The 283,357-nt window shown below is 31.9% G+C and overlaps 38 protein-coding genes, 1 long non-coding RNA gene, 1 other non-coding gene and 3 pseudogenes across 54 annotated transcripts in view; 20 read left to right on the top strand and 23 right to left on the bottom strand.

Annotated features, from left to right (window-relative positions):
* The window catches only part of LOC107912155 (uncharacterized), an 8,348-nt gene extending 5,555 nt beyond the window's left edge, over nt 1-2,793 (top strand). For both annotated transcript variants that reach the window (XM_041105485.1, XM_016840226.2), the window contains exons 8-14: nt 371-567; nt 682-897; nt 1,012-1,287; nt 1,384-1,531; nt 1,618-1,751; nt 1,877-1,963; nt 2,058-2,793. In XM_041105485.1, coding sequence (XP_040961419.1) covers nt 371-567; nt 682-897; nt 1,012-1,287; nt 1,384-1,531; nt 1,618-1,751; nt 1,877-1,963; nt 2,058-2,144 — 1,145 coding nt within the window. In that variant the 3' untranslated portion in view covers nt 2,145-2,793. The remainder of the gene's footprint in view (nt 1-370; nt 568-681; nt 898-1,011; nt 1,288-1,383; nt 1,532-1,617; nt 1,752-1,876; nt 1,964-2,057) is intronic.
* Nucleotides 2,794-3,738: 945 nt separating this feature from the next.
* On the top strand, nt 3,739-5,053 carry LOC107911376 (LOB domain-containing protein 27). Its single transcript, XM_016839217.2, has 2 exons — nt 3,739-4,728; nt 4,813-5,053. Exons 1-2 carry the CDS (start codon nt 3,944-3,946, stop codon nt 4,913-4,915), a joined length of 888 nt encoding a protein of 295 aa, XP_016694706.1. The 5' UTR covers nt 3,739-3,943; the 3' UTR covers nt 4,916-5,053.
* A 5,345-nt stretch (nt 5,054-10,398) lies between these two features.
* Nucleotides 10,399-13,441, top strand: LOC107912156 (protein NUCLEAR FUSION DEFECTIVE 4). Its single transcript, XM_016840227.2, has 2 exons — nt 10,399-11,117; nt 12,053-13,441. The coding sequence occupies exons 1-2, from the start codon at nt 10,659-10,661 to the stop codon at nt 13,220-13,222; spliced, it is 1,629 nt and encodes a 542-aa protein (XP_016695716.1). The 5' UTR covers nt 10,399-10,658; the 3' UTR covers nt 13,223-13,441.
* Nucleotides 13,442-14,700: 1,259 nt separating this feature from the next.
* On the top strand, nt 14,701-16,665 carry LOC121223007 (protein EARLY FLOWERING 5-like; annotated as a pseudogene).
* A 2,767-nt stretch (nt 16,666-19,432) lies between these two features.
* LOC107912158 (AAA-ATPase ASD, mitochondrial) lies at nt 19,433-21,151 on the bottom strand. The gene has a single exon (XM_016840228.2). It carries the CDS (start codon nt 21,074-21,076, stop codon nt 19,589-19,591), a length of 1,488 nt encoding a protein of 495 aa, XP_016695717.2. The 5' UTR covers nt 21,077-21,151; the 3' UTR covers nt 19,433-19,588.
* A 1,447-nt stretch (nt 21,152-22,598) lies between these two features.
* LOC107912160 (PRA1 family protein B4) lies at nt 22,599-23,827 on the bottom strand. Its single transcript, XM_016840229.2, has one exon. The coding sequence runs from the start codon at nt 23,480-23,482 to the stop codon at nt 22,832-22,834; it is 651 nt and encodes a 216-aa protein (XP_016695718.1). The 5' UTR covers nt 23,483-23,827; the 3' UTR covers nt 22,599-22,831.
* Nucleotides 23,828-36,365: 12,538 nt separating this feature from the next.
* Nucleotides 36,366-39,804, top strand: LOC107912161 (transcription factor bHLH79). Of its 2 annotated transcripts, none has more exons than XM_016840230.2 (6): nt 36,366-37,073; nt 37,407-37,610; nt 37,804-37,869; nt 37,993-38,061; nt 38,159-38,236; nt 39,433-39,804. In XM_016840230.2, exons 1-6 carry the CDS (start codon nt 36,762-36,764, stop codon nt 39,559-39,561), a joined length of 858 nt encoding a protein of 285 aa, XP_016695719.2. In that variant the 5' UTR covers nt 36,366-36,761; the 3' UTR covers nt 39,562-39,804. The 2 variants fall into 2 exon arrangements, with proteins under 2 accessions (XP_016695719.2, XP_016695720.2); XM_016840231.2 differs by having other exon boundaries at nt 36,408-37,073; nt 39,445-39,804.
* A 651-nt stretch (nt 39,805-40,455) lies between these two features.
* LOC121202966 (serine/threonine-protein phosphatase PP2A catalytic subunit) lies at nt 40,456-43,748 on the top strand. Its single transcript, XM_041105484.1, has 6 exons — nt 40,456-40,985; nt 41,813-41,927; nt 42,351-42,459; nt 42,538-42,615; nt 42,972-43,163; nt 43,250-43,748. Exons 1-6 carry the CDS (start codon nt 40,733-40,735, stop codon nt 43,421-43,423), a joined length of 921 nt encoding a protein of 306 aa, XP_040961418.1. The 5' UTR covers nt 40,456-40,732; the 3' UTR covers nt 43,424-43,748.
* Nucleotides 43,749-44,522: 774 nt separating this feature from the next.
* On the bottom strand, nt 44,523-47,161 carry LOC107912163 (probable myosin-binding protein 5). Its single transcript, XM_016840234.2, has 2 exons — nt 46,255-47,161; nt 44,523-45,600 (listed from the first exon to the last, which is right to left on the bottom strand). The coding sequence occupies exons 1-2, from the start codon at nt 46,961-46,963 to the stop codon at nt 44,699-44,701; spliced, it is 1,611 nt and encodes a 536-aa protein (XP_016695723.1). The 5' UTR covers nt 46,964-47,161; the 3' UTR covers nt 44,523-44,698.
* A 14,371-nt stretch (nt 47,162-61,532) lies between these two features.
* LOC121223616 (transcription factor MYB1R1) lies at nt 61,533-63,658 on the bottom strand. The gene is made up of 3 exons (XM_041105483.1): nt 63,048-63,658; nt 62,737-62,945; nt 61,533-62,183 (listed from the first exon to the last, which is right to left on the bottom strand). Exons 1-3 carry the CDS (start codon nt 63,346-63,348, stop codon nt 61,761-61,763), a joined length of 933 nt encoding a protein of 310 aa, XP_040961417.1. The 5' UTR covers nt 63,349-63,658; the 3' UTR covers nt 61,533-61,760.
* Nucleotides 63,659-70,203: 6,545 nt separating this feature from the next.
* On the top strand, nt 70,204-74,163 carry LOC121223615 (uncharacterized). Its single transcript, XM_041105482.1, has 4 exons — nt 70,204-70,364; nt 70,571-70,747; nt 71,396-72,697; nt 73,802-74,163. The coding sequence occupies exons 1-4, from the start codon at nt 70,350-70,352 to the stop codon at nt 73,832-73,834; spliced, it is 1,527 nt and encodes a 508-aa protein (XP_040961416.1). The 5' UTR covers nt 70,204-70,349; the 3' UTR covers nt 73,835-74,163.
* Nucleotides 74,164-79,905: 5,742 nt separating this feature from the next.
* Nucleotides 79,906-83,961, top strand: LOC107912166 (MOB kinase activator-like 1A). 3 transcript variants are annotated; one of them, XM_016840237.2, is made up of 7 exons: nt 79,906-80,059; nt 80,997-81,045; nt 82,008-82,116; nt 82,403-82,496; nt 82,630-82,763; nt 82,961-83,124; nt 83,679-83,961. In XM_016840237.2, the coding sequence occupies exons 1-7, from the start codon at nt 80,037-80,039 to the stop codon at nt 83,751-83,753; spliced, it is 648 nt and encodes a 215-aa protein (XP_016695726.1). In that variant the 5' UTR covers nt 79,906-80,036; the 3' UTR covers nt 83,754-83,961. The 3 variants fall into 3 exon arrangements, with proteins under 3 accessions (XP_016695726.1, XP_040961414.1, XP_040961415.1); XM_041105480.1 differs by having other exon boundaries at nt 79,987-80,059; nt 80,981-81,045; XM_041105481.1 differs by lacking the exons at nt 79,906-80,059; nt 82,008-82,116 and having other exon boundaries at nt 81,005-81,045.
* Nucleotides 83,962-85,093: 1,132 nt separating this feature from the next.
* Nucleotides 85,094-87,225, top strand: LOC107912167 (uncharacterized). The gene is made up of 3 exons (XM_016840238.2): nt 85,094-85,649; nt 86,377-86,544; nt 86,866-87,225. Exons 1-3 carry the CDS (start codon nt 85,584-85,586, stop codon nt 87,070-87,072), a joined length of 441 nt encoding a protein of 146 aa, XP_016695727.2. The 5' UTR covers nt 85,094-85,583; the 3' UTR covers nt 87,073-87,225.
* Nucleotides 87,226-88,268: 1,043 nt separating this feature from the next.
* LOC107912168 (26S proteasome non-ATPase regulatory subunit 13 homolog B) lies at nt 88,269-91,842 on the top strand. Of its 2 annotated transcripts, none has more exons than XM_016840239.2 (6): nt 88,269-88,744; nt 89,224-89,670; nt 90,184-90,264; nt 90,782-90,978; nt 91,079-91,178; nt 91,365-91,842. In XM_016840239.2, exons 1-6 carry the CDS (start codon nt 88,595-88,597, stop codon nt 91,548-91,550), a joined length of 1,161 nt encoding a protein of 386 aa, XP_016695728.1. In that variant the 5' UTR covers nt 88,269-88,594; the 3' UTR covers nt 91,551-91,842. The 2 variants fall into 2 exon arrangements, with proteins under 2 accessions (XP_016695728.1, XP_016695729.1); XM_016840240.2 differs by having other exon boundaries at nt 88,342-88,744; nt 91,282-91,842.
* Nucleotides 91,843-92,146: 304 nt separating this feature from the next.
* LOC107912169 (glycerol-3-phosphate acyltransferase, chloroplastic) lies at nt 92,147-96,822 on the bottom strand. 3 transcript variants are annotated; one of them, XM_041105479.1, is made up of 13 exons: nt 96,570-96,822; nt 96,180-96,351; nt 95,322-95,419; nt 94,849-94,935; nt 94,619-94,716; nt 94,400-94,457; nt 94,077-94,178; nt 93,931-93,992; nt 93,727-93,837; nt 93,550-93,628; nt 93,351-93,470; nt 93,175-93,273; nt 92,147-92,553 (listed from the first exon to the last, which is right to left on the bottom strand). In XM_041105479.1, exons 2-13 carry the CDS (start codon nt 96,283-96,285, stop codon nt 92,419-92,421), a joined length of 1,155 nt encoding a protein of 384 aa, XP_040961413.1. In that variant the 5' UTR covers nt 96,286-96,351; nt 96,570-96,822; the 3' UTR covers nt 92,147-92,418. The 3 variants fall into 3 exon arrangements, with proteins under 3 accessions (XP_040961413.1, XP_040961412.1, XP_016695730.2); XM_041105478.1 differs by lacking the exon at nt 96,570-96,822 and adding an exon at nt 96,452-96,482; XM_016840241.2 differs by lacking the exon at nt 96,570-96,822 and having other exon boundaries at nt 96,180-96,507.
* Nucleotides 96,823-108,117: 11,295 nt separating this feature from the next.
* LOC107910916 (thioredoxin reductase NTRB) lies at nt 108,118-109,928 on the top strand. The gene is made up of 2 exons (XM_016838837.2): nt 108,118-109,383; nt 109,644-109,928. The coding sequence occupies exons 1-2, from the start codon at nt 108,324-108,326 to the stop codon at nt 109,712-109,714; spliced, it is 1,131 nt and encodes a 376-aa protein (XP_016694326.2). The 5' UTR covers nt 108,118-108,323; the 3' UTR covers nt 109,715-109,928.
* A 1,437-nt stretch (nt 109,929-111,365) lies between these two features.
* On the bottom strand, nt 111,366-117,565 carry LOC107912172 (heat shock factor protein HSF8). Of its 2 annotated transcripts, XR_005920925.1 has the most exons (3): nt 117,050-117,565; nt 113,207-114,429; nt 111,366-111,780 (listed from the first exon to the last, which is right to left on the bottom strand). XR_005920925.1 is itself a non-coding variant. In XM_016840243.2 (2 exons), the coding sequence occupies exons 1-2, from the start codon at nt 117,359-117,361 to the stop codon at nt 113,317-113,319; spliced, it is 1,425 nt and encodes a 474-aa protein (XP_016695732.2). In that variant the 5' UTR covers nt 117,362-117,565; the 3' UTR covers nt 112,948-113,316. The 2 variants fall into 2 exon arrangements, 1 of the variants encoding a protein (XP_016695732.2); XM_016840243.2 differs by lacking the exon at nt 111,366-111,780 and having other exon boundaries at nt 112,948-114,429.
* Nucleotides 117,566-122,497: 4,932 nt separating this feature from the next.
* LOC107912171 (alpha,alpha-trehalose-phosphate synthase [UDP-forming] 5) lies at nt 122,498-126,432 on the top strand. The gene is made up of 4 exons (XM_016840242.2): nt 122,498-122,713; nt 123,196-125,268; nt 125,474-125,747; nt 125,856-126,432. The coding sequence occupies exons 2-4, from the start codon at nt 123,281-123,283 to the stop codon at nt 126,186-126,188; spliced, it is 2,595 nt and encodes an 864-aa protein (XP_016695731.2). The 5' UTR covers nt 122,498-122,713; nt 123,196-123,280; the 3' UTR covers nt 126,189-126,432.
* Nucleotides 126,433-128,066: 1,634 nt separating this feature from the next.
* On the bottom strand, nt 128,067-129,908 carry LOC107912173 (inositol-tetrakisphosphate 1-kinase 1). Its single transcript, XM_016840244.2, has one exon. The coding sequence runs from the start codon at nt 129,599-129,601 to the stop codon at nt 128,492-128,494; it is 1,110 nt and encodes a 369-aa protein (XP_016695733.1). The 5' UTR covers nt 129,602-129,908; the 3' UTR covers nt 128,067-128,491.
* Nucleotides 129,909-133,973: 4,065 nt separating this feature from the next.
* Nucleotides 133,974-135,192, top strand: LOC121223614 (uncharacterized membrane protein At4g09580-like; annotated as a pseudogene).
* A 773-nt stretch (nt 135,193-135,965) lies between these two features.
* LOC107911284 (uncharacterized) lies at nt 135,966-137,276 on the bottom strand. Its single transcript, XM_016839152.2, has 3 exons — nt 136,650-137,276; nt 136,391-136,563; nt 135,966-136,298 (listed from the first exon to the last, which is right to left on the bottom strand). The coding sequence occupies exons 1-3, from the start codon at nt 137,226-137,228 to the stop codon at nt 136,178-136,180; spliced, it is 873 nt and encodes a 290-aa protein (XP_016694641.2). The 5' UTR covers nt 137,229-137,276; the 3' UTR covers nt 135,966-136,177.
* Nucleotides 137,277-139,828: 2,552 nt separating this feature from the next.
* Nucleotides 139,829-142,206, top strand: LOC107912174 (zinc finger CCCH domain-containing protein 12). Its single transcript, XM_016840245.2, has 2 exons — nt 139,829-141,298; nt 141,705-142,206. The coding sequence occupies exons 1-2, from the start codon at nt 140,560-140,562 to the stop codon at nt 141,974-141,976; spliced, it is 1,011 nt and encodes a 336-aa protein (XP_016695734.1). The 5' UTR covers nt 139,829-140,559; the 3' UTR covers nt 141,977-142,206.
* LOC107912175 (RING-H2 finger protein ATL29) lies at nt 141,915-143,580 on the top strand. Its single transcript, XM_041105477.1, has 2 exons — nt 141,915-142,072; nt 142,682-143,580. The coding sequence occupies exon 2, from the start codon at nt 142,707-142,709 to the stop codon at nt 143,424-143,426; it is 720 nt and encodes a 239-aa protein (XP_040961411.1). The 5' UTR covers nt 141,915-142,072; nt 142,682-142,706; the 3' UTR covers nt 143,427-143,580.
* A 157-nt stretch (nt 143,581-143,737) lies between these two features.
* On the bottom strand, nt 143,738-145,044 carry LOC107912176 (E3 ubiquitin-protein ligase Os04g0590900). Its single transcript, XM_016840247.2, has one exon. The coding sequence runs from the start codon at nt 144,800-144,802 to the stop codon at nt 143,945-143,947; it is 858 nt and encodes a 285-aa protein (XP_016695736.1). The 5' UTR covers nt 144,803-145,044; the 3' UTR covers nt 143,738-143,944.
* A 1,660-nt stretch (nt 145,045-146,704) lies between these two features.
* On the bottom strand, nt 146,705-148,748 carry LOC107912177 (33 kDa ribonucleoprotein, chloroplastic). The gene is made up of 4 exons (XM_016840248.2): nt 148,278-148,748; nt 148,067-148,165; nt 147,394-147,684; nt 146,705-147,077 (listed from the first exon to the last, which is right to left on the bottom strand). The coding sequence occupies exons 1-4, from the start codon at nt 148,632-148,634 to the stop codon at nt 146,964-146,966; spliced, it is 861 nt and encodes a 286-aa protein (XP_016695737.1). The 5' UTR covers nt 148,635-148,748; the 3' UTR covers nt 146,705-146,963.
* Nucleotides 148,749-150,915: 2,167 nt separating this feature from the next.
* On the bottom strand, nt 150,916-156,614 carry LOC107912178 (uncharacterized). The gene is made up of 4 exons (XR_005920924.1): nt 156,421-156,614; nt 155,984-156,180; nt 155,793-155,855; nt 150,916-155,710 (listed from the first exon to the last, which is right to left on the bottom strand). It is a non-coding gene; the product is annotated as an uncharacterized lncRNA (long non-coding RNA).
* On the top strand, nt 155,623-156,547 carry LOC121223613 (uncharacterized). The gene is made up of 2 exons (XM_041105476.1): nt 155,623-156,198; nt 156,421-156,547. The coding sequence occupies exons 1-2, from the start codon at nt 155,623-155,625 to the stop codon at nt 156,487-156,489; spliced, it is 645 nt and encodes a 214-aa protein (XP_040961410.1). The 3' UTR covers nt 156,490-156,547.
* Nucleotides 156,615-158,488: 1,874 nt separating the features above from the next.
* LOC107912180 (protein RGF1 INDUCIBLE TRANSCRIPTION FACTOR 1) lies at nt 158,489-160,002 on the bottom strand. The gene is made up of 4 exons (XM_016840250.2): nt 159,828-160,002; nt 159,539-159,736; nt 159,153-159,368; nt 158,489-159,069 (listed from the first exon to the last, which is right to left on the bottom strand). Exons 1-4 carry the CDS (start codon nt 159,828-159,830, stop codon nt 158,848-158,850), a joined length of 639 nt encoding a protein of 212 aa, XP_016695739.1. The 5' UTR covers nt 159,831-160,002; the 3' UTR covers nt 158,489-158,847.
* An 11,476-nt stretch (nt 160,003-171,478) lies between these two features.
* Nucleotides 171,479-172,351, top strand: LOC107912179 (uncharacterized). Its single transcript, XM_016840249.2, has one exon. It carries the CDS (start codon nt 171,554-171,556, stop codon nt 172,202-172,204), a length of 651 nt encoding a protein of 216 aa, XP_016695738.1. The 5' UTR covers nt 171,479-171,553; the 3' UTR covers nt 172,205-172,351.
* Nucleotides 172,352-183,371: 11,020 nt separating this feature from the next.
* On the top strand, nt 183,372-184,561 carry LOC107910917 (glycine-rich cell wall structural protein 1.0). Its single transcript, XM_016838838.2, has one exon. The coding sequence runs from the start codon at nt 183,417-183,419 to the stop codon at nt 184,320-184,322; it is 906 nt and encodes a 301-aa protein (XP_016694327.2). The 5' UTR covers nt 183,372-183,416; the 3' UTR covers nt 184,323-184,561.
* Nucleotides 184,562-186,401: 1,840 nt separating this feature from the next.
* Nucleotides 186,402-190,062, bottom strand: LOC107912181 (ubiquitin carboxyl-terminal hydrolase 20). The gene is made up of 8 exons (XM_016840251.2): nt 189,304-190,062; nt 189,086-189,209; nt 188,887-188,997; nt 188,532-188,695; nt 188,095-188,433; nt 187,784-187,906; nt 186,949-187,456; nt 186,402-186,866 (listed from the first exon to the last, which is right to left on the bottom strand). The coding sequence occupies exons 1-8, from the start codon at nt 189,760-189,762 to the stop codon at nt 186,595-186,597; spliced, it is 2,100 nt and encodes a 699-aa protein (XP_016695740.1). The 5' UTR covers nt 189,763-190,062; the 3' UTR covers nt 186,402-186,594.
* Nucleotides 190,063-191,709: 1,647 nt separating this feature from the next.
* LOC107912182 (probable ADP-ribosylation factor GTPase-activating protein AGD8) lies at nt 191,710-195,200 on the bottom strand. The gene is made up of 7 exons (XM_016840252.2): nt 194,777-195,200; nt 194,526-194,644; nt 193,611-194,046; nt 193,230-193,496; nt 192,535-192,660; nt 192,137-192,235; nt 191,710-191,983 (listed from the first exon to the last, which is right to left on the bottom strand). The coding sequence occupies exons 1-7, from the start codon at nt 194,846-194,848 to the stop codon at nt 191,876-191,878; spliced, it is 1,227 nt and encodes a 408-aa protein (XP_016695741.1). The 5' UTR covers nt 194,849-195,200; the 3' UTR covers nt 191,710-191,875.
* Nucleotides 195,201-200,828: 5,628 nt separating this feature from the next.
* On the bottom strand, nt 200,829-201,660 carry LOC107912184 (abscisic acid receptor PYR1). Its single transcript, XM_016840253.2, has one exon. It carries the CDS (start codon nt 201,493-201,495, stop codon nt 200,833-200,835), a length of 663 nt encoding a protein of 220 aa, XP_016695742.1. The 5' UTR covers nt 201,496-201,660; the 3' UTR covers nt 200,829-200,832.
* Nucleotides 201,661-204,719: 3,059 nt separating this feature from the next.
* Nucleotides 204,720-207,241, bottom strand: LOC107912185 (RHOMBOID-like protein 3). 2 transcript variants are annotated; one of them, XM_041105474.1, is made up of 5 exons: nt 207,081-207,230; nt 206,849-207,002; nt 205,550-205,865; nt 205,168-205,418; nt 204,720-205,065 (listed from the first exon to the last, which is right to left on the bottom strand). In XM_041105474.1, exons 2-5 carry the CDS (start codon nt 206,914-206,916, stop codon nt 204,954-204,956), a joined length of 747 nt encoding a protein of 248 aa, XP_040961408.1. In that variant the 5' UTR covers nt 206,917-207,002; nt 207,081-207,230; the 3' UTR covers nt 204,720-204,953. The 2 variants fall into 2 exon arrangements, with proteins under 2 accessions (XP_040961408.1, XP_016695743.2); XM_016840254.2 differs by having other exon boundaries at nt 206,849-207,241.
* A 4,966-nt stretch (nt 207,242-212,207) lies between these two features.
* On the bottom strand, nt 212,208-214,639 carry LOC107912186 (mitochondrial carnitine/acylcarnitine carrier-like protein). Of its 2 annotated transcripts, none has more exons than XM_041105473.1 (4): nt 214,488-214,639; nt 214,337-214,388; nt 212,967-213,415; nt 212,208-212,879 (listed from the first exon to the last, which is right to left on the bottom strand). In XM_041105473.1, exons 3-4 carry the CDS (start codon nt 213,356-213,358, stop codon nt 212,378-212,380), a joined length of 894 nt encoding a protein of 297 aa, XP_040961407.1. In that variant the 5' UTR covers nt 213,359-213,415; nt 214,337-214,388; nt 214,488-214,639; the 3' UTR covers nt 212,208-212,377. The 2 variants fall into 2 exon arrangements, with proteins under 2 accessions (XP_040961407.1, XP_016695748.1); XM_016840259.2 differs by having other exon boundaries at nt 212,967-213,358.
* A 3,241-nt stretch (nt 214,640-217,880) lies between these two features.
* Nucleotides 217,881-219,207, bottom strand: LOC121223612 (uncharacterized; annotated as a pseudogene).
* A 97-nt stretch (nt 219,208-219,304) lies between these two features.
* On the bottom strand, nt 219,305-223,388 carry LOC107912188 (AP-2 complex subunit mu). Its single transcript, XM_016840261.2, has 13 exons — nt 223,069-223,388; nt 222,710-222,887; nt 222,494-222,584; nt 222,085-222,179; nt 221,836-221,925; nt 221,705-221,753; nt 221,494-221,632; nt 221,108-221,224; nt 220,815-220,905; nt 220,591-220,733; nt 220,247-220,361; nt 219,798-219,842; nt 219,305-219,720 (listed from the first exon to the last, which is right to left on the bottom strand). The coding sequence occupies exons 1-13, from the start codon at nt 223,149-223,151 to the stop codon at nt 219,640-219,642; spliced, it is 1,317 nt and encodes a 438-aa protein (XP_016695750.1). The 5' UTR covers nt 223,152-223,388; the 3' UTR covers nt 219,305-219,639.
* Nucleotides 223,389-224,241: 853 nt separating this feature from the next.
* Nucleotides 224,242-229,799, bottom strand: LOC107912189 (NAC domain-containing protein 45-like). Of its 2 annotated transcripts, XM_016840262.2 has the most exons (4): nt 229,647-229,799; nt 226,191-226,352; nt 225,104-225,603; nt 224,242-225,009 (listed from the first exon to the last, which is right to left on the bottom strand). In XM_016840262.2, exons 2-4 carry the CDS (start codon nt 226,345-226,347, stop codon nt 224,836-224,838), a joined length of 831 nt encoding a protein of 276 aa, XP_016695751.1. In that variant the 5' UTR covers nt 226,348-226,352; nt 229,647-229,799; the 3' UTR covers nt 224,242-224,835.
* TRNAC-GCA (transfer RNA cysteine (anticodon GCA)) lies at nt 224,575-224,646 on the bottom strand. Its single transcript has one exon. It is a non-coding gene; the product is annotated as a tRNA-Cys (tRNA).
* An 18,430-nt stretch (nt 229,800-248,229) lies between the features above and the next one.
* On the top strand, nt 248,230-250,594 carry LOC107912190 (pentatricopeptide repeat-containing protein At5g46580, chloroplastic). Its single transcript, XM_016840263.2, has one exon. It carries the CDS (start codon nt 248,279-248,281, stop codon nt 250,436-250,438), a length of 2,160 nt encoding a protein of 719 aa, XP_016695752.2. The 5' UTR covers nt 248,230-248,278; the 3' UTR covers nt 250,439-250,594.
* An 831-nt stretch (nt 250,595-251,425) lies between these two features.
* LOC107912193 (glycine cleavage system H protein, mitochondrial) lies at nt 251,426-252,427 on the top strand. The gene is made up of 4 exons (XM_016840265.2): nt 251,426-251,729; nt 251,797-251,885; nt 251,965-252,135; nt 252,215-252,427. The coding sequence occupies exons 1-4, from the start codon at nt 251,639-251,641 to the stop codon at nt 252,341-252,343; spliced, it is 480 nt and encodes a 159-aa protein (XP_016695754.1). The 5' UTR covers nt 251,426-251,638; the 3' UTR covers nt 252,344-252,427.
* A 299-nt stretch (nt 252,428-252,726) lies between these two features.
* On the bottom strand, nt 252,727-256,619 carry LOC107912192 (pyruvate kinase isozyme G, chloroplastic). The gene is made up of 12 exons (XM_016840264.2): nt 256,071-256,619; nt 255,713-255,991; nt 255,363-255,528; nt 254,909-255,043; nt 254,695-254,805; nt 254,516-254,604; nt 254,360-254,422; nt 253,937-254,112; nt 253,721-253,823; nt 253,472-253,620; nt 253,250-253,358; nt 252,727-253,089 (listed from the first exon to the last, which is right to left on the bottom strand). The coding sequence occupies exons 1-12, from the start codon at nt 256,287-256,289 to the stop codon at nt 252,976-252,978; spliced, it is 1,713 nt and encodes a 570-aa protein (XP_016695753.2). The 5' UTR covers nt 256,290-256,619; the 3' UTR covers nt 252,727-252,975.
* A 2,550-nt stretch (nt 256,620-259,169) lies between these two features.
* On the bottom strand, nt 259,170-266,289 carry LOC107912194 (lon protease homolog 2, peroxisomal). 4 transcript variants are annotated; one of them, XR_005920921.1, is made up of 19 exons: nt 266,146-266,289; nt 265,904-266,017; nt 265,467-265,579; nt 265,271-265,379; nt 264,930-265,099; nt 264,668-264,759; nt 264,338-264,517; nt 264,174-264,257; nt 263,745-263,872; nt 263,267-263,468; nt 262,969-263,175; nt 262,162-262,292; nt 261,665-261,878; nt 260,982-261,284; nt 260,560-260,754; nt 260,142-260,387; nt 259,860-259,961; nt 259,475-259,617; nt 259,170-259,367 (listed from the first exon to the last, which is right to left on the bottom strand). XR_005920921.1 is itself a non-coding variant. In XM_016840268.2 (18 exons), exons 2-18 carry the CDS (start codon nt 266,008-266,010, stop codon nt 259,528-259,530), a joined length of 2,673 nt encoding a protein of 890 aa, XP_016695757.2. In that variant the 5' UTR covers nt 266,011-266,017; nt 266,146-266,289; the 3' UTR covers nt 259,170-259,527. The 4 variants fall into 4 exon arrangements, 1 of the variants encoding a protein (XP_016695757.2); XR_005920922.1 differs by having other exon boundaries at nt 264,338-264,511; XR_005920923.1 differs by lacking the exon at nt 265,904-266,017 and having other exon boundaries at nt 264,338-264,511; nt 266,146-266,262.
* Between the last annotated feature and the right edge of the window lie 17,068 nt (nt 266,290-283,357).

The raw sequence follows: 283,357 nt of genomic DNA, 5'->3' as shown, positions 1-283,357 counted from the left end.
AAACTCTATTGAGTGTACCTGTATTTGGCAGTCTATTGTGTAGGTGCATGAATAATCTGACATGCATGCATTTGTATTTAACTTGGTAGTTGTAGCTCAACTCTAGCAAGTGTGCCGGTATTTAGCAGTCAGTTGCTGAGATAAGTTCCACTTTTATAAATTGGACTGATACTTTTTGTTGTAACAGAGGTATTCCTTACTGTAGTATAGTTCTGTTGTGTAGTGTTGTTCTTTATGATTGATTGCAGCTTGGCTGCAAAGCTGCACATACTGTTAAACATGGTCTTGGCGTTAAGTTTCTAATTTTCATTTTTCTTGAGTAGATGGTCTGCTTCAGCAGCTTTCTAACTTTGTGATTGTCATTTTTCAGACACATACCAAGCACAACAGAGATTTCCCTTGGCTTCAAGTTTGAAAGCAGTAGAAAGGGTACCTTCGGAAGTAAAAATCCATGGTGACTCACCAAATGAGGTCTCCGGTGAAGGTTTGAAAGAAACTGAAGTGTTTGGTACGGGTCTGCTGAATGAGGTTGGCGAATATAATTGCTTTCTGAATGTTATTATACAGGTTAGTTTTTCTTATACTGTGATTCCTGGTCTCTTTCAGCCCACCGTCCTTCAACTTGGCCCTCTATGTAATCTTCCCTTTCTAATCATTTGCTGCCTTTGGTATTAACTTCAGTCATTGTGGCACTTGAGACGGTTTCGTGATGAATTCTTGCGGAGATCAGCATCAGATCATGTTCATGTGGGAGATCCATGTGTTATCTGCGCACTATATGAAATTTTCACTGCCCTGAGCATTGCATCTAGTGATGCATGGAGAGAACCAGTAGCCCCTACATCACTTAGAATAGCCCTTAGCAACTTGTATCCAGATAGTAACTTTTTCCAAGAGGTAAGTTCAGTGTTTATTCTACATCGCATTTCTAATTGTTAGATATCTCATAATTACGATTTTAGATGGATGTCTATGTTTGAAAGATTTGACAAAGATAGCAGCAATTTACAGGGTCAGATGAACGATGCTTCTGAAGTATTGGCCGTAATATTTGATTGCCTTCATCGGTCTTTTACTTCTGCTTCAAGTGTTTCTGATGCTGATTCTACAGACAGCAACTGCACGGGCTCTTGGGATTGTGCAAATAGTGCTTGTACAGTGCATTCTCTTTTTGGAATGGATATCTTTGAACGAATGAATTGCTACAGTTGTGGTGTGGAGTCCAGACACTTGAAATACACTACTTTCTTTCATAACATAAATGCCAGTGCACTGCGAACAATGAAGGTGTCTATCCTTTGTGCATGGAGAAAAAACTCTAGAACTCCTTTTGAACAATTTTCTTTTCTTGGTTATTCCTGACACTTTTTTTTTACCTTTCAGGTTATGAGTGAAGAAAGCTCCTTTGATGAGCTTTTAAATCTTGTGGAGAGGAACCATCAATTAGCTTGTGATCCAGAGGCTGGTGGCTGTGGGAAGCTCAACTATGTCCATCACATTCTCTCAAATCCACCACATGTTTTCACAACAGGTTGTGCTTGAAGTTATTAAATGAATTTATACTTGGTTACTCAGTGGTTTATACTTCTAAAATCATTATCATTTTTGGTCTTGCAGTTCTCGGTTGGCAGAATACATGTGAAAGTGCTGATGACATAGCAGCAACACTGGCTGCCTTAACTAATGAAATAGATATTAGTGTGCTTTATCGGGGTATTGATCCCAAAAATAAGCATAACTTGGTCTCTGTGGTACGTATGCGCAGTCTATTTTCGTCTTTGCATGTGTTTGTGTTTTAGTTTGGAGTACAAATTTTAAAATGCAGAAATAGGGGTGATTATTGGACATTATGTTTAAGGTTTGATTTTAAACTCAGGTTTGCTATTATGGGCAACATTATCATTGTTTTGCCTATAGTCATGATCATGAAAGATGGGTTATGTATGATGACCAAACTGTCAAGGTAAGTTTGTGTTCTATTATGGATGTATGGCATGTCATGTCATCCAGTGTATTCTCTAATCTCTGGTACTACAAAACTGATTTTTGATGTTCAGGTAATTGGTAGCTGGGCTGATGTTCTTACAATGTGTGAACGGGGGCGCTTGCAACCACAGGTTCTTTTCTTCGAAGCTGTAAACTAAAGAATTTTTTGTTGAATCTTGTCATAATATTTGATACACAAAGATAGCATTGAGCTTAACATGGGTTTTGGCATCGGTTCGCTATCAACTGAAGTGTTGTTCATAGTCACATTGCAGTTTATACTGTAAAAATATGCAAAAATTGGTTCCAGAGGAAAGCCAGAGATGTTTTGTTATGGTAAATCCAGAGTTGTGATGTATAAAAGAAAGGGAAGAATTTTGGGACTCCTTTGAGTTTTTGTAGGAGAAAGTGAAGTCGTTTTTAAGGGAAGATATGATGTACCAAAGAATTTTGGAACTTCCTGATAAAGTGGCTCCGGTCGAGGGGGAAAAAGACCCCTGAAATATTATATGAATGGGTAGCCATGAATGGCATTATTGAATGAGAATGTAATGCAGCAAGGATTGTTGACAGGAGGATATAGCAATTATATAAGTGGGGAAGATATTAGATATGGAAACCGTTGTAGATGGTTTTTTTTTTTTGGTTCAAAAGATTATTTCCCCCAATATATTTTGAAGAGAAGGTTAAGTATGGGTCAACATCAGGACCCTACGGTGTTCAACTCATGATATTTCAGCTTATAGTAAAATTTTGTTGTCACCCTGATGCTGTTGCTATTTTGAAATATACATACATCTGTGTTAAGAAATTGCACCCATTCACTGCCTCTTCATTTTCCTACCAACCATTGCCGTATTTGTAACTATTTTTGAGAATTTAGTAGATGCTTTTCTTCAGTCATGGTTTTATGAACTAAGTAGGGTTCACTCTCGAGTTTTTGTATAATAATTACGAATAGAAATTTTTTATTGCATTATGGATTTCAAAGTTATTTGTCAATGATAAATATTATTTATGAATGTTAATGAATAATTAATTATAAATATAAACTATTATTCATTATGTAAGATTAAAATAATTTGAAATGTTTTCACCATAATAATAATTTGAATTGAGGATATTTGCCATTTTTTTGGATTCATGATTCTAAGCAGGAGACTATTAAAAAAATATGTTTTGATACTTATGTAACTATAAAATTTTGATTTTTTTTTAAATTTTAAGATAATTGATGCTATTTTGGATTTAACAAGATTTTTTTTTTGTTTTTCATTTGAAATACACAGTTTAGTTTTAAAAAGCTACAATTATACTAGAAGTTACAATCATAATCTTTGAAATATGCGATTATTTGAAAATTAAGTGAATGGATTAAATCATTAAATATAAGATACAATCAAACTTTTTTAAATTTTAAATTAGAATATTGAATAAATATATATTAATAAATTTTAACTTTAATTTCAAATATAAAATATAATTAAAAGTAAGCTTATGTTATGCTTCATTAAAGGAAAATGCAAGAATCATTCGCATATATCTTACTGTGTTATATATAATTATTTATTAAAGGTTCAACGTTAAAATCTTGCACTAGCTGCTTGCCAAGTTACCCACCGTCGACACTTGTGACACACAAGTACCCAACCCTAAACCTAAGGCAGCCCCTTAAAATTAGAATTCTCCTAAATTCCCCAATATATGTCCCCTAAGCTAACGGTCACACACTTGGAAACCCAACCCAACTTCCCATTTCCAATTACGCCTTTTCTCTTTTTTACTCGGTCTTTTTTTTACATCCACCAAATCCGCTGATATCAGACCTTTTCACCCCAAATTTCGAAACCCCTATTTTCAGTTTCAACTCCCCCCCTTCCCCTATTTTCTTTGCTCCTTCTTCTCCGTTTAGTGTTTCACCCCCACAGTTAACCCTGTTTAATGATACCATGCAAACATGACCCTCAAAAGTGGCACCACCAGCGCCTGCGCCGCCTGCAAATACCAAAGGCGAAAATGCATCCCCGAATGTCTCCTCGCCCCTTATTTCCCAGCCGACCAAACCAAAGTCTTCCAAAACGCCCACAAATTATTCGGCGTTAGCAACATCGTTAAAATCCTTAAAAGTTTAGATCCTTCTCAACATGCCGAAGCCATGCGTTCTATTAAATACCAAGCTAATGTTCGTGACAAGTTCCCCGTTTACGGCTGTTTGGGTGTCATCCGTCAGCTTTATTACCAAATTCAGTTACTCGAAGAGGAATTCCACTCCGTGCTTTCACAACTCGAAATGTATAGACAACATCACCACGAGGTGCCTTCGCAACTAGAGCTAGGCATGGCACCGCCTACGAACGGTCTACATTTTCTCACCGCCGTATCGGACATGCCGGTTTCGATGCAACATTCCTACTCTAACAGTAATAACATTGGTTATTGCTCTTCTTACGTAGATTCTAAGGACCAAAATAATAATAAAAGTAATAGTAATAGTAATAGTAATAATAATAATAATTCTTTGTGGATTCAACACCCTTTTCTTGCTACAAACAATAGCAGCAGCTCCAACAGCAATGAGAATAATCCATTAATGGCAATTCAATCTCAGCTGTTGGTTTCAAACACGCAGCCTTTAGTTATACAACACGAAGTTGTTCAAGATTACGATGAACTTCATCCTTTCTTCGATACTATCGATGACAGACAATTTTTTATTCATTCTAAAGAACCTTATGATTCCAGGTAATCATTATATATATATGATCATATGTGTGTGTGAATTAAATTGGGATTTACGGATTGATGGTGTGGGTTTGAATGGTGCAGTTGTGAAGATTCAGCAAAAGAAACAACACAAGCAATTGAACTTGTTCCCAATAATGAATTGAAGAATGCTGCTGCTTGCTTCAGTCTCACTAGTGTTCACTGATGAAAAATAGCAGCCAGAGAAAAAAGAAAAGAAAGCCCATGTGCTGCAACTTACATTCTTTTATTTCATTTCTTCATAGTTTAGATATTCTATACAGTGTATCCCACTGCTAGAATAAGAGTTGAACATTTCTGGGCTTTAGTGATTCCATGTTTTACCATTTTTTTTAAAATATTTTAATTAGTTTAAAATTGGTATAGATTATTATCATATACCCAGCCATGTCAAGATGATATGTGTAATTTTTTTAACTAGTTTAAAAATTCTTTTTTAGGGTGTAGTGACAAGGCCTACCTCACTTTTCTCATTAAAGTGAGAAAGTGATGCACTTATCTTCTTAATAAGCAATATGCTTATAGAAAACGAAGGATCACTCACGAACTATGGAGAAGATATTGTCGGTGGTAGTCACAAATATCGAACATAAATCTTATAACAAATTTGAAAATATGGAAAAATATATTTTTCAACTATTTTAAACACCAAATTTGTTACCCTAATCCAAATCCATATAAATGCATGATTTTTTAAATTTTAGTTCTTATGTTTTTATAATTATAAAAAAAATCAAATCTATTTTCATTGGAAGCTTTTTTTTTTACTTTTTTTACCAAACATGTTTTTAATTTAAAAAAATATAAAAATATTAAAAAAACACTAAATATATTAAAATAATTATTTCCCAACAAATTGAAAATTAATTAAAAGTCTTTATACTTAAATAATACTAAGATAAGTACAACTTAACAAACAAATGTCTCTAAAATAGTAGCAAAATTAACAATAAAATAAAAGTTATACAATATCTAAATAATAACAACAAAATAGTAAAATGACAACAAAACTGTAAGAAAATAACAGCAAAACAACAATTTTTTTTTTTTTGCAAATTCAAGCTAGGCTGAGCTTGGGCAAAAAAAAAATTTACTTGAGGCTTAACCCGTTTTCTAAACAGGCCTATTTTTTTTTTCCAAGCTCATTTTTCGAGTCTATATTTTTACCTAAATTTTCCTACTTTTTGGGCGAACCTTCTAACCAAGTGACTCGACCAAACAGATCTATTCTATAGGATTTTTCAATATATTTAAAATTATTAAGTTTTGATAGAAGGATAAGACATCTCATTATTCATAATAAAAGACATAACAACAATAAATTAACCGGTTGCTATTGTCACCTTTTAAAACATTAAAATATAAAACAATTTTTTAGATGTATATATTTGATATATCGATAATGTATGTTATTAATAAATTATATGATAACATATATAAGAATTATTTGAATTTATTTTTAAAAATTTATTTATGTTATATTATCATCTAATTTGACTAATTAAGAAACAAAAGACCATTAATATAATTTTTGGTAAGCAATTATATCATTTTTTTTGAACAATTTAATTTTTCTGATCATATCTGTTCATTTTGACAGAATACCTAAAATTACTATTAATCATTCCTCAACTCATAAATATGAGAATAACGCGTTTCAACATATTGAAATCCACATCCTCTTACGTTAGTAATAATATCTATGTCAATTGAGCCAATAATTATATCACATATTAAATAATAAGTAATATAATAGTGTTGGAGATGGATAAGGATTAGCAACCATATCATGAACCCGGTGACACGAAGCTGACAAGTGACATCCAATTTGGCAATTTGAAGCATTTTATTAAATTTTCTTTGATTGTTTAATGTTTAGATCATGCTTATAATTATTCCAATATCATTTGAATATTTTTATATATGTTATATATTTATATTAAAAACTATCCAATATTTGTAATTTACAATATATTTTATTATATTGTGTTACAAAATATTTTATTTATACGAAATCACATAGCTCAAAGTTCGTTTGTTTTTTTGGGTCAAACGTAGCTCAAAGTTGAAAATTCATTAATAATGACTATTGAAAACTATATTTATTTTGGACTTATTTTCTTAATGGTCAAGACGTTGAGTCAGCGTCGCAGCTCAAAGGATATATATATCTCAAGTCCCTGTACTTTTTTTATTTTTTCTTTTTAAAATTTAAAATTAGAGTTCAATTATTAATGTTGTTAAATTTATTAGTATAGTATTTTGAAATAATAATAAAAATACTCTCTTGATAGTCATGTAACAAAAGGTAATGTTATAAACCCAAATTTAATTGAATAATTTTAACATTATCAACAATTAAACTTACATTTTTAAATCTAAAATATAGAGAGATTGGATTTCTTAAAATAAAAATAAAGGGACTAAATTCTTAACATAAAAAGAGTACATGGACATGAGTATATTTTAACTCTTTTTTCTTAAAAGAAGAATTCTCTCAACTTGTCGTGTACGAGTTTCCTAGTTCCTACTTTCACGTATAAATTATAAGAGTGAGTTTATTTTACGAAAGATTTACGTAATAACTTTTTAGGGGTTAAATTAAAATTGTAAAATTTTATGAGTTAAAATCTAAAAAAAAGAAGTTATTGCTATAAAAAAACTTGAACTAAATTATTGATTCATTTGAAGTGTGTAAAATGAAAATTATATATCTGTTAATCAAAAGATAAAATTAGCATAAATTAAAGAATTAACCATTAGCCCTTTAGGAAAAAAATTAATAATTACAAAAGACTAGAGTGGAAATTATTCCATTTGAGATTACTACGTGATTTAGTGTCGTACACGAATAATATTTAGCAATAAAGTTAAATATTTTAAGGGTCTTTTATTTGTAAAAAAAAAATAGTTTTTTTAGATTGATGATGAAATGATTGGTTTTGGCAAATTAATTAATAGCTATTGAATTAGAGGAAACAAAAAAAAAAAGTGTAAGACAAAGTGATAAGTACATATCTTTCTTACCCATTCACCTTATGTTTTTATTAGATTTTCAAATCTTTTATCTAAAAGAACCGCTATTATAAGAATATCATGATATTTCTTACCCATTTGGTTTATATGGAGTAGATTTTTTTTAGACAGCATGTATGGATCAATTACGGTAATTTTTTACCTTTGAATATACAAGTATTAAAAGAGTAAAAATGTAATAATGTATTATAGAAAATTTTATATATTTTGTGTTTAAATATTTTTTTGAAGAATTATGTTTAATTATTTAATTGACTTCAAAAATATTAAAAATATTAAAGATAAACAGCAAAAACCAAATTGAAGTGGAACGGGGTAATGTAGGGTAGAGTAGGGTAAGGTGGAGCGGAGATGATACTAGATTTCAATATTATATATCTATAGTGGAGCGAGACGGGTGATGAAACAAAATGTGTCAACTGTGAAGTGGTGATGGATTTAGCAACATCTATACCGTCTTATTACATTGTCAATCCTAACCTCCAGTTTTTAAATTAAAAAAGAAGAAGAAGGAAAGTGTGCATAAAAAGAAGCATATATATATTCTTATCTTTTTGCTTTTTTATATATAAATAAATTATTTTTGATATGAGAATATATCATACTATATAATAATGAATTAAATATTGATACAACATTAAAAGATATGAAAGTAATTTATTCTTGGTATAATATCAAATTTAGCTTATAATATTTATATATTTTTTGTTAATTTGATTCTTATTCTTTTTAAGCTAAATTTGGCTCTTAAACTTTAAAAAAGAGTAAAATCATTTTTTAACAAAAAATTTACTAAAACATTAATTTTTTAACAATATTGACTTGATAACCTATACGACAACCCATGAGTACTTCAAGCTAAATGATACTATTTGTTTTATATGTCATACCAACAAATAATTTAAAATTTATAAAAAAAAAGTAGCATGAAGTACGTGTAGATTGCCACGTAGTCTGTCATGTTTAAAATTTAACATTTTGATCAATTTTTTGTTAAAAAAAAAAACAAATCGAGTCATCTTGAAAGGTTAATAGTCGAATTCGACTATTATTAAAAGGCTAAAGACTAAATTTAGTTTTAAGAAAATAAGAACCGAATTAATAAAAAAATATAAATTTTAACAACTAAATTTACTATTACATTTTTATTTTTTTAACAATGCCTAGTTATCTAATTTATAATTAATGTATGAAACTATTCACGGTGCATCAAATATAAAATTTATATTAAGAAAAACCTCATGTATTTGTATTAAAATGTAAATTTTAGATTTCGCAACCCGTTGAATCTTAACTCGATTGGCATGAACATCGGTGGCAATACAAGAGGACGTAAATTTAAGTGCATTAAAATATATTATCATTTTATTTATAAGTAAAAAAAAAAGACTATCTGTAATATGAGAACATGACAAATGCGTTGGTATTACAATATAAACTTCTTTTTCCAAAATTAAAATTTTCATCATTTTTCCAAATTCCGTAAATTTAATTTTAATCGAAAAGTGGTTGTGACGTCCATTTCATTACTGTCATTGAGTAGATATTTTTGGTTATTAATGTCCATATGTGGTCTGTATCTAACCTTAAATATGAGGCTATTTTACTTATTTAACAAAAAAAATTAATATTTAATAATAATGTGATAAGTAGTTCAATATATTTTAAATTAATTTTTAAATTTAATAATAATATGATGTGAGTGATGCAATAATAATTAAAAAATATGACAAATAATTGAATATTGTTTTAAAATATGTAATTAAACCTAGAAAATAAAAAAAAGATGAGAAAACAAGGAGGGGTTATGTTGCAATATTTTTAAATTTTTTTGTTAAGTGATTTTAGCCATTTGTTGGCAAGCATCACTCCCCAAAACAAAAATTTTTTTTTAATCAGATAAAATGGTGTTAATCATCTAAAGTCTAAAATCTTAAAAATTATTTTTTAATAGAAAAAGATGGTGTCGACCATCTATTTCCCATAATCTAATTTTAATGTTTGGTGAATATTTTTAAACAAGAATGATTTTGTCAAATGGGCAAAATAGCCTAAATATGAATAAATCTTAATTTTACAATAGAAAGTAAAATAGCCTAACCTATAGGCTATATATTTTTACTATAAAAAAATTACACTTTGAACTTGTTTAATTGATACCTACATTATTTTTTAATAATTTCGTTTACACTTAAAAATATTTTTTCATTTAAAGTAAACTGATAGTTACCGAATTAAAGCTAAAATTTTATTTTATCATTAAATTAAAAAATTATAATTTAATCATTAAAATTTTTGAAAATATATATTTTGTTACTTAATTTTTTAAATGTTTTCCGTCAAACTAAAAAAGTTATATATATAAATGATAAATAAATTTATGTTGCTATCACTTTAATTTATTTAACATCTATTTAAAGCTTTTTCAGATTAGTTAGTTTCCAGTTAACTTCATCATCATCTATTTTCATTTTCATTTTGTTGCTTTAATTTTCTTTTATGTCTTTTATTGAAAGTTTTTTTAAAGGACCGGAGATCATTATTGTGCTGAGTTGTTTCCGACTAATAAATGTACCTTTTAAAGGACCAGATACCTTTTAATTTTTCTGAAAATTTTTAATTAATCATAAAATTTTTAAAATTTTAATTAGACTTCCAAATTTTTTATATTTTGTTATAATTGCTTTAAACCCTTAAATAAAAAAATAACCTTGAGAAAAACATACATTTCTCTTTATAAAACATTCCCAAAGGAGCCTTCATTTCAAATATATATATATTAAACTTCAGCAAAACACACACCTTTCTCTTACAAAACACACCAAAATCTTCCAAAAACAACAGATTATTAATTGTCTCTCGTTTTTTTTTGCATGGAGAGTTTCCTCAACACCAAATGGATAGCCACGGCGGCGAGCATATGGATTCAGTGCACCAGCGGTGCATCTTACACCTTCGGCATCTACTCTCCGGTCCTCAAATCATCCCAATCCTACGACCAATCAACTCTGGACACCATTTCCGTCTTCAAAGACATAGGCGCTAACGCCGGTATCCTCTCCGGCCTCCTTTACGCCACCGTCACCTGTCGCCGTATCAGACTCCTTACTGGTCCTTGGGTGGTCCACGTAGCCGGCGCCGTCCAATGCTTCGTTGGGTATTTCTTGATATGGGCATCCGTGGTGGGGTTAATCCGGCAGCCGCCGGTGCCGTTGATGTGCTTGTTCATGCTGGTGGCAGCTCATGCGCAAACATTTTTCAATACGGCAAATGTGGTTAGTGGCGTTGAAAATTTTCATCGATTTGGTGGGACCATCGTGGGGATTATGAAGGTACGATAAGAGCCATGGATTTTTCGTATTTCCTTTTATTGTTTTATGTTTTTTTCATAATTTAGTCCCCATAGATATTTTTAAAGGAAATAATTATTTGAAACGTACAAAAAAAGAAGTATAGAAAAATATGGGCCGTCAGTATAAGAAAGATATTACTTACACGAAATATAATAATTGCCTACTATATATCCATGTCAGTTGCCGCTGCTCAACACCAATCAGATAATTCCTATTTATTTCAGAAAAAACAAAAATGGAAAATCAATTTAATGGATAATAATTAAGAACTATTTGTAAAAAAAAAACACTTTACAGTATACATCCTGCCTGGATGTAGTTGATCGTTGGCTTTAACATTCTGTTCAAAATTATTAGTATTTTTCTTTCCCTTTAAATAATTTCATTCATATTTGTCCTTTTTTTTTCTTTTATAAAATGCTTAAAATTATCCAGTTCCTCTCCAATCTATAAATAAGAGGATAATATGTTTTAGTGAATTCGAATTCACGTTTTCCTTTATTGACAATAATATTTGTATCAGTTAAATTAAGACTCAATCCAAGAAACAATTAAATTCACTTTATCATTGTTAAAAGTATTAAAATAGTATTTATTTTTTTGTTTTTTATTTATATAAATTAAATGTAAATTAAATAATAATTTAACCTAGACAAGTGGGATATCCAATGTAAATGGTTGAAACTCGAAAACTTAAAATCTATAAAAATTTTGATGATGTTGATATTATAAGATTGTGTCACATTATTACTAATTTTTTTTAAATATTTAATACTGTTAATAATTAAATTTAAATATTAAAACTTAAAAAATAAAGGGACTAAATTTTAAATTTATAAAAAATAAAAAAATTCCCATATTTTAACCTTTTACTTTCTGAAATTAACACAATTTCTGTTGTTGCGTGATATTAGGGGTTTCTTGGTTTGAGTGGAGCAATTCTGATTCAAGTTTACGACACGTTATGTGAGGGTGACCCGACCGCTTACATTTTGATCCTTGCCATCACTCCCACTCTGACCTCCCTATTGCTCATGCCTTTGGTCAAAATCTATGGAACCACCACGGTCGATGACAAGAAGCACTTAAATGGTTTCTCGTCCAGTGCTTTGGTCGTTGCCGCTTATCTCATGGTCGTTATAATATTGGACAATGTCTTCACTTTACCATCATGGACCCGGATCATTACCTTCATGTTTCTACTCCTTTTACTTGCCTCACCTTTTGGAATTGCAGCCAAAGCCCACAAGGATTCCGAGAGGCCTTCCATCGAAACGAGTCCTTTGATGGACGATTCAGAACCAATGCCAACCAAATATGGAGAGTACCACCAGATTCCTGGTGAACCGGACCGATTTAAGGAGGTTGCTTCGTCTTCGAATGAGAACTTATCAAATGATCACCTAGAAGATGGTATTGATATGAATCTATCGAGAGCGATGCTTACTGTGAACTTCTGGTTGTTGTTCGTTGCGATGATATGTGGAATGGGTTCGGGTTTGGCGACTATAAACAACATTAGCCAAATAGGTCAATCTCTTGGTTACTCGACCATTGAGAGATCTTCTTTGGTTGCTTTATGGAGCATATGGAATTTTCTTGGTCGGTTCGGGGCGGGGTTTTTGTCGGACATAATGTTGCACAAAGGTTGGGCGAGGCCGTTGTTCATGGTTATTACGCTAGCCACATTGACGTTTGGCCACTTGATCGTCGCTTCAGGCTTTCCTGGAAATTTGTACATAGGCTCAGTCATGGTAGGCATTTGTTACGGCTCACAGTGGTCGTTAATGCCGACCATCACGTCTGAGATATTTGGTGTTCGACACATGGGCACCATTTTCAACACCATTGCCATTGCTAGTCCAATCGGATCTTACATTTTTTCCGTGAGGATCATCGGGTACATTTATGACAAAATGGCAACCGGTGAAGACAACTCGTGCTATGGCACTCAATGTTTCATGTTATCGTTTTTCATCATGGCAGCGGTTGCTTTGCTTGGATTCCTCATTGCGTTCGCATTGTTTCTTCGAACAAGGAGGTTTTATAGGCAGATTGTGCTTCTAAGATCAAGGGATTCTTAACTATCTCGAGAAGCAATTGGTAATTCTTTCAGTAGAGGTTCAAGAGAAGATTCGAGTGAGAGATTAAAATTTCGATTTACCTTTTTTATTATAGTTGCAAATATAATGAATGGTATTACTATTCAATTAGACCCAAACCATAGTATAAATAGGGTCAGGATTGTTATTTAAATATTTGTTTGATTTTGTGAGTTTATATATACAAGCAGTTACTTTTCATTTTTGTGTGCAGTTAGACCTTTGTTACTAACGATACAAAAAAGTCCATCAAAATTTTCATTTTTTAAATATTTATATTTAACAATATTTTAGCATAAAGTATATAAAATACATTAGAAGTCGATGAAAAAACTTTATACATAGTTAGGTCTCTAAAAGAAAATATATTTAACTTAATTTTTGTAAAAATTTTATATAAAAATAAAAATATTTATTTTTCCAAAATAAATTTTAATTGACAGAAAAACATTGATTTTTTAACCCGATTACAAGCAATTCACAAATCAAAAACATCCATCGGCACAAAACTCACTTCTCCCAACTCCGAAGCGGGGTTTTCGTTGCTGATCGTCGTTATGACTATTCTTTCCCGTTCTGCCCCCTCGGCCTACTGAAACTGAAATACGTAAATTCCGCCCTTTCGATTTGATACCCCCCCTTTTTTACTTCAATGATGCTTAATTCTTCTTTAATTAAAAAAGAAAATCGATTTCGTTCCTCGTTTTGCCTGTTTGAATGAAGATAAATGCAAAACGATTTCACCTAGTTTGAATGGCTTAGGTTTTTGCTGTTATTTTACTAGTTAGTTTAATCGAATGAATTTGCAAAGAACAATGTTGAATTCTAGTTTAATCGAATGAATTTGCAAAGAACAATGTTGAATTCGAGGGGAATTATTGGCTTCTATGTTAATATCTGTCTCAAATAAGCTTTTGGAAGTTTAAAAAAAAAATAGAACATAATAATGTCGCTTAATTTTTATTTTGCTGTTTTGGAACAGAATTTGTAAATGTAAGTGATTGTTTCAGCTTAGAATTCTATTATATTTTAATGTTTTAATAGTTGTTAACAGAACAAGGAAAGAAAGAAGGTGAGAGAGGTAGGGATTTTGAAGAAGAATGCACAGGCATTCAAGGAGCAGATTGAGAAGTTAGAAATGATGAGTAAGTCGTTCTATTATGATGTTTCACGATCACGATCTATTGATGATTTAAAGTCTGTTTAGATGCAAATTAGCACTTAATTGAAATGAGCAGAGCTTAATGGAGATGGTTATGTTTTCAAATTAGGAATTTTTATTTGCAATGGACTGCACCCATTTTTTCCCTTAGGAAATTTTAGGACTGTACTTTAATGCAGAAGACTGAACAAGCCTTAAATGCTAGCTGATTTTCTACTCTGTTTTTATCCTTCTTTCGAGGAGGTCTCAGTAACTATCTTTGTGGCATTCAGATATTTCCTTGAGCTTGGGATTAACCATGTGTAAGGTTGAACGGGGTTATTATAATCAGTTTGAGAAATGTATTCCTGTACTCAGCCTTTTGTTTCCGCAGTTCACCTTGTTCTCACTAGTATATTTGGGTATTTCTTTACTAATTTCAATTTGAAATGCAGTCTGGTGCTCTGCCAATTATAGTCATTAACTTTGTTGAGTTTTTACAGAGGCTGAAGGTGCTTTAGACAAAGCAAGAAAACACACAAGAAGAGACAACTTCAAGACATACTTAACCTTATTTTAAAGAAAAGGAAGTTAATAATTTAAGTGATTAATAATTGGAACTGTTTTTGAAGAAATAATTACTGGCTTAAGATTTTTCTGCCATCTATTAGAATTTGTTGTTTGCATGAGATAACTACAATATCCCTTGCTCAGGAATTTGAAGATAAAATGAAGGAGTAGGGTGAGACCCCTGTTATGTTCAGGTAGTCGTTCTCTTTATGATATCATTGGCATGTCCCTTTATGCTTCAGTCTTAGCATCTTCAAAATTCTCATTTACCAACTATGGTTTATCTCTGCTGCAGTCACTTGTGGCCTCCTCGGAGAAGGACAACTGCAGAAGAAGATGAGAGAGCGAAGCATCCTAAACCTGAAGTACGATTCAAATCAATTGATTAATCGATTAACTTCTACATTTACATTTTTATGCCTGCTTATGTGGAGTCTAATTTGTACTACTTTTTTCTTTCCTTATCTGCAGGACTCTGTTTATTATCACCGTACTCGGAATCCTACAGGGGCCCACCACCTGGGAAACTACCATTGTACAAATCATCAATAGGTCTGATAATTTCATCTTTGATCTGTTTTCTACTGAAACACAGTTCTCTTTCCATTGCTTCTGACTTAAACACTTAAGCTAGTTTTACTCAATCTTAGATTCTGTTATTGGTTTTCTCTTCAGGACCTAGAATTCCCTTGTCTGGTGCATCATCAAGTGCCGCTGCTTCTTCCTCACAGACTTGAGTTAGAGGATACTTCTGTAGCTGTACCACCTCCACCTCCTCCTCCTTTGCCAGATACCAGTAAATTGGACTTAGGGGATGCCTCTGATGTTCCTGCTTCTTTGCCTCTACCACCCCCACCTCCTATGCCACCCAAGCCTGCCACAATGAACTTGGGTATTCCTTTGCCTTCTCCCCCTGGTCCACCACCACCACCTGGTTCCCCATCTAAAGAGCAAGTTACAGTTCGACCTCCACTGCCTCCACCTCCTCCCCTTCCGCAGTCTGTGCTGCCCCCTCTGTCTGGCACCAACAGAAATGAAGGGGAGAAAATATCTCTACAGTCAGATGACTCAACCTCCAAGGAGCTGGCTCAGGTAAGCTCTTCTCTATCCTCTCTAGATATGCTGTCTTTCTACATATTAAAAATGGCATAGTAGCATGAATATAAGTCTTATACGATATTTGTGCATATATAATCATTGCTCCACTTTTAGATATAAAATTTATACATGCTAAATAGTAATTGCTTATTTTATCACAATGGAAAATAATATTACAAATTTACAAAATAAAACTAGTAGTAAGGAAAAGGTTTTTTACAAAGAAAGAGGATGGTGGATAAAAGTAGATATCAAGAGAGGATGGTGGATGAGAAGTGGATAGGGAAAGGTTTTTTCAACTAACTTTGATCCCTCTTTTAGGCTTCCTTCATCTCTTTATAGGAGAATTTTTGAACTCTGTTTAATTTTCTTTGAATCCCACATAGTTTTTCTGATAAGGATGATGTCTCATAATTGATTTGATGCTTTTTTTCTTGACATGGTTATTTCTACGTTGCTTCCTTTTTTGTCTGCACCTGGATGTTGTTTTCCCAAGTTGCCTCCTTTTTTGTCTGAGCTTGCATGTTGTTTTTCCAAGTTGCTTTCTTTTTTGTATAGACATAGATGTTGCTTTCCCAAGTTGCTTCCTTTTCTGTATAAACAATATTATTGCTAATTATCTTAGCAGGCCATATGGGTAGAGGCAAGTAACCTCTAGAAAAAGTCGGTGAATGGACTATTGTTCATAAAAGGCCTAACAAAGGGAACACTTTCAAATCAATAAATCCTAATCAAGGATTTGTGACAATGCCTACTCAAGTATCTTTTTATCCTAACCAAAGATATTACATTCCATATCCAATGGTAAGACAACCAGTTAGAACTCAATTATCATTTACACCACAACTAGTAAGTCAATTACCTTGGTCTCAAGATCCAAATTCAGCATACCAAGCCAGTTATGCTATAATCATAAAATGAGCAGAAAAGTTTTGTGCATCAGAAAATTTGTTGAAACCGTAATAAATTTAGGAAATAAAATATTTTTATAATTCAGGTTTACCATCAGGATTATATAATTTTGTTAATGAAATATGGAAGACTCATATTATTGAGCAAAGAGCTAATTACAGGAGAGCTTTGACTAAGCTTTCACAATTTTTAGTTGAAAAAACTATTAAAGAACAAGAAGCTCATGATTTATTATTAAAATCCATTTTATATCGAGATTGGGAAGAACTAGAATTTAGTTATTTAAATATTAAGGAGATAAACAATCTTCTTGATATATTTCAGTATTTTATTAATAAGAGAACAAATAACCCGGTTATAAATAAAATGTTTAGATTATGTTTATATAATAAGGCTAGGAATATTCTGCTTGTAGAAATATTTACAAAATGAAATGGAGCTATTTGCAACTAGCAAGCTCAATTTTAGAAAGCTTTTTCAGAATATTTTCTAAAAGCTTATGTTTTCACTAACAATTTAAATGAAAAATTTCATAATATAAAGTTTAGATTTGATCATGAATCGTTGAATATAAGTAGTATTGAATGGGATTTTGTTAAAGAAATAACAGTTTAAGATTTTTCTTTTCATTTATTAAAAGATTTTTCTATATTTATTAAAGCTATGTTATTACGTATGGTATATAAAGATGATTTTTATTATTATTTTCATCTTGAAATTAGCAGTCTTACTGGCATAGCCAAAAAAGAAAATTTTTATCAGTCATATCAAATTTGAATTATTAAAAAAATGATTGGAGGACCTAACCTTTCAGCAACTAAAGAGGAGAAATAATACTTGACAAAAAATATTGACAAGTGTTACAATAATCTCAGTTATTATCATATCCGAGCAGGAATAGATTTAATAACTAAAGCCCAATATTTACTTCAACAAAACTCTTACTGCCTCTGAATTGATGGAAGAAGAATATTGGCATATAATACTGAAGTCTGATACACTGAGGATGATAGAAATAAAGAATTCGTTCAACTATTAAAAAAGATAGCTAACATGGAGATTGATGATTTTCCATCATACATAATAGAAGAAATCAATAAGACGTGGGAAAATTGAAACTCACCAAGACTGTCAATCAATTCATTACATTTAGATAAAATTGAAGAAATAAATCTAGATAATATTCAGGAATGATAAAAAAACAAGGCAATTGGAAGAAACCAATAAAAGAAATTTATCAAGGAAGCAACTTGGGAAAGCAATATCTACGTCTATACAAAAAAGGAAGCAACTTGGAAAAGCAACATCCAGATGCAAACGTAGAGATGAAGGAAGCCTAAGAGAGGCATCGAAGTTAGTTGGAAAAACTTTTTCCTATCCACTTATCATCCACCATCCTCTCTTTCTTTGTAAAAAACCTTTTCCTTACTACTAGTTTTATTTTGTATGTGTTATAGTCTTGTAGGCATTATTTTTATTAAATAATTTTTTTCTTAATTTATATAGAGTTTAAATTCAGGTCATTTTGGATTCGGTTTCGAGTTTGTTGACTTTTTATAGTCAAATGCATTGGGTTCATATTCTGATTCAAGCTTTAATGGGGTTTTAGGTCCCTGCATCAGTTCGAGTAAGAAGGGAGACTGCTGGCCCAAAAGCAAAACCAAAGCCTTTACACTCAACCATGACAATGGCAGCCAAGCCCGTAGCTCCTGCCATCGTGAAGCAAGAATCAACCAGTTTAAATTTTGGGCACATTCTGATCGTAACTGATCAAATTGTTGCCTTGTTAACTGACAAAACTATAATTAAATAAAGACAGTTTAGGAGACCTTTCTTTTCTATTTTTATGTTCATCTTCTTTCTTGTTAGTCACTTTCCTATTTGAAAACTTTTATTTACTAAGTAATTGGACTTGGCTTATGTAAGAATGAATGACCTAGTATTATAATCTAAATTCGAATCGTAATTAAATAAATTATTTGAATTCGAGTACAACGGATACTGAACTCCCAATCTATTATCCGCAAAATTAAAGCAATTTTAGATATTTATTATCCGAATACATTATTTACAAAAAGTAAAATGGATTCAAATAATAAATATTTAAGAGTTAATACTACGAATAGTAATTTAAATAATAAATACTTGAGAGTAAATATTGTTAATTGTATTTTAAAATATTTTAGTTTAAATACCATCTTAATACGCATTATCAAAATTTACAAATAACCTCAATTTGCACTATCCATGCATTGTTCCTATAACATAGACATAGTCCAGTAACCTCAATTTGCACTATCCATGCGTTGTTCCTATAACATAGACATAGTCCAGGACCCATTGATATGTATGTGTGAATGCATTAATTTCCTTTTGATCATTTAGTACTTCAAATTTTCTGCCATTGATGTATGTATGTAAGTATGCATCTTGTTTTCCTACAGTCAAGGAACACCCATAGCATGTTCAAGTTTTGTTAAATAAAACAGCTTATGTTATTATTAACACTAATAAATTCCAATCTGATGTGCTCACAAACCATTTGCTTTTAACAGCTAAAATAGAATCCCTTCTAACAATCACGCCCACGAATCTGTAATCCACTAAAAATCGATCTGGAATTTGGCTCACTCTGAAGCCTTCTCTGCCAAACAATTTTCACTGCATACCCCACCACCATCCTGACTTTGCTCTACAACCTTCTTGGCAGCCGCAGCTTCAGCTTCAGCTTCTTCCTTAGCTTCCTCAAGAGCCTGAATCAAGCTCCACAGACATTTCTCAGCATCATCTAATGGAGACTTAGGCATAAGATTCTCAGCAACATCAGCAGGAGTAATCTTAACCTCTTTCATCAACCCATCAATGGCGTCAAACAATGGATGAGTTTCCAAATTCAAATAATTCTTAGCAAGCACCTTGAACCCTTCAAACCCACAATAAGAAAGCTCAATATGTTTATCCATCCTGCCCCGTCTTATCAATGCCGGATCAAGTTTCTCCACATAATTAGTAGTAAAAACAATCAACCTCTCCCCACCACAAGCAGACCAAAGCCCATCAATAAAATTCAATAAACCCGAAAGCGTCACTTTGCTGTTACCACTCTCTTCTTTTACCTCTTTCCTCTCTTTCTCATCATCCGCCATAGCTTTCCCGCCTTTTTTCTTCCTTTGACCAGTAAGATCAAGTGAACAATCTATATCTTCAATCACTATAATAGACTTACTCGTCGTCTCAATCAAAAGCTTCCTTAACTCAGTATTATCTTTAACAGCAGTGAGTTCAAGATCGTAAACATCATAATTCAACAAATTCGCCATTGCAGCAATCATAGTTGATTTCCCAGTCCCTGGTGGTCCATAAAGAAGATACCCACGTTTCCAAGCTTTACCAATCCTAGCATAAAACTCTTTACTTTCACTAAACGTAACAAGATCTTCAATAATCTCTTTCTTCTTATCTGGTTCCAACGCCATTGTTCCAAACGTAGCTGGATGTTCAAACACGATGTGACTCCACATGGTTTGTTTATAACTCGGCCATTTATAACCAGGACTGTTCGTGTAAAGCTTCCTTTGCCTGTTCCTCACTTTAATTTCCTTCCCCTCTTTCACTACATGTTCTAAATAAGCACCGGTTATCATCTCTCTGTACCGATTATGAAAAGTAAGCCTGTAAAACCTTTTCTCCTGTTCGGGATAATACGCCATGGGCCGAGTAGCTGACACCACTTTGCTCGCTACCCACCATACTTTAGCTCCTCGGAACTCGTCGGTTACTTTCTCGTATTCGTCCATGCTGAGAACTAAGTTGTTGCTGTCTTTTCCCATCTCGGCTTTTAACCTTTTAGCTGTTTTGGAAGAGTTGACGCTGAGATAAGCTTCAACGGCGACGTAAGCCTCGCTACGTTTGAGGCGATCGCCGGTGAATTCGTGGATGGAGATTTTGACGTAAGGGGAGAAATAGGTCATGATGGTGTGAGTGTATTTTTCGAAGTAACGGCGGAGTTCGTAAGGGCAATATTGACGAATAATAGCCCATATGAACATGAAACTGGCAATAGTTGAACCCATTGTCGTCCACATCTCTGTCATTGTTGAAGGCACCATCTCCATCAGTTTTTTTCTTTTTTGCTCTCGGCTTATTGCAAACTCCTTGCTCTTTGCTTTTTAAAGTAGCCTTTCTGCGTAAGCAGATGTCCTTTTTTCCTTTCAAAATCTTCTAATAATATACTTGGTTTCCACACTTAATTCATTTTCTCTGATAACAATTTAGTTAGCGCGTAAAAATGTAAAATAATTTCTTAATTTTAAAAATATATATTTATTTTAGTTGAGTGGCATCTTATTCTATCTAATCAATTACTTTCATCACAAGTACAACGGTTAATTGAATTAAATGATAAAAATATGTATATTTATTAAATTAATATATTCAATCTTAAAAATAAGAACTAGTCTATTACTAAATGGGTAAGTCATTCATCCTTAAAACAGACTATGTAATATATTTTATTCCTTGAGTGATTCCTATTGAAGCATATACTTGAGAGTGAATACAGTTCAAACGATTTCCTATAACGAGATTATTTAAAAAAAATAACAGGTAACTTTGAAAGTAATTTTTTAACACATCAAAATTTACTATGTAATTTACATATTTCAAATATGTTTCAAATGTAATAAAAATATCCAAAGATTTAGAACTTTTATTATTTTATTTTTAAATATATTATAAAAATATTTGACAATATCTTTTAATTTTTTTTGGAGCTTTTTTTATTCCGCAAATAATACAATAATCCAAAATTTATAGTATAAATATTATTATTAGGGACACTGAATAAATGGAAAAGCTCCAAAATTAGTTTTTGAGAGTACCATGTGCATTTTTAATATAATTTAAGTACATTTTATAGCTTTTGAAACCCATTTGTAGAATTTTTTTCAATTCTACTACCAAGAATAAAATTGATATACAAAAATTTTAATATATTAAAAATGAAAATAAAATAATAAATTTAGAAAAGAAAAAAAAAGGAGATGAAATAGAACAAACATCAATCAGCATCCTACTCCATTTTAAAAGAACAAAATAAAAGTGAAAGTGGATAGTGGTAAAAGAACAGCCAAAAAATAGGACATGGCTGACTAATCCACAACGCAAAGCTACCTATAAAAATTGAAGGTAGGTGTCAGCCTTTTAAACCATCTAAACCACTCAAACAGTGGGGCACTATGGATTTTCACTTTTGTCCTACCCAATTTTCACATATTTTCCAGCCACGTTTTTATGCTGCTTAAATTGCCTTTCTCTTAGCCTCTTCAAATAATGGGAATATTGATAAATAAATAAATTTAGTTTTATCTAACTTTTTTTAGATTTAATGTTGGTGTATGAAATGTATATGTTTTTATTATTAATATAAAAATATATATACCAACTTTCTGTCTTTTCTCTCTCTAAAATTATTAATTCTATAGTTGTATTTGTTTGAACTAAAATAATTTTTTGAAAATTACTAATTTTCGATTTTTCTTACTCAATGCTAGTTGTTATTTATGAATGATTTTATGTAAATTATTTTTTAATATCATTTGATTTTTATTTTATTTTATACCTTACATTACAAAAAGATTTAAAGATCAAGAAGATATTATAAAAAGAATCACCACAATCTTTTAAAGCTGTTTATAAAATAAATAGGAAATTACAGTGCGAGTACCAAACACCCATCCTTCGGAAAAAATGATGGCTAAAACGGTGAAGTTGTTATCTAAAAAGAACTGAAAACTGAATCAATTACAAATGAAGCGATAATGTATTATCTTTGTGGACAAGATTTAGATATGTTGATCATCGAATGAGGTTCATATACGTGTGTTAGAAATAGTAGGAACCGTGGCGGTAACGGCATTAGAGGCAGCGCCACCGATGAAGGACAAGAAACCGGTGGCTGCTGGTTCTTCGTCATCCAAGAAGAGATCATCGGGAGCTCTGAAGGCGCCATGAGCACAAACAAGACCAAACCCAAGCATAATAGCGGAAATGATAAGAGATCCAACAGAGGTGAGGAAAATCACAAAGATACTGAAGATGACAAGGATCCCAAGGGTCTCACGGTCGGAAAAGGTGCGACCGAAGATGATAAGAGGCTGATCGGCAGGGCGGAAGAGGTAAAGGATGATCCAAGAGAAGAGAAGCCCTAGAAGGAGGAGAAGGGAGAATGGGTGGAAAATAAGCGAAAATGCAAGGGTGACGCCAATGACCATCAAATAATTGACTCGGAAATAGGAGTAATTTTTGCGGATACGGAGGGTAGCGTCGGAGAAAGATTCCGGCTTGGAGAAGGTGGAACGGTCAGCAAGTTCAGGCCAAGGACGGCGCTCTGAGAGGCTGTTGCGTAGGGAATCATTAAGGCGGGAAAGGAAAGCGCGAAATGCAGAGATGGCGACGGGTGGCTGGGTTTCGACGGATTCGGTACCGGAGATAGGGAGGGCGGCCGGAACTGAGGCGGACATTGCAATGGACTTGGGAAGATTGAAGAACGGGAAAATGTCGTGAGTCCGTTATTTGTTTTCTTTTGGTGGTTGGATTTGTCAAGTTTATGAAGGGGGGATTTAGATTTTAGATAGTCCTAGATTTGAGGTTTGGCGTTGAGAGAGATGAATGGGGGAACGAAAGACATGATAGAACACAAACAACCATGTTTTTCAAAAAAGAAAAATTTAATGAATGGACTTAAATTTAAATTAGTGTATCTGTTTGGGCAATAATATTCCAATGAATTTGATGTATAATGTAACAAAAATACCAAGAATTTAGATCAGTAGGTTATTGATGCCTTTATTATAACTGTTCATTCCTTAATTTCATATTAAATATACTCTAATTACTTTTAACATTGAAAAAATTAATCATGTTGAAAAGCTATAAAATAATATAGGTATTAATATCTAACAATGATACATCTAGTAATTAAGATATGCATTCTATTGCATAAATGGCTATTTACATTTTGGCCCTTTAATTTTCTTTTTACTTCTAGTTTATGTATTAATTTAGAAATAGACACATAAATAATAATTTCATATATATATTTTTAACAGAAATTATTTTATGAATTATTCTCATCATATTATTTATGATCCCTTTTCCATTATTTAATGGCATTTCAATAATTTTTTTACCATAAACCATAAACTTTAAATCTCGATCCCAACCCTCAAACATCAATATTAAAAATTTTGGTATAATTTAATAATTTTGATATATATATATATATTCAAGCGAACAACAGAATTTCACTGAAATGCAATCCGCGAGACATCGACTCATTTAAACTAAAAGGAAACAAGTAATTCCAGTTACTGCTGGGTCATGTCATCCATCACCTATCATTTTCCTGTTGGAAATCCATTTATTTCTTTTGCCTAATTAAAAAGCAAAAGGCAAGACAATTTATAAGTCGGTTTTCACTATAAGGGATGGAATCAAATTACTTTTTTATTAATTAATTAATTAATTTAGTTTTATATTATTAAAACTTCAAATAAAATTAACCATCATTTATGGTTAAAAAATGGATATTTAATTTTTTTATTAATGGATTTTTTTGTTTAAAAATTAATGGTAAATCGAAAATAATTATTTTCAAGTTAATTTTTTAAGTAGTATATATTAATTATATTAAGATTTGGTATTTTTAATATTTTGAATAGTACAAAAATTAAATTCATTTATTTAATGATAAAGAGATTAATTTTATCTAATCTCTATAATAGAGAGATTAACAGATACTTCACTTAAATTAAAACTCATAACACGTAAAAATAACACTAATATATTGGTTGGTTACTAGTGTAATAACATGAATAAAAAGTTTAATTATTCAGTATCTATTACAAATAATTAGACCTAAAATAAAAAAATGATTGATAATAACTCTTGTAAAAAATAAGACTTATTCAAAATAAACAACAAATTTTCTCTCCCTCATTACTAAAAATAAAATGAAGCATAAATGAATATACTATTATAGAGAAAAAAAATTAAATAATAAATACTAGATTATAATACACTTATAATATAGGTACAAATATAAATAAAAAAATAAAATTTTAATTGGGTAATCAAGTACAAATGTAGAAAAACACTAAAAAGGCAGATATTCAAATATATTTTTATTTCTCTATATAAAATACATAAAATAACCAGAAAAAAAACTTTAAAGTAATACATTTACATTGTAACATGGAAATTTTTTTTTTCAATTTTATAACATTAATTCAATCATGGGCTTCATGCATAAGGCAATTAACACTAATATACGACTGAATAAAACCTTTAAAATCATGAAAGGTTGGTAGGTTGAAAGGCACAGGGCAAGAGGCATCGGAGAATGGAGATGATCGGTCCCCTCCAGGGCTAAAGGACATACAATGGACTCTTTGTTTGCGAAATTGGACTAAAAAAGAAAACCAAGGCGGGGCCACTCTCTTTCCATTATCATCCACCAAGACAAAGACAAGCCCTTTCTGAACTGGAAAACCCAGTTTTCAATCTGCCTTTGTCGCCTTCACCTTTTCGATATTATACGACAATATTTGTTCAGTCATTTCATTTCACGTCGCATCAACTTTGCACCCCCTACCCCTACTACTTCAATCTTCCTTCGTTCACCCTGGTTTTTCTCAAGGACTTCATATTCAATGTACAAAACAATATAATGCTTTAAAATTTAAAATATATTTTACAATATTTAAATAATGAGTATTCATATTCGAAATTTATTAAATGTAATTATAGGGTAAATAATTAATAAAAGTTCTTTTATTTTTAAAATTATCGAAATGAGTTAGATTCTGAATTAATTATCGAAATAGATCATTTTCTTTTAAAACGCGTCTATGTCAGCACGTTGTCAGGAGATAAAGCAGGAAAACGCTTCCTCAAGGAAGCGCTTTGTCCACGTGGATAAAAAAACTCTTCTTCAAGGAAGCGCTTTGTCCACGTGGGCAGAAAACGCTTCCTTGAGAAGCACTTTCTCCGTTTTTTAGGATTTAATGTTTTTTGTAATTAGAGTTAGGGTTTTGGGTTTTTGAGTTTTTAGATTTTAGGGTTTTAAGAAAATAAATAAATAAGGATTTGAGGTTTAAGGAGGTTTCTTAATTAAATTAATTAAAAATTTTAAAAAATTAAAAATTATTTAAAAATTATTTATTAAGTCTAACTTTATTTGAATATAGTTAAATATTAATTACAATTATTATATTTTTTCTCGAATTTAGAATTTAAACTTCTACAATTTAAAATATATATTAAATATTAAAATATTAAAACTTATGTTAAATTCCATTAAATAAAGTTATTAATACTTATTTATAAATCATTCACTAACAATCAATAAAATATTTACCCATAATCTTAAGAGCTTAATTAAGGAATTATTATTCCTAAAATATTCTATTATTAATATGATTGTATTATATTAAATTTCATGTATTTTTTTTGCATATTATATTATAATTAATATTTTTAATTTATTATAAATTTAAAATTACAGCAAAAGATAAATTTAATATATATATAAACTTCTGTTTTTCATTAAAAAACTATTTTTCTATTTTAAAATTTGAAAATACAAAAATTCATTATATATTTTATTTTTAATTTATTATTAAAAATTATATTAATGAATTTAATTTTTACTAAAAACATTTAATTTTGTTAGTTTATTTTTTGGGCAAATAACCAATAAAAGCCCCTTTATTTTTAAAATCACCGAAATAGGTTAGGTTCCGAAATGGGTGAGAGTTTAAAATATATAACGAATAACAACTAGTTTTATTTGATTTTTCCTTAAAAACTCTAAATACTAAACCCCAATCTAATTTTTTAAATTTTTATAATTAATTTACTCAAATAACCTTAAACCTTAATTTATTTGATTTTTCCCTTAAAAACCCTAAACACTAAACCCTAATCTATTTTTTTAAAAAAAATTATAATTAATTTACTCAAGTAACCCTAAACCCTAATTTATTTAATTTTTCATTAAAAATCATAAACTCTAAACTCTAATCTAATTTTTTAAAATTTATAATTAATTTAATTAAGAAACCCTAAACCCTAAACCTTTATTTATTTAATTTTCCCTTAAAACTTTAAAATCTAAAAACTCAAAAACCCTAAAACCCTAACTCTAATTGCAAAAAGCTCTAAATCCTAAAAAACCCTTAAAACCTTAAGGAAGCGTTTTCCTGCTTTATCCCCTGACAACGCGCTGACGTGGACGCGTTTTAGGGCGAAATGATCCATTTCGATAATTAATTCAGAACCTGACTCATTTCGGTAATTTGAAAATTTTATAATTAATTTAATTAATTAAACCATTACCCTAAATTACCGTATAGTTAATTCAGTTTGAATTGCACCAATTTTTATATTAATTATACGGTAATGGTTTAATTTTATTTTGTGATTCACCAGACAGTTCGTATTATAATAAATTAATACTTATGATTCCTCATACATGTATTTATAATTGTACTCATAGCATTGTTAAAAGTAATTTGGGTCAAATTCGCAAGAACATTAGACAAAAATTTTTTAATTCAATTTTGGGTTGTATTCTATTTTATTAATCGATAAATACGAATGTTATACATAAATTTTGATTTAAAATGTAAATTTATATAAAAAGATTTAATTTGTACAATTTTATATATGAAAATCTGATTTTATTCAATTTTCATAAACTATATAATTTTACATTCATAAATTGCACACACAAGTAATTATATTAATCGGATATGAAAATTTTTTTACATATTCGTTTATTTAAATGTGTACACTTGAATCAATACCAAAGGTTCATATCAACCACAATTCAAGTTTCACGCGTATAATCACATCAAATCAAACATTTATCTTTTCTATTAATAATATTTTTAATCTCTTGAAATATTATAAAATTACATTCTAGCCTTAAAAAAATATAAATTCAATCTTTAACGTCTTATATAAAATTGATGGATTATAGTAAGCTCTAATGTCCTTTTCTATTTGGGTCTAATTAAATATAGATATGAAATGGAGCCCCCAAAAGCTCCTTTATTGATAGGTGTATGCATCTAGTAGAGTTGGATTTTAACCAAAAAGCTTAGCTCAATTTAAAATTTGAAACCCATGATAACAAATATTAAAAAGTGCATTTTTAAAATTTTATTTAGGGTAGAAATTAGACTTTGAGTTCTTTTGGATTGAGGATTCATGTTTGCACTATATATTTATAAATTTTATTTCAAAAATAAAAGAGTATAATTTCATTTGTCTTGATATTGCATGCTCACCTTTTAAATAAATATAAACAATAGCTTAAAGTAATCCATTGAATTGAATATTTATTGGATGACATTTCTCATTTAATTAACCCTTTAATCTCTTTCCATATTTTTTCTAATTAAAAAAAAGCCAAAGAAAAGATTAATTCTTTTATTTTTTATTGACATTATAATCATTATATTAATGGGGAAATGAAATTTAGTTAAGCATCCGATTCTTCTTTTTGCTATTTGCATGTTAAAAAAACATAAATCTAAATCCATTTATTCGACATGTTTATTCTCTTTCTGTTATTAATTATGTATATTAATGAAAATATTTAATTTCATGACTTATTCAAAGCAAAGCAATGGCTGAAGTTATTATTTATCACTTGGTGATAACACGAGTTTAAATTCTATCATTATCTGCTATCTTTTACAGTATTGTAACAACCGAAAGATTTTTCTTACAATTAACGTAGAATTATTTTATTAATATTAAGGGTACTTAAGAAGAAATTGTCATTCAATTTATGTATTTGGTTTTATAATTCATATAAATTTGTTGATAATATCAGGGGATACTTAATACCAACTTGAAAAAAAAATTCTCGTGCGTATTTGGAAAAACAATAATTTCGTTGTTTTCCAAAGAATGTAATGGAGTGCCAACGAGTCTATCAAAATCTCATATAGCTGGGTTAAGCGGCAATAAGTTAGATCGACAATCCCTTCAAAGGATAATTAGGTTCAGTTAAATGTTGATGGTGTTGTACAGGTGGAATCTGGTTTTGTTGCCTCAGGAGGAGTCTTGAGAGTTCAGGGAGGAAAGTGGATATTAGGCTATAATAGGTGCTTGGGGAATTGCTCAGTATTCAATGTTGCACTTTGGAAAATTTTAGATGGTTTGAATGTTTTGCTGAATAAGAGGTTTGAAATAGTTATAATTCAGATTGATAGCATAGAAGCTGTAAAGGTTATTCAAGACTACACCAAGAAACCTTCGAATTCTGCATTGATTAGGTGGATTCACCAACTGTTGATGAAGGTTGGGAATTGACTTCTATAGTATGTGCCTAGAGATAGTAATAAGGATGCTAATTGCATAACTAAAATGATTTTTGATAAAGAGGAAGGCTTGATTATTATGGAACAACCTAATATATTAAATTAATGCGATTTTTGTTATTTATAAAAATATATTTAATTATATTATGAAAACAATCTTCAAAGGAAGTATTATAATTGAACTAAACTTTCCAATCATTGCAATGAAAAAATATATAAGAATGGCTATAGCGTTCAAAACATTATCAAATATAGATATTGGAATAGTGATATATAAAATATTTATACCTCTTTTAATTAAATATTCGTATATAATACCACGCTTAGATAGCATAGGTCTTAGGCATGAATTTTATATGGGCCAATGGCTCAAGAAAAAAAAAAAGAACAAGTTTGCTCTTATTGGCATCCATGACTACTTTGCCTTTAGAAAAAAAATTATATTGTTGTTTAGTTCTGGAATAGTTTTCTAAATCAATATTTTTTTAAATTGAATCGATAATCGATCAGTTAAGTTGATATTTCATCAATTTGATCGATTTAATTAAAAATTTATTAAAATATTGTCCATGTCTTAAATTGAGCCTATAAAGAAATTTTCAATATAGAGAAATTCATGGTAGAATTAAAATTTATATTAAAAAATACTCTCTAGTAGAAGAAAAGATTTAATAGAGTATTGATAAAGATTAAAGAGAGTAACATGATGATGAATATATTTGACCGTTAGTCCCCAAACCTTTTGCCGTCATGTGGCTATTGGGTGAATGAGAATCTCTGAAGATTAAGTCGTCCCTTGCATGTAATTGATTAGAGCATGCGTCCTTGATTCAACAAGAAAATATCTCTAACAGCTTAAGAGATCTTTCCTTTTGACTTATGACAAGTACTATTATTGAAAGTTGATTGCTACTTATTGTAGAGTTGAGTGTTTGTAAAACTTCAATCATCTTAATTTTTGTGAATTTTGCATTGGAATAACAATTTCTTGTACGAAAATATATTCACAATTTCCGAATTAAATTATAATAGATGTAACTATTACAAACATCCAATCACGATTAAAGAGAAAAAGAAAAAGTAATGACCTCAACTATTGAAATCGTTTCCTTATGGTAACATTACTTAATATTTTTCTTCTCTATTTATTTTTAACAACATTTACCTTGGCTTCCTCCAGTAATTGGGTTTTGTGGGGAGTTCAATCATCTATTGCAGTTGGGTATGATCGATAGTGTTGGGACATAGTGCACAGATGTAGCGTGAAGAAAAGGGTAGAACAAAGGACAGTAGGCCCATTTATTTATGGACTTTATGATGATGTGAATCTAATTTTGCTTGTTTCTGTTTTATTATGTTGCATGGTTGTGTATGGGATTTTGTGTTTGTACTCAACCATGCTTGCCTTTTTATCTCTTGTTTTCTTTCTGTTTTATGCCACATGTAACCATGAAAACTGGCCCAAATCCCTTCGCTCGTTGCCTTTTACCACGTACATTCGAGAATGAGAGAAAGACATCGCTGACACTGGTTTTTTTTTTTGACGATTCATCATTTAAGATATGATTTTTTGACACTGGTCGATGCATTGCCGGTAGCAATTGGCGTTGGAAGCGGTTTAAACACTTGCTTAGTCCATGTTGCGGGTATTAGGCCTCCCAACAAGAATCCGAGACAGGACTTACGTAATATGGAGATTGGGGTTGGAAATTTCCGACACAGGAAGCAGGTAAGTAGTCGGAATGTGGGAATGTCCAGGGTAACTCAAGCTTAGTTGTAGGCGATTTGATAGCTCCGGAGAAGGGGTTTACAAGGATAATATTGAAGTGTGATAATGATGTAATTGTACACGTGATTAAAGAGTAATTGGAGGAGTCAAGTCTTTCCACACTTGTGAAGATCAGCATTCAGGAATTATGCCCACGACAATGACAGGCATGGAGGGTACCTTACTTAGTGATGTAATGGGTATGAGAGTACTTGTGATTGATTTGTAATTTCGAATAATTATTCCTTTTATTACCTCTCGTTTATTTAAATAATTATGCTGATTTTTTTAAATTTAAGGATTTTTGTTCTTTCTATTGATATTTATTGATATATATTGTTTTTTAAAAGAGACAGTAAAAACATGTCTTATAGAATGCGTTTTTACTAAAATTTGATAATTTAACTTTTTTAGTTAAATGGTTAAATGTTAATATTTTTGTTATTGAGCCTCGGTTCGATTGTTTTTTTATTCACATTTGTATTTTTTATTTCATGTTGTTTTAAGCTTTTTATTTTTACTTTTAATTAATATTTTTAATATATTATCTCTTTTGGTTAGATAATTAGATAATTGTGATTTCATTTTTGAGTCCTAGGTTCAATTCCTCTGATACACAATTTTTTATATTTTTTATTTCATTTGTTTAAAGCTTTTGTTTACTTTTAATTAATTTTTATAATTAATAAATATATTATTTTCAAGTTTTTTAATTAATAATTCTCACATTTACAAAATAAAATAATAAATATGTAATTATTTTTTAAAAACATCAACTAATTCTTTTGATATATTTTTCTTTATATATAATATTTATATGTCAAATATTTATTTTCTTGACCTATATTGTGGGTATGGTGATTTCTAATATGGATTGAAAATTAAATACTACACATACAAAAAATTATATTTACTAAAAAAAATTATATTTGCAATAATTATTTGATTTTATAAATAAAAGAGTTATTAACTAAAAAGATGAATTAAAAATAAAAAATTGAAAATAATATATTTATTAATCATAAACATTAATTAAAAAAATTGAAACAACATAAAATAAAAAATACATATTAAAATGCTTATAATAAAAATTGAACCTGTGACTCAAAGATGAATTTGCAATTATCTAACCATTTAACTAGAAGAACTAACATGTTAAAAATATAATTAAAAAGAAAACTTGAAACAACATGAAATAGAAAAATAAAAATGTGAAAGAGAGGAATCGATGTTGTAGATTGGAGAAAAAAGCTGTTTGGATTTTGATTCATAAATTCATGAAGTTCAAAACTTCTTCATGAAAAAAAAATTGAACTATAGAAGACTGGGGGAAGAAGATTTTTTAATTGGTGCAAATAGAAAACACTATACAACAATGATTTTAATAGTACATCAACTTTAAAATCTAAAATTTTCGATTAATCTAATAATCATTTTGTTACTTTTTAAAATTTAATGACTAAAATTTAAATTTATTAATAATTTAATGACGTTATTCTTAACTAACTTTTCTTTTTTTGAGTGGTTGTATGCCATAGATTACCTTAAAAGATGTTTTATTAATCAAATCACTTTTTACACATAATTAATTTACTATACATTCTCAATGCATGCGACAAAGAGTGAGTACTATATCAAGGCACCAGCTCCATGACTTCTATCTTCACTTTACAAGTCTCTTTTATAATTTAAAAATAATAATAATGAAAATATTAAACATGGACAAGTGACGAGTTCACTTAGCACATGGTGCATCAACCCATCATAAGGCATTGATAAAGAAGCTTTCAATGAGTTTCTTTCCCTTGCTTACCCTTTTTTTCCTTCTAGGGTTGCAAGTTAGGCTAGGGTCAATTTTTTCTTTAAATGAGTAAATTTTATCAAAAAATTGACATTTGTGTAACCCACAACTCAACCACCATGCAAATTAAAGAATTAAAATTAAAAAAAAAACATGTGGTTCGATAATCATGTCTAATTTACTTTCAAGAGACTCACCATGACTCAACCTTTAAACTTTCACAAATGAACACGCAACTTAAAAGAACTTAATTATAGGACCTAGCCAACCAAAACGATAAGATATCTTTTACGCTCTTTGCTCAACCATTATGTAAACCATCATCAATCTATGATGATATTATATCTATGTTTATATATAATTTATTTTTAATATATAAATTTATATGTTATCAATGTACCAAATACAAATCATCGTGTCAATTAAAAAATATATAAAATATGTGAAGACGCATTGATGGTAATGTGTCTCGAAGGATCTCAATGTTAGACAGAAACAAGTGTTTCCGTTCATCATTAGGGACCGACACTTTTTGTACCCACAATTTAAATAGTTGGGCCCATCTATCTATTCGATTAATTTGTAATGATCATTGTGCTTTGTTTATATATTTATGATAATTTCAATTTTAGCTTTTGAGTTCACTGTTAGTTCAGTATTTAAAATTATTTCATTCAATCATTGTTAAAAAAATTCTAGCAATGAAATATATCAAAGTTAAGGTCAGTGTTGTAATGTTTATATAATAAAGTAAATAATTTGGATATCTAAATATTTTTAAATTTAATTAGATTTTGGCACATTATAAAAATAAATATCTAATAAATTGGCTTAATTCATAATTTGGGTTTTGAAATATATTTATTTTTTTCATTTGGTAATTATTTTTTTTTGTCTCAATTTGATAGCTTAAGTATGCATCCGTCATATTTTTGGCTTCATTTCTTTTATAAAAATTAAAAAAAATCTAATAGCCAATTACAAAGTGCCAAGTGGTGGTTTTATGTAAAAAAACAAATGTTTTTATCAAATATGTATACATGTTAAAAAAATAAAAAAATGGAAATAAATATATATATATAAATAAAGAAATATATATAAATTATAAATTTTTTTTACAAAAATAAGAAATTAAAAATAAATTGCTTGAAATTGATAATATTATTACAAAAATTTTAAAAATTTTAAAAATATTTTTTTATAAAAATAATCTAAAAAGTATTTAAATTTCAAGGTTTTGTTTTGCTTGAAATTTAAATAGTTTTTTTAACTTTTATGACAATTTTCCATTTTTATATATTATTTTGGCTTTTTAAATTTTATTATTATATATTTAGAATTTTTATAAAGAATTTAAACTTTTTATAATTTTTTATATATTATATATGATTTTTTTACATTTTTAATCAATATAATATATAATATTAGAAAATAGAAAGAAAAAAAACACGTGGCATACTTTTTAGCGTCACGTGGCAGATCAACACCGATCAACAGTTGTTCAATGCCAGTCAATGGTTGATCAACATTGGTCAATGATTGGTCAAAATCATCAGTGTTTTTTAAAATTTAAGCCTAATAAATTTATGGTCAGTATTTGGTACAAAAATAATGTACTTTTTTTAAAAAAATTCCACGACCAATCTTAAAATTTTGTCATGATTCTTTTTTTTTTACTATATCTCTATAGGACACTTGTTAACTCCTGACCCTACTTGTGTAGTCTAAAAGCTCTACTAAAAATGTACTAAAATTTTTTCCATAGGTTTATTAAACATTAACATAAAAATTAAATATAACTTTAATTAAAATTGTATTATTTGGATTCATCAATGGTATAATTATATTTTTTTAATGTTCTTAATTTCCTTTTCATCATATACTCTGAAGTTTTTGCTTTCACTAATGCAAAAATTCTCTATTCCAATATCATTTATGTTCGTTTTGTAGTTTATGTTTGAAGTTTGTGATTGTTTCCCCTAATAATGTTATTTTCAAAGTGTAAACTTGTGTTCTTCTTTTTAAAAGTGTAATGCATTTTATCACTACACCCAACATTTATCAATTGTAAAATAAATAATAACGATATCAATTAGAATAAGTTGAAGGGAAATTACCCTTGAAGGTTTATTATTATCATTGGGTATTTTTTTTCCTGAATAAATAATTATGAAAGAAAAGGAAAGTTAAAGAAACAAAATTATGTATTTTATTTTGTTTCGATAGATAAAATTAACAAAGAAAAATAAATTAAGAGAATATTTATAATTTTTGTTTGATTAAATTATGAAAAATTAAGGAAATGATTGATTATAATGTTTTTTTTTCAATTATGTTCCTTTATAAAACAACTCAAGTAAAAAATTGATAATATAGAGATGTAATTTCACATCTTTAATAAAAATAAAAATAAAAAACTCACTTTCATTTTCTAGCTTTTCAAAGAGAAATTCAACTCCTCCTATTTTTCCTTACTCAAATAAAATAAACTATCCAAACAATGGATAGATGCTATTTTTCCTTCCCCTTCCTTTCCCTGGTTTTGATGCAATCCAAACATAATGTTATTTTTAACCTTGAGTAAATTAATTATTTTAAAAAAATTAAAGTAATTTATTTTTTGTCAATTTTGAAAGCGTGCAACTAATGACAATACTAATATTGAGAAAATTTGTTGTTATATTAATCAAAATTATATATAATTAACGGAAAACATTAACGCTGTGATTAACTGTCTTTAGTTGCTCACTTTTGAAATTGATTGGGATTAAATTGCCCATTTTACAAAGAAATTAGATTCTTGTAAAAAGGATTGACTCTAAAGTCATTAAACTATTAGTAACTTCAAAATGTTTCAAATTTGTCATTGAACTATTTGAAACTTTTTCATTTAAGTCACTAAACTATTCAAAAGTTTTTAGTTAAGTTATCGAGTTAATATGGTTTTTTTAAAAGTCTGGCTAGCGAGCTCTAAGCAGCGGTTCAACGATTGGTATGGTGAATCAGTGCCCATCAATGAGTAGAAGAACATACCTTAGATCTAAATAGATTTGACGGTTAGTGTTAAAAATCAGAGAAGAAAGTTGTTTGAATTTTAGTTCGCAAATTCGAAACGTTTAAAGTTGTTTTATGAAAATAACTGAATTGTAGAAGGGAAGGGAAAATAAAGCTTTCGATTGATGCAAGTGGTGTAAATAGAGAAGGCCATATAGTAGCTATTTTAACAATTCAGTGACTTAAATAAGAAATTTCAAATAGTTTAGTGATCATTTTGTAACATATTAAAATTAAATGATCAAAATATAAATTTACTAATAGTTTAATGATCTTTGGTATAGTTTACCCTAAAATTATTTATTTAACATTTCAATAAATTAAAAACCCCATTTTGAAAGGAAAAAAAATAAATTGAAAATCCCCCCCAAAAATAAAAAAGAAAACAAAAGACATGAAGCTAAAAAGGGCACCGTGCACATTGCGCATCCCTATTTTTTCCTTTTCCTTTCCACTCCATCCCAACAAAGATCAGATCTCCTTCTCTATCTCTCTTAATCAGCTTGTTGAAAGAGCAGTATCTCTTCATTTCTTTCGCTACCCTTCTCCTTTTGTCAACTCGTTAAATAGTCTCCCCCAATCATCCATCCCACTTCGATAACTTAAACCCTCTCCCATCCCATCACCCCAAAAACCCAAACTTTAACCAGAAAAAAAGAACCCACTTTTCCCCCTTTTTTATTTTTTTATTTTTTCCTGTTCTTTTAAAGAACCCAAGATTTTGGATCCAAGTACGAAACCCAAACTCTCATCCTGTTTTTAATGAAAAAGGGTCTTTCAGAATGGATCCCCCATTGATCAATGAGTCATCTTTTTCAGCAGCCAATCCTTCAGCTTACAGCCTCGCTGAGATTTGGCCTTTCCTGATCAACCCAGGCTCTGACCCAACTGCTGTAACTGGAGGTGGATTGGGGCTCAGGATAGGTAATTTGGGTGGGTTTGGGGAAACTTCGGGTCTTAGAGATGGGTCCATGGAGGAATCTACTGTGACTGAACAGAGTGTTGGATGTGGAGGTGGGAGAAAAAGGAAGGAATTGAGCTCTGAAGATGAGTCTTCCAAGATTGTTTCTACTACTACTAGTGCCAATGAATTGGTGGGTTTTTATTTTATTTTATTTTATTTTCATGTTGGTTTAGAATTAGAACTTTTGTATTGATTCCTTTTTTTTTTTAGATTTTCAGTTGCTTGGTAGATAAGAAAATGGTAGGAAAATTTTGGAATTTAAGGCCCACTAGTGCTGGCATTTAGTTATTTTCTCTTTAACGTAAGGTTTTTGGATTGGAATTGATGTGGGTTTTGTTTCATTGTCCGCTTGTTTCAAATTCAGCTATTCCTTTTATTTGCCGCTTAAATAGGGGTTATGATACGAATTAATGTTGGTTTATGTTTTGGTTTCATGTTGTCTTATGGTTTAATCTTTTAACAGAATGATTCCAATGGGAAACGGATGAAAACTCCGGTCTCAAAGAATGGAAACACGGGTTCTAAAGAAGCCGAGGTGGAAGCGAGTTCTGCAGATGGTAGCAAGCCAGATAAGAATAGCAAACCTGCCGAACCACCTAAGCAAGACTATATTCATGTTAGAGCTAGAAGGGGTCAAGCTACTGATAGCCATAGTCTCGCCGAGAGAGTAATTCACTTTAATCATATTGAATTTGCAATTTTCAACCTCAAAACTTAGGAATGTAGCTTTTATGGACTAGTAAACAAATTTCGGATCCAGATTTACCTGTCTTGCTTGTTCATGTCCTAATTTGATTGGTAAAGCAGGGTGGTTTAGGCCTTTTTTGAACATGTTCTTAGGTTAAAGTTTTCTTCTACAGGCCAGGAGAGAGCGGATTAGTGAGAGGATGAAGATTCTTCAAGATTTGGTCCCTGGATGCAACAAGGTTTTTATTGTTGTGTAGTTGTGTTCTATTTCTGTTCCAATGTGCCTCGAGAAAAAACGTGATGGTTTCAGTGTCTCTTTCTTCTTATTATTATATTAAACTTAATATGAACTTTTCAATCAGGTCATAGGGAAGGCACTTGTCCTTGATGAGATTATTAATTACATCCAGTCACTGCAGCAGCAGGTTGAGGTATGAATCTGACACATATAACCGTGTTAGTGTCTCGATTTCTGATATTTTAGGTTATCCTCAAGCCTTAACACGTTATTCGAATGTTATTTTGCAGTTCTTGTCAATGAAGCTCGAAGCAGTTAATTCAAGGATAAACGTGAATCCTAGCTTCGAAGGGTTTCACTCAAAGGATGTAAGTATGCTTATGTTGATTGATCACATAATATTTGTGTCATCATATAAGCTATTAGCATGAATAGCATTGAATTGAAGTCTGATGTGAGATAAAAATTGCAGCTTCATTTCGAGTTAATAGAATATCTGAAATTTAAAGCATGAAGTGGTGTACAACCAAGCCTGAGTTTAAATTCTTTCAAACTAACTTTCATTTGTTGGCTGGGAAGTTATCTTTGGAGATTTCTTTAGTAGAATTTTACATTTGAACTCTACCACATAAGTGCTAAGTACATTATGAAGGGTCTTCCCGATTCGAGATCTGACCATTATAAGTAATATAGAGGAAACTTGTAAGCTTAAATTAGGCACTTACTTTAATGACCTTTTAAAGTATTTGCTTCCTTTAATCCAATGACCTCTTTTGAATCAACTATGATGCCCTAAATTCCAGTGTTGTCAAGGGCATTAGGTGCACTTTTGGTGCTAGACCCTTATATTGCCTCAAGCACTAGGCGTAGAAAACCGCTTTTCCGAGTGAAGTGCAATAAGAATGTGTATGTATATATACAGAAATTAATTTTCTATATAAAGATTAAAGCGAACTTCAATGAGGTGGGCATTTTTTTACGCCTATCGCCTTATTAAAATTGTACGTAGGCACACTAGCCATGTGCCTGATCGAATGCACCTTGAAGTCTAGTGCAAGGAACAAGCACGGGTGTCCTTCGGTGCACCTTGTCAAAAGTGCTATACTCGTGATGTATATAGCAAACTTTTCAGCACCCTTATCTCTGTTTGTCCCACGTGTTCAACCCAAAATATTGAACAAGCTCCTCTATGTTCAGTGTTATGTTCTTCTACTTTTCTACATCTATTTTTTTTTTTAAATGTAAACATGTAGCCATATTACTCATCTGTTGGCATTATTCACCGGTGCCATCACCGTAACTTAAAATCTGCACCATTCATCATGTTGACTATTGCCTTCGAAATGATACATTTGGCACTGCAGAACTTGGCATATGAACTCTGAACTCTGATAATAGATGTTAAATGCCCTCTTAAGTTACTGTCAGCAATGTCTAGAATCTAGATGTGAGACTTATTCTAGGGAATTTTTATGAAGTTAAAACTACTATCTTTTTACATATCCAAGCATAGAATTATTGTAGCTACGGTGTATTATCTTAATGTTTCAATCTGGTCCTTTAGCTTGGTTTGCAGCCAATTGATGGTGCTGGAATGATATTCGGCTCACAAACAGCAAGGGAATATGCTCAAGGGTTGCACCCCGAATGGCTGCAGATGCATGTGGGTGGAAATTTCAAAAGGGCGACGTAATTCGTAGAAAATCCTTGTTGGCTTACAATGCAACAAAGAACAGTCTATTTGTTGTCTGATTTAGATCAAATTACATGTGTTGCAAGAAATGTGTTTGATAAATGTGGACTAGTGTTGCTAAATTTGTAATATCATATACATCTTGTAGAAAATGCACATCTAATCTCTTGTTATATGTTTTCATCCGACTAATTCAGGAACTCCATTGTATCAGTTTTAACTAAACGAAAATTTTCTTCTGAACTGTTGCATCCCCTGTTCTTGTTGTCTAGTGTTCGAATCATAATATCTTTTCAATTGTTTTAGGAACAACATGAACTTCACTAAAAAATGGCTTCCTTTTGTGCGTGTATATACATATTTGTATGTATGCATGGCATGGCTTAAATTATGGGGACTAAGTTGAAATTTATCAATTTTCTTTTTTTGTGCTGTGGAATGATACTTTGATCTAGTTTCAAATATGATGGTAACCTTGCATTTTATAATCATACAAGTTTTAATTAAAACAAATGATATGTTTTATTTGACTTTCAGTGTTTTTTTCGTTTATTATGATTTTAAATAGTTAATATTTATCATGATTTTTAGTATTATACTGTAATATCATATATTCATATGAGACCCGTTAAATTAAAATTTAAGTAGTTTTATATATTTTCCTGAAATTTTATATAATTAATATTTTAATAATTTAATCGTTAAATTTATTAATATATTTATATTTATAATGCTGGATTGTTATATTGTACAATACATTAATATGCATGCACCAAAGTATTGGTCTATCTTTTTTGACAAGGGTTTAAACCATGCTATAAAAAAATAAAAAAAAGGAACTTGATTGATTTTCATTTTTGAAAAATGGTATTTGAAGATTTACTTTATATGTATATAAAAAGCTCTACACTATAATTATTGCAATGTAAGGGATGCAATTCATAAATAGAGAAAAGTTTAGGGGCTTATAAACGCAAATTCCAATAATTATCTGGCAACAATAGTAATGTAAATAAAAGCTTTGAGGTCCAAATTGAATCTCCCCAAACCCTAACCATGACCTGATCCGAAAGCCCCAAAATCTCTCATCTTCATCCTCCACCGTCCGATCAGAGCTCCATCATAGAATAAAAGCAAAAGGAATCACCAGAAAAACCTGAACTGCTTGACGATGCCGTCCCACGGGGATCTGGATCGTCAGATCGAGCACTTAATGCAGTGCAAGCCGCTATCGGTGGCGGAGGTGAAGACTCTGTGCGAGCAGGCGCGTGCGATCCTTGTGGAGGAGTGGAATGTTCAGCCGGTGAAGTGTCCGGTCACCGTCTGCGGCGATATCCACGGCCAATTTCACGATCTCGTCGAACTGTTTCGCATCGGTGGCCACGCTCCCGACACTAATTATCTCTTTATGGGCGATTACGTAGGTAGGTCCAATTTTCCTTGCATTTAATTGTCATTGCTTAATTTTCATTTAAGTTGTTTTAAGTTTTAATAATATATATTTTATAATTTTATTGATTAGGTTTTTTTTATTTTAATATTACGGGATTTGTGGTTTTAGATATGAGCACTTTTAATTGAAAACAGCCAAGCTGAAAGGAAGATTTAGGAAAGGAAATGATACCCTCTTAATTTTTGGTTTTAAAAGTTCTTCGTGGTTGGAAATTGGTTTAATTTGTCCGTACAAAAGCAAAGCTCTAATGTTTAATACGGGAGTTTTTGGAGAATAACTTATATTTATCATCTAGCTAGCTGACATAGAATTGTTAGTCAAGATTAAGATACAGCTGCTGGAGTAGAGATATGTGAACTTTTGAAGAGTTTCCTTATTTAGCCTGAACTTGTTAAATTTCAAACTAACAGAGTCTGTTTCTGAGAGTTTAATGACTGGTTGATGTTCATGTTGTTTGGTTTCATCTGTGGTCGTCTCAATTTAGTGTCATACATTAAATATGAGCCACAAGTACGACAGATTTACTCTACAGCTAAAAATATCCAGGTTTTCAAAAATCTAGATTTGAGGCACTCGGCAGTAATTTCACGATGATGGTAATGTAGAAGATAGTGGAGAATCTTTAGATTGAGTTTCATTAACAATCTAGTAATGATGGTTCACTGTTTGTTTTTCTCTGATATGGTCTTCTCTGGCCTTTTTCTTGCCTTACATTGCAACAAATCATGAATATTGATGCATCTTTAGTAGTTGATTTGCATGTAGCACTAACTTATGTCTTGTTCTTGTTGTATGCAGATCGAGGATATTACTCTGTGGAGACTGTCACTCTTTTAGTTGCACTGAAAGTTCGTTATAGAGATAGAATAACTATTTTAAGAGGAAATCATGAGAGCCGGCAGATAACTCAAGTGTGCGATATACATATTTAGTGTTTTTCTCCTTTTTCATTTTGTAATTGCACTAATAGTTTTGCTTTTTGCCACCTTAATTTATTTCTGCATTTTGGAGCCAAATAGTATTCGTGCACATTCTCTGGAGTACTTTAATTTTCTTAGATAGCATATATTAGTGTCAGTAAAATGAAAATTAAAAATGTAAACAACAAGGTTTTTCTGCAAGAAAGTTTGCTTGATTAGTTCGTTGTAACTTTTGATAAGGCAAATTAATCCCCGCTTGTAAAAGAGATTGGAGAATCAGAGCATGGACACTAGTTAACCTGCAACACATACCAGATAAACTAATGTTTCATGATAAGCTAGTATTAAGGGTTGGAGTTTTTTAGTGATTTTGCCAAATCAGTCCGTGTTCAATAACCAATTACCACTCTTTTCAGGTATGGCTTTTATGATGAATGCTTGAGAAAATATGGAAATGCTAATGTCTGGAAGTATTTCACTGACCTCTTTGATTATTTACCTCTCACTGCCCTGATTGAAAGTCAGGTTTGAATTCTCTGACACTTTCATGTTGATTACTTCCAAATCTCAGCTGAGTGCTGACAACTATTCATATTCTTGCAGATTTTCTGCTTGCATGGTGGACTATCCCCATCTTTGGATACATTAGATAACATCCGTGCTCTGGACCGCATACAGGAGGTAAACCTGTATAAAGTTTATAGTTTGAAAAGTAGATTGTCCACCTTGTTAAGAGCCCTATAGTCTGTGCCATAAAACATTATAATACATACATAGTGCATTATTAAGTATTCCATATAGAGTTAATGGGTATTATCTTTTGAAAATAGGTGGATTAGACTGTTTACGAGTTAATGAATTGCTGCCTGTCTTTGTTAATGTCAATCCTAAAGATTCTAATAATAGTGTTGATGCTTATATGGTAAAGTCACAACAACAACATCTATTAAACTTGTAGGCACTCTCTTTTCACTGAATTTTCCAAAGCCTAACAGGCATCATCAAATTAAGGATTTTCACATTTATTGGCCGTGTAGGTTCCTCATGAGGGTCCAATGTGTGATCTCTTATGGTCTGATCCTGATGACCGATGTGGATGGGGAATATCTCCTCGGGGGGCCGGGTATACCTTCGGACAGGATATTTCTGGGCAGTTCAACCACACAAATGGGCTCACTCTGATTTCTAGAGCTCACCAGCTTGTTATGGAAGGATATAATTGGTCCCAGGTTTGCGGATCCCTCATCAAAATAGAAGCATATGTTGAATAATTTGTTCTCACAGATTGTGTATGTTAACATCTGTATTATTGTAGGACAAGAATGTGGTAACAGTGTTCAGTGCACCAAATTACTGCTACCGTTGTGGGAATATGGCTGCAATACTTGAGATTGGGGAGAATATGGAGCAAAGTTTTCTTCAGTTTGACCCAGCTCCACGTCAGATCGAACCAGAGACCACGCGTAGAACCCCTGATTATTTTTTATAATTCCCGTAGCGTATGTCCGACCAGCTAAAATTTCATATTTCCTGTTGTGTTTTTGTAGATGTGTTTTACAACAATCAGAGAGTTCTGGCATCTAGTTGAGGGAAGGACAAAAGAAACCATTGCTTTTTTGCTTTTTTATCATTCTTTTTTTTGTTCTGCTGCTGCTGCATTCATATGAGTCTCTATAGGTTTCATTTGTAGAATAAGTTTTTTTTCCTTTAATTTTTTTTTTCTGTGTTTCGAGTTTAAATCATCTGGGGTGATTAAAGTGCATGTTCCGTTTTGTAAAATGTTGATTATATGTGAGAGATGTTTCTTTGTGGTACATGATTTCCCAAACTTGTTAATTTGTTAACTGAATTGTAGCTCAATTTTGAAATGCAAGCGTCAAGTCAGTTCCTTGGTGAATTGCTTTTACTTTTAAACCTTTCAGGGGGGTGTTTTGGAGAATGAAATAAAACCCAGTATTTGAAATGGATTTCTCTTTGGTAACCCCCCCCTTGTACCCATATTTATAAACTGTTACCTATATTCACATTGTATTTGTAGGCACATGTTTGTTTTTCCTCCCTGGAGCAACCTAATAGTTAGACACCGGTTTTTCAAATGCACTATATAATTATTCATGTTTTCCCATTTATTTATTTTCCATTATTTTCCAACCTAAGTCAACATCGACATCAACAGTGGAGAAGAGGAGTTTTGGAGGGCGGAAGTCATGGAGTTTTCTTGTTCGGGTGAAATATGACAGAGGAAATATGGTGGTGACATCATATAGAGTGGAACTACGGTAAATCGTTGTATTTTCTTTTTCCTAAGTATAAAAAATTAAAATTTAATGGGTATAGCAATGGTGTTAATTTATTTTATAAGATTTAAAGGGACAAATTAATGGTTGAGTGATAAAAAAGGTTTTAATGGTTGAGTGATAATTTCGATTAATTTTTCTAGCGGTAATAACTAAATTGATTAAAAAAATTAAGGTTACCAATATAAGAATAATATCATTTTAGGTGATCTCAAATGTAATTAACCCAAATAATTAGTATAATGCAATAAAATAAATTAATAATCAAGATCTAAATCATAATAAATAATATATTTAAATAACGTCCACGTGATATGAGTTTAATTAAAAACACACAAAAATACTACTATCTTAATTATAGAAATAAGAAAATCTCAACAATACAAAGTTTACAAGCAATGGAGCTCAGAAAAAGGCTCTTCCATATTACAAAAAACCAGAAACAAAAGGCCATCAAAGCCCAACATCTAACTACGCTCCTGCTCTTCATCCATGTCGTCATCATTAATCTCACTAGTATTCCTTTGAAACCTTCCCATTGATGAAATATGCATTTTCTTCTCTAGTATTTTCAACCGGTCCATTTGACGCATTGCTTTCTTGGGTAAGTTAATGGTTTCGCCTCCGGTCTTCTCTGGCGTCGGACTCGGATTCGAATCGGAAACTTTCTTTGGTTTGTTCATGGCTTCCGCACCGATCTTCTCCTGGTTGATGGGATTCGATTCGGATTGATTTTGAGTCTCCGGTTTATCCCCAGCAGGGACGGTAGATTCCGGTTTTCCACTGGAGGATGAAAGCGACGACGTTTTCAACACTTGATCTCCTTCAACGTTCACTTCTCCTTGCTTTTCGAAATCGCCTTCTTGTAAGCGTCCGTATTTCTTTCTGTAAGCTTCGAGTTCGGCTTCTAACTCATTGAGTTCATCTTCTCTTTTGGCTACTAAATTGATCATCTCCTCAAGTGCTTCTTGGTCGTATTCGGCTTGTTCTTCCATCATTCTTTGGTACTGTAAGGCTTCCATTTGGACGGCGGCTTTCTCGGTTTGTAACCTGGTGATCATCGCCATCGCGTTGTAAGCCGCTACGGCGGATGCACTTCGTTCTTCGTCAAGTTCCATGTACAATGCCATTAGTGATTTACGATCCATGCGAGGACTGCTGGGGACTTGGCTCTCGCCGATCTCTGACGCGAACTCGGTTTTTTGAAGCAGTAATTTCCTCGGAGTTCGGGTCCACCGAGGACTGTTTGATGCCGAGTCCGATAAGGGGATCCCGAAGAACCTGTTTCCTTTCATAAAGTTGGGGGTCTTATCTTCTTCATCACCTTCTGGCATCGATGGCATTGTACCACCCTTGCCATCATCCTTCACTGTTAAACATTCATCACCAACGTATAAAACCAATATTCTCAAAATGGTTTATATATTATATAAATTGACCCAAACTATATTATATTAATATCTTCCGAAAATTGTATAAAAGGGTTAATTATATGAATTGGATCTTATTTTTATTAATCTAACAATTAATTTAAATATTATTGATTAAGTATTAATTTAGTGAACACCAATACTGCTGCAGCAATAAAAAAAAAGGGTTTAAGTAAACTTCAATTCATTATTTTTCCTATTTAATTGATGTTTGTCTTTTCTAAGAATAGTTTATATTAAAAAAAAATTAATTTAAGCATTAAATATTAATTAAAATTCAACATTGAATACATTTAAAACACATATATCAAAATTTCAATATATTTAGTATATGAAAAACTTATATATATATATGATATATTAACACTCAAATACAAATTATTCATATAGTAAATGTATTCATATTTAATATATTTTAAATATGCTAATGTTAGACTCAAGTTAAAATGTAATATAAAAAAAGCTTACTGATAAATGTTTTGAAGTTTAATAATTAATAACAATTTATGATTGTTATAATAGGAAAAGTTTGATGCAATTAACCTAATAAAAACAAACCTAATGCATGCATGGTTTGAAAAGTTTAAACTTACGTGGCTTTTCAAGTCCCTTTGAACGATCATTATCCACCTGGACCTCTGGTTCGTCCGGTTTAAGCTTGAGCTCCGTATATTTAATAGCCGGAGCCCGAGGAGATGGAGAAGGTGCTAATGATGACATGGAAGAATTCTTTCCTTTAGAGCCATTAGAACCTGTAGATTTCACCTTCAATGGTTGCCAGCAACAAGTACACCGGTGATCATTACTCTTCTCAAAAACCACTTCTTCATCCTTTTTAGCACCACCAGGCAAAGACAATTGAACTTCATTATCTTCATCAACCAACAACTGATCAATATCCTTATGCAAGATCCCCAACAAGGATTTGTACGTATCACAATCGGTTTCTCTCTCGGTTGCAAAAGACAAGAGACAACTCTCGCACAAGCTCCGTATGTCGGAGAGCTTCTTATGAGCATGACAAAAAGCAAGACACGACACGTTCTTCTTATGGTTGTCGCAAATAGAATCGTTGTAATAGAAATCGGTTGTTCGGCCAGCGAGGAGATGGTCTAGCCTGGTACAAAGCAAGCAAGGGATCGGCAACTCAAAGAACTTGGCGAATTCATTGGCGAATAATGCGATGAAGCCGTCGATGAACAACATGAAGATCATAATCCATTCTAACAATGCGTAAATGAAGAAATTGGGGACTGCACCCAGCTGTTGTTCTACGAATTGCTTAAATGATCGCTTCGCCATCTCCAAAATATATAAAGAACCCAAAAAACCAAATATTATATTTATATAAAATGTATAATTAATTATTGAGAAGGGAGATCATGACAGGGAGACCAATATCATGAACCCCCTCTCTCTTTTTTGGTTGTGGGAGACAAAGAGAGAAAGAAAATAGAGGTTAATGTGGAGTTTAAAGGAATCAAAGATTAGGGTTGGATGAGGTTTTTTTTTTCTTCTTTTGACTATAAATAAGAGAATGGTTATGAGGGAATTGAGATTGTTAGGAAAATTTTGGACCTCAAAATGGGGTATTTTCATGCACTTTCCAACCAATTGTAAGCTTAATTTAAGGGTTTTTCTACATGGAAAATTTACCAATTTGTTAAAAGGGGAGGTGGGAATCATCCTAAAATGGGAAAGAATGTTGGGTTTGTATGTATGTATGTATGTAGGTGTTTATGGGATATAATAAATTTGTATTATGTATTAGTTACTTACCTATTTTCATGCATGAGTTGCATAAATCTCTACACAGGAATTGGCTGCAAAATCAAATATATTTTTTTTTTGTTTTTTTTAGAAATCATTTCGTCCAAATATATAATGAACAATTAAATTAAGCATAAAATATATCTAATTAAAAGTCGCACAAAATCTTAAATACGAAACATCAAAATTTTCTAGACTCATATTTACTATTAAACCTAAATTTCATTTGCTTTAATTTCTATCACCATGGTATAACATAAATCTGTACAAAAAAATTTTAGGAATGTTGTTGTTATACTTGTTAACATTAATGGAAGACAATTAATAATGGTTGCCATTAACATTAATGGGAGACAATCAATAATGACAACCACCAACTTTGGAAAAGTGGCAAGGGATAATTTTTTTTGGTCCTTGAGATAATGGGCTATTTATTGTTTGGTCCTTGAACCTCAACTATAAATAGGCCTTCTCATTTCTCATTTCTCATTTCAATTCATCCCAACCAATCTTTCTCTCTTAGTTTTCTCTCTTCTCCCATTTGAGAATTCTTAAGGAATTCTATTTGTTTGTAATATTTTGGAGATAGTAAAGTTATCATCTGGTGTTAGTGCCCGAGGACGTAGGTATAATTTACCGAACCTCGTTAAAACTCTTATGTTCTTTTTGTCCTATTTTTCTTTCAATATTTGAGGGTATAATAGTAGTATTTAATTGTGCTATTAAATTACTATAGAAGGGATATTCTGACTAAGGAAAGACTTGGTATTTAAGAGATCCATGTGATCCACCTCTCTTCCCTGGGAATTGAACTTTGTGTGATTTTTTAGTACAATAATTTACACGCTTCCGACCCTATTGGAACAACAAGTGGTATCAAGAGCCGAAGGTTAATCGTAGTATGCTCTGTGGTTGCAGTTTAAACTGATCTTCCACATCAGAAAAGATTTCCTTAGGTATATTGAAAGATTATGGAGAAAACGGTCGGTGTAGGAGCTTCAACATCGTCCATGTGGACAAGACCGACAATTGCAAATGCAAGATTGGCCGTGGAGATCTTTGATGGCACGGGCCATTTTGGTATGTGGCAGGGTCTAGACATTGCCATTGATGAAGAGAAACCAGATGATGTACAGGAGAAAGATTGGAAGGCGATCAATCGGTTGGCATGTGGCACAATTCGATCATGCCTTTCTCGAGAGCAGAGGTATGCTTTTTCAAAGGAGACTTCTGCAAATAAGTTGTGGGTGACACTTGAAGAAAAATTTTTGAAGAAAAACAGTCAAAATAAGCTCCACTTGAAGAAAAGACTGTTTCGCTTCACATACGTCCCAAGTACCACAATGAATGATCACATCACCAAATTTAATCAGTTAGTCACTGATTTGCTGAATATGGATGAGACATTCAAAGATGAAGATTTGGCTTTGATGCTGTTGGGGTCACTTCCTGAGGAGTTTGAGTTCCTAGAAACTACTCTACTTCATGGCAGGAGTGATATATCTCTGAGCGAAGTCTGTGCGGCCTTATACAGTTATGAACAGAGAAAGAAGGACAAACAGAAAAACTCAATCAGAGATACAGAAGCTTTAGTAGTCCGAGGTCGTTCATACACTCGGAAGAAAACTCAAAAGGGGAGATCAAAGTCAAAGTCCAGACTAGGGAAAGATGAATGTGCTTTTTGTCATGAGAAAGGCCACTGGAAGAAAAATTGTCCAAAGCTGAAGAATAAGGGAAAAGCTGCTGTAGATGCTTGTGTTGCTAAGCATGATACTAGTGACTCTGAACTATCACTGGTTGCATCATCATCGTCGTTCCATTCAGATGAGTGGATATTGGATTCGGGTTGTACCTATCATATGTCCCCTAACCGGGAGTGGTTCTCTGATTTAGTAGAACTAAATGGAGGAGTTGTTTATATGGGCAATGACAATGCCTGTAAAACTGTTGGGATAGGTTCAATCCAATTAAAGAATAAAGATGGATCAACCAGAGTTCTGACTGATGTTCGGTACGTGCCCAGTTTGAAGAAAAATCTCATCTCATTGGGAGCCTTGGAATCCAATGGTTCAGTTGTTACTATGAGAGATGGGGTTTTGAAAGTGACATCTGGCGTACTTGTGATATTGAAGGGCATCAGAAAAAATAACTTATATTACTACCAAGGTAGTACAGTTATTGGAGCAGTCGCTGCAGCTTCCGGCAACAAAGAATTGGACTCAATACAGTTGTGGCATATGAAGTTGGGACATGCCAGCGAAAAATCCTTGCAAATTCTGGCAAAGCAAGGATTGTTGAAAGGTGCAAAGGCTTGCAAATTAAAATTTTGCGAGCATTGTGTTCTGGGAAAGTAAAAGAGAGTGAAATTCGGTACTGCTATCCATAATACAAAAGGTATTTTGGAATATGTTCACTCAGATGTGTGGGGGCCTTCCAAGACACCTTCATTGGGAGGAAAACACTACTTTGTTACTTTTGTTGATGGCTTTTCCAGAAGAGTTTGGGTGTATACCATGAGAACTAAGGATGAAGTGCTTAGAGTTTTTCTTAAATGGAAAACTATGATCGAAAACCAGACTGGCAAGAAAATCAAGCGGCTTAGGATGGACAATGGAGGGGAATATAAAAGTGATCCGTTCTTCGACGTGTGCCAAGAGTATGGTATTGTTCGACACTTCACAGTTAGGGATACACCACAGCAGAATGGATTGGCAGAGCGTATGAATCGAATATTGCTGAGAAAGTTCGATGTATGTTGTCAAATGCTGGGTTGGGCAAGCAATTTTGGGCTGAGGCTGTGACATACGCTGGCCATCTTGTTAATCGTTTGCCATCATCTGCATTTGAAAGAAAAACTCCTATGGAGGTATGGTCTGGAAAACCGGCTACAGATTATGATTCCTTACATGTGTTTGGATCCACTACATATTACCATGTGAAGGAGTCAAAGTTAGATCCGAGGGCAAAGAAAGCTCTCTTTATGGGAATCACTTCTGGAGTGAAGGGATTTCGTCTTTGGTGCTTAAGCACAAAGAAAATGATCTGTAGCAGAAATGTTACCTTTGATGAATCTGCCACATTGAAAAAGGTAGCAGATAAAGATATTCAGACGAGCAATACTCCACAGCAGGTGGAGTGTACTCCAAAACAAGTGGAGTTTGAGCAGATGGGGATTTGCCCAGTTAATAAGTCTAATTCTCCAGCCACATGGAGGAATTAGAGGTTGAAGAGGTTCTGACCCAAGAACCACTAAGTACACCAGAACCAGTTGCAGTTGCAAGGCCACGGAGAGAAATTCGTAAACCTGCTCGATTTACTGATATGGTGGCCTACGCCCTTCCCGTTGTTGATGATATTCCTATCACTTATCAAGAAGCAATGCAAAGCTTAGAAAGTGATAAATGGAAAAGCGCCATGGATGAAGAAATGCAGTCTCTCCGGAAGAACAATACTTGGGAGTTGGCGCAATTACCGAAAGGTAAAAGGGCAATCGGATGCAAGTGGGTATTCGCAAAGAAAGATGGATCTCCTAGCAAGAAGGATATTCGCTACAAGGCAAGATTGGTAGCTAAAGGCTACGCTCAGAAGGAGGGAATTGACTACAATGATGTATTTTCCCCTGTTGTGAAGCATTCCTCCATTAGAATTTTGTTGGCCTTGGTAGCACAGTTGAATTTAGAGCTAGCTCAACTTGATGTTAAGACGACTTTCTTGCATGGTGAGTTAGAAGAGGAAATCTATATGACTCAGCCAGAAGGATACACAGATGCTGGTGGTAGAAATTGGGTTTGTAAGCTTAACAAATCGCTATATGGATTGAAGCAATCCCCGAGGCAGTGGTACAAGCGATTTGATAGCTTTATGAGAAGGCGGAAGTACACAAGAAGCAAATATGACAATTGTGTATATTTGCAGAAGCTGCATGACGGATCTTTCATTTATCTACTCTTGTATGTTGATGATATGTTAATCGCTTCGAAGAGCTAAAATGAGATAGATAAGCTGAAGGCTCAGTTGAATCAAGAGTTCGAGATGAAAGATCTAGGTGAGGCCAAGAAGATTCTCGGCATGGAGATAAGTAGAGATAGACCGAGAGGCAAGCTCTGTTTAAATCAGAAGCAATATCTGAAAAAGGTATTACAATGTTTTGGTGTAAATGAAAACACAAAACATATAAGTACCCCACTTGCTTCTCATTTGAAACTTAGTGCTCAATTATCTCCGAAGACTGAAGATGAAAGAGAATATATGGCAAAAGTCCCATATGCTAATGCAGTTGGGAGTTTGATGTATGCGATGGTGTGTACGAGGCCTGACATTTCACAAGCTGTTGGAGTTGTGAGCAGTTATATGCATGATCCTGGAAAATGACATTGGCAAGCTGTGAAATGGATTCTACGGTATCTTCCAAAAACCGTAGATGTTGGTTTAATTTTTGAACAGGATGAAGCACTTGGTCAGTTTGTAGTTGGATATGTTGATTCCGACTTTGCTGGTGATTTAGATAAACGTCGTTGAACTACGGGGTATCTGTTTACTCTTGCGAAAGCCCCAGTGAGTTGGAAGTCTACCTTACAGTCTACAGTAGCTGTGTCTACTACAGAGGCGGAATATATGGCAGTTACAGAAGCTGTTAAGGAGGCTATTTGGCTTAATGGATTGTTGAAAGACTTAGGAGTTGTTCAAAGTTACATAAGTTTATATTGTGACAGTCAGAGCGCTATTCATTTAGCGAAAAATCAAGTCTATCATTCAAGAACCAAGCATATCGACGTAAGATATCACTTTGTGCGGGAAGTCTTTGAAAAAGGAAAAATTCTACTTCAGAAGATTCCGACAGCAGATAATCCCGTAGATATGATGACCAAGGTGGTAACAACAATCAAGTTTAATCATTGTTTGAACTTGATTAACATCCTGAGAATTTGAGCACCTTCAGGTGTATGGCGCTCGAGAGCGCATTTGTAGGCACTACAAAAGATAGCTTTATCGAATTTGGGGAGTTGAAGGAAGTGTGTGAAGATGTGATTATCCTAATCAAATCTTCAAGGTGGAGATTGTTAACATTAATGGAAGAATTAATAATGGTTGCCATTAAGATTAATGGGAGACAATCAATAATGACAACCACCAACTTTGGAAAAGTGGCAAGGGATAATTTTTTTTTGGTCCTTGAGATAATGGGCTATTTATTGTTTGGTCCTTGAACCTCAACTATAAATAGGCCTTCTCATTTCTCATTTCAATTCATCCCAACCAATCTTTCTCTCTTAGTTTTCTCTCTTCTCCCATTTGAGAATTCTTAAGGAATTCTATTTGTTTGTAATATTTTGAAGATAGTAAAGTTATCATCTGGTGTTAGTGCCCGAGGACGTAGGTATAATTTACCGAACCTCGTTAAAACTCTTATGTTCTTTTTGTCCTATTTTCTTTCAATATTTGAGGGTATAATAGTAGTATTTAATTGTGCTATTAAATTACTATAGAAGGGATATTCTGACTAAGGAAAGACTTGGTATTTAAGAGATCCTTGTGATCCACCTCTCTTCCCTGGGAATTGAACTTTGTGTGATTTTTTAGTACAATAATTTACACGCTTCCGACCCTATTGGAACAACAATACTCTTATAAGAGCAAGACTCGTCAAGAACATACACACATAACCCTCTATTGAGAATAATTCATAGTAACTTTTTGCTTAATACAACTCATAAAGAGTCATTCGCATATCCTATCTGAATTGATCACTTAAAAGCTACTGCTATGCACCTCGCGAGGACCACTTCATGACTATCTTTCGTGGAGACCATTGAGACCAGGGGCATAGCCAGGGGGCTGGCAGGGACCCCAACCCAAATTTGATTCAATCTTTTAAAAATTATAAAGATATAAGCTATTAAAATAGTGAAATTGCATTTTTACTATCGTAAAAATTAAAATTTAATTTCGGCCCCCTAGCAAAATTTTCTACCTTCACCTTTAATTAAGACCCAATAACATTTGTATAGCCTCAAAGAAGAAAATGTCAAAGCAAATCACACAATACACTATATAGCAACAATTGGCCTGTAATAACCTAGGTGGACCACACGATCATACCTACTTACATACTATCAACTATGTGTCGCTATAGGACAAGATATGACTATATACCCTAGAGAGACTAAAGATCCCCTTTTTCTCAAGAAAAACCCTTAGTCAAGTATCCCTCTTACTACTTGAACTCCCAACTCTCCGCGTTATCACTGCTATATTTTCCTCCTCATTCAGCAATAGTAGCAACTGTTGTGTTATTTTTTATAAAGATTTTTATATCTGATTTTGAGTATCCCAATCCAAAATTTATTCCAACTGTTTCGTGCAATGAACTTTTAAGAAATAAGATGTTTTAACCATGTCAATGGAGACAAGTCCAATTGCGTCACTCATCCCTTAATATTATGTTGTCTTAATCATGTTTTGAGAGTATCGAAACAAGGATCGTATCAAACACGTGTTAGAAGTGTCCCTGCTTCGTAGACTTCCACGGTGCTGAACTCAGCCAAATCACGTTTTAATTATTCTCCAACAGTAATCAATGTCCAACGAACAACCTTTTCTACAAATGTTGTTTACTTGTACGTCCAAACATTTGAAAATTAAATAAGATGCTACCAAAAGCACTGAAGTACCTCATGCCTGGTTGCCTTGCGAGACACATCAGATTCTGTCTTAAAATTCCTTATCCAAGTGATGAAGTTATAGTGGAAAGCAGCTTATCAACGAATCTCATTCCATATATATGACTTTTTATATTTTACTTGAAAACAACTACCAAAGATGCTGATTGCTCAATGCTATCCTCAAATGCTTTTTTGTTGCCAAACAAGATTAGTGTCAATCTAGAATCACACCAAATCTTTCATGTAAATCAGGTTGTTCAATTATGACAAATATTTTGATGGGAAGTAATTGAAATTACCGAAAATTTCAATTGGTGCTATTTTTGATGGTACATTTATAAACACAAAATCAACTACAAATAAATGAGATGCGATTTTTCAGTGGAAAATCTTTTAAAACAGAAGGTTAAAATCACCACACTCAAAAGTTTTATTGTATACAAAGGTGTTGCTATAAAATTACAATATAAAATTATTGTTGTTGAAATAATACAATCCCACATCTAAAATTTAAAAGGTTGTGGAGTGTTTTGTACTATTATAAATAGATGTGATTTCTCCGTTTTAAATCATTTCAAAATTTGTCAACTTTTCACAAGACAAATTTTCTTTATTTCTATTTGTCTCATTATGGAGCATTTTCAAATCCAATAATCATTGCTCAAAAATTAGATTAAATTAATTGTTTGAACGTGGTAAAATGAATTTTCCCTACATAATGAGACTCCCAGACCCATCACACTCAATAAATCTAGGTTAAATTCAACATATATATAAATTGTGTTGTTCAACTGTCGTAAAGATTTCGACTTGGGTTTTTATTAATTAATATATATCATTTGTAATGAAATTTTGGACATGTCCATGCTTCATTGGATTCATATCAGACTACAATTAGGTACCTATACTCACTCAAATGCCTATAGAAAAGGACTTAATTGTCGTGGAATGAGCAAAGGGATCCATCCAACCAACTTTAACAAAGTTAATCCATAATGTTCCGTGGCTATAACATAGCTGAACCCACGTAATGAATCTACTGATTCTATTCTCTCGAATTGCTTGGAAAACACGTTTCGTTCCCAGCCTTATTTATACACCACATGTTCATCTAAATTACCTTATATCTTTAATTCAACTATAATATTTGTGAGTGGAGTCTGTAACAAATATGATCGAGGAAAGAAACGAGAGATCCCTTTGTGAGAAATCAATGAAGATGGTGGCGAACATCATTAGACTCTCATCATTTTCGATCGCCAAGATGAGTCTCGGAGAACCAACGACAGCAACAACCAAAAGCCCCGTGCCGACGACCGGTTCAGACACGTTCACCGACGAACCGTCTCGATTTTCCGGGAGCCACAAGCAGACTAGGTCAAAGCCTTATTCGTTCATGATGGAGCCAGCTGCAAGCGATGGGAATGAATCGAGGATGGTTCGTGAAGAAAAAGAACATAGCGATGGGCGTTTTGCTGAGTATATAAGGAAAGTACATGAGAAGAATAGAAGAAATTCGCATGAAGCATCGAAGCATTCATCCTATATACTGCCACCCCCACCCACTCCATTAAGAAGAAGGAAGTAACCTTTCCTTCATATGCACCATTGAATTTCAGTTTCTGGGCTTTTTTATATATAAATAAGAATGTTTTGTTTAATAACATTAACATGCAAAGTGTTTTTTTTGGTTCTTTTTTTTCTTCCATGTTAATCCGTAGTTATCAGGGCGTAGAACTTGGTTAAATGGTGTAATATCCATTTAGCCCCTCTTAAAGTTAATCTTTTAATTTAATCCCTTTTGGCTCCTTTCAAAAATTAATTAGTTTAAGTCATTTTAATAGAAGATTTTTAGGTAGGCGCTCCAAAAAAAAGGGGTTGAAAATGGAGGGCATGGTTGTCTAAATCAGACTAAAACAAAAACTTAGAGAAAGAGATTGAATTGATTGAACCACGAACCGTCTTGAATTGCGATTGAAGTATGAGCGGGTTAAACCGGGTATTTTATGTTTTAAGGACAAAATTCTGGGCCCAAATAAGAAGAAAAACCCAATCCTAAATTCACTAACTTACTAACACAAACCCAACCCAAATCCAAAAAAATAAATTTGTAATCTTATATAATTGATGTAGTCACTTTGTTAATGTTTTTTAATTTTTAATTCAATTTGAACCGTATAATGGATGGTTATGTTATTATTGTTATTTAAGTGTATTTATATTTTTTTTAAAATTTAAATTTGTTCCATTATTCAGAATATTTCTTATTTTTTTAAATAGTGAATGTGTCAAATCAACAGTTAAATCAATTGAATTTGATCGAACGGACGATAAAATCAATTAAACTAATCAATCAAAAATCAATGATACGAACGATTCAACCACCGATTCAATTTTAAATAGAGCTAATCACAGCTTATTAAAGCATTATGAACCACAAAATCTAGCATACATAGTCCCTTCAACCCGAGATGGTGGGTTTGCATATAGATAAGGGCCTGGATCTTCAATTGGTGCAATCTTGGCCGTAAAACCTGCTGCTGAGTTCACCTCTCACAAGGGCCATGCTATTAGATTTGGTCCCTTCATCCCTCGTTATCAGTTCCAACCACAACATTCCTATACCCTTTCGTCCCATGCTAAGAACAGGCCATTAAAGACAACCCATACTCACAGTACAACCATAAGTAAAGTGTCCTCAGAACAGTGTTAGAATTGTTTTGTATACGTTAAAGTGTGCTTCTTTCACCTAAATTTGGATGCAAAGACACAAAGAATATGGAGATTCTACTCAATATGTGTACAGTTTATGTTTCAACTATTTAAATCGTAGGATAATGAAAAATTAATAGCCTAATGATTTTTTTTTGTATTTTTTAATTGGGAATCACAATCTTTTTATTGTTTGCAATAAATAAAAATATGCTCAAACTCACAATTTTTTTAATAAAAATTGTAATAAAATTTTGTCTGTTAATCAAACATTTATCAATGAATCAAGTTTCCAAGATTCTTTTTAACTTTTGATATATATATGGTTAAGGTGATGCAGAAGATAATATAAACTAACTTTTCTATTGTATCAATAATTGACTAAAGAAACAGCTTAGTTAAAAGCAAATCTGATTGAATCTACCTGTGTCATGTATTAAAATAATGTTTTCTTAATTAAATAATAAAAAAAAATATCTCCATATTCCCTACTAATAGAGTTGTTCATGGGTTGAGTCGGGTTTGTATCAGACCAAGTAAAAATTTTTAGGTCCTAATCTGAAAAATAGGCCTAAAATTTTGTCCAAGTCCGGTTCAGATAAAAATGCTAAAAACTTGAGTCCGGCCCGAACGTATTAAAATTTTTATATTATCTTTTTATATAATTTTTAAAAAAATATATAATACATCAAATATACTAAAAACATTAAAATAATTATTTTCAAATAAATGGAATTTTTAAAAAAAATACTTAAATAATACTAAAAATAAGTGCAACTTAGCGAGCAAATACCTTTAAAATAGTAGTAAAATTAATAACAAAACAATAGTTATATAATATCCAAATAATAACAACAAAATAGTAGCAATATAATAGCGAAATAATAGCAAGACAACGAAAAACATTGGCAAAACAATAAAAAACAGTAACAGATTATTTTATTTTTTTACAAATTTAAGTCGGGTCGAACCTAGGCCAAAAAATGCTTACTCGATGCCCGACCTGTTTAGAAAATAGATCTTTTTTTTGTCCAAACCCATTTTTTGGGCTTATACTTTTATTTAAACTCTCTCACTTTTCAAGCCCATCAAATAAAAAAATTAAAAGACAATGGGGACTTGACTCATCCACTCAAAGACTTTAGGTTGAGTTAACGAATATCTTTAAAGTAGTTTTAATATTAAATAAAATAGGTGGTGAAAGGGACAATGAATGATTAAGAAACTTGGAACCCTATACTCCATGATTAATCAATGTTTTCAAAAGGTGTGGGCATCAAGTTTTATATATATATGGAATATTTGTTTTTGTTTTTTACTCTTGTGAAAAAGGGCCAATTATCTTTAATAGAACATCCAGTGTGTTTCACATGATTTTGGTCAAGTCAATTACACTTCATGGTCTATATTTATTATTTATGAATAGTAAGTCTTTTTGTTTTATATTAATATTTAGGATAAATTTTTAGTATTTTTTTTGTTACAAAATATTACTATTTTTTTTTATCTTTTTTGTCACGAATTGACTTGTGGCAACTTTTAAAATTGACATAATAGTAATTTTAACCCTTAATATTTATAAATTATGTCAATTTAGTCCTGATTATAAAAAATTTAATCCAAAATATTTATGCATTATATAATTTTGTATCTTTTTTGCAGTTTTACTTTTCTTTGTGACATTGAGGGTTAATCTTAAAAGAGTAATAAAAGATAAAAAATTTTATATTTGATTTTTGGGCGTTTCTATTTTTTGTATATTTTCAATTAATTTAATTGATAATTTTGTTTTTTTAGCTTTTCAGGTAAAAGGGTGTAAAATTGCAAAAAAATATATCAAATTACAGAATGTGTAAATGTTGAGAGTTAGTTTCTTAGAATCAATACTATGTCAATTTTAAAAACTATCACTGTTAGCTTATTATGAAAATAAAATAATATTAAATAGTTGAATGACCATTTTGTAAAAAAATATTAATAACTGAGTGATTATCAGTTTACTCTAATATTTTATATATTATAATTATTTAAATATGATAAATTGCGTTTACTATTAAATCATAATTTAGGTGGACTAGCTCAACCCTTGGACGGCCCAATTATGTTCATCGAAAAACTATAATTTTCGATTTTTTTTAATGCTTGGATTAGTAGCTTTCATGGTTGTTGAAAAAGTATGGTTAAAGTTATTTAATCATATAAAATTATTAAAAATATAAATGTTTTTATAATAAGATTCATTTTTAGAAAAAGTATTTATTAAAATTTTAATTAAAACAGGGTTCGATTAACTCGTAACATTAACATTATAAAAAAATTATAAGTAATAATATATGAATCAAAATATTAACTCAAATGAATTTAAATTAAATTTAAATTGGCGTTAAAAAATAAATTATGCCACACTCACATATAAAAAATAAAATTATTTAATAAATATATTTAAAATTAATAATTAAAATCCATAAATATATATTAAAAAGTATAATGCATTAAGTTGAAATTATATGATATGTATTTTTTTATTTTTATATAAAAATCTGGAAAGATAGAAAGACTTGAGACCCAAAATCATCTCCATTCACCCATTCACACATATCATTTTAGTTTTATAATTAAATAAAGCGAAGTTCACACGTGGAATTGACTGGTTACTTTACCATACTTCAAGTCACGCTTCTGGCAATTAGTAGTGGAAAATTAAAAATAGAGTAAAAGTGATAAAAGGGAGTTAAATTATATTTTATTTTATATTTAAAAAATTAAAAAATTAATTTTTATACGTTAGATTAATGAGTAAGTCGATATTTTTTATTAAAAATTTTATTTGTTTCTATTGTTAAAAACTTAGCTAACTAAATAATCAGATAGTTATATGTGGTATGTCAGGTGTACCTAATACTAATGTATATGAAACAGTTTTTAATGGTAGAAACGGATAAAATTTTTAACAGAATAACCGGTTTACTATTTGGTCTAACATTTATGGTCTAATTTGCTCATTCATTAAATAATGATAGCAAAATTTAATCCAACTCCTAATATAAGAATTTTCATAATACTTTTACTAAAAAAATATGTTATTTAATGAATTATTAATTTGTCTATCACAAATTAAGTAAAAAATGTCATTTATATTTAAAGAGTAATAAAATATATATTTGATATCATTTCTAACTTTATTAACGGTGAACAAAATAAAATAATAATTTATATATTTATGATGCTCATAAAAATTTAAATCAATCCTATACCATATCGATGGAGAATATTATCTTCATCGATATTATATTTAAGGGTTCAAAATTGCTTTTACATTTTAAATGATTAAATTTAGTACTTTAGAAAAAATAAAGAGATTAGGACCCCTGAAAAATTAATGTTGAATTTTGGTTATAATAGAAATTTATATGCACAATCTAAGCGCGTCAGATTAGTCATTAAAAAAATACTCACTCTAAACCAAGACGATGCTGATGGCACCTGATCAAACTAGTTCGCTAATTTAATTTTACACATCGAAAAATGTGAAATAAAACTTTCTACTAATAATATATGTTGAGATATCTTATTATATAATGCTTATGTTGTTATCATATTTTAATTATTTTTAATATAATATACAATCATATATTACAAAATCTAATTTCCAACTTAAAAACAATATTAAAATAAAACAACTTGAAAGTCAAACCCATCAAACTTTTGCTTAGATTTTTTTCAAAACATTTAAACACTCAGCTTAATGTTAAGCAAACGTTAACAATTAAAAATAAAAGAAATAGCCTATTTTTTTAAGCAACCGATTGTAGATTTAACGCATTGTGTACGACATAAAATTAAATAAGAGAAATAAAAAATCGACCCCCGAATCGATGTGTTTAGATAATATATATTAAATATCACAATTAATCAAATCAAACATAATTCTATTCAATCGGTTTGATTTATAATTAATTTAATTTTTTATGATACATAGATTAGTGAACAACTTAAAATTCTACATAAAAATATATAATTTACAAAAATATTATATACGTGTTATTCGTTATTTACTTGAAAAATTACTTTTATCAAATAATATTTAAAAAATTATAAAATAAAATTTATTTTGTTAAAATAAATTCAAAATTTTAAAATTAAATTTAAAAAATCGGAAACGGAATAAAATTAAAAACAATATAAAATATATATCAACAACTAAGAATTGTCGTCGTCGTCGTCGTCGTCAGATCAACGCAAATCAACTAGAGACTACAGTCATGAATACCATAGAATTAAAAGCACCGTCCCTGCATATCATCTGGGCAATCCAAGGTAACATGCGTGACATGACATATCACTACACTACAGGACAAAACAGGACAACCACCCATTTCTGTCTTCAACTCAATCCACTGATGCAAAAAAAATAAATCCACCACAAAAGAAAAAAATGAAGACCATCCTCCTTTCCTTATCACTTTAATAAATAAGACCAAAACAAAATAATGTCTGCTTTCATATGTCAAGACAATAAAACCACACAAAAAATCTCGGTATATATTTACAAATTGTCTGATATAACAAAACATTGCATCTATACCACTAATACACCTTGATATTTTTCTTTCATTTTGACCCACCAAGATTTGCAAGATCAGTAATTGAATGGAGGCTGCACTTTGTTATTTTCAGTTTATTTTTATTTTCATATATATATATATCAACTAGCATAGATCAAAGACTAAATGAAGCATTAATCTAACATAAATAAAAACAGAAAACAACAGAAGCAAACAAGACATGACAGTTTTGTTCTGTTTTTAGTCTGTACATGAAAAACAAAGGGATTCAAAAACCAGTTACCTAATTTAAACTTATGTCTTTTTTTTTATTTTCTCTAAATCCAAATTTAAGCTCTAATAATAATAAGCTTTGTGTCGCTTTTGCTTATTATATAATTATTGTCATTCTTAAGCAACACTGATGATGTTATTGTTATCTCCACTGCTAAAGTTTGGCATCACCTGAAATGGAGAATGCCTGGAAGTTGAAGATGATGATGAATCCATTTGATCGGATTGCAAAGACAGCTTGAGTGACAGCGATAAAGGATCCGTCGCAGGATTTAAGTCTGTGTTGAGATCGGATCTCTGAAGAGCTGGGAAATTTGGAACCGGACGGATGAGATTTGCCGTTGGAACATTGTTATTCAATTGATTCCCCTGTGCTATTGTGAGATTTTCAGTCGGATTCTGAATTGGAACCGGCGGAACTACCTGGTTAAAGGCCATGGGAAAAGTCGCCGGCATAATGGGAAACACATTGGTTTCAGATGGCTGAGTTGAGTTTTCTTGTCGATCAACTCGCTCTTCTTCCATTGGAATTGCCTGCACCTAATGAAATAGTAGCAAAATGGAAACGGTCAAAATAAAGGCCAGTGAATTAAGAAAAATATTTCCACATTAAATGTCGGAATTCATAATAAATTCTAGATCATCAGTTCTTGGAGTTCTATTGAAATAAAATAATGAAAAATAATGTATCTTTTATCGACTTTATCCCAAAAATATAAATTAGAGAGATGAATAAATAGCTCATTCATCAATCGCTTACCTTGGCTATGAATAAATACATCCGCATGGATTTATCCGGTAACTACCATACATCAATCATATCATAAATACAGTTATTTATCAATTTATTAATATAATTTGATGAAATTAATACAATTATCTTATCACATCAAGTTTCTTTTAGTGGCTAAAATGATAAAACTACCCAAAAAGAAACAGAAAAATAAATCAAAATTGGTTTTGCTTATCAAATACTAGAAGTCGAAGTCGATTAAATCGATCGAATTTATTTTTAAATTTCTAGATTCATATATTTTCCGAGAAAAACAATGATGAAAAGGACGTTGAGAAAAGAAATAGTAATTACTAGTACCGTATCGGTGGTGATATCAAAGAGGCTAGATCTGCGACGGCGACGGTTGAGATTGCTTCGTCGGAGAAAGTATTTCTGAGCATGGCTTGCTACTTGTGTCGGAGTTCGAGTCTTCACGAAGTTTCTAGAAATCCCTCTCCAATCTCCTTTCCCTACTTTTTGCAGTCCTACCAGAAACAGCTTGTGCTCCTCCTCCGTCCACGGCACCCCTAAATTCATTTTAAAAAAATCGAAAACAAAAAACAAAATCAGAATCGTAAAAATCAAAGGGAAAAAAAAGAGGTCAAGATGTAAAAAAAACATATATAAACCTCTTTTGCGCTCTCGATTTCCGGTAGAGTGAGGAACGGTATCGTCGGCGGACGCGTAACCGGCGGTGAGATTATCATCGCCTTGATCTTTGTCGTTCTTGTTGTTATTCTTGTTCGATTCATGAGGTTGTTCGTATTGAGAAAGGTTGTTCATACTCACACTTTTCCTCATGGAATCAACCACCACTCTGACTCCAAAAAGCATGATCTCTCCACCTCCTCCGCCACCGCCACCGCCACCGATCGGAGAAGAGTTGACGATGGAGGAGGAAGAGGCGGAGGCGCACGTGGCAGGCGGCATCCCCGTGTTTTTTCTTTCTTTCCGATTTTTCGCTGGGAAGGAATCTTTGGCCGTACAAGTTTATAGTGAGAAATGATAAAGAACCGATACTGAAGTCGCGTGGAGAAAACATATACTAAAATATATATAGACTAAGGACAAGTATGAGGTGGCATCACGTTGTGGCGACCATTTTTCGATCTGCGAAAAAACACGTGGCGTCTAATGGTTGGTTTCTGCACTTGTCCGCCTATAAATCTCCAAAAAGATAACATAGTGGGGTTTGTTATCGACAAAATAATGTGCATTGTTATTATGAAAAATTATCCCTTCCTTCTCTTTTTTGTACCAAAAAAACCAAATTTATCCCTTCATTTTCTTCTTTAATTTTTAGGCGACACTTCAAATAAATAAATAAAAGCGATAATTTTTATTCAGATTTTTTTTATAAAGTTATGATTAATTCGTAATTTTTAAATTTTAAATTATATTTTATAATTCAAATAGAATTTCATCCATTAAAATTGATATGATTTTTTAATCGTTAAAAATAATAAAAAGCAAATTAAAAATTAAATTTAGGGTTTTTAATTTATAGAGTGAAATTATTTTTCAATAATCTTAATTTTTTTCTCAATTTTTTTATATTTTTAATATAAATGAAAATATTAGATTCTCAATTAGATTTAATATTGGAATAATTACACATCTTTAGAATATATTTTAAAAAATTGGACATGGCTTTTTAACAATTTAACTTCAATTATAAAATTTTAAAAGAAAAAAAATCAGTGTAGAATTATCAAAAAAACATATCTTTTTTTCCTTTTTGTTGGCCAGCTATCTTTTTCTTCCTTTAATAATAATTAGACTGCTCACATAAAAATATACCACTATAATAACTTCATCATTAAGTTTGCTACATGATATCAATTACATTTTCCCTTTCCCTTTCGTTACTCTGGTTATATGCATTATTAAATAAGTTAATTTGATCATCAATATTTTTTATTAATATAATAATTTATATTATTTTAAATAATCATTGACATAAATTAAATATAATAATTTGATTATTTTATTTTTAATAAAATATCTTAAAATAAAGAATACTTTAGTATTAGGCGAAAAGTAATTATTTTATTTGAATTTTTTATTAAATAAATTTTAATAAGAATAAGGAACCAAATTAAAAAGTATATATTGAAAAATTGTCAGCAACCAACATTTCTTAATTTCCTTAATTGAATCTGTTTAAATAAAATGTTTAAAAAATATTAGAAATTTTTTGTTTTAATTCTATGCAATAAAAAATTAATTATTATAAAAATTATATATATTTAGATAAATTAACATTATTTTAAAAATAGTCATAAATTTAAAAAAAAGGACATAAAACTACTTTTTTTTTATTCTATAAAAAGATCTTCAAGATTTTATAATTGTTACTTATTTATTACATGATATAAAAATTTCACTTCTTTTAAGAGGCAATAGTACGCACCAACAATATTTTTATAGTTGCAATTAGAGAAGGACAATCTGCACATGAAAGTGGTGGGAGCATTTTCCGGGAAATAATATCTTATCCAATCCATTTATTTTTAATTAATTCAAATGAATCCAGTCAACTTAAATTTGACTTTAAAAAAATTGTCAAATTGCAATATTAGTAACATAATTTATTTTGTGATTAATCGTATTTTAATCTGTTCTTTAACTACACTAAGCAAACTCTCTTTTTTTTTTTCATTTTAATCCCCTAACCTGTTTGCCGACCAAATCATTTTCCTAGCAAACTCGCTATCACAAACCCAATCTCCTTTTTTTAGTTAATTATTAAGGTTGCATTTTGTCAGTGCTTTTACTTTTTTAAAATAAACATAACCTTTATTTATTTTGAATTACCTAAAATTATCTAAAAACATTTTAACAAAATCTTCCGATTATCTACGGATTTGATTCTGTTCAAAATGTAACTTAACTGAGCATATATTCAATTCAAACTATCAGATTCAATGGTTAAGATTTATAGGTTGTTAATTATTTTACATAATTAATTTCTTTTCTACTTGTAATAAGTCAAGCTACTTTTCCCTTCCTGCTTTATCTATTCCCACTCTCCATCCACTATCATTGGCAATGTGAGTTCACAATTATTGAGTGTTACTTTTCAGCAATTTGAATTAGCGGTTAGTATTCAGTTTAGAACATGATGAGATTGTTTGATAGATTTTTTTAATTTAAATATAAAGTATTTAAAAATTAGTATTAAAAGAAATAAAATAAATTGAAAATATTTATATATTAAGTGATAAATAATTTCTTACCTACTTATCATTTTTCATACTTTTTTATTGAAAAAAGGAAATCTATTATTTACTTTTTGTTATGGATTATTGAAAGTGCGTAAAAAATTAAATTGCTTAAAATATTAATCTTTAATTAACTTATTTTTTTAATGAATTATCAAATAAGATATTAATCTGTTTAATTGAATTGATTGGTTAAATTAACTAACTCATTTAGATTTTATATATTATAAAATATAGTTAAAACAAATAAAATTAAAATTAATATAGTTATAAGCTCACTCTTAAATTAAATATTGGTTAAATTTAGAATGCGACTCAACTTGATTCATAAACAAAATTGAATGCAATAAATAGATAAAATAAGTGTTTTATTAAATTTTAATGACAACAATAAAAATTTTGAAATAATCAAACTCTACCTTTTTATATATATTTTCCTTTGTTAATTAATTATTTTAATGGGTTTCCTTTGTTGATTAATTGGTTCAGGTAGTGTGTGATAAGCCATCCATTGCCTCTCAATAAGTCAATATTCCTCAACTAATCTTGAGATTAAGGGTCCGTTTGTTTACATGTAAAAAGTTTTATGGAAAATATTTTCTGCATTTTCCTGTGTTTGCTTCATAAAAAGCAGCTTGGTCAACGGAAAATAACTTACAGGTCAACGGAAAATAAGCCTTTTTCCTTGTAAAATGACTTACCCTTTTGAAAAGCGTAAGTCATTTTCCGGAAAATAGCTCCTCAATAGATAATTTTACTTTTATATAAAAATTAACTTAAATCAAGTTTAATATTATTATATTGATAATAAATTTATTTTTATTTTTTAAATATTTAAAATATTAATATAAAATATTATATTTTTAATATTATTAAACATACGTATTTAATTATTTATATTTAGTCATATAATAAATTATTAATATAAATTATTATTTTTAATAAATTATTTAATATTTAGATTTTATTTTGATAGTAAAATTTAAAAATAATAATTTTAAATAATATTATTCACATATTATTGAAAATATCAATATTAATATTTTATTACAATTGTAAATATATTAATAATAAATGTTTTGTAGTATAAATGTTAAAATATGTCATAAGTCTATATACTCTTCACAAATTCATAATTTAGTTTCTATACTTTTATTTTCAATAATTTAGTCCCTCTACTTTCCAAATTTGAAAATCAAGTCCAACTGCTGACATTGTTAATTTTTTTTGTCAATCTTGTTAATATCACATTTTTAAATAAAAAAATACTCAATTGGTAGTCATATAACTAAAAAATAATCGTTGCAATGAACCTAAATTTAACAAAATATTTTTAATATATGTAAGAACAATGTAAAATATAAAATTATAGATATAAAATAAATTCAATTAAACAATGAAAATAAAAAAAATCTCAAATGTATATTTGTTTAATTGAAAACGATTTTTATGAAATATTTTTAAAGAACCTGCCAAACAAATGAAAATATTTTACACAGATTCGTCCAAACACCAGAAAATATTAGCTTTTCCAAAAAAGTAAGTCATTTTCTGAAAGCTATTTTCAGTGAAACAAACGGAACCTAAAAATAAAATAATAAATAAAATCAGACCATGAAACGGTGTAGTTTTATCGTGCAAATGTGTTGGGTTGTTGGAATGGATCGTGTTTCACCTGAGCTTATATATAATATTAGTATATTTTATATTTATAAATGGTTATTATTTTAATTTAATAAATTTTCTTTTATTAAATAGCGTAAACATATATTTTAATATTTATATTATATAGTTATATATTATTATATATTTAATTTTTTTATGGAAATTATTTAATATGAAAAAATAGAATAAACAAATATATTACATAACTAAAAAATGGGTTGAGCTAAACTAGAGGAAGCTTAAGTCTTGAAGTTTTGAATGTTGAAATACAATTTTTAAATAAGCTATATATATATATTTGCAATGTTTTTTTTTTTCATCTCATACTTTTATTTATTTTTTCATATTTTAGATAAATATTTAAATTTAGACAAATAACTCGACCCTAAATATGTATTGAAACAAATCTTTTGAGTCCTGTATTTATATTATTGAGAGATTGAAAGTTAATTATTAGCTAATTATTATTACCATATACCTTAAATTAGGGGTGAGCAAAACTCAATTCGATTCGAAAAAATCGAATTTCGAGTTAATAACTTTTGAAAATAAGTAAATTGATCTCTCTCTCGACAAAAATTACAAACAATTTTAAAATAATTTTTAAAACTCAGAATATTTATAAAAATTTCAAATTTTATATTTTTAAAAAATTTATAATAATTTTTTAAAAAATCTAAAGAATATATAAAGTTAAAATTTTAAAAATTTTATAAAATAATAATTTTGAGACCTAAATAAGTTAATTAATAAGCTCTAACATGGAATTAATTATACTGTAATAAGATTTTAATTTGACATGTTTAATTTTTTAATTTAATTCGAACAATTTCACTCGATTCGAAAAAATTTCAAATCAAATTAGGATAATAAAATAGGACTCGTCAATTCAATTAATTTAAAAATTTTCACTTAATTCGATCGAATGCTCAACCTAGCTCAAACTAATAAAACATAAATAAGGAATCCACCTGTTTCTATTTTTCCATGCGACTATGAGAAAAAGGTGAAAAACAATTTGGATGCGTCCGCACAACACATAGAATTAGGACATAGATGGAGTCCATATGAGAACTTTTCTTTTAGCCTTGTAAGTTGTATATTCATCTATTCAGATTTTTTTTTCTGTGAATTGTATACAACTTTTGATGAAGAAATAGGACAAAGCCTCGACGTGAGGATAATATCTTAATATTGTTGAGTGTTCAATCGGACTGCTCAATAGACAATATTTTAAAGACTTGTTTAGAAATATTCAACCCCTTAATCAATATGAATATATGATTGGCCAAATTAAGTTATTAATCCTTATGTTATGCATAAGTTGTAGATTTAATCTTTATATTTTAATTTCATCATTTTAATTTTTATATTTTTCGAATTTTAAAATTTTAGTAATGATACAAACAATAGCAATTAAAATTATTAGATCAAGTTCTACTGGTAGTCTCGTATAGTGCATAAATTGTAGATTTAACTTGGTGTTCTTTAATATGATCATATTTAGTTCATATACTTTTCGAATTTTGATATTTTAATATTGACTCAAACAATATATGTTAAATTCATTCACTAAAATAATGTGATTTTTTTTATGTATTATGTAGAGATAACAAGTTGATATACCATTACATATGAAAATATATTTGCCACATAAGATTTTGAAAATAATACAATTTAACTGATCAAATTTAATAGCTATCATTTACATTAAAACTGAAATATCACATTTTTAAAAAGTACAAAAAAAAAAACTAAAACTAACTAGATATAAGTTCAATGATTAAATCAATAAGTTACGCATAATATAAGGAAGAATAACAATATTTGACCATTTTATTTCTTCTATTTACTTAATTAGTTATTTTCACTTAGATCTGATAATGAGTTGGGCCGCTCAAAAAATAGGAGGGTTTAGACAAAAATATAGGACCGAAAAATGGGCTTAGACAATAAATGAGGCCTATTTTCTAAACAGATAAAGTCTCAGGTTAGAGCTTTTCAATCGAGCCTGGACCAAATAAATTAACTATTTTTCAATAAAAAATCATATTATTGTTTTTTTCTTCCTATTTTTGGTGTTCTATTGCTGTTTTTGTTGTTGTTTGGGTGTTGTTTTTTTGTGCGTTTTTACTACTATTTTGCTATCATTTTTAATATTATTTGAATATTGTAAAACTTATGTTTTATTGTTAATTTTATTACTATTTTAGTTGCAACTATCTTATATTATATTTTTTAAATTTATTGTATATAATAAAATAATCTAAAAAAAATTAATATAGGTGACCAAGTTTAGGTTTAGCTTCTATAATTCAAGTCGAACGTGACTAAAATTTTAGGGTGGGTTTAGATGGACGATTGGGTGCGGTGCGGTGCGTTTAGTTTATTTTTTGTCTCACGTTACAATATCGCTACAGTATCTAATCTTACCACCACCGCTATTTTTATACTAATCACAGGTAAACGCACCGCCTATCCAAACTCCCATTAATCTCATTTTTCAAACTAAATCTGAACTTAAAAAACGTACCTAAAATTTTATTAACACATTACCCGAATCCGACCGATCATGAGCACTATTTTAACTTTATCTACTACGGACGGATCACACAAATCCCTCGCACTTCCCAACGCAAAACCACTGCATGCATTTAGCCACGTGTGATCTCTCGTTCTTCCACGTCATATAAAATTCTTTCACAAAGTGGGCCCCCCAGTCGGCGCGCGCCAATTGTTCAATACCCATAAGGAAGAAAAAGAAGAATAGAACAGGAAAACAATTGGACAGAAGAACCGCACCGGTTCGACCGTTGTGTCAGCTGAAGTGGCGTGTTGGTAAATAAAACAGACAGAAAAGGGTAGTTTGGTAATAACGTGAAGGACTTTCAGTTCCCAACTGACAGCTGCTTCAAGGGAAAGGGAAACAAAAAAAAATAAAACTAAAAACCAAACAACCTCCCTTTTTATTCTGTTCTTCTTCTTCTTCTTTACAATTTGGTCTGAAAGATACAGCATCTGTTCGATGCATTAGTGGCTACAATGGCCGATTCAGAGGTAAAGTATCTCTACTACTTTTCTTCATAATCTAGTTATTGTTCTTTCTTTTCTTTTTGGGAGCGAATTTTCAATATTTCATTTTTTTTCAAAAATTGCTGGGTTTTGTTTTTAAGAAAGAGTTGATTTCGATCCTTTTATTAAAAAATGATATTTTTTATGTGGGTTTTGCTTCATGTTTTCTGGGTATTTTGTTTTTTGAACAGAAATTGACGGCTTTGAAAAAGGCTTATGCCGAAATAATTTTGAACACGGCTAAAGAAGCGGCGGCGAGGATAATGGTGTCGGAAAGGAAAGCTCTCCGGTACCAGCAGGAGCTGTTCGCGGCTAAAGACGAGGCATTACATATGTTGCTTAGGTTGAAACAGATGTTGGACGCTAAGGTAACTGTTTGGTTTTTAGGATTGTCATTGTTTCTGTTATTTTTGTTCGTGTCTGATGATGTTTCAGTGCCGATGTTATAATTTTTGTTTCGTTAACTGCGTAAAGTTCCATAATGTGGGTTTTCTCTGGATAATTTGTTTTTGTATCAATTTGCTAAGTTGATTGCATAGAAGTAGTTTCCATTAAATTTGTAACGCTAAAAGGGAATTTCATATAATTGGTTTGATTGCTTTTAGTAAAAAGCATTTCGAACATTATACACGAGAAAGTGAGCTTGAAAGAATTCAACTCCATTTTGGTTATGCGGTTGTTTTCTGTTAGTAACCGTATTTGCTTTCCTTTCCTTTCAATGGGTTGCTTTTATGGTGAGACTAATGTATTCATTCATGAAAATTTACTGGTATATGCGCATAAGATTGAAGCAGATAATCGAGATTGTTTATTTTGTATCTTATAATGGAGATCATTTTGTTATCTTGTGATCCATCATATCTTATAAGCTTGAACTTCTATAAATGTTCCCTTGTATTTCAAGGCCATACCCTTGTAAATGTGTGCTTTCAAGGTTATCTATGGAAAACAAATAGTTGGTCCAATTGAGCCAATGCTTAAAACTACAGTATTTGATGTCTGCTCCGTGATTGTAGGTTAATGAAGCGGAGATGATGTCTTTGAATCAACAGAAAAGAATTGAGGAGCTCGAAGCACAACTAGGGGAAGCTGAGGATATAGTTAGAGATCTTAGAGCAGAGTTGAGAGAAGTACAAGATGAGTTGGAGAAGCTGACTAAAAACTCAATGCAGTGTTCGAGCGAACAAAAATCAGGACACGATGTTGCTGCTTCTGAAGAAATGTCCAATGTAAAAACGATCAGCGATTTCGGGTCTGTTAGATCTTCTCTGCTCGATGCACAAACTGACATTGTGACAGTTTCTGACATCAAGAGTTCATGTCCGAGTGGAACAAATGTGGGTATTAAGTGTTCTTGTAAGGATAATTGCTACGTTTGTAACCCTGATTTTGCTTCCATAGTGATGAGACGAAAAGAGCCTGACCTGTATAGAAATGGGTGCACTCAGAGGATTCGTGCACTCGAGAGGTGTCTGTTGAATGAAAATCTATCTCTTTCCGGGCAAGTAGATGACGCAAAGAATGAAAACGCTAGACAAGATGATGAAAGGAAGGATATGCGCTCGAAATCTTCTCTGAGAACTGACAATGGCAGACCCGAGGAAAGAACGAATGAGTTCAAAGCGATGCAAAATGACGTTCACGACATCATCCGAGCACTTCCTCTTGGTCCTTTTCGTAAGAAAAGGAAACGAGGTGCTAGATATAAGAAAAATAGAGCTACCTCGCCGATGTATATGTGTGATCGGGTCATAGCAACACACCAAGAATCTGATCTACTGTGCGCTGAAAGTTTTTCACATGCTGCTGATGAGAATGCTCGATTCGGGGAAGATTCTAGGATCATCAATCACGATGCTCTGAAGGGTTCTCAATCTCCTTCTATCCCCAGTTCGCCTCCGAATGCAGTGAAAGCAGTTACAGAATCAGGATATGAAAAAGTTGACAATGACGAAAACAATGATAAATTGCTGGTAGACAAAAAACAGTCAACAAGGTTAGACGGTGGATTGGTTGAGAATTTAGGGGATGCATTTTGCAAACCGGATCTTGAGATGGTTGATGTGTCTGCAGTAAACTCGGATGTTAAAGTGTCCGAAGGATCTTCTACTCAATTGGTAAATAATAAGTTTCTCATGTACACAAGAAAGCGGAAGAAGGATCCTTTGAGCAGCCCCGATAGAGATTGCTCACTTGATAATGATAATTCTAAAAGGAAGACGGAGGATAAACGAAACGGTTCTCTAGACTCAGAAAAGTCAACATTGACAACTGAATCATCTCGAGACAGTCGGCGACTGGCACAGGTGGCTCGTCAGGTTGGTTATCAATTCCCATCGGTGCTTCTTTACACATTATATTTGTGCATGGGTCGGTGTAGGCATCATCAAGTAGGGCATGTGTGTTGCCATATTAGACAGTGATTAGGTTCGGAGAAGCTTAGATTCTCATAACCTGATATGATAGTGAAAGCATCGGCGAATTCGGGTCATAAATTTTTTTTTTTTTGGATAAGTGAAGAATTCATTACTCAAGAAGCAGAAAAACCTGCTACATGAACAACATCAGTCAACAAGAAACTAGACAAAGCCTATACAAGAAAAAAAAAACTATGCATTCAGGTACTAGATAAGCCCCAATTCAAGCAAAGCTGTGGTTAATGGTGTCCATCCTATTTATCTGTTTACCCTTCAGCTGCATTCTCACCACTTCTTGAATTCTTGAAAGCAAGACCTCCACCAGATTAGAAGGTTTGCCGAAGAGTCTTCCATTCCGCTCACACCAAATGATATGTATAAATGCAGTCCATGGAAGTTTGAGAATGCAAACTATGAGAGACTTACCTTTCAAGTAAGCCATAGCCCAAGTCCCAATAGACCTTATAATACCACAGAGAACCAAAATCAATCCCCAAAACCTTCGGGAGAACTCACATTCAAAAAAGATGTGGTCTCTTGTTTCAGTAGCAGAGGAACATAGAAGGCAACTGCTATCAATTTTAAGATCACAAGCAATTAACCTGTCTCTTGTAGGTAGCCTGTTCAAAATAGCCATCCATGCAATAAGTGAGTGTTTAGGCACATGGAGTGGAAACCAGATAAGCGTCTGCCAAGGTACCTTTTCCCCTTTCATTCGAGTATCCTCCCAGAGCTTAGTGTTAGACACATAGACACCAATAGGGAACTGCAAAATGGATTCAGCAGCAAGATCCCTCACCTTAAGGAGCTGCCTCCACGTCCAGCTGCTAGAGGAGTTCAAAGAAACATTCCAGAAAGAATCCCCTTTTAAAATTTTATCTCATTTGATTGTATGTTTTGAGCTGCATTCTTCCAGTTTTTAATAATTCGAATTCCGTTCATGATAGCTACAATCCGTTGTTTTTATCATAATACCAAAGATGTCTGTTGTTTCCTCTTTTGCAGCTCATATCATTATCGGAAAAGAAGTGGCGGTAGTAAATTGGGCTGCTGTTGGGTGCATGAATACAGGGATGCTGAACTGGAGCAGCAAAAATTGCTGTCTGATGGGCTTATATTGTTGAGCTGGTGTTTTATTAGAAGAAGATAGATGGAAGAACCAAGGAAGAGTTACTATATCCATTTAAGTAAAAACAACGTTGTTGTATGTTTTCGGTGTTGTTTCGGTCTCATTATTATGGAATATATCAACATCTAACTCTTTTGAATTAGCTTTACTAATATGATTCAAGTTGCAATATTGCTATTGGTTAAAGCTAGGGATGCCAAAATCCGATCAATGTATGAATTTTGACCGATTTGCTCAATTGCTTGTTTCACTCTGCTTTGTAAAACGAAGGGTGGGCCTTGCACTCTTTAAATGGGGAAAATATTTTGTATAATTTCGATTATGAACCAGTAGAATGATTAAATTGTATTTTGACTTTTTCGAAAATTTAAAATTAGTCCCTAAAAATAATTTTATTTTTCGCGCGGGCCAACCACCCTTATTGCCTAAATATGTTTATATATTCCTATTATATTTTTAATGTGTATTAGGTATATAAAAATAAACATCATATATCTAGAAATATTATATATGCATGTATTATATTCATATTTGTGTGTATATATTTACCCTATCATGAATAGTAACTTAATGAAATTAAATGAATAGTAGCGTGTGGCATTGTGTGCAATTTACCCTAAATTTTTTACTGCAGTTCTTATTTTTTAAACAATATATAAAGCTCTTATTTGCTTTTCAGGTGGAATTTATATCTCCTCGAGAAGTTCATAGAATGCTTCGTCCCGGCGGTTTCTGGGTCTTGTCTTGGCCACCGATAAACCACGAGAACCGGTGACGTGGATGGAACACAACCATGGAAGAGTTGAAATCAGATTACGACAATGTGCTTTAAATTGTATGCCAAAAAGGTGACATTGCTGTGTGGCAGAAACCTTTGGATAACGATTGCTACGTTAAAAGACTTGCCGAGCCAGATGTGTATCCAGCCATGTGTGACAACAGTCTCGAACCCGATTCGGCATGGAACACTTCGCTCCGACCGTGCGTATTAGTTCTGGACCCGAAACTTACGAAATCAGCCTTGGAATCCCTTCCGAAGTGGCCGGAGAGGTTGCGGTTGCCCCCGCTCGCACTTCGGATGTTCGCGGCGGGAGCGCCGGTGCTTTAAAGAAAGATGACAGAAAGTGCAGAGTACGGGCCAAGCACTACAAATAGTTAGTCCCTGAACACTGTTTATGGGGTTTTGGCTGCAGCTCTTGTTGACGATCCATTGTGGGTCATGAATGTTGTCTCTTCTTACGCTCCCAACACATTGCTTGTGGTGTATGATCGGGACCTTATTGGAAATTACCATGATTGGTAATTTCAAATGTCCTCTATTATATTCGAAGATGGTGGGTGAAATTAGACTCAATAGACGATGCTTCACCCGGTAGATGTTTCTTAAATGGGTTATAATTTTTTTTTATTAACAGAGAATTTCTTTTTTGAAAGTTTACAAATTAATATAATTAAAATACAAATACAAATATATGTTTGAAGCATAAAATCAAATTATTACATTACATATTAAAAATTAGAATAAAGTGTAAAATTAAATAAACATAAAGAAATTAAGCAACATTAAGATTGATTAATTAAAGTTCACACATAATAATAATAGTTGATGAAATTCGGAAACCTACACGTATAATTGCTATTGCATATGATATATTTTAAATCTAAATAATTAACACTCATGATTTTTCGTGTTTAGCAATTAGACTTTCAAATAATTTCTTTCAGAATAATTAATTAAATAAGGAAAAGGTTTTTGTTTATGGTGCTAATTGCCCCATAGTATATATCCACCATTTTTAAAAAATTACTCATATATTTAAAATAATAGGATCTGGTTTTATAATTTTTCGTATTTTTATAAAATTAATATTTTAACAATCTAACTGTTATATTTTATTTTCCATTTATATAAATTATGCATGCAAAATTTGATGTAAATTTATTTTTTTATGTAAAAAAATTCCAGTAATTCGATAAATATTAATATATACACTTTTTAGATCAATATGGTAGAGATATAAGCAAGGCAGAAACCAAAAAAAAATTTCGGGGCTTGAAATTAAGTTGTATGATTTTATGAGAGTTAAAATGCAATTTCGCTATTTTTATAGTTTATATCTTTACAATTTTTAAAAGACTAAATAAAAAAACTTATCATTTTGAGGGCAAAGTGCAATTTTATCATGTACCAACTTTAAAATTTTATAAATATTAAAGGACCAAAATATAAATATACCATTTTAAGGGGTCGGAGCCATTGTCAACCCCCTAAATATTAGATCAATTTTAAAAGTTTATATGCATGATAAATACAATTTTGAAGATTGGGTCGCTTGTAACACCCCTAACCCGTATCCATCTCCAGAATAGGGTTATAGAGTATTACTAGAGTTTACAAATTAATTTACAGACATTTCTTTTCATCAAGCATTCATATTTAAAATCAATCAAAATCAAAACATTAATGAGCTAATGTTGTCCAATTTAACTCATACATGTCATTATAACCAGAATCAAAACCTCCAAAATTACTGATAGAATTAATTGATAGTGTGATAAACATTCATACATCCATTCAATGCATTATTCCCTTTTTTATCAAATATATCAATGTTTCATCAATTTTCATACAATGAACATTCAAATCATATTCACATCAATAACATACATTTCAAGCATTTAAGAATATAATTCAAGTTACACGAACTTACCAGACTAAATTGTAGAAATACCAAAAATTCAGGGACATTATGATAATTTTCTATTTTCCTCGAATTTCCACCCAATCATGATCTAAATTAATATTTCATTCAATTTATTAATTTAAATAATAAAAAAATTCATTTCATGCAATTTGGTCACTTTTTAACATTTTTACCAATTTACCCTTAAAATATTACTTTTATTCAATTTAGTCTTTGAACCTAAAACATGCAAATTGGCCATTTTTAATAAAAACTCATGCTAGTTGAATAATCATTTATTTTCCTCCTCCTCCTCTCCGTTCCACATCCTTAATGTATAATATGCTTATATGTAACATTATCTATAATCCCATCATTTATTAATTATATATTAATTCAAAGTTGTCCACTTGAGTTATAGTCACTAAATTATTTATATGTTGAGCTACAGAACTCCGAATTAAGATCCTCTAAATTCCTATGAAACTAGACTCACATATCTTCTTACCATAAAATTTTCATAATTTTTGGTTTAGCCAATAAGTGCATTTTATTCTTTAAAGTTTCCCCTGTTTCACAGTTTGACAGTTCCGACCCCTCTTCACTAAAAATTAATTATCTCTTTGTACAGAATTTGGAGGATGTTTCTGTTTGTTTCTATTGAAAATAGACTCATTCAGGATTTTAAACATAAAAATTTAAGCCTCTAATTATTTTTATTCAATTTTTTATGATTTTCCAAAGTTAGAACAGGGGAACCAGAATTCATTCTGACCTTGTCTCACAAAATTTATTATATCTCATGATTTAAAATTCCATTACTTACACTGTTTCTTCTATGAAAAACTAGACTTAATAAGATTTAATTCCATATTTTTTTCATCCTCTAATTCGATTTTCACAATTTATGGTGATTTTTCAAAGTTAACCTATTGTTGCTGTCCAAAACTGTTTTAGTGCAAGATGTTGATTACTAAATTTATAACTCCCTTATTCCCTTTCTCTATAATATTTCCCATCATTTTCACTTATTTCCCTTCACTAATATATCAAAAACATAATATTTTATTTAAGAAAACTCTACTATAACATCATTTCCATACTTTTTCAACAATAACAACTTAAAAATATATTGAAATCTTGATGTTGTTACCTTATGCTATTGATTTCAATCTTTAACTTGATTTGCTCTCTCCTCCAGCTTCTATTTCTTGAATCTAACTTGACATTCTAGCTCCCCATTGTCTCCTTATTATTTTTCTCTCTTGGAAGCTATGGAAATTCTTTTGATTTCTAGGTGAAAATAGTAATTTTTTGTGAAATGACCAAATTGTAAAGAAAACAAAACTTTCTTTCTTCTCTTCTCTTCTAACGTTGGTTGCATGGAAAGATGATGAAATCTTTCCTCCCTTTTATATTAATCATTTAATAATAAAATAATACTAAAAATCTTAATAAAATATTAATTAAATAACATCTATCTAATTAATTAATTAAAAATATCACAAACATCATCGTTACCTTCTAGAATTCTCTCTCTATTTGACTATTTTACCCTTTATATCTTTTGAAATTTCATCCTTGAGTCATCACTTAATTTGGTAAAATTGCAATTTAGTCCCTCAAAATTCTTCACATTTTCAATTTGGTCCTAATTAATTCATTTTCCTTAGTTTCTAGATTATTCCACCCTTAAATAATTACACTATTGGTCCTTCAACTTTTTCATATTTACACTTTAACCCCTCAAATTTTGAGTATTTACTCTTGGGCAACAAAACTTTTCTCACTTTTGCAATTTAATCATTTCTTGAATTAATATGTCATAATATACTTCCCAATGTTGACATAACTCAATATTACCCTTTTTATCACTTTATTTCCTTATTTTACTATATCAAGGATATTATCTTACTTTCTTACTGTAGTAATTTTCGGGGTATTACATCGCTAAATATTACAAAAAGATACAAAATGGTGTAAAACTATTTTCAATTTTAATTTTACACCGGTGTAAATGAATCCCTTTATAAAAATATTTTTATAACATATATAAGTTTGTTTTTTAAAACATACCAAACTGAAAAACAATTTAGAAAATTAACTATTTTAATGTTTTACATGGGGATTTCTCTGTTTAACATTTGAAAAATTATCTTATTTGAGTGAAGGTGTGATAAAATACAATCCATTAAGAAGAAGATATTATGTTGTTTTTATTTTATTAATAAATTGGAATAGATTTTTTTAAATGAAATATTTAAATTAATATATTTATTTTTATTTAAAATTATTTAAAATAATATAAAATATTATATTAATAAGATTAAAATAAAAATATATGTTATCTTTTAAAAATTAATATTTACTTTTATTAAACAACATAATTATATTGAGTACTTATATTTATTAATTTATCAAATAATTTTTTAATATAAATTTAACAAATAATAAAAATCTAATTCTGAATTTTTCACTACTTAAAATTTCACTTTCTCAAACACCCTAAATAATCTAAAAAATAATCTAGTTTTCTAAAAAAAAAATCTATTTAGTATATTCTTAAAGAGAAACCTATGTGTTCCTACATTAATTATTTTCATACTAATAAACAAAATATAGGCTTAACATAACATTTGGTACTTAAACCTTACACTTTTTTCTAAATTGGTACTTAAACTTGACAAATTTTCTTGAATTGGTATTTAAACTTTTTGAGGGTCCAATTTGTTACCTAAACTTGACTTTTTTTCCTAATTTGGTACCTAATATTTTTTTTGTTCGATTTGGTACTTGTCAAACATTTTACAAGCTACTCTAATATATTGACAATATTTTTTATAAAGTAGCAAAAATAATCAATATATGATCGATATGTGCACTTTTAGTTTTATATATTTATTTGATTATTTTCTTAATTGAAAATAATGAATTTCTTTTAATTTGGGTTTTAAAAGATATTTTTTATTTAATATTAATTCGTTAAGCATAGCTCGATACTTATTTTTTTTACATGAATTTCCTCTAATACTGACAATATTTTTGTAGCATAACAAAAAAAAATTAACACCGTTAGTGTTTTGCGTAATTTGTATAACATTTAATAAATTTAGGTATTAAGTTGAATCTAAAAAAAAGTTTAGATACCAAATTAGAAAAAATGCTAATTTCAGGTATCGAATTAGGCTAATAAAAAGTTTATGTACTAAATTAGGAAAAAGTGTTAAGTTAAGGTATATAAGACAAAAAAATATAAAAAAACAGCTGAGCTTAGCTTACGCAAGGAATAATAATAAATTCAAAAAAAAAAAAGTAAGAGAAACGAAAGGTGACAAAAGGAAAAAAGCCTTTTCAGCTTTTCAAGTTTCCCACCTGAAGAAAGGCAAAAAAAAAAAAAAAAAATCAAATCCTCTCTATATCTCTAACCATGAGTCTCTTCGGTCTGGGCAGGTGAGTGTCAATATTTCCATTTTCTTTTTTAAATTTCTCCTAAAATACTTAATCCTTTTCTATGATTTACATTTTTTTTCTTTTTTGATTTTGCAATGATGCTTTATAGATTATGTGAGATCTGTTATAATTCTATAATCTTTTTGCTGATTTAAGATCAGCAGCGATCAACTCATTATTTTTTGGCTGCCATTAAGTTTATTTAAAAATTCTGAAAACATTTTCCTCTTTCTTCCTGATTTGTTCTCTGGATTCTTTGATTTATTTGTTTAAACTGCAATCCTATTGTTTTTTGTTAGTGCAATTTGATAATGGTTGTGGTTAGGTGCTCTTTTGATTATTATAAATTTTCTCAAATCTTAAAGCAGGTCAATCACGTCGATCATTAATATTGTATTTGGATTTTTGTATGTTAATTAAATTAAAGGCTATACATTACTGATTGTGAATCTCAATGCATGTTGAACTCGCCTTCATGTTCTCATTTAATGATTTGCTCTGATAAAATTAGTTGATTCGATGTTAGAACTACGATTAAAAGCTATGCGGTACGGATGGTTTTCGTGAATGAAGATGTTAGAAAGGTAGAAAAGGTGCACATATTGATTGTTATCTTAGAAAGTATGTGGCCTTGATTGAAACAAATGAGCTTTGCATCTAGGTGCTGAATTTTATCAAACCAGAGTGTATTTATAAATATTGTTTTTTACTTCAAAAAAAAAAAATCAATTTGATACACCATGCTGTAGATACATGAAATATACTCAAGTTTTTTTATATAATTCTATGGAAAAAAGCTTTTGAAATTTGAACTTACCTATATTAGATGTATGTATTTCAGACTGCCATTCTCATGTCTGAGAGTATAGCTGGTAATCATGATTTGTGAGTCTTTTCAGTTAACCGTTTTCCTGATAATAGATTGCTCTAAAAACAGAAATCAGCGAACATTCCGCCCAAAAAAAAGTGCACCCTCAGGAAGTAAGGTTGGTTATTTTTGTTCCTTTTCGTAATGAAAAATAATTAATATATTTTATCTCTTCTTGTTAGAATTTGATGTGATACGTTCCCTATCATTTTGCTTGAATCTTTGGGATTGTTGATGTGACCGCTGATCACCTTCCTAATTTATTCCCTTGGTAAATGTATATATTTATCAGTAAGAATTTCTTGAGTGTGAACTTGAAACTTTAGCATACTGGTCTGGAAGTATTCTACAAAGTGTCCAGATTTAGAATCAAAATAAAAGCAAGCACAACTTAACAGCTAAGATCTAATGCATCAAAAATCATAAACAAGACCCTGGAAAGTTGGCTTCATTTGCAAAGCATACTAAGAAGAGAAGCTCCCGAATCCTTGATCTAATTCCTTCTGCTGGCTCTTCTGCTTCTTGGATTTTTAGCTACTTAAATGGTTGTCATTAATACTGAAACTTGCTATTTCTATCTGTAAAGCAAGAATTCCCTTGACCATACCAACAGAAGAAAAGAAGAAAAAAAGCTGACTTTACCATTCATATTCCTATTTGATAAATTTCATTGCTTTTGAAGTCACTAATTCAACTAAATAACTTTACACTGTGATGTTCTACTTAAAATTCTCTGTGGAAAAGTGGAAATATTACAAATTTCAATGCTCTACTGACATGCATTATGGTCCTACAGCCTCACCTGTAAGACCAACTCATGGATGTTCGAGGGTCTTATGTACATGTACTATATGCTATAAATTTTTTTACTAAATGGGGATCTACCTCTAAGCATGGTTAGTAGTACTGCTGTGTTTTGAACTTGACAATGATTGTATAACCTTTTAGAGGTTTCTCTCCATTTCTTCTGAACTGGCTTCTTTATAGTCTATATAAATACTTTCTGGACTTCATTCTGCTATATTAGTGGCTTAGCAGAATTTACAGTTCTCATCCAAGTACTGTAAACATGTAATGCAGGGTGCACAGCTTAAAAAGCACATTGATGCTACCTTGGGCAGTGGAAACCTAAGGGAAGCAGTAAGGCTACCCCCAGGGGAGGATTTACATGAATGGCTCGCAGTCAATAGTATATATCTTGCTCCCTCTCTTTCTTTCTAACTCACACCCTGCACGCACATGCAAAGAATCAGAATAATTCCTTATTTATTTAAACTTGTGTATAATTTATCCATGAATATTCGACGTTTGGTGTGGCCATGCTGTAAGTTACTTTCATGAGCTCATTTATTTTTATTGAATTTATTAGCTGATTTTTGATAGAATGTTTTAGTACATTTTCTTTCCTATTTCTAGGTTACTACCTAATTTCATTGGAACTCATTGCTTAAATTTAACTGTTGGATCATTTTCAGCTGTGGATTTCTTCAATCAAGTGAATCTGCTCTATGGCACCCTTACAGAGTTTTGTACTCCTGAGAACTGTCCTACAATGACTGCAGGCCCTAAGTATGACATATCGAACCAGATTCCTTTTGCCTTTTTCAACAAATTAATCATACAAATCCCAGTCTTAAACTTTTCATCATGCTGTAATACTCTGTTGTTGATTGATTATTTGCTGCTCAACAAAACTTTATAGGTATGAATATAGATGGGCAGATGGTGTGCAGATCAAGAAACCTATCGAGGTTTCCGCCCCGAAATATGTTGAATATTTAATGGACTGGATCGAATCACAGCTTGATGATGAATCCATATTTCCTCAAAACCTTGGTAAAAATCTTCATCATTCATGTGTTTAGTCATCTTTAATTCTTTGTGATGAAGTCTGACATACTGTCATCTAGAGAAAGTTGTTTATCTATATATGATGACAACAATGTTGGATAACATACTGCCCTCTTTAATTTTTTGATTGTGTCTGTGCTAAATACTTGCCTATGTTTAACTGCATATTTCAAATTTGCTAGGTGTAGCATTTCCTTCCAACTTCAATGAGGTCGTGAAGACAATATTCAAAAGACTGTTCCGAGTATATGCCCACATCTATCACTCACACTTCCAGAAAATTGTGAGCCTTAAGGAAGAAGCCCATTTGAACACATGCTTCAAGCATTTCATACTGTTTACTTGTGTAAGTCTTCTTCTGCTTAATAATTAATATATATATTTTTAATTCTCTACCCTCTTTTCCAAGGCAGGCCTCTACCACTATTTGCCCATTTTATACAACTAAATAGAACCCACTTGTTTACGTACTAGTGCTACTAAATAACAGTCATCATGTTGAACAATCCTATTCAAATTTGTTGCAATATGGATATAGCTAAACCTTTCTCCTTTTATATGTATATTTACTTATTTATTTTTGTAGTGGGTGATGTTTTGTTTACTATATAATTTGTGAGAACGAAATGCATGCCACATATGTTTAATGGTATTTGTAGAAGAATCTCTTATATAGTCAAGAGACAAGAATATAGGTTTGTAGAATGAGAAATCGGCATGTAAATATATATATTCTTTTTTTTCATTTTAAGTAGCAAGACGGCAAACTATGGATCTAGTTTAATTTAAGTGTTGAAATGTTCTCTTAATCTCTAAAACATTCATTAGAAGGTACAAGAAACATGCATAGTTGATTAGAAAGTTATTGGTTTAATTCAATTCACGGTTTTGCATCTGCAGGAATTCGGGCTGATCGACAAGAAAGAGTTAGCTCCACTTCAAGAGCTCATTGAATCCATCATAGTCCCTTGCTAAATATATAAGGGTTTAATTCAATTCCCCTTAAAAATCTCCGTTTTTCTTATGATTTTACATTTTTATCACATATTTTTTATTGAAGCCCTGACAGGCCGGCAGCCCCCTTGTGTCATCCCGGCTTGATGCTTGCATCTGTTGGACTTAAATCTTCAATATTCTTTTATTTAAATTAATCAAGGAAATCCAATATGGACATATCACATAATATGCATACATTACTCTAAAACATGCAATTCTTGAAAAATTCTCTCCTAGTTTTAAGGATTTAATTTTTAATTACTCATACTATTAAGAATCTAATATTCTACCGACTGATTACATGAATGTTGACTATTAGAGTTCCAGTTTTATTATATAATGAATACAATAATTTTGGTAGATGTTGAAAACTGTGGCACCGATCGTCATATATATTGATTTGGTCAAAATTATGAGTAGTTGGAAAGGAGTATCTATAAGATAGGTCGGGGTGGTGTGGGACAATTTTAGACATTAGGTTATTGGACAGCAAGGCTGCTGCCACTCCATGACCATGACACAACTATCCCTTCTTCCATCGTTTAGGGTTGTGATCTTTTTCTTGACATTTCAACTATATTGCCTATTCCTCTTAACTTAATTAACAGCATTTTTCTATAGCGACTACTCCCAATCCCATACATGCTGTAGTAGTAAATATTTAGCAACAATAATACTATCATAAATACTGGTTTAAATATAAAACAAGTGCTTCTTCTTTGTTTCTTTTGAGAAAGGAACGATTCATTAAACCAAATTAATTAGTGCGATACATAGGCAGTTTGTCTATGTCATCCATAGCTAAAGTTGACATAAAGTTGGGAAGTTCAAAATACACAACGTAATTATCATAGTTTTTAAAAAAGACTAAATTTAATGCCTTTGCATTTAAGGGTATTTGCACAATGGTTGCCTTTTCGGAAAATAATTTGATTATTTTAGGTCTCCAAAAATGTCTTTCATCAATAATTTAAATAAGAATATAGTTTGCGGAGGAATTATTAGTAATTCAACCTAAAAGAAACAACTCAAATTTGGAATTTTGCATTTGTGCTTTCATTTGATATAATTTCATTTCTTTATTTTTATAATATCATCAATTACTCTAAATAAATAATATTTTTAACTATTCCAATTAAATGCTAACCTTTTCAAAATAAAATCTCAAATTATTTAACTGCATAATAAAGGGACTGAAACAATAATTCACAATTTTTTGAGTAAATTTAGATAAAATTAATAATTTCTGATAAAAAAATTAACGGCTAATTTAAGAATTGGGTATAACTTAGAGGCTAATCTACGCAAAAAGCCAATTTAAGAAATAATAATAAATGACAGAATCTTGAAAAGACAAAAACCCGGTACACAGCAAAACGAAAACCGAGCCAAGCCTAAGCATTATCCCTCGTTCTTATCATCTTCTCCCTCTTTTCTCTCCTCCATACTTTGAATTTGTATTCCTTGTATATAGCTATGGTTCTTAGCTGACTTTTATTTTCTCCTCTACAACGAATCTAAACCGAAGGACCCTTTTGTCTAAATTATAGTTTCCCTTATTTAATATATATGATACAGCGAACAAGAAGATAAGATGAAGAAATAAAGGACGAGTGAAGAGTGGAAGAATAGAGAATTGTTTTTGATATTTTTCTTTAGTAGCTTCTCATTGAATATATAAATATCTCCCTTTTAATCCATTGTAAAAATCATAACGTAACAGGTTACTGACCGCCAAGTTAGGCCCACCTATTCTGAAATCTCACTAATGCTATATCGGTTACCCACAATTTGTTCGTAACGAAAAACATGGTTGGTATTTTTTCCAGATTTTCTGTTGGCAGGTCTGCCCATCGACGCTCCAAGAGTGCCTTTGTAAGTTTCTTTTTTATTTTTTTTCCTGTTTCTCTTTTTTAGAAGTTTATTTGGGTGGATTCTGTAACATTCAAATCTGAATATTTGGGTTTTTATTTCCCTTTTGGATTAGTTCATTGATGTTTCATCGTTGATTGGGTTTTCGAATTTTAAATTTTGTTTAGTTTCTTGTTTCTTATTGCTTTGATTTGGTCGAAATATCCCTTTTGTTTATGTGTTGGGATTGGTTGATTTACTTTTGAGATATCATGTCATTATGGTTCTGATCTGACTATTTCTGTTATTGTCTTTCTTATTTAAGAACCATTCCTTTTTGAAATAGGTAATATTGTTGCTGTGGTTTTGGGTTTTCATAATAAAATTCTTTCATCATGTTCAATTGTGTATCTAATTTGATGAAAATAATAGAAAGTAGTACTGCAACTGAAACCTAGAGATTACCAATATGAGCAAATCCAGGTTTTCAGATCAACAATCTGTTTTCTTTTATAGTCTATAAAATTATAGATGCCTGGTATAATCCGTATATGCTTTTGGGGTTTGTGATCTCTTCTGTTATTCAATTCAAATACCCTTTTAGACTAAGGTCTGATATATTTCTTGTTTTTGCAAATAATTTTGTTGAAAACCCTGCTACTAGTATTAACCCCGAATTTTTGCCCTTTTAGACTAAGGTCTGATATATTTCTTGTTGCATGTGACCAATGATTCCCCTTTCACGGTGCAGGTGGAAACCAATGTTATGCCCCAAAATGCCGATGTAGTTGATGCTGCTACTGCTACTGTCCATGGAATTGAAGTAGCAGTTGAGTTCAAGCCTGTCGAATGTCCAACCGAGCCTTTGGACAATGACCGACCAATTCAGTGCCCCCTACCTGAACCTTCAATTCTAAACGTAATCTTTCGAGGCTCGCCTTTTGTGTTCTTTACCATTGATTGCACTAGTTTAGGGTTTAGGCTTTTTATTCTCAATTAATTCGGTGCAAGGAAAATGGTTCCTCTGAACTGCATCTTTAGAATTTGGTCTTACTATTATATAGTCTTATGAGAAGCTTTTATTTTCGTAGGTTATTATCTTTCTGGTATGCATGGTTTATTTAATGATTGACCTCTTTGTTCATTTTTTATGTTGGTGGTAGTGAATTGTACAAACCATTACTTATGAACTTGTCATCTATTTAAATTAAAATCTCATATACTGCTTTTCTGTAATCAGGATGGAAGGATCTGGAAGGAGCGAGTGTCGGCTAATGTAAGGAGAACTGAGTTGCCAGTTATGAAGGACGGAGGCACCCTTGAATCTGAGGCTACTGGAATGAAACCCCAAGCAACCCGCTCAAATCGCTTGATTTTACCGTCTCTAAGTGCCCCGGAACATAATTTATTGAATCTCCTTGAAGAATGCAATGCATCTGGGATCTAAAGTCTGGTATCAAATGTTGATTAGAGCTCAACTTGGAATAATTTGCATCATATAAGTTCAAGGTGTTTTTATTATATGTAGATCATGAAACCGTTACCCTCACATGTACTGGATGAAATCTTTCATTATTTGTATTTATTTCATTTGTTTCAACACCTCTGCAATGAGATTGTCATAAGTCAGTTCAAGTATTATGGCATCTATGATCGAACCAGTCATGCTTCTCGACTTCCTTTCGGGTTCCTGAGAAATTGTTTAAGTGCTTTAGGTAATAGATATGTTGTAGGGATAGCGATCCAATGTTGAAGTCTTTGAGCAGAGACTGTTAGTTGCATGACTCTTTCAGGTCCACAGGTTCTTTGGATGAATTTATCACGGCCTAAATGGAGGATTTTTAGGGTGAGCTTTCTAGAGTCGGCTTTTCATGAGTTTTAATTAAATATAAATTATTTAAACTTTTGTAAAATATTATTCAATTACAAAAAATTATTAAAAGAAAGGTATTGATATATTTGATACATTTTTTTTCGAGCTTACAGTAGAATTGCTTTTGTTCAACACAAATTAAATAAAATATTATTGAATTACACAAATTATAACGATTTTTGTAATATTTTTGTGTAACATTGAAGCTTATTGAAAGCTCATTCTAAAGAGTTTTTAGACTTGCTTTTGAATAAATTGGCACCTCAGTATAGTTATTAATTTTTCTCGAATTTTACTATTTTAATAGTCTATATTTTTATAATTTTTAAAAGATTAAATTAAAATTTTATTATTTTTGGGTCAAAATATAATTTATTATTATTAATTTAAAATTTTATAAATTTTAAAATATCTAAATAAAAAATTTTTCATTTTAAGGGGGCCGAGCCGCTGCTAGCCCCTTTAGCTCCGTCACTGTTTTCTCAATAAAAAGTTGACATGTTTTTAATAAATGGTAGTGTAGATTATACTCAAAACCACTAAACTATTAATAAATTTGTGTTTTGGTTGCTTAATTTTAAAAATCACAAAATAATCATTAAACTATTTAAAAATATTTAATTAAAATTATTAAAATAATAAATAATTAATTAAAACATAAATTTATTAATAATTTAATGATCTTGTGTATAAATTTACCCTAAATAATAATTAGCATTTTATTTTTCTTCCCACCTATAAATAGGAAAATAATAAACTTCAATGTACTCAAACCTACATCTTTTTCCATTAAGAGATAATACCCATATTAATCAAAGTAAGATTCAATCCCCACCTTGCTTGTCGTGATAAAAAGATAATGTCATGATTTCCTTAGAGATTTAAGGAAAAAGAAATTGTATTTTAACTATTTGTTAGCGAAACCCGACCCGTAATATAATTGTCAAAATTCTCGGGTTTCCTAGTCCTCTGTGTCAGTGTCTTTGCTCGAAGACAGGGAAAATCAAAGCTTTCGGTATTTATAATAGAGAGAAAACTAAGTTGACAAGAAAGGAAATTTTCTCTCATTCGACATTGTTGAGGGAAATTGAGGTGAATGGCGGCCTTGCAATACCTAGACTCTCTTCGAAATGAACATCCAGAGCTATCCGATTGGTATAGTTCTCTTGCAGATCTGTATCAGAAGAAGCTTTGGCATCAACTTACCCTCAAGCTTGATCAATTCGTTGCTCTTACCTTCTTCCAGGTCTTTATCTCTCGTTCTATTCCGTGTTGTTTGGGTCTAGGGTTTGTAGGTCTCCATACTAGGGTTTTAAGATTTTGGGAGTTTGGGTTTTTGTAACGGAGGAGCTTTCTTTCTTTTTTTCCTCTTTTTGTTTTTTGTTTTAGCTTTTGTTCAGTTTTAGGAGACAGGATTGTGTTGTAGAATTGGGGGAATTATCAGGGTTTTTAATTCTTCTCTACCATTCTTTTCTTTTTGTTCTAAATTGGAAAGAAATAAATTGGATGTTTATCGTTCTTGATGTTCAATGCCTCAAAAGATTATCAAAGAAAGTTTTTGGACAGTGTTATGAAATGGCATTTGTTATTTACTCTAGAAGAATTGGGTTTATACTTGAATTTATGGATTCTTATACATGCATTAGAAATGAACAAAATGTAGGCTATGTGATAGATCTTTGCTAGTCATCCAACCTCTTATGATACTTGTTTCTTAAATTTCAGGCTGGAGATGCACTGATCAAGTTGTATCATAATTTTATCACTGACTTTGAGACCAAGATTAATCTTCTCAAGCTCGCACATTTTGCTGTTATAGTTTCTCGGCAATACTCAGAGAAAGAAGGTGCTATTAGTTATCTCGAAGGGGTTATTGAAAAGCTTCGAGCTACTAAAGAGAAGCGCATAGAAGAACCTATTCTTTATATCGAGATGCAAGTCGCCAAATTCAAGCTTGAGCTGGGCGACCAAAAGGAGTGCAAGAAACTTCTTGAAGATGGAAAGAGTACCCTTGACAGTATGGATGGCGTAGATCCATCTGTGTATGCTAGCTATTATTGGGTTTCATCTCAATACCATAAATTTCGTCAAGAATTTGCTGAGTTCTATAAAAGTGCTCTCCTTTATCTTGGGTACACATCGGTGGATTCTCTCTCAGAATCTTTTAAGTTGGTATGTTTTTATAGGCTTATGTGTTTTTTTCCATGCAAACGTATCACCTCGTGATATTACTGGAACTCATTAATATGTTTCATTTATCAAGCTTTAATATTACAAATTTCTTGTTATTCAGAATCCTCTCTAGAAATTATTTCTTTTCATAATAATTATTTTATTATCCAATCCATGTGCAGCAGTGCCTCTGAAGTCTAACTTCAAGTCTGAATTATCTCCAATATCCAAAACTTTATAATAACATGGATGAGTTGAGTTGCCGGGCATACACTTGATATAAAATTGGCATAAAAATGGGGATACCTCAGTTTGGAAGATAAAACTGACTGTCAGATGACTGATATACTTGGGTATTCTTTTTCCAGCTGGAAAGACTTAGCTAGTACTTCCTTTGCACCTGAGTCATAAGGAATAGATGGACAAATAGATAATCTAAAGAAATTTTACTGTTTTTATTCGTATGGAAGATAGTCTTATCACTTCATTTCATTTTATCTTTTGTATATGTAGGATTTGGCATTTGATCTATCCCTTTCTGCTCTTTTGGGAGATAATATCTACAACTTTGGGGAACTGCTTGCTCATCCTATTGTAAGAACGACTTTGTCATGTTTAATAATTTATAATGTATGTTGTGTCTGAATTCTTTTACGGGTAATTATTTGGTACACGGGCGGTGGAAAGTTTTTATTCCACAAGCAAGGTTGAGATTTTGCCTCATGTCTTATTTATTTAATTTTTTAAATGCTACTTAAGGACACATGGCAAAATCTTAACTCCGCTTGTGGAATAAAAATTTACCACCGCAAGTGTACTAAATAATTATCCTTTTTTTTACTGGCAAAATATTTCTCAATGCAACAGTTATTCATGCTTGTTGTTGCTTTTTTATTAATGAGTTAAGCACATATACTTCAACTTTTTGTAGCTGACACTGCAGTTTGCCTGATACAATAGTGTTCCTTAATGCAAATCATTATGGGTATCAGTAGAGAGCTTATAAAAAATGGTGCCAGTATAGGTTTTATTTTCTGGGGTTCCTTTGCATTAATGTTTTTACTTGATTTCATTATGTTTGAGACGTTGACATCCTCGACATCTTTTACAGGTAAAGAATCTTTTGGGGACCAGTGTAGAGTGGCTTTACTATATCCTCCTAGCCTTCAACTCAGGGGATTTAGTTCACTATCAAGAATTGTGTCGCATACACAAAGCTGCATTGAGGACACAACCAGCCTTGGTTGAGAATGAGAAGAGGCTCTTGGAAAAAATTAATGTTCTTTGCTTAATGGAGATTATCTTCAGGTGTGTCAGTTTACAGTGTCCTCTAGTGGATCAGGTCAGAGTAAATTGCTGCTATCTGTATGTGTAGTTAATAACTAAACTACAATATGTTTCCATGCAGCCGCCCGGCTGAAGATCGAACCATTCCTTTAAAAGTTATAGCTGAGCGAACAAAACTGTCGATTGAGGATGTTGAGCATCTTCTCATGAAGAGCCTGTCTGTAAGTTCAAACATTCTTCAGATTTGTTTCGCCCTTTCTGTTTTCTCGTGTTTTCTTTTTCCTTAATTCTTCTTATTATTTGTTCATGACGTCGAACATGTAGAAGCCCTGTCTCAACATTTCTTTGAAATGGGCTAAAAATCCTGAAGATGACTTGTATAACCTTTTACGAGTCGCACTATACAGGTGCATCTGATAGAGGGCATAATAGATCAAGTTAAAGGAACTGCCTACATCTCCTGGGTGCAGCCGAGAGTTCTGGGAATCCCACAGATCAAATCCTTGCGGGATCGGTTGGATAATTGGGTGGGCAAAGTACACACTGCTTGCTTATCAATCGAAGCTGAAACACCCGACCTTGTCGCACCATGATCTTTTTTCCCTTTCTGTCCAGTATACGAAAAGGAAACAAAAGGAAAAGGCAATGGCAAGCAATGAGGATATTGCTTGATCTTTAAATCGTTCTTTTGAAAGGAGAGCGGCTCAGACCTTTTGGCATTTGTTGGATCTCAATGGCAATGGCAATATGCCTAAGGATACAGTGTTAAAAATTGAAAAGAGCGTCTTTTCTGTTTCTTAAACTTTGTATTAGGAATTTTCATTAGAAACAATAAGATGATCCACTTTCACATGGGATGATGAAAATGCATTTTCATTTGTTTTCTTTCCTCGTGTATTATACTAGAAATTGAGTGGGAGGAATTGGAGCATATAAAAAATTGAAAATTATGATTCGTAACATTATAAAAAAAAAAGGACATTATGATTCTTAACATTATACAGAGGAGGCGATTAGAACTGGGGTTTTGATTACCGGATCAGTAATTGAATCGGTTAGATTACCAACTCAAATGTAATTATAAAATATTTTGTTTTTACTATTTTACTAATTATGAATGGTTTATGATTCAATCAGTTTAATGGTTTTGATCAAAGTAATTCTATCAAATTCAGATAAACAATGAATAGAACCCAAACGACATATCTTCGTTTAACACTAAATCCAAGACTATTAACACAATTTTAATCCATCTCTCTTCTCACATTGAAAAGAGCCATAATGATTAAAAGAAAATGAATAATTATTGGACCTCTTCACTCCAAAATATGTCATGACATAAAACATCAAATTTGAATAGGCACGTAGATCAAACATGATACACACGTAATGTAAGAATTGCCTATGGCTACGGCTTTGGGTGCAGTTACGTTGATAACTTGACATGGTTTTAACTATAAACTAGTTCCATGGCTGAGACAAAGCTATACCTGCAGTGGATGCCTCTAACCCTTGTTTTCCATGTATGGCAGATTTGAGGACATTGTATTGCTCTGTCACAGACTTGTATAGAGCTTGTGTAAATACATCCTTAACCTGCTCACCCAAAAGGAAAAGGAAAAGGAAAAGCCAACTCTCAGCCCGCAATCACAGATGCTGTTTTCAAGCAATACGTGTAACACACACAATATGCATTCGTAAAAAATATTTCCAGTACCTCTCAATTTCGATATTAAGTAAATTAGTTTTTCAAAAAAAAAATCAATACAATTTAGTCCTTGTCAATTTCGAAAGTAAGAAACTAAGAAAAATTAATAAGAACATTTATTTTTTCTGTCAATTTATCCTAAGTTTGATTGGTATACTAACAAATTTAACTATCAATCTTTACAAATTTTGTCAATTTAGTCCTGGTTCTAAAATATTCAATACGAACTGTTTTTAGATTTCTAAAAAAAACTGTTGAAAATTTTAAAATCAGCATCAAATTGACAAAATATATAAATATTTAAGGCAAAATTTTTTATTAGTAAGACAAATTAACGGAAAAAGTGAACAAAAATATTAATTATCTTTAGTTGCTCACTTTTAAATTTAACAAGGACTAATTTGTTCAGCTTCTTTTGAGAGGGCAAATTTGCTCAATATCAAATACCATATGACAACTTCTATTAATTATATGTATAACATAACGTAACACAACCCAATGCAACCAACCTCTTCAGACTTTTCACAATTAGCAGCAACTTCTGGAGCTACTGATAATCCGGCCCCATGAAAGCTTATGATTCTTCTTTCTCCAATTTCTTTTTCCACCTTTAAAAAGAAACCCATTGAATCACAAGAGAAAACATAAATATTATGAACAAAACCGGCAAAGCAAAAATACACACCTTGGATGGAGGGGGCATAATGTCATAGCACAATAGAGCCAAGGGATACATGTGCCCTGGAGCACCTGAACTTTCTATCAGCCTTCTCATATTGTCCACTGATGAAGAATCAAAGGGTGCCTGATTCATCCTTATATTAGTATGTCTATAAATGGAGCAAGCTGATAATGAAAGCAGCTTTTACCCATTTCTCACTTACTGGATTCCATTCTCCTGTAACAGGATCTGGACGGTCCCGGCCGCCACTTGGTGCAATCCATACTAATTTCGAGCCAGTCCTATAATGATACGAAGTTTTTGGTCTTAGGCTACATATTTGTTGTAAAAATCAGAGCGTAGATTCAAGGATGTTAATATTACAATGGCATTAAGGTACCTTAGCAGCAAAGCCATCTCTTTTAAACTTCGTATGTTGGCTTTTCTTTTCATATCAGCAAGCTCAGGAACATCATACATGTGCTTTTTGGAGTACACGCATATAAGGTTTCTAAAATGAATTTGGTACAACTTTTTCTTTTGTTAGTCGTCCTTTAGCATATCTTGACAGAATCAAGTGAAAACTCAGTAACTATTTGAGTACCTTCCCATGCTGAAAGGCTTGCAAAGAGGATCTGTTATGACTCTATCCCCTGCAACATAGATCTGCGGCATAAACAGAAATTATGATTGAACACAACGATAACGACTACTACGGAATGCTCGGAATGGAAATTATGGGGGAATCACCAGGTTCTCGGCAATATGTGGATTTGTTTTCTCAAGCAACAGCGCAATGACGGCTGGGTCAGCTTCAGTTTGATGGTTTGAAAAAAGTACAACATTGTGACCCTGCAAGCAATTTAACAGTTAAACCCAAAAAGGTTAGCTAAAATGGAAAATATATAGCTAGTAGTACTACACACTTTCCAAGTCCCAGCTGCATATTAAAAACTCCTATCACCACTTTTACTTGTGCCAAAAGAAATTGCAATTAAGACCCATAAAACAGCAAGATATAAGTCCAGAAGTAATTGCAGAAGAAACTATGAGGGAAAACTGAGCGTTATCACCTGCTTAAGCTTCTCCTCTATTTCATAGAAAAGAGAAAGATTACCAACGTATGAATTTCTGCAACGAACATAATAGATGAATGTTATGAAAGGTAACAAATACATCCTTGTGTGATCAGAATATGAACAATATTATTTTACATAATGAAGGACTTACTAGCAATGAGAAACTATATATTCCTTCACAATTAGAGGACAGTATGGAAGTCGTCCACTTACCTGAAATCAATCAAAGGCCGAATATAATTTTGGCCGAACATGTAGTAGTCAAATGGCTCCCGTAAAGCTTTGTGGTAGGGTTGAAAGACAAAAGGATCCTGAAAAGCTACCGTCATATTTCATGTAGAAGTTCATAAAAACTTATGATTTGTATGCAGTATCTGAGAAAGGAAGTTCATATATGTTACAAACTGCAGAGTCATCTAGAAAGAGCATCATAGAACAATTACCTCTACATCCAAAAGCATCAGGTCAAGTGCTACAGCCATGTTCGACAACACAGTTTCAGCAGCAGCAGGATCTTCACTTTGGAAAACCTAAAAGAAAAAAACAATGGGTTCTCTTTTAAGTTTCAGATATACAGGTAAAAGTCAAGCATTGAGTCAAAATGTTAGCCCAAATATTGCAATCATTTAAGGGATATACTATTAAAAACATGTAGTTTGACTGGATACACTTCCACCAAGATTTTCAAAGTGCAATGAAGAATTTGTAAAGAAGTTAATATCACATTATGAAGTTCACGTACCTGTTCTCATAACACAGTGTATCTTAAGCCAGTATAAATAGTGCATTTGTTCTAAAAGCACAAAGCTAACATATGATGGTATATCTGCTAACATTTTCTAGACCAACATATTACATGCAGAGTAGAGCATACATTAATGTGAACTGAAGTAAGAGTTCCAGATTAGCAGTTTACAGCATTTTTATAATTCCGATAGAATTCTTCCATTCCTGCTGCAACATTTGAAGGTAACCTTCGTGCTTCTACTTCCTTCTTAATTCCAGATAGGAGTTCTGTAGACAAATCAGCAGTATGAGAGAATAAAACCAACCCTCTAGTTCAATTTTGGAACCATAAATAAATGTAGTTAAAGTTAATTTGGCTAAAAGAGCTTCTTATAATACTTGAGTATGTCATTGAATAAATAAAAAGCTATTATCAATAACAGAGCTTGTAGTCCAACGAATTTTACTTTCAACCATCTTAGTCATAACTAAACATCCTTTCATAGAATTCTTAAATCAATAAAGACTCCTACGAAGCAAATTCTTGCATGAAGCTAAGAATCGCTTTCGAGTGTAGCTATTACTTTCGTTAATCTTTACATAATCTCTGCATCAAATTGTTTTACTTCCAAGCTTCTTGGAAACACATTAAAAAGATTTATATTACAGCTGCATGAACTTAATCCATTCGAGTGAGCAAAAAAAAAAAAAACAAACAAAATGGACCTTTTCTTAAAGGCTGTTTTTGATGCAAGCAATTTAGAATTTGATACATTCTTCTATACTCCAAAAAACAGGTCAGTCATCACGTAATCTTTGAACAACTCAAAATAGAACAAATTTTACGTTCACAAGTTTTTATAACTAATTCCCTTTCAAACCTCATAATATATATTTATTATGTTTCCATTCTTCGGAAATACACAAGAATAAAATAAATAAATCATGCTGTATTCTTTAAAATATTGGAAACTTCATTTGCTTAAACAAATAGAAAAGCATTATTTTAAAAACACAAAAGGGGAAGAGAGCTAAAAAGAAAGCAGACCTTCCTCAGAGCGAGCTTCAAGGAAGGTACGGGAATGCTCAATGTCCATCTTGCCGCCTCCAGCAGCGGCGACACCGGATTCCTTATCTTTAACGAGCTCAGCCATTGCCCTAGCTGTCAAGAAGAAACTCCTGGTCGTTGCTTTAGAAGTAGATCCGAACAGTTTCACTCGCTGAAACGGAATTAAAGAAGAAAAAGAAGAATTGAGTGAAATGAAAAATGGATAGGTAGAAGAGAAAGTACAGCTTAAGAATGGGAGAGACAAAGCAGACATCAGAGTAGTGGCATTTTGATTTGATCCAAAAGAGATAATACGAAATTTTATTTATATAAATATACACAAGGTGAAGGAAAGAGTCAAAGAGACATCTGTGTTGAGCTGACGTGTACCGTTACGATAGGAGGAAAGTCATGGGGACACGCGACATCCAATGACTACCTCTATTTATTTATCTATTGCTGCTTGCAGCTGTTTTCTTTTTTTTTTTGAATTACCTGTTTTTAAATTCCTATAAGTCTAAAAATAATAAAATAAAACATTTTGACGACTGAGGCTATTTCATTATGCGCTTAGCCAATCAAAAGTCCTTTTTTTCTCAAGTGGGTCGCTTACACTTGGGAAACAAGATATTAACTATAATGATTTTATATAGCTTGTACGAAATTCATTTGTCCTTTTGAAATATATATAAATTATGAGAATTTGAACCGTGCAAAACTAGATGAATGTACGCATGAGATGTGTGATATTTTATTCCGTTAAATGTTGGTATTTTCCACGAAAATGAATTTTGCATGTTCTTCGTTTTCTAGATTACGGTTTAATCAATGGAGAGAGTGGGGGTTTGCCTAATTTGAAGCCTCATAGCAATTTAGCCCAGTCTAGCAACGCAAATTCGAAATTTAGGCCCAATGGAGTAAAGTTTTCCAATGATTCTCGGATGTTCAAAATGTCGGTTCGGTTATTAATTGAATCAAACTAACCGAATCAAAATTTATATATATATTTTTTTGGTTAAAATGAATATAAAACATATTAAAAATATATATCGCTAATGATATTTTTTGTAATAGTTCAAAAAATATATTATATATTATTTATTTTGATTAATATAAAAAATAATAGTTCAAAAAATATATTGCTAATATAAAAAATATATTATATATAATATATTATTTATTTTAGTTAATTATTCAATTTTGAATCGAATTAACCGATAACTAAAATTTTAAAAAATTATTAATTGATTAATTCGGTTTTAACCGAACTATGAATACCCCTACGGGTAAAAATTGTTTTTTTCTATATGCGCAAAAATTAAATTAGAAATTAACTAACATGGCAAAGCCAAGAGTTGGCAAATGCTCGGACCTCAAATGAAAAAAAAAATCATTTACGCTCTTTTATAATTTGTAAAATTTTAAATTAATAATAGTAAAATTATACTTTAGTTCTCTAAATATAAAAAAATTAATTTAATCTTTTAAAAATTATAAAGACATAAACTATTAAAATAATAAAATTATATTTTAATTGTAAAAATATATAATTTAATTTCAATCCCTTCCAAAAAAAAATCTCAATTCACCTACCAACATACAAAATATCCTCACAAGCATTGGCCACCAAAAGAAAAAAAAAAAGTCCGAAAGAGGCACATTACGAACACTAATAAAACACATCCAAAACATTAGAAAACGTGAAAAGTTACTTCTTAAACGGAGAAAAACAACTATGCACTTATCTTTAGATATGTATGCTTGAGTGTCAGGCCTTTCAATTTTAATTTGTTATTATTTGGAGCATTATAAATCAAGCTTATAACAATCAGGGGCGTATAAAGGGGTTGGCTACCAAAAATGGTAAATATATCTTTAATCCCTTTGAAATTTATAAAATTATAGATTAATATAATGATAAATTTGCATTTTGAACTCTTACCTTAAAGCAATTTTGTGACTTCGTCATCAAGTTCAACTTCAAGCTTTTGCAAATCATCTCTCTCTAGTAGCTTTATACCATCTCTAAATCTCCTTTAACATGTGGTATGTGTTGATAATATCTTAAAAGCATCTACCATTCTCATCTCGGATGATTGCCGAACATTCGCCATTGTTGGCATGATGCCCTTAGCAATGAGTGCATGGAAGACACCTGCATGCTCGAGGGAGCACTGGATAGCAGCGGTTTTGAAGCCTTTTATGCTTCAACAACTCTAGCTCATTTGTTAACTCTTTGGACAAACACACCCTTCCTTCCACCTACCAAAAGAAACAGAGAAACAAATTAAAAAAAAATCCGACTTCAAATGTAACATCCTCAAAACCCCGTTGGTCGTAAATAATATGAGATAAAATTTTACCAAAATAAGGTATAAGATTAAGAAAATGAAAGTTGCAATATATCAAAAGAGAGTTAAATCGAGAAGCATGACATGATGAATTAAGGAAGGGACTAAATAGTAAATATGTGAAAAGTTTTTAACTCAAGTGTAAATATTCAAAATGTAGGGGATCGAAGTGTAAACATGAGAAAGTTGAAGGACCAAAAGTGAAAATAATCCAATTTACTAAGATATGGAATTGGCATGCAGAGACCAAATTGAATAGGTAAAGAATTGTGAGGGACTAAATTGTAATTTTACCAAATTAAGTGATGATTTAAGGATGAAATTTTGAAAAATCATAAAGGATAAAATGGTCAATTAGCAAGAGGAACAATTCTAGAATGTAATGATGATATTGATGATATTTTGGTGATTGTTTTAATTAATTAGTTAATGTTATGAATATCTTATGAAGTGGATGTCCATCATCATCAAGATAAAGTTTTGATGTACTTTAAATTCTAATAGTTATTAGAATTAAATATCTACTTCTTTTATACTTCTTATGCCTATAAATAGAGACTCTGATGAAGCATTGTAAATTATCCCTTTGATTAATAAAGTACATTCTTTGTTGCTTTCATATTTTATTTGCTCTTTATTCTCTTCATCTCTCTTTATTTTATAACACGTTATCAGTACGATGATTCTCTATTTTTTCAAAATATTTCGAAATCATTCCATAAATCAATCTTCGGGATGTTGAAGGATTCAATCTCAGAATGGATGCTTGTGATAATAGTCAAGGTGATGACAATGATGTTAAAGATCTTCAGGTATATTTTACTATATTTTATTTATTATATCATGTTTATTATAATTGGAGACTAATCATGGCAACATGAATAGATAGAATCTAATTTAAAATCCACGTATGTTTGCGATGGTAATTATGAATAAAGAATATATTAGAACATTTATAAGTTCGTCTTAGTAAATCTATTGTATTCCCCGAAGTGAATGTAAATATAAAAAAAAATAAAAGATATACTCATGGGCCACTAAAAGTGGGAACTGGGAACATAGTAATAAATAAGAGAACAATAATAGTTTTTAAGATAACTTTTCAAAGGGTAAAGATAACTTATGTTATCAATGTGATATGAAATATTATTGGCCACATATGTGGCGTATGCCCAAATATTTTGTTTTTGTTAATATTCTTTGAGGAAGGATATGAGAATGTAGTAATGAATTCTATCATTATAAATAGAAAATATTTATCTTATTTGGTACTGAAACAAACAAATATTATTTCAATATTTGATAGTACAAAATTAGGTGAAAGCTCCAGAATAGCTAATTTATTAATATCTTGTGATGGTTAATCCATTGGTTTTAAAAGATATTTATAATAGATATCATATTGAGATTGTAAATGAAGATAAATATCTATTCTGAAAGGATGAAAAAAAAAGGAAGGATTGAGTTATTTATTACTCTTGTTATTAAATTGAATTGATTGTGACTATCTATGTGATCTTCTTTTGTTATCATCCCCGTTAAGAGGTTGGAAGCAAAATATTTGACTGTGAAAGATATACTTATGAGCAATAGAATATGATAATTCTATCCAAAGCTTATTATGGTTGGATGCACCTAAAGTTGCAAGTTTAAAAAAAAAACTGTGAGTATAACTCTATAGTATTCAGAATAAGTTCTCAATTAAAATTACGTGATAAAATATTACTAATGAGAACTTGCAAGAGAGAAAACTTATGTATGAAAAGCCATTGGTTATGTACCTGTTGTATATTTGGAAAATAAGATCCACTCTCAAAGTTTGCTATTAATAGATTTTTGGGGATTTGAAAATTTTGGCATATTCCTTGAAGCGAATACTACATATAATTATTTAGAAATTATATTTATTGACATGGTGACATTATAGACTTCACATTGATTTAGGCATTTCCAGTAGTAAATGTCATAATAGGACTTATATATGGATACAAAATTAAAAGGAATGATAATAAAATTATCAATTTGTTACAATTTAGTACAAGTGAAACACATGTTAAAGTAAACCAGAAGTTTACTAATACAAATGTGTTTACTACTTAGCGTGACCAGTTAGACCATCTTGGATTGTATATGATGCGAAAACTAATTAAGAACTCATATGGACGTCCAATAAAGAACCAAAAGTTTCTAATTTAAAAAATTCTCATTTGTTGGCTTGTTCTCAATAAAAATTGGTTCTCAGAAACTCACTAGCTAAAGTTGAGATTTAATGTCTTGCATTTCTAAAATGAATATGGGCTCATTCATCCACCATGTGGATGGTTTTGATATTATATGATTTGGGTAGATGCATCTACAAAATAATCACATGCGTTATCAACTCACAACTTGTCGTTTGCGAGATTGTTTGTTTAAATGATTAATTTCAGATTATGCAACTAAAACAATTCATCTTGCTAATGTTGGTGAGTTTACATCCCAAGTTTTCAATGATTATTGTATGTCAATTGGGATAAAAGTTGAACATCCTGTAGCTCATGTTCACACACAAAATGATTTAGTTGAATTGTTTATTAAATGGCTCCAACAAATAACTAAATCATTACTTATAAGAACAAAACTTTCTATTTCAGCATGAGATTGTATTGATTTACATATTATACGCATCAAGCTAATAAATTATAAATACTCCTCATTACAATTGATTTTTGGTCAAGAGCCAAATATTTCCCATTTTACAATTTTTTGGATGTGCAGTATATGTTCCAATTGCTCCACCACAATGCACAAAGATGGGTCATTATAAGAGATTGAGAATCTATATTTATATGAGTCTCCTTATAATATTTTTGAGCTATTAATTCGATATTTAGTTATGATAAGAGTTGTCAGTTTTCCCAACATTAGGGGGAGAGAATAAAAAGCTGGATTAATAAAGTACTTGAAATGAATTATCAATGTCTAAGATCCTCGTACAAAGCAGTATAAACCAAAAGTTCAACAGATGATTCAATATACAAATCAACTGCCAGATTCATTAAATCTCACATACCAGCTGAAAATGCTCCAATACGAATTGATGTCCTAATAGGACAAACTATTAGTGCAAAAGAAAGTAATCCATGCCTGAAGCGTGGAAGACCGATCGGTTCCAAAGATAAAAATCTTCATAAAAGAAAATAAGCAAACATTCAAGATGATCATATAGTGGAGGCGAGGGTTCTTGAAGAGACCCATGACATAACTAATTATAAAACTCAAGAAGAGATTCAGGTACCTAAAAGTGAATGGAAATGATGAAAATAAAAATATCTCGATAAGTTAGGTCAATACGAGAAAAAGATGGAACTGAAAAAAAATGTAGTTGTCGACTACAATTTTGCTTATAATATTGCTATTGAAATAATAAAAGAAAATGAGGATCTTGAGCCTAAATCTACTAAGGAATGTAAAAATAGAAAAGATTGACCAAAATGGAAAGATGCATTTCAAGCAAAATTGAATTCACTTTCTAAACGTGAAGCTTTTGGACCTGTAGTCCAAACACCTAAAGGTGTAAAAGCCGGTAGGATATAAATGGTATTTGTGTGAAAGCTCACCTTGTAGCACAAGGATTTCCGCAAAGGCCTAACATTGATTATGAAGAGACATATTCTCTTGTGGTGGATGCAATCATGTTTATATATCTTATTAGTCTGACAGTACGTGAAAAACTTGACATGCATCTAATGGATGTTATTACATCTTATTTATATGGTACACTTGATAGTGAAATTTATATGAAAACCTCTGAAGGATTTAAAATCCCAAAAAGATAGATAGTTTCTTGAGAAAATTGCTCGATCAGATTAAAGAATATATGGAATAAAACAATCTAGACGTATGTGGTACAATCGTCTTAATGAATATTTGTTAAAAGAAGATTACAAAAATGATTCAATTTTTCCATGTGTCTTTATAAAAAGGTTTGGATCAGATTTTGTGATAATTGTTGTTTATGTTGATGATCTAAATATTATTGGAACTCCTGAAGAGCTTCAAAATATAATAAATTGTTTAAAGAAAGAATTTGAGATGAAAGATCTTGGAAAAACAAAGTTTTATCTTGGATTACAAATCGAGAATTTAAAAGATGAAATTCATATTCATTAATCAACTTATATGGAAAAGATATTAAAGGAATTTTACATGGATAAAGCACACCCATTAAGTACGCCAATAGTTGTACGATCGTTAGATGTGAATAAAGATTAATTTCGTCTTTGCGAGAATGATAAAGAGTTTCTTGGTCCTGAAGTACTATATCTAAGTGCCATAGGGGCATTGATATATCTTGCAAACAATACAAGACCTGATATAGCTTTCGTTGGAAACTTGTTAGTAAAATTTTGTTCTTCTACAACATGTAGACATTGGAATGGAATTAAACATGTATTTAGATATTTCAGAGGGACCATTGATATAGAGTTATTTTATTCAAATTATTCAAAACCCCTATTAATTGGCTATGCTGATGCTGGATACTTATTAGATCCACATAAATGTCGATCTTAAATAGGATATTTATTTACATGTGGGAGTACTGCCATATCATGGTGTTCAATAAAGCAAACATTACTTGCCGCTTCTTCAATCATACAGAAATAATTGCAATGCATGAGGCAAGTCGAGAGTGTGTTTGGCTAATGTTATTGACCCAACATATCTAGAAGATATGTAATTTGCCTTTAAATGAAAAGATGTCAACTATCTTATATGAAGATAATACAACATGTATAGCTCAATTGAAGGGCAGTTACATCAAAGGTGATAGAATGAAACATATTTCACCAAAATTATTATTCAACCATGATCTCGAGAAAAGAGGTGATATAAATGTTCAACAAATTCATTCTAGTGATAATTTAGCTGATCTTTTTACTAAGGCATTGCCAACTTCAACATTTGAAAGACTACTACACAAGCTTGGAATGTGTTGACTCAAAGATGTAATGTAATGTTGTCTTTAGGGGGAGTCTAAAAACAAGTTGTACTATTGTCCTTTAACCAAGGTTTTGTCCCATTGTGTTTTCTTGGTAAAGGTTTTTAACAAGGTAGCTTGTAATAGAAGATTGTGTACACTTTTTCCTTCATTAGGTTTTTTATCCCACAGGGTTTTTCCTAATAATGTTTTAACGATGCACATTATCTACCAATGGAAATCCAAGGGGGAGTGTCATGAATATCTTATTAAGTGGATGTCCATCATCATCGAGATAAAGTTTTGATGTACTTTAAATTCTAATAGTTATTAGAATTAGATATCTACTTCTTTTATACTTATTATGCATATAAATAGAGACTTTGATGAAGCATTGTAAATCATCCCTTTGATTAATAAAGTATATTCTTTGTTGCTTTCATATTTTATTTGTTCTTTATTCTCTTCATCTCTCTTTATTTTATAACAGTTAAATATATTTTATTAATATTTCACTTAGATATTTATTATTTATTTAGAAAATGGTAGTATAAAAAGAAATTAAGGATGAAGGAAATTATTATCCTTCCAACGTCAGTGAAAGGGTGAGAAAGGAAGTTTTCTTTTCTTTACAATTTAGTCCTTTGCTGTGAAAACCTACATTTTTACCCAAAATTTTTTAAAATTTCCTTAGATATTAAAGAGAGAAGATGAAGTAGAGATTATATAGAATATGTTCATCAATTTAGAAGCAAGAAAATAGTAGATGAAAGTGGAGAAAATGAGAAGAAAAATGAAGGAAAGTGGTGAAGATGAGAAATGCATGGAAATGAAGAAGAAATGAAGAAATTATTGACAAATGAGGTAAGTTTCATACTAAACCTACTTGTATTTCAATAGATTGAGTTAAAGATGTTTTGAGTGAGATGTATAAAACATGTATTTAATCTAAATACTAGAAATAGAAAGTATTTGATGAAGAATAGAGACTTAAAACACTAAATTGGTAAGAGAGAATGTGATTTGTATGGTGAAAAGTACTAATATTAAGAAATGAATATGTAATCTACACATAAACATAAGTGACTAAATTGTATAGTAATCAAAAGTATGGCAATTATGTGTGATTGAATGAAAGAAAGTGCAAAGAACCTTGGAAAATATAATATTTTCATTAAAACAGTTTGGACATTAGCAGTGACTTAACTTTGAAAATTCACCTAAAATTATATAAATTTAGTTAGAGATTGAACTATATATGGAATTAAAGCTTATTGAGTCTAGTTTCATATGGAAGAAACAGTGAAAGAAACGAGATTTTATAGTTTGAGATATATTAATTTTCGCGAAACAAGGGCGAAGTGGATTCGGGTTCCCCTATTCTGACTTTGGAAAATCAAATTGTAAAAAAATGATTATGAGTTTAAATTTATATTTTTTAATTATTAATGAGTCTATTTTTAATAGAAACAAACGAAAAAAATCATCCAAACCCGTACTAAGAGATAATTAATTTTTAGTAAAAAAAGGTCGAAGCTGTCAAGCAACAGAACAGGGACAAATTTGAATAATTTATTGTACCGATTGGATAAATTATAAATTCTGAAATTTTTATGGTAAAAAGATATTTGAGTCTAGTTTCAAAAACATCAAGCGGATCTTAATTTCGAATTCTGTAGCTCAAGATATAAATAATTTAGTGACTATGACTCAAGTGGACAACTTTGATATGAACATATAAGTAAATAGTGGAATTATAGACAATGTTACATATAAGCATGTTATATACTAAAAGCTAAAGATTCTAATAAATATATACATAAAGGGCGTGGAATGGAGAGAAGGAAGAGGAAAAAATATATGAATATATATATATAGTAGATGAATTTGAAATGTTTCGAAATGGTTGTAAGTGATGAAATGATAAATACATGTGAATATGTTTAAACAAATTGATAAAATAATAATTGAATAATTGTTAATTGATGTGATATTGAATTCTTGTTAAAATTTTATGAAGAATTAAATTGATTGGCACAATTTAGAAATAAATATGAAACATACATAAAGTGGGTAAACTACTTTGAAAGTGCAAGTCCTCTAATGGTCTTATTTGTAAAACTTTAGTATTTGTGTTAATTTTATAAATTTTGTTATCTTTGATTGGATATCATGTTTTTATGAGGACTTGAGATTAGAAATAGATGTAAGTGGATGATATGTAAAATGAAGTGGCGGTTATGACATCTGAATACGGTTCAGGTAATGATATAAAAAAATAAATAAATAAAAATAAAGTGTGGAACTTGTAGGAAAATGGAGACGACGTCACGATGACAAGTTTATCATGTCACAACGTGGAAACCCCAACGTCACGACGACAGTTCAAAATTTTTTATGACCTATACAATTTGGCATTTGATCAATTGTGGATGTTTTAATGAGCTCTTTAACTCATAATTAGTTATATCGTAAATTCAGTTATTACTGAAATTAGTTATGATCTATATCAATTAAATAATATGATGCATTGATCTGAATTTTTCAGTAATTACTTCGACAACGAATATAACATCCTGATGCATTGACTCAACAACCGAGTCAGGTATGGAGGTGTTACATCAAAGAACATATAATAATAATAATAATAATAATACACAAAAACAGCCGCAACATTCCCAACATGTAAAGTTAAATACTTGCAGTTTTCAAATGTATGAACACCTAATTGCTATCTACATGATCTTCTTACATTTTCATGCAGCTACAACATAGAACAAACTAGAGAAAGCATTTTAAATCCATGTTTCAATCACCATCAGCAGGCTAGGCCTTCCATCTAGTAATTATGAAAGACTAAAGCCGAAAGGATACGTTCAAAATTTGATAGATGAATGGCTAGTTTGGTAATGCTTTTGAAAAGTGCTGTGGAAAAGTGCTTTTGAAAAATTTAAGTGTTTGGTATTACTGTCAAAAAGTGCTTTTGAGAAATAAAATGTTCATTTTAGACATGATATTATAAAGTAACAAATATGTATTTAAATAATGTTCAAATTAGTTAATATTATGATATTTTAGCAAAAATATAAAAAATAATTTATTATAATTTATTGTTAATATTTTAATATATAATATTAATTTTAAATATTTCTAAGTAATTAATATTAACTATTTATTAAATTTAATTAGAATATATAAACTATATTTAAATATTTAAATATAATAATTAAATATTTGTAATTAGATATTGACACAATTGTATTATTTTTATTTTTAATTAATGCTTTTAACACATTTGTATTATTTTATTTTAAAATATATTTGAATATATATCTCATATTAGATATTAACATAACATAAAAAACATAAACCTATCAAATTAAAAGATTACATATATTTGGATTAAAGTTTTAAAAAGAAAAAAAGTAAAGTTTAAACAAAAGAGAAAAGGGGAAAAAAAATCTTCTAACGTCTATTTGGAAGAAGAAATAGTAAGATTAAAAAAAGTAAAATACCAACCAAAAGTACTTTTGAATTGAAAAAAACTAAAAGTTTTTGTTTTTTTCGTGAAAAAATACTTAAAATAAGTTAAAAAAATTTCTATATTGACATCAGTTCTTTATTACTTTTTTACGGAAAATCAACATAACCGAATTCATGGTACAAGTTTTGAGTAATTACAGAAAGGCGGCGCAATATTTGGTATAATGAATATATCCTCCATGTCGGATTCATAAAGATTAGTATTTTGGGGGTTTGTGGTTGTATCCGGGGGTTATAATGTCTGCCATTGGCTATCGCAGCTTTGTTGTCAAAGTTTCATGGGTTTAGGCAACAAAGGCCCAATCTAGAAGGCTTGTCGGTCGCCCTCCATTAGCCCTTGGCAGATTCTAGAAAGTCCAATTATTTGACATTTCTAATTCCAAAATTAATATTTCAATCCCTACATATAAAATGCCATTGAAGAAACAGGGATTAAGATTTATTAGATTACGTGGCATCTCAATTTTTCTAAAACATATATGTTTATAATTTTATTTTTTAAAATTAAAATGATAATACATTTTCTGAGTATATTTTAATTTTTTATATAAAATATATAAATAACGTCGTAATAATATTTTTTATTTGTTAAACAAAAATTAAAATAACATTTAATCTTTAATTTTAGTATTTTTTGTTCGCAATATTTAAGGATAAATTTTCTTAATTTAATCTTTAAATTCAAATTTTATTAATACGTGACTAATTCACATTCTAAATTTAATACTTGAAAATTTTAAATTTTTTATAAAACTAACTTGATTGGTTGCATTAGCATATACTTGAAACAAACCAATGAACAAAGCCTAGAATAAGTAGAAACTAAGGCCAAGAATATCAACTTTATGTTTTTAACCCTAAAACAAGCAAAATAATTATTAAATTTTAGATTTTTCCAAAGTTGTTTAAATCGAATCGAATCGGTTGAATCAAGTTTTGATTTAAAGAAAAGCGTTGAATCGATTGATATGAAAAGTATCCATAACTTATCTCCAATTCTTAAATAAGATAATAATAAATTCTAACGCACTTAAATCCATATCTTCTTATAGTGACAACAACACCAACGTAAATCCACAAATTTCATATTAGTCGACATTTCAAATGTGAGCCCACAAGTGTTTGTACATTTTGCCGGCTACTTCACATTTTGAATTCATAAGAGCCCAATTCATACAATCTTTCTCAAATTGTCATCATCAATTCATACACGAAAAAGTCAAAAGAAACAAACCCCTTTTATTTTGAAAAAAAAAATCCGAAGACTTTAAAAGCAAAGACAAAGGGGAAATGTGCAAATCCAACCCTAGTGCCTGCCTGAAAACTTTGTTTGCAAAAGCCAGCGCCCTCTATTTCCAGCTCCGTTTCTCCAACAGTTCCGTTCCCACCGCCGCACCGTCGTTTTCCACCTCAGCTTCTCCGTCCATGGCTGCAACGGACTCTCCTCTAACGACCAAGGTTTGTATCATTGGGAGTGGCCCCGCCGCTCACACGGCCGCTATCTACGCTGCTCGTGCTGAGCTCAAGCCTATTCTTTTTGAGGGATGGATGGCTAACGATATTGCGCCTGGCGGTCAGCTTACCACCACTTCCGACGTCGAGAACTTCCCTGGATTCCCGGATGGTATCATGGGTTCGGAGCTTATGGAGCGGTGCCGGAACCAGTCGCTTCGGTTTGGTACTACTATCTTTACCGAAACTGTTAACAAGGTTGATTTTTCTTCGTCTCCGTTTAAGATCTTCGCCGATTCGAAAACTGTTTTGGCTGACTCGGTTATTGTGGCCACTGGAGCCGTAGCAAAGCGGCTTAATTTCCCCGGTTCAGGGGATGGGTTAGGGGGGTTTTGGAACAGAGGAATCTCGGCGTGCGCTGTGTGTGATGGGGCAGCTCCGATCTTCAGGGAGAAGCCCTTGGCAGTGATCGGTGGAGGTGACTCCGCCATGGAAGAATCCACTTTTCTCACCAAGTACGGTTCCAAGGTTTACATCATTCACAGGAGGGATACGTTCAGGGCATCCAAGATTATGCAGAACAGGGTTATTTCGAACCCTAAGATAGAAGTCATATGGAACTCGGTGGTCGTAGAGGCCTACGGCGATAGGGTTTTGGGAGGGCTCAAGGTGAAGAACTTGGTCACCGAAGAAGTTTCCGATTTGAAAGTCAATGGTCTATTCTTTGCCATCGGGCACGAGCCTGCCACCAAGTTTTTGGGAGGTCAGCTGGAGCTCGACTCAGATGGCTACGTTGTCACTAAACCAGGTACAACTCAGACCAGCGTGCACGGCGTTTTTGCTGCCGGAGATGTCCAGGACAAGAAGTATAGACAAGCTGTTACTGCGGCCGGCACCGGTTAGTTCTTTTTTCCTCTTTTAATCATCATCAAGCTGCCTTTTGAATCTGCAAATCCTTGTGTTGAGAACTATATAGAAAGAAACTTAGGCAATTAAATATGCAGTTGCTCAGTTTATCAGTTTTTCATGATAGATAATAGTTCATATAGCAACCCCGAATCCATTTCTTTTGAATCTGCAAAACATGCATATTGCTATGCAGTGTTGCCATGGAGTTGTAGTTTACTTGATCTAAAATTTGTGTTTGCAACAATGCAGGGTGCATGGCAGCCTTGGAAGCCGAACATTACTTGCAAGAACTTGGATCTCAGGAGGGTAAGAGCGATTGATCATTGTTCTACCAAGGATTTAAAAGCTGTTTGCTTCGGACTGTGATTGTTTTCGGTATTCGTCTAGACCTAGATTTATCCTTTGTTCTGGATCAATATTAGAATTGCCATTGCCATCTATATTCAATATCTGGTTTAATTGGGATTGGCACAGCATTGACTTTTATGTTACTTCACTAAAGTTTAATGAATAATGCTATTTTCATTTGATCAAGTTACTGAGTATTTTTCGATTATGAATGCTTGTTGAGATTGGATCTGCAAAATTGTGGATTGAAAACCAGATTTGGAAAGTAACAGCACAAAGTTAGAGAAAAGTTCAATGGAGATCTTTGTACTAGGAGTCATCGCATTTTGCCCCCTTCACTCAAAAGATGGGCAAATTAGACTCTATACGCTAGATCAAAGAATAATTGATTCTTTTCGTTAAAAATTTCATCCATTTCTACTGTTAAAAACTGACATGGTTGATAGAATGCATTTCATGCTGATGTACAGCGATCAGTTTTAATAGTAAAAAAATGGATAGAATTTGTTACAAAAGGACCAATTTGCTCTCCGATCTAATGTACAGGGACTAATTTATCTATCTTTTGAGTAAAGGGGATAAAATGCAATGATTTCTAGTATAAGGGCCATCATGGTACTTTTGCCCACAAAGTTACAATTTTAAGACTGAATTAGGCAATTACATTGTATTGATTTGCAGGACGTCAAAAGCATTCCTTTCTCAAGTCTGCTGTGTGAAGCAATTGATTGAAACCAAGTTGCTCTTTACTAAGTAAATGAGCATATAATTTAGTTTTCATTTTGGTTCAAGCTTGAGCTTTGAAAATGAAACTCAATCCATTTGAAGTTGAATTTTTGAGCCGAGCATGAGCTTTGTATTGCTTAATCGAGTTAAATTTAAGCTCGGATATTTATATAATGTTTTAATGTTTGTAATTATAATCGCCAGAATGGTTGACAAATAAAGTGCTTGTATATTGCATTTTGCATATTATAGGAAGATTTAAATGATTGTTGGTGAGATAAGTCCCCATTAAAAGTGGATACAGGATCCAATATTTCCATTAACTGTGTAATTCAAATTTATTAATTTTGGTTAGGTGTGAGCAACATTTGATTCGATTCGAAGAAATTGAATTTCAAGTTAATTGAATTGAGTTATTTGAGTCAACTTGAATAAGTAATTCGAGTTTCGAGTTTGAGTCAAGTTGAACTTTACAATTCGAATAACATATTGATGTTTGGTCTTTGTCAATTTTAAAAATGAGTAAATTGATATTCTTTTCAACAAAAATTACAAAAACAAAAATAAAAATAATTTTTAAAATTTAAAAAAAAAAGTATTTTTTAAATTATAAAAAAATTAAAATAATAATTTTTTGGACTTAAATAAGTTGATTATTACTCCAAGTTTACCATTTATCTTCTCTTTTTTTTGCTTTGAATTTTTTTTCAAACGTATATGGTTTTAAATTTATGTACTCTAACATAGAATTAGTTATGTTGTAACAATATTTTAATTTTTTAATGTAACTCGAGTAATTTTACTCAATCCGACTCGACTTGAGTTTTATTTCACTCAACTCAGATTCAAAAAATTTCAAATCAAGTTAGGAAGATAAAATAGAACTCGTAAATTCAATTAACTTAAAATTTTTTTACTTGATTTAATCGAATGCTCACCTATAATTGTGGTAACAGGACAATGGCAATGCCGCTACCAACTGAGATTAAAACATCATTCGAGTCTCCGGTACACTCATAGACATATATCTCATTCTTAAACCTCAAACTTCTCTCACAAAGAAGATTTTTATGATATTATTATTTTAGGGCTGGGAACATGTACAAATGCCGGTAGCACCACAAAAGCTATGGTCCAATTGGCATGACTTCATTTGCACATTCTGCCTGACTGGAACATGTAGCAAGACCTTCATCGTCAACACTAGCAACAACATCAACTTTGGTGGGCGCAGTGCAAGGACAAGGTAAACAACACGGGAGACAATCACATACCCCTACGTCCCTGCAGGAGACTAAGGGTGTCCAATTTGCTGCACTCAAATACCATGTCACAAAATGAAACAGTTAATGCTAATAATAAAATTATAGTAAGAAGATTAGAGATAAAGAAAAAAAATGTACTAACGAGATGAAATAAGCAATAGGATGATCCAAGATCCAAGCTTGAACCAAGAAGCTTTCTCCATTATTGCTTTTATTAGTGTATATGGTACTGTTAAATTTGTTCCATTTTGGCTTTGGGACGCATCATTTTATAGAATAAACCTAAGGCTTTTTAGAACTATTACGATGGACACTAGAGCTTAATCATAATATAATAATGATTTTTTTTTCAAACAAGGTTACAAGTACAACTCTTTCTATTTTTTCTATTATGAACAAACAAATAGGACCTAGAGAAATAAAAAAGAATTATTGAGGTAAAACAATGACAACGATTACCAAGGCCTAAAACAAGGGAGTAGAGAATTTCAAGAAATGCTGGCTCTAATATAAAACCCCCAAAAATTATACTGTATTACTAAGAATCGTAATATATAGATTATATTTTAAAAAAAAGTGAATTTTATAATAAATTTTACCCTTTAGTTTTTATCATTTTAAATTAAATCATAATAAAATAACATGTTTACTCTCTTTCTTTTCCGAATTTTGTTCTAATTTGACTTGTGCTGTTATGCAGCGAGATGCACTGCGTTATATTCGTTTTCATTTCTTTCTTCTTCTTTTTTTGTGCCTTTTAATAAATTTATGTTTAAAAAAACAGTTTGATGTCAATTTAAGGGTTTTTTTTTAATCTAGCTGTCTATCTCTCCTTGTTGTCCCATTTGTTCAGTTCCCTTGGTGTTTATGAGTTCTGTATTTTTTTTTTTGCCGACTGGTGTTTATGAGTTAATTCAAGGAGCTTTTAGTTAGTTGTAAATGGATTTTCAAAAGGCTTTTAAAATTTATGGATAATTTTACCTTTTAGTAGTACACTTTTGTACTACGAGTCAAATTGAATTTTATCATTTTTACTCAAAAAATAGATAAATTGATCCCTATACATTATATCAAAAAAACAAAATGATCTTATTGTTAAATATTCCATCCATTTTTACTCTTAAGAACTAATCATTATACGTCAAAATGAGATATACGTGACATACCACATGTAATTGTTTGATTATTTCGTTAGCTATGTCAGTTTTCAATAGTAAAAAAGAGAATTTTTACAGAAATGATCGATTTGTTCTTTAATCTAACATACAGGGACTAATTTGTTTATTTTTTTAGTAAAAAGAGCAAAATCTAATCTAACTCGTAATAAAAAGGCCTCCACCGTACTTTTACCCTTTTTTTACAGCAGTTGAAAACAAAATTGTGTGTGCATCATGAAAGGCATTGGTCATTTCCCAACGGCTAAAGATGGAGGATAATGTGAATATAAGTCGACAGATAAAATTTCAGGTTTACCTCAAATGAACTGAAGGCCATGTACATTTTTGTACAAATGTGATTAGCCACTCTTGTTATCAAGAAGACTTATCCGTATGCCAAGATTTGTCCATCAGCTGCCCACTTCCCTAGCTTTTATCATCCATTGAGATTGATTCAATATCCTCTGGCACTGGACCTTGCACAATAAGGTCATCCCAGAAACTAGAACTATCCAGTAAGGCATCTATGTCGGGATCAGGAGCAATGTCATCAAGTTCTAAGGGAACCAAACAAATGGGATCAATAAATCCCCCATTCCCAGTTTCAGACTCCATGCAGTCAACATCGCTTTCTGGGACCATTTCTGGTATTTGAGAAAGTTCAGGCATAATTGTATTTGTTTGAGGAATGGAAATGGATGGGACCTTTTCTCCTCCAACCAGTGCACTCGAATTGGTAGATTGTGTTGTTGTAATCTTTTCAGAAGATGTAGTACATGGGGAAGATTGAATCTCAGATATGGCACTTGAGGGGCGATCCACAGAGATCCCTGAAGTTGGTGGGACCTCTTGAAGAGTCACTCCTGATGCATGGCTTGAAGATTTCCCACCATCCAATCCAGTAGATGATGACAAACCATCACCAACCAGGAAATTATCATGATAGTTGTTAATGGAGTCAAGCCTGGTAGAAGTATCCCCTTTTACGATCTGCCTGAGCATTGCTTTAGCATCATTTGTCAAAGGCTGATATTTAACAATCTGTCCATCAGAGGCAGCAGAATGCTCATTACCTACAATACCATCCTGTTTTAGTCTCCTTTTCTTGTTGGCTTCGGTTATGTGCCTATTGCTCTCATTTTTCTGCTGCATAAATTGAGCCAAAAATCCAGGGCTCTGGACAGCCTTCGCCAAGAATGACATCATCTGCAGCTGCCACTGCTCCATCCCATGAAGTCGTTGTGCCATGGTTTGCATTTGGTTATCTGTAGACTGTTGCTGCTGCCTCAACCTAACAAGTTCCTGCATAAGCACATTCTTGTCCCTCTTAAGCCTCTCAACCTCTTCCTCAAGCCCAAATTCCCCAACCTCAACACAAGCACCCCCAGCTGAACTCTGTCCATGTGCTTGCTGTGCCTGCTGATGACCATGGCCCTGGGCAGGCTTTCGGCGGCTAATGTTTAGAAGCAGGTCTTTCTGGCCTCTTAAAAATCCCTCATTTGCGAATTCCCATCGGTCTGAATCAACCTTCCGGAAACCCTACCAAAACACAGGCAAGAAAAGAAAATATGCGGGGAAAACGAAAACAGATCACTCAGCAGAATTGTTACTGACAAAATACAATAAATTATGTAAATATGACAGTCCAAAGCAAATTATGCAAAAGAAGTTAATAAGTACAGACATAAAACATCCATCTGTTAAAAGCATTATAGTCACTGGTAGGATGAACAGCTATTTCATACACAATAGGAACTAGTTTAAATAATCCCAAGGCAAACCTTATCAGGAAACCTCTTACACTGATCTAACCTCAAAAGAAGGTAAAGAGTAACAAATAAGAGCTCAAACTGCGCTCAGAAATTTGATTCAATTACAGTACTCCTGTAGGGATTATATAGGCAAGCACAAGTAGGAGGTGGCAGCTTGAGTCAACTAATTCAACCACGTTGAAAAACAAATGAGCAAGCCTTCCTAAACGTCATTTGAAATTTAATTTTAAGATAAGGTTCTAACATTACTATGACTACCAAATTTGAAATTTCAATTTTTACTGACAGCTGAAGAAATAAGGAAAATCACACATCTTCCAAGGCAATTCTAGTTGCGGAAGAACAATAGATCCAAGTTATGCAAAACATAAACTTTGCAGAAGGCAAATAAATACAGTACTGCGAAAACTAATACAAAGGCCACTGTGGCTGGAAACTGGATTCAAAGGAACCTCAAGAAACAGTCCAAACATGTTTACACAATAACACTAAGAAGTGCCTAAACTCGGTACAAAGAAATTCACAAACAATTAGAAGAAAAGCTTTCCAAGTCCATGTATGATTTTATTCTCCCTTAAAATGCTAAAGCTTTCAAGGCAAAGCCACATCAGACGAAAGCATAATTAGTCTCAGAGCAGCTGCAGATAGTTCGCCTCAATTTCCCAGTAACAGATGAAGTATTAGACAATTAATACCATTTTATGTAAACTTTAACCTGTATCTTTTAAGTTAAAAAAGTATTTCGCAGAGACATTTACTTCTCAGTTGTTGCTGGTTTCCTATCACCGTTATCCCAAAATGGCAGAACCCTCAATCAACGCCAGTATTCCATTATTATTTTTAAAGGTACATGTATTTGATGCGGACCTATATCGTGAACATCCTAAAATATTTTTAAAGACATTAACTAATAAACAAGCTTACCTGAATACATGCGGCTATAATGTTAAGCAATATTTAATGAAGAAAGTGATGGCGTGCAACAGCTAACCTACAAAGATGCCAAAGTAACATATATCCCCACTCCAAAGGAAACCTGTGCAGTATCATGCGATAAACAAATTGCAACACCCACAGTTCTAAGATGCCAAAGTAATATACATCCCATTCCCTAGCAAATCTGTGGAGGAGCATGGATAAACTACAATCAAATCCAAACAATACCATAAGATTCATTTAACAGTGAGAAGAAACAATTCTCAAACTACAGTTTAAAAGCACCAATATTCTTGTTTTCCAACAAAGATACAATCTGCTCAAAAGTAGCTCTTGCATAATAAGAAAATATAGAACATATAATCCATTTCAATAATCTGAATTCCGAATCTCATATTTATGGAATGAAAAACCAATATCAAACACCTAGGATCATGCATGAGCAGAATAGGGTATATATTTATGATGTACATATATATAAAATAGAGGAATTTGAATATTACATGCAACATACATAAATAAAAATAAAAATACAGTTTGAGAACTGCATTTATAGCAGAAAAAAAAAATACACAAACATCTAACTTATTCCGCAGTTTTTCCACTTTCTTAAGAGTGGTATGGCACAATGATTTATTAAAAGGAAATTCAACTCCGATCTTAGAATAATGAAGTATGTGTTTTTGCAAGTCAATTTTTAGCCTCAGTCTCACAAGACAAACACTGTCAAATTTTGTGATGGATTATCAGGATATGAACTGGATGATTATCTTGGTCACACATTCATATGCACCCCTCAGTTACTCACCACATCTAATATTAAGTGTCCTTCAAAAATGTGTAAACTAGCGACAACAAACAAAGACAAATAACAGTAACTATCCTTTGATAACCTTTGTGACGACGTCATGATCAACATTTGACCTGCTATCTTTCCGAACTTCCCCTTTTCTACTCCATTTAGTCGCTGAGAAAATTCAGGAGGAAGCACAATTAAAACTTCAAATCACACAAACCATGACTAGGGAGAAAATGGAACAAAGCCATCAAGTCCCCAGTATCAACATAACATTTAGTTTAGATAGGGCCCTTATCAAAACCAAAGCAACTAAAGCCTAACCCAGAACACAGATTTGCTGCCACCAATACAATTATATACTCCTGAACATGTTCCTATAAATTTAGCTTCACATGGACGATTTCTCAAACTTATCCTCTATGGTTTTTGTTTTCCTGAATCTTCTCAGCAACCATAAATGGATTTTATTTAAGCTGATCACTTCCAGGACAATTAAATCTATTCAGAACAATCCTAATAATCAAGTAAATCAAAAAGAAATTAGCACATCCATTTGTTTTTTCCTAATTAAGGCTTTGAAACACTAACTGCAGTAACCATATATGTTAAAATAATAAAGCAAAAGGTTTTAAAAAATGAAAAAAGGACGTACATAGGTATTCAGTTGCCTGACGAAGCTGGAGAAGTTGTTGTGCTTGAAATACTTGGGCAAAACATCCCGTGCGAACTCCGGGGGGTTCCAAACAATGAAACTGTTATTGGCTGAGCTCCAAGAAACGACGGCATCGGTGGCGGGATCATCCACCATATCGTAAGTCTTGCTCAAGAAAGGCGGTGGCGCGTTCGCACTCTTCACCACGACTGGCTTCGGCTTTGGTTGAGGTTGTGCAGCCGTTTGAGCTCCTCCGGTGCTAGTCGATGCATCATCTTTTTGGATATTACTACTGCTATTCACTCCATCCATTTCACTTCACTGATTCTCAAAACCAAAAAAAGAAGAAGAGAAAAACAAAAAGAAAAGAAGAAGGGTTTTAGGGTATTGAGGGTTTAAGGGTATTTTGCGCCATCGGAGACTCGCGGATTTTTGGGGATTTGGAAATTGTAAAAGAGAATGTGTGTGCGAGAGCGAAAGAGAGTGGTGACTGGTAACAGCTGAGAAACCGACAGGTGGCCGGTTTCGGGCAAGGGACAGGATAGGGTTTTAAGGGAGAGAATCAGAATATGATGTGGGGAAACCGGCAGTAGGCTGTTTCCATACTTCGGCTTTTAGGAGGGCGTGGGTTCTTTTTGCTTTTTCACTTTTTTGGACAACGATGATAACGAATTAATTTTTTACCTTAAATTTGATCACAGTAATTAAATTTATTTTAGATTTTTAAATTTAAAAAATATAAAAGGTTAATTATAGTTTCACATTATCATTTAAAAATTAAAATTTTATATAAATGTTTGGATAAATTGTATGGCGAATCACTTTTAAATGGTATTGTTCCTATTTTAATTAGTTTAATTTTTTTAATTAATTTAATTACTCTAATTAAAATAACTATTCGAATTAATTACTTTCAGTTAAAAATTCACTAATCCATTAACATATTATTAACATGACATTTTTTTAACTTTTAACTAAAACTACTATAATTAATTTAGAACATTTTTTCTTATTTATTTGCAACATAAAAGCAACCTAATTATTTTCTTATTGCCTCATGTGATTAATGGATTTTTAGAGCATTGCTCATTCTTATCTTCTTGCTGACAATCGTCACTATACCTTCTATCTTTGGTGGAAGATCATCAAATTTCATTGGTCAATGAAGTATTTTCTAGTGCCATCTTATGTGCATTCAGGGTTCTCGATCTTCCATTTATTGGGTTAGTACATTGCTGTACTTGATTTTCCTGAAATTTTCTGAGGCTGAAACAATATTGCATTGGAAAATAAAAGTCAAAGGAGGATCTGGATATTGGTGTATTTCTTAGCAACTAGTGTTGCTTTTGTTCTTGCACCTCTAATCGATTTCAGATACTATACAATACCTTGCTACATTTTCATGCTTCATTCCAATATTAATGACAGTCGAAGAAGTTAGCTTCTAATGGGTAATCTCTGTAATTCATTCAGTTACTCTGTGTTTTATAAACAAATTCTCAGTGGTAATATTTTTTTCGAATTTCCTCACAAACAATTGGGGAGATAACTAGTTTAGTTTCAATGAATAAAAAAGTTATTCTTTTAATAATTGATAGGAAAATTATTTTATAAATGGGAAGTAAAAAAAACATGTATTTTCACGCGGTTCAAATATAAATATGTAAGGCTAAATGTGGAAAAGGGTCAGATATTTCAAAATTGTTATATAATGCTTAAATAAGGATCTTCACGTACTTCAACTTAATTTAGAATAAAACATATGTTAGTTGAATTAGATATTGCTTGAAAAAATAGAAAAAAAATAAATTGAAACTTGATATATAACATTTAAAAAGTCTTTATTCGAGCATTTTAAAAAAAATTTGACCTTTATTTGACTATTTTAAAAGGTCTGGCCTTCGCTTGAACACTTTTATAAATTTTACGCCCTATGTGACCATTTTGATATGTTTGATCCTTATGTGATTAACCCTTAAAAGGTTAGACCTCAAGCATTTAGTCTAATTATAAATACATATGATAATTATAAGCATAATAACCTTTTTAGCCCTTCAACTTTACAAATAAAGTCATTTTAGCTCTCCATTTAAATTTTCGCCTCTTTTAGCCATTAATTTGTATTTTTTGTCAATTCACCCAAAATAGATGGAAAACTTAACGTTTGTTAACTTTGCTGATGTGACATGCACATAAATTTTCATGTGGGTGATACATCAGCATGTAATTAATTTTAAATTTTTTTAAATATTTAAAAACATTTTTATACTTTTTAAATAATTTTAAAAATATTTTTTATAAATTTTTAGATTTGTACACTACAATGATTTTTATACCAAAAAGATCAAAGGCTAAATTTATTATTATGCATTTTCTATGTATTGGGCAACACAATTTAAATGGGCTTAATTATTATTATTATTTAAATTTGGTAATAAGGTTTTTTTAACCCTTTAGCCTTATTAGTTTTAACAATTTTTAATTTACCTTTACTAAAATAGTAGGGTCAAACTGAGTAAATGTGTAAAGATTATGGGTTAAATTTATTATTGTTCCTTATATATAAACACCAAAATATACATTTAACTGTGCAATTTTAACAAAGGAGTTGTTTTGCTCACTCATCTAATAGGCATGAACTAATTTATCTATTTTTTAAATAGAGGATTAAAACGCAATTCTAAGTGTAAAATAAAAAATTTTGTGGTACTTTTATTCGATTATAAAATACCGACGTAAGAAATTGTATAATATATTGTAATTTGTGTCACGCAAAATATTACGAGACATGTAATTGTAATGATATAATGTTTTTTCAATAATCCTAAAACTATTAGGAGGAATTTTTGCTGTTACAAAAAAAAAATTACGTAGGTCATAATAGAATTGTGTGTTACAAAGTAATATTATTATATGTAATTAATATTTGTGTAATAATATAATATATACGAGAATTGTTGTAGTACAAAATATATAAAACAAGTCATACAAATTATATAATTGAATAATATATATTGTAATTTGTGTTAAAAAAATATTTTATAGTATATAATAAAATAATATTTTTGTAACTTTTGAAAATGTCCGTTTAATGTATCGGAAAAAATTGTCCGTTTATTACAGAGAGTGGGACAATCACAATAATGTTGTAATAAAAATGAACGAACCAGGTTTTAAGTTTGGACATTGGAGTGAGTGAGAGCATCACCGTCCAACCTTAAATGATTGCGATGCTGATTTGCTTGTCTGTCTCCAAATGGCCCAATCCATTCAAACCCCACCATTCTTTACCTCTCCCAATTCAGAAATAATAATAACAATAATTCAACACCCATCATTGTAAAACATTACCCTTTTTAATTTATTTTTAGGTAAAGTACTGTTAATGTCATTAAAGTATGGATAATTTTATATTTTAGTCACTAATTTAAAAAAATTAAAAGATGATTATTAAATTGTTTAAATTTTTTATTTAAATTATAAAAACTGTTTGAAAGTTTTTATTTGAGTCATTATGTTGTCAAGTTTTTTTCTTTTTAAATCTTTACTAGTAAATTCAAGCGATGATTTACTGATCGATATAGTGAATTGGTAACCATCGATGAATAAAATAATATATTTTAGATTCAAGTTGATTTAACGGTTAATATTGAAGATTAGAAAAGAAAGTTATTTGAATTTTGATTCACAGGTTCATGACGTTCAAAATTGTTTCATAAACAAATTTAAGGTGTAGACGGTGCGAACAAATAAAGTCATACAACAGTGATTTTAACAGTTAGTTAAGTTACAAATAATTCAGGGACCATTTAGTAACATTTTTAAATCGAATGATCAAAACGTAAATTTATTAATAATTTAATATCTTTAAATATAATTTACCCTTTGATCATTAATTTATCTTCTTCCCATCATTTCTGAAATAGGAAAATTCGGCAGCGTTGGGCACACGGTAACATATCATAATCCTTTTTTTATTTTGATATTTTATATTTCAAATTTGGCGTAATTACTTTTTTAAACAAGTTTTTGTGGAATTAACATGTAAGAGACACGTTAGATGAAAGAGAATATAAAAATTGTTCCAAGTATTTCTTTTAAATAAGTCTTCTAATTAAAATGATTATTTTTGACGAGATTGTTACGTATGAAAATCTATTATTAACAACATTTACCGATGAGGCCTCGATTTGGTGGTTAAGATAGAAACTTTAGATCATTAAGTATTCGAATTCGAGTACCATCATTTGTAATTGTTATATATAAGTATTTAATCTCACAATATGTATGATTTTTTTTGGCTCATCATTTACAGTATTTTATATTAATTTAATTTTACATTATAACTCGATAAATACTTGTATTATATTTTGTGAATTTAAAATGCCTGATGCCAAAATCTTACTTAAATTGCAACTCAAATAGCTATTGCTTTTAGGACATTGACTAAATTACTTATATGACTAAATCTTTAATCAATGTTTGTGTTTACTCCAAAAACCTAATTATTATTTGCCCCTCTAATAGTACCAGAGTGGTCATGGCAGTTGGCTTAGAGCCTCTACCATTAAAAAAGGGTTAATATTATTTATTTATTTATTTAAAGTGGCTAATGTAATAATTATCTTTAAATGCTTTGATTTAGTGATGCCTTTTAGAAGGGGAAGGACAAGTGTATGAGTGAGTATATGGGTCATTTTTATAAATAAAAAAAATTAATTTCTTAAAAAAATCCTTAAACTACTACGTTTTTTTAAAAATAATTTTTAAATTATTTTTATAGTTAAATAAACGTCTATTGAGCTCTTGATTTTTATATGAAAAAAAATTATTTTGAACTTCAGGTTCTTAATTTATCGTTAATGTAATAGAAATTCTATATACTTTTAACATTGGCATAAAATTTAAAAGAGTGATTAAACTATTCTCATCAGATTCACATTAGTATAAAATTCAAATTTTTTTTACTTTAATATTAAAATAAAAGGCTTTTATGGATAAAAATTATATATTAAGGGGCCTATTTAACTACAAAAATAACATAAGGACTTATTTAAACAAGGTATAATAGTTTAAGGGCTTTTTAAATATATTAGCCAAAAAAGAAAAAGTGGGCGAGGATCATAATTATTAAATGAATATTTGGTCCGTGTAACACACGTGCTATGGAGAGTGTTTGACTTAAGGATATCTTACACTGTCATCATTGTCAGGAGTTTTTGGTGCGGGAATCAATTAAAAGCAGTTAATATCAGTTTAAACTAAAATTAAGTAATTAACCATGGTTTAATTTAATTAAGTTAACAAGCCCCCTCTCATTATTTTTTTATTGTTGGGTTTCACTGTTACCCTCCCTTCACCACTCATCAAGCCATTGACAAAGAAAGAATCAAATATGCTTTTAATTTCTACAAAGACATCTCATTTGTTGCTTTATTGTTTCACTGTTCATACATAAAAAACCAAACTAAAAAGCAAACAAAAAGGGTCCATTTTTATTTATTTATTTATATCCCTTTAGGCTACCGCTTCATGCCTTAGTCACAAAGAGAAAGGAACAGCAGCAACAGCGGCAACAGCAGCAGCAGCAAGAGGAGAATCTCTTGTTCCTATTTCACTTCATTCTCTTTCTTCTTCTTCTTTTTTTCTCGTAACATTCTAAAGGTAAGCTTTTTTCTCCTTTTCTTCTTAACTGCAACAAATTTTTTTTTCTTTTTCACTCATCAAGAACCCTTTTTTTTTAAAAATGTTTTTGAAGTACCTGTTTTGATCAACTTTGTTATGTGTTTTTAGTTGGTTTATGTAGGCTCAAGGTTAATTAGAATGCAGAGTTAAATTTGTTACTATAATTCAAAAGGCTTGTTAATAGGTACCCTGTTTTTTTTTTTTTGGGGGGGGGGGGCGCTGGGGATGGGGGGAGTAGATCAAAACCAGTGTCGGTTGCTACTAGCAAAATCGTTTTTTTTTTTAGAAGTGACAAAACCCAGTTTACCAAATTTGGAGCTTGTTTGGTCTATTCATGTTTTGAGCATCAGTTGTCACTTTTGGCATTTCAAACTTGAAGGATATACGGGGTTGAATTCATATGGCTTTTTGTTCCTGTTATTGGTTCTGATTGTATTTGTTACTGTGTTTTTTCTTTGAAGATTTTTTCAAACAGTCGGTGGTGTTCTGCAATTATCGAAGGCAAAAGAGGGTGCTTATTTGTTTATTTATTTGCTGTTTCCTGTCATGGTTTCGAGGTCTTATTCTAATCTCTTGGACCTTGCCTCCGGTGATTCCCCGAGTTTCGGTGGGGAGCGAAAGAGGTTTCCTCGAGTAGCGACCGTCCCCGGGCTATTGTCCGAGGTTGACGATGAGACCTGCAACAGTGTTGGCTCTGAGGCTCCTTCTTCTGTTTCTCAAGAACGGATGATTATAGTAGGGAACCAGCTTCCACTTCGAGCACATCGAAACGAAGACAATGGAGAATGGTGCTTTAGTTGGGACGAAGATTCGCTTCTTTTGCAACTCAAAGACGGGCTCGGAGAAGATTTAGAAGTCATCTATGTAGGTTGTTTGAAAGAACAAGTTGCTCTGAATGAACAAGACGATGTCGCCCAAACATTGCTCGAAACTTTCAAATGTGTCCCTGCATTCATACCTCCCGAGCTTTTTACCAAGTTCTACCATGGATTCTGTAAACAACATCTGTGGCCTTTATTTCATTACATGCTCCCTTTATCACCAGATCTCGGGGGTCGGTTCGATCGTTCCCTATGGAAAGCTTATGTTTCGGTGAACAAGATTTTCGCTGATAAAGTGATGGAAGTGATAAGCCCTGATGATGATTATGTTTGGGTTCATGACTATCATTTGATGGTTTTACCGACATTTTTGAGGAAGAGGTTTAATAGGGTGAAACTCGGATTCTTCCTCCATAGCCCGTTCCCGTCATCTGAAATATATAGGACACTTCCCGTGAGAGATGAAATTCTAAGAGCATTACTCAACTCCGATCTCATCGGGTTTCATACTTTTGATTATGCTAGGCACTTCCTCTCATGTTGTGGCAGAATGCTTGGTCTTTCTTATCAATCAAAGCGTGGTTACATAGGGCTTGAATATTACGGTCGCACGGTCAGCATTAAAATACTTCCGGTCGGGATTCATATAGGACAACTCCAATCCGTGCTGAACCTTCCTGAGACTGCAGCTAAGGTGGCTGAGTTGCGGGATCAATTTAGGGGTCAAACCGTTATGCTCGGAGTTGACGACATGGACATTTTTAAGGGGATCAGCTTGAAGCTTTTGGCCATGGAGCAATTGCTTATGCAACATCCCGAGAATAGAGGTGAAGTCGTATTGGTTCAAATCGCAAATCCCGCGAGAGGCCGAGGAAGAGATGTACAAGAGGTCCAGTCTGAAACTTATGCCACGGTGAAGAGGATTAATAATAGGTTTGGAAGACCAGGATATGATCTGGTTGTTTTGATTGATACCCCACTCCAGCTTTACGAGCGAATTGCTTATTACGTTATTGCTGAGTGTTGTCTGGTTACAGCAGTGAGGGATGGGATGAATCTTATACCCTATGAGTATATTATATGCCGACAAGGAAATGAAAAGCTAGACGAGACCCTAGGGCTCGATCCATCGGCACCAAAAAAGAGCATGTTGGTTGTGTCTGAATTTATTGGATGCTCACCATCTCTGAGTGGGGCAATCCGAGTAAATCCATGGAATATCGATGCCGTGGCTGAAGCTATGGATTCTGCACTAATTGTCTCCGAGGCCGAAAAGCAACTGCGGCACGAAAAGCACTATAGATACGTGAGTACGCATGATGTGGCATATTGGGCACGCAGCTTTTTGCAGGATCTCGAGAGGGCATGTGGGGATCATTTGAGGCGGAGGTGCTGGGGAATCGGTTTTGGTTTAGGGTTCCGAGTAATAGCTTTGGATCCAAATTTTAGGAAGCTTTCTGTTGAGCATATTGTTTCAGCTTACAGGAGAACCAAGAACCGAGCAATTCTTTTGGATTATGATGGCACCTTGATGCCGACCGGTTCATTAAATACTACTCCCAATATAGAGGCTGTCGGAATCTTGAACAATCTGTGCCAAGATCCCAGGAACGTTGTTTTCCTTGTTAGTAGAAAAGATAGAAAGATTCTAACCGAATGGTTTTCCTGTTGTAAAAAGCTCGGACTCGCAGCAGAGAACGGTTATTTTATCAGGTGTGCTTCTTTGATCTCGTCATCCATTCTTTGATTTGCCACTGCTTATGTAGAAAATAGATTTGGTTCATTCTTGTTGCCAACAAGCTCGGCTTATTTTAGGTTTTGCAAACTATAACAGAGCTAGTCTTAATTATTAGTCCGATTCTTTGCAAACTATAATTGTTATTAACTTATCCTTTTACTATTTGTTGTTTTTTCCCAGGCCGAACCATGATTCAGATTGGGAAACATGTGTCTCGCTGCCTGACTTTGATTGGAAGCAGATTGCCGAGCCGGTGATGAAATTATACACTGAAACAACAGATGGTTCTACCATCGAGACGAAAGAGAGTGCGCTTGTGTGGAATTACCTGTATGCCGATCCTGATTTTGGATTTTGCCAGGCTAAGGAGCTTTTAGATCACCTCGAAAGCGTTCTTGCTAACGAGCCGGTTTCAGTTAAGAGTGGCCAGCACGTTGTAGAAGTTAAACCTCAGGTTAGTACATACACAATGGCATATCAATCTCCATCATTACTCTTACAACGTAACTGATCAGGGCAGGGTTTTACAACTTGTAATTGCTTCGTGCTGTTAATTTCGCAGGGTGTGAACAAGGGCCTTGTTGCCGAACATCTTCTCACGACAATGAGACAAAAAGGAAAGCTTCCGGATTTCGTTCTTTGTATCGGAGACGACCGGTCAGACGAGGACATGTTCGAGGTCATCATGCGTGCAAAGACCAGTCCCCGTCTCTCCCCGGTTGCCGAGGTGTTTGCTTGCACTGTCGGCCAGAAACCGAGCAAAGCCAAATACTACGTGGAAGACCGAAGCGAGATTTTGAGAATGTTGCAGGCTTTAGCCAATGCTTCTGAACAGGCTGCAAAGACCGCTCCCACCCCAGCTTCTTGCGGTGGACTAATTATCAACAGAGAGTGACCAGCTCCGGTCTTTCGATCATCCTACATGGTTTTCACATCAAACTGTACATTGCAGTTATCAATTGGTAGAGTTTTCTAGTTAAAAAAAAAACAGAGCATGAGAATATTGAATTTCTGGTCTTTCTTATATGTAATGTCGAATAAATGGAGATAGTTTTGTCAAAAATGCCTTTTGGATCGTGCTTGTTGTAGCTTCTATTGTGAGTTTTTACAAAGTTATCCCTTATGTTCTCTTTTTTCCATCTCCTTTGTTCTTTGTTACCCTGCTTTCTGCTAGTTTATTAATATAATTTTTTTCAGGTATTTTTTTGCCTGTTCTGATAATGGCATTATTTTTAGAATATAATTTTTTAAAGAAATTAACCCTAGTGTAGGCAAAGACTTGATTTTAACAGCTAAAAATATATGTTCTTTTTCCTGTAAAGGCCTCAGCAGAAAACAAACAATCCAAATTCACATCAATTACAGCAGAAAAAAAAAATTACACATCAGCTAAAACACAACTTCATTAGAACAATGCTCTATTTCAATGTCCAAGAAGCAAATATTGTGGACTCATCAAAGCAAAACCATTTAAAAAGTTTCCTTTGATAGTAAGACTCGGCAGTGGCGACAAATCCGGAAAGACAATAAACCTAATTTGGCACTTAGAATCCGGAAAGACAACAAACTAGAGCATTGTGTCACTGTACATACATACATAACATGCAAGCATTAGCATTATAAAGCATCACAGTAAAAAACAATAATATTATGAGGAATCCAAACAATAGAAAAGGGCTGAAGATGGAAAACATCACGGTTGTTGCAATCCGCAGCCGTACAAATATGGGATTTGAGAACACTAGTAGAGATACACAAAGCATGAGCATTTCTATATAAGGTTACACTCCAAACATCCACGTTACGAAAACAAGTGTTCATATATTCCTAGCCAATACTTTTTTGCTGGAATCAGCTTGTTGAAAGTACGATTATAAAAGCTGTCACCATGACCAATTATGGTGGAAACATAAACTGCTAAAAAAGGCATTCAGATCCAAAAAAAAAACAGGGTCTGTCATTTTCGACAGCAGTAGAAACTGTTGGCAGTCATAACAAATGCGATAAATGCCATAAAAACAGGATGCGGAAACAGGACAAATGAAAACACAGTTATGTAAAACCAGCATGATTTTGCATAAGGTTTATGTGTCAACAGATTTTACATTCCCCACATCCTTTCCGAGATATCAGGCCATGCAACAAAGATAACCCTAATCCCATGTTAGTAAACCCTAAAGTAAATCAAAACCTTTCCTCCATTCTAATAATTCTCATATATCATTAACAGTTATCTGCAATTAATCCAATACGAATAAACCATTCACTTGGCATGCAAATCTAAAAAGTTTTCCTCATTGAGAGAATTAAAAAAGAAAAGAAATTGACATTTTTAATCCATTTAAGGTACTCAATGCTTTTGTTTGCAACTTAGCCTGCAAACTAGAAGCACTTACCAAATTTAATCTTTAAGGGAAAAGAAGGAAACCCTGTTCAAAACAGATAATGTTTCTAAGGAATCATACCTGATATTCAACATACCGATTATCCACAAACCATAGCAGTGAATATGAACTATCTCCTGAAGCTAAGCTTCAGAGTGTGCCAAATTATACAGCAAGTTTACAAAAGCTAATAGGGGAATGCAGTTGCATTCCTTTCCTTATAATCATTTTAGGCAAAGATTCGGATGACACCGTAACGGACTACCAAATCGTTACTTCAAAGAAGAAAAACCTAATGGAGTTGTAGCAATCAATTCTTCAAAACTAAGCTCAATCGAACATGTAAAGGAGCAAATAATTTAGACAATGCAAGTAAAAAGTAAAAAAAGTAAAGGAAAATTGAAATGAAATTATCATTGGTAAAAATCAAGAAGATTAAAATGAATCTATTTGCCAAAGTTCAAATCTATAACAATTACTGAGAAAAAAAACTTAAAAGCCTCAAAGTACAACTTAAGTTCCCTAAAACGTCAAAGAGTTTTGAAAAGTACCTATCTCCAGAAGTTGGTGGACGGAATATACATGATTAGCACTTCATACCATGTAACTGTTGTCAAGAAGCTACAACTAAACTCAAAAGTTCCCAACCTAGCTATTTCAACATTGTATCAAACTGATGTCTAAAAAATGGAAAATGTGAAATTGGCTTTGCCTCCACGAGCCACTAGGATCCCATTCCTTGAACAATTGCAGCAACCCTCTGAAAACGGACTGAGCTATGCCTTTCTCATAGTCAAGAAGCCTAAAAGCTGTGTCAAACTTGGATAGAGTTCTCCATTTCTTCCCCATCGCTACAGCAAGAATTGGGCACAATTTTCCTTATTTCTTTCTCACAACTAAGAACCAGCCTTCCATCAGTCCCTACCACCGCCTCCTGGCTATACTCCTCAACTGAATCCTTCTCCACTACCACTTGCCTTTCCTTCCTATAGACCATATCACAAAAGAAATCAGTCAAAACAGTTTCATATCCTGGCATTTTTGCATAACCCGGAAAATAGTTGATGTCGATAATGAGATAACGGTTTCCGAATCGGGTATCTCTTATCACGTCAAAATTAAACAAGTTCAAGTTCATTGCCCTTCTCAACCCCTTAGCAATATCCGTCATGAAACTCTGTGGTGGCAATTCAGTGTCCTCCAAATGCATCATCTTATAGTACTTATCGTCACTTTTCTGATGAGTAGCCAAATTGGATACTTGAGAGAACGATAGAGAGCCTTGTAAACTATTCAATTTCTCCTCCGAAACGTCTGGTAATGACTTCCTTTTAACACATTTCACATATTCCCCAACCACATAAACCTTGAAAATAACCCCTCCATGGTTAATAAACTCCTGCAAAACAATCGGGGGTTTAAGCTTGTTTAACCCTTCATGGTTAAAAACGAGAGCCATTTTGTGCGATTTGGCACTCCCATCAGCTACCAAGGGCTTCGCAATAACAGGAAACTTAAGCAATTCCCAAGCTTGGTTATCAAACAAGGTTTCCCGATCGTAAATCACGATCTGTTTAGGGATCCCAAAGGTTTCGCTTTGATTTTCGATCTTGAGTTCGGACACCACCTGGAGCATCGAAATCCTATTGTGGAGCCGTTCGATTGCAGCAGGAGAATCAATGATTACAGCATTAGGGTTTTGAGAACGGAAATCCTCGAGCTGACTCCTCCAATCCTCACCGTACAACTTGTGAAGCAGGCAATCAAACGGCCCTTGATCAGCCAAAGGACGCCCCATATCGATCTTAACCAGATCGATTCCACGTGACCTCGCTTGCTTCACCAACGATTCTCGAATGAAACTGTTCTCTTTCTTCGGCAACAACGCGTAACCAATCTCGAATCTTCTCCCTCCTCCCGCCATTGCTCCTTTTTTTCCCCTTTTCTCTGTTTCTGTCAGTTGAATAAAAATCTCTCCTTCAGCTTCTTTGTCTTTAACCTTCGATCACTCGATTCAGAAAATGAAACGCTCGCTTCTTTCGCATTCCGGATTTTCTGTAGATCCAAACAAAACCAAATTATGATTAATGAAAAGAATCAATTTTTTGGATTTGTTAGGGTGGGTTTTTCTCTTCTTCTTCTTTCTTTTAAAAATATAAATTAATTTTCTTTTGGTCTTTTTCTAAGAGCCTTGGAAAAAAAATTAATTTTTTTCGCGGGGTAGAGTTGGGGACCGCAAAGGAAGAGAATGGGGAACGTATATATAGGTTCGACTAGGGTTAAGTAAGGAGAGAGAATGATAACGTAACCAGGGTTAGTATACAAGTAATAAACACGTGGCATATTCTTTTAGTTGATATGCTGATTCGCGGCGCACAATTAAAACATTCATAAATGGACGGTGGGGATGATGGTCAACGTTTGATTGACGTGATTCGGTAGTACTGGCCAAATTAGATTCAACCGGTAGATTGAATCAAAAAATTGATTGGTATATCAAATCAATTAATGAGTTAGAACTCAAAATTATTTAAAAGAGTTAAATTGGATTTTGAATAAATTAATCAAAATATTAAAATATGGAATGAATTGGTTGGATTATTTTTTTTAAATAATTTATTTAATTAAAATTAGATCAGGAGATTAATTTGATGGATTTGAGAATTGATAACTTAATTAGTTCGATTTTATCTAAAATGTAACTACTAACTATAAAGTGCAAACAAAATAAGAATTGAAACAAAATGTAAAATTAAGTAATTACATTTATCTAAAATTCACTTATCGAAATCAAACCTACACATGATATTAAAAAATAAATATATAATTACATATAAGTGAAAGTCGAACTTGAATACTCAAAAGATTATCCCATAGGCTTTGGTTTTTATTCGGTGATAGGAGGGAATTTTAGCTCATTATTATCAAGGAATTTTAAATTTTAAGCCAAAAGCCTAGCCTTAGTTTTTACAATATTAGTTGTATTTTTTTCTTTTTAAGATTTTCACGATAGATTGTGATTATATTTGTTTTGTTTTATATAATATTTAGAATTATTTATAGTTCCTACTCAGCCTATAAATAATAGGATAATGCGCTTTAGCGCGCTTAAATTTACGTCCTCTTATACTGACAATAATGTCAAGACCAATCGAATTAAGAATCAATTATCTATTATTTTACTTGTTTTATATTTGCATGGAATGGATTTAAATTAGGACTCCATACCACATTTATATGATATTTTTAAAGATGTGAGTTGTATTTTATTTTATTGGCACGTGGCTTAATTTTGGCACACTTTTTTAGAGGTGATGTGGATAACATTATCACGTGAGCTTTTGTTTTCTTCATTTTATGATTAAATGTTTTCTTTTGGAAAAATAAAGGAAAGTATATAATCCGGAACTTGTAAGTCGTAACTACCAATAGAAAATTTTGGGTTTTATTTAATACTTCAAATGGAAAAAGAAATTTTTAATTTAATTTAATTAGAGGCATATTGTACATTTTTACGATAATAAAAATATCATTTTATCATTTTAATATTTTAATATTTTATATTTTTATAATTTTTGAATGATTAAATTAAAATTTTATCATTTTTAAGGTCAAAATATAATTTTACCATTACTAATTTAAAATTTTATAAATTATAAATAATTTAAATAAAAAAAATCATTTTAAGAGAGTTGAGGCCTTTGCCAACCCTCTTAGCTTTATTACTGAACATAATCTTATGGTGAATTCAAATTGTTTACATCTATTTCGATAGTGGTTTGATTCGAGTTAGTGAGTTGAGTTGAGAAATTTTATATAAATATTATTTCTTATTTGAATGAAAATATTCTTAAATTGTAAACCATACATATTAAGATGAAGTAGACGATGAGAAATTTAAGCAAAGTAAAAGTATGAATATAAAGATCTAAACAAATATGTATGAAGGTTGTGGGTGGTACACTTGATAGGTTAAGGGTCCTGCATAATTGGCAAGATTACACCTTTTCAAGCACTCGATATGATGTTTTTGTTCTACAAGTCCATTATCTCTTTAAATATCAAAAATAATACCAAACTTGTTAAAGAGTCTCTCGACTCCATAAAAAATATTTCATTAAGTTCTCCCAATTGAATCCACCTCTCTTCAACAAATTTGATATTAAATTAGTCAAGATAAATAATTAAAAATAAAAAAATATGTTTATAAATGCATTTAATTTGTTTTTTTAAAGAAATAAAAATAAAATTCAACTTTTTTTCTTAAATTCTTTGTATTTGTAGTTAATAATTACCAAAATAACTTATTTTTTCTTATATAATTTATTAATCTAACAAATATGATAAAATCAAACATGTGATGTGAATAAAGAAAATATGTATTAAAAATAAACAAAAAAAAGCAAGGAGAGAGAGAGAGAGGTGGATTTAGGGGCTGATAGGGTCCAACATTATTAATAGAATTTTTTATTTAAATATTTTTTAATTTATAAAATTTTAAATTAATAACGATAAAATCATGTATTATTTTACTAAAAATAATAAAGATTTAATTAATTTTTTAAAAATTATAAAAATATAAATTATTAAATTGTGTCAAGAGTGTGATCAGTTGGATGCCGTATTGTGGAGGACGAAAAGCCATGCAAAGACAAATTTCTTTTTCTTTTTGGGTGTTTTGTCGGGAAGATGGAAACAACCCTCCCTTCAAAGTCTTAACCTGAAACATGGATTGATTTTGACTGAAACTGTTTTTTTTTTCTTTTTCTTAAGCACATGAAAGTGAAGCCTTTTATCTAAATGCATAAAATTTTAAACACAGCTTGTAACCTCCAAACATACGTGGCTCTCTCTGATGCCTCACAATTCAGTTTTCCTTGATATAGATTTTGAGCACAACCAACTTGCTATAGCAAATCCATTGGCAACATTAAAGTGGGTTAGTTTAGAGTTATCTACTGGCCAGGTCATTTGATTAAACTTGAAGCCCTATTAAAAAATGAGATAGTTTAAATAAAAATATAAGCTCGAAATATGAGTTTAGATAAAAAAAAGAAAACAGGCTTGACCCCAATCCGATCTAAATACATATTTTTTAAAATTTATTAAAAAAATATTTATTTTAATATTTTTAGTATATTCAATATATTATATTTTTAAATTTATTTTATATAATATTAAAATAATAATACGAGTCAAATCGTTCTTTAATAAATTTTATTAGGGTCTGATCCAGCCATGAACAGCCCAGTTGAGCTTTGGTATTTTATTATTGGAGTTGGGGGTAGTGGAAACTCATAACGTGGAGGTGGCTACCTTTTTGAGTGGTCTTTAAAAGGTCTTTCATTGAAATGTTCTAAGCCCAATTCATTGAATTACCTTGGGCCACAATAATCTATAGTGAAATGTTATTGGTTAAAATATGCTTTTGAAAACTTAAAATTTAATTTTTATATTTTTATTTCAAGCGTTTTAGATTTTAAAATTTAGATATGATTATTAAAATTATTAATTTTTTTATTAAATTTATTGGTGTAACATTTTGAAATAAAAAAAATTACGTGGTAATCATGTAACTAAAAAAATGATGTATTGAACCTAAACAAAAAAAATAACAATGTTAATACTTTGAATTTAATTTTGAAATTTAAAAAATAAATGAGCTAAATAACTAAAAAATAAATAAATTTTAAAATTTCAAGAGAATTATATAGCACATTTCAACCAATGTCTTTTTTTTTAAAAAGAAATTGACAAAATTATAAAGAATGTTAAGTAAAAACGTGAAGAAGTGGAAGGGAAAAAATGGTATTAAACAGTGACATTACGTCATCCACCTCTTTTTTTAATAATTTAATGTCACATTAACATTTTCATTTAAAAAAATCAAATCTAAATAAAAATCTTAAAATATAAAACAAAATTATTAATGTGTTATTAAACTTTCACACAATTCTTTTTCGAAAAGCAAAGACGGTGGTTCGTGAGTTTGCCGAAGATTACTAGGATGCTTCTTACATTCTTAATGTTCGATAAAGACGCCACATTGGCAATTGGTTTTTGTCGATGTAGGGTAATAATCATTTGTCTCTATGTGTAAGAAAATTTCAATATTTATCTATTTGTTTTTTCAAAATATTTATCTTTTTATAGTTAGGGTTTATTTTTTCTTTTATAATTTTTATTTTTTAAAATAAAAATATAGATAAAGATGTCAAGAATTCGACGGTAAATACGATAAAAAAATAATTAAGAATAAAATTTCAAAATCTCATGCTACATAGATAAATGGGTTATAATTGAACCAAAAGAAATGATGAAAAGGTTGTCAGCTATAGTTGCGTTAATCTGTAATAAACCGTGTATGATTTTTGGGAGCTGACGGTGGTTATGGTATTCGTTTTGGGGTATATCGGCGTTTATTTAACCATGCCCCCTTCTGATTATAGCTTCCTCAAGTTACCCAGGAGCCTTGAAGATCTTCATATTCTCAGGTTTCCTAATTTGTTAGCTCTCTTCTCAATTTCTTTTTCTTCTGTAAATTCATTTTTGAGATGTATTTTGTGGGATTCTGTTTTTGCATAATGTTACCCTGTAGAGATCACCTTGAAAGCTACACAAGCGACTATACCATACAAGTGTTGGTGGGATATAGTGTAGTATTTTCATGCAAACTTTCATGATACCGGGGACTATTTTCATGTCATTGCTCGCCGGAGCGTTGCTCGGAGTCTTCAAGGCGTAGTCCTCGTTGTGTTCACTGCCACAGCCGGTGCTTCTTCTTGCTATTTCTTGTCGAAAGTGATCGGTTGGCCCCTTGTCTTTCCCCTATGGCCTGACAAGGTAAGCTTCTTCCAATACCCATTTTTTGCAGGTTGCACAAAGAAGCGAACGACTACTGAACTATATGCTTTTCTTAAGGCTTACTCCGACTCTGCCGAACACGTTCAATAACGTCTCTTCGCCTATCGTCGACGTGCCTTATCATATCTTCTTCACCGCAACTTTCATCGGACTCATACCTGCTGCTTACATAACTGTCAGGCTATAGCCTAAACTTCTCTCTATTCTTTCTACGATCGGCATGGCAATGAAAACCCTGCTTCGATTCCGTTCTTCTTACTTCGATAATGCGTGCTTGTTCTCTGTTTCTTCTGTAGGCAGGAATAGCTTTGGGAGAGTTGAAATCAATAGGAGATCTTTTCGACTTCAACTTGATTGCCACTCTTTTCCTTATAGGACTCGTCTCCGTCCCGCCTACGCTCATTAGCAAGACCAAATCGTAGCATTTAAACGCAACATGATGTCGCTGTTTTTCCGGTTGATGAAACTTCACACTGATCCTACCGACGGCTAAGACGAAGAAGGTCTGATCCGGGAAGTTGTTATTCATCAAAATCTTTTCCATGCATTGTATTTTGCTTTAATCAATTCTCAGGTTTGAGTCTGTATAAGGAAAGGAACATTCAGTTTCAATTTATATAATTATTGCCAACAATTGTCTAAACCCTTTGAAGAAGCTAAGTAACTTTCACAAGCAATTAGTTGCAATTTTCTAAACTTTTTTTAAAAATAACAAAAAAAAAATTCCATTGATAAAGATCCCTTAAAACAACCAAAAAACGTTGATATAAAAAATGGTAAACTATTAAAATAGTCACTTTTATCGGTTTTAGTTTATATTTTAGTGATTTATGTTTGAAATGTTATGTTTTAGTCACTTGTGTTATTGTATTGTAACATTTAAGTCACTGAACCATTAATTGCCGTTAACAGTGTAACAGTAAGTAGACGTGGCACGTTAAATCATAATTTCAAACGAAAATTTTAGTGTAAAAGTACTTTTTTGCCCTGAGCAATTTAATTCTTTTCTTTTATATTCTTTTAACTTTCTTTTTTTTCTTTATTATTCATTCTCTTCTACTTCTCTCTTAGTTTCCCTCTCTTCTCCATTTCTTTTAATGTAATTTTTCTATGTTTTCTATTTGTTAAAGAAAAACATAAAAGAACAAGTTAAAAAACATAAAAGAATAAATTAAATTGCTCAAAACGAAAAATATAGGGACCGATTTTATAATTTAACCTAAAATTTTATTTAATATGATGATTTAACGTGCTACATCAATTTACTATTATACTATTAACTGCAATTAATGACTCAGTGACTAAAATGTTACAACTCGATAACGTAAGTGATTAAAACATAATATTTCAAACATAAATAATTAAAATGTAACTTGAACTAAATAAAAATATCTATTTTAATAATTTACCATATAGAAAATGGCTGTTAATAAAACCACATAATAAAATTAACATTTAATGTAAATACATATTACATGTACAGGAAATAGCTGAGATATGATCAAAATCAACTAATCACGTATATTTCTTGTAGCATCATTGATAGCTTAGTAAATAAAGTTAGCATTGATGTAATAGTATTACACAAAAACAGTATCTAATGTCCACTTAATTTGAAAGAACCCTTTTTTTCATTTTAAAATACTGGAACCAGAGGAGCGGAAATTCCAAAAATGTCATCCAATTCGTCTTCTTCATTATCACCATCGTCTTCCTCTGTTTCCCACATGAAGTGTGCGTAAGATCCAAGCACCATGCTGTAAAATAATATACACCAAGAAACTGAGTTTGGGTTTTGCAATTATAAGGATATAAAGTGTGAAATAGTGGGTTTTTTTTTTCAGTTTACCAGTCATCGGGAGACGCAGTCATGGCTCGGTCGAAGTAAGATCTCGCTCGGCTTTTGTCTCTGTGTCTTTCCCATATTAACTTTGCGTACAATGATAAAACCTCTCCGTCGCCGGGACTCACTAAAATGGCTCTGCCGTAATACTCCTCGGCTCTCTCCGTATCCTTTTCGACCTTCGAAAAACCAAAGAAAATCGGGTTATTTGTTTAAACCTGGTAGTCGTAGTGATTAATGTTATTGTTGATGTTAAATCTTTTACCTCGTGCAAGAATTTGCCGTAGTTTCTTAAGAGAAGTGAATCGGCGGGATTCAGATTCAACATTCCTCGATAGTAATCGCTGATCTTGCTCTTATGATCGAACGAATCATCTCTGTGACTGCCACCATGTTTCCCGCCTTTTCCTAATCCGTCACCTGAAAAACCGATCTCCTCCTTTGGGATACTGGATTCCGGCCAAACCGGCGCGAAACTCGGCCCCCTATCGCTTCCGTTTCTAGTCGCCAACGCTCGGAGTTCCCTATCTACTTCGTCCTCCGACGCACACTCTTCCTCCGGTATCCCGGCCGAGATACATCGAGATCCGACGGGAGACCGAGACACTGACCTTGCAATATCGGAATCGGACAAGGCTCGCCTTATATGCGGGTGAGTTCCCTTGGGCTTCCGTTTATCCATTGGGGAAAGCAAAGATATTAAAGGAGAGCTAAGGGTTCTCTGATCGGCGGAGTAAAGACCGGCGAACGAACTTTGACGTGAAAGAGAAACCTTCAGTGAAGAAGTGGTGAGAGACGGTGACGTGACCGGAATCGAACCCCCTCTCAAAATCACAGCTTTCATAGCTGAAGAGCGTTTGTTTCTCGGGAAAAAAAAGGTTTTACAGGTTCAGTTACCGTTAGGCCTTTGAAATGGGAGAGCTTTACGTCGATATAAATAGTTGCATGTTAGAGAGACATGTGGTGAGGGTAGTTGACTTTGAAAATCAAGGATATTGCGACACGTGTAAGAGAACACGTCGGCGTCGGCTTTGCCGAAGAGTGATGACCGGAAGAACCCCACTTTCTTTGTGGGGTCACGAGAAATGGCTGATTCAATTGTGTAAGAAGGTGCTGCCACGTGTTTAGGATAGTTCCGGTTGCATGAAATTTGTAGTTTCTCGAAAATAAAAGGCTTAGTAATTTACATATTTTAAAAAAATTCGATTTCACCGTCAATTTTTTTAAAAAAGTTCAATTATTTTTTAATCAAAATACTAATTAAAAGATTGAGTTTTTAAATGTGGTACTTAATATTATAATTTACGTGTACTTCTTGATAATTATTTTTTAATTTCTATAAACTTTTTTAATTTCATTTTTAAATATTTTTATAAAATTTAAATTATTTATTAATGTATCATATAATATAAATAGTTTTATATCAATATAAAATATAAAAAAATTATCATATCAATATCGTTAAAAATTAATGCTTTAATGAGTATTTTATTGTAAAGAGATGCAACCATAATGTAAGAACATAAATATTTTATGCGATGTTTTAATTAATTAATTATTTTATATTTATATTATATAATTATATTTTTATAATTTTTGGTTAGTAAAGAACAACATAAAAGTGAAATAATGTTAAAAAAACTCAAAGCGAAGTAAAAAAAAAGTTTAGTTAAATTTATTATTTTATTTAAACTAATAAATAATTACACTTAAAAATACTCATCTTAGAAAACATTTTAATTTTAATTTAAAAACATTTATTTCAATAAATATTATAAAACCACGTTGCAAATGATATGTAATATAAAGTCCAATCTCAGCCCAAATCACAATCCCTTCCTAAATCTTGCCTTGCCGTGGGCTTAAGCCTACTTGGTTTATTTTATTTATAGGAGTACATATAGAAATTGGAATTTTTCTTAATGAAAAAGAAAAAAAGAAAAAGCTGTTTTTGTTAAAAGAATATGAGGGGTTGAGTAGGCAGAGTTTTGAGTATTAGCCTTCACTTTCTCATTTTTACTTTCACCTTCAAAGTTCAAAGTAAAATTTTAAAAAAAAATTCCACCGTGAATCTACAAAAATCAACATTGTCGCGAGAAATTTTCAATTAAGCCCATTTATCCTTGAATTGAAATATGTTATTTGACAAATTTATTCAGAGTGTGACATAATTATCACTAATTTACATACTAAGAACATGACATAATTTCACTAACAATATAATTTACAATTATATTGATACACTATTAATATTTATCATTTTTGACAAAGGTTACTATTTGCAATTAAGGAACTTAAAAAATTTATTTATTTAAAATTTCAAAAATTTTCACTAATTAATTTCCAATAACAGATGTTTTAATTTCTTGGTAATAGTGTTTTGTTTCAATAAATTCACCCAATAAATACTAAAGTATTATAAACAAATAAATACTTAACAATAAAATGTGTCATGCATTTATCTGTCATTTTACACATATCAACTTTCAGCTATCAACTAAGTTTTACCAAACATTTTTAAATAAACAATTAATAGAATCAGTTAATCAAACTAATTCAACAATCAACCAATTACCGCACATGGCTAATTGTCAAATTATTTGTATGTAAATATTGATTAATATGGATGTTGTAATAAATGATATAATCACAACGAGAATACCAAAAAGAGTTATTCATGCTCAAGCAAGTTTCAACAATACCATTGTTACTGTTACAGATGTATGGGGTCAAGTAATCTCTTGGTCCTCCGCTGGCACTTGTGGATTCAAGGGTACAAGAAGGGGGACCCCTTTGCTGCTGTCCCCCTTTTGCTGCTCAAACCACAGTGGGAAATGCTATTCGAGTAGTAGTAGACCAAGGTAGGCAACGAGCAGAAGTTATGATAAAATGTCCCGGTCTCGGAAGAAATGCAACATTACGGACTATTCGTAGAAGTGGTATACTATTAAGTTTCATACGGGATGTAACCCTTATGCCACATAATGGTTGTAGACCCCATAAAAAGAGATGTATGTAGAAATTTCAAGTAAAATAAATAATTAAACTTAAATAATGAAGACATACTTATAATCATTAATTTAAAACAAAGGGATTTGTTTTTGTAAAATACCTAAAAATAATAAAACAATCCATCTCCACTTCAATATATTTAAAAATATTGTGAAATACCTAAAAATAAAGAATTTAACAAATTCTTTTAGGAAATTGAAGGTTTAATTAAATATTTTAAAAATATTGTGAGATGGATAACAATTTTCAAAAACTTTAAAAATACTTAATTAAAATTTTCAAAAAAATTAAAAGGCTTAAAGTTCTCAAAATATTTCATCCAACCCAAATTGGATTTATATAAACTCAGTATGAAATCCAAAGGAAATACTTTTGTTTTTTTTTTACTGAACTACGATATAATTCAAGTGATGTACTTTAATTTTCCACGAAAATCGGCACGAGAAAAAAAATCTTTTCTTGAATTGTCTGAGAGAGAAAAACCAATCACTTTTAAGATAAGAAAAGGACAAAAAAATATACACTCAGGAAAAAAAGAAGGGTATGCGACAAGTTTACGCATGGTTTCTTTGGCAGTATCAACACTGTTTATCTCTTCTCCAAACTTGCAGTGAGACAGTTCAACAAGTTTTCAATCTTTTTTTCCAGAAAAAAAAAATAAGAAAAAGAAATATCTGAAAAAAAATTCTTTTGTGTGCTCTGTTGATTTTCTTTTGTTTATGATATTTAAAAGTACAATTTATCTCTAAATTTCATTCCACATATAAAAGATATATCTATTTCTGTATTTTTCCCACTTTCATTATCCTTAACAAATAATATATTTTTCCAACATGTCTAGACTATTTTTTTTAAAAAAATTTTAAGGTCGTAGATCTAAATCCAAATCTTTCAACTAAAATTTCCTTTTTCTCCGTTTCTATCTTTGTTTGATCTGTTGTGTTGTTGTCTTAAATATTTTTTGAAATTTTTAGTTCAAATTTAGGTTCTTTAGATGTATACTAAAATACCCATTTCTCAAATCTCTAGGAATCTCACTTTTTAACTTAAAATTTTCTTCCATTTTCATGTAATTTTAGTTTCTGGGTAGGTTTCCTCTTCCATGTTTCTTACTTAATTTAGGGTTTTCTTGGAAAAAAAAATTTCGTTTCTTTTTTCTACTCATGGATTACAGTAGAGAGAACGTAGTTCATGTAATTCCGACAAATGATAATTGGGTCCCGAATTCAAGTGACCCATCAGTTTGGGCAACAGAAGAAGATTATCGTGTTTGGAACAACCAAGAAACCTCCACCGACACGCTTCTTTCCAATTCCGACCAGCCACCGAACAAGAAACCAAGAAATTCCCAGGATTTAAACACTAGGTCCAGAGCCATAGGCAAGATGTTCTTCAAGACCAAGCTTTGTTGCAAGTTCAAGGCCGGGACTTGTCCTTACATTTCGAATTGCAACTTCGCTCACAGCACCGAAGAGCTCCGCCGTCCACCTCCTAACTGGCAAGAAATCGTGGCTGCACACGAAGAAGAGAAAGGGATCCTGTCGGAGCCGAGGGAAGAATTTCAAATCCCATCTTTAGGGTCTACCAGTTTCTCAGGAGAAACACAGAGGTCATATAAAGGAAGGCATTGCAAGAAGTTCTATTCGGAGGAAGGGTGTCCTTACGGTGATAATTGCACCTTTTTGCACGACGAGCAGTCCAAGAATAGAGAGAGTGTAGCTATAAGTTTGGGCCCCGGAGGGTACGGTGGTGGTGGCGCCGGCGGAGGAGGAAGTGGCGGTGGTGGTGGGAATGGATCAAATGCAAAGCCGTCTAATTGGAAGACAAGGATTTGTAATAAGTGGGAACTTACTGGTTATTGCCCTTTCGGAAATAAATGCCATTTTGCTCATGGAGCTGCAGGTATGATTTTATTGATTGCTTGGTTTGCCATTTTCATATAGATTATGGAAAGTATTTATGGGTTTCGATTGTTCGTTATTGGTATTAGTTATTCAGTTAAAAGAAGCTAGCATTTAGCAAGGAACAGGATTACTTTTGTTCAATTGTTATGAGTATACAGGGATTGTTTGTTTGGTGGGTATGCTATTGTATACCTAAATGATATTTGAGATTACTGTGGTAGTATGCAATAATTTGTTAAAGCAATCCTCTTTTGCAGAACTTTGATCTTTTACGTATGATTTAGCTTAAACCGATGTGTGGGGTGATGCAAACCAGATAGATGTGTGTGTGTTTTTTCCAGTGTATATAGGGTTATTTTGCTGTGTGTCAAGGATGAATGTATACATATTTCTTCTTATTGCAGAACTACACAGATACAGAGGGGGCCTCGGTGATGCAGAAACTAAGGATACTAATGCTACCTTGTCCGACTCGAAGCAAGGTGGAGGAATGCCTTTGAGAACTCCTTCAGACCCCGCGGCGGCATCAGTTCCCCAACTTCTGGTTTCAGACGTTTACCACTCGCAAAGGACATCGATTGTACTCCAAAGGCCGGGGCAAAGAACTCTTCAGAAATGGAAAGGTCCAGATAAAATCAGTCTTATATATGGTGACTGGATCGATGATATTCAATAAACTCATTTCTTTCGAGTACCGTAACCCGGGACGGTAAACAGCCTTTCTTCGGGACAATGAATAGTCGATAGGGTCGTGCACGTAGGCCTTGGGGGGGTAATCTTTTTTTCCTTTTTTTCTTTTACTCATTTCATTTCAAAGTCTTTAATGGATCCTTTAGCTTATGTACGAGGGATTTTATTGAATGGCTCTAGACTTTGCCCTTGTTATCAAATACCCTTTTTATTTCATTATTTTTGTTTTTTTCTTTAAAAAATTGATCTAATTGGTGTGCAACAAATAGTAAAGAGATCAAGGGCTGATATTAAGTTAATCACAAAATGGTCCACATCATATTTTCACCGAGGAGGACTCGTTCAATAGCCAAAAATATGATGCATTACCAAGCATTAACTTTCCAAATTAAGCTTACCAATTTTTCATACTCCAAAAACACTTTGACAATGTCGCCTTGCTTTTCTCTTCCCTCTCAACACAACAAAGAAGAAGAATCTATCTCGTTTTTTCTTTCATCAATGCGAAAATACTCGGCCGGAACCATCTATACTCCGGCCACCGATACCCAGTTTATTCAATGTCGACATCGACGTTTTCTAGTCACGCGCAAGGACCCTCGTCGAATGCCAGCCCGCCATTGGCGATAATTATATCAGTAATTTTGCTTGTTTTGTTTGCCTTTGGTTTTCTCACCATATTCTTTTGTAGGTGCATCCTGCAAAACCTTGTTAGTATGTGGAGTCGACGGCAGAATCCTTCAGGTGCCGTCAATGCCGCCGCAGGTGCAGATATGAGTAATGGCCTCGATCCAGAACTAATACAAGCTTTCCCTACGTTTTATTATTCCAGTGTCAAAGAGTTTCGCCGCGAAAAATATGGCCTAGAATGCGCTATTTGCTTAGGAGAGTTCAATGATAACGATATGCTTCGACTTTTGACAATTTGTTGTCATGTTTTCCATAAAGAATGCGTTGATCTATGGCTTGAATCGCATAAAACTTGTCCGTTTTGTCGCGGGGAGCTAGACGAGCCTAGGCAGTCGTTAGACAAATCACCTATGATTGTCCGTAGCAATTCCATGCGTGAAATCGGAGCAAGCCAAAGTCCATTACAAGATGCTGTTTGCATCGACATTAGAGAAGATGATGATGACAAGGACACTGTTGGTGAGCGAGAAAATGGAGCACAAACATCTTCTAATACAAATCAAGAACACAGTAGGATCCAAAAATTTTCGAGATGGAATTCAACCGGCCACTCCATACCTAGGACTAGAGAAGAGGATAGATATACTTTGAGATTGCCTGAACATATCAAAAAACAGTTTGTAAGGGGACACAAGATTGCAAAAAGTTGTATTACCTTTGGTGAATTCACAAGCCCTTCCGACTACCGGAATCAAGGCTCCGGTAAACCATCAGAGACACTCCAAGGAGACATCGATAAAGTTTAAGTTTTTAGGAACTTTTTTTTTTCTTTTATTCTCACAAAAGCTCAATTTTGATATTATGTTAGGAAAATTCTTAATAGAGTTTATATTACAAGTAGTATGTGACAACATTTTTCAGTTCTTATTGATTTTTTATTCTCATAAGAATTTTTATTAATTTGAGTTGAGAGAACCGAATATACTTTATTTTTTCAAATTTAAAGTCTCGGCCCATGATATTCATGCACAGTATATTGAATGTGGAAGAAAATTGTGAACTTAAACGTGTTTTTCTTTTTTATGATCTAATCAATGAAGCAGAGGCAAATGACAGATAGATAGTAAAAAAAGCATTGAGATATCTTTTGATTTTCACAGGATGACCGTGACACAAAATCTCTCTTTATCTGTAGATGATTATACTGCTATGAATATGATTGGGTTATTTAAAAAGGGTTTGCTTTAGATTTATAAGGGAATAGAAGGATCTCTTGATCTTCCTTGGTTAGCAAGAAAGAATCTACCACTCGAAAAGGATCGCTTCATTGCAACAGGGTTCGACAGTGCAAGACCCTCGTTTTATTGCTATTCTTACTGGCTTCTGTGGATTGTTTCGATGATCCAGCGATAACCGGTGCAAACTGGCACGCTTCGTCTTGATTCATAAGCAAAATATCAGCAACTGAAAGTTGGGTTTGATGTAAATGATCCATGGAAACTGATCTTCTCATATGCTGATGACCTTCGTCTCGAATCTCGATCACGGCGTTCCTTCCTTGAGCGTTGCCTACATCATTTGCGGCGGCTTCTACGTTTTCGTTCTGCAAAAGTTCGTTGCTGGAAGGGGGTTCTGTCACCGGTGAAGCGCTAACAAAGGTTATACTAGCACGGCACAGAGGGCAATTCGAATGAGAACTAAGCCATGCATCAATGCAATGGACATGGAAAGCATGGCTGCATTTAGGCAAGAGCCTTAAACTTTCGTCTTGTTGGAACTCGTTGAGGCAAACGGAGCAATCCGTTCCTTCGACCGAGTTATCGCCCTTTCTGTATTTGCAAACCGTAATGCAGTTGATGAGAGCCTCATCCAAACCGGTAGATGAAGCCTGCCATGGCTCATGAGTAGATGGGTTGTGATTGTCGTCCAACATTTCACCACCACTGCCATGAACCTCTCTCCTCCTCACATTTTTCCCACAATATTTATATATTATGGTATAGTAACTTAGTAGAATAAAAGCACAGGCTAAAATGCCAATGATTGTAATCATAAGAGGGGAGAAATTAGAGGCTGAATCATCATGAGGGAATCCCATAGGAGGTGGAGGAGAGAAGACGATATAACACCATTGTGGACAATACAAGCTACAAAAACCTTGAGAACAGTCTTTGGTGTTCATGTATGGCACCCAGGTTTTTTTTCTAGGGAAACAAACAGACCCCTTAACAACAAAGACAAAAGCTGGAAGATAGCCCTTTAGATCGATTAGAGAAACCACAGGAAAATAGGATGGTCTAATAAGGATGAAACTAATGCTTTTCCAATTGGACACTACATGTGCAAAAGAGTGCTAACACAGAACAGAGTGCATGGCAATGAAAGTCTCCTCCTTAAATGCATTTCTTCAAGACATAAAATAGAGTGCTAAAAGCAGCCAAAGGCCAAAGGGGCTGACATGGAAAGCAACATAAGGACAAGAAAGAAAAACATCAAGAGAGGAATACTAAGAGTGTTCTCTTTTGCTTCGTTATTTTTTATCCTCCCTTTTCTTTTTTCTTTAGCTATCTTGTGTGTGACTTTTCATTCCTTGTATTGCAATAACAATACTAACAAGTGTAGTGTTGGGTGTAGTGTAAGTTATTATATTAAGAGTCGAATTATATTTTGTCCTTCTACTAAAAAAATAATAAATTAGTTTTTATATGTTAAATTAAATAGTAAATATATTGTTTTGTTAAAATAATTATCCATTTCTATTATTAAAAACTGGTCCTTACATGTCGAGATGAAGTACATGTGGTATGCTATGTGTAATTGTTTGGCTATTCTGTCAACCACACCAGTTTTTAATAACAGAAATGAATGAAAATTTTAATTAAAATGACCAATTTACTCTTTGATTTAATATATAAAGACTAATTTGTTCATTTTTTTAATAAAAATGACAAAAAACAAACTGACTACTAGTACGCAGACTTCCATGATACTTTTATTGAATTCAAACACTAGAGATAACCTTATTCGAAAGTATATTTATGAACCTCAAAAATATTAAATTTCATCAATTATAAAAGAAAATACCTTAATCAATAGTATATTAATAACAGAATTTAAGATAAATTTATTATCCTTAGGATTGAAGCAAAGGACTTTAGAGATTTTCCCTACTAAGAACAAATAAAAGAAAGGCTTAAACACAAGCCAAGCACCTATAGAATGTTTAATCAAGTGACAATTATTTTCTAGGATAATGAAATGACTTACTTTATTGCAGGGCAAAGTTGTTGTCAAAACTTTAAAATATATGCAGTGGATCAATGGATTGGGCAGTTTTTAGTCAAATGAAGAAGCTTTATTTTGTCAAGTGCTATGACCAAGAAACCCTCTTTCTCTCTAACCAAACAGCATAGTTGTGTTGCCTTTTCTCTTCTTTTCATTTCTACTTTTTTTTTCAGTGCTCTCTATCTCTCTCCCCAGAATCAGTCCAATAGTCTAAACCCCTTAGTGACCTATTAACTTTAGTGATCTTTTTTTGCACATTCCAAAGACCCATTTAGATAAAGTATGAGACTGAGATCATGATATGTTTAATCGATTCTGGTAAACATGTGATCATAACAAGAATAATGCTAACTAATAACAAGGTAATAATTACCCAATAATAATATAGATATCTTTTTTATATTATGTTTTAAGCATTGGCACATTCCACCCAGTTATATTATTTGAATTTTAAGTAAATGAAGATTACGAATATATGAGAAATTTTTTACTTAATTTTATTAATTAGATCCATTTTGATACTTGAAAGCCTCAAAATTTATATCTGTAGATATAAATTGTCAAACTGAACATTAAGCCTATAACTTTTGGCTCCTCAGCAAGGTAACTAGGTTTGATTTTAGTACTTTTTTTATCCACTTCGATACTCGAACATGACAACTAAGTTCATTTTGATATCTGAATTTAGATTCTATCAGTGATGTGATCATATCATCAAAGTTTTATATTTTTCCAAGTTTAGAGACCAAAATAGACTTGATTGCCAAGTTCAAATACCAAAATAGACATAACTACCAAGTTCAGAACCAAAAGTTTACATTAATCCTTTTAATAATCACCACAGATATAACATAATTCCCATCCAAATGAATTGAATGCATGTAATATAGATAATAAGTTACACGAAAATTTATCAAGACACAAAACAAAAAGAAAATGTAAACATTTAAAGACCACCTGTATAAGCATGTGACAAAACTTTCTAGCTTAAAGTCTCATTTTTGTACACTAATCTCAGAATGATGGAAAGATGAGGTCCAAGTGAACTCAATGATGATCTAAGCCTCTTCATTTTGATCATCAGGCTCATCCTTTGCCTCTTTCTTTTCACCTCCAGATTCATCATCTTTCCTTTCACTGAATTTTAAACGTATTGGTCGGTCCATCAATTCCTGAAAATAAAAAAAGAAGAACGAGTTCATTCAAACCGTTTCGTTTTAACAATGATTACAGTCAAGCTGATGACGAAGTTACAAAAAATGGAGCAAGAATCGTAAAAAGGAGACAATTGAGTGAAGGGAACATCAAACTTATGTCCAAGGCAATTTCATCATACAAAAGGGTTCTACACAAATCACCATCATGAGCCTTAAAACCAGTTTATTTAGCCTGGTAATCATCATATTAGCCATGCATTATGGGCTTTATGATAGTGCTTTCCAAACACAATCATATATATATACGTGTGTATAAATTAAATTTGATTACCTTCCCATCTAGAGTAGAAACAGCAGCTTCAGCTTCCTCCATTGTGGCAAAGGAAACAAAGCCATACCCAGCAGACTGTCCCGACGGGTTAGAAAAAACAACCCTAACTGAAACCGGATTAAAGGCAGAGAAAAATTCTCTGAGGTGAGTAGACCTAGCTTTCCAAGCAAGGTTAGAGACATAAAGCTTATGGCGTGTCTCACGGGAAGGAACCATTGGCTCCAAAGAAGGCGGCGAAGGTTTCTTCAGTCTCCTTGAAAACTCTACCCTAATAATTCTCCCCGACACTTCCTGCACCATGAATCATTGCTTAAAATATGCATAATGAGATGATTAAATAATGTGTTCTTCCTTTTTGATATATCAATTTCAGCTCCATCATGAGCTCATATACAAGGAGGGTAAGTGATAACCCCTCAAACATTTCAAACCAACAATGAACAATCCAATGACACAGGCTCAAACTGAGTTCAAATGTAACTCTCTCAATTAAAAGAACGACAGAGGCTAGCTAATTCACAGGACATAATTGAATATCATTGAAACTGACAATCATTTAGTCCAATCTAACAATCAAATGTGCAAAAAAAAGATAGGAAACAAAATACCCTTTATTCAAGCAGACCAAGCAAAAGAGTAAATAAATTTAAAATGAAGAAAAAGAGAAACTTACATGAGAATCGAGTTTATCGATAGCAGCCTGAGCTGCTTCACCAGAAGCCATTGTCACAAATGCGAAGTTCCTACTTCTCCCATCTTTTTGCTTTATGATCTAAAATGGAATCCACATAACAAACCAAAAAAAAAAAACCCATAATGTAAATAATTTTAGTCTGCTTTGGCAAAAGGAGGAAACTTTAGCTTTATAGAGAAGGGCATATAACCTCAACATCTTTAACAGTCCCACATTGGCCAAAGAGGTCTTTGATATCAGCAACCGTATAAGACCAAGGCAAATTCAACACAAAAAGCTTCCTTTTCACATTTGATTTCTGGGTTTTATCTGTTTCAGCTTCTAAGCTCACCTCTTGCAGTGTAGAGCAGAGTTGAAAACTCAATTTCTTTTGGGTGCTGATTAATGGCGAGATGGAGATATTGTGGGAAAGTAAAGGAGTAGACTTGGGAATGTGGGAAGTTAGGGAAGAGAGTCTACTGGGTTTGGCATATAAGAGGAATTTAGAGGAAGAAGAAGAAGGGTAACATGAAAAGGAGAGTGCTGCTATTGCTTCAACAGTGGCCATTGTTTTTTGAGCTCTGGTTCACAGCGAAAGCAAAGATTTGAGGCTTCGTTTATGGTGGAAAATATCTCCACATACAATTGATGTGGACTGTGGATAAGATTCGGAGGAGCCAATGGAGATTTGGGCTTCCTTGTTTCATCATAAACTCAATGTAACAGCACTAGGCCCAAATCTCTAAAACTAGACTAACCCATTTTTGTTTACAATTTTCATCTAAATAAATCTCAAAGCCCAATCTCTACTGTTAAAACTTAGAATCTTATATCGGTGCAAATTGTAAAAAGAAAAAAAAAACAGTTGGGTAAAAGTACTGTAGAGTTCTTTGTACTAGGAGTTTGATTGCATTTTACCCCATCTACTTAAAATTTGGGTAAATTAGTCCCCATATGTTAGATCAAAGAGCAAATTAATCATTTCTATAAAACATTTCGTCCATTTGTACTATTAAAACTAGTATAGATCATAGAATAATCAAACAACCACCATGTATACCTCATGCTAATGTACAAGGACCAATTTTTAACTGTAGAAATGGATAAATTTTTTAACATAAGGACTAATTTGCTCTTTGATCTAAATTATAGGGACTAATTTGCCTATTTTTTGAGTAGAGGAAGTAAAATGTAATCCAACTCCTAATAAAATAACCTAATGGTACTTTTACCGTGTTAGATACGGTGGTCATGGTTTTTGAAACTAGATTGATAGTCAAATCTATTAGATTATCGATTTTCGATCCAATTGATATCAGATTTTAATTAAATATATTATTTAAAATTCATGAAAATTTTAAAAATATATATTAATAATTCAACCAATGGTTTAATCAAATTTATCTTATTTCAACTGATTCATATCAATTTATAAATCAATCAATTCTCCCAATACTTTAAACAAATATACTAATTGATTCGCAATTATCAACCAAATTAATCTAATTTCAATAAATATAGCAATGAATTACACCCTTTTGTACCCTTATGAAATCATGTAAAAGTGAAATCATTTGTATTAATTAAAATAAAGAAGAAATTGATTTCCAATCCTAGCCACACATTCAACGACAGGCTTTATTTAGAAACCAATTTTATCATCATAAAATAATCAGGGTTTGAAATGGACATGCACCCAAATTTCACACTCAAAAAAAAAAAAAGTTGGCTCACCTAAATCAAGGTGTTTAACATCAAAAATTAATATTAACATCATGAAAACATCATGATAGTATTATAATAGCTATATTATAATTTATAACACCCATAAATTTCTTACTTAACCATAATGAAGAAGTATTTCAATATTAATTTTATTATAAATTTTTATTATATTTGTCCGTTTTGTTATTTCAGCATACTCGAATTCACTTCTCCTTACATCGATAATAATATTAATATCAATCAAACTAAGATTCAATCAGTATAACAAAGAAATTGTTAACCATATACAATATTTTTAATTAATAACCTTTTTAAGATGATTTTTGTTGGTATTTGTACCTTTAATTAAAAACAGGACTATAATTTAATATCATGATAGTATTATAATAACAGTAGCTAATCTCTTGCAGGTTCGGGTAATTGATTAGATAATTCCAGAAACCCTAAAGTGCCAACACAAAAGCTAGAAAGCCTTGAAAATCCAAATAATGAAGAACAAAGGACGGTTCAGTGTTCCTGAAAATCATATACAATTCCAAAAGGGCCGGGTTCCATTTCTGCCATGTCGATCCGTTCTTATCCACTTAATCAACTTGCATAACATTATTTTAGTAGTCTTAGCTACAATCTAATATTTACCCTAATTCATGTCTCTGTCTTCAGCAACTGGGCTTTGGTAATGAATAATTTATACGACTTACGTCAGTATAAAACTATTCTTCCCATAATTCAACCCTAATATTTCATGTTATATATATTAATACAAAATAATAAAAATATTAAATTAATTTAAAATTTTACATATATAATTGACAAATACACAATATATGTATTTTAATTTATTTTTTCTCTACCGTAATTAAATATTTAATTGAAATAAGGGTTACTGGCTTTTACAAAGCAAATCAAGCCATTGATCATCACTGACTTCATCGCATACGATTACATGAGAAAATTAATTAGGTAATATTTTGGTGAATTCATACACGACGGAATTCAATTTAATGCACGAATCAATGTGAAGGAATACGATGCTAAATGGACCTACAATTTGGAAAATTAAAAAAAAATCATATATAGTGAGCGCATGATAAAAATGATAGATACATTTTTGCTAGCCAATAAGCATCAAATTAGATAAAGATATTATTGAACTCTAAATGACATCATGGCTTAGACAAATTTGAACAATAGTGGGTCCATTCCCATAATCACTTATAGAAACACCCAATTTCGTTATGTACTTTTTATTGCAATAAAAGGGCACTAATAGCATCACACATCATGCATTTCGTGTGTTAAAATAGAAAAGCTCGTCAGGTTACTTTATAGTCACTTTTGATCAATTTTTTGAGATATGGATAAATAATATAAAATAAAAGGAAAATAAATTTATAGTTTCAAATAATAATTCGACGATCAGCATAGTGGATCGGTACCCATTAATAAGTAGAAGAACATACATTAATAGATTCAAGTTAATCCGATTGTCTGTGTTGAAGATCGAAGAACGAATTTTGGTTTGCATTGTGGAAGAGAAGAAGGAAATCTTTCAATTAGTGTAAGCAATATAGACAAAAAAAAAGCCATACAACAACTATTTTAATAAATCTAAGTACTATTTTTTTAAAAATTTTAATTTCAATTTAATTTTTTTAACTCACTGCTCCCAAGAGTGCTTGTTGAGAAACCCTAGAGATAGCAGTAACTACTGTGGCTGGGGATGGAAGCAAGCGGTGGCGACAATAGAGAGGAAAGGGTTGAGATCGGCCTTTTTGCTGAAGAATTAGTTCAACTATCAGTCAAAGGATCGTTGGTGGTACCAAGTTCCAAACCTACGTAGATTTGTACGGTTTGGACGAGGAAATTATATAACCCAGATAGTTTTAGGGCTCAAACGAAAAGTTTATGAAAGACAAGAAAAAAGTTTGAAATCAGATTGGTGGGACAACTTATTTCTAATAATTTTTGAGATGGTAGAAAATCAGTGAAAATCCTCCTTATTCTGTGGCTTTAAAAGCAGAATCAAGATTAATTGGAAAAGAAAGTGTGAAATTTAATAGTTTAAAGAAACAGACGGGGGTTCAGAGTTCTTATATCGGAGAAGAGAGAATTTCACCCAATAGTATTAAATGTGCTGAGAAATGAAGCAATGAAGAGGGGTGCCCGCAGGAGATTTGAAATTAAAAGAAGGGGAGGTGATGCCAAAAGAACAGGAAGGTATTTTGGAGGTAGAGGAAGCTGAGAAGGTGAATTTAAAGGAAAGGAGGAAGATGCTAAAAGAATATGCAGGTATTTGGAGACAAGAGGAAGCTGAGAAAGTGAGTAATTGTAATAGAGAGAAGAGCCAAAATCCAAATCAAGAGAAACATGCAAAATGGATAAGCATTCAACATGGCACAACAACGACAAAAGTTGGAAATAATACGAGGAAGAGGAAGCCCATTGATGCAGATTTTACCAGCAATTATACAGGAAAAGGAGACCGAGATGGAATTAAAAGGGTGAAACAGGATACTTCAGACTACTACAAAGGCCCTGTGGAAATGGTGACAGACACTAATGAGCAAATTGAATTTCAAGATTTATTGATATCGGCGGCTGCTAATAGGCAAGCCGACCGGACACAATGAAAACCATCAGCTGAAATGTTCGTGGATTGGGGAGTCCACGAGATGGAAGAAGGCTGCGTTACTTCCTCAAGCAGCAAATCCCCAAATGGTCTTCTTAATGGAGACCAAAGTTGATAGACAAGAGGAAGGAAAAAATCAAACAGAGATGTTTTATGAATGGTATTGATATAGAAGCACAAGGTTCGAAAGTATGATTATGCTTAGCATGGAAAGGTGACACCAAAGTAAGTTTACGAAGTTTTTTCTAGGAATCACATTGATGTTTTGGTTGAAGATGAACAGGGTATCAAAGAGTGGAGATTTAAAGGTTTCTATGGCTCTCCATATGTCCACAATAAGAGTGATTCGTGGGATTTGCTGACAAATCTGGAGCAAGATAACAGCCACCCATGGTAGGTAAGTGGTGACTTCAATGAGATGATGTATTCTTTTGAGAAATGTGGGGGTACCCCAAGGGAAGAGAACAGAATGAAGGCATTTCGAGAGGTCTTAGAGAATTGCCATTTAGAAGATTTTGGTTTTTCGGGAGTATGGTTTACATGGGAAAGGGGAAATTTACCAGAGACAAAAATTAGAGAGACTTGATAAAGGGTGGTAAATGATAAATCGAGGCTCCGTTTCCCAGCAGGTAGAGTTAACCATCTACCCCACACAATGTCAAACCACTGCCCACTTCTAATTAACACAGATGGCGAAAGCATTCATAATGGCAATTCAAAATTTAAATTTGAAGCATGGTGGTTGATGGAGGATACTTGTGAAAAAATAATTAAAGAATCTTGGGAGTCAGGAACAGGCCCAGTAGCTGAGAAACTTGAAAAGTTGCAAGCAGATTTATTAGATTGGGCGAGAAGGATTAAGAAAGGTCGGGAGGGGCTAAAGAAAAAGTTAGCGAAGCAGCTGGAATTGTTAATGGAGAAAGAAATGAATGACAACACAACGGCAGACATTGTAGACACGAAGATCCACCTAAATATGGAAATTAATAAGGATGAAATATATTGGGAACAGAGAGCAAGGGCAAATTGGCTGAAAGTAGGTGATAAAAATACAATTTTTTTCCCAGGTTTGCTACTTCTAGAAGACGTATAAATTCAATATCAAAATTGGAGAAAACTGTGGGCGGAGAAGCAACTGAGGAGAGTGAGATTAATCATGTGGCCACATCCCATTTTCGGAAACTTTTCACGACAAAAGGAAGGGTGGATAGTTCATATCTCCTGTCGGGAATAAAGGAAAATATTTCATCTGATATCAATAGATAGCTAATGTTAACCTGTACAGCAGAAGAATTGTATGCGGCATTAAAGGAAATGGGACCAACAAAAGCTCCAGGATATGATGGTTTTCCAGCCATTTTCTTTCAGAATTTCTGGCATATCGTAGGTAAGGAAATAACCAATCTTTGCTTGGAAATTTTAAATAACGGTGCAAGTTTTGGTAATTTAAATCACACCGACATTGTGCTGATCCCAAAAGTGCCAAATCCCACTAGCATAGTTAATTTCAGACCTATCAGTTTATGTTCAGTAATCACAAAATGGTGGCAAAAACAATTGCAACTCGACTTCAAGCAGTTAATGGAAGATGCATTGATGCTGCTCAAAGTGCGTTCGTCCCGGGAAGGCTAATAACAGACAATGTGATACTAGCTTATGAGATCTTACATACTTTTCGACAAAAGCACACAGGAAAAAAAAGATACATGGCAGTTACGCTTGACATGAGCAAAGCCTATGATAGGGTTGAGTGGGCATTCTTAAAGGAAGTGATGTTCCGAATGGGCTTCACTCCAGAGTGGGTTAAGCTGATTATGACGTGTTTGCACAACATCCTATGCAGTTAATATAAATGGTAGAAGTGGAAGAGTTTTTTCACCGTCTCGAGACTTACGTCAAGGAGATTCGCTGAGCCCATTTCTTTTTCTGATTTGTAGTGAGGGGTTATCATCTTTAATGAGATTGGCTTCAGAAAAGAGACTGATAAAGGGTTCAAAAGCAAGCCGAAGAGGACCAAAAATTTCACATCTACTCTTTGCAGTTGATTGTATGTTGTTTGGGGAAGCATCTGATAGGGGTGCCAGTATACTAAAGGAAATTTTGAAGGAATATGAAAAGTGTTCTGGACAGTGCGTTAATTTCAACAAGTATACCATATTTTTCAGCACCAATACGTCAGAAAAAAAATGAAGTTTCGGCAAAATTGGGGGTTAGAATCTCAACAAACTTAGAATGATATCTAGGGCTTCCAAACATGGTTGGTCGACCTAAGAAAGAATCCTTTCAGAATTTAAAAGAAAAGATTGCTACCAGGATTGATGGGTGGAGTACTAGAATGTTATCTCAATGAGGTAATGAAGTCTTTATTAAATCGGTGTTACAGGCCATTCCAACGTACGCTATGTCATGCTTCTTATTACGAAAGACTCTTAGTGGAGAAATTGAAAATATTTTTGCTAAATTTTGGTGGCAAAAAACGCATGGTAGGAGAGGTATTCATTGGTGTCAGTGGAAGTACTTATGTCGTCCTAAAGAAGAGGGTGGATTGGGCATTAGAAATATGGCTCAATTTAATATTTCACTTTTAGCTAAGCAAGGATGGCGTATTATAAACAACCCAAATTCTTTAGTTGCGCTAGTATTAAAAGCGAAATATTTTCCAAGTGTTGATTTTTTAAACTCACAGTTGGGGAATAATATATCGTATACATGGAAAAGTATTTGGGCTGTTAAGGGCATCCTAGCAGAGGGCTTATGTTGGAAGGTGGGGCGAGGTACAAAAATTTCAATCAGTCGTGATTATTGGATTCCAGTTTTACCGCGTGATAGATTACCAGTTTTAAGTTCAAATTTGAATGATAGTAAAGTTGCAGAGCTAATTGATTCAAGTAGCAGCACATGGAAACAAGAGTTGGTAGAGCATACCTTTCCGAAGGATGTAGCAGAGAAGATCCTCAGTATCCCACTAGCTGAAACACCGCACGAAGGTTTCCAAGTTTGGAGCGTTGAAGCGACGGGTGAGTTCACAACACGGAGCGCCTATAAACTATTACAAAGCATTGAAAATAACCCTGAAGCTTATGCTTTACAAAATGACTACAAGGACTTCTACAGAAAACTATGGCTACTTGATCTTCCTTCAAAAATTAAAATTACAGTTTGGAAGATATCTTGGAATTTTCTAACTACGTGAGCTAATATGCTACTTAGAAGACTGACGAACACGTCAGTATGTCCTCGCTGTAGTTCAGGAACTGAAACTATGGACCATCTCTTCCGGGAATGTCCTGCTACAACAGCAGTATGGAGAGAGTTATCTTTTCATAGGTTTTTGCAAGACAATCAAATGGGGTTTCTACAGTGGCTAACCTGGGTTTTCTCACAAAGCTCGACTCCTCAGCATCAAATCTTTTGTGTTGCAGTATGGGCCATCTGGGGAGACAGGAACAATAGATTGCATAAAAAAGATGGTAAATCTGGAAAAGAAGTAGGGAGATTTGTTCATAGCTATATTTCAGATCTTGATGCAGTTGGTAAAAATAGGTTGCAATCTTCCATACCTGTAAAAATATGGACAAAGCCAGTGGACAAGGTAGTCAAAATCAATTTCGATGCAGCGTACGACGGTAGACAAAGTAAAGCGGCTATTGGGGTTGTGGCCCGCGATAAGGAGGGTTCAGTTCTTCTATCATGTACGGAGGTTCATCAAGGAGTTCCCTCAGCCTTTGGGGCGGAAGCAATAGCGTGTCGGAAAGCCCTCCAGATCGGCGTTAACATGCAGTGGGAAAAAGTTATTATTGAAGGGAATTCTTTATCAATAATAAGAAAATGTAAAACAAAAAGCCCCGATAAATCATTGATTAGTGCGTATTTACATGATATTCATCAACTTCTGCTTAAATTCAAGGAGTGTAGGTTTGAGCATATCCCAAGATTAGCAAACAACCTTGCGCATATATTAGCAAATGAAGCGCTGAAGAGTAGTAGAGGAGCCTACCTGATCGGACGAGTCCCTGAAGCGGCAGAAATCCAAGCAGAAACTGAGAGGGCAAAAGAACCAGATTGAAGGAAGAAAGCGAGAAATGAAGGGATGAGAGTATAGAGAAGGGCAGACATCAAAGTTATTTCAGCAGCCCTAGAGTAATCTCAAGCGTCTTGGAAAAGTAAATAAAATTAAAGAGATAAGACGTTTGTAGTCTTTTAAGACTGATTGGGCATGTAGAATAGTAAACATTTATTAGAATCAGATTTTGTTGCCTTTTTCATTTCTTAGGAGATTTGGTTTTTCAATTCTTGTCTTTTAGTTTTCTTTTGCTGGGCTCAATTTTTTTAATTGGGCTCGTTGGTTGTTTTTTCTAGGATATTATGTGTAACATTTATTTATTTTAAAATAAAGCTCAATCTGAAACTTATTTCAAAAAAAAATCTAATTACTTAATTAAAATTTTTTGAATAATTTAATAATTATTTTGTAATTTTTTAAAATTGAATGACTAATTTATTAATTTATTAATAGTTTAATAATTTGAGTGTAATTTACCTACAAATAAAAGAGCTATGGAGATTTCATATCAAAACCAACATGGATCGAATCAAAACTCCAAAAAAGAAAGTTGGTCAAGTGATATTAACCCCATTCACCACTTGCTTTTAAGCTGTTCTTTTTCCTTCTCGTCAATGATGTGATTATCCTACAATGCCTCCACCCACAATCACTAATAAAATATATATTTATATTTATATATTAGAATATACCCCATTGTCTTCTTGATCAAGACAAGAAAATAGTACAGCGTCGAGGATGAATGCTACCTGGGGTTCAAATAAAATTGTTCATTACTTAGAGTTATTCATTCAGAATTTGAGAATATTTGAGAAAAAAATTAGGTTTAAAAAATGAAATTGAATAAAAAAATAGACCTATTTAAAATATAAATTGAGCTTGAACTTAAATATTCATGGTTGAGCCTGGCCTAATATATTTTTAAGTTTATAATATTTTATATTATGTTATCTTTATATATATTATGTAATTTATAACAGATTAAAAAATAAATAATATTAAATATATAATACTACTCTAATGTAAATATTAAAATAATATTAAGATAATTATATAAAAAATTCAATAAATAAAACTAATAAAATTATTAATACTAATAAAATAATTATTTTTTAAAAAATATAATATTAAATAACTTAAAATGAGTTTAAATTAATTCTTTTACAAAAATAAACGAATTTAAATAAAATTTTAAACTCATATTCAAATTAACTTTAAATAAATATAAAATATATTAATATAATACTTAAACTCTACTCTAACCACCTCTAAGTTAACATGAAACTAATGCTTTTTAAGTTACTTTGATTTATAGATGAATCTGGACTAGATATGTATTTATGCAATTTTCTTTTCTTTTTTTGAGAAATTATGCGATTTTCATTTCATTGTTAATTTTATTTCACATTTTTTATCATAAAGAAATACTAAACCAAACCGCCTTTCAGACACACATCCCTTAAGAAAGACGCATTGACACACAACTAGGGACAAGAGGCAGCTGACCCACTTTGCTGATTCCGAGAATCAGGACATCCAACACCTCCAACTACATCCCATTGCGACTTGGACACGTGCGCCTTTTTTTTTTCTTTTCCTTAAATAAATTTAATAATACCATCTCCTCATGTAGTTTGTGAGCTAAAAGTCGTATAAGTATTAGGATAACCGTAATGTAAGTTGCCTGAAAAGATTAGAAGAGAGTCTGCTCCCTCTTGCCCTGATGTCTATAGGCTTACAAAAGTGCAATTTTAATCATTATCGACAATCACATGTCATTCGTGTTTTGATTTTAAACTCTTTCAAACTTTGATCAATTCATTAATAATATATAAATCGTTATACTAAGTAACAAATTTATATAACATGTGACACATATTTTATCCATATTGAGAATTTGATACAAAATTATGTAATTTTAAGTTGGTTTACAAAATTTTGAGTTCAATCAATGGCGTTTGACTTAGAAAATGGATAAACAAAATTAAAAATCTTCAATAAATAAGCAGAAAAAATACGGCTTCTTTAGATTAGAACTCAAAATTCATATCTAGGCAAACGATATAAACATCCCCTTGGGAAAGGAGTACAATACATGGTATTTTCCCTGTCTTTCACATTGCTCTTAGTCTTCTTGCCCTAAAACCAGAAAGACCCTATTTACAATTTAGCATTTTCCAAAAACTTATGTCTATAGTCACTCACTTAGAAAAGCTGGCTCATTATCATTATTAGTATTTCCACTTCTATATAATATACATAATAGTAGAGAGAGGTATGTATGGCGTAACACTGATACTAACACTAGCAGGGTAAATATAAAAGGATATAAACCACTATCTTTTACGGCATTTCTTTGGCTTAATATTCTATGATTAATCCTCCCATCGGTGCTCTGTGGGGAATCCCTTTTCTTCGTTTGGCAGTTCGAGTTGGAGGTGGTGTTGATGGTCTAAAGCTCTGCACTTTGTTGTTAATCTTCTCATGGCAACTGCTACTGTATGAATCCTCAGAGTCTAATGCTGCCATGTTCATACCTAGCTGCCTTTTCTTCTTGTGGAAATTCTTTGATGTTCCAACAATCTGCATACACAACCAACACTTATTTCCCTTATCCTACCATTTTCTCACCTACCAAACAGAGGAGGGAAAATATATATATATACCTTGCAGCCAAGAGAGCAGAAACGGAAGGAATCGACAAGGCTGCGATCACAGACCTCACAAGTGTTGGTAACACCTTTTCCAGGCCTGGGTTGTGGCCTTTCATTAAGAAAAACGATCTTAGCACTGTTGATTATATAAGTTTGGACTCCAGATATGTCTAGGTATTTTTGTATCTCAGATACTCTTATCACATCGTGGTATGAAGACCTCCTTATCTGTTAACAAAACAGAGAAAGTGCCGAGAAATTTTAGCCAATGCCTGTTTGGATGCTGAGAAAATTAATAAAGATGCTTGTAAAAAGTACAAACTCAAATGAAAAGAAGGGTAAATAGTATTTGGCACAACTTGAACCATGAAAGCAATTTAAAGGGAAAATTACTGAACCTGGATATAACGATGATCCTTGTGATACGCTAAGCAGAAAGAACAGAGAGCGCCATTAACGCAATCTAAGCAGAACATATTGCATTCACTCTTGTGAAAATCAACATGATGTTTACACTGAACAAAGAACTGTTCTTTCAGTAAAGGTTTCAACCATGGCGGCCACCTATTATCTTCTTCATCAGGCCCACCAGCTCCCTAAACAAACAATACCATTCCAATTAATCACACATAACAATGAGGGGAAAAAATGAGTAAAAGCTTAATAGAGAATGTTCAAAAAAAATACCATTATTCTTCTGTTCTTGGGCTTGATTTCACGAACAGTGGTTTCTTTATTTTCAATCGCCAGCTTGAACTAATTTACAAAGGAAACTCAAGAAAAAAAGAGTGGATGCTCTGTTTTTGTTTTTTGGTTTTGAGTGAGAGATTTCGGGAGAGAACTAAAATGTAAAAACTGAGAAGGGGAGATATGTCGTTCTTATCTAAATCAAAAGAAGTCCACACCGAACCTAAGTCCGAAGCTAAAACCTGGATGTGTTGGGTGCATGGAACCTGCCTCCTTTAATTTTTAAAGGGAATTTCATTTTCAAACTTGCCCTCATCATATTATTTTACTTTTATTTTTCTGTAATTATTTGTGTGTTAATATATATTTTTTTATTTTGGTACTTAAATTTGACAATTAAATTTTTTACTGTAAAATTTTTACAGTAAAAAATTGATGATGTAAAAAATTGATGACGTAGCATGATCTCAGAATCCCATAATCAAATTTTTATATTTTCCCGCATTCAAGAATTTAAATAAATAAATTTAAAAAAATTTACAAATTTTAACGTGAACCTTGAGGTAAAAATTGCACTTTTTTTTTTATATTTTTTACGAAAGATTATTTTAATGCCTTGATTGATTCAAAGTAGTGCTTTTGATATCGTACTTATTTTTTTGTTTTCTTCTGATGGATTTAACCATCTATATATATAATGTCCATGTTCTTTGTTTCTACCATTCGGCTCATTTTTTACTAATTTAGTTTGTCTTACTTGGTATTTTCTTTTATTATAAATAAAAATATTTTTAAAAAAATTAAGCAATTCACTGAGGTGATAAGATAAAAAAATTGTTTTAAAAAATTAATATAACAGTAAAATGCACATAATTTCTAGAAAGCGTAATCGGTTATTTATTTTTATTTGTGTTTTGTAAATTACAGGTCATCTTTCAATTGATGGGCTATCGCCAGAGTTTTGTAGTTCAAGGGCGACGTTAGGGGCAGATAGAGGCATAACCTATTATAATGGGATATTTCTTCTTTAAGTCCTTTAAACCTGATATGGAAAATTTGTATTTTGACATTTAAAAATAATAAAATTACATTTTAACTTTCATAAAATTTATAATTTAATTGACCTAAAAAATCTAATTCCATCCCTCTTATTGTTATGTCCACGATGTAATTTGGTGAGGTATAATTACAAAAATATGTGAATAATAAATGAAAGTAAATTTATGGTATGAAATCTGTGAGCTTGACTTAACGTAGCAATGTCCTTTAACGAGGCGTATCTTGACAAAGCTCGGCTTAGTGAAGAATGTTCAACACTTTCAATAATTATATAATCAATACTTGCACAATTTTTATTTTTATTTACAAAATAAAAGGGGAAGAGTTGTATAAGAAAATGGCAAGTGAAGACAAGTTGGATAGAGAATATATATTATGGGATAAAGGGCTAGGCTATGTTGAATGTAGATGAGACAGGTTGATATTCAATTAGGTTGGCCATAAATAATGAGTTAGGTTTTTATTTAAAATTTATACATTTAATAAAGTTGGGGCTCATCCTAAAATATCACCAAAAAGTAAATTCTATTTTATTTAGAAAATTTTATTTAATTCTTTTTTTAATAATTTTATTATAGGTTTTAATCATATTCATTCTGTTTGATACAATACTAAGAATTACCCATAACCTCTCTTTGATTCATAAATAAAAGGATAATGCGCTTTAACATATTCGAATCCGCGTCTTTGTATTGACAGCAATGTCTATACCAATTTAGCTAATACTCGATTAACAACCCCACTTACTTTTCTAGGAAGAAAATCTGCATTTTCTTTAGTTATATTTTATTATATATAAATAGACACACATATAATATAAAATTTTGATTTGTAGCCCAAAAAACAAAATATCGAATAACTCTTCTCCCAAATAATTTATCTAAATAACTTGCTTGAAAAATGATGTTAAGCATGCGAGTGCAAAATCACCAAAAGCTTAGAAGAAGATCTTTTGGATTAAATTGGGATGCTCATCAAAGATCTTTCATTAGATTTATGTGTAATCCTAAAATTGGGAAAGAAGATGAGAATTTTATTTTATTTTCCAAAGAAAGTTTCCAAAATTCGTCAATTTTTCTAAATTTGTGAGATCGTGTGGTTGTCTATGTGTATAAAGGTAAGAATTTTGTTTTGATGATTGAATTGTGAGGCAAAAGCAAAAAAAAAAATGGTGTGTTAAAGATAACTTAAGTTGAATTAGTAATTTTTAAAAGGGGTCAAAAATGTAAAATTTCATTTGATTTAGGAGAAAAAAATTAAATTGATTAGTTAATTTTAAGAATTAATTAAAAGGACAATTATATTATCTAATTAAAGAGGCCATGATCCCTACTTATCCCTTATTCCGCTCTTGATTGTCCATAAGAGTGCTTCAACACTACAAATGGTATTTGGAAATACATACCAAAATGATAATAATAACGATAATATATCTTACTTTCCATATTAAAAGATATATCTAATTAAATAAGCATTGTATAAAAAAAAAGGATAGATTTGATTAAGAAAAAACTTAATTTGTACCAATATATTTTGTTCGTTTGACATTTTAAATAATAAAAAATTATTTACTTTATTTACTTCTTTTCTAAACATAGCAAGATTGAGGTTAATAGAACTTGTGAACACGATGTAAACTATGAACTTTGATGCTTAAATCAATAAAAGTTATTAAGGCAAAGTTGGGAGCTTAAGGGAAAATAAGAGAGTGATAGTGTCAATGAATGAATCCTATAAGATAACTATACCTCTATGCTTAGGGTTTGTGTAACAAGATGAAAAAGGATAAGAAAAAAGAATCAATTTAGCTTGGTTTTTTTTTTTTAATGTTTCCTCGTTCTTTTCCTTTTTAGTTAATGCATCTAAGTTGGGTAAACCGATTTCCATATAAATTATTGATACACAAAAGGATAAAAAAGAAGAATCGATTTAATTTGGTGTTTGCATAATGGAGCTAAGAGCCGAATAGAGGAGTTCTAATGGTTAAAAGAGGAGTATGAAGATTCTCCAAGTAATAAGGTAGAGTTTGAGTATGAAAAGGGTGTTTTAGCCATACGACAAGGAAGGTTCATATGTTTTGACACGAGTCTTGCTACTAAGAAAAATAATCAACTAAGTCATAATAGGCCTGTAATGTATCTCTTTGAATATAATTTGGATGTTCGTTGTTTTGATGAAGGACCCTCAAATGGGGCCAATGTAACTTAATTTTTATCTGCATGTTATACATGTAAGAGATTGATATCTATCAAGAAATCAACATAGGCCTGATAAATATAACCGCCTTGTATTATGCGATTTATCTCTTCCAAATAAGATTAGCTGTATATATTTTATCTATATCATGTGATTAAATTAAATTATACGGTATCCCATATTATTAAGTGTAAGATTGAACTATAAAAGTCAAAAAGTCCCAAGGTTTGAGATTGAACCCACGGACACGGCACACCATTCACGACTAAAAAGAAATAAAGGAATAATGCTTGACGCAATGGTTTTTTTTTTTTTTTTTACCTTTTAGACCGTGTTTTGGGTTGTTTGACTCGTTTAACAAATATAAATGAATATATGAATAACTGTAAATTTAATCCCTAATATTTATCTCTTATGTCATTGTAGTCCTAATTGTTTTTCACTTAGCCCTAAACCTCTAATATTTAGTCAAATCGATTTTTTTAGATGAAAAAAAATTACTAGACCATTAAAATTTTAATATTACTATCATGAAAACTCATGCGATAATCTATATGTACTTTATAAAAAATTTTAAAAAGAATATTTAAAAAAAGTAGAAAATTTTAAAAAGTTTATAATTTTTTGTTTAAAAAATTATCTACTTCAGTGAGTTACCACACCCATACCATTAAAACTTTAATAGTTTAACAAATCTTTTTTGTTAAAAAACAACTTGGTTAAAATTTAAAGATTAAATATCAAAGTGATTAAGAATTAAAAACAAAATGTTAAAATAAGTAAAATATTAATGGCTAAATTTATTATGCCGTAAATAAAAAATAAAAAATAGAGTAAAATAATGGGCCTTTTGGCGACAGTCCCCTAAGGCTGTATGGAAGAAAGGGACCCACTTCGGTTATCGCAAAGCAAAGGTTATGTAATAATGTGAGACCCCACCATCCTCTTTTTATATTATTTTTTTATTCATCGAACCTACATGTCTTCATATTTCTACATTTAAAATTGCGACACCCAAATAATAACAACAAAGCATTATTACACGCAAATTGCTCTAGCCAACGAAACTACGCCACGTCATAACGTGTGGAATTTGACTTTGACTGGAAAGAGTTGACCTTGTCTTTTTTGCTTGAATGAAAATTGCCCAAAATAAGGGAACCATTGAAATTGTATCGAAATTTTCTTTGTTATTTACTTTGCCTTTATTTGTTTAGATTAATCTTTGAGCATTGGTGAAGAAAAAAAAAAACCTTTAAAAACTACTCTCAATTTTCATATCGAACCAATTTAATCTCTAATAATTTCAAAAGTAAATATTTAAAGATAATTAATTATAATGTTAATATTTTTTTATTAAATTTTAAAAATTTATGCTATTTTTATATTTTTTTTAAAATCAAAATCAAATTGATAAAATATGTAAATATTGATAGTTTAATTTATTATTATATCAATCAAAATGACGTAAACTGATGAAAAATATTAATTTTCTTTAGTTGTTCAGTTTCAAGATTAATAGGGATTAAATTGCTTCAATTTTTTTGAAAGGGATCAATTAGTTCGATATTAAAATTAGAAAGGATTGGAGAGGTGTTTTTTTTCCAAACTTTAATTACTTTTTATTCTCTTATAAATTGTGGAGTGTAAGCTTCACCATTAGAATAGTTTTATAATGGAAGGGAACATTACATGAAATCATGAAGATGAAGATTAATTCTAGAAAAAAGGAAGAAGAAGAGAATCTATAAATGTGGAAGACTTGAAGTGCAATTATCATTAATATGTTCAACTATTAGTGGTTTAGAGAAAAACTTTTTTTTTATAGTTGAAAATTGTGGATATCTTTTCTAGAACTTTGGTTCATGTTTATTTTGTATGACAACTTTACATGATTTCATGTGATTTTAGGGTTTTTTAATAATGATTTTTTAATATAAATTTTAGATCAATGTGTTTCAGTGTGTTTAAATTTACGTTTTTGTACAATATTGATATCGATTGAGTTAACATTAAAAATTAAAATTGATTCCTTTAAATTGAAATATTAATTACTGTTATATGATTTGTTGATAAGGTTTTTTTTTTGTCAAAATAAGCTGATATTATTAAAACAGGAACAAAAGAGTAACTGAAAGGCACCAAAGCAGCAAATGAACCGGCAAAAGCAAACAAATAACAGCTGTCCAGCATAGAAAATAAATGAATCCTAGAAAGTAACGATAAAAAAATAAAGCAAAATAAACCTCATGAGCCTGCAGCAGCACCGATTCAACATCCAATATCAGCCAAACGAGCTCTCCTCAACATCTGCCACAATAACATGCAACCAAGAGCAAACAGCGCTTTGCAACCAGAAATGGAGATTCAAGGAACCTTCTCCAACCTCAAAGCGAACAAGCATGGAACTCAGATCCTCTAATTCCAAATCAACCAGTCATTCTCCACCACCAACCTCACAGAATCCGATATACCAGCAACCCAGTTCCCACACACCCTTCTTCTCTGACCTTCCAGCACCAGAACGTGAGCCGCACTATTAATCGCCCGGGGCACAAAATTGTCAAAATTTAATGGTCAAAATTGAAAATAAATTGAAAGTTTGTCGTCGAATTTGATTGACCTTTGATAAGAGAAGCGTGGGAGGTTACGTTTTCTTTCTTTTGGAATAAGGTAAGATTACTTTATTTGTTTTGGGTAAATTATACCAAGATCACTAAATTATTAGTGACTTTGTGTTTTAGTTACTTAACTTCAAACAGTTATAAAATGGTCACTACACAATTTAAAAGTTTTCATATAAGTCATTGAGTTGTTAAAATCGATGTTGCATGGTCTTCTCTGTTAGCACAACCTATACCAATCAAAAGTTCTTCTTCCCTTCTTTTTTACATTTTTTTCTTATGAAACAACTTTATAAACCACGAATCTGCAAATCAAAATCCAAACAACTTTCTTCTTCGATCTCCAACACCGACCATTTAATCGACTTGGATCTACTGTACTAGTCGTCGAATCGTTACTTGGAGCTCGCTAGTTAGACTTAAAAAGAAAAACTTAACAGCCCATTGATTTAAATAAAAACTTTTCAATAGTTCAGTCACTTCAATGAAAACTTTTGAATAGTTTAATGACTATTTTTTAATTTTTTAAAGTTAAGTAACCAAAACATCAATTTACTAATAGTTTAGTGACCCTGGGTGTAATTTACCAATTTTTTTTTTATATATGAAATTGGAGTAGAAATTATGTTTTGAGGAGTCTTGTTTGTTTATAAAGACCTTAGAAAAGGGAAGTCAAGAAAGTAGCCAGCAGTTGGGTCGCCTTGGCGTATTTGCTTCTCTATGGGAGGCCAAATTTCCTAGCAATTTCCCGTTTCCCACTATAAAATAAATATTATTTTATTATTATATTAGCTTACAATTTTATAACTTTTGGATTTTGGAGGGATTAAATTAATATTTCACTCTTTTTATTAGGTCAATGCTCTTACTTGCATTATTGATAGAGTCCCTAATAATTATTCACTTTTGATTAGTTTTAAATTCATCCACCATTATATTTGATTTTGGCATAAAAATAATTTTAGTCCCTCACGTTGATTCATTTTATCATTTTGGCTCTTAATCTTTTTTGGAGGTAATTTTAACTCTCGGCATCAAAATACTTATATTCAAACTGTTAAAATTTTAATGACACTGACGTGATAGCTCGTGTTATTTTATGTATACTTCACTGCTACCATGAATAAATTTTGCCTAATTTCTCTTTTATCTTATTCCCATTAATTTCATAGAAGTTGCTAATTAGCCTTGAATGGATTTAGGGTTAATTATGAAAACGGGTTTGTTTATTTATGTACTAGCATGCAGAAAATAAGCTAGGAATTATTATTGGAAACAATGTGCCTTCGAAGATATATTCTCATAAAATGACTGCAAGAAATCAAGAACAAAAATAAAAAAGGGTTTAGATATCAGAAAGGAGCCTTTGTGACAAATGAGCTCACTTATTTTCTTATGTAAAGGCCCATGAAGAGACTTAGCCCATAATATTTATTATGATGCCTTCATTAGAAAGCATGTCACGAGATCACCTTCTGCATGAAAGTGCATGGGACTAAGCTGTCCCCTGCATGTCTCCTTAGCCCCGTCTTTTTATAGGTCCTATTTCTTGACTTATGTCAAATATTATTGTACTTGTACAATTATTTGTTTTTGGACTTAAACCCAGGGGGAAGGACCTTTAAATTTTTAAAAAATCATTAATTATTATAATGGTAATTTTTTACTTTTTAAGTTTTTAAAATTTTATGATTTATTTTTGACTCTTAAAATAAATTTTCGTCCCTACTTAAACTCCTATTTTCTGGGTCAGTATATTAAGTGAGTAGTAATATGCAAGGTCCAACATTGTCATTCATACTCAAATCGTGGAAGGTATTGGGTCAAATGTTTGAAGGACCCCTTAGGATTCAGATGTGAGTAATGGAGATAAGAGAAAAGATTGCATGAAACAATGATATTATCTTTTTTTCAATAATTTAATGTCACATCAGTAATTTCATCTTGAATTTTAATATTTTTATTTGAATTTAATTTTTTTAAAATACTAATATAATATTAAATATTAAAAAATATAAATAACATGACATCACTATTTCACACAATCCTCTCTCATGAGACAATAAAACAAGTTGGGTTGCTGCTAGCGGTGGGTGAACTTGAACTATCGTCAAAGGTGGTTCAGTCGAATGACGTTAGGAGAAAAGATGAGGTGACTTGAGAGGACTTGGTGGTTCCAGCCATATGCTTTTTACAGGTAGCCGCAAGTTGCACGTTGAAGGTATACCAAATTGTTACTTTTGATATTGTTGAGAGCTTATTTAATAAGTTTGAATTGATTTTTTATTTACGGTAAAATGGATATAAAAATATATTTATTTTTACTAAAAAATTCTCTCTCCCTTCAAATCAATTATTTTTCCATATTTTTATTTAATTGTTGATTTATTGAAATTATTTATTAAGTTGGTGGATCATCAAATGTACTCAAATATGGTGCACAATTTTTATATAAAAAAAAGTATGTTGTAGATTCTAATAATAGGGTCGCTTTGTCCGTGATGTATGAGTTGACAATAGTTTTGTTTGACAATTGACTGATGGTTGATAGCTAATTGTTTATTATAGCGGTTAGTTTAATCAATTAATTCTATTAACTATTTATTTAAGACTGCTTGGTAAAACTTAACTGATAGCTGAAAATTGATATGTGTAAAATGGAAAATAATAGCATGACATGTTTTATTGTTAATTATTTACTTTGTTTATAATACTTTAGTGTTTATTGTGTGAGATTATTGAAATGAAACACTATTACTAAGGAATTAAAATATTCATTATGGAAATTAAGTAATGAATATTTTTGAAAATTTAAATAAACAAATTTCTTATGTTCCGTATTTGCAAATATTAACCTTGTGAAAATTGATAAGTATTAATAGTGTATCAATATAATTGTAAACTATACTCTTAATGATAATTATGTCATGTTCTTAGTATGTAAATTAGTGATAATTATGTCACACTTTTAATAAATTTGTCAATTAACATATTTCAATTAATATAAAGTTGCATAAAAAATCATTTTACACAAGTAAGTTGAAAATAAATTAAAAATACATAAATATTCAAGAAATAGATACATGTGGCAAATTGAGTAAATTTTGAACAAGTATGGTCAGATATGTCATTTTCAATCAGCTGTGAAAAAATTGCCCATCCCAACGTTTTTTGTTTTGGAGGTTTTAGCTCAACAAGCTATTACAAACCTCCATTCACCAAACACTACAATTAGAGAACTTGATTACTCAATCCTCCATTTGTGCCCAAATCAAATAAAAAAAAGTTTAAAACTTTGTTTACCAAACACTCCAATGATCTATAAATGATTTAAATTAATTTTTTTTTGTAAATTTTATAAATTTTAGGTTTATAGATATCTTGAATATTTAAATATAAAAGAGGGATTCACTTACTCTTTTATTACACAACTAAAAAATGGCGTTTTTTTTTAACAAAAGAGTAATTAATTTATAATATTTTGTTTTTAAAAAATCAAATTGAATTTGATTTGGATTAATGCGGTTAGTGATTTTTTCGAATTAAAGTTTTTATATGCTTTTTTAAGGTTATTTTCAAATTTTATATGTAGCATATTTATTTTTATATAAAAATAATTATAAATTAAATAAAAACAAAATCCAATGTGAAAAGTAGAGAAATACTTAAATTGGGAAACGAAAGTTGTATTGGATTGTTTAGCTCTTTTTCTTTTTTTTTTTCTCTTTAATATAAAAAAGTAGCATTGAATTATGAATGATGAAATCATATGTTATCAAGAGCTAAGAGATCATGCAAATTATATCTCGATGTAAACAAAGAAGAAAACACAGTCAGTGATTTGTATTTTTGCTTTATGTATTTAATGCGTAAATGTTAAAAACATTCACCTTTCCATGATTGGGTGTTTAAAAGCATCAACTGTTGGGAAACTATCATTTAAAGATACTATTACTTGAGTGAAAGATGACCCAACAAGAAGCTTCTATAAGTGCTATTTTCCTATGCTTCAATCTCTTTTTAAGTCATTACGATTGATTATTTTTATTTAAAAAATAGTAAATTAGTTCATATACGTTGGATGAAAGAGTAAACTAATCATTTTATTAAAATTTGCTTCCATTTCTATTGTTAAATAAAACTTTGTCTCTACACGTTAGCACGAGATACACATGGTATGTCAATATATAATTGTATGGTTATTTTGTTAACTATACTAGTTTTTAGTAATAGAAATAGATGAAATTTTTAACAGGATAGACTAAAATATGTCTATAAGAATTTGTAACTCGATTTCATGGTACCAACTTAAAAAATAAAAATAAAAACCAATATGAAAGAACGACTAAATTCAGGAGTTAAAAGTTGTTTTTATCACTTTTTATGAAATACAAATGTTGATGGTTTTTTTAAGCATGGTGCTAAATTTAGCTTTTAGCATCTATATTTTTAATTATTAATTTTTTAAAAAGAGTTGATTTATTTTTTCTTAACATAAATGCTAATTAAAATATTGTTGTTTAACGATATTAACGTGACAACTCGTATACTACAAGAACTATTATGTTTAAAAATTTAACGTTTTAATTAATATTTTGTTAAATTTAATTTTTTTAAAAAGGTATATTGTCTCGAGCTACTGTTGCCTAGTCTAAAGAGGTCAGTTCTCCACTTATAGGCAATCCTGATATTTCGATACCAAAGAGCCTATGAACACTTTAATTAGACGTATGAAACTTTTTTAAAATTAAAAAAGACCATAAGAAAGGTGGGTGAAACATTGAAATGATGAAGAAGGGGTCTGTAAGGAAATTGATTGCTGTTTAGTCAACAGATTAGATGAAAAGGATAATCAAACTCAACACCCCATTGAGTGGGGCCAAGAACTTTAGATTAGATGGCCAGCCACGTTCAGTCCCACTCCATTCCACATATGTGAAACGCGTCTCAACACTCATTAAATCACTTTTTTTAGTTACTTGTAACCCTAATCCAAACAAAGTACACATGTTTTCTAGTTTCTTCTGCGTGTCGCCCAATCACATGTTTTTCCTCTACACCCCACCTACGACAAACTCCACTTACACTTACCACCCGCAAAATTATAAAAATTTTAAAAGTTTTAAATTAAAAATTTTTATTTTAAGAAGGCCGGGATCCTACTAATCCCTAGTTATTCCCTTGATATCTAATAACATTTAAGGTCGGGTTCATTTTATGTAAATTATGTATGAATATCGACTAGATTTAATTTGATAATGTAATACGGGGTCAAAATAAAATTTAAAAAATTAGAGGATCCAAATTAAGAACTTAACTTTTAAAAAGATCAAAATTACAAAATTTTTATTTAAAACAAATTAAAAATTATTGAAATTATACTAATTACAAAGTTTTTTTTTAACAATCTCATTATAAGTTCTGATTATATATGATTTTTTTAATTAATGTCTAGAACCATAACCCCTCTTTAACCTATAAATAAGAAGATAATGCGCTTTAACGCACTCGAATCTACATCTTTTTACATTGACAATAATATTCATACTAATTAAATTAAGACTCGATAGACCGTAATTTACAAAGTTTAACCCTGCTTAACAGTGATTCAGATATCATATGAATGACAATATCAACAGAAATAATTAGACTTCAAATTCTAGTACCAAAATGCACCGTTCAGTTCCCCTCCCAAGTACCACGGTTAAAATTTTAACCGCCATGAACGTAACCATAGTTAATTCATCCGCCTCAAATACACCTCCACCTTTTTAAAAAGCTCACCCTCACAGAAAACCACAAAGAAAACTACGGGTGATACCTTCAGTCCTTTAACTGAAAAAAAAAATGGCGTTTTACGTGGACGAAGAAGAGGTCTGGAAATGTCCAAAGCATCCATCGAAACGTCGCCCTAGTGGAGTCTGTCCGTTTTGCCTCCGAGACAAGCTCGCTTCTCTCTGTCCCGACTGCGCCCACTACCGTCCTTGCGCGTGTAGTGCCACCTCTTCCTCTTCTTCCTCCTCTTCTTCTTTCTATCGTTTCTTGACTCCTGCTGCCGAGGATACCTCCGGTATCGGAAGTTTCGGACGCGGTTCTAATCTTACCGGAAGAGAACCTACGTTCCGACGATCGAGGTCCCTAGCGGTTCGTTTCCTCTTATCGAAACCTGAGCGTTTAAGCGAAAAGAACGAGTCGGCGAGTGGTAAGTGCAAGACGCCGTCATTTTGGTCGATGTTTAAAGCCAGCAAAAAGAGCAAGCGATACGAGAGTGAAGATCGTCGAAGAGAAGAAGAGAAAGCGAGAATAGCAGAGGAAGAACGGATGAGAATGATGAGGAAGTCGAGGTCTGTTTTGGCGACGTCACATTCCGGTATCGGAATATCGAAATTATCGCCGTCTACGAAAGCAAAGAGCTGGTATTTCCCGAGTCCGATGAAGGTCTTCAGGCAAACAAGGGGATTGGTTTTCCAAGAACGCTCTCCTTTGTATCGAGGGTGATTGTTTCTATTAGTTATTTTTATTCTTAAATCATTTGTATAATAATAACTAAATATATTTTTTAAAGATTAACTACAGAATGAACAAAAATATGATTTTTTTTAGATATTAAACATTTTGGAATTTGAGGTTCTTGTTATTGATTGAATAGGATGTTTGATACGAGCAAGAATTTCTATTTTCTTTGTGTTTTAATCTATGAATTTGGGCAAATTTTCTGGAATTAAACTCCAAATTTATTTGAGCTATCTTATCTAACCAAACAAGATATGAATTTGAGTTATATGTATATAATTAATTTGTTGTAAATTAAGAATAAAGTAATTTCTCTTTTATTTATGTATGTAAAAAAAGTACATAACAAATTTTTTTTTAAAATTATTATATATAATTTTATTTATTTAGCTTAATTTTTATGGACTTTTATTTATATTTCCAGTTATCAACTCTGAATAAAATAATATCTTTTAAATTTGATATTTTCAGACTTTGATAAACAGAAAAGCAATGATGAGTTGGATTTTCCAATCAGTGTAATATGATAATGTTTATGTTTAATTGTAGGTCCAAAGTACTGAATTCTATAGTCAAACTTATAATGTTTCATCGGAACTTTTTTAAATATTGCAAAATTCCCTACAACTACCTTTTATCAACTTGTTACAATCATTAAGTTCTATTGTTGGTTTTTCAACTTATTAAAGTACAATAATTGTGTTTGGATAGAAAATTCGAATCATTTATTAAACATAATTATGTATTTTAGTAATATCACAAGAGAGATAATATCGAGAATGAAAATCTTCACCTCTGAGGTGCATTAAGTTAAACACACGGGGCGAGATCCAGGGTTAGCTTTGGTTGCAATAGTGACAAGAGATGATGTTGATAGATGGGTTGAGGGAGTTGGGAGAAACATTCGGGCATGAAATGTTGAGCAGCTGAACTTTGGGCGATTTATAATGGCCTCACTTTGGATTGGGATGCTAAATGAGATAATGTTATTGTTGAAACGTCTTGTGCTCAAGCTAATGAGACAATTTTGGATAAGGTTCGTGAATAATTGAATAGATCATTTCAAGAGATTGGCGGGCGGTCGTACAAAAAGTTTCCAGAGAAGCCAATATTACAGCACATACTTTAGCTAGAATAATGAGAAATCTCTCTTATGGTCCCAAAATATTCAAGGAGATTCCGATAAAAATTATTGAGCAAATTTGAATAAATGGTCAGCTCTCATTTGTAACAACACATATTATCTTTATGATTGATATCTATATTTAAAAAAAAATAAACATTGCGATTTTAGAAATATTTTTAATCATTAACTAAATGTTAAACAATCGTTCATTTGAACATCTGTGAATAAAGAGGGTATAAAAAGTTGAGAAACCGGTGAGTGTGTTTGGAAACCATGATCTCAATTCCAAAGACAGCAATATTATATACAAATACATAGAACCTTATCACATGCCATGATCTGAATCTCAATGGATCGAATAATATCTGAACCCCAAATTGTGAAGAATAGATCCCTTTTTGACCACTTTTGAGTTGTGCAGGTGGATCAAAGACTTGAATGAGTGTATCCCTTTGTTGTTAATTATTTTGACAGTAAAAGATTCTGAAACCAACTGTTTAAAATCCTCTACCTACCTATCTTTAAAACTCCATCTTATTTTTGTTCTTTATAGTAATAGATTTTGTGGTCTGTGATCCCTAGTGTTCGCCTGTCACAACCGCTTCCACTAATTTCAGGGTTGAGTTGAATCAGGTCTTGTTTTGATATAAAAAATTTTCGATGTTATTTTTTTTTGTCTAGAAAACTTGAACTTAGACAGTACACAATCTTGATCTCTTTCTCATTCGATCCCATGAGTATTATAAATACAACTTAATGGGTGTGCATTGTGTAAAATATGTTTATTCTTTTATTTATGATTTAATGTCAATTTGAAATCATGAGATGTATTGTGGGCGGTATTCACCTCATTCTTTAATTATATTATTAGGGTTTTCATATTTGTTTATGAGATGCTGTACATTTCATAACCAGTTGTTTATCTCTTCAAAAAAAGAAAACTTAAACAGTTTTCTTTTTTTTTGGGCCGGGGTGTTTTAATTATTTGACAGGCACAGCATAGAATCCTACTTACAAGACAAGAGCTAAGCCATTTGTTGATTTACAGTATTTTTCCACGGTGGCCAGAAATAAATTATCCCTTGTCTTTTCTCTTTTCTCTTGGTTCTTGTATGTTTGACACGTAGGGACTAAGTCCTTCATTCATGGATATTATTATTCAAATTCAGGGAGTTACTGAGTCAGTCGGCTGTTTGGGGAGCTAGACTCGAGCCATCTTTTCCTGCATGGGATTTGAACAGCGTACTTTCCATTCATTTCTCCTTATAGGGTATATATGCTGTACTGAAAATCAGAATGATTTACACATTTTTATATCACTTACATAAAACCTTAAAGTACAAGTGTTTCTCATTATTTATACTCCTTGCATGTACTATATGGTACTGTTGGATTCCAGGCAAATTGAGAGAAAGAGAAAGAACCCTAGCTATATAATATCATCATCTTCTTCTTCTGTTTTGTGAGGAACAGAACATGGAGCAAGTCATGTGGGGGAGATGTCCCACGTTGAACATGGATGTGTCGTTTTGGTATTTGGTGCATTACAATTTGCCTTTGATTGCTTCCTTTTTCATTGGATGTTTCAATTCAGACATCTAAATCGCTTTCTCCCATTTTTGTTCTCTTTTTTTAACAAACTTTAGCGATGGATATACGCACACGAACGCCATTTTAAAACAACCAAGAGTTGGGAGAGGCGGAGGATAGCTATTAGGTGAAGCCAAAGCAATTATTTAACATTTTATGAAAAATGTGTCAAATGCTAAGCTCTCATTTCAAGTGATAAAAACCAAAAAAAATTTGTCCATGGAGAAGATTTAAACATATTAAATGTAAATTAAAGATTATTTATTTTATAGTTCGAGTATAATTTTATTTGAACCGGTGATAGTATTTAAATAAAACCCTTTTAATAATGTCGACTCTCAAATTCAAACTTAAACCAGATACTTGACAAAGAAAAAGTTCCACTTCGACTTCTTCTAACTACTTTATAATTTTAGTATTGTGTTTTCATTGTTGAACTTAAGATTTTGGTTATGATTTGAGGAGGAAATGGCAACTTGACTAACCATTCCCTCAAAATGCATGTATTTAATATGAATATGTCACTTGCCTATATGGGTATAAGGCCATCCTAGAGTTTGGTTTTTGTAGATTTATTTGTCATTTGATGTTCCCTTTTGAGCCAAAAATAAATTATAAATGTTAGAATTAAGTGACTCGAATTTTTTTTAAATAAAATACAGTGGTAAAATAAAATAAAAGTAAAATCCCTATAGAACTACACTTCTTTTATTTTATTTTAGAATAAGGTTTTTTAAACCTTATTAAACTCCATCTATTTGATATTGATTAGAATAAGGTGTTTCAATCTTACTACATTCCTATTAGAATATGGTTTTACAAGCCTATAAATAGACATAGTCTATTCCTCTTGTAATTATTCGAATTCAACATAGTGAATTTTTTTCTCCTCTGCCCATGGTTTTTTCCCGAAAGGGTTTCCACGTAAAAATCTGTGTGCTCTTTATTTTTATTTATCTTTTCTTCGTGATATATTGTCATTACCGACATTCTATTTTTACAAATTGGTATCCGAGCTTCCGGGTTGTTCATCTTATTCAGGTAATGGCGTCTTTGAAGTATGAAATTTTGTTGTTGAATCGCAACACCAGATTCACGTTGTGGCAGATAAAGATGCAGACAGTTCTTGCACAGATAGACATCGAGGAAGCCCTACTAGGGGTAGATAAGATGCTTTCGACATTGACGGAGGAAGAGAAGAAACGTAAGGATCGAAAGGCGTTAACACAGTTACATCTGTATTTGTCTAACAAAATTTTGCAAGATGTGACGAAGGAGAAGACCGCCGCTGGATTATGGAAGAGGTTGGAACAAATATGTATGTCAAAAACTCTAACCAGCAAGCTGCATATGAAGCAGCGTCTTTATGCTCATCGTTTGGAAGACGATGCTTCTGTGTACGAAAACTTACTAGTGTTTAAAGAAAATCTCTCAAACTTGGAAGCCATGGAGGTTCAGTATGATAAGGAAGATCTAAGGTTGATTCTACTTTGTTCGTTGCCCCTGTCTTATTCAACCTTTAGAGACACGATTTTATATAGCTGCGAGTCTTAACAGTTGATGAGGTTTATGATTCTTTAACCTCATATGATAAGATGAAGCATCTTATGGTTAAAACTGACTATCAAGGAGAGGGTCTCATTATTCGTGGGAGACAAGAGCGGAATACTGATGATGATCGTGGAAGGATACAGGAACGAAATCCTCGCAGTAAATCTAAGGGTAAATCGAAGTCTTCAAACAGAGGTAAAACTTGTAACTTCTGCAAGAAGAAAATGCATATTAAAACTAAGTGTTATAAGCTACAAAATAAGATCAAAAGGGAGGTTACGAATCAAAAGGGAAAACAACCAGAAAATTTCGGAGAAGCTAATGTTGTAGAAGACTACAGCGATGGTGAACTTCTAGTCGCTTCTGTCAACAATTCTAAAGTGAGCGAAGAGTGGATCCTTAATTCGGGCCGCACCTTCCACATGAGTCCCAATCGGGATTGGTTTACAACTTATGAAACAGTGTCTAAAGGTGTTGTTTTGATGGGAAACAATGCTTCGTGTAAAATTGCAGGTGTTGGAACAATTAAAGTTAAAATATTTGATGGAGTTGTTAGAACATTTAGTGACGTACGACATGTTCCAAAATTGAAGAGAAATTTAATTTCATTGAGTACTCTTGATTCAAAAGGGTACAAATACACATCTGAAAGTGGGGTTTTGAAGATTTTCAAAGGTTCCCTCATTGTGATGAAAGGGAAAAGAGAGACTGCAAAGTTATATGTTCTGTAGGGTTCTACTGTTACTAGTGATGCAGCTGTCGCTTCATTTTCCTTGTCAGATGATGATATTACTAAACTTTGGCATATGCGCCTAGGGCATCTGAGTGAGAATAACATGGCAAAATTTAGCAAAAGAGGACTTCTTGATGGGTAAAGAATTTACAAACTGAAGTTCTGTGAACACTGTATTTTTGGGAAGTAAAAGAGAGTTTAATTCACCAGAGGAATCCATAACACGAAAGGAACGTTGGACTATATTCATTCTGATCTGTGGGGGCCATCCAGAGTGCCTTTGAGAGTGGAGCTAATTACATGCTAACTTTTATTGATGATTTTTCCAAAAAAGTTTGGGCGTTCTTCCTGAAGCAGAAAAGTGATATATTTTCCGTATTTAAGTCTTAAAAAACTATGATTGAAAAACAGACGGTAAAACAAATAAAGTACCTCTGCACAGACAATGTCTTAGCGTTTTGTTCTGATGAGTTTAATAAACTGTGCAAGTCAGAAGGGATCGTGAGACACTTGATAGTTCATCATACTCCATAGCAAAACGGCGTTACAGAACGAATGAACAAAACTATCATGAAAAAGGTTCAATGTATATTGTCAAATGCCAACTTACCAAAGTCATTTTGGGCCGAAGCAGCCTCAACTGTATGTTTTTTGGTCAACCAATCTCCATCCGTTGCCATTGAGAAAAAAACTCCACAAGAGGTATGGTCTAGTAATCCTGCTGACTATTCTGATTTAATGATTTTTGGGTGTCCTGCTTATGTTCATGTTGATAATGGAAAATTGGAACCGAGATCCATTAAATGTGTTTTTCTTGGTTATAAACTGGTGTAAAAGGGTATAAGTTATGGTGTCCTGAAAATAGAAAAGTTGTGATTGGTACAGGTATTATTTTTGATGAAACTGCTATGCTACCTAACGTATCTCTTAAAGGCTCTTCTAATAAAGAAAATCAAAAGCAGGTGAAACATCAGATTAATCCAGAATCTATAATAAAGTCGACTCTTCAAGCCAATACAAAAATTCAGAATAGAGTTACTTCTTCACCACAACACTCTATCACCAAAAACAGAGCTAGAAGAGAAATTAAACCTCCAAAGAAGTATGCCGAGGCTGATCTAGTTGCTTATGCTTTAAATATGGCTGAAGATATAAATGCAAACCAAGAGCCATCTAATTATTCTGAGACGGTTAGTTGTGAAGACTCAGAAAATTAGATGTTTGTTATGCAAGAGGAGATGGAATCACTCCACAAAAACAAAATATGGGATCTTGTGAAAATTTCTAAAGGTAAAAAAGTTATTTATTGTAAATGGGTCTTTAAAAAGAAAGAAGGGACTCCAGGAGTTGAAGAACCCAGATATAAATCAAAGCTTGTTGCAAAGGGTTACAGTCAAATTCCAGTAGTGGACTTCACAGATGTGCTCTCCCCAATTGTGAAGCATACTTCGATTCGAGCTTTGTTTGGTATTGTGGCTATGCATGATTTGGAGCTTGAGCAGTTAGATGTAAAAACTGTATTTTTGTATGGAGAACTTGAGGAGGATATTTACATGCAACAACCAGAGGGTTTTACAGTTTCAAAAAAAGAGGATTATGTTTGCTTGCTGAAAAAGTCCCTTTACGATCTGAAATAGTCACGAAGATAGTGGTACAAGAGGTTTGATTCCTTTATGACTTCTTATGATTTTAAAAGAAGTAGCTTTGACAATTGTGTTTACTTTAAGAAAAACAGTGATGGTTCTTTTGTGTATCTACTCCTTTTTGTTGATGACATGTTGATAGCAACAAAAGATAAAGAAGAGATAAGAAAGGTCAAAGCCCAACTAAGTGAAGAATTTGAGATGAAATATTTGGGACCAGCAAAAAAGATACTTGGTATGGAGATTCTTAGAGATAGAAAAGCAAGTAAATTGTACCTAAATCAGAAGGGGTACATTGAGAAAGTTCTTTACAGGTTTACCATGCAGAGTGCTAAGCCTGTTAGTTTCCTTTAGCAGCCCATTTTAAACTTTCATTGCCTTTGTCTCCACAATCAGATAATGAGATTGAGTACATGTCACATGTTCCATACTCTAGTGTAGTGGGATTTTTCATGTATACTATGGTTTGTTCACGTCCAAATTTATCATATGCAGTCAATGTAGTAGCAGATACATGGTGAGTCCCGATAAAGAATATTGAAAAGTAGTTCAGTGGATTTTAAGATACTTACGATGTACTACTGATGTTTGCTTACAGTTTGGAAGAACTAGAGATGGAGTCATTGGGTATGTTGATGCTGATTTTGCTGGAGACCTTGATAGAAGAAGATCTCTTACAAGTTATGTCTTTACAATCGGAGGTTGTGTAATCAGTTGGAAAGCCACTTTGTAAACTACAGGCGCTTTGTTTACCACTGAAGTTGAGTACATGGCGATTACTGAGGCTTGTAAAGAAGCTATTTGGTTGAAGGGACTCTTTAGTGAACTCAATGAAGACCTTCAAATCAAGGGACTCTTTAGTGAACTCAATGAAGACCTTCAAATCAATACAATATTTTTTGACAGTTAGAGTGTCATCTTCCTTATAAGAGATCAAATGTTTCATAAGAGAACAAAACACATTGATGTTCGGTATCATTTTGTTTGTGATATTATTCGTGTTCATTGTTGAAGTTAAGCCCTTAAAGGGTTTTATGGAATAGGTGGAGAACTTGTTCGTTGAGAGTTCGCAATGAAGAACTTGATAATTGAGAATTCGTGTCAAGGTGGAGATTCTTAGAATTAAGTGACCCAAATCCTTATTTAAATAAAAACAGTGGTAAAATAAAATAAAAATAAAATCCCTATAGAACTACACTTCTTTTCTTTTCTTTTAGAATAAGGTTTTTTAAACTTTATTAAACTCCATTTATTTGATATTGATTAGAATAAGGTTGAATTTATTAAACTCCATCTATTTGATATTGATTAGAATAAGGTGTTTCAATCTTACTACACTCCTATTAGAATATGACTTTACAAGCCTATAAATAGACATAGTTTACTCATCTTATAATTATTCGAATTCGATATAGTAAATTTTCTTCTCCTCTACCCGTGATTTTTTCCCGAAAGGGTTTCCACGTAAAAATTTGTGCGTTCTTTATTTTTATTTCTCTTTTCTTTGAGATATATTATCGTTACCGACATTCTATTTTTACAATAAATGTGCGGGATTAAAATAAAAATTTTATATTAATTTATATTTTTATAATTTCTAAAAATTATTTAAAGTATTTTTACCAATTTTGGAAGTCAAGGTTACTTATAACCTTCCTCAAGCTCCGTCACTACTTGTCCTCAAGTAAAAGAATAAAGTGATGATTGAATTGATTAAATTAGTGATTTATCGATTCAAACAATTTTTATTAAATTCAACCGATTTTTTATTCTTAAAACCTATGAAACCATAACCATTAGAAACTGAGGTTGAATGAATAAAGTGGTAGCAGCAGATGATATAATGCAGCTGTTCAGCTATCAAATCAAACAGCAAACATAACAAGCATTCCCCTCATGCCCTATTGCTTCATTCGCAAAACTAATAATAATAAGGCGAATCTTTTGGCAGTGAACCAACGAAACGATGAGGGTTTCACCGTGGAGTCCCACCACAAATGCATTGCTGCTTAAAGCTGATTTCGAGTATACGTGTTTCATGTAGGATATATATAGGATGAATACACACAATTGCATGATTACTCAGACACGATAAAAAGTGAAGTAAATTATTACTTAGGAATGTTTTCTATCTTCCACATATCCAATGGGGACCCCCACCCCTAGTTGTCCAAACTTTCAAAGGTATTTTAGTTTATCACGTACCTTTGATGGTAGCAAGTGTTCCTCGGGAACGAAGCCTTACATGATTTTTGGATAAAGAACCGAATAAAATTCATATATAACATACTTACATAATAAGATTTAAAATTAGATATCCGAAAACACAAAAATTGGGCGCACTTTGCTTATGGTTATGGACCCAATGGGGTTTCTTTTTCTAAAGCTTTAATTGGATTTATGTCTGATTTCTTCTTTCTTTTTTTTTTTTGTTAATTTGAAACCTTGGGCTTTGGTAGTTAATTCTCAAAATTATGTTTCTCTTTATGTTCCTGCTAATGCAAAAAAAAAAAAAACTTTGAGAAATGAAAGAGATATATATGTTCTTTTTACTCGTTTGTGCTGTTATAATATCATATATATGGCAAGACAAGTACTTCATAGAAGTATTTAAATTAAAAATTCGACCATATGTTTCACATTGGTTACGAGGGTGAAGTAAAAAAATTTATGTTAAATAGTTGAAGCTAAAAAAAAGTTACCCTTATCGAGTCATTTTACAAAGGGTTTTATCTACAATATTGGGTTTGAACTGGACCGGGAAAAGTCCAAAGATAGGACCAATTTGATCAAACCAAAGAACATACAAAAGCAAGCAAGAAAGAATGAAACATAGCAAAACATCCTTAAGCTAAGTACAAAGGGATGGATGAACAACTGTCTGCAAAAAGAAACCAAGTTGTATCCTGTATGTGTTACAGACGTCAGAGATGATGTAGTTTTAGAGAATGCATTGGTGGACCCTCACTTATTGAGGGAATGCCAAAGGGAAGGGATGGTGGGTGTGCTCTTTGCATTGCATGTGGTTCTTCCACTACTCTCTCTCTCTCTCGTTCATGCATGCGCTATTGCAATGTTAAAAAGTAAGAAGAGCCTCTATCTTTGAAATCAAGCAAATGGTTTCAGACCTGAAAATTAATGAGTTAACAATGGGTTCACTTAACATTGATTCTTCGTTTGGTAATGGAAAATCAGTGGATGCTAATCTTTGAAATCTATGTTTTGAAGTGGGATCAAATGTTAATACTGTACAAAATCTATTCCCTTATTAAGATTTGCTTAGAATATGGTGGACGATATAACATCATTGTCCACCATGCTAATTTAAGGCACTTTCTTTCTACACCTACTAATTAAACTATGGTACGATGAAATTAGCGTTTAACGTTGATATTTTTTACTAATTTAACCCTCATTATTTAAAAAAAAAAGACAAATTTGATTATTAACTTTTTAAAAAGAGTTGAATTATTGTTGTTTTAACAAAAATATTGACTGAAGTGATAGTCTGCATGGTAATCTACATGTCCTTTACGCTTTTTTTTAGACATTTTATCTTTGAATATTTTTAATTTTAAAATTATTTGTTAATGTAACATATAAGACAAATAGTGTTATGTCAGGATGAAGTACATCTGAACTACCATGTGGCTTACTGTACCATGTGATTTGATTCTTTTTCTTTTTGAAAGATCAAAAGTCAAATTTGACTAAAATAAAAATAGAAACCAAATTAAAAAATATATAAATATTAAGCACTAAATTAATCATTATACCTTAAACCATACCTCTCTCTTTCTTTTGAAAGGTCGTAATTATACTTATTTTTCTAACAGTTTTTTTCCCCCAATATTTAACTTCAACTATTGAGATAATTTGGTGGATTTTCAAAAGTGGTGGGTGCCCCTCTAAATAGGATAGGCCAATTTAGAGAAGGTGGTCGATTATCATATGATATGCAATTATTAATCAACTTTATTAAGATTACAACAGTAAATGCAAACATTTCCTCAAGCTGAAGTCATTGGAATCGGCCTATCATGGTTATGCCACCAACATGAAATAGTTTCATAGCCTATTCAATGATAAATCACATCTGCATTATTTGTAGATATTTATGTTACTTATATTTCCAAAACGGGGACTAATATAAAAGTAATTTCTAACAGGCTCATAATTATATATATGTATATATATTATCCAATGGTCTGACTCATAGATCCATCATTCTAAAGGATAAATAGATTATGTTTGGAGGCTTCATTTACTTAAATAAAGTGTGCAAATGCATGTTGTTAGGTTTAAGTTTAAGCAAATGTGGGCGCCAGCAAAAGCACACTAGGGATTCTAGTGTGAGTTTAAACTTGTGTCTTACTTACGACTGAACCATGTAGTGGTGGCATCCCACAACTTTCCTTTTGCATGTGCTAGTTCTTATCCCTTTTTTTGGATGCAGCATATGCGTATTTGGTTTTCAAGGCTTCAATCCAATCCCTATATATACCCACCTTCACTTGGTTTGTAAACCAAGGTTGTGAGATTTGAAGTGTTCAAATGGCTATGCATAAGGTGTTTGGTGCGGTTTTATTTGTGTTATTAGGTGTAGGCATCTGTTCTGCAACTAGAGCTCTACTCACTCTAAACGATGTAGGTTCTCACCTACCAGGTATTGGTCATGGTGGTGCCACCATTGGTGTATATGGTGGTGTTGGGCTCGGTGGAGGAGGTGGAGGCGGTTCAGGAGGCGGTGGTGGTTCTGCGGTTGTAGGAGGAGGTGTAAGTGCTGGACAAGGAGGTGGTGGTGTTGGAAATGGAGGTGCTGGTGGACATGGAGGTGGTGGTGGTAGTGGTAGTGGTGGAGGCGGAGGTAGTGCAGGTGGAGCTTCTGGATATGGAAGTGGAGTTGGTGAAGGAGGTGGAGCTGGTAGTGGAGCTGGAAATGGAGGAGGTGGTGGAGGTGGAGGTAAGGGTGGTGGCGGAGGCGGCGGTAGTGCTGGTGGAGCTGGAGGATATGGAAGTGGAAGTGGAAGTGGAAGTGGAGAAGGTGGTGGAGCTGGTAGCGGAGCTGGTAATGGTGGTGGTGGACATGGAGGTGGTGGAGGTGGTGGTAGTGGTGGTGGTGGAGGCGGAGCTGGAGGATTTGGAAGTGGAAGTGGAAGTGGAAGTGGAAGTGGTGAAGGTGGTGGAGCTGGTAAGGGTGGTGGACGTGGAGGTGGTGGAGGTGGTGGTAGCGGTGGTGGTGGTGGAGGTGGAGCTGGAGGATATGGAAGTGGAAGTGGAGGAGGAAGTGGCTCTGGGTATGGTTCTGGCAGTGGTGGTAGCGGTGGCGGCGGCGGCGGTGGTAGCGGTGGCGGCGGTGGTAGTGGTGGAGGAGCACATGGAGGTGGATATGGTAGTGGGGAAGGAGTCGGGGGAGGTTCCGGTGGTGGCGGCTCCAGTGCAGGAGGTGCACATGAATGAAGATATGGAAGTGGTGGTGGCCATAGTAGCTATGCCCCATGAAAGCACCTTACTATCACTAATACTCTACACTAAGATTATGAATTTTCTTACCGCAAGTAATAACAAAAATAAGGTTAATTTAGGTAAGAAAATCAAAATGCTCAAAAGCATTGCTAGAGACTATGGAAGTGGAATGAATGGCTTTAGAAATTGTATGAAATGAAATTCATATTCTATAGACATATTTAAAGTTAAAACATGTGAATACCACTAACAAGCAACATCATAAAATCAATAACACAAGTTTCGTAACCCATTAATATAATATCATCAATAAAAATGGAAAACTCCAAAGAAAAACCAAAAATATTTTATTTAATCTTAATTATAAAATATAAAAATTAATTTCATAAAAAATTCTAAATTATATAACTCTTATTTTAAATCCATCTTTAAATTTTAAAACATAACATTTTAATTATTACCTCAAACTGTGCACCACCATCCACTGCTCTAATTTCAGATGTCTAGAGAAATTAACTTGAAAAGAAAGTTACATTATCCAAGTTTGCTTAAATTTTTTCCCATCTAAAGTTGGCTTGATTAGACAGTAAAGAATTTAAGTAAAAAAATATTAAATATTAAATATTTTATTTGTTATCAATATCTCAAAAGATTAAAATTAGTTTAAATATCATAAGTAAAGTCACATGTGATCCTATTTGAATCGTTCCTTTTCTATTCATATAAGCATTTCGTATAGAGGTTATTATGTCAGTAATAGTGTCCTTACCCATGGTAAACTAAAATTTTTGTTGCTCCAGAATTTTGATATAACCAATGTGATTTTTTTTTTCTACTTAGTAAAGGTATATACGTGAGACACTATCTACTAATTAATCTATGCCATTTAAATACTCTAAATACTCTAACTATACTTGGGTCTCGTCTTATAATACCTCGGGAGCTAATGAAACTATTTTAGTGGAATTTAACTGTCTCAATTCCCGGGCAATCGCACCAAAAATTCGAGTTCCTTTTGGATATCCTTCTTGATCAATGACAACGGCAGCATTGTGATCATATCGTATTATCATCCCGTTGTCGCGTTTGAGTTCTTTACGAGTGTACAATTACAGATCTGATCATTTCTGATCTTTCTAGAGGTGAATTTGGTACTGCTTCCTTGATCACAGCAACAATAGCGTCACCAATATGAGCATATCGGTAATTACAATCCCTTATGACTCGAATACACATCAATTCTTGGGCCCCGTTATTATCTGCTGCATTCAAATGGGTCTTGTCTTGGGAATAAAAAAATAATTGCGAGTTTCCTTTTTTTTTGACAAACAATATTTCTTTTTTTCTTCATCCTTTGTTACATTGAAAAAAGAGATTCGCGATTTATTTTCATACCCAAACAAATACAAATTTGGAAGGTGTAAATTCCGCACTTGTGGCTTCTATGAAATCTCCTATAATTTGGATATACTATTTTGAGGTCAATCTATTAGGAATAAGTTTACATAGTTATAGTTCATTTACATTAAATTAACACCTAATTAAATTAAATAAAGAGACTAGTCCTAACAAATACTAACACAGGACTCCACTACTTAATTCAAAAGCCAAAAATGTTTAATTAAAATTCAATTTAATGCTTTTACATTTTTTAAGTTAACTTAAACTTAAGAGAAGAAAAAAATATTCTTTTTTTTTCCTTGTTCAACGACCAATTTTAAAAACCATAAGATTCCTTTTTGATTTTTTTATTCATGAAAATTAACTATAAAAATAATTATATAGAATAGTTTCAACTTTCTGACCTGATAATGAGAGAACAAAATCCGAATAAATACTAGTACTTATTATTGGTAAAAAGATAGAGATCAAAACAAATAACTCTCGTGGTTGTTATATGAGATATTTTAATAATTTAAATTTTTTTGTTATGAATATATAATGAAAAATACCAATGTCAAAATTAAGGTAAATATAAGCTCATTTAATTAATTAAAAAGCCAATAAAATGAAAGAGATTTAAACTAAAAATACTAAAATATTTTAGTTTCTTAACTAACAAAACCTAACATATAAAAAAGAAAAACCCATATCTAATATTTACTTCCCCAAACAATATCCTAGATTTACAATTTCCCTCAAGTTAAAAAAGTAAACCAGGAATGAGTATATCAACCCTGTTCAGCACAATAGATACGAGCTCAGCCGTTTATCATGGCCAAAACCAACCGATTAGATTTTAAGCAAAAAAAGGCACACAAACTGATCAACGCGAGACAGGAACCGGGTGCATAAGGTTCTGGTTATGTTTGGTCCTAGGGCTCACCCGTTTGCAAGGAGACGATCCCATTCTTTTCTTCATTTTACCCGTTTGTGGAGACAGTAGAGCCATAAGTTTAGCGCCTCGTGCACTAGGCATCTTTTTGGCATATCGCATTGCTTCAATTCTTCCTTGATCCATCTCAGGTATCTTGTTTACTGCTCTTCTACAAACACCACCTCGTTTCTCCTCTTTCAAATGAGCTTGTGGACCGCATCCTGAAATGTATGGCGTATAATTGTGTCATGTTATCCTAGAAATGAGCACGTTATGGAACTTAATATTAAGGCATTCTTTTACCTGAAATATTCCTATGACAATTGTCTAGGGATGGAGATCTGGATGGCATTATAGGGGAACCACAGTCATTTGTAGCTTCCTCAGAACAATTAATTGACCTCAATGGTGGTATAGAAGCATCTGTCATAGGCTCATCATCTGTAGGGTCAATGGACTTTGATACATGAAATTCTGATTCATTTGCAGGCACTCCAGAAATTCCATCAGCAACAACACAGTGTTCATCAACCTTAACTTCAAACTGTGTATCGCAAGAGAATTGAGTTGAAGCTCTATCAGCAACATCTTTAGTTTCATTGGCGCTGCAATTGGCACCCTTTTCCACCTCAAGATTGGAGGCAAAGTCTATGTCATCTAGAACAGACTTTGGTGAAGAATCAGAAATTCCAGGGTCTGCACAAGGCTTTTGCACTTCTATTGCAGTTGAAAACCAAGGTATACCCTGTTTAGCATAGAGCAAAATATAGGCTTCCTGGGACAGCACAGCTTCTTCTTCAACACAAGTAACCTACAAAAGACAGAACATGACCATTATGCACTATTATTCTAAGTACCATCAAAATGTTACCGAGTATATTACAAGTTGACCCCTAAATTTCAAACTTAGGATGGAAATTTGCAATATCAGTGAAATTATCAGATCCAAATGCTTGAAGAACAAGCAAAATATTTAAAGCAGTGGGGAAACAGAACCCTCTGTAAGGTATCCTTCATAAGCAAGAAACTTTCAACAAGAAACACATTGTATCCAGTTCAGAAACTGGATATGTTAGTAACTATCCTTAGTAAAAACCAGAATGCACATTAAAATGTGGACAAATTCATCAACACTTACCCTTGAATCATTCATCTTATGCCACATATTAGGAGAGGATCGAATGTAGCAAACATAGTGTCCAGAAGTAGGTCTGAATCCAGAATGTTTCACAACTGCAAATAGTTGATACCTCAGTTCCTCCTATTGCAAAAAGGATAACAAATGAAACAAGTTCAATAATCATGCATTAAACATAAATTTTGTCTTGTCTGATATGCTCACAAAACCAATATAAGACCATATAAACCCACTACTAAGTATAACATCAAAAATCATTATTGCATTAGTCAAGTGATTTTGTAGATGGTAGCAACGAAGGTGATACTCACATTATTTCTCTCATTGCCAACAGCATAAGGCTGCAAATCCAGCTCCAATGGGAAGTCAACATGCTTGTCAATCTTCTCGATATAGGTCCCTTCAGTCTTAAATCTTTTCAAATGGAATGTTGCAACTGAAGGAGCTTGATCCAGCATGAGCTGTTTCTCTACCGACACCTGTTCTTTACAATTCTCACACCTAAAATTCAATTCCAAATCTTCTATCTTTTCCACTTTGGTGAAAGATTCCAAGGCAGTCGACAAAGAGTCTGCATCTTCAATTTCCAAACTCAAATCATTCAAGGGCTCATAAGTGCTTGAAACATGACCACAATTGCAACAACATAGCTGAAACAATAAAAAGTCAAATATGTTCAATAAGAGAGTAAAAACAAATGTTTATATGTAAACGAATAATAAACAAGATCAAATTGTATCATTCATACTCTGCTAACAAGACGACCACCAAAAACCTTCTTAACTAGGCAATCATCAATAGAGGACAAATCATTCTTGAGCTTTGAGCAACAGCTTTCAAGTCTGTCTAACAAGCATTGAAGGAACTCATGAGCATCTTCTTGCTGATATCTTTGGAAAAATGATGAAAAATCTGGTTTCATGTGAGTCAAGAATCACAATTGCAAAAATATTACATTTTTTTTCTTAATTATACACCTTTCCAAGCAGATCAATAGCAAATATGGCAATCTCATCAAATTAAACTAAAGAAAAATATAACCAAAATTTACTAAAAATTCAATTACAAATTAATCAAGCTAATAATAACCAAATCAAGGATACAGTTCAAATTGTCAAAAATTTTGGTAGGCCATACGACCCCTCCAGATGAATGTAGTGAAAGCTCAATGTGATCTCGAAGAGCACAAAGCAAACAAAAACTCTCCATATCACCTAATAATCCCAGCAAAAAACAAAAATAGTGAGAAACCCCGAAAAGGAAATCAATAAAAAAACAGAAGCTGAAAGCAAAGATTCTTACGATCACAAGGCTTCTCATGATGATTCAATGATCGAAGACCCAAAACAAAAGGAACAGTGTGGGTAAAACATTGCAACACGGCATTGATAAAACATGTATTACCCAAATTTTCCAGCCCTGCACCCTACATAACCATTACCGAACAAATGAACCATTTAGAATTATCATTCCAATTAAAAGTACAAATAAACTCCAAAATGTCAAAAGTAAAAACATACCACACCGGTCGGTTTATCTTCGTTTCTAGAAGTCTCTTTAGGAGACCAGTGCTTTGACCATGAAAGGGTCCATGACGAATACCCAGATCCAGGGGATTTGAATTCGTTGTCTCTGCGAGAATAGTTGTAAGGAGAATTATAGCCACCATGAGGCCATCTCTCGTCTTCTTCTTCCTCTTGCGGACAGTTTTCAGGTTCCTTACACGGCTCGGATTCAGTAGAGGAAGCCGGTGGCGGCGAAGGACCGGCGGCGGTTTCTTCTTCGAAGGGATTTTCCCTGGCTTCAGTACCAATAGAATCAACGGCCATTGGAGAAACAGATGAAGACCCAGACAAAGAATCGGGAACCAATGGCAAAACTCGACGGAATCCATCAACATGCTCCTGAGAAATGATAGATTCTGAAGGAGGTGGATCGGCTGTCATTAGGGTTTGAGGAAAAGATGTTTGGACTTCCATATTTTGGAAGATTGGGAAAAAAAAGGAGTTTGATGGGTTTTGAGAGAAGCAAAAGAAGAGATTGGAGGGCAATGATATTATATTCTGGAACACAGGAAGACTCAAAATCTTATTTGTTCTGAGAGGAAAAAAAATGAAAATACAAGAGGGAAAACTGGGAGGAGGGAAAGTGGGAGAAAGGGATTTTTTATAAAACCATTTTCTGAAGGGGGTTTTGAAATGGGAGGGAAAACTAAGCCGCCATTAATTTGGATTCTTTTCAGAGGTTTTTTTCACACATTGAGTTGACTGCTAATGCTATGAGAGAACTTTGTTTTCTTTTACCTAAGGAGAAAAGTAAAAGTAATTAGACCTGTTCGGCTTAGGCTACAAGATCCGGTCCAACCTTACCCTTTTGTACGGTTTCTTTTTTCCTTTTAAATTTGGGTAAACTGTATTTAAGATAATTGAACTATTAATAAGTTTACGTTTCGATCATATAACTTTAAAATGTTATAAAATTGTCAATAAATTATTCAAAAAATTTTATTCAAGTCACTGACTTGTTAAAATTATTGTTGTATGATATTCTCAGTTCTCACCTCCCACACTAATCAAAAAGGTAAACTTTCCCTCCTCTTCTATAATTTACTTTTTTTAATGAAACAACTTTGAATATTGTGAATTTGTAAATTAAAATTTGAACTTTTTTTATGATGTTTGACATTGACCATTTTCCACTATACCAATTATCAAATCGTCGCTCAAATATTGTCAACTAGACTTTAAAAGTGGACTTAATAGTCTATTGGCTTAAATGAAAACATTTGAATAATTTAATGACTATTTTGTAATTTTTTGAAGTTGAGTGATCAAAATGTAAATTCACTAAAATTTTAGTGACCTTGGGGGCAGTTTACCCTTTAACTTTTATCTAAATTGTTAATCAATTTCTCCTTTCTTTTTCTTTAATTTTTTTTGGTGAAAATTGTTGTTTTTTTCTCTAATATTACCCATATTTTTCCTATTTAATTAAATAATATATGGACTAATATGGAGTCAAAACAAAAGTTATAGATTTAATATTAAATTTAATGAAAAACTATTTCTTTTAAGGGAGAGAAACGATTTTTATGTTTATACGAATTTGATTCACAATTAATTCATAATAATTTAAAGACCCAATACGTTTTCAATAATATTTCCATTCTTAAAAAAAATGAAAATATTTTGAGTTTTCCTTTTTTGTCTAGTAATGCCCAGCGATAGGATCAAGCAAGAAAAATCGAAACCGATCTGGATCGAAGTATTTAAATGACTTATTAAATTTAAGTTTAAAATCTACTATTAAAAAAACCAACCTGAATTTAATATATAATTAATGTTTTATGATATATATTTAAAATAATAAAAATTATTGTCTTGTAGAAATATTTATGATTTTTTTAATTAAATAATATTCAAAAGTCATAAAAAAATCTTATTCGTCAAAATAAGTATATAAATGAAGAGTAAAAAGTTAAACAAATCGAACCGAATTATAGTGAACGTTTTAAAAAATACAAAAAAAAAATCCCCGAACTCTAACCAATATCACCCTATCTAAAGCTTGGAGACCAGAAGGAAAAAGAAAAAGTTATGCTTCAAATTCCTTTTGTTGGTTTTCAAAAAGAAACCCCAAAATCCAATCCCAAATATAGCTTAGTTTTTCTTTTATGTTTTATGTTCCATATGATATATATAATGTATTGCAAGCAAAGTAGCTTCTAGACATCTATCTTTCGTAACAATGATTTCAAGCAAAGCAATGATAAACAAAAAAACTTTTTTCAAAACAAAGCAAACACTTTCTTTTCCAGCATTTTTCAACTTTAATAGTAAAGTGGCCTAATAAACTGGACTGAGTGAATAAAATGCACTAAAAAGAAAAAAAATAAAAACCCACAAAACACCACTTGTAGTACAAAATAAAGAAAGCTTGGAGGTTTTTAAAATATTTATTTGTCCTGTGAAAGAATTGTTATTATAAAATGGGTCTACTACATTTCACTACCAAAAGATATTGGCCGGTGATCTAACATAACAAACTCAGATATATATCATATATATAGATTTTCAAGGCCAGAACACTCCATTACAGGATTCTGTCCTGGAAATCACTCATAAAAGTGGACGCAAAGGAGCTCAGCTTCTTTCCGGTCTCTCCTGCTATGTTCTTAAGGCTCGAGATATCCTGCTGTGCCTGAAAGTCGAATTTCATATGAAGAAGAAATAGATCAACTTAACAAGATAATGAAACCCAGAACAAAAATAGGGATAAGATGAGCTTCCTTGATATCGCATGCACGAATCAAAGTTCAAGCGATGCATAAAAGAAGCGATTCATGAAGCAAACCTGGAAAGAGAGTCGGTTGATGAGGTCACTAGCAGTAAGGTCAAGAGCATTATCTGCACCTTGACCAAATAGATCAGAGCTGGAGATGGCTGTTGAGCTCTACAAAAACAATTTGGCTATTAATCTCGGAAAAGCCACATTTCATACATAAACTTTACTGTTCTCACATCCCTTGAACTTAGAAAAGACAAACTATTTCCAATAATGCCTATATATTTTCTGTTAAGGATGAAATATTGAGTGCGGATTCCAAAAGTTTGGTGTTTTCTATGGCTACCTCATCATAAGTAAATGATGCCTAATCGCAAATACAAAACAGTTTACAATTATGTTCTTCTAGGAATCTAATTCTGCTGAACTCTTTCAAGCCTTAAAAAAGAAATAGCAATTGCACATACTGAGAATTTCTGCAAAGTAACTTGAGCTTCATTGTCAGCTGCTCTGGTTTGGTCACCAAAAAATTGGGCTGATGAAATAGATTTAGCATTTGAGAATTTTTTCCTAGCTTCATCGGTTTCCTGGATCTGAAATTAAAATGAAACGATAGAGAAAAAGAAAAGTTAAAAAGTCCCAAAAAAAAAAAAAAAGATGCAAGCTGAAATAAGAACTAAGATAGAACACTTCAAAGGGGGTAATTATAAATGTTGAAGATAATCATACAACAGTTCTCTCCCATCAAATTCTCGTAAATTAAATTACATGGAAATGTACAATATGGCAATATGGTCTTCTCAAAGAGTCAATCGATTTCGGATGTACAAGCAATACATCCGAGTAGATTCAAGGTGCTCGTAATGTCATGTTAGAAGAAAGTAAAGTTGCTATGTCTTGAATTTTGATTTTCAAGGAATAATGCAACTTCACTTAAGCTCAAAGGTCAAAGGATAACTGAAATAAAATATTGTGTTCAATCTTGATGCCAGATATCCACTTTAAGAAGTTGAAATCCTCTCCAGCAGTAGAGGTTTTGGAATGAACCTTGAGTGACATAAAGAATCATAAAGAGCAGGATGTTCTAAAAGCAAAAGGAGAGAATTCCATCAACCATTTATAAATAAAATATTAAGGTGGTCATCTACAGATGTCATATTACCTGCACTTTTGAGGAATTTGAGCTTGATTTCTTCTGAAAACCACTGTCCATTCCAAATTCTGCAAAGAAGCTGGACGACTTTGGTGGAGCAACATGATTAAGCACTTGTGGGCCACCATGATTCAACTCAGTAGATTGAACATTTTCTACGTACTCAAAACGAGAACGAGATGGAAAAGATGAGCCAGTGGGTGCAATGTCATTAGTAGAGGAAGCAACTGGGACAACTGGTTCTTCAGGCTTCTGTTCGTAGAGATTTTCACTTGGCTACAATTAAAAAAGACCATGTTATTGCATGTAAAGGCATATAAAGCAGTCCCCCCTCCCCCCTTATGAGTATTCTGCTGTTATTGCCTGGCTCACAAATTAAACAATAAATACCCTATTAGTAAGCTTTCTGGCACCAAGCCCCCCGGTCTTCCCGGTAACCTTTCGGGCACCAAGAGGCTTCTTGACAGCGCTGGTAACAACGGTATGGGAAGCTTTTGGGGCAGCAGAAACTTCGGGTTTTTCTTGACTGCCTAAAGAACTTTCTTTAAGAACTTCATCAATCTTGCTGCCAGAAAATCCATTAGGTGCTGCTGACGATTGAGGAGCAACGGGGGATGAAGGCAAACCAGCATCTTCAGCCATACTTTTAGCCACCTCTTTCGATAGCATTTGCCTACATAAATCAGCAGCTCTTGAAGTATATTTGGCCTCAATTTTGCCTCCATCAGTCCAACCATGTTGCTTAAAGAAAACTTGTGCACGGTTGTTTCCACCATAGATCATCATTTTCAATTGTTCAGGAGACCAAGAGTCTAAATTTGTAGACCTGCATAAAATATACAAAATCTTCCATAAAAAGAAAAGGCAAATTCAATGACTCGAGAACATAAGCAGCAGCAGCTGCATCAAGATATGACGGTATAGACATTACAAAATCCACACTAATGTGCATGTCAATGTAAACACCAAAATCTAAAAGACTAGCTATTTTTCTCACTTTAATTCCTACAGTTGCATTTCAGCAGATCCAAAACGAAAGAACATAATCTGCTCAATAGAACCTTTCCATATATAAGTTTATAAAATTTGAGAACAGATTTGACATTTCAGTTTTATCCATAAATTTCCTCAGGAAAATAAAAATTGAAAGCACAAAAGAGCCGTTTCTTCCCCTATATATTGAAGATCAAACAAAAATTTCAACCATTTTCAAGCATAATTTGAATAATTTGGATGCAAAATAAATAAATAGAACGCATCAATCAATGTTAAACACGAAAAAGTAAAAAGGATTCGAATTAAAACCTAACAAAGCTGATGTGTACACCGAGACTCCGGTGAACGGCTGAGCAATCGATGCAGAGAAAGATCCCATACGTGACCGACGCCCATGTTGGATTTTTCGCATTACAATCGAAACACATCTACAATATTTTTTTTACAATGCAAATTAGCCGAATTCAAGATGCAGCAACAGAAATTCCAGATCTGAACCAGATCTAAAAACATAATTACAAAAAAAAAATCAAAATTCGAAACACAAAATAGAAACAAACCTTGTTTTCTGATTTTGCTTTCAGCTTTCTGAAAACCGCGTTCTTGTCGCTCAGGCTATCGGACGACGCCATTGATTCCTTTTTCTTTCTTTTTTTGGAATTTTAGAACGAAAATTTTATAATATTTTTCGTTTTTGAAGATGATTTTTTTTCCGAAGAGGTGTGGGATCGAACACCTCCTCCGGCTTTGAGATTATGAGAGAAGAAATCTAGTAGTATTGAAAAGATGACACCAACTCTGAATTTACAAAATATAAATAAATAAATTTACCATGAACTCACCAATTTATGAGCTGTTGTATTGTAGTCTAATACAATTAATATATGTATTATTTATGAAAATAAATATTTATTAATGTCATAAATTAATTCAAATGAAAAAGAACCACTCTCTCTCTCTTCATAATCCTTACATTGTATCAACAAATTTAATACAATTGAAATTAGGATTTATACGAATCAGAAGTTCCTAACCAATCAAATTAAACCTATTTTATTGTTGGAAACAAAATGAAGCTTTGTTAAATACCAAACAAAAACAAAAAAAGCTGAAATCAACCAAATATTACACTTCAAATTTAATTTCTTTTTGGGTAAAAATACTTTTTTTTGTCTATTTAATCCCTGCTAATTTTGAAATTTAGCAACTAAGGAAAAGTAATCATAATATTAATATTTTTTATCAATTTTATTGGTATAATAACAAAATTACCCCTTAAATTTTACACGTTTTGTCAGTTTAATCTTAATTCAACAAATTTAACCCATAACATTCACATGTTCTATCAATTTGGTAATGATTTAAAAAATTGAGCCTACAATACAACATTTACACAATATATAAATACTAATGGTTAAATTTATTATTATACGAATAATTATGTAGAATTTATGGAAAATATCAATGTCGTACTTAATTGTCCAATTTACTCTATATCTAAATTGAAAAATGATTTAATTTTATGATTAATTGGACTTAATTCCTCACATTTTACTATTTTATTAATTGTTTTTTAGCCCAACTGAAAGGGGAAGGATGATCCCACGATTGTGGCCGAAGGTGTTTGGGTTCCGGACTCCGTATTGAGATTATTCAAGGCCCAATTTTAAATACTTTGCTACATTTTTTTAGTTAAAATTGGCACAAAATTATTGTATTATTCGTATATTTAAAATTTAGTCTCTCAACTTTTTTAATTTAAACATTTAAGCTCAATTATTAACAATGTTAAAATTTTTTTATTAAGTTCATTAGTTTGATTTTCTTTATTTCTTTCTTAAATCATTTGGTAGCTATTTAACAAAAAAAATACTTTGTAATGGACAAAAATTAATATAAAATTATTTTAAATGGGTTAACAGTTTAAATTCTATTTTTAAATTCGAAATGCGGAGAAACTAAATTTTAAGTAAAGTTAAAGCATATTCAATGTAACGAGTAATGTATCCGACGTATTGTTTTTTTAGTGGTATTATTGTTATGTTTCAACGTAATGTATTATTGATATTTTTTGAAATATTGTGAAATATATATGAAAAATATTTATAATTATCAAAAGAATTAAATTAAATAAATTTTAAATATAAAATAGTCATCAATAAATTTAAAAAATACAATCCCATCGATTAACAATTTTTTTTTTTTAAATTCATCTCGTATATTAAATCAACAAGATCACCCCGTGAATTATTATGATAATTCATTTTACCGAATAAAAAATAATGAGATACTAATTTTTACATTAATGTATATATATATTATAACTAAATTTAATGAGATTCTTTTGCTCTTATACTTCTTTATTTACACTATTTATTTCATAACACAAATTCTTTTTTTTCCAATACTCATCATTTTTTTTCTCAAATTTCTTTTATTCTTTTACTCGCTTGAATTTTTACAATATAGTGTGAACAGTGAATCTTTCAATACTTTCATGTTAGCCAACTACTCTTTTTTTTCTTTTCATCCTTTATTAATTAATCTCTAGAAAATTAAGATTGTAACTTTTCTTATGATAGATTAGGATTTTTATGCATGATTTAGGTTTTTTTTTTATTGAATGTTATTGAGATTGTTGATTTTTTTTATGAAACCCCTCACATCGTGATTGAGTAAATATAATTTTTAGAGGTTGATTAATACAAATCCTTAAAAAATTAGGACTGATTAGTACAAACCCTTGAAGAAATTAGGATTTATTAGAAATTTAACATTTTTATTTAGACATTGTTGTTGCTAGTGTGATTAGTGTGAAGGTTGTGTTTGAAATTTTGATATATTGCATTCTTATGACACCAACAAAAAAACACTTAAATGATGATTAGTTTTTGTGAAAGAAAATGACTAGAGGCATGTTGGCTTGATGAAAACATTTATGTGTTTAAAGCTTAGATATATTTGTTCTGAATGCTTAACAAGAATGAAAAATATTTTTTTTTTAAAATATGCATTAATTATATGACATTTATAAATGTTTTAATTTAAAAAAAACAGACCCCACAATCTAAAATTCTTAGCTTGATCCTTGGACAGAACGAGACAATACGCACCAATACAGTCGGTGCAAATCGAAATCTTCTCCCTAACAAAAAGTATAATTTTGAAATTTTGATTTATTATCGGAACAAATTATATTAATACGATTGGTATCGGTACAAAATTAACTAGTAAGAATAAGTTACTTGCAAGCAAAAATAAATTAGTTTTCTTCTGTATTACAGTTAACACGTTCTCTCTTATCAAATCCGATCATGAGTAAGGGCAGCCTCAGGAGAAGCTAAAAGCCTTGGTACTCTCAAAGAAAAAAAAGTTTAATACCTTCAAAAATAATAAAATTACAAATTAATACAATAATAAGCAGAACCTTTTGGGAAAAATGTTCCATTATTAATCCAGAGCCTTGCTCTGAAATCCATTACAAGAAAATACTTTGAGAAATCTGTTTTTAAATTCAGAACTAAAATCAATACGATATTGAGAAAAATGATTTGAGGGGTGTACCGTGCAAAAAAGGAAATCATATGGGCCTATAAGATTAAATGTGCACACGCCCTCCAAATCTGATTGGACTTTTAACTTTCAAGGCCCCCTTTAGTTGAAATTGTGGAGCCACCCCCATCACTTTGATTTTCCGCACGAAGGCAACCAATTAGTAAGCTAAGAAAACGCCTCAAAACTAGGGCAAAGATTCTTTGACAGATGACAATTCACCAAACATGTATTATTTTCACCCCTCTCTCTCTCTCTCTCTCTCTCTCTCTCTCTCTCTCTCTCTCTCTCTCTATAAAGCTGCTCTTTGTATGTAGCTTCTAATCTATTACTACAACAAGCACAAAATCTCTTGCATTGGAATTTGGATAATGTTATTGCCAACTTGGCCACTTGCTTCCTATACTAAATTGGCCCTTCGCCTAATCAAAAGGAGCCAAGTCGTTTTCCATATACCCTTTGTTTGTCGATTTAGGGTATAGTGAGTGCCCCTTCACATTTTTCTTTTTATTAAAAAAGGTCAACAATTAAATTGTGATTGTTAACTAAAGTTAGATGACCATCAACAAACACATATGTTTTAAACTTCATAATATATATATTCCATTTGGATATCGCTATTCAACTTCAAGGGTATGCTATCACTTCTTTTTGTCTCTATAATTTAAAGAATAAAAACAATCGTTATAATTATCACACATACATGTATAATATATGCTTTGTTAATGCATACAAGAGGTTGTGATGTCTTAAGAAAATTCATCTGATTAGATAAATGACCATATGGTGGTCATAGATAAGTGGAGGAGTAATGATGGAGGCTAAGTTAGGTGGGTTACTTGCCTTCTCTCATCAAGGTTCTAATTTATATACGAGGGCCTTCTCTTGTTTCGAGATACCACATGTTGCTCTATGATTAAGGGATTGGTAGCCAAATGGTTTGTCCCAATAGGTCTAAGTAAGGTGGCTTTATGTGTACATGTACTTCTTGAATTAGATAAGGTGATCGATGAATGAAGCTCGCTGGATGTGATGGTAATTGATGTGGATAGATTACAAGGATTGTTCAGGGTAAGGTGTTTACCCACAAGTCAAAAGGTTGACTTCGACGGATAAAAGTATTGTGGAGGCCTTTGTACTAGAAGTCTAATTGCATTTTGCTCCCTCAGCTAAAAAAATGGGCAAATTAGTCCCTGCACATTAGATTAAAGAACAAATTGTTCATTTTGTTAAAAATTCCGTCCACTTGTACTGTTAAAAACTGAGCCTTGTACATCAAAATAAGGTATACATGGCACATTACATGTAACTATTTGGTCATTCTGTTAGTCTAGTTTTTAACAACAAAAATGGATGAAATTTTACAAAAAGGACCAATTTGCTTTTTGATTTAACATATAATGACTAATTTATCTATTTTTTAGTAAAATAAGCAAAATGTAATTTGTCTCTTAGTATAATACAGAGACGTTCAAGATACTTTTATCGACTTCCACAATACCACCTTTACATTGCCTCTATCTTGATGGAGCAAATATTCACAATTAATGCTATGAAAAACGCATCTAAAAATGGTCTAGAGTTTTTCTCTCAAGCATCAAATTAGCTCCCAAAAACATAAATTCTATTCCTCCTTGCATATACAACCAAAACCCATACTTGAATTTACCATATAGTTTCCAGGTGTAAGTGATAATGGTTACATACATTCATTTCAAGGGATCTATCAGAAAAAAGAAAAAGAAAAGAAAGAAACAAAGGGCATTAAAGCAGCAAATCTTTGATCATCTCTGCAAGCAATGCTCAAAGTATTTTTGAAATTAAAGAAACTAGCGTTAACGAACCTTTACTTCATAAAAAAATAGCTTTAAAGGAAATGCAGGAACATAAAAGAATGGCTAAACCCTAAGAAAATAGCATAGGAAACCTGATGAGGCATAAATTACTTGGTTCTCGTACAAGATTAGGTGAAATTTAGGTGCCGCCATTGGGGGAAAAAAAAAAGAAAACAGCCAGACCTACATGTCAACCCTAACATGTTTACATTGTTATTATTATTGATATTCTGACATTGCACCTCTAACATGTTTTTCTTACAGATAAATCCCATGAATATCAAATCTCAGAAGCTAAAAAGTCTATAACTACATGGAAGTTAAGTATATCTGATGCAATAGGAACCCTACCTATTACGACACTTAGACAACAACAACATAATGACATTGATGGTAGCTCTATGTTGGCAACGAACTGTGCATGATTTTGAATCAAACGGTCCAATCTCATTTGTAGAAAATAAATATTGTAGGGTCAATGCAGGCACCAAGAAACCCTTACAAAATTTGAAAGGGGAAAGTCTAGACCTTTTAAAAACTTTTACAGCTTAAAATAGAACATGGGACTGGACAAACTTACCAGGAACTGACTCTCTTTATCTGTAAATTTTAGCTTTCCAAGAAATTCCACCATACATGAACCTATTACCTAACCCTACTATTATAGAACATCAATTTTTAACCATCTCCCCACCAGTTTTAGGGTTAAACACCAACATGTATGGCATTTTACACCATGAAAGAGCCTTGTCGACATGCGTTATAATATTATCATACGTTTTCTACAAACTATATATATATCTATAAACATGGGATCAAATATTATGAATTTAGTTTTCGAAAGATATGATGATCAACAAGATTCTTGAGGTATGTAAGCTAATGGTGATAGAAAAACAAATGTTCTCAAATCCAACTATTACTTGCTTCCTTAATCTCCTCTTTATTACAAACATTTAATGCTTACTAAAATTTAATCCTAACAAAATAATATTGGTTCAAATGATCAACACATTTATGCACAACTGCATTGAGATTAAAAGTGAAAAGGGAAATAAACATTAACATAAAAAATTATAATCACAGAACAGGGAATTTTTTTTAAAAAAAATCTAATGTTAAAATTTTAAATTGTTATATATATTTTTTATTTTTAAATATTCTTGAAGAGTGTTAATCCTAACCTAATTTGAGTATTTGTCTCTTTTGTCTTGTTTTTTTTTTCTCCTTCACATCACCTGTGGTTTATTACCGTCAACAGCGGTAGCATCACGCGCTAAACCTTCGGTGATGGACGCCAGCTGTTGCAAGTTCAACTTGACGACGGTATCGGCAAACAGCCGTGTGTCTTCCTCCGAGTTCCCTTCTGGGATATCAACGACGTAAGATTCCAAAACGACGGTCCAGATCTTCCCGTCACGCTCGAAACCATGCACCGTCGTCACCGACCTGTAATTACGCAACCGGTGCTCACCTCCAAGAACGGTAAACCCGGTGACCTCTCGCTCATCGTCCAGAATATCGAGTCTCTCGGTGCTGGTAGCAGCCGGCAACCCGGATATCACGCTGACGTCACGCGTGGAGCCCACGACCATTTGGAAACCTTCCTTCACGGAACAGCTCTTGATGAAGTGTTTGTAAGTGTGGGGTTTGTCGAAACGCCGTACAACGGACCAGACGGCGGTGTGAGGGGCGTTGATACGTTGGGCTAATAAGGAAGAACACTGACCTGGACCCACTGAGTAGGTGTGGAACTCGGTTATGGAAGGGATCAACTCAGAGAACTCGTCGTCGGTTAACCCGGTAGGGACGGTTTCGTGGTGTGAACTGGGTTCGGAGCAAGGTGGTGGGTCAGGCATTGAAGACGAAGGTTCGGGTTTCGGGTCTGCCATTGAACTGAGGAAGGGGAAACGGTAAAGGGGAGTGGAAGACAAGGAGAGGGACTTTACATTACAATACAACTTTAGCAGAAGCTTATAATGGACAGGTATTACGGGGAATGGTGGAGGGTAAAATAGAAAATCAGAAAAGGATATTTTTAAGACAATTTTATGTGGGCAAACGAGGGAGATAACTTAAATATTAGTAAATTTACGTTATGGTCATTTAACTTTAAAATGTAATAAAATGATCATTAAACTATTCAAAAGTTTTTATTTAACTCGACAGGTTAATTTTTTTAAAAGTTCGGCTAGCAAGCTCCAATTTATGATTTGATGATTGGTACGATAGACCAATATCCATAAATGAGAAGAAGAATATATCTTAGATTCAAGTCGGCCTAACGGCCAATGTCGATGATTGAATAAGAAAGTTGTTTAGATTTTAATTCACAAATTGGTGATGTTCAAAGTTGTTTAATGAAGAGAAGTTGAAGAATAACTTCCGATTGATTGAGACAGTGCGAACAGAGAATACTGTATATAAACAATTTTAATAGTCCAATAAGGCAATAACTTGAAAACCTTTACTTATTAATAATTTAGAGACCTTGAAAGAAATATACCGATTTTATTTAAGAAAAAAAAAGACCGGATGAGGTGGATTCATTGGGAAGCATGTGAAGTGTCACGGCCGGCGCGTGAATTAAAATCTCAGCACGTGACAAAGGCAACAGCTTGGTTTTATATTCAGAGTGTTTGATTTATGATTGCCGAAATTAGTATCTTTTCCAATTTTTAATTTTAATTTAGATCAATTGATTTATTTTCTTTAATTAATTAAGACTTTCTTTTTGTTAGCGGAAAATAATAATTAGGGAACAACACACTTTTATTAATAACTAATTAAAGGTGAAATTTCCAGATACAATAATTAAAGGATTAATGTTGTTTCCATAGGGTCAGCCGATGATGCTCTTTGTTGGCTGCATCTTCATCTCTTTTAACTATCTATATATGTCCACTTCAAATCACAGTCCATATTGCTTTTTCTAAACCACAATATTAAATTTGTAGTAAATTCTTTTTAACTTAAAAAAGAAAAAAAATCTGTAATAATTTCTTTTACAAATTTTATAATTTTAATTTTGAATTCAATTTTTTAATCCTATCAAATTATTTAAGGTGTTTTTTTTAAAATTCGGTGACATATTATTTACACTTTTAAAATATTTTTGCATATTGAAAAAAGTATAATATTTATTTAATTCTACAAAATATTAAAATGTATATCTCGCATCATTGTATGTATATTTAAAATGGATGAATTTCAAAATTGCATATGATTTTTTATTTTATGTGCTATATTATACATGAAGTTTTATTTTTTATAATTCTATAAATAATATTTTGATTTAATTCAATTTTTATAAAACCACTAACACTATTGATGATATTGCAACCATTTTCATTCACATATTGCATACAAAAATAATTATACTTATCAATATAAAAATAAATTAACATGTTGAACCAAAATCAAAGTTTCATATGTATAATTGTACAAAATCAAAGTCCATGCGTAAAATTACACGTTGAGTAAAAATTCATGTATAGTTTTGATATTAATCCCTAAATGATCACATCAAATTATTTCTTCTAATATTAATATAACAATAATATTTGTTTCCATTAATATCTGATGATTCGAATGTTTATATTTATACAAATATAAGTTATATAGAAAAAAATAGATATATTTCAAAATTAGATATAAATTTTGATTTAATGTGTAATTTGATACATGAACTTTGATTTAGTGTAACAATATACGTGAAAATTTAATTGTGGTTCATATATATACATAAAAACTTTAATTTTAATTAAATTACATAAATTTTAAAAAATAAATGCATCAAATTATTTATACATTAAATAAATATAATTATTTATGTATGCAATATGTAAACGTAAAATTATTTTATATTGAAAATTGTGTTAATGGCTTATAAAAAATTTATTCAAATAAAAAATTGATGCATAAAATCGTTCAAAATTAAAATTCATATTTATATATAATTTTAGCTAAAATTTGCTTTTATATTTATGCTATGGATTTGACACAATATGAACCCAAAATAATTATTTGATTGACTGAATTAATTGCCAAAAAGTGAGGGAAGAGAGAGAGATTAGAGAAATTAAATAAGGGGTTCACTCCACATCATTCCACGCTAATCCAGCTAAGCAAACCATTTCCTTCATTATTTGCATTATTATATACCTCCATGAGTATACTCAACCCCCATATATTATATTTGTTAATTTTATAATACTATATTTTTCCTAATTAAATTTATTTTGCTTGAAACTACGAGAGTTATGTGAGAAGGTAAAGATCTCTCTTACCTTAATTAATAATTGAGAGTTCGATTTTCATTTTGAATATGAAATAATTTTAAAATTCGTAATCAACACTCATCTTTTAGTAAATTTGTAGACTGCGAAAAATTAAAAACCCAACTCATCCGATAAATACCTTAAAACAAAAAATTCTTTTCCTTTGTCAACTCCAAAACTATGAAGCAAAAGTATAATTAATTTTTCCGTTGGCATCAACCACTATTTTCTTCCATTCACTTATTGATTCCTTTTCAATATTATTTTAATTTAGGGTCTGTTTGATTGCCAGTAAAATGTTTTCCGTAAAATGATTTCTGGAAAATGTTTTACTTTTCTGTAAAATGATTTACTGGAAAATATTTTCTAGTGTTTGATTGAATCTGTGTAAAATATTTTCTACTGTTTGACAGATTTCCTGAAAATATTTTCCGGAAAAGTTGTTTTTACATTTGTTCTAGTGATTCAGTGTTCTATCCACATATCCTTATGTCCTATAAATCTATATTTGGGCTAAAATGAAATGGTAAGTGAAATTTATTAGTGAATTGATGAGTAACATATAATAAATAGTTTTGAGAATCTTAATGCTTAATGTCTACTTAATTCCATTTTAATATATCATAAACAAGGTATTTATATGTTTAATATTGATTACTTGCAAAGGCAAAGCTTAATTCTCTAATAATTAAACTTTCATCCTTTAATGTCCAAAGAGACAAAGTTAGATTATAGACACGACCTCAGGGAAAGTAAATATTGATCTCAGCACACAAAAATGCAAAGCCAAAACCTTTAGCTAAAACTATAGGGAAAAACTGAAAGATATTCTCGTATTTTCTTCAAGTAAAATCGCTTATTATATATATTTAGACCAACTTGTGTATAAAATGTCAAATCACATAACAACAGTGAATAAAATAACTCGAAGTCTAAAAACTAACCATGTACGTATGTTTGTATGTATATATATACACATAGGCACGTAACAACACCAAGAAATTAAAAAATGTAAAAAATGTAAAGGAAACCAGAAAAGAATCAGGGAACGATATGTAATAAAGGTCTGCTTAGTTCCCACAGTGCCATTTTGATGTAGGAACACAGCTCAGGTAATGGCACCAGCTGCAATGGTCATGTCCATTCTCTCCTCTAAACAGCATTACCAACCCCATTGTGAAACTGTCATCATTCGAAAAAGGAAAACAGAGGAAATTAAACAAACGGGACCAAAATTATAAACACGAGCTGCTAAACTAGTAATGTAGGGTTGAGAGAACTTACCCAACAATGAGTAAAACCATAGCTATCACCAAAAATAGGTATTGGTATGCTTTATGCTTAGATGTTACACGAGCACTGGCAGGAAGATGTTTACGTCCCACCCACCCGAATTGGGGACGAAGCAGCAAAACGAACCCGAGGAGAAAACCGGTTAAGAAACCTCCAATATGCGCAAAGTTGTCGACGTGAGGAAGAATCCTCACTGCTAAGTTAATGACAATGATGACCGTGAGTGTGATCAGAGCTGCAGCCTACAAATTAAGGTAAAAAATCAATATCCTCTATTACTTTTCAAGCCACATGAAAAAAGAAATCACATATAACTCTGGTTTCCCTTCATTGTATTTCTAAGTAGATAGGAACCCGAGGCAACTAATATTACCTTATTTGTATAGATAGTCCAATTAGTCAGCAGCTCTGACAACATTGCTCCAAGAAGGCCAAATAAAGCACCAGAGGCACCAACAGAAATGCTACATTGAATGAAAAGAGACGATAGTACGCTACCACTGCAAAAGGGAACAGATAACGTACTGAATCCAAATTGTTGTTCAAGGCGAATTCCAATGAAGATCAAGCTCAACATGTTTGCAAGAAGATGAATAACACCAGCGTGCAGCCAGATGCAAGTGATAAGCCTCCACGTTTGATTGCCATGCACTACCTTGTCCCATTTTAAGGCTCCCAATTTTTCCAATCTGAAGGAGGAGGAGAAAGAACAACATAAAATTACACAACTCGCGATTATCAACGACGACATGGCATAATAAAAAAAGGATTTGCATTAGACCATACAAAAACAAAAATAAAGCTACAAATCAACTAACTTCATTAACCAGTCCTTGATTTCCAGACAAAGTTCATTACCCAAATTAACAAAGAAACTAACTTAAGTTCCTATAAAACCATTAATCCATAAATTAACAAAGCAACTAACTTCATTACCCAGTCCATGATTTCCAAACATGCCATTATTTAACAAAGCTCAAATTTGACTCAATTGATAGCTCGACCGAGTTCGAGTCTTTCTTCAAGTAGTTTGCAAGCACCTTTACACCCCTACTATAGACAAAGCAAACCATGACATTTCATATTGAGAATTCCTATTGCTGCTAAATGAACAAGGAAGAACAAATCTAATAATAACCTTAAATAGTATCAATCATATCAGACACAAATTTCCAATAGAATCAAAATAAATCACAGATTGATATATCCTTTAGCATGATCCAAGGATAATCCTATAGAAGATCAATTGGGAACTGCAGTTGAATCATCAAATAAGAACTTCCTACATAAACAACTTCTAAAAGATACCGTCAGTCCATATCTAAAACTTGCAAGCAATTTTTTCCCCTTCTTTAGAATTGAAAGTTGCAAAAGGACCCTCAACTTCAATTCCAACCCAATTTCCCATCACATTAAAAAAAACACAAAAACTAAACAAAATCTCAGAAAACCAGAGACAAAAAAAAGAAGTGAACAAACTCAAAGCATGATCAACATTATCGAAGTGGTGGTCTGTTTTTCCCTTTCCTCTAACAGGCATGGACATTGGTTTCTTACTTAGGCAGTCGATGTGGGTAGCAATAGTGTTAGAAGAAGAAGAAAGAGTGGAAATTAGAAAGATGGCTTCCAGCATTAACAACCGAATGAAGAATAAAAGAAGAAGGAAGCTTACCCATCATTTGAAAGCAGAAATGGCAACGGCAGTAGCAGCCAAAAAGAAATGAAAAATAAACGGAGCATAAAAGCCAAAAAGAAATGAAAAATAAATGAAGTAACCGTCGAAAAATGGAAATGGAATTGCAACGTACCAGCAGCGGTTTCCAGTTCTGAACCAAAATGAAGCTTTCAATAACAGAAATTTGAAGGAATGAAGGAAGGGAGAAGAATGGATGAAGGGAGCTTACTGGATGAAGGGAGAAGAATGCCTGAGAGCTTTAGGAAAATGTCTTACGGAGATTGAATCGGTAAGACAATTTCCCAAAAATTGTAAGGCATTTTCCCGTGTTTTGTAGTTGATTTTCCAAAAGGAAAATATTTTCCTCCAATCAAACACTGGAAAATGGGGAAAATTAATTTCGGAAAATATTTTCCCCCTATCAAACAGACTCTTAGTCTTTGCTTTTTCTTTGAAAAGATTTATTATTTTTTCTCAAAGTCAAATCTATTAAATATTATTTTTAGTGTAATTTTTTTTATAAATAAGTAATTACATTATAATGAAAAAAAGGAGAATAATTTTACAAATCAAAATCAAAATCTTGAACTTGACGTCGATCAATTTAAAGTCCATAGAATTTAGTGGAATAATCACTTAAATATTTTTTTTAATATTATCATAATTTGGTATAATGATTGAATTTTTATTATTGATTTCCGAATACTATTTTATCTTTGTTGTATTATTATTATTTTGTTAAAATTTGTTCAAGTTTATGTACTCATTCATATATTTGGAATCCAATTACTTATTTTTATTTAAAAAACTAATTCATCTACTTTTTGAATTAAAAAAATTCAAATATAATTATTAACATCGTTAATTTTTTTTAAATTTTCTGGTGTCATATTTTAAAATAATAACGTTGCTTGCAATAGACCTAAATTTAACAAATGAATTTGTATTTTTAAATCCGAAAATAATTATTAAAGATATTTTAAACTAATTTTTTTAAAGAATTAGATACAAAAATAATTTAGGGGTTGGCATATTGGTTTTTATTCTCGCAATGTCTAGTAATCAATTGAAAAAACAAAAGAGTGGCTAACTACATTTCGAGGGTTGGGATTAATAGATCTAAAATGGTGGGAAAAGGGTATAGAAAAAGTGATGATTCTTCAATGATTTTAATTGTTTATATGAAAAATAGGGTACTTGAATCTAGAATTCAATATATATATATATACACACACACTTGTTGTCCTCTTGCAATTTAAGTTGCTAATTTGACTTCTAAATCATAGGGCAGCTTCAATTTCCCATGGGAGATGCCTTAGACTACAATTAAAAACTAACTCAAGTAAGTACTCTTCTTTGTCTGGAATGTAAGATTATAGTCAAGTATTCACCATTTTAAGTATAATTTGAGTTTGCGTCGCGCTAGTTGTGTTGTTGTTAGGACTTTGCTTTGTTCTTGTAATTCATAAAAAAAATTACATTTTATTATATTATCATCCTTATAAAAAAAATTTTAATAAATTTTAGTTTTAATTTTCATAAATTTATGAACTTTCTTTTTGTTTTCTTATTATAATTTATATACTAATAAGTGAATATATGAGGTGAAATAAATTTGATAAATAGTATAATTATATAATTCATTAAATTTGTTGGAAACTCAAAATAACAATTTTAAGCAATACAATAATTAATAATAAACATATCGGTAAAACAATGTTTTTAATTAGAATTGTATTTTATTTAAATTAAAAAAAAGGATGAAATTGATTAAAGATAATAAAAGAAGTGGGTAAAATAATTTAAAATTTAAGATTTCAGTAAGAATGTAAGATTATAGTATTAACATTATCCTTATATTCTGGAATATTGACAGGGTTAAAACTGTGTAACTATTTTATGATTGCAATGTTTGAAATCTAAATACGGTAATTATATTTCTGAAAGCTTACATTATTACCGAAAATATTAGATTCCACGAGCGAAATGCTCCTAACTCAAAGAGAAAGGCAGGTTTAACTACAGCTCAACATTTCTCTAACATGGAGATATACCTTGTTTATTATTCTTCCCAGTTGTGTGCATGTGTTTTTGTTTGCTACACCTTTTGTTCCAATTTGCTGCTTAAGAGGATTTGAATCTTTTTTTGCAGCATCCATTCAGATTCTTACCATATCAGCGATATACAAGAAAAAATGAGATAAAAGGAGAAAAAATGGGGTCAAAATACAAGTTGATTTCATTAATGGTTATATTAAAGAAAGGCATAAATTAAATACATAATTATTTGGTGGTCCAATAATTAGGTCCAGCCTGTCCACCAGACCTTAAACAAAAAGGAGTTTTTTCAAATCATATAAATCTCTTTGAATATTGCCCTAATATTCCTTGTAGGGAAATACCTAATCTTCATCATCTCATAAATCAGGTCTAATGGTGTGAACATGATCGATTGACCCAACCCTAACTCAAAGTTAATTAAGGGTAAAAAAAAGGAGAAAAAAGGGTTTATCATTTATCATCCAACAATGGGTAATGATGTTGCACCCATTCATCAAACACAACATCAATATATATATGTATATATCAAAGTTTTGAACACTTATTTTTGGGACCCCAAGTAAGCATATATTATGATGAATATTAAATTAGTGGGGGTTGTGTGAAGATTCTCAATGGGGTTGCTTAAGAATGATTAATGTTGATATATAGTTCTGATTTCGGTGCAAAGGGGAATATTTGAAAGACCTTAATGTCTTTATCTTTTTTACTGTCACAAAATCATCACTTTGCTGCAATTTGCCGAGGTATTTGAGAATGAGATGTAGTCAGCCATTGGTGTTTTAAAGCAAAAACTATGTGTTTTTGATTGATTGCATTGCCCAATTTTTTTTAACTGCAGAAGAGAGCTGTTAAAAAGGTAGGGTAATTAGTATTGAAAAGGGCCCCAACCAGACTGACTTTGAATCTATTTTTTGTGTTCTTTCAACTTACCTAAAGTTGCTTTCAGATGAGGTTAAAAGCATCGGTAAAAGTGGGGTCTAAAGCTTAGATCAAGTTGAAACTTTTGTATGCATCTTAGCATCAAAAGGCCAATCAAATCATCCAAATTTTCTATCCAACATGCATGTGCAGGGTGTGTATCAGACTTTTTTTTCTCTGAAGAGGATATTGAATTTATAATAAATAGACCCTTGATTACCTATTGTCACGTCAAGCGCTTTATTGAAATGAACAAACTGTATTAATCTTACATTGAAAAGTAAAGGGTAATTTCATATCGAAAAAGAAGTTCTTTTTGGAGATGTAAAGTGGGTGTGCAACACATACCCTCCACGACAATATGCCACACTAAACACTATAAGAATTAGGCCGGGGTAATCCAGTTTAACTCTAATACTATTAAGCTCAAGCTTAATTTCAATTTGAAATTCGAAGCTTGATATTCTATTTGAGTTTTATCAAGCATTTGTTTTTAAATTTTAGCTCAATTCGAGATATAATCGTGTTACTAAAGTTCGAGCTCGATTAACCTCATTTATCAATTTTTGTACTCGAGCTTGAGCTCAACTCGATAATTAAGCTTAGGGTTAATTATATATATTAGGGAAAATAATGTAATTTAATAATATGAAAATATGAAAAGCTTGATAAGACTCATAAGCTGTTCGAATCAAGTATTACTAAACATAGAATTTAGCTCAATCTATAGCTCAAACTCGGCTCAATAATTACCAAAAATCAATAGTATACTTAATTTCGATCCAATCCTACCTGAGTTTTTTTTTTAAATTTTTTTTATAAATTTGTGATTAATTAAAAAAATTAACAAATGAAAAGTTTTGGCACCATTTCTTATTAGATTTGCTTAATGATTTATCTCTGAAGTTATGTGCTAATGTATATGTACACACATGTTGTGATTATAACACAAAAGGAGCAAAGATTCCTTTAATAAATTATTATATTAAGAAGATAGAAAATGGAAGAAATAACCTTACAGGTGAAAATTGACTAGTATAGAGGCAATAGAATGAGGTTAGTAGTGATAAAATTTAAGTTTTATAAATCTAATTAATATTAAATATGTATAGAGGGTAATTTCATAAATATCTTAGGGCGGGGTGAGCGGTTTTATTCTAAATCTGACCTGATCTAACCCGACTATTTCTAAAAATTAATCCGCCCCGCCTCAACCCCGACTTCAACAAAAAAAACTTGACGCTGTTGGGTTGGATCAGCTCAAAACTTATTGGATTCGGATTATTTTTCCATCTCTACGGCTAACCCATGTAAGGTATTAAAATAAGAAAAAAAAATCCTCTTTCAAGTCACTCGCAAAAGAACTCTAAAAAAATGAGATAAAACACACACAAAAAATCAAGATCCAATAGAAAATAAAGGCATTTAAAATGTTATCTGTTCGGGTAGTAATGTAACCAATTATTCCAAATAAGTTCCAAATCAATTAGCTTGGTCTCGTGTGAAGCCTAAATTATAGTAAAAAAAATTATTGCAAGTGACTTGTAAGAGAGTACTCTTTTTCTTATTTTAACATCTCACATGTGTTTGTCAATGGGTTATAAAGGGATAAAAATAATTTAAAAAAATATATTTTTAATTTTTTGAGTGAGGATTGAATTGATAGATTTTGTAAATATTGAGGGCCAAATTTATTAATTTTCTAAAATTAGAACTAAAATGACAAATTTTGTAAACATTGAGGGCTAAATTTGTTGACTTTTTTTATATTTAAGATCAAATTGATAAAATATGTAAACATTAGAGAGCTAATTTTATTACCAAACTTAAAAAAAAAACATCACATCAGCTCAAAGGGACTAAAATATTTAATTTCAAAACTTTTAGTGACTAAATAAAAAAATTAATAGTTGAGTGATCAAAATAGGACGAAAAGCATAATTTAATGACAATTTTTATTGTTTACCCATAAAGAATAATTTTCAGCATCTTCAGTCACTATTTAACAAAAAAAAATTAATTGACTTGTTTCGAAATATATGATAATTAATTTACTTATTTTTCAGTAGAAGGCTTTCCTAATACTTTTAGCATGATTAAGTCCATTTTATGCTACATGTCAGACCCAAAATGAAACTGGGTCAAACATTTTGGATTGGGTCCAGTTTCAAACATTTTGGATTGGAATTAGACCATTGCTTTTTTATCTAGGCTAGGCTGTGTTGGTCCTTAATTGCAGCAATGAAATCGTCTGCAAATGAAATGCTTTTGAAGAAAAATGTAAAATAATTCAGCGAGGAGTAAATGTAAAAATGGGTAATTGATGAAAGAATGTGGTTTTCTTCCAGTCAATCAATGGGAGTTTGCAGCGATCTCAAAGAATTGGAGTCATTGTATTGCCGAAAATTTGAATCGAACATCATAGTTCACTGTAAATGGCAAACTTGTATGCATACCTTGTGAGAAATTTGGCTGCAATATTTGAGATCTAACCTTATTTCAACTGCAATTTTTCTCATTGACTTGTTAGTATTGGCCATGGATTTAGCCCAAACTCGACCTTGTCACTTCGTAAGCCAAGAAGCATGCTGCATTTGCGGGAATGCTTCGTGCCATGGCAGGGCCGAACCCTTTGTAAAGGCCTTTCAAACCCTCTGAAGCAAATATCCTCCTGAATGCATTTATGGAGCCGGTATATTTGGGGTTTTTGTAATCATCTACTTGGATCACACTCTTGATGACATCGGTTGGGTAGACAGTGAGCCAGAATGCAGCACCAGCCAAGCCTCCGGCCACGATGAAAGAGCCTCTTCCTAGTTTAGAAGTGTCTGGCCCACCTGCCATGTATTGCTTTAGTGCTTCGTAGACGCCAAATACGACAGCATTCCCGGGAACCTCACGAGCTAAGGTGGGAACCATTCCCTTGAACAGACCCCTTACGCCACCTTCTGACCTCAGAACATGCCTGGCTACATCCATTGGCCCTCCATACTTCACCGCCACACCAGCCGAGGCAGAATCCGCCAATACACTCTGCGCTTGCAATCTGCTTGCACCATAAGAACACTTTGTAAGATGCTATAACTATTATAAACCGATAGGTAAATAGAAAGCGAAAAGCCATGATACCGACCTGCATTTGATCAACTCAGTGGGGCAAGCTAAGAATGAAACAGCAACTCCAGCTCCAGCACCACAAATCACCTGCTGGCCGACTGTAAGAGTGGCACCAGGTTCCGATCTCAACAGCGCTTCCATTTGCCCTCTCACCGTAAACAGAACAGCATTAAAGGCCGCCACAGTAGCAAGTGGTGCCCCCATACCTTTATACAAACCCCTTGGGCCTTCAGCAGCTAAAGTTTGTTTGACAGCATCCATAGCACCAGCATACTTAGGTGGTTGCCCCGGGAGTGGAGCAGGCTGACTTTGAAGCTTAACCTTGATGGTATCAAAAGGGTGTCCGACTATCAACTGTGCCACTCCTCCAATCGTTCCCGATGTTAGGTCCTTAGCTACATCTCCCATCTCCACAGGAGTAAAACAATTTATTCACCAAAGTGCCATTAAGTGGAACACAATAACCTTAAGATAGTTTGCAAACACAAGAATCAAAGGCAATAATTTTCGATAAAACCGTTTCTCGTTATCAATTCATTTTTAGAGTTGAATGCTTAGTTATGTTAGGGACATCATCTGCAACTAAAATAAACTTATCTTAGGGACCAACACGCATGCTTTTGAAACACAAAAGATAACATGTTTTGTCATATATGGATATAATATTCAATCACCAACCATGCTTTCCACTAATCTCCATATTGGTTTTCTGTACTTAAGAACAAGTACAACATAAAAGGGACAGATCCACTAACATATCTAAGGTGGAAAGCACCTACAGCCAATCACTTACTTGTAAACCTTTCCACTGTAATTGTGACCAGTCACTTATAGAACAATACATGTTTTGGTTCTCATTGGCAGATATAAACACAAAGCAGAACTGGTATTATTTATAGATGAAATTTAAATGAAATGAAAGACAAAAGGCAAATGAATAAATTAGCAGAACTGGTATTATTTATAGATGAAATTTAAATGAAATGAAAGACGAAAGGCAAATGAAAAAATTAGCTGCTGAAAAACAGATTAAGGTAGCAAACTAGCACATATAATCAAATCTCATTTCTTAAAAAATTTAAAGTGAGCCCTTTAAATTTGTTGCAAACACACACACACACACACACACACATTTGAGTTTAGATTTGACAAAGGTTGTAATCATCCTTAAACAGGACAACCTTTTGAAGCAAGATCTTAGGGACTCTGCTAAAATCCCAAAGTTTTAATCCTTTTGCAATAGACGGTTACTCAATACGGGAACTTGAAAAAAAATGAAAATTTTGACAGTTTAGAGTTCAGACAAAATATATACATGAAATATTAGAACATGATCTCAGAAAAACTAAAATGGATGTTATATTCGACGAGAACTAGGAATCTTACCTCGGAAAACGTTGATGAAATGACTAAAGTCACAACCCAAGACTGATCAAATCTGATTTAAAAGAAAAAAAAAAGCATCAATAAGATTCAAAAGATGTTTCTGCAAAAGTTCAACTTATGAACCAAAAAACGAAGAGAGCAAAATCTTAACAGAAAGCGGCAGAGCAGCCTACAAAAAAGCCGCCTACAATTTTGAAGGGTGTTTTAGGGGGTGGGGGAGAGATTGATGAGAGAATATAGAGATCAAAGAAGCATGTGCAATGAATCTTTGGGTCGGAACTAAAGCCTTAGACAGTAAAATAGTAATAATGGAAGGTTTGGTTTACAAAATGTTATATTTTCTAATATTTTAATCTTTAATTCAGAATATTACAAAATTTTAATATCGCTAAGATTTGATAATTTATTACCATATTTTTCTTATATAATATAACAATCTTAATGCAATGTTCTTAATATTTATTCATATTTAAATTTCATGAATGGTGTTTGTTTTTTTTTACATTTTAATAAAATAACTAATTTTATTGTAAAATATAAAATTTCAGGAATGGTGTTTGTTTGTTTTTTTTACATTTTAATAAAATAACTAAATAAATAATATAATGTTTGAATAATTTTATTATAAAAAATAATATAACATTCCGTAAATCAAAGAAAGTGGCCATTCGATTCATCAGTTCTCCACGAAAACCAATTTCATCTTTTTTGTGATTTTAACCTGGAATTGTCTAACGTTAGCCCATGCCGTGTATTGATGGAACTTGGACCAATTTGTATAAATTATAAAGCAGGGAGTTGTATTAGTTGCAATTTCCTTTTGATACTTTTCACGGTTTATATTGGAAGTTTATGATTGACCTTTCTAACAATGTTATTTTTAAAATTTATAAGTATTATTAAAATATATGATACAAATAATCAGGACGAAACTAGGGAGAATCGGCAACGACCCCAATCTTCTAAAATAGAATTTTTTTATTTAAACCTTTTAAAATTTTAAATTAGTAAAAGTAAAATTACACTTTGACTCCTCCTAAAAATGTAAAAATTTGATTTAATCTTTTAAAAAGATATAAAGATATAGACTATTAAAATAATAAAATTATATTTTTATTATCGTAAAAATTATAATTTAATTCCGACCTTTAAAAATAATTTTTGATTTCATCCCTACATATAACATTGCAAAGTAGTATAAATAAATAAATAAATATATATATATATATAACATTGCAAATTTCATTATATTATTATTGCACAAACTTTTCCTTTATCGATTTAATCAAATTCAAGTGGTAGTTATCATTCACGTATCGAATCCTTGTAAAATAATCTAAAGGTCTTCATTCAAAGCATACCTACCTAATCCTTCTAATTAAGTACTTGTTGTCCCACCATATATCGTAACATGTGTAAAAATACTGTACAGGTCATTGTAATAGAAGTTAAATTATATTTTGTTTTGTTTATTTAAAAAATGAATAAATTTATCACTATTAAAAATTTATCTTTATATATCAGCATAATATACGCTAACACATTACATATTATTGTTGAATTATTCTACTAAACATGTTAATTTTTAATGGTACAAAGAGTTGAAATTTATAATAGAAATAATTAAATTGCTCTTTCATGAAGAATATTTGGTAATGTTGGAAGTCACCGGCAAAGCGGATGCAGCTTTCAACAGCATGTGATGCCTTTGAAGGGAGGCCATGCTGTGGCAGCCTATAAAAGGAGCCCGGCAAAAGAGGATTTCGCTACCAAAAATAGCTACAACCACCAGTCGCAAAGATCTAGTGCAAAGAGATTCGGGTTCCAACGAGCTCCATTCAACGGAGATCCATGGTGAAGGCGGACAGAGAGTGGGGGCAACCGGATGAGAAACGAGGGACACAAGGCCAAGAGTCGCGAGCGGGAAGAGAACCTCTACAAGATGACCGACAAAAGACTCAGATTGTTAGCAAAAGGACGAAGAGTGAGAGGGAAAAAAGGATGGACATTATTCTGCGAAAAGAAAACGAAATGGGAAAAGGTAGAGTACAAGAAGGCCGAATGACAACCGACATGAGGACGGCCACGGCGAAAAAAGAGAGATGCTGCTTATCATCTAATTATCGAATACTTTTTCTTTTATTTTATATAAAAATATTATTCTCATTTTGATAAATCTAAAAAATATTATATATGCGGAGATTTTTTGAAATTTCGGTATGAAAGAGTTTAATTAATTAAATAACTGAAACCACTAGCAAGTAAATACCAGATATATAATACATAATGAAGCTTAAATCCAAATTGTATATGGAAGTGGGACAAAGAAAAAAATATTAAAAGTTTAAATAAAACATAAAATAGCAGAGAAACTTAGAAACCCCAAGAAAATGATTTTAGTTTGGGTAAATAGAAAACTTACCAAATTAACCCAAATTAGTTTGGTGAGCTCCATTTGGTTACCAATTAAGTATTTTAAATTTTTTATTAACTTGATTAATGGTTTTTGGATTTGATTAATATCTGAATTCATCATTCGAGCATCTAAATAAAAAATTATCATAAGAATTTATATGTATCAATTAAAGGTGCTCATGAGCCGGGCAGGTCGGCCCCAGAAAAATTTCGGCTCGGGCCTGGCTCGGCCTGAAATATGGGCCTAAAATTTTGTCCAGGCCCGGCCCGAGAAAAATTTCTAAGCCCGAGCCTGTCCCGGCCCAGCCCATTTTCTAATAAGCACAAAAAATTTATTTAAAAAATAAAAAAAAAGTATTTTAAAAATATTTTAAAATTAAAAAAATTAAAAAAATATATATTTATTATATATTCGGGCCAGGCCGGGGCAGGGCCAAAAAAGTGGTGCCCGAGGCCCGGCCCGTTTTCTAAACGGGTCTTATTTTTTGCGCAAACTTATATTTCGGGCCTATATTTTTTACCCGAACCCTCCCATATTTCGGGTAAGCCGTTGGCCCGGCCCATGAGCACCTTTAGTATCAATAGTAAATTTATCATTTTTTATCTAAAAACCCAAAAATTTGACAAAAGAGGGCTAAAAACCCAAATCAAATTAAAATTATTGAAAAAACAACCCCTTCAATATCCGTCTTTTAACAAGTGAATGATGCCATGAAAAAGTTGTTCAAGAAAATACAAGTTTTTCCTCATTCGATAGACTTTCTTTGGCCATATAATCCGCAACAAAATTTATCGAGGGACGTAGCTCAATTCACATCTCCATTCAACCTAACAAGTCAACAAACTAAAATATATTAACAAAATAAAAATTATTTATAAAAAACTAAAAATTAAACCATAAATCTATATATATATATACATGTGAGTTTTCTTCAAAAAAATCTATATAAACTCATAATAGTGCACAAAAAATCGTTCATATTGATATCAATATGTATTAATTCTTTGGTGAATTGGAGAATCTGAAATCAAGTTAGAAAGACGGTGAAATTCACTACATACATACATACAGCATCAAAGGGATTCATCATTTAAGTATAAACTAGTGAAAACAATGTACCTTAAAGCTAACTCTTTTGCACTCTTAATCATCTTCAACATAGAAATCGATAATGTCCCTGAAATTATTAAGCTGAAGCAATGAACAACAACAATCATTGTTCATCAACCAAAAGCATGTGTTCAAACAAGATAACATCCAGTTCCACCAAATTCACCCTTTTCTTCTCTCCTTTTGCATTCATTATTACTTCGCTACCGTATTCTTCCTTCACTACATCGATCAAAACCCGGAATGGACTCTCCTCTAACATGAAAGGGTCGATCAGGAACTCGTTCTTCTCTTTCCCTACCACCACTGTCACTTTCTGGTCCAACTCGTCACGTCTGTCCTCCGGTAGACGCCGGTAACCTAGCTGTGATGCGGTGCCGCATTTTCTCAATAAGGAGATAGGCAACACTAAGCAATCCATGAAATAACAAGTCAGAATTTTGAAGATGAAAGTGTAGGAAAATTATGGAATTGAGAGATGGAGAGATGGAAAAATGGAAGGCATATTTATAAGCAAAGCAAAGGAAAAGGTAGATAAATCTATTTTATTTGTGTTTTTTAAGGTATTAATAATGTTTGGTTGGGAAATTAAGGTAATGGAATGGTCAATTATTAATTAGTTAAATGTGGTAGTTCATCATCCATCATATAGCCAGGCAAAATAAGGTTCATGGCTTAATTTGTTAGATTATCTTGGTATAAAAACACAAATGACAGAAATTATTAAGATTGAAAACTAAAAATTACATCATATCCGATTCAGCTTTGCATCATTACGTGATATTTAATAAACATAATATTGAATCTTGCAAATGAAAATTATATTGAGATAAGCTTGAAACATGTGTTAGCAGCCGGCCAAGTATATTTTGGTGGAATAAGATTGTGTTTCAGACGCCGTTTCCATGTTGTGTTTTGCATGTGGCTATTGAATGGGGGGATACTCCATTGATTTTATGACTCTGCAAGTTACAGTCTCGACATGCAAGCAAGCACTCTCTTGTTTAGTGGACCATAATAAGGTGCTTGGAACCTCCACCTAATTTTTAATAGATTGTGCCGGCGTTTGTTTGGCTGCCTATTCTAATTTTTAGCAGATTGCAAGCTTGTAAAGGATAGAAACTAGCACCCAAGGTGAGGTTAAACCTTGTTCTAGCAAGTTTAGCAATCCAATTCGCTACTCTATTACCTTAAATGAGACAAAGAAAAAATGTTCTCTTCAATGGTGAAAGTATCGTAAGACCTAGACCTTCCGAGATACTATCGAGATAAAGGCATTAAACTAGATAACTCGATAATCAATATGAACAGGTTGAACAAGATAGTTAAACTAGATTTCTGATATTTTTATAAACGTTTTAATGATTTATTTAATCAAACCGAAAAATTGATATCCTGACCGGTTCACCCAACCCAATTCCATATCAGATCAACCCAATTCATTCCAAAATGCAAACTTCCAGGTTTCTGCTGTCCCATTCATACTTTGTTTTAAAACCGAACATGTAACCGTTACAACAAAATGTGCGACAATATGCAATTTGCAAACAAATAATACAGTTTTGTGAAAAAAGGGCTAGCCTTTACAATAGAAAATAACCCACCAAATACTCACGTAATCATATTAACAAAAACTCCACTATGAAGGGGAAAACAAAATGCCTAATAATTCATGAAAGTATAACGGTAGCTGCATCTTTAAGGAAGGAAATCCGAACTCGTGCTAGTTAATATTTTCATTCTCTCATACAATCTCGGAGTAGCGATCCCATGTTTTCTAGCACCTGATCTCATATGAACCAGCCTTTGTAATATAGCGAACCCATTCAACTGTGTTATACCCACTCTTTTCCCAGACCTGCAAAATAATTATTAAGTCAATACAGCAACTTTCACCTGAAGGAATCACTTGTCAGAATATATAAATATGCTTACCTTAAGAAACCGGACACGTAAGCCAGAGGCTGTAAACATTGGAACCTGAGAGGAAATTGCAAATAAGTTACATATATGTATTTCACTTGTCTGAAAATGCAAATATATCCCCTGTTTTAGTCACTCTAAAACTGATGTTTCTCATTTTCATGAAATGTAATTAACAAAATAGGACCATGACTCTTCCTTTTATATCCATTGATCATCCAATTATTCCAAGTCCCCCCCACCCCCACCCCCACCCCCATCAAATTTCAAATTTTCTGTTAATCTAGCATACACGGCAGTTCAACAATCCTTAAGAGGGCAAGTACGGAAATCTAAAGTAATATAATGAAACGTGAAGAATAATTCAAGAATAGCAATACGTTTTCTATACTTTAGAAAAGATAAACAGAGCAAAATAATTCAACATATTTAAGCAGTAAAATGGTAATCAATTTGGGCACCTGAAATTCCATCTGAATTGGAGGCCTTGTCCATGACTTCTTTTCTGCCATCGTGGAAATTAACTCCACTTCTGCGCTCAAGGTTGGTTCTGTTTGTCCAGGGAATTTTCTTATCCTAAAACATTAGATAAATATAACACTGAGCAATTGCAGAAGTCAACCTAGAGATAAAGCATAAGTACAGTGAAAACTACCGAGAACCAGATGGCTGCAGTTAGGGCTGCACCACAAAGGAACCATTTTGGCTGGTCCCCTTTATGTGAGAAGAAAAGCAGGCAGCCAGAGTTTCAACATAAAAATGGAATAAAGAAGATACATATATATTAACAAATAGATACACTTACTTCCAAACCAAGCAATCAATAGCAGCTTGGTACTTTGCTCGACCTGATGTTACTTGGAAACTTGTTTTCGCTGTCTGTTTTGGAACAGGAATTTTGATGACAACTCCAAGAGCAAACATCTTTGCTCCAAAGACACTTTTAACCTGAAATATTAATATAAATAAGCCAATTTCAGATCCATCAGCTTTCAAATATGGCCAATTCCAGAATATATGATTACAAACCTTAACATTTACTTCCATTCGTGTTCGACCAAGCTCCTTGATTGTTGGCAATACCCGGAAAGGAAGATTAACTCCCTCAGTGATTCGGTACCTATGCAATCATCAAACATCAAGTCAAGAAGAACATTAATCAAGCATTTATAAAAGAATTATGTACTGTCAAAACAAAAAAAACTGAGACCATTATCAACATTTGGTATTCACTTTCAAAATATATATCCAGATTTCTAGGTTCAAGGCATCTACCATGAACTTGAAACACGATAAATAAGGGAGAAGATTTCTAAGCTTACTTCATTAGTTCAAATTCACCATCAGGTGGTACAAAACTAACAGTCTTTTCTGAGTTGAATCTTGTAAGATTTACACACTGATGGAAAGTAACATCGTCCAGCTCAATTGTCTTGCCACTGCAATAAGTAGCCTTGTAAGAGATAGGAATTATAGAGCTCAACTTGCATGCTAGAGTCAAAAGTTGACTTCATGGCAATGAGAGCAGTACATATAACTAGAGTGTATAAAAGTTTACAAATTAGGCAGTTTAATATGAAACCCTTTAGAAAGTTAAGTGAAGAATCAAAATTCAATCATAAAAACTGCACCAATGACAAGAAAGTAACCAAGAGGATGATATATGAAGAAGGCAGAGAATAATAGAGTGCAGGAAATTAGAAGCCACCTTTTAGGAGGACGGGATTTAAGTTGTGATTCTTTCTCAAGCCCAATTTTATCATTCAAGCCCAATTTCAGATCAGGCATTCCAGAAAGGAAGCACTTCATAAGAATCTTTCCCGTAACATCACAACGCAAAACACTGCCTGCAATCACCAAATGGTTTATGTTATACAAAGCATACATCAACAGAAACAATTTCCACAACCAGCACCAACCTTTTGAAGACATTAGTAGGTTTACACTTTCCACAATGTCCAGAAACACCTGAAACAAACAAATTTTAATACCATTGAACAGCACCATTCAATAGAGAAAGGCATTTGACAGAACCTAGAAGAAAGATAACCTCATTCTTTTTATAAACAAGTCCCTCTCTTCGCCAGCCAACAGCACCAGTGACTTGTAAAGTTGCATTTGGAACAGGCTTATCTGAAGGCTAATGATTTATTCCAAATGGTAATTGAAAATGGTTAATTACAATGCAACTTTACATAAAAATAAAAGCACAAATTAAACCTACATATGCTGTTTGAGCATTGCCTACACACATCAATCCTCAAATAAAATAATTTGTAATACGCAAAATACAACTTGCCTTGGATGAAAATGGGGACCGAACTCCTTCCTGAGTAATGTAAAGCTTTAAAATTTCAGGAGAAAGATTTTGTGGGTAGCCAAAGTCCATGATCTCTGCAATGATAATGGAGGAATCAAATGCCTATGTTATTTAATTTTCTGTTGTTGTTTTCTTACCGGCAAGAGTCTAAAAGCAATATTCATAATTTCTGCAGCTACAACTAATAATAATACTAGTCAACCTAAGCTTCTTATAACAATCCATGACACCAAGAGTCAAGAATAATAGCTAACCAGCAAATGCAAAATAAAGCACTACAATAGAACATCATCATTCAAGCCAAAAGAAACAGTGTCCAAACATGCTACAAACCAAGTAAGACAATGCACATTGAAGGATAAATATTCAACTGTCACTGAATACATACCATCCAACAATTCATAAATCAGAACAAAATTATTACGAATAGCATCTTCATCAAAAGCGCCACCAAAATATGATTTAAACAAAGCAACAGCCTGCAAAAAAGGAGCAGAAACGCAAGCATCAATTATGACAGAAAAAGAATTGCACATATTTTTTTTTCTAGTGGAATATGAGGCAAACCTCAGTCTATTAAACATAAAGAACTAGAAATGACTACCTCAACGACAAACTTGAAAGCACAAGCTACATTAGCATTACTGCTGACAACAATTACGATGTATACGTTGCTGATTCTCATGTAAAAGAAAGAGCAACCTCCAATCTGTCTGACGGGACAAGTTCCGAGTTCTTTTGTTTGCATAATGTGCATCCGGAAGGCATCCACCATGTTTCCCCTAAATGAAAAAAATTATACAAATAAAAAATTTCAGCGAAGCTTCATTATTTCACGAAGGGGGAATAAAAAAAACCTAGCTATTCGGAGAAACCTGGATTCACTCTCAGCGAAACTAATTGTATTTGTAAAAAATTAATAGTAGCTGGCCTTGAACTGAAAAGAAGAACGCAGATAATTACCCGACATCGTCTCGGTAGAGACGATTGATGAGGACATCGCCGCGAAGATTCAAGAAGTAGATGGCAGAAGCGGCCACCGGCATCTTCGATCCAGTGGGTCGCGTCACACGTTTAATGAATTGAAATGAATAGGTGAAATGATTGGATCGGAGGTTGCTAAGACCGGCGACGTGCCCAGATCTGGCGAAAAAGAGGAATTTCGTGTTCGATTTTTGGTTTGGTGATCAAAGTCTCGGTGAAGAAGATAATTTTCAAAAAGGACAAAAAATTAAAAGAACTTTAGTATTGTTCGCTGTTGGACTTGGAAGGAAACAAGGGTCAGGTCAGAGGGACATTTCTGTCTTTTCAAATATTTAGAAAAGTAGCTAGATTACCGGAAAAAATAATAATACGAGTAATTTAGTAAAAAATGAATTTTACTTTAGTTAAAAACATGCGAAATTCACTTCCCGCTTTATAAATTTAGAATTTAGTTTATATATTTTTATTTTGGTCCAATTACTAGTGTCACATTTTAAAATAAATTGTAGTCATATAATTAAAAATATGATGTTGTAATAAATTTAAATTTAACAAAATAAATTTAATTATATTAACAGTTGGACCTAAATTTTAAAATTTGAAAAATAAAGATATTTAAATTCTTAAAAATAACAATATAGAGACTAAATTTCAAATTTTCAATAAGTATAAAGACTTATAACACATTTTAACATTTTACTTTAAGGGAAACCGGAAATTAATTCATGGAACTTGTTATACCAAAATAGTAGTTAATATTTGGTTAGCTATTGTCATGTTACGTTCGTAGTCATTAGAAGAAAGAAAAATTCGTTAGTCAATTATAACAGGTTTTGGACTTTACGGGTTCTTTTGGATGAGCTTTTATTTTCAATACGGCGCATTTAATTTTTTTTATCTCACACTGTAAAACCGCTACAATTTCTAATTTTACCGATACTGTTATTTTTACACTAATCACAACTAAGAAAAAATGATGTAATTCAAAATGAAGTGTTGAAATTTCCATGATTATTCTTTTGCATTCTTTTTTACCTGGAAATATCGTGCTTTCATTAAAGAATCCTAATTGATTTAAGCGTAACACCCTTTTATTCATTGTTTCCTTGCAGGGCGAATAACCTAACAATTATTTCATTAGTAATCTCAAAAAAACAGAAACAACATTACAAGTAGGGTCCAATTCAAAAGATACAAATAAATATCATGTGTGTACAAGAACGATAGATTATCAAATATATTTTAATATTTATCCTAATAAAAATATCACCCCCACCCAAAACTCATTACCCAACTGCTTTAGGTTTTATTTGGTGGCTATTTTGCTATTTTAATTTGACAAAAATTGCTGTGAAATGATTTTATTGGTATAAATGTGACTCAATTGAGCTTTGGCTTAGAAGCTCCAATCTGATTGGAAATTTTATACTACATGTCTTATAAAATAGCCCAAAATTGAAAATAATAAAAACACCCTAGGGGAGCAGGGCCCAACCGGATTCGAACCGGTGACCACTTGATCTGCAGTCAAATGCTCTACCACTGAGCTATGGACCCTGTCAATTTGAAGGTAAAAAAAAAATGGATATAAAATATTCATTTTTAAGTTTATTTGGTTCAAACACAAACCAAAAACTACCATTAAGAAAAAGAATCGTCTTAGAGATCCCTCCTAATAAAATTTAAACAAACTAGGTATTTTTATTCATTAATGGTATATACCAGTCTGTCCATAATATATAGCCTTCATTGCCATAGAATGTCATTTGCATGTCCCGAATAAGGCGACATGCATCCTATACGACCGAGATCATCAAAATGCTCGCTTTCCCCGAAATTCGAGTACGGACTTTGGTTTAAGCTTGGGAACCCATACTGTGGGAAGTACTGAGCTGCTGATTCACATATTTGTGGATAATCCTGCAATTAAGTCCACGTACAAATGGTTAGGCAAAACATAAAGAAACTTGAATCTTCAAGTTCCATTTTTCTTCAGGACAAGTTATATGTACACCTTTGAAGAATCAAAAACTACATCAGGTGAGGCCCAAAAGCTGGCAGGATCGGTATCGACGGAATGACGGGTCTCGTTGTTAGGGTAACTTGTTTGGCACGAAATGGTGCTTAAATGCTCGTTACAGTTCCTTGTGATGGAAGTAAGCTCCACATTTGTTGAACTGCTTCCTACACTCATTTCCTTTGGCTTTCCATCATTCCTTTTCACAACACGGCACAAGGCGAAAGCACTTGATCCAAGAGAAGGCTCATCGGACAGCCGGTACTCGTGCATAGCCCAATCGGTTCGATCACCTAAAGGTGCACGCCCTCGGTAGAAAACCAGGGTCTTACGATAGCCGGTCACGGCAGGTTGACACACCACTTTCCTGTCTTTCCCTGTTGCTTTCCAATAGCCAGCTTTGGTGGCTCGATTCGTTCTCGAGCCATTCGGGTACTTTCGATCCCTTGGACAAAAAAAGAACCACTCCATATCTCGTTTCGGAAGGAAAGACTTCTCTGCAAAAGCAATTCATTTTTTTTAGATTTTCCATCAAACTTGTGAAAATGAAAGTGAAACACGAGAAGACAAATCAGAGGATTCAATTGGTCGACTCAGTGCTATTTTTCTTTATTTGCAAAACTTGTTTCATTGGAAAATAAAAGACACGTGGTTGAAGTTTGAATAGGTTCTTCGCAGTAGGGTCCTAACGTCCCATGCGAATAAAGAACTGTTCTAACAAAAAAAAGAGGTTAATATAACTTTTAGACCCTGAAGTTAACAATTATATTCACTTTGGTACCTGAATTTGGCAACTAAGTCCATTTTGATCGCTGAACTTGGGAAATGTAAAAATTTGATGGAATCCAAGTTTAGGGACCAAAATAGACTTATTTCCAAGTTTATATGCCAAAGTGAACATAATTTTCAAGTTCAGGGACTAAAATTTATACTAACCAAAAAAGCCAAAACTATCCAAAACAAACACAAACATGAACATGAAACTTGATAATCTTCAAGAGAACCAACTTTTTTAATGCTATATTTCTTCAAATTTCGATTACGAAGGTTTAAAAAAGAACAAAAAAATATAAAGAAAAAGTACCTGGCAACTCCCAAGGATCAAACTTGTACAAATCGAGGACGGGGATGACTTCAAGTTCAATTTCAAGCCCTTCATTTTTTCTTTTCAGGTAATACCCTACCAACTCTTCATCAGTGGGATGGAACCGAAAACCTGGTGGCAATAATGCTCCTTCCATTTTATCTGCTACCAGAGGTTTTAGAATTTAAAGGGAATAAATTAATTGATTCAAAAAAAAAAAACTAGCAATTAGAGCAGAAAGTTATGGACTTTGCTGCTAAATGCCATGGCTGTATCAGTTGATGAAAATCTGGGAAAACCCAAAAGTAAAAGCTTAATGGAAGAATCATTGATGGAAAATTAATTGTACCCTAAAAGGCAAATTTATGTCTTTCCTTGAAATTAAGCAAATCTTTTGAGAATGAACTAAGCTAGGCAGCAAAGAATTTGAGTAGACTAATAGTAGAGGCGGGGGTGTCTGAGTCTGAACACTGAAATATAATGCTTAAATTAGTTAGACAAGGCATTGAGTTCAGAGAGATTTGCTTGTCTGAAAATTTCACGGGCTTGACCCCACTCACCTGACTTAGTTTTCAAGAAAATTACTGTAATGCACGCACACTAATCGATAATTTTTGTGATTCGAATTCATGTGGTGAACATGAAAATAAATAATTTTACCCAATAAAATAAACGTCGGGATGATAAAAGAATCCTCTATAATAGTGGTATTTTGTCCCTTTTATTAAGGGGTTGAGTAAGTTAATTTATATACGTTACACTAAAAAATAAATTGATTATTTTGTTAAATATTTTATTTATTTTTATTGTTAAAATTTAATCTTTATACATTAATATAATAAACATGTGATAAGTCACGTATCATTATTTAATTACTTCGTTAAGTAGATAAATTTTTAATAATACAAATAAATAAATTTTTAACTAAATTAATAAAAAAATTATTTATTTATTTATTGAATAGAAGATACATATTACAATATGTCTCTTATTATTTTTAGGGTTTGTGATTTGATTGGGCAAAATAAATTTGTGGGGTACATGATTCAACAACACGTACAGATCTCTTAATTTTATAGCTAGAAAAGAAATGCAAATAGCTTGTTATAAACGATAATAAACGTTACAATGATGTAAACTTTACATGGAAAGGGGGGAATTATGGAAGATTTTATTGTAATCTTTTGTTGACATCCAATTTAATTTCCAAACCACCTTTATCTCAACACTTTATCGAAAAAGGTGCAGTTTTTCCGATGATTGATTTAACGAATTTAGGTTTTTCCCTGGTCACGTCATTTTAGGGCATGCTATATATATATATTTTATTTGTATCGATCAAGTTTTAATTTAGTTGGTATTTGTATTGTTATTAATTCAGGAGAATGTAAGTTTAAGTGCATTGAAGCATATTATCCCCTTATTTAAGAGTTGGAGAGATGTTATGAATAATTCTAAACATTGTATCAAAATATAAAAATTAAGAATCGTGATACTACTCTTATATGAGAAGAAGCAAAGAGAAAAATATCCCAACTCCAAAAAGAAATTATTATATTGAGTCAAACAAGTTAAGATAATTATATAGCACAAACCCAGTTAATAAAATGATAAAATATTAAAAACCTAAGATAATATATTATAAATAAATTTCATTTATGAATCCTCTTCATTATCTCTATTTTTTTTAAAAATAACATTATTTAAATTTAATGATTCAACATCTCTTTAGATTTATTCACATAATATCAAACAGAACTCGATCATCTCTCCAAACTCCTTATCAAATATTCATTTAATTTTACAATATATATTATTATTTTCTCTTATTATGTGAGCTGAAACAAGAAAAATAATTACCCTTGTAGATAATAATTGTATGAATAATATTATATGTGCACTGATTAATAACATAATATCTCATAATTGAAGAAAAATAAAGATTCATAATTAAATATTAATTATAATTATCTTTAGAGTTTAAAGTTTGAGACTTAAATTTAAACTTTTTGTATGCTTAGTAATTATATTTAAATAAAATTTTTAATATTATATTTTTGTTTTTGTTTTATTTGGAGATGAAATGATAGAGTATTGTTATTCATTGATATTGCATGGCATTAAAAGTGCACCAAATATTATACTATAATTGTGAAGTGAAAATTTAGTATCATTTTATGTATCTTTTTAGGATTTACTAATTTATATATTTGTTAGTTCTAAAGGATTTATAAAAAAGAGATGTATCATATTATAGTTATTATAGTCGTTGAACCCCATGTGATGGTCTAATGGTTAAGAATGTTCACCGTTCTCGGTGTGGCCTAGGTTTGAGTCACGCTAGTTGCATGGTGGCGAGAAACATGGACACAATGGCCCATTTATCTATTGTAGAAAATAGAATCTTTTGCACTAGTTCTTTAAATACAACATGATCAATCACATTATGTGTAGAAATTTCTACCTACCAAAACAAGAAAGAAATTTATTTCTTGTAAATTTACATATTAATGAATCTCCCATGATTTGTACAAATTAAAATGCGTATCCCCTTTTGAAGAAAAACATCAATAAGGAAAAAGTTTTGCGCTAATCAAATGTATCTTACAACTTTTGTAAAATGAGGAAGCTTGGTCAGTTGAATATGTTCTTAGAGATGAAAACATGGAAGTTGATAATATTACCAAGCTGGCTTTTAGTAAGTAGAAGGCCTTATAGTTACATGAAACCTCCCTTTTGATGTCTTTCTAATATTTTGTAATGTTCTTTATGTTCACAAAAAAGAAAAGAAAAGAAAAGAAAAAAATATGTTGTCTTTTAATTTATTTAAAATTATATGTTTCAGTATCTAAATACATATATTCTCAACGTAGAAGGCGTGTTTGATAAACTGAAAAAAAAAATTGACTTTTGGTATTGAATTTTATATTATAAAATTGTTTGATATATTAGTAAAATTAAGCATGGAATATAATTATTTTGTTGATAATAGTAAGTCGTGATTTCCAAAAATTTATTATTTTATAATTTTAATCTTATTAATATGATGTTTTTATTTTATTTTGAAGATCTCGACATTTGTTAATATATATTTATGTTCAAGCTCGTGATTGCCCCTCTCAACAGTCATCTCCAAGCTTCAAACTTAGGTCTTCCCTTTGGGAGTGCAATGCACCTTACCATTGCATTATTTAACCACTTGTTGTTATATATAAGTATAGTGTTCAGGGTTATTAACATATAATATTGTAAATTTGCAATACATTAACAAGTAGCCTAAATTACATTTTATATCCAAGATAACTTCAAGGTTACATGTGTGTGTTAATAATCCTATTAATTAATTGGTATTGTTCCATAAAATTTTATATATTATTCTAAACGTTGCGTTTAAAGTTTTATTAAAAAAAATCATCGGAGCACGAAAAAGAAAATAACTTGCGGATAATAAATTACCAGTTCGTCTTTGCTTGTCTTCTGCTAACTTGGTCGACTTTGCTGCTTAACCCTTAATTGACCTCAAAAGTAAAAAAATCAACCTCCCATGCATATATAGAGAGAGAGAGGTCGAAACTTGTTGAATGATGACTAAAAGAAAATGAATAATCCCAATATGTTGTAGTTATTATCATAAGGCCGTCCATTAATATCTATATATATAGAGAGAGAGGTCGAAAATTCATAAAGTTGATTATGATTTGACGGCTCAAAAAGATTTTAAAACATGAAAAGACTATGCACATTGACGCACAACTAATCGAGGTTTGATTTGTGATGCAGCCAGTGTTTTAAAAAATTCTACCTCAAAAAAAGAACTTTCAAAATCACCTATGTTTTTTTATGTCTTACTTTCATTTTAGGGTTAATATATATTAACAGAATACGTGACTCATCAAAGCTTGGCAACTTTTGAGTATAATGTTGAGGTGGTGTTGTTGATTCTGTTACGATTATGATTGTATTAATTTGTACATTTCGTTCTAGTCATAAATCATTTGTTTCAATTCAAATTCTAACACGGGTTAATGGTTTTGATGCGTTTTAATCTATTTTAATTGAGTAATACGAGATGTTGATGTTTTTTTAATCTTTTTTATAATTATATTAAAATATTTGCGCATAAATATATTTAAATTAGGGAAAATATTTAATACACTGTGAGTGAGTGGGGTTTTTAGACTCTATGAATAGGGTTAGGAGTTGACAAACGTCATGTAGGGGTATAATAAAATATTAAAAATAAATAAAGATTTAAAAGAAAGATATGTGGCAATTTTTTAAAATAAAAAATAATAATATTAATGCACCAAATACTAACCCTTTAAATTATATAATTGAGATGGTGTTGAGGTTGGTGTTATTAAGTCCGTCACCTTTATAATCGTATCAAATTATACATTTCGTTCTAGTCATAAATCAAAATTATTAAGTGTTTTTTTGTTTTGTTTCAATTAGAATTTCAACATGTTTTAATTGTTTGGATGTGTTTTAATCTATTTTAATTTGAGTAATACGAGATGTTGATGTTTTAAGTTGATATTTATTTTTTTTGTCTTGGGTTGAAAAATATCCTACTAAATCAAAATTGAATTAAATAATTTTAAATATTTTATTAAATTTAATTATAAATATATATAAATATTAACATAAATGATATTTTATTAATTTTAAAATGGTAAAATGGACTATTTGATTGGCCAGGAGTTATGCTAAGCTCAATAAAAGGTTTAAATTTTGACTCAAAACTTAACCAATTTAAATTTGAGATAAAATTAAATTCATTTCGCTATTAAAAATAAGAATAATATCAAATTTTGGAAATTAATGAATTTCTGCAATTATTGAGAATTGAGTATCTTGATTTAAAAATTAATTTGATAATCTGACAAACTATTGAAATTAGAGGTGCTTATGGGTCGGGCCGAGCCGGGGCCATAAAATATTTTCGGCCCATGTCCTAGGTCTGGGCTCAGCCCGACCTGAAATATGGGCCTAAAATTTTGTCCATGCCCGGCCTGGGAAAAATTCCTAAGCTCGAGCCTGGCCCGGCTCGACCCATTTTTTAAATAAATACTAAAAAATTATTTAAAAAAATAAAAATATTTTAAAATTAAAAAAATAAAATATATATTTATTATATATTCGGGCCGGGTCCGGGCCAAAAAAGTGGTGCCGAGGCCTGACCCGTTTTCTAAACGGGCCTCATTTTTTGTACAAACTCATATTTTGGGCCTATATTCTTACCCGAACCCTCCCATATTTCGGGCGGGCCATTGGGCCGGATCGAGCCTGGCCACCTGGCCCATGATGACCTCTAATTGGAATCAATAAAAAATACACGTTGTCTTGTCTTGTACTTATTTGGGGACATTTAGGAAAATAGATGAAAGAGACCCCATCTCCAATTTATGCAAATAAGACGATTAACACGTCAAATGTTTTTGACATCGACATCTTTTTAAAAATTTGCACCTCATTGCAATATAAACTTGAAAGTTTAGTCATATAGTAAGTGACTTTGTTATGGCCTCTTGAAATATGTCGAAGATGAACTCTCCAATCACGACCTAAGAATTGGTAAATTAGACACAACTTCGACATCCTACTATTTGTAGCACCACTTGTTAGAATAGCTTCAACTATCAAAGCATTACCACACTCCACCTCTACTCGTCTAAAACCAAAATCCCAAGTTATCTTTAGACCTTCAAAAATAGCTTTAGTCTCAATCTTAAACATCGATTCCTCCCCAGTTGGCATAATGAATCCACTAATCCATCTAGCACACTGATCTCGGAACACCCTGTTGGGAAGAAACCGAACAACCGAAACAAAGCGAAAGCACAACCGGTGTTCTTTCTCTCCTTATAACTCCTGTCAAAAATTATGGCAAGCACAATAGCACAAGATATGTTCTCTAGCAACCTTAATCAACCACAAATCAACTAATGCAACCACAACAAAAATAAATAGAGACACCGATATTTTTACGTGGAAAACCCCTTTAAATCAAGGGTAAAAAACCACGGGACTTTAGAGTCCGATAAAGAGCTCTACTATCATCAAATGTTCGACTACAAGATCACAATATCAAGCCTACAACAAGCATTCAACTCCGACAAGGCTAACAACATGTAATCTTTAGCAAAAGAGAGAAAAATGAGAGAACATCACAAAAAACGTAGCTGCTGAAAATTGGGTATTTCCGACGCTACAAGACTCGGATGAAAAATCCGACCGTACAAAGTCAAGAACACCTTATCACCTAGCTGCTGTCCAAAAATCAGCTCAATCGAACCACGGATGGACCTTCGATCGAAGAGTTGGTCACTGCTGCACCAAGCTTGAAAAACTGATTTTTCTATTCTCTTTCTCTCTATTTTTTTTTTTAGCTCTCTGCAGAAATTTCTGTCCACTCCCACGTTAATAAGCCAAAAAATTGGCTTTTGACAAAACCAAAAGAAAAGGAAGGCAAAACATTGTGGCAGAAAATATGGGTTTCCCACATAGTGGGACCTATACCCAACAAATCTCCCCCTCCAACTATGTGGGGAATGCCTCCATGCCGAAGGTCAAACAACATGCTTTAAACTTTCCTCTTGGTAAGGCCTTCGTCAACATATCAGCACCATTATCATTAGTGTGTATCTTATCAAGCTCTAACAGCTTAGCTTTAAGAACATCTCGTATCCAATGGTACCTCACATCAATATGCTTAGATCTAGCATGAAAAGTTGAGTTCTTACCAAGATGAATAGCACTCTGGCTATCACAGTACAGGACATACTTCTCCTGAGTAAAACCAAGCTCATGCACAAACTTCTTCATCCAAAGCATCTCCTTACACGCTTCGGTTGCTGCAATGAACTCTGATTCGGTGGTGGACAATGTAACACACTTTTGCAGTCTCGATTGCCATGCCACAGCTCCCCCTGCATAAGTGATTAAGTAACCTGAAGTAGATCTCCTCGAGTCAATGTCTCCGGCCATGTCTGAATCTGTATACCCAACAAAAACAGGTTTCTCATTGCCGAAACAAAGTTTCATGTTGGAAGTGCCACGAAGATATCTCATAATCCACTTCACTGCATTCCAATGCTCTCTGCCTGGATTAGAAAGAAACCGACTAACTGTACCAACGGCATAAGCCAAGTCTGGTCTCGTGCAAACCATTGCGTACATCAAACTACCCACGGCTGAAGAGTAAGGAATTTTCTACATCTCTTCCTTCTCCTTTTCTGTGGAAGGACTATGCTTAACACTCAATCTAAAGTGCATAGCAAAGGGAGTATTCACCGCTTTAGCTTTGTCCATACTAAACCTTTGAAGTACTTTCTCAATGTACCTCTCTTGTGATAACCATAATTTCTTGGCCTTTCTATCACGTGTCAGTCTTATGCCAAGAATTTGCTTTGCTGGCCCCAAATCCTTCATTGCAAAGGATTTACTCAACTCTTGTTTCAACTTCTCAATTCTAGAAGCATTCTGACCAACAATAAGCATATCATCAACATAGAGCAAAAGAATAATAAAATCATCACCAGAGAATCTCTTAACAAACACACAATGATCAGAAGTAGTCTTCTTGTAGCCTTGCTCCCCCATAACAGACTCAAACTTCTTGTACCATTGCCTTGGAGCTTGCTTCAAACCATACAAGCTCTTCTTCAATCTGCACACATAGTCCTCTTTCCCTTGTGCAACAAAACCCTCTGGCTGCTCCATGTAAAGCTCTTATTCCAAGTCACCATGAAGAAAAGCAGTTTTCACATCCATTTGTTCAACCTCTAGGTCATAACAAGCTGCCAAACTCAGTATAGTTCTGATAGAGGACATCTTCACAACCGGAGAAAATATTTCTTCAAAATCAACCCCTTTTTTCTGAGTATAACCCTTAACGACCAATCTAGCTTTGTATCGTGGAAATGAAGACTTCTCTTATTGCTTCAACCTGTAAACCCACCGATTATTCAAAGCTCTTTTGCCTTTAGGCAGTTTCACCAATTCAAAAGTATGGTTCTCATGCAAGGATTGAAGTTCGTCTTTCATCGCTTCAACCCACTGATATTTGCATTCACTCTCCATAGCCTCTTCATAACATTCAGGTTCTCCCCCGTCAGTCAAAAGAACATATTCATCAGGAGAATACCTGACAGAAGATCGTCGATCTCTGGAAGACCTTCGAAGTGGAACTGCTGGTGGAGCTATAGGTGCTTGTTGTTGATCATTCACAACATCATCCACGGGAGTATCAAAGTCACCTATAGTCTGATGGTCACCACTAACATCACCATGCACATCATCCTGGATAGGATCTGGTGAAGAGTCTAGGGGAACCGGATTCACATCGATCAAGTCACCACTACCTTGTGAATCCACTTTCTCCGTCTTATCAATGTCATCAATGGTCTGATCCTCAATGAAGACAACATCTCTGCTTCTCACGAGTTTCTTCTGAACTGGATCATAGAGTCTATAACCAAACTCACCATCTAGACCATAACCAATAAAAATGCATTGTCGAGCCTTGGCATCCAACTTGGATCTTTCATCCTTTGGAACATGAACAAATGTTTTACAACCGAACACACGTAGGTGATCATATGACACGTCTTTACCAAACTAAACTCTATCTGGCACATCACCTTTCAAAGGAACACTAGGAGACAGATTTATCACATGTGTCACTGTATTCAAAGCTTCAGTCCAAAATGATCTTGGTAACTTTGCATCTGACAACAAACATCTGACTCTCTCAATCAATGTTCGGTTCATTCTTTCAGCTAACCCATTTAACTGTGGAGTCTTTGGTGGTGTTCTCTGATGTCTGATTCCCTGTCGCAGACAATACTCATGAAACGACCCTGTGTACTCGCCACCATTATCAGTACGAATGCACTTCAACTTTTTCCCAGTTTCCCTTTCAACTGATGCTTGAAACTGTTTAAACACCTCAAAGACTTGATTTTTAGACTTCAAAGTGTAAACCCATAGCTTTCTTGAACAATCATCAATGAAAGTCACAAAGTAAAGTGCACCACCATGTGATCTTACTTTCATCGGACCACAAACATCTGAATGGACCAACTCTAGCAACTCTGATTTCCTATGAGGAGGATGGCTTCTAAATGAAACTCTTTTCTGCTTTCCTGCTAGATAATGAGCACAATTCTTCAGTGTAGCATTCTTTAAACCCGAAAGTTGATTCTTCTTCGCTAAACAGCTAAGCTCCTTCTCACTCATGTGACTGAGTCGTTTATGCCACAACTCAATTGAGCTGTCATTCAGTGTCACATTCACCATCTCTCGAGAAGTCAAAGCTTGCATCAAGTACAAATTTGAGCTCTTCTTTCCTCGAGCCACAACTAAGGAGCCTTTAGTCAGCTTCCACTGCCCTTCACTGAAGGTGTTACAAAATCCCTCATCATCAAGTTTTCCTGCAGAAATCAAATTCAAACGGACATCCGGTGCATGTTTGACATCCTTGAGAGTTAACTTTGTTCCATTGTTACTTACCAAGCTAACATCTCCCATACCAATAACCGAAACCAAACCATCATTACCCATCTTCAATACCCCAAAATCACCAGGAGTATAAGATGTGAAGAATTCCTTCCTCGACGTGACATGAAGTGATGCACCAGTATCAATCGCCGAACTAGTCTCGTCGCATGCTAGGTTGACCAAATTCTGATCACAAATAACTAACAAATCTTCACGAGTAACAGTAGCAACACGCTCGGATTTTTCATCGTCATTCCGGTCGTGTTTATCACCACCACCTTTGTTCTCTTTCTTCCACTTGAAGCAATATTTCTTGATATGACCTTTCTTACCACAATGATGACACTCAAGATTCTTGTATCTCGATCTTGACTTGCTTCGGCTTTTATCTCTACCCTTTCCATCTTTGTCTCTGTTTCTCCCTCTGTTCTCGATAACCAACACCTCGGACTGTGATGTAGAACCCTGAGATCTTCTTCTAACCTCTTCATTCAACACACCACTCTTAGCCAAATCCAAAGTAATAATACCCTGTGGGGCAGAATTAATGAGTGAGACTCGAAAGGTCTCCCAAGAGTCTGGTAGAGTAGCAAGCAACCAAAGTCCTAAAATCTCGTCATCAAATTTGACACCCATACCAAGCAACTGATTCATCATACTCTGAAATTCACTAACATGGTCAGCTATAGACATTCCTTCTTTATATTTCAGCGCCATCATTTTCTTCAGCAAAAATAACTTGTTATTGCCCGACCTCGAAGCATACAAGCTTTCAAGCTTCTCCCACAATGTTCGAGCATGTGTCTCCTGATCAATGTGATTGTAAACATTTTCTTCAACAAATTGCCGAATAAAGCCACACACTTGTTGATGCTCAAATTCCCATTCTTCATCACTTTTCGAATCGGGTTTTTGAGTAGTAAAGACCGGAAGATGCAAAGCCTTCACAAACAACAAGTCCTTCATTTTATTCCGCCAAAGTTGATAATTTGTGCCATTCAACATAATCATCTTGCTCGTATTAATTTCCATAATTATCTGACACAATAACCTAGCTCTGGTACCAGTTTGTTGGGAAGAAACCGAACAACCGAAACAAAGCGAAAGCACAACCGGTGTTCTTTCTCTCCTTATAACTCCTGTCAAAAATTATGGCAAGCACAATAGCACAAGATATGTTCTCTAGCAACCTTAATCAACCACAAATCAACTAATGCAACCACAACAAAAATAAATAGAGACACCGATATTTTTACGTGGAAAACCCCTTTAAATCAAGGGTAAAAAACCACGGGACTTTAGAGTCCGATAAAGAGCTCTACTATCATCAAATGTTCGACTACAAGATCACAATATCAAGCCTACAACAAGCATTCAACTCCGACAAGGCTAACAACATGTAATCTTTAGCAAAAGAGAGAAAAATGAGAGAACATCACAAAAAACGTAGCTGCTGAAAATTGGGTATTTCCGACGCTACAAGACTCGGATGAAAAATCCGACCGTACAAAGTCAAGAACACCTTATCACCTAGCTGCTGTCCAAAAATCAGCTCAATCGAACCACGGATGGACCTTCGATCGAAGAGTTGGTCACTGCTGCACCAAGCTTGAAAAACTGATTTTTCTATTCTCTTTCTCTCTATTTTTTTTTTTAGCTCTCTGCAGAAATTTCTGTCCACTCCCACGTTAATAAGCCAAAAAATTGGCTTTTGACAAAACCAAAAGAAAAGGAAGGCAAAACATTGTGGCAGAAAATATGGGTTTCCCACATAGTGGGACCCATACCCAACACACCCCTCCAATCGAAGCAGAGCCATTAGGAACTGAAACTACACCATCAGTGTTGAGTTTTATCCACCCTCATTCCGATGCCATCCAAGAAGCGCCTGCTATTCTTTAATTTTAATGGTGCTTTGATTGTATTGATATGGTTGAGCTTTTATAATTTTAATGGTTAAAACTGGGGTTTTATAGTAGATTTATTTTAACTTGAATCTCATTATATATGGATTATATCTAGATCTATTTTGATAGTTATTAATTTGTTACACGGTTTTTTTAAGTAAATAATGTTTACAAGTGCAATTATAATGTAAATACAAGTACACATTTGAATATTTACAAAGTAAAATCAAGCTATTACTACGCACAGACGGACGAAGAACCAAAAATGATCTGAACTTATATATAGTGAGACTCAAACATCAATACTTAAGACCTAATGTCTCAATCTTTATCAATAGTGTCAAAGTTTCATTCGCATTAATCCGTTGTATTTTATATTGTTTGAGTTTGTGTATTATTTATATTTATAAATCAAAATTTTAACAATTCTTCAAATTAAGACATACAAGAAAATAACTAAAAAAGATAGTTTTAATATGAGGATACTTCTATTTTTATGTAAAATATTTTATAAATATAATTTTACGTAATAATTTAATTAATTAATTAATTAATTTCTGAATGAAGAAAAAAAAGAGAGATATGAATTGACTAAATTAGTCATCTCAAAAAAGGAGAAATGACAAGTCATGGATGGAAAACCGAAAGAAACTAAGTGATAATGTTAACACTACACCAAACCTATTAATGAGTGATTAAATTTGAGTGAGCCAACTAAAAAGTGACGTGGAATGGATTCAGTTTGAGTGCACCTTTCAAATTTAATATTTAAATACAATGACGGCGTCCTATTTCATTTGAAAAAGTTAATATTGGGTGAATAGAAATTTATATATTTTTATCTTTTACATAAAATAATTATAAAATATATAAAAGATATATTGGAAATAGTCATTTATCTTAAGTTATCCGAATTAATCGAAATTTTAAGTCTTGAAACTCTAAATAATTAAAAACACTACATAAGTTTGGTAAATTCGGTTAATTACTCGATTTCGAACCGAGTTAACTGGTAATCGAAATTCAAAAAAAACCATTAACCGACTTTCGATCAAACTAAATTCGGCCACCGATTAATTAATCAAATTAGATTAGTTCAGTTGATTAATTCAATTTTAACTAATACCCAAAATTTTTAAAATAAAACATAATTAATCTAAAAAAATATAAAATCTAAGAAAACTAATCTAAAACCTAAAATTTACTCTTAAAATTCTATGGAATTATGCTACAATAACTCTAAATATAAATGTTATCACTTATAAAATACCTTTCACCTTTCTTTTCGTTTTTTACTCCTTCTTCTTCACCAATAAATATAACAAAAACTTAATTTTAAATTATTATGAAGCTTAGTTGTCTCGGAGCTTTTATAATGAAAGTATTATTTTTAAATCTTTTATATAAATTTATAATGCTTTTTTTAACACAAACATAATATAAAGAATACCATAAATACTGAAATATATTAAAATTTACAATAAATAAATTATAAATGCGTCAAAATTTATATAAACAAAATACAACACTTGAATGCAATTATGTTATAAAGAAAATAAATATACCAATACAGATTTTTTAGTAAAAAGAAAATAAATAAAATAAAATATGAAAAATAATTATTTTAATTTAAAACCTTCTAACCTCAAAATTATAAAAGCATGGATAGCATTAATTATGTAGGAGATAAACTTGATCAAACAACAAACAAAGTGAATAAAATAATAAGTAAAAAGATTGAGCATAAAAATTTTACATGGAAAAACTCTCCAAGAGAGGATAAAAAACCACGGGCAAAAGGAGATTTTCTTATAATAAAAAATAGTACAAAAAATGGAGAGAGTTAAAATAAAACCTGAAGCCCCATAAGAAAAATCATTCGAAACAAAAAACATAATTCTCTCAACCTAAATAATTTATTGTTGTGTAAAACCTAGAATAATTAAAGCTTATTTATAGGTTGAAACTCGTGGCATATATGACTACAGTAACTCTAAATTTACCAGAATTTAAGTGAAAAACTAAAAACAGAATTGAATTAGGAGAAGAAAAACCAAAATAAACTTTGATCAAATATATTTTCCCATAAATTCCAAGTATTGCCATTATTTACCCAAATTAACTTATAAGCAATTATACAAAGTAGCACCAATTATTAATAGCTACAACACAATGTTAAGTTGTCCCTAAAACAATCACTAATTTCAATTATAATTTGTGCAAGATTGCTTTTATTTAATGTTAAGTTATAGACTTGGCCCCTTGGAAAAGTAATGGTTTAAATATATTAATAGTCTTTTTACTCTAAATTTTACATTGAAAGAGTAAAGGGAGTTTTGATAAATTTAAATCATAAAAAAGCTCCCAATTTAGGCAAATACCAATAGACACAAGTGAAGTTTTTTGGGTATCTAATAAAATGTGTCATTCTTTTTTTTTTTTTGAAGAATTTTTAATTACAATATCATACACTTTCTAGATTAATTCTTTTTCATAATTTTTTAACTCTATTTACTGTTGATTGATTAAATAAAATTAATGTCAAAAAATTAAATAAATTAACAAATAATAATACTAACACAAGGTTTATGGTTTTTTTTTTCTTTCGACTAGATTTTTGATTTATAGTGCAGTGGGCAAGGGAGAAACTAAAGGCTAATCTAGGGGGGCTTCTTGGGCTCCTAAAATATAAAAATATTATTTAGGTCTTTAAAATTTTAGTAAAGGTAAAATTACACTTTGGCCCCCTTAAAATTATAAAAATTTGATTTAATCCTTTAAAAATTATAAAGATATAGATTATAAAAAATTAAAATTTCATCCGGCCCCCTAAAAAATATAAAATTTCATTTTTGGCCCCTTAAGGTTTACAATTTTTAATTTAGTAAAAGATGAAATTGCACTTTACCCGCAAAAAATGATAAAATTTTAATTTAATCATTTAAAAGTTATAAAGATATAAGCTATTAAAATTGTAAAATTACATTTTAGCTCTCATAAAAATATACAACTTAATTCTGCCCCCTCAAAAAAAATTTCTTACTTCGCCCCTGATGGTAGGTTAGAATTTAGAATTTTAAGGAAAAAGTTAGATTAAGATCTAAGGTCTAAGATTTTAGGATTTCAGAATTTTATAAAAAAATCAATTTTATTAATTTTAGAGTTAAAAATAGTGATACAATTTAATTTGATTTTTCTAGATGCATGCATTCTAAAAAATATGATGTGCCATGTTATACTGGGTGCCTAAAAATGACTTTTTAGGATGATCTTAATATAAGCTAAACTCCTTTTCACAAACCATGAGATATAGTGTGGTGGTTGCTCATCACATCCATTAATCACAAAGTTGAGAGTTTGATCTCACTTATGAAAATGGAGTCCATTTTATTGTCAGTTGTTTACCTTTTTGAAAAGCATCTGCCGCAAGGAGATTAGTGATTACTACCGGTTGTGGATACCTTATTTTCGACCCAAAAAAGCTTTTTTCATGAAACTTTTTATTAAATTAAGAGAAATAGCTCAAACCTCGAACATAAATGAATATAAAAAATAAAAATAAAAAACCAATCAGATGAAATTTTGTTTTCAAAATATTGAATCCGTTAAATATTCTTCCGGTGTACGTAAAATATTGAATTTAAACATAAAATTGCAAGTTATATTCGGGGACATTAATGTCATAAATTAAACCTAATGAGGCAGCTTGGTGGAGATAAGAACTAATAGTGGACAGTTGTGCATGTTGCATTCAAACAAGTTGCAGCAGCCCCCCTCATGCATCTTCATGACTTAATGTGGACATTTCATCTGTCTGTTGATCCTATTCCACAATGTGAATGCTTGTACATATAGACTGAAATCGTAGAACAACGATATTTTTTATATTCGTTGTAAAATTCACAGAGACTAATCTCATTAAAATTCATGATCCAATAACGTTATCTTTAAAAGATAAAATCCCAAGGACTGCACAAAACACTTGTTCATATATTTACGATAAAGTAACCATAAATTAAGGACCATGCATGCACATATTGCATGTCCATAAAGAGCAGCTATTACAATGATATATGCATACATACATAGCACTGCTAATTAAGCTTTAGTGATGGGAAAAAGTGGGTAGGCAATGGCAAACTGGAAATGTCAAATCCAAGGTCTCCCAAATTATTTGCCTGCTTTTCATGCCCTAGGAAAATAGCCAACTGTTCTTACTTTCTAGCACGTTCGTGTGATTATTAACGTAGAGTTGGGACTGCTGGAAAATAAAATGGTTCGTCTTTTCGTTTGAAGCTGAGATTATATCGACAGCTACCATCATATAAAAAGAAAATTGCTTCATTACTCCACAAGAAAATGACTCTTCAGAAAAATAACCATAACGGATGCTTTCATATATGGTTTCATGTCAACTTCACGTCCATTCAAACAAATTTTGTCCTTACTTGGGAAAGTGGAAAATAGATTTTACTTATACGTGACGTAAGTAAAATATTTATATTTATAATTATTGTTAAACTTTATTTGAGTTTAGGGTTAAAAATAAGCTCGGGTTTATATTTTATTGGATAAATGAATCTAATCAAAGCTTTAATTTATATTATTTATTTACTTAAAGCAAATTTTGTTTAGAACTTGAACTTTGTGGGTTTGATCGAATTTTTTCTGTTTTAATTAGTATTAATCAACTTTGATTTGAACTTGTGCTTTTCAAGTGAAACATGGTTGAACTGGAATTAAGCATCAAATTTCATGTCCTAATATCAAACATTTATTCTATATTCTATATTCTATATTCTATATTCTATATTCAACCCAATTTCAAATAATGTAATACTAATATACCCTCAAACAAAACATAACTGGAAAACTTCATTGTCGTCTAATTACTTGCTTTATTGACAAAAATTTCAAAGTTTGATTAGATGCAACAAAGCAATTAAAATAATAATTTCTTTTAGAGTTTTACTTACGTTAACCTCTTAAAATCACGAGTTACGATTTTAAATTCCCGGTGTTCTTAACAAGTACTCTTTTAAAATATGATAGAAAATTCAAATGAAAATAAAATAAATAGATAATTTGTGATATAACTTACGAACTTAAAATAAATCAGAAACGAACCAACGTTATAAAACGTGACCTGATTTCTATAGAAAGAAGAACCTTGATCTACTATCTATATGGAGATAGGAGCCAAAGGTATAGAGTTGATCACCACACTCCGAAAATACGAGACGGGAAGCGATAAGATTGAAAATGGATCAACACCACAAAAACAAAATTTTGGTATGTTGGGAATAATTAATAAAGAATAATTAAGAACAAAGAGTTATCACTAAAAAAAAGTATATTTATCAAAATAGGCTAACCTTTTACAAAACATATGACTAACTATATATAGGAAAGCATCTAGGTAAACAAATGGCCACAAATACGACCATGAATTACATGTATAAACCTATTCATGAACCAATTTAATGATGCAACTTCATTCATAAAGTCACATTCTTCCCCCATGCCGTCCATACATATTCATCTTAAGGTTCAATGTATATGCGAATGGACACATTCTCCTACCTATGGACGTGCATGCATGTTGACATTCATTCCCTTTGTCAAATGCATCTCCTTGCATGTTCATGCATCCACAAGTTCATTGTTCAGCATTTAGTTTGTACAACACCCCCTTGGACGTAGATGCATGTGGATGTGCATGTATCAGCCGAATAGTCACTTTAATCCCCTTGTAATGCTATTCATTCATGGCAAGTTCATTCATTGAATTCGGCCATGCGTTCATGTGCAGAAACCTTGAATCTATGGTGGAATATGAAGAGACGTATGGACTTGGTTGAGTACATGAATCCATGGATGCGTTGTATATTTTGGTGCATGTGTTTGCCATGGAAAACGATCAACCACTTGAGGAAATATGGTCACACGAATGAACCTGAAAACAATATAAAAAGGGTTCACGAGATCACAACCAAAACACTCAAACAAAGATATAACACATAAGACTTGAAAAAAAGGAAAAACATAGCTATATTACTAATGAAATTAAACATGTTGTGATCACAAAATAAACGAGAAAATATTTAATCTTAAAAAATCGTGGAATTTAAATAAAAGTAAAACCGACGATTTGAACTTCAAAAGTTCACGTGTACAATGTTGCATGGATTTGCTCGTTTTCATCTTGCATTTAAATCCCTCGAGTTTGATCTAATTTTAAGTTCTTTTAGTCGATTCACATGATGTGACTCATATCACATCACTTATTTAGAGATATTTTCTTAAATACTTTTTTTCAAAAATAATATCTCTCGAATATCTTCACTAATCATAATCCCGTATATTGTTGATCAAAATTCTAAAAAAAGATAAAGTGAATAATCAAAATATTTAAGTTAAAATATTCGCAAGTTACACGACGTTTTGTGAGTTGCGTGCAACTAACCATTTTAATATAATTAAATAAGATTTAAGATATATTTTTAATAATTCTCAAAAAGTATGTTTTTGATAATGACTTAATCTAACTTGAATTGTTCTATAAATTTAATTATAACAATATTTTTTGAAATATGTTTCTTTAAAAATATTTTAACAATTTTCAAATAAAAGAATAGATTCTTAAAATAAAATAAAATGTTGCAATATTATATAATAGGTTGTTGTTTAATGGATAAACTATATAGATAGTCATCTAACTATAAAAAATTCATTTTAGGTATCTAAAATAAAATGTTTACAATTTAAACACTCATGTTATATAGTTCGGTTATTTTGATCACTCCCGTTAAAATTATAAATGACAAGTTGATGTTGCAGTTAAAAAATTGATATAATAACAAAATTAGCCCTCAACTTCTACATATTATATCAATTTAATCATATTTTTTTAAAAATAACCATAAAAAATTATAAATATTCTCAATTCGATCATTATTCTAAAAAAATCAAAGAAATATATAAAAATACATAAATATTTTTTTAAAAAATATAATAATAAACATAAATATAATAAATATTAATAGTAAATATTTAAAATTATTAATATATTTTTTTGAAAATATTTATTTTTATGTTTTTAAAAATTATTTTATATATATTTAAAATATTTATGTATTTTTATATATTTCTTTGAATTTTTTAGAATAAGGATCAAATTGAGAACATCTGTAAACTTGGGGGTTAATTTTTTAAAATTATGACTAAATTGATATAATATGTAAAGTTGAGGGCTAAATTTGTTATTATACTAATTTTTTAACTGTTACGTTAACTTGCCATTTGTGATTTTAATGGGAGTGACTAAAATGAACGAACTATATAATGTGAGTGCTTAAATTGTAAATTTTTTTTTATTTTAGATGCGTAAAATAATTTTTTTTTATAATTGAATGATTATCATAATAATTTAGTCTTATTTAATTTATATGTGATTTAAATGGTATAATACGCAAATAAGTTAGATTTATACATTAAGTATTGACGTTGAAATCCAACTAATATTTTAAAAGAAACTTTGAACTTGAACAAATAATACTATTCTAAGTAAAAACTTCAAACCAACTTTTAGAACTTGAGCTTAAATAATATTCTTTTTGTAACACCTCTTATCCATATTCATCACCGAAACAAGGTAAGAAGTATTATCAAACGATCTGAATTTTTTTTTTATAAAAATTTTGACATAATTCCTTTTCATAAACATTTAATTTCTCCTGCAAATTTTTGAAACACAATTTCAAACAACTTCAATATTTCAACCATTTACAGTTATATGTTCAGACACAATTTATCCATCTACAACATTCTAAATACTTTGTTAGTAGTTTTAAGAAAACAATTTATCAACTAATATACACCAACATTTTAAACCAAACAATATATATATTTATACCACATTACATTAAGTCATCTATACATGCCATATTTCAAAAGTATTGGTTGCAAAATACCCACAAGATGATGATGATAGTGTGGATGATGTTCTAACCTCGTTCAATTTCCGAGCTGATTGATGCCACTATAAAACAAGGGAAAATAAACAGGAGTAAGGTAAGCATATAGCTTAGTAAGTATGTATGTAATTGATAAATAAATTTCTAGCAGGATATCATGGATAATATATTTTTTATCACACATAAATCTATTATGTATTCAATTTCCAGCAAACTGTTTTTCTGCGTCACAGTCACTAAATTATTTCTATCTGGAGCTACAAAACTCCAAATTAAAATCCGTAAATTTTTCCTGAAACTAGACTCATATACATTCTTACCATAAAATTTTCAGAATTTTTGATTCAGCCAATTAATACAGTTTATTCTATAAAGATTCCCCTGTTTCTCTACTTGGCATTTCTGACCTCTCTTCACTAAAAGTCAGTTATCTCTTAGTACATAATTCAAATGATGTTCCCACTTATTTCTTTTGAAAATAGACTCAATAAGAAATTTAAGAATGTAAATTACAAAACATAATTATTTTTGTACAATTTTTAGTGATTTTCAAAAGTTAGAATAGAGGATTTCGAAATCATTCAGACATTGTCTCACTAAAATTTCAATATCTTAGAATATATAACTCCTTTGGCCGTTCTTTCTCTTTTATGTGAAAGTAAACTCATTAAGCTTTAATTCCATGTCTTATTCAACCACTAACTCAATTCCTATAATTTTTTGGTGATTTTTCAAACTAACATCACTGTCACTGTCCAAATCTATTCTATTCCAACATCTCTCATTCACATAGCACTATAACCATTTATTTTATAACACAATACAAGACTTCATCACTTCAGTCACTCTTTCGCAACTTATCACATTTCAATCACATACTCATATCTCGTTGAACATGTCGGTATAACAAGAAATATTTGGGGGTTTTCAGATAGTACCACCCATGTTACTATTATCATTCGATACACATAGTAGCCTTCACATAGTACTACGCACGTGATCAAGTTTTACGGTTCACGTAGTAGCCTTCACATAGTACTACATACGTGACCAAAGCTTTTCGGTACACATAGTAGCCTTCACTTAGTACTACACATGTGACCATTATTTATCGATATACGTAGTAGCCTTCACTTAGTACTACACACGTGTTCATCGATACTTTATTCAAATCTTTACCATTCCAACAGTTCCACAAAGATTCTTACTTTCCAATAGTTTACAATTCTGTCCCTAAACTTTTACATATTTACATTTTTGTCCCAATGTTCGAAAATTAAATTTCATTCTTTATTCTTATGTTTTACAACATGCTGAACACTTTTTCCTTCTATGGTAACATCAAATTCTCACTCTAACTCTTACTTATGAACATTAAATATTTTTACCGATTATGTTATTTTGCTCGGTTTCACTTAAAATCGGCTAGCAAAAGTTGTTTAATATAAATTCTAGCTTCACATTCTTCCATAAAACATCAAAATACATATATTTCACACATGGGTAATTTTTCAAATTTCAACCCTAGCTCAAAATAACAGTAGAAATAGATAAACCGAGCTACGGGAATCTCAAAAATGCAAAGAACATTAAAAATGGGGCTAGGATGCACTTACTATGAGCTTGAAAAAGCAAAGAAACTCTAGCTATGGTGTCTTCTAAAATTCGGCAGCAACTATGGAGAAGATAAGCATATTTTGCCATCTTTTTCTCATTTAATTCTATTTATTTACCAAATGAATAAAATGCCATTTCTTAAAAAAAAAATCCTATTTCACTTATTTCATGCCCATTTTTGTCCATCATTAACTAATGGTCTAATTACCACATAAGGACCCCTAATTTATGATTCCATAACAATTAAAAACCTTTGACATATGGAACTCAACTTTTGCACTATTGACAATTTAGTACTTTTTACTAATTTGAGTGCTCAAACGTCGTCGAACGAAATTTTCACGAAATCTTTTAGTGAAGTTGCAGACCATAAAAATATAATAATAATAAAATTTTTCTCATTGAATTTGTGGTCCCGAAATCACTGTTCCGATTAGGCCCTAACTTGGGTTGTTACACTTTTTCTCAACTTGAGCGTATTAAGAAATTATTAGTGGTGTTTATAGGTTAGGTAATCTGTTTACCTCAATCTATTTTGAATCGAGTTTAGGTTTGTATTTTTAATTTCGGATCAACTCATTTTATTATTTATTGATAAAATTTAATTTTATATTAATATATATTTTATAATTAAATTTAGATAAAAAATATTATTTTTCAAACAGTGAAATAGACTAATTGGAAAGACTTGAGTGGACTAAGCCTAGATCCAAACCGAAAATTTCTTTAGAATTGGGCAACTCGGCTGGCTCAATAAGCCCAATTGAACTTGGGTTGAGCTTGGACACGATTTTCTATGCGAAATTCAAATTACTTAATAAAAAATGTTTTTAAAAGTAAATTAAATTATAAGTATTTCTAAATATTAATATAAAAATATATTTGTAATATTTTATTAATTTTAAAGGGTAAATGGGCTTTTTGGGTGGTCTGGCCCAAAAGCGGGTATAGGCTTGAAATTTTTTGGGACTGGGCCAAGATTTAGGGCCGTTTATGCGCTTCAATGCCGTTTAAGAACTTACAATTCAGATAAGGCAATCAAAACCATCCACTGTGAGGCACAGACAGGAGGAAACCTGTTGTAATGGCCGCTACTTTCTCCTCTGCTCTAGATGTTCATTTTGCTGTCTCTCAATCTGATCCAAAAAGACCCATTTTCTTCACCAAGAGACTGAAACATCAAAACCCTAGTCAAAGATTTTGCATTTCTTGTAAGACCTCCAAGTCTTCTTCTTCTTCTTCAAAACCTCAGCAAAACCCACTAGAAGAACAATCACCCAAAAAAACCCAGTCTTTATCGGAGCAGCTTCAGCCACTTTCCACCACCACACTGCCCAAAAAATACCAAGCTGCTCGTCTCTCTTCGAACCCAAAGTCCACTTGGGTCAATCCTTCCAAGCCTAAAAGATCCGTGCTTTCACTACAAAGACAAAAGCGGTCACCTCATGCATACAATCCACAACTCAGAGAGCTAAAACTCTTTGCAAAGAAGCTTAACGATTGTGAAAACAATGAAGGTGCTTTCCTAAGTGTTTTGGAACAATTCCCACATCAACCCAACAGAGAAAATTCACTTTTGATACTCAACAGCTTGAAACCATGGCAAAAGGCTTATTTATTCTTCAATTGGTTAAAGACCAATAATTTTTTCCCCATGGAAACTATATTCTACAATGTCATGATGAAGTATTTGAGGCTTGGGGGACAATTTGAGGTCATAGAAGAACTTGCTAATGAAATGGTAAGCAATGAGATTCCACTTGATAACATTACATATTCAACTATTATTAGTTGTGCTAGAAGATGCTATCATTTTGATAAGGCTGTTGAGTGGTTTGAAAGAATGTATAGAACTGGTTTAATGCCTGATGAAGTTACTTATTCTGCAATTCTTGATGTTTATGCGAAATTGGGTAAAGTTGAGGAAGTGATTAGCTTGTATGAAAGAGGGGTAGCTAGTAGTTGGAAACCAGACATGGTTACATTCTCTGTGTTAGCAAAGATGTTCGGTGTTGCAGGAGATTATGAAGGGATTAAGTATGTTTTGCAAGAAATGAAATCTGTTGAGGTTAAGCCTAATTTGGTTGTTTACAATACTTTGATAGAGGCAATGGGGAGGGCAGGGAAACCTGGGTTTGCAAGGAACCTTTTCGAGGACTTGATTGAGTCTGGTTTAAGTCCGAACGAGAAGACTTTAACTGCCATTGCAAAGATATACGGCAAGGCGAGGTGGGAGAAAGATGCACTGAAATTATGGGAGGAAATGAAGTCGAAAAACTGGCCTGTTGATTTTATTTTGTATAATACTTTGTTAACTATGTTTGCAGATATCGGTTTAGTTGAGGAGGCAGAGCAGCTTTTTATTGACATGAAGCGATCAGAGAATTTTAAGCCGGATAGTTGGAGTTACACAGCAATGCTAAACATATATGCAAGTGGAGGAAATGTCGATAAGGCGATGGAGTTGTTCAAAGAGATGTTTGAAGTAGGTGTTGAGCTTAATGTAATGGGAACCACGTGTTTGATTCAATGCTTGGGGAAGACCCGAAGAATTGACGAGTTGGTGAGGGCCTTTACTGTCTCGATTCAACAAGAGATCGAACCGGATGATAGACTTTGCGGGTGCTTGTTATCTGTTGTGTCCCTATGTGATAACAGGGAGGATATTGATAAAGTTCTCGCTTGCTTGCACCAAGCTAATCCTCGGTTAGTTGAATTCGTGGAATTGATTGAAGACGAGAAAAGTAGTCTCGACACCGTTAAAGAAGAGTTCAGACGTGTCCTCAGTGACACTAAAGATGACGCTAGAAGACCGTTCTGTAATTGCTTGATTGATATATGTCGAAGCAAGAATCTCCACGAGAGAGCACATGATTTGCTTTATCTAGGAACTCTATATGGGTTGTACCCGCGCTTACACAACAGAACAGCAGACGAGTGGAGTCTGAACGTTCGAACATTATCTGTTGGTGCAGCCAAGACCGCACTTGAAGAGTGGATGGGGACTTTGGCCAAAATTGTTAAGCGTGGAGAAGCATTACCGGAGCTGTTCTCAGCTCAAACCGGGACTGGAACTCATAAATTTGCTCAGGGACTGTCGAATTCCTTTGGTTCTCATTTGAAGGTACTTGGAGCACCATTCAAGAACAGTGAAGATAAAGTTGGTTGCTTTGTAGCAACAAGGGAGGATTTACTGTTGTGGTTACAATCAAAGATTCCATCATCATCCACTGTTATATCTTAAATAGCTTTCAAATAATGGGAATTCCACACCGTTAATTAAAAAAAAAAAAACACTTATCTTTGTGGAGTTATGGTACATGGTCCGAATTCATATTGAAGAATTGTGTTTTAAAGTTTGAAACTTTGAATTCAGCTGAAAGCTTGAAACTTTCCCAAACATTGGAGCAGATCATGAGAGTTGAAAGCTAGAAACATTTATTTGTTTAATAAATTAATTAGTTAAATTTATTATAACAGTACAAATTTTTTTCTTTTGCAGGTAAAATTAGTCAAATTTATTCAGTTGTCAATAAAATTTTTTAAGTAAAATTATAGTTATTTCATATGGACAAACCTATTAAATACCGTTTATTAAAAATAAAATATTATTTCAATAAAATAATTAAATTCACTTGAAAAAAAATATTAATTATATTTTATTAACTGAAAATAATCTTGAATAAGTAGAATTAATTTAAGAAAGTATTACGTTCGTTAATTATGAATTTGGAACATCATACGCTTATAAATATAAATTGATTACTTGAATTTAGTATTATTAATTAATTAATTAAATTTGATAATTCATATTGATTAATTGAGCTTGTTATTTATAATTAATTATGTGAAAGAATGAAAGATAAAAATACATTCACTTGTTAAATGTCTTTTAATTTTGTTAATTTGATTCCCACTTTGTTTATTTTTTGAACAAAATTCTCACTTAATTTATTTGCACAATATGAAGTTTACAATAGTGATCTCTCTATAACAGCATATTATAGGTGTATAATAGTACACTCTCTATAACAGACAAACAAATGAGGTTGTTATAAAGAGAGTAAAGCGATATATATATTAAAATATTCGATTAAGTCTATTTCGGTTTAAATCGTTTTTGATGGTTAAGTTATTTATTATTAAATTTCATAACTAAATCGATGGACTTAAATTAATATTTAAAATTTAAATATATTTTAAATAAGTCCATCGGTAAAAAAAATCGATTAAACTGGTGGCGTAGAGGACAAGGAAATGCTCACATGAAAAAGTAAAAACAGGATGGTGTGTGTCGTTGTAAATCTGGTTTTCTTAATAAGGATGAGGCTTTCGTTGCCTACCATTCATACAAGATAAAAAAGAACCGGGCTCACACCAATCAAAATAAACCCATCTTCTTCATTTGCAGGCAATCAAAAAGCCGAAAATCATCGCACTGAGAATGTGGGCTTCTACCACTGCCAATGCCCTCAAAATTTCTTGTGCTACCACCAAAGCCCCTGTTTTCTCCCTCTCCAGATGCTTTTCCACTGGTACCTCTCCTTTCTATTCCATGTTTGTTTCTTCTAAATGTGTTGAATTTATTATTATTTTTTACAGTTTTGGATGGGTTGAAATATGCTGAATCACATGAATGGGTGAAGCACGAAGGTCCAGTAGCTACCATTGGCATCACTGACCATGCTCAGGTTTGTTTCTATGAAAATCAAAGCATTTTTCATGTCTGTTTTACGGGGCATAGAGATTTACGATTTACATAAATTGCAGGACCATTTAGGAGAGGTAGTGTTTGTAGAGCTGCCAGAACCAGGTGGTTCAGTGAGCAAAGGAAAAGGGTTTGGAGCTGTTGAAAGTGTTAAAGCAACCAGTGATGTCAATTCCCCTATCTCTGGTGAAATCGTTGAGGTTAACTCCAAGCTTACTGAAACTCCTGGCCTGGTAAATCAAAACTTATCATTTTTATTTTTTTTTATTCTTCTGCTTAGCAACTTATGTTAAAAATTTTGGGTATTTGAAGATCAATTCAAGCCCATATGAAGGAGGATGGATGATAAAGGTGAAACCCGGCAGTCCTTCAGAATTAGAATCCTTGATGGGTCCAAAGGAATACACCAAATTCTGTGAGGAAGAAGATGCTTCCCACTAATAACTTTGTATCACCCAACTAAGCTTGTTTTTTTACACATGTTCTATGTTATTAATAATAATCCACATTCTTCACTTTCTTTAATCCTTATATCTTAAATTTTTTTCTTATTTAAGTAGGTTTTTAGTTTACTAGATTCTTACATGGCAATGACGCGAGACAAAAAAAAGTTGTCAAATCCACCATAGCATCACAGTAGTTTGAAGTTCAGTTTTGAGAAAAACGACGACCAAGGAAAAATGTAAAATCTTTTAGGGTTTTAACATATTTTTAATGTATGTTTAAGCAGTTACTATAATCGTTCTATACTTATTATTTTACAAAAATCGGCCCCTCGCCCCTCGCCTTGCATCCACTTTTCAAAAGAAGCAATTCAAAATTCATAAGACAATTCGGGTTTTGCTATCTCTCATGCATGAAGCTGCTGAAATTGCCACAATTTGTCTATGTTTACAAGACTGGTATTTTATTTTTGTTTTTCAATTTTCTTTACTCAAAAAAAGAAAAAGGAAATTACAAACATTGTAATAAAAAGTTAAAAACCTGAAAACATGTCTATCATTTGCCTACCATTTAGTAACTTCTATGACAAGAAAGAAAAAAAAGTGTCTTTTCTCTTGCATCATAGGCTATCATAGTTCAACTTTTCGAACTTGAATATGATGGGTGGATTCTCGACGCCAGATCGGTTGCGCTCCGCTTTGGACAAGAGTAATGAATTCTCCCTCCTCCACCAAGTTCTTGCCCTAAATCATCAAAAATTTGTATCAGATAATTGTTCAGACATATCAAGTAGTTGATCTAATAAAAAAACATCGATAGCCTGAAGGAGGGCGAGCTCACTGATGTCATGCGTTGTTTTACTGTTAACATCTCAAATTAAAGAAACTAGATAGTGTATTTTACCGTTAACAGCTTTAGTGCTCGAGAAAAAGTCTCCTCCGCATCATCTGAAAACTGCATATATATCGGTATCACGCCTTGATAAAACGCCAGCCTCTGCTTAATTCTTTCCCTGTCAAGAAATGATAATTACAGCACAAAAGTGAGAATAAGGAACAGAAACAAGTTCTAATTCAAAATAAGGGCGAAAAAAATTGTTTATGTAGTATGGCTACTAAAACTCACTCGTTCGTGAAGGCAAAGATTGAAGAGGAAGGACGGTAATGACTCAATAGTATAGCCATGGATCCAGTTCTTGTAAAGACCACGATTGGTGTATTGAGAGTATTAGCCATGGTCGTGGAATGGAAAGCAAACATTTCACCCATATGACTCTGGGAAACAATGCCATAACACGGTCAGATTATGAATTGCAAAACTACAAAGAGGACACAACCTTGAATGATAATATAGCAAATTCCGAAAACCGATTACCTTGTAAGCATTAAAACGAACAGGAGGCATAACATTGAGTGGAAGACTTGACTCAGTCCTCAATGCTACAGTGTGCATGACTTTAGCGGCTTTAATCGGATACCTGTGGTTATTGTTATCAAAGGAAAATTAGCCACTAATATTTAAAACGAACAAGCATCCACGATTATTCCGGAAAGCAAGTATTTCTGATAGCATCTAACAATAATTACTCACTTCCCGTGTGCAGTTTCTCCAGAAAGCATAATTGCATCAGCGCCTTCTCGAACAGCAATTGCGATGTCAGAAACTTCAGCTCTTGTTGGTGTAGGATGATTAATCATACTTTCGAGCATGTTTGTTGCCACGATTACCGTTTTATGCATATCACGACACCTTCTGATGATGTCTTCCTATTAGAACATGATAACAAGTTGTTATATTTGGAATTGGAAAATGATATTTAATCCTACAATCAAAACTTCATTGGTTCAGGTAGGACGCAACAATTGCGTATGTCTCTATAAGTTCTCAAATACAAAAAATGCATACAGTTTTAAAACCATATCACGGCTTATAAATTTACCTCATTGTATGATCCTTGATTCTTTCTTTAATAGATCTATATTAAATCGAGACATGTTGAGATTTAAAAGTTACCTGCAATAAAGGGACTTCCTCGATTGGAAGTTCAGCTCCAAGGTCTCCTCGAGCAACCATTGCCTATAATAATGTCCATGACAGCAGTTAAATCTACATTTTCTTTTAAAGCTTTTCGAGATTATAAACAAATTATTCGAGAATATAAAAACAAACCCCATCAGAAGCGGAAATTATAGAGTGAAGGTTCGGTATAGAATCAGCACTTTCAATTTTCACAATCACGTGAATGTCTGCATTGCAACCTGCAAAAGAATTTGGTAACGAAACAATCACAAGTGTGGAAAACCATATAATATAATACACACCATGACTAAACTAGAATTAAATTTTACCTTTAAGATAATCTTTCAACTCATGGACTACCTTAGCATCCTTCACGAAAGAAACGGCATAAAAATCAACTTGGTTGTCCACCCCAAATTTGATATCTTCCCAATCTTTGTCTGTAAACACAACGTGTACCATTCAAAATTTTCTATCAGCAATCAAAGTTGAACAAATTAGACCGTGTTTTAAGTAAAACGTCAAAGCAACTGCATGAATAACCTGTTATCGATGGCAAAGTTGCACTTTTTCCACGCACGTTTAAATGGCGCCTTGATTTGAGCTCTCCGCCATCAACTACTACACATGTAACCAAATCCTTTGTCTTTGACTTCACAGCTAGCGACATCATTCCACCTGCCATACAGAGACATGGAACAACTCGTTAAGTTACATATACAAGTAAAAACTCAACAAAAACTTGTTTTTGATTAGCGAATAGTTCCCGGAATTTGTCGTGTTTTTCAAAATTACAGATCAAATACATTAAATGCAGAACCAGAAAACAGGATGAGGATTAAAGACAAAAGGATTTTGTTCTATTCCGAGAGGAAACGACATAGGAACGATTCGTTAAAACTTATTTGATCAGTTGTACTTCTAATTATAGCATCATAAATTCTAAAACAAAAGACAACACGGCTAACAAAGACATCAAAATGAAATCTGTTCTCACCATCAACTAATAGTATGTCTCCAACTTCGACATCATTCACAAAGTCGTCGTAGTTTACGCTAACGGTATCTTCAGTGCTAACTCCTCTCCTGATAGTGAATTTAAATTCTTGGCCCTCTTTAAGGTGTATTGGTCGAGGAACATCACCGCTTCGAACCTCGGGACCCTAAACAAAAGAACATATTAACCAGACAACCACATCACATCAGAACTAAGGCTAAAAGAAGTTTAATTCCTAATCTATGCATGCTATTAAAATCTGGGTTTTGCTATGTAGTGCCTAATCGGTTAAAAATTGTGCACTTATGATGAACACACACACACATATATATATATGAAACTGGATATACCTTAGTGTCCAACATTATAGCAATAACTTTGTCTTCAAATTGGGCATTGTATTCCTTAACAAGATCAATGGTTTTTTTATGAGAAGCATGGTCACCATGGGACATATTCAGGCGAGCCACATTCATTCCAGCTTCAGCCAGTTTCCATATCATCTCACGTGAGCTCGTCGAAGGACCGATGGTGCAAACGATCTTGGTTTTTCTCCGGTGACTCGAGTTCATTTTCACTTGTCCTAATGCCCCGCCGTTTAAAAGCTCGACTGTAGATTTCAGCTTGTCCTAGAAAAGGGAACAATCAAAATAAATAACATGGAAAAGAAAAGGGAAAAGAAATTGGGTCGAGAATATTGAAACCGACAGCGTTGAAATGGCCGTTGGTGGAAGAAGCGACGCCGGTTTGAGTGTTGTGCATGGATCTGATTGGAAAAGATGAATCTCCTTTAGGGGAAAAGAGACGTCGTTTAGTCCAATTGGTTACGGAATCGAACAGTGAATGGTCGGAGATGGTACGGAAAGACGACAAATCAGCGGTGGCGACGGCGGAAGCGTCGGTTAAGATGGTAGTAATCGCCGCCATTTCCAACACTCCTGAACAGAACAGAGGCAGATATTTTATTTATTTGTGTTTAGAGGAAAACAGAGATGGGGTCTCCTTAGATAGTATTAGGACAGTTAGGAGTTTCTGTGCGCCGTCGCTGTTGCTGGTCCCTGTAAGTGAAGGGTGTAGGGTACAATAAATGGAAACACACAGCCAGTTAAAGTTAGATCCAGTCGCAGCGCGTCATGCAAAATATCATACATTCTCACACTTGGCAATTCATGCTTTTGTTTATTATCAAAAGTTACTCCATTTTTAGTCTTTTGAGAATTGAGCTGCCATTAAAACAAAAAATAATTTTGTTTCCATTTTCTGCTTCCCAACATTGATTTTCAATAAACCTAAACAGACTGTATTTTTCTTATTTGTTCAAGGCTGTTCCAAGGGGATAGTCATAATCATTTATTTTCCTTCCTATCTTTATAAAAAATCGTTTTAATTTTCATTTAATTCTACTTTTTTTCAATCTTTAAATTTAGATTTTTTATTAGATCGCTCCAACATAAATAAAAAAAATTAATACTGATATTGTATACACGTACCATCATTTAATTAATTTTTTAATTTAAAAATTCAGAAAAACACATAAAAATTATTTTTAAAAATTAAAAATCACTAAATTATTTAAAATATATTTTTAAATATTTTTAAATTTTAAAAAAAATACAATTAGATATTAACATGTCATCTATATGATAATTCAAGTGTATGTCAAGTCAACAAAGTTAACAAATATTTAAGGCCTAAAAGAGACAAAAAATAAAATAAAATAGAAAACCAAAATAATTTTTTTGATAAAATTGAAGAGCCAAATAAATCATCATGTCATAAAAATATTATTCGGAGTGGGTTTGAAAAAAAAATTCTCATAATCCAATTTCTGTGTACATATATCTTATGTGGGCTTTGGATTCCTTCCAATTAATCAAGTTTTTGTTTAATTTTTTGTTTGTTGTGTATTGTATTAGTCGAATGTATATTTATATTTATCTTATACTTGTAATTTGTACGTGCCATGTACTTATAATTGTATTGTTTTTGTATTAATAAAACTTTAAAAAGAAAATTCAACTCCATTGCATTGGTAATGAAAATTTGGTATTATGGGTAAAAGTTGAGAAAATAAGTATTTGATTTCCATCTATTTGTAATTGTATTATACTTATGATTAGGGGTGAAGTCAAGTTGTTTCTGGATGGAATTAAATTGTATAAATTTATGAGAGTTAAAATACAATTTTACTATCTTAATAACTTATATCTTTATAATTTTTAAAGGATTAAATTAAAATTTTATCATTTTATTTTATTATGTATTAATTTAAAATTTTATAAATTTTTAAAGATTGAAATTTAAATCTTGTATTTTAGAGGCGGAGCCCTGTCACACCCCCTGCCTCACCCGCTTCTATGCTTAAATTTTTAATAAATTTACTGATAATAATAATAATATTATGTGTGTATAATGCACGGATTTAAATGTATATAATAATTTAATTATATTATATAATTTGTTCAATTTTTGCATTAATTAATTTAAGATTTCATTAATAAACTAAATACAAAATTAATACATAAAAAAGATAAAAACTGATTTTTAAATGCTAAATAAGTAAAAAAAAATCATAAAACATATCATTTGAATCTAAACAAAATATTTATTGGAAATATGAAAATATTGCTGAATTGGAAAGTTATGCATATCATCTCTCATGATTCTTTGCAGTTTAAACTTTAAACCGGAGGATATGGTGAGGTTATTAATAGTTCATTTTAGTGCAACCAACATGTCTTCCTGCAAGTGAGAATCTAATAGAGCAGTGTATACTTTTGCCCAGGTAGTACATTTGGCAGCAATGATAAGTACAATCAGTTAGGAAAATGGTTGCACTTTTTTCGATAATAGCTGAAGTACGTAACTGATATTAATTTGTCTTAGTAACGCTCAGTTTGGGGTATTCATTTATCTTAGTAACGCTCAGTTTTGAGATATAAGTGTTATGGGATGTAAATACTAAAAGTTAGGTTATATTTTGTTCATTTTATTAAAAATAGGTAGGTATGTAAATTAATCACTGTATTTTAGATTAATGGTTAAATTGATATTTTTGTTAAAAATTTCACCTATTTGTTAAAAAAACCTTATGTAGATGGTGGAATAACCAATCAATGACACGTGTGTTGATGTATAAGGACAAAATTTTAATAGTATAAATGGATAAAATTTTTAACAAAATAGTCAATTTCAAATATGGATCCTGGGGGACTTTTCATTTTGTTTTTTTTTTTTGTAAATTTTCATAAAACCTATAAATTTTTTAAAAGTTTCAATTAGACCTTCCAAAATTTTTAAAAATTCTCATTAAAACCCTCAAAGTTTTAAAAATTTTAGTTAAGCCCCCCAAAACTTAATGACAAGATCCGTCGTTGACCAATTTGCTATTTGATCTAACATACAAAGACTAATTTGCTCATGTTTTTTTAACAGAAAGGGTAAAATGCAATTCGACTCTTAGTACATGGACCTCCATAATACTTTTACCTTAGTTTGTGTTGTATTCTTCAGTTCTGTAATTATTACATTAATGTCTCCAATTCCATGCCTAATTTTTATTGTTCAGGTGATGAACCTAATTGGTAACGTAAAAGGAAAAGTTGCAGTGATGGCGGATGATATGATTGACACTGCTGGTGAGTGAAGGCAGTGTGAAGACGGAAAACATAAAATTATGTTCTTAGTCACAAAGACATGCATTGGTTTTGTTTTAGATTCAATTATCTTTATGAGTGAGTTTATACAAGAAATGCTGACATTTGATCATTCTTGTAAAGATGAGTCAAATCCATTGTACACATTTGATACTTTCTCATCAGAATTTCGTAATTGAATTCTTAATTGAGAGTTAAATATACTTTGCGTGGCTACAAATTATACATATTTTAGAAAGAAAACACAAAAGAAGAAGAAGAATTAGAAGGAATAGGATACCTTGCCTCGGAAGTAAATGCATATGGCAATCAGTGATTTTCCGCTCCTGGGAAACTTGTAAACACACACCTATATAAGAAGGCCCCATTTGCAAAAGGGTTAAATTCTCTTTGCTGGACCAGAACAGCTAACCTCATTTACATGTTCCAAAAGGCAACATGTTAGATTAGAATCACCTGTCGCGGGAGACATGTTAGATAGATCAATGCCTTTGAGTTCAAGAGCTTTGTTATAATTTTGAGTGTTGGTGTTGTCTCCAGGGACATCCCCCATCAAATGCATGCTCCAACACGTCTTCCATTCGCTTTGCCGCCAGAATCTGGCAATACAATAAATTATACACGATAAGCAAAAAGAGGCGTATTCTGATCAAAGATTCAATTCTTGTTCCCTTAACAAAATGCCTAAAGAACTCACTGCAATGGCAAAACCTTATGTGCGGGAAACAGAACCAACTTTTTGTTGCATGCTGATTGAAGATTAGATAAATAGGAGCTTATTTATAGTTTCAGTGTCTCAGCTCGAGAAACATTTTTGCTTCAAATAAAGGGGAAAAGTTACCTCTAGACTGGAAAGCACATCCGCAGGTACTTCAACTAAATCCTTCAGATTTCTCTCTGGCAAAATAACCCTCTTGATACCATAACGGTGTGCTGCTAGTACCTGCATATTTCATTTACAAAAGCAAGATGTATCAAAAATGATGAGAACCAAAAGCCTTTACAGTCTCTCTGTTTGTTGCTGAATACCATCTGATGTGAGTATGTAACCAAAATGTATCAAAATACATATTTTTCGCTGGAAACAAAGAAAAGTAGTAGGAATAGCTCACAAAACACACACCTTATCCTTGACACCACCAACAGGTAACACGAGACCTCTCAGCGTCATTTCTCCAGTCATTGCTGTATCTGCTCTTACATTTTTCTGACTAAACAGTGAAACCAACGCTGTTACAAGGGTCACACCAGCTGAAGGTCCATCTTTGGGTACAGCCCCAGCAGGAAAATGTATATGAATATCTATGCCCTGCAGCAGATCAGTTTCCTCAGCAGCTGCTAACTTAAGATCCTCCACCCTGGCTCTTACCTGAAATATAGGGAACTCTTTCACATCAAACCATAAAGGAATATACATTTTGAATCAATACCATATGAAGTCATCAAAATAAAGTTGAGAGGAAGTACTCTATACAACTTTTGAATAATTCAGATTGTCAATTGGAAAAGTTGATAGATTTATGTGATTTAAGAGAGGATACCCATGTCAGTGCTATTTGTGCTGATTCTTTAATAACATCACCAAGTTGTCCTGTAAGATGCAATTCACCATTTCCAACCACTGACGTAGCCTCCACAAACTGAACCTCTCCTCCAAAAGCTGTCCAAACAAGCCCAACAGATACTCCAGGAGTGGCAACACGATCTGCAGCTTCTTGATCATCAAATCTAGGAGGCTGCATTAGAGAGTAAATAAGTGTCCTAGGGCATGTTCAGAAAGAATATGAACTCAACCTACAGTAAGCATAAACATATTCAACTATGCCCCCTCCCAAGAATTTAAGTTTTTTAATATGAACCGGTTGTGAAGATTTACAAAAGTGAATCATAAGGCTGCTCCAAAAAAATAAAAAGAAATAAAGGTGATTATCCTGATAAAAGGAGTAAAATGAGGAATTATTACCCCCAATATTTTTTCCAGCATAGCCTCATCAACAACCAAAGGTGAGGCAATTCTGAATGCATTTGATATCTCATGATTATTTACACCCATTGGAATGACTTCCATTTCCATTTCTGCTCCCTCAGCAAGCCTGTTATCCAGCAGTGGTGAAGTTATCTTATGAACATCTTTGCTAACTGAGACAGCCTGTTCTCGCTCAGCAACTCTTACTGCAGCAGCACGAGCTAAGGCAGCCAAGTTCCTTTCCAGATTACGGACGCCAGCTTCCCTGGTGTACCTCTGAATGACAAGTTTAACCATGTCCTACCACCAAAAACAAAAGCACTAAGAGAAGATTATACAATAAAATACAAGTCTTATATTCAGATCAAAGTTGCTTCTTTCATCTTGCATCTTACTCTGAAATCTCAAGCTAAATTCTAAACAGAAGAGTTCAAGTAATGAAAGTAGCTTCATTTTGTTATATGTTGAAAGTGAAACAGTCTAGAGATCTTCCATGAGGATAATCAATAAAGGCAACACTGTGTAGACATCAATACATTAGTCCTATAATTGCTTATTCAACCACGGAGGTGATGAGGGAGCAAAAACACCAGTTGACAAATTTCTCAAAACATCTCAGGTATCAGGAAGCAACAGATGTTAATGAACTTAGAGTGAAAAGATGAACACGTGACAAATACCTCTGGAATTTGAAGGAACGCAGAGCTCAATCCATGCTGATCCAAGACTCTTGGGATCAAATGTTGCATGGCTATTCTGAGCTTTTCTTCAGCTGTATATCCAGGCAGCTCAATGACTTCCATCCTGTCCAAGAGTGGGGGAGGAATAGGCTGCATCCTATTTGCGGTAGCCACAAAAATCACCTTTGATAGGTCAAATGGAACATTCAAATAGCTATACAACCTCAGTTAAAGAACCACAAGGAATCTACTCACATTCATCACATTGTTAATGATAAAGGAGATAGATGCAAATAAACATGTAAAATCTGCAAAAATATTATATACAGTTCCAAAAAGAAAAGGGCTAATTGAATAAATCTAAAATAAAAGCCATATAGTAAAACTATAATGCAATTTTCTTAAGGATTTACTAATAACAGATCAATAAAGTAAATGAGGTTTATCAAAAACCAAGGCTCAGTATGTTAATCTAGACTCAGAAGAAAGTAGGATACTGATCATTAAAAGATTTATTCTGCTCAGGATCAAGAACCTCCAGTAGAGCTGAAGCTGGATCACCACGCACATCAGAACCTGTCTTGTCAATCTCATCCAATAGCATGACTGGGTTGCAAACACCTACTCTCTAGAAGCCAAAAGTTAAAATGACAATTACAGTAAGACCAATAATCATTGACGTAATATGAATGCTTCTATGAGGATATGGATAATCTTAATTTATGGGGATTCAGTTCTCCAAACTTCAGATTCTATGTACTCTCAACAGAAGATAATTCAACTTATGATAAATTTGGTATTTACAATCTACAAACAAAATTTTCATTCAGTTCTAAGCTCGAACAAATTGATGGGGCAAAATGCACCATCACTTCTCAGAATAACATATATTTGTGCAGTAACACACAGAATCACATATAAATAGCAAGCACAGAAAGATACTATGCAGTACAACCGCAAAATGAAATGGTATGTAAGTTAACAGCAGAATAGATCGAACTCGAGCCTATTTAAGACCGGAAATTGACTACACAGATCAAAATTAAGACTGCTCATGAAGTTGCAGATGCTAATAATGTCCCTAAAGACTAATAAATCAGTTACTGAGAAAGTAGACCGAGAGAAAATCACAAAGAAGATTGAGAACAAACAGGTAGCTAAATCACAGTCTGTTAAAACAATCTAGACCTCTAACGATTATAAATATTCTTAACCAGTTGGGACGAGCATCATTTGGAAAACAGTATGCCATAAGATGAAAAAAAAAGTACAGAATAACGTCTAATTCATGAAACTATTTATACCTTTAACCCATCAATAAGACGTCCTGGCATACTTCCAATGTATGTTCTCCTATGTCCTCGGATATCAGCCTCATCCTTGACACCTCCGAGGGATATACGTATAAATTTTCTACCCAAAGCAGCAGCAATTGATGACGCTAATGATGTTTTCCCCACACCTGGTGGGCCAACAAAGCACAGCACTGGACCTCTTGCATCTGGCTTAAGCTGAGTGCAAATAATTCAAATCAAATTAACTTCAAACCAAAAGGACAAGATTTAGCCTTCAAGGCAACAAGATATAGATAGTTTGGTCAACCTTGCGAACAGCCAGATATTCGATAATCCGTTGTTTGATCTTCACTAGACCATAGTGGTCACAATCAAGATGATCTTTTGCAGCCTTTAAGTCCAATTCCTGTTCTTCACTGGCCTTCTGCCAAGGCAGATCAACAAGAAGGTCCAAGTAAACACGTGAACTATTATATCCAGGTTGCTGTGGTTGCATTTTCTTAAGTCTCCTGAAATAAAAGAATAAAAATAACAAACAAATGAACTTTGCTAGACCTCGTATCCAATTAAAATATAGAATAGTAACAAGTTAGGATCACATAACTTTTTCGAAAATGCAACAGAAACAAGAGTGGCAAGTGATACCATCAACAAAAATTAAATGCTGTAAGATAATTTGCTTATAGCTTCCATTAATATCCCCAGGACTTAGATTGCTATCAACAACTACATTTTGGCCGCAGATAACAAAATTGTGCCATTTTTACTGCTATCTCAAATAATACCTCAACTCCCTCTGTGCATGCTTCCAGATATTTGAAGGCATCCCTGCATTCTGCATCTTTCTTTCCAGGGAAGCCAAATCATCCTCATCATCATCATTGTCTCCTAGCTCCTCTTTTATTGCTCTCATCTGGAATGCATTTGAATATCCAAATGACGAATAATTAGGCAATAAAACTTACAAAAATAATAATCAAATAATGGTTTTTCCAGAAGCCAACTCAGCACTGGAAATTAGACATGAGAAGCCACCAAGAAAGATTATTACATATGTGGACTATATCCACCTTGACTGGTGCTATACAAACAGCTGGACAACAACAAATCGTATAGTATTAACTAGTTCAATAACCACCAAAATCTGTAGTGCCCTCTACCTTCCACTCCCTCTAGCAATGCCTGCAGCAGAAGTAAGAAAGCTAACTGCTAACCTGCTGTCGCAAAAGATATTCCTTCTGTGATTTTGACAATTGCCCTTCAACCTTTTGTGTAATCTTCTCTGCTACACGTATTGACTGCACAAGTAATACATTAAAAGATTGGATTCCAGAAGAAGAATTAAATTAACGTTATTAACCATAAGTAAATAATGCACCTGCAAATGCCTGTCAACTAACTCAGTAGCTTTCGAAAGCCTTACTTTAGGATCAACAGAGTCCAACATACAGAGCTGCTCTTCAAAACTGATCTCAAAGCTAGCAACAAATATATCGGCCAATTTGTGAAACGGAAGCGTCTCCAAAAGAACTTTTATCCTTCCACCAGTTTTCTGTTTCTACAAGCAGCAAAGGAACATTAAGTATCAAGAATGACAACATAAAACCTAGCCGAAATTTACAATCAACAGGAGAACTAACAATCTTAATTGGCTTAATGCATATGTCATAGTTACTAATAAGTAAAACAAATAAGTTAACTATTTTACCTGTTCAAGAATAGAAATTAGCTCCATGGCTATTGCTTTGAACTGGCGAGACAGTGTTACAAAATCTGGATCTTGTTCCACTTGTTCCATCTCTAAACAAATTAAAAGGTAAAAGATACTGATCAGAAAATAGCCTAAAAACAATGCATGTTAGAACCATAAACAACGTTCCTTCCAATGCTTTTGAAAAGAACACTCGCAACTAAAATAAAATAAAAAACAGAACTATGCATATGCAAGAAAGACTGCGATACCAACTTACCGGACTTAGTCATCTCAAGTGGAGATATCTTTGCAGTGCAGTAAGGTCCTCGTGTGCTAAGTTCCTCTATATTGAATCTGCATAAACCCTCAAGGACGACAATGTATGTGACCCTCCCACTTGGTTTCTCCACTCCTCTTGATAGATGCAAAGCTCGTGCTGCCACTCCCCTGATACAATATAAAAGCAGAATTCAGCACCATAAGTAGAGAAGTACGTCATAACAAGAGCTAAATCAGTAAATCACAAGATTTTGCCTGATACTCTCCAAAATGATGCAAGCTTGATGCAGCAATAATCTGAAAGCACGAAATAATAGCAGAAGATGAATTGAAAAGTACCTGTTATGCCAGTGAATGACTTCTGAAGGGTTTTTCCCATCAACCTTGTGAGCATCAGATGTGCTAACCTGAACGTTCGAGCTTCGCTCACCTGATTCACTTCCAACACCTGAAAAACCGTTAAAAGAACACTCACGTACTAATTATAGACGTTCTTTTTAAACAATTAAAACTGGACTTTTGATAGGCAAAACACCTTGAGATAACATGGAATCCATGGAGGTCGTCTCAGCAGCATCTTGAACCGGAAGAATTCCTATTAATCCTTTCTCCTCTCGCTGCCATAACTCTTGCTCCACCAATTTTACACTGCATAGTCAAACCACGTTATTCTCTAATATTCAAAGCTTCCACGCAGAACAAATAACGAACCAATTCCTGATTCTACTAGCTTTTTATGTTTATTATCCAGCTAAAACAAACAGAAAATTAAATAAACTTAGAAAACTCAACGAACACGTAAGAGCTCAATTCTTTGATGTTTTGAAAAGAGAGAATCATATAAACGATCCTAATTCAAATTTTTTAAGCTTTCTTGAACTGTGATTTTCTGAGGAAACAAACGAGAGAGAAGAATTTATAACTCGTTAATAAAGTTCAGTCAAAAGAAAATTTGAATAAAAAAAAGGAGACCTGCTCTGTGAAGTGCAGCGAATTCGAATAAAGGCGCCAGGCAATAAAACTTTGTTTCTGAATGGAAGAATTGCTAAACGACCTGGCAACTCCACCGATTCCGCCATTTTTCAGCTTCTCAGAGAAAATAAAATAGAAACCAGAACCAGAAAGGGAGATTACTACTTTGTTTAGCTGAGGTTTAAATAGAAGGAAAAAAGAAACGAAAAATCAAGAGATGAAAAAGCGCGTGGGGAGCCTACCAGTGCCCACTGCCAGTGCCTGCTGTGCTCTGCTCGGGTGCGGGATGCAGCTGGGGATTTGTTTTTGGTATTTTAACTGAACCCACGCCGACGCTTTTTTTTCTTTCTGGCACTTATTTTTTATTTTATTTTGCCATTATTGAGTTTCTTTCTTTCATATATATATATTTAAATTCTTGTTAGTAAAATAACTCAGGAAGTTTAAAATATGCTTCAAGTACATGTATTTTTAGTTTTTTTCTTTTTAAAATTTAAAATTTAGGTTGAATTCTGAATATGGTTAAATTTTTTTTATTAAATTTAATGATATATGACTTTTTGAAATAAGAAAAAATTCACTCGGTAGTATTTATAACAAAAACATTCACATTTATAATTGCATCTTAAATTTAAAATTTAAAAAATAAAATTTTAAGTTCCTAAAAATAAATCTAGATCAAAATTAAATTCTAAATGTACGAATACTACCACTTATATTATGTTTTAACCAAACAGGAATGTTCTGTATGGTTGTTTCTTTGCTTATTATTTGAAGAATTTCTTTAAATAGAATTTTATTTTATTCTGTTTATTTTTATATAGAAATTTATCTATATTATTAATAAATCAATGATTGAGTTGGTGTCACTTTTAATTGAGTCACTAACTCAGATAGGAAATTATGAGAATATTTTTCTGTAACTAAAATAATTAATATTATTTGAGTGTACTTTAATATTTTCACTTTAAAAAACAAGAAAAAAAAATGCATAGCGTGGGATTTAAATCCACACCAATTATATTAGTAAAACTTTTAATTTATCACTCAATTAAAACTTTATTTTTATATTTTTATACATTTTAATTTTATTACGCACACTTTATTATCTTCATCAGTTGTATTTATTAATAATATATTTGTTTGAGTAGATGTTACAAGTTAATTCGACACTAACTTAAGGTTGATGACAACACCATAATAAATAATTAATCTATTTTTTTCATTTTAATAATATACATATTTCATGTGTTATTATTAAATAATTTCAAACATTACGTTTCATTATTTATTATATGTTATTTTTAAACATATATTTATATTCTAAATTTATAATTTCCACGCATAATAAAATTTTTAATTTTAATAAAATGTCGTAAATTCAAATAATAATAAAGTGAGATATGGTCTCTTGTATTTCTTTTTCTTCCGACTATTACCCCACGTGGTTTGTTTTAATATTTTAATTTGATAAAATAATACATTAAATATAAAACTATTTTAAAATAATATATTTCATTATCCAAATTTATATTTATCAATTTTATTTCATACGTCACAGCGAATGATAATGAGAGATCAGCTAAATAATAAATTACATTAAATTAAAAAGGTCCAATTAAAATAGCCTTTAAGATATTCTATAAAATTTATTGAAGCAAACAACCAATGATTGATTATTGAGTATGAACTTAATTTTATTGTGAATAAATTAATAAAATAAATACAATTATAAGAAGGATTGTATTATTTATTTATCATTTTAGTCAACACATTTTTGGTAAACATCCTTTGTAAGCAACGAAAAATACATACAAAAAAATGAATTGACAAATTTATCATTATTTTATTTTGTAGTAAAATTTTCAAATTTATTATTCTCTTTGTATTTTTCCAACTAAAACATGAAACATTTTCCACCCTCCAATGAGGGACGTTGCTCTCTAGGGGAGTTCTGAGCCGTTCGATGTTTCGGATAAGAAGAGGAGGTTACGCGTCAGCATGCTGATGGATAGGATGATGAAGTAATGGCGGGGCTGCTTTTAGAATTTGCGGGGTTACAGCGAGTTGTTTCCACGTGGCATGCGGTGATAGGACAAGCAGGACTCGTGTCTGGGAATTATTGGATTATTAGATAATGATTAATAAATGTTCCACGTTTCAAGGATGGCTAAATGTTGATTGGCCACACATCAGGATTCAATATCTGTTTGGTTATTTTTCAAGTTTTTAGTGATTTCAGAAATTTCTTCTTCGATACTATAATTTGTTGCGGAAATAATAAGACCATGATCTTGGAAAAACAAAAAAACTCGTGAAACGTTCGAGTATCTAATGGTTAAGAAATTATGGCTGCCATTTCATCCTGGATTCAAAGAAATATCATGAATTAATTTAGATAAAAAAAATTATCTAAGTTTCTATATAAGAGCTTATATAGTTATTAAGTTTATGGTCTAACTTAAACAATTGTGAAAATAATTATCAAGTTCAGGGTTTAACTTTGATAAAGAAATTCTAATCTCAATGTGAGAATAGTTGCCAAGTTTATACCCTAAAATGTGATTTAACCTTTTTATTGTCCTAGTTATTAAGCTTGGCCATTGTTCTCACATTGGGATCTAAATTTTTAGTCCAAGTTAGCCCCTAACATTTCTTTGAAAACCTTGAAATTTAGGCTCTAATAGGAACAATTATCAAGCTCAAGCTGCAATATAAAAACAATCGTCTGGTTCAAGTCCCGTTGTGGAAAATTTTACCAAGTTCAGAAACTAACTTAGACCAAAAAAAGTTTAAGTCCCAACGTGAGAACAAAAGTCTAGTTCAAATCCCAACTAATGATTTAACCATTATTTTTCAATAGAATGAGTTTTGTTGTTATTTTCTAATTAAGTTATTATTCAACTAATTCATGACGCTAACTTAATCATATATTTTAAGTTAATGGAGTAACTTGAATTTTTAATTCACCTGTTTATATAGTATTGCCTTGTCAATGATGTTTTATTCATGTTGGAAAAAGTTAAAATTTTCGAACCTTGATTTATGGGTTCGACTCTAACCTTGTGTAAATTATGTGTGGTGCTTTCCGAAATTATTATGGTTTAACTTTGTATATATTTCGATTATAAATCTGAACTATTTTAGTTTGATTCTAAATTTATTCTGATTATTAATTTAATTGTGCGCTTTAATATGATTATTTGATTGGAATATGTACTTCTTTTCATTGTAATACGGTTCTCTTTTCCTGGAAAACAGGCAATAGGAGAAAATATATTTTCCTTTTTTAAACCAAACAGAAAATAAAAGAACCATTAATTATTTATTAATTAAAAGTAAATATTACTACAAATAGTAGTTGATATTATTATAAAGTGTCTTTTAAAAGGGATATTATTATTAAGTTTTTTTATTAATAAATTAAGAAAAAGAGAAGCTGATACGAAGTTTAATATTGTAGAAAATTGGAATCCTACCAATATATTTTATATATGAGTTGTATAAACTTAGGTTTGGATACTTTTTAATTATAATTTTTCCAGCACTTATCTATATCTATATTATATATGGTATTAATAAATTTTTTGAATTGATGTCGTCCTCAATCAAGTCACCAACTCAATTATGGAGTTGCGAAAATATTTTTTCGTTATTAAAATAAGTAATATTGTTCAAGAGTATTTTGGTCTTTTCACTTAAAAAACCTAAAATATATATATATGGTAAGAATTTAACCCACACAAATTACATTAGTAAAACCGTCAATATACTGCTAAGCTAAAGCTTTTTTAAAAAATATTTTTATACATTTTAATTAGATTATCCGCACTTTATTACCTCCTCCGATTGTATATCTATGCTATTAAGAAAACCCCTAATTGAGTTGATGTCACCCTCAATTGTGTCACAACTCGGTTACGAAATAACGAGAATGCCCTCCTGTGACTAAAATAAGTAATATTATTCGATGATATTTTAATCTTTTCACTTTAAAAAAAATAAAAAAAATGCATATGGTAGGATTTGAACCCACGCCAATTGCATTAGTATAGTTTTATTTTGATATTTTTATACATTTTAATTTTTATTATGCACATTGTATTACCTCCATCAGTTATAAATATTAATAATGTATTTGATTAAGTTAATGTCACAAGTTAACTCGACGCTGATTCAAGATTGATGACAACACCATGATAAACAATTTAATCTATTCTTCTTTTCATTTTAATAATGTAAATATTTCATATGTTATTATTAATTCGTTTTAAATCATACGTTTAATTATTTAGTTTATGTTATTTTTTAAACAAACATTTGTATTCTAAATTTATGATTTCTACACGCATACACATGTGATGGAAATTTTAATATGTATTAAATAGTTGATTGAGTTGGTGGCACTCATCAACTCGGTCCAACCCAATTAATAAATTTATCAAAAGCTCATTTCTTTTAGGAAAATTATTCGGTACATTATCATTAGAGTTTTGTAGACTCCACAAGCATGTTAAGAGTATGACAGCTGTCGCATTTATTTATATAATTATTATTTTTTATTTTGGAGTCTAAAAAATTTTGTTGACCAATGGAGTCTAAAAAATAAATACATACAAATTTGAACCTAATACAACATGCACTTATGGTTTCAATTTTGCTATTTCAACTAAAGTCATGTTTAGCTTTATATCATTTTTTTTTATGTTATTGCCATACAAATGTTTTCATCCATATTGTGAAAGTGTCATAAATATTTTCAACTACGTATTTATGAATCAATAATTTAGTGCATACAAATTAATAATTATGTAAAAAATCATAAGATAATTTAGTTTATACGTATTTATCTATAAATATTCCAATTTTCATCCTTCTCTAATTTTTTTGGTGAATAATGACACGAGATAACTATATTAAATTAAAACGAGCAAAAGCATCGGAAGGCTTATCTTCAACTACGTGCATACCCTCTTTTCAATCAGAAGACATTTTAGCTATAAGATTAGTGACTTGATTACTTTTTATAGGCACATGCTTTATCACCCAATAATCTTTACTCTGTAATACTTGTTGAATTTACCGAAATAAAACTAAATTTGAAGACACATAATAACCTTCTTAGATAGTTTAATTACACCCAAATTAGTAAAATTGGTTAATTATAACAAATATCTCAAATATATATATATATATATATATAAACCCCAAGATTTAATAGCAAGTCAATGGAAACAGTTGGGGAGTGGGACAACATTTGTGGTTGGTTCACAATTGCAAATTTGCAACTTGGAAATAAACCCACCTTAATATATATATATATATAATCTTCTAGTAGTTCGTACACATGGGCATTATTATTCTCTACTTCAATTATTAGTCTCTTACTATTTACTTAGTGGGTAGCTTAAAGTTAAATATCGAAAAGCTTTGACCAATTAGCTACTTCATTCTTGTTTTATATGTGTTAATTGTAAAATGATATTATTATTATTTTTTAAAAGAGTTGGATTTAACTTTAGTTTAATTGGTATTAATGTTATTGTTAGTGCGGAAGGATGTGGGTTCGAGTGCGTTATCTTACTATTTAATAATTGGAGAGGGGTAATTATGGATAGTTCTAGGTATTGTATCAAAAAAAATATATATGATAAAAATTTATGATGAAATTAATGTTAAAAATAATATTTTTTTTAAAAAAAGAAAAATAATAAATAACATTTATACTTTTGCTAAACAATATTTTCATGAACTTTTAGTTGTTACTAGAGTGAAAGCATCAATGGATTTATTAAAGAAAATTGATTTTCTGTATTTTTTTTATTTTTATAATATAATAATTTAAAATTAATCACTCTTTTTTAATATAAACTTCTCTGATGATTATTTAGTAAAGATAAAAAGTAACATTCAAGGTAATATCAAATTTATTTTTTCTAAACATAGATAAATTTATTAGCGAAAATTATTTGATATATTGTCTCTATGAACGATAAAGAATAATTAATCATAATTAATTATTATTATTATAATAAATTTAGTTCATAAATTTACCCATTGATTTCAATTTTAAAATATTGCATTCACTTTTTAACCATAAAAATAAGACATGGTTAAGCACACTTATAAGTGGCCATGGTGAAACCAAAACCTAATTTTTCCAGGACCATGGGCTACGGCCAAATTATTGGATAATCAAAATTTCCAAGTCCAAAGCAGCCTATTCTTTACATCTCATCTTATATTTGTGGATCAATGGGTGAACTCTTATATGTTGGCAGCATATAATTTAAGTAAAACAAGGCATGAACGTTGTTTCAGTCGATGATAATGGGTTGAAGAATTATTAAGGGTGAGTTTGGACGAGCGATACGTTTATTTGTAATTAGTGTAAAAATAGTGGTGGCAGTAAGATTAGATACTGTAGTGTAAGGTAAAAAGTAAGCTAAACGCACCACATCGCATCTCACCATCCATCCAAACCCACTCCAAATCTCCAAGCGTTAGAGTTTGTATTTTAGGACTTAATGAGGAGAAATTATAAACTCAATAGGGTATTTGGATAGAATTTAGGTATTATGTGAATTCATATTAGGGATTGAATATTTTTATTTTCTTTATATTTTAAGTTGATAAGAGACGGAGTTAAAAAATTACTTTAGAGGGAGTTAGAGATGAATCATAAATTACCGAGAGTTAAAGTGCAATTTTATCATTACATTAATATATAATTTCATAAAAAATTTAAAGGATTAAATAATAAATTCACCCTTTTTAGGAGGCCAATACCAATGGATTTTGAGCCGTGCTATTCCAAATGATGTATGCGTTTTTTTTTTTTGAATTAGTAATCACTTGTCCTGCCTCATTCTAATATATAAAATTACCATTTTAACTTTATATATAATTATTAAAATGATAAAAAGCATAAAACAACACCATAAAATAAACCTTAAATTCTTCTAAATTTATATATAACTATTCAAAAGAATAAAATTACCATTTTACTCGTGTATAATGTATTTATTATATAATAAAATTGTGTATTCTATATTTTTTATAAAAAAAAAATTGAAATTGGACTAGGGTGTGAATGTATGTACCCAACATCTATAGAAGTAATAATAATTTTTAAGATCACTTATTTTATAGTGGAATGAGATGAGTAATAGAGCAAAACAGTTGTGAAACAGTGATGGATTTGGTAATATCTATTCCACTTCACTCCGTTACCATCCTCAACTGCACTTCTCTTATTATTTGATATTTGTCAAAAACAATTGTATGAGCTTAATAGCTTCATGCTGTCGAATTATTTCGTATCATTTATTGCTTTGCCAAATCTCAGGGGATTGATATAACAAAAACTAAGACAAAATTGTACATTCTCAAACTTAAAGTCCCATATTGAAATTCATAACTTTTAAGTCATATCAAGTGATTTTAAGCCATCGGTATTCAATAAAATGGGGTCGAGTAAAGAGAAGGAAAATGTTATCTAAATACTATAATAAAATAAAATTTAGCTTAAAATAAATAAAAAATTGTCAATTGAGTCTTACCTAGATTGACATTGTATTGTTACCAGTGTAAAAAGATGTGGGTTCGAGTGCACTAAAACACATTATCCTCTTATTTAAGATTGGAAGAGACTATGAGTAGTTTTAAACATTGCATAAAAAAGAACATATATTATAAGAACCTATAATGAGATTAATATTAAAAAAAATCTATAATTATAAAAAAAAAAAACAATCACGAGACAAACAACCAAACGTGCCCTTATTCTTTATTTATCTTTGAATCAAAGTCAGATTGGTTGGTTAGACAGTCAGCTGCCTGTGAGAGAACCTTCAAAGTTAGAAAATTCTAAATGAGGTTTCAAAGCCACATCCTTATTCCATTATGACAAAGAAATTCCATCTTTTTTTTTTGTTTGTGTTTGTTTCTGCTTTTTTTTTCTTTGCTTTATTCTCTTTCATATATATATACACACACTTCTCAACCCACAAAACCAAACTTTGTTGGTGGATATATATATATATCAATCTTTTTTATAGGCCATTTTTCCATAATACAAGGCTGTCACATGCTTTCAATTTCAATGGCTATACATACTCTCATCATCTCAACATCATTTTTTCTTTTTTTTTTTCTCTCAAAAGCCCTTTTGTATGTTTTATCAATGGGGGCTTCATTATCATGGTCATTGTGCCTCAAGTGTACTCTCCACCATCCACTTCATCTTAATCATGTTTCCTCTTCCTAATTGATTTTTTGATAAACTACATCATTAGTCACTAAATTATGGTTGAGTTTTCGTTTTGATCACTTAATTAAAAAAATTACAATTTGGTCATTAAACTATTTAAAAGTTTTCATTTAAGTTACTGGGCCGTTAAAATCGACGCTATATGATTTTTTTTGTTCGCACTGCCTACATTAATCGAAAGCTTTCTTTCCCCTTCTTTTCTTCAATTTAGTTTTTTTTTATGAAACAACTTTGGATGTCACGAATTTATGAACCAAAATTCAAATTGTTTTTTTTCTCCAATCTCTGACACTAACCGTCAGATCGACTTGGATTTAATGACATTTTTCTACTCATTAATAGGTATTGATCCATAGTATCGATCGTTAAATCGTCGCTTGGAGCTTGTTGGCAAAACTTAAATAAATAAATAAAAAACTAAACAACTCAACGACTTACATAAAATTTTTTAAATAGCTCAATGTCTTTCATGAAAACTTTTAAATAGTTTAGTGACCAAATTATAACATTTTTAGATAAGTGACTAAAACAAAAACTTATCAATAATTTAGTGACTAATGGTATAGTTTACCTTAATTTTTTTTCATTCTTTTACGTACTAAATCATTAGCCACCTAAAAGAAACCCAAATTTCCCTTTTAATGGGTTATTTCCCTCTCAAAGTCGAAGGCTTTCCATTAATCGCACATGCTTTTTGGTTTAACCAATGGCTAACCATAATTATGTTGGTGATAAAGGATTTTAAATGAGAATTAGGACAAAACGAAGGAAGCTGATATTGGAGAGAAAGCATCACTGTCTGGTGATGTTTGGTTGGATTATACTTTTTATGCATATATATATATTCACCTTTTCAAAAAGTCTTCACATGTGTATGTGCAGCCAAGAATCATGGCTTCTCTATAATTGTGTGTTGGAGGGGGTAATGCCATTTCAATGCCTGTGGCTTTCATGGTTGAGACATATATATATATATAGAATAGTCACCTAAATTTTAGGTCACTAATCCTATCTGCCTTGCAATTGATATTGCATATCTATTATAAAATAAAATTCCAGTCAAACAATCATGCATTGCTTGAATCTTTGTGCTAAAAACGTGTGTATCAAGCCAGCTAAATGTATCGAATTTCTTGGTCTAGTCTAATATGATTACTTCAAAAAAAAAATGAAAAATAGTTGGAATTTTATGGGTAATCCTAACCTTCAAACTTCTTTTTTTCCCCTATAGGAATGAAAATTGGAAGGTTTGGTTAGTTAGGAAAACATGATGAGATAAGCCAAAAGAAAACCAATAATAATAATATTCAAGATTGGTGCCTCCCCATGGTCCCCCTATGGTTTCAAATTGCCAGCCCCATATCATCATGTATGAACCCAAGGAGATATTTCAATGTAGAGATAGCCCAATTTGGATTTTGTAGATGATATATGTAGTCAATTGAGGCGGGTGAATGTACTTGCCTTTTAAGGTTGAGTTGAAGTTTCGTCTCTCAACTTTGTTGAGAGCTCGAGTTAAAAGACAAGATTCATAGAATGAGAGTTTATTGTCGAAGTGAATTGTGCACCACTTATTAAGGAAATGGTGCCCAAGCCCTAAATGGAATCAATGGACTGTTGCCACTTGATCAATGTGTCATATATGACCTAATCAGACGAGACGCTCTTGTTCTGTGAACTTTACCTCCAGCTCAAACGCTGGATAAGGTTATTAAACAAAATCCCAGCTCAACCCAAAGACAATAACAATCCGTTAATTAATCATTCAACTTCATACAAATGACATTTTAAAAAATTCTCTAGAAAGAATCTCTCCAATTCTATACCGAAAAACATTAGAATTTTTAGGCCACATGCGGAGCACATGATATTCTTGATTTCAATTGCACAAGATATGGTACGTGTTAATTCACATTTGGAAATAGATAGGTGCATAGAGGATGAGGACAATTTAGCCCTAATTAATGATCAACAAGGGGACTACAATGGGTGGAGTACTGGTGTACTTGCCTTTCATACTATTAGTTTTGCCAAACATGCCTTCCTTTCTGACTTGTTATACATATATTTATATTTTGGGTCCAAAATAATAATAATTATTTATTCAAAAAATTAAGATTAGACCCAAGATTAATTATCAATATTTAACCACCAAAGAGAGTATTACATGTCAAATTGTGCATTTTTTTTCTCTCACAACTAAACAGTTTCTTAATATTGAAACCCAAGTTTTCAATGTCTGCCACTGCCTACCTTTGCTGTACAATAAAGCAAGAAAAGGTTTTGAGGGCCATGAAAGCAAATTCAATTAATCATAAAAAAAACCCAAGTTTTTTCATGTTTTAAATCTTACACTTGCTTAATTGCTTAGCATTGGCAGTTGAAGCATAGTATTCTTATTCTTTTTATTTTGTGTGTGGGAGTGGGACATAGGCAATCTTCTTTATAATTAATAAATATCCATTTATGTATTGATCAATCAAATTAGAAAGATGAGAAAAGAAGGAATCCATATTAGTGCATGTGAAATGGAGTTGGAACTACCTTGGGGACCAAAAAAGAAAAAACTATAAAAATTACCAAATATGAGAAGCCCCATTTAATTAATAACCCACCATGAGCCATGAACTACAAGATTTAGGGGGAAAAAAGAAAAAAAAAGAGATTCTAGTAAAGTAATTAGGTAGATGAAGAAGATAAGAAACAAGAGCATATGTAGCTAGCTAGCTAAGAGTGATTTGAAATGGGGATATGTGCCCCCCAAAAATGACTAAAGTGTGATAGATGAGAAGGAAAACATGAATTATTGAAAGAAAAAACAAAGGGGGGAAAGGATTGGTCAATGAGAGACGAGGCAAAGATGCAAGGCAACATGATGATCATGGAGGTAAACAAAAGAAACACTAACAATGTGCATTCATGTATGTATGCCCGTCCCATGCAGGGACGAAGTTAGAAAATTTATTTATAAGGGTCGAAATTAAATTGTGATTTTTACAATGGTAAAGATACAATTTTATTATTTTAATAGTCTATATATTTATAATTTTTAAAGATTAAATCAAATTTTTATTATTTTTAAGAGACCAAAGTGTAATTTTACTTTTACTAATTTAAATTTTTAAAAATTTTAAAGAGTTTAAATAAAAAAATTGATTTTAAGGGAAGTCGGACCCCTGCTGGCACCCTTAACCATGCCCCTGGTCCCATGAGAGGTGGCATGGGAAGTATGGTGTTGAAGTGAGGGACTTAATAATGTTTTTTTTATGGAGATGAGCAATTTTGACCAACGCCCTCTCCAAATGACTTCACATTTTTATACTAAACTTAAATGATTACCTTAAATTTTTTTAATCGTATCAGCATGTTATTGATTGTACAATTATATTAATAAAAAAATTAACAAATTTTGCAATGAAAATTTAGATTAGGGTAATAAGGCATACAACACTATAGTACATGGGCCAAATTATTAAAAAGATTGTATAAGGTACCAAAGTGATTACATGATATATGAGCTAAAAGAGGTATAGGAAAAAAAAAACAAGTGAAATAAATAAAAGAAAAAAAGTGTCCCCAAATGTTGATTAATTTCATACCCTTATAGTATTTAACGTGAGAAATTAAAAATCTTCCAACTCTTCAATTCAACATTTATTTTTATTTTTTCAAGATAAAAATATTTATTATTATTTAATTTGAGATTACTACTTGAATTTAGGTGTTGTTAGATAAATTAAAAAAAAAATTAAGCATTGAAAATTTAAGTTATAAAACTGTTTGTTATATTGTTTGATAAGTATAGATTTTAAATTATAAGAAATATATATTCTACAATTTATGCTTAATTTTTAAATATTTTATCTTATTCCTAAAATTTTATAGAATAATATAATATTAAAATAAATAAAATAAAATTGAATAATTGAAAATATTGATAAGTAATTCTTATTTATTTGTTATTTTTCATATTTTTTTAATAGAAAAAATTCTAACAGATTGTTATATTTTAGATTATTAAATAGGTGTAAAAAGTTAAATTATTAAAAATATTAATTTTTAATTATATAACTTTTTCAATAGTCTTTCAAACAAGTCCTTAGAAAATTGGGTATATTTCTTACTAATACATTATCATTATTCGTGTACAGATTTAAAATAATAAAAACGCACCAAATTAATTTATCCAAAACTCTCCAATCTAAGCTAAGTTGTTTCACTAGTAACTCTTTTTACTTACCCTTTCTTGGTTTGTTACCTATTTTCTTCTCAAATTTTCTATTATTAAAACCATCAAAGAGATATCAAATCTTACCTGGCATAGTTTAAAATGAAAATTTTAAAGAAAAATTAAAACTATAAAAATGGATGCTATATAAGTTTTCAAGTTTCCGAAGCTTTTACAAATGCTTTATCGCTCTTTTCAATTTTACTTTGTTTTTAATTTTTATTTAAAATTTATGTGATAGTATTGTACTTTGTTAGATTTGACATGTTATTTAACAAATTTAATAATTGAAATACCTGATTGACATGACATCAATGATTTGGGGATGTAATTAGAACACTTAAAAATTTGAGGGCAAATTTAGAATGAAAGTAATAGTTTAGGAATATTCGGTGCAATTATCTCATATTTTAAACAATAAAATCAATTTTCAAAAAGGGTTTAATTCACCGATTGAGTCTTAACTTAGTTACCATCGATATTATTGCCAGTGCAAGAGGATGTGGGTTCGAGTACGCTGAAACGTATTATCCTATTATTTAATGATGAGGGAGGGGCTATGAATAGTTCTAGATATTTGAAAGAAAGCAAAATATAGTTTCACCGCCCATTAGGAACACCGCACACATGAAAATGAAATATGGGTAATAAAAACCATAATTACACATACAACCAATCTCCATCTCAAAAACAAAACAATAAAATAGAAGTTGGGTCAATAGCTTTTTTGCTTTTGCATGCCAACTTTGAAAGAATTTTAAAGAGGAAATTGCCCCCCACTTGGCATTGCTTCTATTTGTTTAGTTCTTACAACTTGAGGATTTCTTGTTTAATCTCTCAAGAACACATAGGTATACCATTTTTTTTAAAAGAAGAAAAAAGAAAATGACCTAAACCAAACATTTCACTATTATAGAGTTACCCCATGTTGAAAATGACATGAACGATATGAAAATAAAACCTTTTCAAATCAAGCCAAAATTCTTGGGAGCAACCGAACAAAACCCTATCTCCACTTTCAAGACCAACTCTACATGAAAGAAGAATCAAAGCAATGAAAAAAGAAGATATGCTTTCACTTATTCCACCCAAACTCATTGGGATATCTACCCAAATTTTATTTAATCCATCTACTTTTTGCAATTTTTAAATTGTTGATAACATTATTGATTCTTAAATTTAAAACAACTCACTTTTAATATTAAAGTCTAGTTGCTAAAAAGAATATGGGATATCTATGAATTAAAGTCTTAATTGATAATATTATTTATGGGGTTTTTTAAATTAAATTTAATCATTAATTTTTAAAAAAAAAAAAGTCGGAATCTATTTTTTCTAAATAGAAATGTTGACTAAAATATTAAATTTCAGTGATGCCGACTTGACAATCCATATATATATTTCATGCTAGACCTGTCCAAGGGTTAGGCTTGAATTAGGATTTCTACACTTCAGGGTTCAATTCAAAATTAATAAAATGTAAAGATATCAAATGAAAATTAAAAAAAAAATCTAGAATGGTATCTTCAAAAGTTGTTCTTCCCCACTCTTTACATTTTCAAATGCATGCTTGCAAGTACCTAAAAAAACCAAGGTGTGGTTTTTTCTTCTCTCTCTAGATGTGCATAATTGGAAAGCATTACCAATTGATGCTTTGAAAATTTGAAAATTTTGGCCTTTTAACCCTCTATTGTCAATTTTAGAATATTTGAATTATAGTTATTATTTTTCATCAATTTCAACAACAAGTGAAATCAATATCAATCCTCTTTGATGAAGTAGAATCTCTCATACATCAAGATTGAATGGATCCAATATTTTTCTAAAAAAATGTAAAATTTAGAATTAAATGGAAAGATGGTAACAATAAGTGAAATAATTAATTATCTTGTTTTCATCAAAAGTCAATAATTTAAAATATGAAATATTGATTCCAATTCACCATCATTGTTTCATTTAATAATTTACGGGAAAAAGTCACATTTTTTTTTTATAAAACGATATGCATATTTAGTAATTTTAATAATATATGTTTAAAATATTAATTTTCTCGACCGCCTTCATGTTTGTGTAGGGACAACTTGGAAAACATATATTCTAATTCAACCTAAATGCTTGTCTGTATTTATTTATCAATAACATGCTTAAGAATAAAATATTTTCAACTTAAATAAAAAAGAGAGAAAATCAATCATTTTACCCTTTTAACTATTAAACAGAAATGTTTTTACGAGATTATAAATTAAAAATAGTATGCTACACGAAAATCTAACTGATTGGAACACATAATGTAGGGTTTGATTGAAATTTTAAAACCACTCATTTTATCAACAGGATAGCAGAAATCAAAATGTATGGGATATTAACAACACCTTCACCTTCTTTTCTCTTTTAAATTCCAATTATATCAATCAACTTTTAACTTTAAAATTTATATAAGAAACAAATGAGTTTTGAACAACTTACACACATGTATATATTTTATGTAGGGGGGAATCCAATGTTTTTTTTCAAGGAGTTTGGGATTAGAGGTGATTATAGGTCCGTTCGGATCAAAATTGATGATAAAACAATAACAAAAAAATAGTAGCAATATAATAGAAAAAACGACACCAAAACAACAGCAAAAAAAACTTCCTTTTTGCAAATTTGGGCCTGGTCGGGGCAAAAAAACTTACTTGAGGCCCAGATTGTTTTGAAAATAGGCCTCGTTTTTTTGCCTAATCCCATTTTTCAGACCTATTTTTTTGCCCAAATCCTCTCACTTTTCAAGCGAGCCTTCGGGCCGAGCCGGGTGGCCCAACCCATGATTAGGTTTATTCGGGATTGAATTATAATTTTTTACGAGGTTAAAGTGTATTTTTATCTTGTATTCACTTATGATTTCATCACTTCTTAAAGGACTAGATGAAAATCTTTTCATTCTTTTAAGGTCAAAATATAATTTTATCACATAATAACTTTTATTTCTATCATTTATTAGAGAATTATTTTTTTTTTCATTTAAGGGGCCAAGACCCTTGCTTGCCCCCTCTAAATTCACCCCTAATTTATGTTTAAGTTAATAATAATACCACCATCAAGCCTTTCTATAATAATCTCGTTTCTCTATCACAATTTTAGATGTTACACAAAAGTGTATGTTATTCACTTATAACAACATTTGAGATTTAAGTTATATTTGAATTTTTTAAAAAATTTTAAAATTGAACTATAATATCTTAATAATATTAATTAGTGAGATTTATATTAAAGAAAGTTACAATTATAATTCTATTTACTAAACATTATTTAGATTTAATGAAATATGATTAATAAATTTTTAGGTAAAATTTAAATCTTGAAATAATATCTTAACTAAATGTTGTAATTTTTATTTCACTTTGGAAATAAAAAAAAATTACTAAAAATTTGAGATAAAATGATGTTATAAATAACTAGCTTAGTAAAAAAGCGTGTTTCGAATATTTGTTGTTATATAAGAAAAAAATAAAATATCTAAAATGATTTTACAACATATTTAATTATTATAATAAAATGCGATTATAAAGATCACTATTATAGAGAGGCCGATTGTAATAACAACAATAATAATCAATGAGTACCATGCAATACATATGGAAAAATATTTGGTACATTGTTAATAGAATTTTTAGACTCCATGAGTAAGATCAGGAGGTTGACAAGTGTCCTATAGGGATATGATAAAATATTTTAAAAAAACACGTTACAATTTTTTAAGTTTAAAGTAACAATAAAAAATGTGCATTGCCAATGTATCAAATACTAACCATTTATATATATATATATGCATAGAGTAAACTACACCTAAAGTCACTAAATTATTAGTAAGTTTACATTTGGATCATTTAATTTTAGAAAATTACAAAATGGTCACTAAACAATTCAATAGTTTTCATTTAAGTTATTGGGTTGTTAAAATTGTTGTTGTATAGCCTTCTATGTTTGCACTACCTGCACCAAACCGAAAGCTCCCCATCTTCTCTTTTACAGTTCAAATTTTTTTTCATGAAATAACTTTAAACATCATGGATATGCGAACCAAAATCTAAACAGCTTTCTTTCTTCGACATTAACTATTAGATTGACTTTGATCTAAGGTATTGTCGACCCGTCGCTTGGAGCTCGCTAGACGAACTTTAGAAGAAAAAAAAAACTTAATAGCCAGGTGATTTAAATAAAAACATTCAAATAGTTTAGTGATTATTTTATAATTTTTTAAAATTAAATGATCAAAATATAAACTTGTTAATAATTTAATAAGCTTAGATAAAATTTGCCCAAACAAAAATAAGCACGATCCCATAAAAATGGGACCTATACATAAATGACTATATGAGAGTGTGGCCGGAATGAATCGAGAGAGAGATGGAAGGTTGGTTTTTGCAGTGAAATGCTTTTGATTCCTCGCAGTACAGGAAAAGCCCCCACACTCCTACAAAATTGCTTCTCAATTGCCACTTTCAGACTCCTTTGCTTCATTCCCAATACCTTTTGTTTTTTCCCACCTTATATGCTGCAGTGGTTGTCCCTTCTCTTGTGACTGCCATTATCACTACCAGCAACCAAACAGATGCTTAAACTACTTTCAAGACCCTCATAAATTATACCACCACCCTCCCTCCTACTCAAATTATTACCATAAATTATTGACCTCCTAGGTCTTGTAGAAGGTTTTTGTATATTTAAAATTTAAACTTTTTATTTTATTTTAAGAAATTAGGTTTTATTTTTTAAATTTGAAAATATAAATCATTTTATTAACACTGTTAAAATTATTCTGTTTGATTTAGGTTTAGTACTATGCCATTTTTTTTGTTATATGGTTATCGAGGATATTTTTAAATTTTAAAATGTCACACTAGCAAATTCAATTGAAAAAATTTAAGGGGTTAATAATTAAACTTGAATTTTGAAATTTAAAAAGTATTAG

Source organism: Gossypium hirsutum, chromosome D11, assembly GCF_007990345.1.
Source record: "Gossypium hirsutum isolate 1008001.06 chromosome D11, Gossypium_hirsutum_v2.1, whole genome shotgun sequence".
Lineage (NCBI taxonomy): Eukaryota > Viridiplantae > Streptophyta > Magnoliopsida > Malvales > Malvaceae > Gossypium > Gossypium hirsutum.
The sequence above is the reverse complement of the archived record's forward strand: the minus strand, read 5'-3'. Positions and strand labels throughout refer to the sequence as shown.

Bases quoted from the DNA above. Each gene is read 5' to 3' on its own strand.
- LOC107912168 (XM_016840239.2), top strand. From the start codon at position 88,595: ATGGCGGCCTTGCAATACCTAGACTCTCTTCGAAATGAACATCCAGAG. The intron at 89,671-90,183 runs GTATGTTTTTAT...TTGTATATGTAG, and splicing joins TCTCAGAATCTTTTAAGTTG to GATTTGGCATTTGATCTATC. The intron at 90,979-91,078 runs GTGTGTCAGTTT...GTTTCCATGCAG, and splicing joins TTAATGGAGATTATCTTCAG to CCGCCCGGCTGAAGATCGAA.
- LOC107912194 (XM_016840268.2), bottom strand. From the start codon at position 266,010: ATGGCGGAATCGGTGGAGTTGCCAGGTCGTTTAGCAATTCTTCCATTC. The intron at 261,285-261,664 runs GTATTTGTCACG...TTTTGGTGGTAG, and splicing joins CGTTCCTTCAAATTCCAGAG to GACATGGTTAAACTTGTCAT. The intron at 259,618-259,859 runs GTAACTTTTCCC...TTGTATTGCCAG, and splicing joins ATGTGCTTTCCAGTCTAGAG to ATTCTGGCGGCAAAGCGAAT.
- LOC107912161 (XM_016840230.2), top strand. From the start codon at position 36,762: ATGGATCCCCCATTGATCAATGAGTCATCTTTTTCAGCAGCCAATCCT. The intron at 38,062-38,158 runs GTATGAATCTGA...GTTATTTTGCAG, and splicing joins CACTGCAGCAGCAGGTTGAG to TTCTTGTCAATGAAGCTCGA. The intron at 38,237-39,432 runs GTAAGTATGCTT...CTGGTCCTTTAG, and splicing joins AAGGGTTTCACTCAAAGGAT to CTTGGTTTGCAGCCAATTGA.
- LOC107912160 (XM_016840229.2), bottom strand. From the start codon at position 23,482: ATGTCCGCCTCAGTTCCGGCCGCCCTCCCTATCTCCGGTACCGAATCC.
- LOC121223613 (XM_041105476.1), top strand. From the start codon at position 155,623: ATGCTACTTAGAAGACTGACGAACACGTCAGTATGTCCTCGCTGTAGT. The intron at 156,199-156,420 runs ATGCAGTGGGAA...AGAGGAGCCTAC, and splicing joins CCCTCCAGATCGGCGTTAAC to CTGATCGGACGAGTCCCTGA.
- LOC107912186 (XM_041105473.1), bottom strand. From the start codon at position 213,358: ATGGGAGATGTAGCTAAGGACCTAACATCGGGAACGATTGGAGGAGTG. The intron at 212,880-212,966 runs GTCGGTATCATG...TGGTGCAAGCAG, and splicing joins ACTGAGTTGATCAAATGCAG to ATTGCAAGCGCAGAGTGTAT.
- LOC107911376 (XM_016839217.2), top strand. From the start codon at position 3,944: ATGACCCTCAAAAGTGGCACCACCAGCGCCTGCGCCGCCTGCAAATAC. The intron at 4,729-4,812 runs GTAATCATTATA...TGAATGGTGCAG, and splicing joins AAAGAACCTTATGATTCCAG to TTGTGAAGATTCAGCAAAAG.
- LOC107912172 (XM_016840243.2), bottom strand. From the start codon at position 117,361: ATGGATGGAGTGAATAGCAGTAGTAATATCCAAAAAGATGATGCATCG. The intron at 114,430-117,049 runs GTACGTCCTTTT...GTGTTTTGGTAG, and splicing joins TCAGGCAACTGAATACCTAT to GGTTTCCGGAAGGTTGATTC.
- LOC107912190 (XM_016840263.2), top strand. From the start codon at position 248,279: ATGGCCGCTACTTTCTCCTCTGCTCTAGATGTTCATTTTGCTGTCTCT.
- LOC107912185 (XM_016840254.2), bottom strand. From the start codon at position 206,916: ATGCTCCGTTTATTTTTCATTTCTTTTTGGCTGCTACTGCCGTTGCCA. The intron at 205,419-205,549 runs GTAATATTAGTT...CTTAATTTGTAG, and splicing joins GGACTATCTATACAAATAAG to GCTGCAGCTCTGATCACACT. The intron at 205,066-205,167 runs GTAAGTTCTCTC...GAATGATGACAG, and splicing joins ATGGTTTTACTCATTGTTGG to TTTCACAATGGGGTTGGTAA.
- LOC107912180 (XM_016840250.2), bottom strand. The intron at 159,369-159,538 runs GTTCAGTAATTT...TTTTGTTAACAG, and splicing joins AGGATCATCGTTATATCCAG to ATAAGGAGGTCTTCATACCA. The intron at 159,070-159,152 runs GTATATATATAT...TTGTGTATGCAG, and splicing joins TCTGCTCTCTTGGCTGCAAG to ATTGTTGGAACATCAAAGAA.
- LOC107912174 (XM_016840245.2), top strand. From the start codon at position 140,560: ATGGATTACAGTAGAGAGAACGTAGTTCATGTAATTCCGACAAATGAT. The intron at 141,299-141,704 runs GTATGATTTTAT...TTCTTATTGCAG, and splicing joins TTTTGCTCATGGAGCTGCAG to AACTACACAGATACAGAGGG.
- LOC107912179 (XM_016840249.2), top strand. From the start codon at position 171,554: ATGGCGTTTTACGTGGACGAAGAAGAGGTCTGGAAATGTCCAAAGCAT.
- LOC107912177 (XM_016840248.2), bottom strand. From the start codon at position 148,634: ATGGCCACTGTTGAAGCAATAGCAGCACTCTCCTTTTCATGTTACCCT. The intron at 148,166-148,277 runs GTTATATGCCCT...ATTCCATTTTAG, and splicing joins GGACTGTTAAAGATGTTGAG to ATCATAAAGCAAAAAGATGG. The intron at 147,078-147,393 runs GTAATCAAATTT...TTTTATTTTCAG, and splicing joins TTTCTACTCTAGATGGGAAG to GAATTGATGGACCGACCAAT.
- LOC107912193 (XM_016840265.2), top strand. From the start codon at position 251,639: ATGTGGGCTTCTACCACTGCCAATGCCCTCAAAATTTCTTGTGCTACC. The intron at 251,730-251,796 runs GTACCTCTCCTT...TATTTTTTACAG, and splicing joins CTCCAGATGCTTTTCCACTG to TTTTGGATGGGTTGAAATAT. The intron at 251,886-251,964 runs GTTTGTTTCTAT...CATAAATTGCAG, and splicing joins GCATCACTGACCATGCTCAG to GACCATTTAGGAGAGGTAGT.
- LOC107912175 (XM_041105477.1), top strand. From the start codon at position 142,707: ATGTGGAGTCGACGGCAGAATCCTTCAGGTGCCGTCAATGCCGCCGCA.
- LOC107912171 (XM_016840242.2), top strand. From the start codon at position 123,281: ATGGTTTCGAGGTCTTATTCTAATCTCTTGGACCTTGCCTCCGGTGAT. The intron at 125,269-125,473 runs GTGTGCTTCTTT...GTTTTTTCCCAG, and splicing joins GAGAACGGTTATTTTATCAG to GCCGAACCATGATTCAGATT. The intron at 125,748-125,855 runs GTTAGTACATAC...TTAATTTCGCAG, and splicing joins TTGTAGAAGTTAAACCTCAG to GGTGTGAACAAGGGCCTTGT.
- LOC121223615 (XM_041105482.1), top strand. The intron at 70,748-71,395 runs GTAACTGTTTGG...CCGTGATTGTAG, and splicing joins AACAGATGTTGGACGCTAAG to GTTAATGAAGCGGAGATGAT. The intron at 72,698-73,801 runs GTTGGTTATCAA...CCTCTTTTGCAG, and splicing joins TGGCACAGGTGGCTCGTCAG to CTCATATCATTATCGGAAAA.
- LOC107911284 (XM_016839152.2), bottom strand. From the start codon at position 137,228: ATGAAAGCTGTGATTTTGAGAGGGGGTTCGATTCCGGTCACGTCACCG. The intron at 136,564-136,649 runs GTAAAAGATTTA...GGTTTTTCGAAG, and splicing joins ACGGCAAATTCTTGCACGAG to GTCGAAAAGGATACGGAGAG. The intron at 136,299-136,390 runs GTAAACTGAAAA...ATTATTTTACAG, and splicing joins ACTGCGTCTCCCGATGACTG to CATGGTGCTTGGATCTTACG.
- LOC107912189 (XM_016840262.2), bottom strand. From the start codon at position 226,347: ATGGAAGGAGCATTATTGCCACCAGGTTTTCGGTTCCATCCCACTGAT. The intron at 225,604-226,190 runs GTACTTTTTCTT...TTGCTTTTGCAG, and splicing joins TGATCCTTGGGAGTTGCCAG to AGAAGTCTTTCCTTCCGAAA. The intron at 225,010-225,103 runs GTGTACATATAA...ACTTAATTGCAG, and splicing joins TAGTTTTTGATTCTTCAAAG to GATTATCCACAAATATGTGA.
- LOC107912158 (XM_016840228.2), bottom strand. From the start codon at position 21,076: ATGGAGATGGTGCCTTCAACAATGACAGAGATGTGGACGACAATGGGT.
- LOC107912169 (XM_016840241.2), bottom strand. From the start codon at position 96,453: ATGTCTGCTTTGTCTCTCCCATTCTTAAGCTGTACTTTCTCTTCTACC. The intron at 94,936-95,321 runs GTAAACTGCTAA...TTTTTCTTTTAG, and splicing joins ATCGGAATTATAAAAATGCT to GTTTTCCAAAGTGAAGATCC. The intron at 92,554-93,174 runs GTTGGTTGCATT...TTGGGTGAGCAG, and splicing joins ATTGTGAAAAGTCTGAAGAG to GTTAAGGATGTATTTACACA.
- LOC107912192 (XM_016840264.2), bottom strand. From the start codon at position 256,289: ATGGCGGCGATTACTACCATCTTAACCGACGCTTCCGCCGTCGCCACC. The intron at 253,621-253,720 runs GTAATCGGTTTT...ATTGTTTCCCAG, and splicing joins TTCGTTTTAATGCTTACAAG to AGTCATATGGGTGAAATGTT. The intron at 253,359-253,471 runs GTGAGTTTTAGT...ATTTCTTGACAG, and splicing joins ATCTTTGCCTTCACGAACGA to GGAAAGAATTAAGCAGAGGC.
- LOC107910917 (XM_016838838.2), top strand. From the start codon at position 183,417: ATGGCTATGCATAAGGTGTTTGGTGCGGTTTTATTTGTGTTATTAGGT.
- LOC107910916 (XM_016838837.2), top strand. From the start codon at position 108,324: ATGTGCAAATCCAACCCTAGTGCCTGCCTGAAAACTTTGTTTGCAAAA. The intron at 109,384-109,643 runs GTTAGTTCTTTT...GCAACAATGCAG, and splicing joins TGTTACTGCGGCCGGCACCG to GGTGCATGGCAGCCTTGGAA.
- LOC107912163 (XM_016840234.2), bottom strand. From the start codon at position 46,963: ATGGCGAAGCGATCATTTAAGCAATTCGTAGAACAACAGCTGGGTGCA. The intron at 45,601-46,254 runs GTAAGTTTAAAC...AATGTTTAACAG, and splicing joins AAAGGGACTTGAAAAGCCAC to TGAAGGATGATGGCAAGGGT.
- LOC107912166 (XM_016840237.2), top strand. From the start codon at position 80,037: ATGAGTCTCTTCGGTCTGGGCAG. The intron at 81,046-82,007 runs GTTGGTTATTTT...CATGTAATGCAG, and splicing joins GTGCACCCTCAGGAAGTAAG to GGTGCACAGCTTAAAAAGCA. The intron at 82,117-82,402 runs GTATATATCTTG...GATCATTTTCAG, and splicing joins TGAATGGCTCGCAGTCAATA to CTGTGGATTTCTTCAATCAA.
- LOC107912173 (XM_016840244.2), bottom strand. From the start codon at position 129,601: ATGGCGGGAGGAGGGAGAAGATTCGAGATTGGTTACGCGTTGTTGCCG.
- LOC121202966 (XM_041105484.1), top strand. From the start codon at position 40,733: ATGCCGTCCCACGGGGATCTGGATCGTCAGATCGAGCACTTAATGCAG. The intron at 41,928-42,350 runs GTGCGATATACA...CACTCTTTTCAG, and splicing joins AGCCGGCAGATAACTCAAGT to GTATGGCTTTTATGATGAAT. The intron at 42,616-42,971 runs GTAAACCTGTAT...TTGGCCGTGTAG, and splicing joins CTCTGGACCGCATACAGGAG to GTTCCTCATGAGGGTCCAAT.
- LOC107912182 (XM_016840252.2), bottom strand. From the start codon at position 194,848: ATGGCGTCGTCCGATAGCCTGAGCGACAAGAACGCGGTTTTCAGAAAG. The intron at 194,645-194,776 runs GTTTGTTTCTAT...AAAATATTGTAG, and splicing joins AAGCAAAATCAGAAAACAAG to ATGTGTTTCGATTGTAATGC. The intron at 192,236-192,534 runs GTATGTGCAATT...TTGTTTTTGTAG, and splicing joins TTACTTTGCAGAAATTCTCA to AGCTCAACAGCCATCTCCAG.
- LOC107912156 (XM_016840227.2), top strand. From the start codon at position 10,659: ATGGAGAGTTTCCTCAACACCAAATGGATAGCCACGGCGGCGAGCATA. The intron at 11,118-12,052 runs GTACGATAAGAG...GCGTGATATTAG, and splicing joins CCATCGTGGGGATTATGAAG to GGGTTTCTTGGTTTGAGTGG.
- LOC107912167 (XM_016840238.2), top strand. From the start codon at position 85,584: ATGGTTGGTATTTTTTCCAGATTTTCTGTTGGCAGGTCTGCCCATCGA. The intron at 85,650-86,376 runs GTAAGTTTCTTT...TTCACGGTGCAG, and splicing joins GACGCTCCAAGAGTGCCTTT to GTGGAAACCAATGTTATGCC. The intron at 86,545-86,865 runs GTAATCTTTCGA...TTCTGTAATCAG, and splicing joins CTGAACCTTCAATTCTAAAC to GATGGAAGGATCTGGAAGGA.
- LOC121223616 (XM_041105483.1), bottom strand. From the start codon at position 63,348: ATGCCGCCTGCCACGTGCGCCTCCGCCTCTTCCTCCTCCATCGTCAAC. The intron at 62,946-63,047 runs GTTTATATATGT...AAATGAATTTAG, and splicing joins AAATCGAGAGCGCAAAAGAG to GGGTGCCGTGGACGGAGGAG. The intron at 62,184-62,736 runs GTACTAGTAATT...CTATTTCATTAG, and splicing joins TTGATATCACCACCGATACG to GTGCAGGCAATTCCAATGGA.
- LOC107912188 (XM_016840261.2), bottom strand. From the start codon at position 223,151: ATGCCGGTGGCCGCTTCTGCCATCTACTTCTTGAATCTTCGCGGCGAT. The intron at 222,585-222,709 runs GTAGTCATTTCT...CCTTTTTTGCAG, and splicing joins CTTTCAAGTTTGTCGTTGAG to GCTGTTGCTTTGTTTAAATC. The intron at 222,180-222,493 runs GTATGTATTCAG...TTATCATTGCAG, and splicing joins GATTTATGAATTGTTGGATG to AGATCATGGACTTTGGCTAC.
- LOC107912176 (XM_016840247.2), bottom strand. From the start codon at position 144,802: ATGAACACCAAAGACTGTTCTCAAGGTTTTTGTAGCTTGTATTGTCCA.
- LOC107912181 (XM_016840251.2), bottom strand. From the start codon at position 189,762: ATGGAAGTCCAAACATCTTTTCCTCAAACCCTAATGACAGCCGATCCA. The intron at 188,998-189,085 runs GTAAGAATCTTT...TGGGATTATTAG, and splicing joins TCATGAGAAGCCTTGTGATC to GTGATATGGAGAGTTTTTGT. The intron at 188,434-188,531 runs GTATGAATGATA...TTATTGTTTCAG, and splicing joins GTGGTCGTCTTGTTAGCAGA to CTATGTTGTTGCAATTGTGG.
- LOC107912184 (XM_016840253.2), bottom strand. From the start codon at position 201,495: ATGGCAGACCCGAAACCCGAACCTTCGTCTTCAATGCCTGACCCACCA.